The 288,358-nt window shown below is 40.5% G+C and overlaps 3 protein-coding genes and 2 long non-coding RNA genes across 19 annotated transcripts; 2 read left to right on the forward strand and 3 right to left on the reverse strand.

Annotated features, from left to right (window-relative positions):
• Positions 1-7,647: 7,647 nt before the first annotated feature.
• On the forward strand, positions 7,648-22,932 carry LOC140603623 (uncharacterized). The gene is made up of 2 exons (XR_012006539.1): positions 7,648-7,879; positions 21,796-22,932. It is a non-coding gene; the product is annotated as an uncharacterized lncRNA (long non-coding RNA).
• On the reverse strand, positions 9,140-40,380 carry ANKRD46 (ankyrin repeat domain 46). 3 transcript variants are annotated; one of them, XM_072774038.1, is made up of 6 exons: positions 40,249-40,380; positions 19,106-19,206; positions 17,619-17,712; positions 16,457-16,794; positions 15,143-15,301; positions 9,140-11,171 (listed from the first exon to the last, which is right to left on the reverse strand). In XM_072774038.1, exons 4-6 carry the CDS (start codon positions 16,765-16,767, stop codon positions 10,955-10,957), a joined length of 687 nt encoding a protein of 228 aa, XP_072630139.1. In that variant the 5' UTR covers positions 16,768-16,794; positions 17,619-17,712; positions 19,106-19,206; positions 40,249-40,380; the 3' UTR covers positions 9,140-10,954. The 3 variants fall into 3 exon arrangements, with proteins under 3 accessions (XP_072630139.1, XP_072630137.1, XP_072630138.1); XM_072774036.1 differs by lacking the exon at positions 17,619-17,712; XM_072774037.1 differs by lacking the exons at positions 17,619-17,712; positions 40,249-40,380 and adding an exon at positions 39,583-39,828.
• A 9,936-nt stretch (positions 40,381-50,316) lies between these two features.
• On the reverse strand, positions 50,317-122,890 carry SNX31 (sorting nexin 31). 8 transcript variants are annotated; one of them, XM_072774041.1, is made up of 14 exons: positions 122,714-122,890; positions 122,531-122,605; positions 106,372-106,486; positions 102,832-102,896; positions 94,896-95,006; positions 90,470-90,560; positions 89,065-89,152; positions 86,182-86,251; positions 80,885-80,977; positions 76,324-76,527; positions 70,090-70,203; positions 60,872-60,949; positions 54,675-54,729; positions 50,317-51,427 (listed from the first exon to the last, which is right to left on the reverse strand). In XM_072774041.1, exons 1-14 carry the CDS (start codon positions 122,777-122,779, stop codon positions 51,393-51,395), a joined length of 1,260 nt encoding a protein of 419 aa, XP_072630142.1. In that variant the 5' UTR covers positions 122,780-122,890; the 3' UTR covers positions 50,317-51,392. The 8 variants fall into 8 exon arrangements, with proteins under 8 accessions (XP_072630142.1, XP_072630141.1, XP_072630147.1 ...); XM_072774040.1 differs by having other exon boundaries at positions 54,675-54,732; XM_072774046.1 differs by lacking the exon at positions 76,324-76,527 and having other exon boundaries at positions 54,675-54,732.
• Positions 122,891-188,762: 65,872 nt separating this feature from the next.
• PABPC1 (poly(A) binding protein cytoplasmic 1) lies at positions 188,763-205,777 on the reverse strand. Of its 2 annotated transcripts, XM_072774048.1 has the most exons (16): positions 205,231-205,768; positions 204,889-205,117; positions 201,632-201,825; positions 201,324-201,439; positions 199,081-199,220; positions 197,418-197,512; positions 196,957-197,094; positions 196,664-196,759; positions 193,483-193,755; positions 193,175-193,265; positions 192,428-192,538; positions 192,189-192,343; positions 191,220-191,304; positions 190,665-190,795; positions 189,991-190,084; positions 188,763-189,208 (listed from the first exon to the last, which is right to left on the reverse strand). In XM_072774048.1, the coding sequence occupies exons 2-15, from the start codon at positions 205,079-205,081 to the stop codon at positions 189,992-189,994; spliced, it is 1,911 nt and encodes a 636-aa protein (XP_072630149.1). In that variant the 5' UTR covers positions 205,082-205,117; positions 205,231-205,768; the 3' UTR covers positions 188,763-189,208; position 189,991. The 2 variants fall into 2 exon arrangements, with proteins under 2 accessions (XP_072630149.1, XP_072630150.1); XM_072774049.1 differs by having other exon boundaries at positions 199,090-199,220; positions 204,889-205,777.
• Positions 205,778-206,330: 553 nt separating this feature from the next.
• On the forward strand, positions 206,331-274,363 carry LOC140603627 (uncharacterized). Of its 5 annotated transcripts, none has more exons than XR_012006540.1 (9): positions 206,331-206,680; positions 211,561-212,337; positions 214,147-214,313; positions 219,735-219,882; positions 220,579-220,814; positions 231,881-231,957; positions 234,436-234,504; positions 237,283-237,399; positions 272,804-274,363. It is a non-coding gene; the product is annotated as an uncharacterized lncRNA (long non-coding RNA). The 5 variants fall into 5 exon arrangements; XR_012006543.1 differs by having other exon boundaries at positions 219,817-219,882; XR_012006542.1 differs by lacking the exon at positions 272,804-274,363 and adding an exon at positions 244,584-245,438.
• The last annotated feature ends 13,995 nt before the right edge of the window (positions 274,364-288,358 follow it).

Here is a 288,358-nt window from a genome sequence, read left to right on the forward strand (position 1 = left end):
AGGAGAACAGAAGTCCTTTCTGCAAGTAAATGCTTCCTAAAGTGTAGCATTGTGGACTGTCACAGTTCTAGGTAGTGGTTGGCCTAAAGGAAAGCAATCATAAATATACTAATAATTGAGAGTTACCAGACCCTGCATCCAGCATTTTATATACTCTATCTCATCTGAGCCTCTGGTTAGTGTTACTGTTTTCATCTAGTGGATGGTGAAGCTGAGGCCACGGAAGAAGAGTAGATGACCTGCCCAAGGCCACTCCACTAGAGTGGCAGGCTTGGGATCCAAAGCCAGGTCTTATTCCAAGACCCATGTGCTTACCCACTAAGCTGCTCTGTCTCCCAATCACAAATAGAGGGTGTCTGTGGAAAGGTGTGTCTTGTTTATTTTGTATTCATGTAAACCTGGCAAATAATGAGGTAGAGAGACGAAGTTGAGTGTTTGTGTGTGCTTGGAATGCTGGAGGTGGGGCATCCTATCTCATTCCTTCATATCTATTCTTGCAACTCAGGTGCCCCAGAGGCAACAGTCTGTTAACAACTAAAATAAAAATTAAATTATCAAGAAACATCATACATCTATACATACTTTAAAAGGCTGACATGTGAAATGAGTTGACCGCCTATATTTATTCCACAGCTGGAAATATTATTTGAACAGTTGTAAGCCAGTGAACCAAAGTTAGGCCACAGTCTGAGTAATTGGGGCTCTATTAACAACTACAAAGAATCTCAATCAGCAGGAGAAAAGGGGAATTTCAATTCCAGTTAAGTCTGGAATTGAAATTTTTTTTTTTCTAGTAAGATTTCTGATTAAATAGAAGTTGTATTCTGAGGAGGGTCAGAATACATGCTTAGTCTGTCCAAAGAGAATCGTAATTTTGCAGGATGGGAGCTCCAGGCCCATTCTATTTATAGCACTCTTTGAATGAGGATCAAAAGAACAAGAACTCCTTGCTTTTCAAACCTCTCTCTCTTCCAAATGCAGCCCAAGACTAGGGCAGGGCAGGCCTTGGAAAGGTGTGAGGTTTGTCAAAGAGGAAATAAGATAGGGTAGAGCTCCTTTGTGTTGGGGCCAGGGACTGCCAATTTCCAGAACCGGAATTCCAGTATTGCAGAAGGTTTAATTGAAGATCTAGTGATTCCCAGTTCATGTGACCAACACATACTTTTTGAAGTTCATAAGAATTATAGTGGGTTTCTAAGCTCAGCCATTAAAACATTTTTGTAATTAGGCAAGATGATGTCACCACATCTCTGGGGATCTGACACTGCCAACATAATCGCAGATACAAAAATCATGAGAGAAAATATCATGCTTCTCAAACAGAAAAAAGAACTCTATAAAGAAAATATAAGCTTCCATAATTCTCATTTACTCTGTTATCTTCAAAGGTAGTTAGTTCCATGAGAAGAATCCCTTTTAAAAGAATATAGTCAGTGTGGCTACCCACATCCAGCTCTTTTTTCATGCAACTCAATGGAAATCATCCCCTTCAGTCTTACACGGTGTTGTGCATTTGGCATTCTACAACTTCACAGTTGGTCTAAAAGGTACACTTCCCTTCTCAATGTAAACTTGAGATTGGACAGTCTAGCAGTCATGAGCCTGAGCATTTTCCTCTTCCCTGTCACTGGGGAGATCTCTGGGATTTCTCTTTGTGGCTGAGAAGTTCCTTTATTGAAAAGGGGCAGCCAGAACAATTGAGATGATGCCTGGAAGGTTCTATGAGCTCTTATAAGGCTGCCGGTATGAAAAATCATGGACAGGAGTTTTAATTAACAAAGCAGTTATTAAAGCTTCCTCAGTGAATCCGAAATTGTGTGATAATGTGTAGATCATTCACACATAAAAAGCAAGAGTTCAGTCAATAAACTATACAATTTATTCTGCCAAGAGAGAAGAACTTATATTGAGTCCCTATATTGAGTATCAAGTACTTTCGGATGTGGGGACTCACTTAATGGGAGAAGCACTGTGTTCTAATGGCCACACACAAAATTGCCAGAATTAGACAGACTCTTGGTTTGGTCTACTCAATGACTTCAGGAAACATACTAAATTTTTTAAAGCCTTGTTTTCTTTATAGGAATAACAACACCATCAACCTTTATAGGGCCAGCCACACATACACACAGCACCCAAATACATTATTTTTTTTTTCATTGTTAAGTCTGTGGGGTAGGTTTGTTGTTTTACAGATGACGACAGAGGCTTAGAAAGCTTACATTATTTGATCAAGGTCAGTCCACACTAAGTACAGCTGAGATCTATCACCTCCCAAGTCTGCATGTTTTTTAGTATAACCACTGCCTCCTCTATCATCATGATCCAGAACTGGAATAGAAGGTAAAATAATAGATGAATGTGAATAGTTCAATAAGGTGAAATATAGAACTGACATTTGATTAAATAGATCTCCCTTTCCCCAAGTCAGGGGCTCTACTAAAATATAGAAGAATCCAAGCCTAAGTGTTTACTACACGGTAAAAATGTGGGGATCCCTACATTTTATTTTCTCTTAAACTTGAGTCACAGGCTAAAAGAACAGCCTGTACTAATGGAATTGTACTAACTAGGACTATCCAGAGTAAGTTATAGCTTTTTGCCAGCTTTCTGTGCCAGTGACCTAGAAACTATTCCAAAACCTATTTTTGTTTCTTAGGGGCTGAAATTTCAGTGAAACAGCCCAGCCAACTCTGACCCAGACTCTTCAAATTTAGAAATTAGTCCCCAAAGAAAGGGAATATTAATTTTTATTGTGACAGAGAATAACCTTCTCTTAGCCCAATTATAGGAAAAAATAACTAACTCTGCAATGCCACACTTCTAAATACTTGCATTTATACCATGAAGATACAAGAGAAGTAGGCTTTCTTTAGTTATTCTTTAATCTCCAAAAAGGTTTTTTGGCTTATGGACACATACAAAATACATTAAGTATTTTGTAGAGCTAACATTGTATGCCATACAATTTAAAAAACACATAAAATAATACTGTAAAAAAGAGAAATTTGTTGAAATACATTTGTTCGTAAAATAATATATGCACACATTAACTTGTGAGGATTCCTAAAAACAAAAAATTATCTACTTAGTATTTTTTTTCTTCTCAAGAGTAGATTAACTACTGTACATCTCAAGTTGGAAGTACCCTAAGTCAGAGCTTATTATTAAATTATGATCCTTAGACTAATTTAAACGTGAAAAAATAACCCAGATTAAAAACAAAACAAAACCTTTAAGGAAAAAAAAAAGGGGGGCAAGAAGACTCTACTGACCATCCCTAAGTGAGTGATTCCTAAGCAGATAAAATGACGGCTTTATTCTGATTGTGGGTTATTCTATCTTCCCTCATTTCTCACTGCTTTTTAAAAAATACTACCAAAGATGTGGGAAAGGACACATGGGAACATGTACCAAAGGGCTCACTTGACACGCACAAGACACGTCTGACATGTGACAGAAGTAAGCAGTAAAAGGCCGTGTAGGTGCCGTCAGGCGGGCATTTTATAAGTTGGGGCTCATGTTCATAGTCCTGCTGCCATCAACTCCCTACCTTGAATTAAAAGTATACAGCGGGCAGCCCCAGTGGCGCAGCGGGTTAGTGCCGCCTGCAGCCCGGGGTGTGATCCTGGAGACCCGGGATCGAGTCCCACTTCAGGCTCCCTGCATGGAGCCTGCTTCTCCCTCTGCCTGTGTCTCTGCCTCTCTCTCTCTCTCTCTCTCTCCCTGTGTCTCTCATGAATAAATAAAATCTTTTAAAAAAAAAAAAGTATGCAGCAGACAATGGGATTGAAGAAACAGTTATTCTAATAAGAAAAAGTGCTGTGGCTGACCAGTGAAAATTTGGCAACAACTGTGCCTCTGATGGAAATTCTGAGGCCTTCTGCTTTGCTTCCCCACAGCATTTCCACGGTGTAAGGTGCTTTTACAGAGAACGTGCATTATCTGATGTGGATTTTTTTTTTTTTTGAGAAGTGAAAAATTTCTCAAAGTGTTTATCATGAGAAGATAATAGGTTTACGGTGATTCTCCCATAAACAGACTGGGGTTACAGAAAAATACATTCTTGGGTTAGAACATGATCAACTTACTGATTAGATCAGTATTTTGGTTAACTATAAAAGTATACAAAACACAATGGCAAGAAAGTTTATATTTATGTACCTAACACCAGATCCTTGTATTTTTGAATAACATTTCTGATAGCCTATGGGGAGGCTGGAGATGTGAAAAAAGGGAAGGTTGGTTAAGAGTAATAATATAATATCTGGATCCACGTAACTGTGCCAACATCATCCTTTTTTTTTTTTTAAAGATTTTATTTTTATTTATTCACGAGAATACACAGAGAGGAGAGAGAGGCAGAGACACAGGCAGAGGGAGAGCAGGGAGCCCGACGTGGGACCCGATCCCGAGTCTCCAGGATCACGCCCCGAGCTGAAGGCAACGCTAAACCGCTGAGCCACCCGGGCTGCCCAACAGCATCCTTTCTCTCTTGTGGGATCCTCTTGGTCTTTTCCCCCCTTCCTAGATGACTCCTAATGTCCCTTCATCTCTCAAACTCTGTGATTATAGTGACTTGTTATAATGTTCATTTTTCAGGCTTCATTCCCACATGATTCATCAGAATGCTAGAAGAGAACCAGGACATTCGATTTCCACAGTTTGGAATAATACCTGCTTATTCAGCAGAACTTAAATCCTTTTTTGGAACAGAGAGACATATGAATAAAGTAAACTGACAACTGCAGCTATACCAGAAACCATAACTGCATTTTGTGTGTGTGTTTTAAGATTTTATTCATTTATTCATGAGAGACAGAGAGAGAGAGACAGGCAGAGGGACACAGGCAGAGGGAGAAGCAGGCTCCATGCTAAAAGCTGGACGTGTGACTTGATCCCGGGTCTCCAGGATCACACCCTGGGCTGAAGGCAGGCGCCAAACCCCTGAGCCACCCAGGGATCCCCTAGAACTGTATTTTGAATAGGAGGCAACAACCTATTGTTTCTGTTTGCAAAAGGTCAGTGCATTTTCTGTTGTTTCCAGAAACAAATTTGTTGTAGTCCTATCATTCATACTAATAAAAATAACTATCTATCATCCCCTATCAGGATCCAAAAATAAATTAAGGGGGCTTACATAATATGGAATTGCATAAATAAAAAGTGAACATTGAGAACAGGAAAATGAAACTAAAGAGCACACAAAATAAACCTGAAAGGCGGTCCTAGTAAATCACCATAAGATCCTGCATTATACCTGCTTCTAAGGCAAACCCAAGTGCGGCATCAGACCTTCCAGTGACCAATGTGAATGAGGGTGTCTACCTGACAATTACATAATCCATAGAGAAAATAAGATGAAAGCAAAAGCTCAGAAATGCAGTCACTTGCAGTTGGAAGAAGCAAAATCTTCTGTTCAGGGGTCTTCATAGAGAACTGTGCCAATAGTAACTTTAGTAACTTTCCTTACACAGATGCAGTGGGTGGGTACACAGGGCTGGTCCTCAAGATGATTCTTACTCGAAAATGATGGCATCCCAGCTAAGCAGAGGGAAGCATTGTAGCGTGATGTTTAGGAGAGACTCCAGTCCTATACTGCCGGAGTACAAATCCCAGCTCTGCTGTGTGACCTTGGGCAGGTTACTCTGACCTAGCTCAAATACCTACTTCTTTAACTGTGAGGTGGGGATGACAACAGCAATTTGCAAAGATCAAGCAAGTTAATAAGCATTGTATAATGTTAGCAATTATTAATGAAGAGCTCAGTAAAAGTAATTGGGGTGTGCACTGTCATAACACAATTCAGTATGTAGCTCTACACTGCTCTGACTCGATCCCATAGATTTTAGAACAGTGCTGTCTTTAGCACAGTGTTTAGCAAAAATCTGTGCTATTCAATACAATATCTTCTTGTGGCTACTAGAAACGTGGCTAGTTTTGCTTTAAAATGTAAAATAGAGTTGGGTTTTAGGCTCAGATAACTGTGCTAATAAAGAATTTCTAATTTAATTTAAATAACCAGGGGATCCCTGGGTGGCTCAGTAGTTTAGTCCTGTCTTTGGCCTAGGGTGTGATACTGGAGACCCAGGAACAAGTCCCACATCGGGCTCCCTGCATGGATCCTGCTTCTCCCTCTACCCGTGTCTCTGCCTCTCTCTCTCTCTCTCTGTCTCTCGTTAATAAATAAATAAAATCTTTAAAAAAATTTAAATAACCACAATAAGTGGTTACTGCACTGGACAGCATAGATACAGAAATTCCAGAAAGTTTGAATAGTACTGATCTATAAACATTTTCTAAGCAATATTCTGTAAATACCATCATAAGTTTTTTTTGTTTTTTTTTTTAAGATTTTATTTATTTTTTCACGAGAGAGAGAGGCAGAGACACAGGCAGAGGGAGAAACAGGCTCTATGCAAGGAGCCCAATGTGGGATTCGATCCCGGGACTCCAGGATCATGCCCTGGGCCAAAGGCAGGCACTAAACCCATGAGCCACTCAGGGATCCCCCCATTGTAAGTTTTTGATGAGTATTTGGCAACAAGAACTCTGGATTGTATTCCTTGACATCTAACTGGAGTGTGACCACCTCTATTGCCCGGTAAATACAGCCCCTATGCCTTGGGCTGTGGACTTGTCTGTTTTTGATGTGCAAAGTCCAAGGTGACTGAATAGAATACCAGCCTATCTGTGCTGTGAGGGAAGGCAAGGAGGTATTTGTGGCAAGGCCAAGATCACCCCTAGAAAACTGCTTTGAAGCTACTTCAGAGTGCAAAGGAATGGCTTGACCCAAAGTTCTACTTTGCTCAGCACAGTTGGAATTGTTTGGACCTGAAAAATTTTAAAGGGTATTTTAACCAGATGCTGGCCTCTTCCCCCCACCCCCAGTGTTCTATTAACTTTGAGAAATGCTATTTCTTGGTGTATCCCCTAAAATAAATGATTTGGAAAAGGTATACCAAGACAACTAAATAAGAGAAGCTGTAGTATGAATGTTAAGTCCCAGATAAAAGTAACAATTGCTAAAATCAAAAAAATGATTTCATGTAAGTCATGTAACGTAAAGGCAAAATAAAGGGAAAGTAATTGATAATAAAACTGTATTTCAATATATAAATGCTTAGGAATAGACATACAAGAAGAAGCAATAAAGTCATCAGTACCATAATATACAGAGAATTATATTGGTGACTCAATTATCACCAGTAACTGCTGTTGTTAACATGATTTTTTGAAACAGGTACAGTTCTTTGTCAAGTTTTAACAAAATAAAGTAGAATCCTCCCTCACCAATCTCATGGTTGTATTCTTAGAAAATACAGTGTATGTTAAAATGCTACTAAAAAATGAAAAATGGAGTTGGGTTTAAGGCTCAGGTAACGAAGTTTTGTGTTTTTTTTTGTTTTTTTTTTAATGTTCAACAGAACATTTAAGAATCGTGACATATGGAGCAATTCTTTGTTGTGCTAAAACTTCGTATGTGCTGGAGGACATAAAACTTCTATGGTCCCTGCCCACTAATTGCCAGCAGTACCTCCAATCATTTCTAAACCATTGCTCCAAGCCAATCAGTGAATTCAGTCACTCCCACCCCCACCAACAACTGGTTCATCAATCTAGGCTTCACTGTCCAGGCATGGCCTCGGTTGGCACGAGAATAGGTAACATGATATAATGTCAGCCAATGAAATGTAGAGGAAGGTTGCTGGGGGCCTGGCAGGAAGTTTCCTAAGAGAAAAACACAGGAAAGAGTTTCTTTTTCTCTTCATGGTTACAAATGGATGTGAGGCCTGGAAATGCTAAACTCATCTCAGAACCAGCTGGAGGATGAGGTCAACAAGCAGAAGGGCAGAGCCAGAAGCACAGGAGAACTGAGGTAAATCTGGATTGTCACTCTTGGGGTCTACTCTACCTCTAGACTTCCAGTTATATAAATCAGTAATTTCCTATGGTTTAAACCATTTTCAATTTGGATTTGGTTTCCAGCAGCTGAAAGCACTTTAATACATACATGAACAACTTCATAAGACAAAGAATAAGGGCTGGTTGGGAAAAAAAAAAAAAAAAGCTGAACCAAAACAACAGTAACAGGTGAATATTGTTCCTGGACTTCTATATCAAGTATATACCAGTTATGCTTTTTTTTTTTTTAACCTGTGGTAAACGAGCCTGCATGCTCTTATGTGAAGGAGCTACAGCATTCGTGACTGGTTCTCCTGTCAGTGGCAGGCATACTGTGGAAGAATGACCAACATGGTTCACACACACAGCCTGTTAGAAACGTGAAAGGTAAAAAGCTGTTTCATGGGAAAAGAAAAAATATAGCTACAGGTGAAAAAGTAATGCTGTCACCATGTGTATTAAAGAGTTCTATACAACACAGGAGGCACTGTGGACAGACAGGATAGTAACATGGGTTAAGCTCCTGCTTTCGTGAAGCTTGTAATCAGAGACAAAAAAAAAAAAGTATGGTAACTGATGAGGAAATAAGAGGCAGAGCAGTGGACTGTCAAGGTTAACCAGGGAAGGTCTTCTGAACATGCCCCAGTTAGACCTTTAATTTTAAAGGTTGGTAATACTGAGAGGATGTGGGAAATGGTGCATAACACGAGGAGGAAAAGTTACATATTTAGGAACGTGGGTGGAAAATTTAGTAACGTATAGCTATGATGGCAGCAGGCAGGGTTCTAGATGACTCCACTGTCAAGGGCATGACAGACAGTGGGGCAGATGAAAAAAAGAAACTTGTATTTGGGGATACAGCTTCAGCTTGGAATCCCTGTTCCATTCTGTCTTCTCTGTCGACTTTGGACCAGTTAACAACCCCCCATGTGTCAGTTTTCTCACTTTAGAAAATGGGATAATATAGCTTGGCTTGGGGTACCTACTTATGGCATGAGATGAGACATGTCACGTAAAATATGCAATAGGTACCTGATCATGGTAGTTATTATCACTCTTGAATCCACAAGCAATTCACCCAATTTAGTTTCAGAGCACTTACAAGGCAAACATATGTGAGATTCTATATACCTGTTACATCAGGTTTGAAAAAAACTTTTTTTAAACAGGCAATTGCAACCTATTAAAAAGAGCCCTAAACTGAAAGAGAATAATGACACACTAAGAAAATGGGTTGTGATTAAGAGACTTATAAATACATTTATTGGTAGTATTACTGAATGCTGAATGCAAAGATTAAAATACAAAGAAACCAGCACTTAAAATCTTTAAAAAATGCAGTATCTTTACATAAATGTTAACCAATTCTGCTTCTCAATCTAGATTTACAAACAGGAAACGAATTCCAAAGCTTTCATTCTGAATATACTGATTTTGGGTTCTAGTGTTCTCCATTCTAACACTGTCTTTTATTTTGCTGTGTTTTACCAAGTATGACTTACTTTGTTTCTATCCTAAAAACAAGACTCTGTAAGCTGATCCTGAAGCAGTCAGTTAAATCAGGAATTTTTAAACAGCTCTTTAAGAGAGGATAAAGCTACATGAAAGAAAATGCCTCAATCCTACATATATAAATACAAGAGAAAATATCAAGAAGCAACAAGAATCACAGAAATGCCAATCCTATTCTATAGTTTCTACTTCTAGCAACAATTCAATTAACAGTAGCTTAGATGACTTTGTTCTAAAAAATAAAACCATTAGTTCTTTCACTACGATTTTATGACTATACTCCATGAATAATTATCAACTCTTCATATACTTTTTAAAAACTCAAGAATATGATTTACACATAACAGAATCATTAACAAAGGAGGCCTTCAAACACACTGTTGAAAGCTGCAATATAGTTTCAGGACCAGATTTCAATTTACATAATATTACCATTTGTAAAGAGTTTATGGCACCCAGTACAGTAGTGCTCAGCACTGTTACCTCAAAAATGCTCCATCCGTTCTTGCATCAGAGAATTACTGACACAGATGGGACTGTTATGACAATTCTAACAGGGCCTCTAAACAGGGCTGCATGTAAAATAATTATGAACTGTGATACAATTGTGACAATACAGCTAGCCTATAGAACTGAATTTTTCACTATAATAATAGACTACAGAATTACAGTGACAATGACAGATGTCAGAATTATCTTTCCCTGATAACTATTGAGTAGAAAGAGTTTTCTGACTGTATTTTTGAGGAACAGGAGACCTTTGACATAAACACTAGGGGAAACTGAAAAGTGAACAAAATGAACTCGTTCTTTTTTCACAGATATTAACAACAGGCAAAGCAGTTTACAAAAAAGAAAACCAAAATTATCCTATAAACAAATAAATACAAGATCAAATCAATCATTTTTGAAGAAAATATAGCTCATTTTCAAAAGTTCTGTTTGGTTTGTAACTAGACTCGAAAATATTAAAATCAACCAAACAGATTCCCACAATATTGATTTGCTATACAGGACGTGAAAAAAGCACTTCAAGTTTTAAGCTTCATGTTTCATTCTTTCCCCTATTCCCAGAAAAGAAAAAGGAAAAGAAAAAAGGGGCTCTTGCAAAAATAAACAAAACCCAAAACCGGCCAGCTAACAAAAAGTAAAATCATATAAGAAAACCTTTCTCATTTTGAACACTTCACTTTAGTTGGTCCCACATTAGGGGAAAATTTCCATAGTAAGGACTCTCCTCATCTCTTCCTTTATCTATCATTCTTCAGTTACCTCCACGTTGTCATCAAACAAGGCTTTATGAAGGCTTTCCTAACAAGTTGGGCTGAGTCAGAGGTAGCTTTAGGATGAAGTATACTTGACTATGATATGTGGTTAGTTCAAATGAACATGTTGTTTGAAAAGGATTTCAATACATAAAAATGCACAAAGAAAAACATATAGCCCTCACTGCCTTGCACTAAGAGAAAACTTGAGAAACTCAGAGCAAACAGTAGAAGCCAGGAAAGAGGCATTGACCTCACCCCCATGAGCTTGTTTAATGCACCAGTTCAGGTTGGTTCTCCACGAAGGGGAGCACCCCGCTCACATAGTAGGCAATGCCAAGAGACAGCAAAGCGATGACAAAGATCAAGAGCAACACCCTCCAGAAGCCCAGATCCTCGACAAACTCCTGCCATGTGGTTCGGAAGCTGGACAGGACTCCTTCCCCTTGCTGCAGGTTGGGGTTGAGGAGAGAATGGCTTTCCATGGCGCTGTGAATGGAGCAGAGAAAAAGGAAAGGGGCATGAACAACACATTCCACCCATTTCAGAAAGATGCAACAGCAACAGACTTACTCAGAAAAGACAAGCCGCCATACTTATAAGAAGAAAACTGATCTATGTGCCCTCCCATACATTCACGTACTGAAGTATGCATCTGTGTGTATCTGGACAATCTACTTTCAACTATAAATTCAGCCCTGATGATTATGTTTCTTGGTTTATATCCAGCAGAGTCAGAGTTAAACATCCTCTTCTAATGAAAAAGTCTGAAGCAGAAGTCTTGACTGTAGGTCAAATGAGTGGTTTCAAACTCATAGTACCTAAGTAACCAAATTTTGGTTACTTTAAATTTAGAAGAATTTGAAACAAAGATTCATAATTTGAGAATGCATATTGATGAAAATAAGCAAAAATGGGTAAATCTAAAATAGATTTTTAGATTCACTTTTATACAGTGTGTGAATCTTAAGGTTTAAAGGAATTTTCACTTAGTTCAGTTACTTGACCAATGAAGGAATTCCTTCTTTTAACTGTAATCCTCTAAAAATGGACACTTAGCTCAGTCTGTTGCACATATGAACAGGCCTAGTCATTAGGAATTCTTCCTAATAGCTTCCTCCAGCTGGTTGTAGTTATATCTTGTACAAAAATACAAAATAAGTTTATTTTGCTTCTGCATAAAGGCTGAATCTAGTTGAAAATAAGGCAATACAAGTTCCATAAAAACAATGATTCTTGATTCTGGTTTTCAGAACTCTATCAACGAGAAATATGACCCCTACAAGTAGAAACCACGATATCTGACTTTGGTATTTGGAAGGCCACATTTTGATGAATTCAAAGCTCTGAGGGATTAGCACCCACAATTATGTCACAACACACAGGTCCAATAACGGGTTCATTTAGATGAAAGCCACAATGACCATAATCATATGCATCAACTATCTATTGCTTATAAAAGGTCATTTACCACCCTTCCTAAATCACTTCTCTTCATATTCTTCCAACCATCTGGCATAGAACAATAAAAAACAGAATAAAACACTCTCTTACAGTCTGGTTCACCATGCAAAAACTAGCATTTTTATTTAACCTACAACTTAACTTTACTTCTTGACACTTAACCAGAGGTCCTTCAGCATTTACTGGTATTAGAGGTCTTCTCTAGTCATAGGAAGTGGGCTTCCTAATGCGGCACTCTCCTTGACATCCAAACTTTTCTTTGTATATTAAAATATATAATGTGTGTGTGCAATATTTTTTTGTACATGTGTCATCTACACTGCTTTGACATGCTATAGCCACAAATTTAAAAATAATTAAATTTAGGATATATGGGGGAGTGGGAAAATATTTTTCATCATCTTGATTTATAGGACCTTAAGTTATGCTATATCTCAGAGAATCCTAAGGGTGATAGAAAATACTAAGTATACTCAAAACTTGCTTTATGTTCTGCTAATCATCACATAGCTTTGCCACAATGCCACGTGCTAGCCAATCCCACTAAGCTTTATTCCTCTTTTCTATTAGTATAATTCACATATAAAATTCATGTTGTACAATTCAGTGGTTTCTATATTGACAAAGTTATACAACCATCTCCACTGATTTTAGAACATTTTAATCACATCTATAATAAACTCTGTACCTTTTAGCCATCACTTCCCATTGCCCCTTCCACAAGCCCCTGGCAAACACTAATCTACTTTCTTTTTGCTGATTCTGAACATTTCGTATAAACAGAATTATACAATATGTGGCTTTTTTGACCAGCTTCTTTTATGGAGCATGCTTTTAAAGCTCATCCATAGCACATATATGTCATAGCACATATCAGTAGTTCATTCCTTTTTATGGTGGAATATTCCACTAGATGCACAGATGACATTTTGTTTATCCACTTATCAGGTGATGGACTTTTGGGTAGTTTCCACCTTTGGGCTATTATAAATAATACTTCCATGAACATTCATGTACAAGTTTTTGCATGAACCCATGTTTTCAATTTTCTTGGGTACATACCTAAAGTGGAATTATTGGGTCATATAGTAACTGTGTAGCTTTTTGAGAACTGCCAGACTGTTTTCCAAAGCAGCTACTCTATGTTCCCACCAGCAATGTATGAGGGTTCCAGTTTCTTCACATCTTCCCCAATACTTGTTGTTGCTCCATCTTTTTGATTATAGCCATTCTACTGGTATGACGTGGTAACTTGCTATGGCTTTGCTCTGCATTTGCCTAATGACCAATGATGTTGTCTGTAAGTTTTTTAATTTAAACTTCAACCACCACATATCTACCATGATACTGAGCGGCAGGAGTAAGATACGGCAACTAGGTAGTATGAGTATTAGTAGTTCAATTTTTTTAAGAACTGAATTTACACAATGCTATAAATAATACAAATCTGTGAAAGAAGCAGGAGTAAATATTTCATATAGAGCAGCTCAGATGACTATTTCTATTGCTTAGTAACTAATCACAACCTAGGCAAAAGAAAGTTAAAAGTATATTTCTGATAAGGAGGTGCCAAGAAACTGGCTATTAACAAAATATAGCAAGAGAGGTGCTAAAAACATACTAAGCAAAAACACGTTCTTGGACGTTTTTCATGATAAAGAAGCTTAAAGTATTCATGAAAATAAATTTCAAGTAGTCTTGGAAGAATATGATCTTTTACAAATAATAGAAAACTCAATGCTGTCATATTGCTTCTGGCATCTGTCAATCCAGAGTACATGGATGACAGCAAGGGGCTTGTCAATGTATCTTAGACATCTTGATTATTTTATCTACTTGTCAGCTCTCAATCATACGTCACAAGCAGCATGCACTGTTCTACAAGTAAAACTCTAATTTCTTTGGACAGTAGTAAGTTCTTGAAAGTATCTAAACAGACAGTCCTAAGTGTGAGAGTGGAGTTCACGGTTCCCAAAGAGTACGCCAGCCAGCACATGAAGAGGAAGGAAAGCAATCACTGGTACAATGGAATCAAATTAAGGGTCAACTATAAAAAATAGAGAGGATTTCAATTAGAGCTCACAGAAACCAGGATCCCAACAGTCGGAATGGACTATATGATCTTATTTCTAAGTCCTGATCAGTCAAGCTCCTGGGTCAACAGCTGATGAAGGCCCTTGAAATATATTCCACTGAAAATTTTGAGAGGAAACAATAGTAGGTTGATCATCCTTCCTACCTTGTAGTTTGTGGAAGGCTGAAACTCCATGGCAGCCAACAGACTCCATGCTAGCACAACTCAGTCTGACCTATGCACTTGACCTGGTGAGCCAGTGGGGCCAGGAGGAAAGACAGTTTGTCACCTTTTCAGAGCTCCCTGAACTGTGTTGTAAACTGCTCCTACATGAGAAATGAGATACTGAAGGCCCTATCCATTGCTACATCTTAGCTTCAGTTACTGATAGGAGCCCAAATGTCATTTGTTCCAACTCATGGGAAAGTTACTTTCACTTTCACATTACTGAACTGTGTGTTTAGTCTTCATTTCTCTTCTTGTTTTACTTTTCCCCAGCACTCCACTTGCCTGCCTTTCAAATGGCCTTTCTGGTCTTCTAATGTTGTCCAAGTTCCTAGCCTTACTTATCTTTCTCCTTTTCTGAAGTCCATTCTGTTTGTGACCTGCACTTAAAATTCTCAAACTTTTGTGTCCTTCCCTCATATTCAGCTCTTAACCACCTCTTGTCCCTGGTGCTGACAATACTGCAGGCTTCCTTGCACAAGGGAAGACAGAACAGTACATGCATGTGGGCACGTAGTACTTTCTGTTAATAGCCTCTCAATTGTAATCTGGAGCCATACGGGCCTATATAAAGTTCAAAGAAAGTGTATCAAAGCTCCGTACTTGAAAGCAAATAAATAGAAAGCTCACAGAGTTGTCATAAAAGATCCAAGGACTTAAAGTGACTTGCCCCTTAAAAAATTAAATTGTTAAGTACCTTTCACTCTCAGCTGTCTGCATGGTCTCCAGTTTTGAGTGAGCTCCTCTGTTAAATCCTTTCACCTCCTGTTCTTCCAAAGATTCTAGCAATCGGATGACATCTTTATTCACTCCTCTGCGCTTTGCCAGAACCAAGGGTGTAGCACCTTGATGGTTGCTAAAAAAGTTCATAAATATAAAGAGGTCATTATACACCTGGATTATATTGTTAGTACCCATTTGTGTAGATCTCAGTGATAAAGGCATGGGCTGAATTGACTCAAAGCCCAGAGCAGAACCAATGACTGAATTGGAACTTGAATTCTGAATTAACCTATTTTTTTCCTTATAGGGAAAAAGGAAAGAAAACACAGAGGCAAAAGAGTAAATAGCTGAGAATAAATAAAAGAAAAAGAGGGCAATTTCTTAAAAATTGGAAAATTCTAGATTCTAGATTCATTCTTATCTGACATTTACATTTTATGGCAATAGAGCATACATATTTTTAAGGATTAAAAATAAATAAAAGCCCAAAGCAACTAAATAAGCTACTTTGATTCACCTAGCTATTTAACACTAATAAGAGAAGATAGCCAAACAGCAGTGAGTCCCATAGCCAATTCCCACCACATCTATCCATTACATCTGCCGTCTTTTTCAGATTTAGGTATAGTATAGAACCAATAATCAAGGCAACATATAAGTGCAGTTTAAAGGTCAAGCTCAGTTTTAAAGATGGTCTGAAACCTTTTCCACTCTAGAGACAAGGTATCACTAAAACACTACTTCTTGAAACTACTCACTATAAAAAGGACTCTGAGACCCAGAGAGGTTACGAAGCTAGCATGGTATATTACATGATAGAAGACTAACAATTTGGAATCAGACAGAATGAGGTTCAAATTCCAGCTGTGTGGCCTCTTTGTTTAAACCCTTGTCTCAACTACTACATCTGTAAAATGAAGATAACACCAACCTCAAGAGCTATTCATTCTAAGGATTAAATGAGCGAATGTAAGTAAACACAGCACAGATTTTCAAAAAAATGTTAGTTCCTTTCCTCTTTTTCCCTTGTCTGACAATACATGATTAATTAGTAGCAGAACTTCACCACTGTCTTCATAGAAAAACTTGTGCTGCTTCAGCATAAATCTAGAAGTCAGCCTCTTGTTTCCTCACTCCTCTAATGAGATTACCTTGTCCTCCATTCCTTGTTGAACTTGTCACTGCAGCTGATCAATGAGAAAGCAGAATTGATCGACTCAGATTGGACCACTGGTTGACAAACTAATGTGAGGAAATGACTAGACTTCAGAAACCACAGAGAACTTACCAAATATCAATTTTGAGTCCATTGGAAACTAAGAATTGAATAGTATCCACGTGGCCACAGAGATGGAGAGCTGTGTTTCCTTGATAATCTGTGGCCAGAAGATCAGCACCAAATTTATGCAACAGCTGGCAGATGTCTACATTCCCTCTGGCTGCTGCGAGGTGAAGGCCTGTTCTGCCCCTGCTGTCACGAATATTTGGGTCAAAGCCGCTTTCCAAAAGCCGCTTGGAATAGTTAAAGTCTCCATCAATACAGGCTTGTAGCAAGGGCACATTAGTCTGAGACGAATCATTTACAAAAACGTAGGACATTATTCTGGTGAAGTGGATGGAATATGCCTGTAATGAAGCATAAGGTGAGTGAGATTTGGGAAAGCCAAACTAAATCACCACAATGAAGTCATTTAGAGAAGCACTATTTCTCTTCCTTCTTAGCCTCCTGCCTCTAATAAATTACCTCACCAAAAAGAAACAACAAAGTTATCAATTGTATTTTATTTCCCATTACAATGTCTTATTTTCTTCATATCTGCTTGATCAAAATTGCAATTAAATTACTATAAAGCTCTATTTTGCTTTTCATTATGTAAAAAGATTAAGAGAGATCGTTAATGGTAAGCAAGATATAATTGCTTAAGTTTAAGTTTACTGCATTATCAGAAGACATATAGAACATGATCCTTAAATTTCAAACACATGCTATTGCTGGTAGAGATTCTAACTCAAAACAAAGCATATTTTTCACATATTTGCCTTTCATTATATTTGAGATATTCTACATGGTCAAAAGTTAACTAAATCAGCATGAAAAAAACAATGAAATAACTTAATTCATATTCAATAAAGACCTGCTGAATGTTCTGTCTATAGCACAAACTTCCAATTTTCATAGAGAAAAGCTAAGAAAAGCAACAAACTGAATTTTAAAATTGGAAATACCATGAAATCAACTCAGACTGTCTTCTTTACAGTATTGATTCTATTCTGCTATTCTGTGATTATCTAAATATCAGATTTTGCCAAACCCCCATTGTCTAAAGCCGGAGACATGAAGAAAAACAGGTCTGTCTGGGAATACAGAGGCAGCACAAAGGCAGCAATCTGAAATGTGCCCACTCCAAATTTCATACATCTGAGTAACCTAGCTTCACCAGTGTCCATACCTCTTTCTCTGATTCCTCCCTGCCCCAGCAGTCTCTTGGTTTGTGTGTATGTCTCCCTGACACCCTCTTGGTCCATTTAAGGAAAAATTAAAGCCTGCAAAACAAACCTAAAAAACTGAAGAGAAAACAAACCAAAAGAAGAAAACACAAAAGCAGAGACCAATATGTTTATAGAGATGACTCCCTGACTCTACAGTTACAAAAGCTGAGTCACAGACAGGGTTGGCTTGTAATCTGTCAACAAAGCCTTTCTTTCTGGAACACTGATGGAACCGGATGTTAGACTAATCTATTCTTGTGTCTAACCTCAAGGGGATTCAGGAAAGCATGGCTATGGAGTTTGGTGAGATTCTTGGCCACCACTCCTTTTAGCCTGGTTTTCCCAGCAGAGCCACAGGCCCTCTAGAGGTGGGCTACTTTCCATGAGAGCTCTGCTGCCTCCAAGGGTTCTCTGTGCAAAGGAGAAACATTAACACACACTAGGCCTGTTCTAAGACCGGCATCGCACCCAGGGCACCAAATGACTTTTACTTAATCTTCCTAACAACTCTATGATAAGGGTTATTATACTGAATTTTAGTAAGGAGACACTGAAAGATGTCAAGCCAAGGAAATGGCATGGTCTTATTAGGTTAGTCTTTCAGAAAGATTACTCTGTCGGCAATAGGGAAAGGTTAGATTAGAGTGGGTCAAGGCTAGAGACTGGGAGATGGAGGTCACTGTTGAAATCCAGGCAAGAAATGATGACAGTCTGATCTAAAGCAGTGGCAGAGAGAAGGGAGTAAACTGGAGAGGGACAAAGAAGATAGAATTAGCGTAACTTAATGACATGCTGCATATAATGGGTGAGAAGGAGTTATTAAGGATAATTCCAAAATTGGGAAATCTGCTAATGATTAAGAATTACAGAGATCAAGATAAAAGACTTCAGATTATGACACTATATAATGCTTTTTAAAGAAATTAACCCATTGAGGAGAAATTACTCATTAAAATAGTTAAGAATTCTCTTTCGAGGGTAACCTCCCAATTTTCCCCTACAGTAGTCACAGAATTCAGTCATTTAAAAAAGGACAAAGTTATCAGAAGCATTTTAAAAAATAAAATGCCACATATCAAGTGTTTTTCAAGAGATAACATGTTTTGTTAAATTCTCTTAAGAATAGATAATGAAAAACAAGCTACTTGATAGTTTTGGTTCTAACACAGAAAGAATTCTTGTGGTTTGAGGATTTGGGATTCTTCTGAATGTTGGCTCAGTGGAAGAAAAAAACGCCTTTCTTGCTTATTTATTTTTTTAAGTGAGAATAAGTGTGGTGTATTTTGTGATTTTCATTGTGTCCTTGAGAAACTAACTTTACATTAAAATTTAATAAGGCCAATGATAGATAACATTTTTATCTTGATCACAGAACTGAATGTGCCATAAAACAAAGCATCTAAGCTTTCACATAGTGTGAGGAAGTTGAAAGTAGAAAAATACTCACGTAAGCGTGAAGATTAGATCTTTCTTTCCGTGGTCACCCAGCAGTTTCTCTGAATTCTTAAGTAGGTTCAACAGAATATCCAGAAATGTGATGGCAAGGATCTATAGTAAAAAGAAACTTGAGTTATAGCAAGGGTGTAACATGAAGAAAGTCTAGCTGTTCTATTAAAACATAGAGAAGCTGGTGGGGCCTGTGAATATTCTCCAGAAAATCTATGAGTAAGGCACCAATTTGTGAGGCTAGTAGTAACTGACAAATAATGAGGCAGTGAAAAGGGAGAACAGAACTAAGGAGTGGTTCTGTTATCCACAAACAAGAAAGCATGGTCAGAAAGACAAAAGAAAAAGAATCAAATTATGTGCCATCAGTAGAAGACAAACTGGACTCTGAAAATAGATTCTAAATGACTGGGATTCAGAATGCATACTTTTCACATTATAAATGGTGGCTAGGTCTCAGAGTAGCCCACAAAAGCATTTTTAGAATTAAAATGCTATCTGCATGGGAGGAAAAGTAAAAACAACCAATATTTATATTTAAACCAAGCAGGATACATTTAAGGAAAAGTATTTCTAATCCATCTTGAATGCTAGAACTTAAATCTCCTTATGAGACTGTTCTTCTGCCCCTTTTGCTCTTCAATGTGAAAGAAAAATCAGCTCAAGTCTATTTGCCATCTTTTCCACATGCCAGTCTTGCTCCTCCTGAAACGTGCTGCTGCCCCACCTTTATGCTCTTGCTGGGACCCCTTCAAAACTCCCCTCTGCACTCAGAGACACCTCAAGGACCTTGTCTGCCCCACCATACTCTTCTTGTGAGGAATCATGGAAGTAGGGTCATGCACAGGCAGCAGGGGACCACCAAAAAAATCAGTATTAATTCATAAAACAGTTACTATGTGCTCAAAATGTGACAGATACTATGTGAAGTGGTAGGATATAAAGATTACAACCTGAATTTGTAGCTCAGGATGAGATTTAGGTTAAACTTTTACTGGTCATTCATGCTCAATATTATCAAATCCCTTTTTAAAAAACCTTGTATGGGAAATAATGTTATTTTATGAGGCTCCATTTAAATATGTAAGTCAAGTTGAATCATAAGGGTTATCAGTGCTAAACTGGAAGATGAGGGCTGACAAATTATATGTACCAATTTAGACACACTTCAAATTACTGAGCCACTTAATCCATTTCCTTGCATAAATATTCTTAGTTCACCCAAAGCATAGTACCTTTATACTGACCACTTGGGGTTGAATCTCCATAACTAAGGCCTACCTCTGATATATGATTTTCAATCTTAAAATGGTGCAAGTGTTACTCTGAAGAGAGTACAGTTCACATTATGAAAAGGACAAGCTTTGCTTCTCATTTGGAGATAGAATTATAGATTACATAGTTACCTTTTCAAATGACCTGTTAAATTCGTAAGATAGTTCCTCAACTGATGGTTCCCAGAAGGTCAGTTGTTGGGGGAATGGATTACACAGGTGATGAGGATTAAGGAGTGCACTTGTGATAAGCACTGGGTGTTGGATGGAATTGCTGAATCACTATAGTGTACACCTGAAATTAGTATTATACTGTATGTTAACTAACTGGAATTTAAATAAAAACTTAAAAAAATTCACAAGAAATATAATGCTTCTGCCATTCTCTTTTGAATCTTTTTTTTTTAATTAATTAATTTATTTATGATAGTCACAGAGAGAGAGAGAGAGAGAGAGAGAGAGGCAGAGACACAGGCAGAGGGAGAAGCAGGCTCCATGCACCGGGAGCCCGACGTGGGACTCAATCCCGGGTCTCCAGGATTGTGCCCTGGGCCAAAGGCAGGCGCTAAACCACTGCGCCACCCAGGGATCCCTGCCATTCTCTTTTGATGACAAGCCCCATATGAAAGTACATTTGATCAAATTACAGATTTATTTATGTGATTTCAAACTTAATATTATACAAATGCATTAGACCTAGTTATACTTGAAACCTGCCAAGAAAGCGTCTAAAGACCCAAATTAGAACTTAATCACTAGAAATCTATTAATAGCTTCTCAAGAAGTTATGAAAGTAACTCAGAACACATAAGTATGGTTCAAGGGGTGAAGAAGACTAAAGATTTTTTAATTAAACTTTTTGAGATAATTGGAGATTCACATGAAGTTGAAAGAAATAGTACAAAGAGATCCTGTGTACTTTTACCCAGTTTCCCCTGATGTTAATATCTTACAAAACTAGAGTATCACAACTAGGATACTGACATTGATTGTCAAGATACAGAACATTTCCATCACCACAAAGCTCTCTCATATTGCCCTTTTACAGCCACACCTACTTCCCTCCCACCTCCACCCCACTTCATCTCCTGGAAACCACTAATCCTGTCTTCCATTTCTAGACCTGTCATTTCAAGAATGTTATATAAATGGAACCATACAGTATGCAGCCTTTTGGGGTTGGTTTTCTTTTTTTCACTCAACGTAATTCTCTGAAGATTCAGGTTGTTATGTATATCAATAGTATGACTCTTTTCTATTGCTGAGTAGTATTGTATGGTATGGGTCTACCACAGCTTGTTAAGCCATTCACCTTTTGAAGGACATCTGGTTGTCTCCAGTTTGGGGGTGTTATGTTAAAGCTTCTAAAACATTCTGGTACATATTTTTAAGTGAACAAACATCTTCATTTCTCTAGGACAAATGGCCAGGAGTGCAACTGCTGGTATGGAGGCTTAAAGATTTGGACTAAAAGACAGTCAAGTCTGAAGATGCCTAATGTTTCCATTAAAAAAAAAAAAAAAAAGATCTTCCTTGGGATCACCTGTCTGGGTGGCTCAGGCAATCAGGACAGTGAGAAGTTATTTACAGAAGAGTTTGTTGGACCATGCATTAATAAGGGCCCCGAGCATTTACCAAAGGTACTGTGTAGTAAGAACCATTCCACAAGCAGAGTTATAAACACTAATGTATGAGTATGAACACTGAACTAGTATCTTTCAAGATTCACAGAGGGCTGAGTCTGTTCCCCTGTAAATGAACATAAAAGCTTCACATAGTGAAGACTGCTTTTCAAGGTAGAAAAAACAGGAAGGAAAAAGATAAAATGTGGTCTGATTTTCCTGAGGGACTATTTTTAGGAGTGTATAATACTCTAGAAAGGCAGTTTTTCTAGTGTCAGAGGTTGTTAAAAGAGCTTGGCTACCTCACCCAGAATGTATCTGGAGCTAGACTGCCAGAACCCTGGTTCAGGTACTTACTAGTTGAGTGACTTAAAGACTCAAAAAACAATAGTTACACCTTCCTGAGGATGGGCACAGCTCTGGGGGGGGACAGCTCTCTACTGTACTGAAGATAGCCTGCATGGAACATTGAGCTTTGAGCCCCTGGTAAACAGAGCAGCATCTAGCAATGGAGTGACCTCTAGTGGGGAGTAAAGACCTCCAAGAAAGGAAAAGAGAACTGGTTCCTGACAGAAGAAAATCCACAAATTGTGGAACTGTTGAGTCCCAGAAAATCCTCTCCTTGTTCACCATAGCCTGCCTGGTTCCTAAGGGACAGTGTCCATGAGGCGCAGCGACTATTTTGGAGGCCAATTCCCTGGGACTGTTAAAAGGAAGACTCTGAGGGTCATGTCTTGAAGGGCTGGCACAGCTTAGCATTTAAAACTCCTCACTCCATGCCCTGTGGCACTGCCTGAGACTTCATGAGGATGAAGCCACTCATCCTTTAGGATGAAGCAGTCACCTTGTTAGGAACGAGAGGTCCTAACACCACACAGCACTTGTCTCAATCCGAATAACAAAACAATAAAAAGGTTTTAGTGGAAGCATGATTGATGGAAAGTTCCAGTTAATATTTTTTTTTATATTTTTCTTTTATGTTAATATTGGGTCATATCTACATAACTTTAAGATAGTATCCCCTTGATGGTTAAGAACTAATGGAGAAAACCTGTTGTATTTTAATATATACTCATTAAACCTAACTTTAAATTGGTCTACTAGGGCAGCCTACTAGTAGCCTGCGCTACTAGCGCAGCGGTTTAGTGCTGCCTTCAGCCCAGGGCATGATCCTGGAGACCCGGGATAGAGTCCCAAGTCAGGCTCCTTGCATGGAGCCTGCTTCTTCCTCTGCCTGTATCTTGACCTCTCTCTCTCTCTCCGTCTCTCATGAATAAATAAAATCTTAAAAAAAAAAAAATTGGTCTTCTATATTGAATATTACCAACCATACATAATGTATTCATTTATTTTTCATTTTGAAAGGCCAATGGGAAAGGTAAAACTAAGTGCTAAATTCTTGGTTCAAGTGGACTGACATCATGCCTGCATAGCAACTTTGATCAAACACACTTCAGCAAAATGCAAGGGAAAAATGGCACACCTGGAGAGACAGATTATCAGATCAGACTGCCTACATTTTCTAATGTCACAGAGAAGTATTAAAACTGAGAGTGCTATATAGTAAATGGAAGCCCAAATCTGGATTCTTATACCTCATGTGGTTATTCTTAAACTTTTAAAAGGATACAGTTGTTTTAAAATATAAAAATAACCTCAAAGAACCATAAAATAAGAACTTCCAATGAAGTCATTATAAGCAGGGTTACTGAAGGATCACGCTGGAGAACTGTTAATGAGCAGTAGAGATTCTTGAAAGATTGGTTTGATAGTTTGATGTCAAATCTTGAATGCTAAATTAAGGAATCTGTACTTGATCATGATAGTAATCAGGCCTTTTGGGAGCAGCAGGTCCAATTATGTGGACTAACTGCTAGCACTTGAGAGTTAATGTTCTTAAAATCCAAGTGCTGCACAGATCTACAGATATTAGGCAAAGAAAAAAGCTGTATCTAAAAGAAATCTAGCTCTGCACAATTTAATTCCTTCGAAACATTAATATTTCTTCAGGCTGCTTATCTTCAATAACCGTATTTCTCTAATAAAGTCTCCTAAAAATTATCAAGGCTCAGAGAAGTTAATGAACCTAAGGCCACACTGCTTTAAGTGGCAGAGCGGGCTTCAAATTTAGTTCACAATATTTCTAATATGCCATGCCACCTCTATACAGTTATCAAGATGATCAGTAGGAAATGGTTCATACAAAGCTCGGTTGCTTGTTTATAACTGTTTGCGAAAATTCCTGCCAGACCTTGTCTCTAAAATGCCAAGAGATGGGTCTGAGATGTCTGTGTATCCTTGCAGATTATATACTGCCTGGCACATTTTTTTTTTTTGAAATCTATTCATGAGAGAACCCAATAATTCTTTGTGGATTATATACTCAAATTCATCTTATTAACAGGATTTTAACATAATATTTTTTACAACTAATTCTATAACTTATTGTAAATTTATTAATAAATAGGAACAAAGAGAAGAAAATAAAAGTTACCCATTATCCTACCAACTAAAAATAACTTATTACTATTTTGGTGCTATAGTCCTCCAGCTTTTTTTCTCTGTATGAATGTATTTTTAATTCATACTATTAATACAAATATTAAACTTTTTACTTACTGTATCATGAACATCCATGTTATCAGTCTTTCAAAATAATTTTTAATGGTTGTATTCTATAATATTCTATAATTTTTCAAAGTTTTCTTGTTAAATTCCTTAGCACATTAAAAAAATTTGCTTTGCATTTTTCTTATTACATGAATTTAAATTCATTAACATTTTAAGTCAATTATAATCTAAGAGGGGCACCTGCGTGGCTCTGTTGGTTAAGCAACAGATTCTTGGTTTTGGCTCAGGTCATGATCTCAAGGTCCTGGGACTGAGCCCTGCCTGGGGCTCTCCACTCAGCGGGGAGTCTGCTTGTCTCCTCCTCTCTCTGCCCCCTACCCTCCATTACCCCCCCCCAAGAAAATAAATAAATCTTTAAAAAAACAAAACAAAACAAAACATAGTCCACGAGAGTTTTAAAATAACATTTTTGGTCAAAATCTATCATAATTAATTTTCAGGCAATATATTTAAAAGATACGACACAGATGGATCCCACTATAATGTGGAAGTAGTCCCCCCCCTCCTTTTTTTAAAGATTTACTTATTTATTTGAGAGAGGGTGTGCATGAGCCCTTGTGTGCATGGGGGGAGGGACAGAGGGAGAGGAGAGAATCTCCAGCGGATTCCCTGCTGAACCTGGAGCCCCATATGGGGCTCAATCCCAGAATCCTGAGATTATGACTTGACTTGAGTGGAAACCAAGATGAAAGCTCAATCAACTGAGCCACCCAGGTACCCCTTGTCTTATTTCTTTATGGACAAATAATTTTACTTTGACAGCAATTCTAATACAACACTTGCTTTGCTCACAATAAAACTTCAAAGATTCTGGTGTATCATTCATCTTAAACTATACAGTTTACTTTTATTAGAATCTCTTTAAGAATCCCTATATACCCATTTTTTGGAAGATTGTTTTGGAAGGCCCTGGGAAATAAATTCTCATAGATCATACAGCTAGGATCTCAGTTCTTAACCTTTGAGATATCTGCCCAAAATAAAGCCAAAATATGTGGATATTTATTTTGAGTTCCTAAGAAAGAAAAAGGGTAGCCCCCTTTTTGAAAGTACGCAAGTAAATTTAAAAAATTGAAAATATTATCCTTTCAGGATATTCCAGAATCATGAAGAGCATGTGAAGCAGGAAGTTTTTAAGTAGAACCTTCTGAATTTTACTTCCAAGTCTCAAGAATAATTAAGAGAAGTTCAAAAAGTAATTTTTAGATAGATCTGGATCTACTACAGATACATTTTTACTTTATATCTAATTTTGTGGTATTTTCAAGTCTGATTTGTTTAAAATTCTTAATTTTGTGATTTCTTCAATGATATGTTATCAATTATTTCATAATTACAACTTTATTAAAGCAATAAAGGTGAGGTTAATTTGAAATGTATGAATTACAAAATGCCACTAAAGGCCAGTTCAATATGTTTAAGTTCATATAATATTGAAAGTGGGCTAATCAAGTATTACTTAGCAGATGTCCTCAGGAAACAAAGCTTAGTGGAAAAAGAAACAAGGATTTATTTATGTCTGCTATTACTATGCAACAACTGCTTAGCAACATGGGATACATAATATTTAACATTTATTAAGTTATTATATTCCAGGCACTATTTATGTGGTTTTCCTGGAATGGCTGATGTAATCCTCTTATAAACCCCTATAAGGTTAAGCATTATCATTATCCTCATATTATAGGAAAAAAAAAAAAAAAGGATGGCGCTAACTTTGGTTTGTTAAGATTCTTTTTCATATAATGAATTAGTTTAGGAAACTTTTCATCAAAGATTACATAAAGGGAAACATTAGTCTACCCACACACTCCAAATTAACTCCTTATAATCATTTCAACCAGAGTAAAATTTTCAAACTGCAGGAAAAAAAACAACAAATATCTGGAAATGTTTCTTACTTTACCGGAAACATCAGTCACATGGTTACAGGAAACATTCAGCCATATATTCTGAATTAACTCTTTGCAATCTTCTCAAAGTGGTCTTTTTTTAAGTGTGAGAAAACAACAATAAAATATTTGGAAATATTTTCTACTTTATTGAAAGTGACTAAATTCCTGGACTCATTATTCTCAAGTATTTCTTACTCCTTGGGATAGTGAGAAAACACTTGTCTAAATTTTACTTTCTCCATCAGAAAATCAAATAACCCCAACCAAGGATTTCTGACATATACTTCCTCCAATGTTTGTACTACTTATATTTTTGCATTATTGAAATTTAGTTCAATTCAACTTTTGGAAAAATATTGGCTTAAAATAAAAATTAATTGTTCACAAATGGATTACTGGAATCATGGATATTTTACTTTATTCTAATATTTTTCAGTATTTTCCAAAATCTTTACAATGTAATTTTAACATGTTTAAAATTCTTAGCAGGGGACTTTCCCCCACAGGAAGTCTTCAGTTTATAGTTTGTAATTATATAATAAATAAGCATTGGAAGGTCAATCTGAAGTCTTTCATGAGCATGGATTATTTTTGTAATAGTGATTTAAAAAAATTTTTTTTTTTTTTAAAACAGCAGTACTTTATTGATGACCTAATGGTGCCACCTTGTGGCCTACCTGGGCTTCAAGTGCAACTTTACCATCTAGGACAAGAATAGAGCAAAAGGAGGGAGCGCCTTTGAGATTTGTTTTGTTTTTGTTTTTAAAGTTTGTTTATGTATGTGTGTATGTATGTGTATAACCTTCACACTCAATGTGGGGCTTGAACTCACTATCCTGGTAACAACAGTCCCATGATCTACTGACTAGCCAGGCACTCCCTCTTCTCTTTATTTTACCTTACACTTACTTATTATTATAATTCTCAATAATTTTTATAATCAGTGAAAATTCAGAGTTGAGATGAAACTCACTTTTCCTTAAAAAAAAAAAAAGTTTACCTAACATAATGTTGTATGCCAATTACACCTCAGTTCAAAAAAAATTTACCAAGCAAATTAATGGCATAAATATGATTCCAGGATTATCTGGAAATCCAAATCTCATTAAACCCACCTTAGCAGACTTCATTTATACAAAATTAAAGTGCTAAAAAAAAGACATTCCTGGGGGCACCTGGGTGCTGAGTTAAGCATCGGACTCTTGATTTCGGCTCAGGTCATGATTTCAGGGTTGTGAAATGGAGATTCTCTTCCTCCATCTCCCTCTCCCTATGCCTCTCCCCCCCTCAAAAAAAATGACATCCCTACTTATTTGGTGTTATTTAAAAATAGAGGAACTATAATATTTGTAAATTATTCCTCATTTTCTAAATAGTTCAGAAAATGTAAACCAGATTCACCTCAAATAGTCTGAAGGCACAAGACTCTGTTCTAGGAGAAACTGGAACACTTCCATGAAGTTTATACAGCCAGGAGGGCCATTCAGGATCATCCAACCCAATCTCCTTATCTTACATATAAAGATACTGAGAGGGGTGCCTGGGTGGCTCAGTGGTTGAGCATCTGCCTTCAGTCAGGGTGTGATCCTGGGGTCCTAGGATCCAGTCCCACATTAGGCTCCCCACAGGGAGTCTGCTTCCCACTCTGCCTGTGTCTCTGCCTCTCTCTCATGAATAAATAAATACAATTTAAAAAAGAAAAAAAAAAGGATAGTGAGAACCAAAAAAGCTGTAACTTTACATGCTATTTTACAAGCAAACTACCCCTTACCCCCAAGATTCTAGCTCCATTCATGATTCACCATACATCATCTTCAACATAAGTCTGTCACAATTCTATTGTAATCTGTCCCCATCTAATGCTTTAAATTGTGCACCAGATGAGTGTTAGCATGTACTGCATCCTTCACGCAGAACATCCATTCTAGTGACATAGGGTGGACAAGGGCCCTCCCTAGGCTAAACAAGCCTGCAGAGGATCTAGTAGACTTGAGATGTGCTCTGATTGCATGTGAAGCTATGTGAATCACTGTGGTCTAGAGCTCCACATTGCTTACAGTGATGGCCTATGTAGACCCTTAAAATTCAAGAATTCCTGAAACATCATTATTAGACCCACATCCTACCTCACACATTCCAACCTCTAGGGGCCTAAATAAGGACATACCATGAAAAAAAAAAAAAAAAAAAAAAAACAACTAAACAGAGGACTAAAGAATGAATTTAACAAAACAGCCTCTAAAAATGGCATGGTTATATATAGCTACAGAAGGACCACCATTGGAGACATTTCCTCTTTTTCCCTACTGGAAGTAAGAATTAAGGATAAGCCCTTTGGTAGGAAGGGAGTAAAGGATGGTCTGAGACTTTAAAGGGAGACTGTTTCCTTTCCTGCGCCCCCCCCCCCTTTGGACTGGGGAGGCATCTTCTGATATCCAGAGAAAAGAAAATAGAGATTGACATACTTAGAAATGACTCTACGTTCAAGGAAAGAGAAATAGCGATTTTTTTACCCTAAATTTCTTAGTCCATTTTAGGAGGATAAAAATAAGGATTACAGGGAAAAGCTGTATATTTTGACTTGAGCTTTCCTCATGCTGCCACTTAGGAACCTAAGATGTGGGGCACAAAGTGGGAAACACCAGTGTTCTAAGGCAGAGCTGAATTGGCAGTCCTGATAGCTTTGTCTATGAACAGTAATGGAGTTAAAGGACAATAAGTATGGCAATCTTCTTTCCAACTGAAACGTGGCCCCTACAAACCTCTCCTGTTAAAATGGCAGATCTAAGAGTTGGCTCAATTTGAGCCTATGTACTCAGAGTTCTAGGGAATTTTTTAGAAATGGGAATAGGGCTGGCAAATCCCTCTTACCAGTTTTCCAAGTAACTATTTTATGCTCAGAGACCTACCAGGTCATTGTGACCAATGAGAAAAAGTGGTTAGTGACTAAGGATCTTATGTTTTTAGCTACCTGGATCTTCATATAATTCCCTTGGTATGTCCCAAGACATAAATACTTAAAAAGTTTTTTTCACTCTGGCTCCACACTCAGTGAGGAGTCTGCTTGAGGGTTCTCTCTCCTTCTTCCAGGACCCTGGGATCATGATGTGAGCCAAAGACAGCCACTGAGCCACACAGGCACCTCTCCTTTACTCACCTTTAATCTATCTTTTAAAAAATGTACTTATATCTCTAAATTAAAAAAAAAATCTATACATTTACATTTAATTGTCAACTGGCAACTGGACCCCATTGGTTTTCATATTGTTGTTTAAATATTATATAATTTCTGTGACATCCTCTTTAAACCTATTAATTATATAGAAATGCACTTTAAATACTCAAACATGGGGGGCACCTGGGTGACTCAGTGGTTGAGGATGTACCTTTGGCTCAGGTTGTGATCTTGGGATCCTGGGATTGAGTCCTGCATCAGGCTCCCCTCAGGGAGCTTGCTTCTCCCTCTACCTATGTCTCTGCCTCTCTCTGTGTGTCTCTCTATTTAAAAAAAAAATATTCAAGCGTGGGATTTGAAAACCTTTTTGTTAATTTCTAATTTATTTGCATTGTGGTAAAAGAAAATGGTCTTTGGGGTAAGAATTTATTAAAATTTATAAGACTTTTCTTTTGGTTAATGTGCCATGTGTAACTAAAAAGAATGTATGAAGTATTGGTTGAAGACAGGATTCTACTCTTGATATACATACATTTTATCAATCTTGTTAATGTAGTTATGGAAATATTCTATATTTTTCCAATTTTTTCTTTTTCCAATTTTTTCTATCTGATATACTGGTTTCTGAAAGTAGTGTTACAATTTTTCCCCATGACAATGGATTTATCAATTCTTTCTGTAATCCCATCTAATCTGGGGTTACATTTTGAGACTATGTTTAATTACATGCATCACTGCTCTATCTTCCTGGAAGATTGGTTTGTTTGTTTGTTTGTTTTGTTTTTTTTAGTGTGCTTTATTCCTTTTAATGTTTCTTCAACATTTGATATTAATGATATTAACATTATTACATCAGCTTTCTATGGTTATAACTTTGGGAGGATTATTTTCTTATGTCAACCTTTATGTATAGTTTTGTTTTTGGTGTATGTCTGGTAAACAGGAAACTAGATTGTTTTTTAAAGATTTTTTTCCCCATAGGTGAATTTAACCAACTTATATTTTTTATGATTTCTAACCTGTTTGAACTGATTTCCACCTATTTTGTATGCTTTCTGTTTATCATCTTTTAAAAAAAATTGCTTCTTTCCTACCATCTCTTGCATTATTATCCCCCCCCCATATTCTCTTAGAAACCACTGAATATATTTCTTTTCTTCAACCAGTTATTTAAAAATTTTGACATACAGGTTAATAATGTTTCTTGAAGTCTAAAAATATCTAGAATTTTATTCTGAACACAATGACCAGAATATACTTTAACCACCATAGACCACTCCATGATTGCAAAGTTTTAGCTTTATGTTTAAAAAAACCTCTCCCAACCCCCCCCCCCCCCAAAAGGTTAAATTTGTCAACTTTTTATCAATCAGATCATTCTTTTTCAAAAAATCCCACTGCCTCCCTCTGGATTCACTCTTCTGAAGTTCACTCTCCACTTCTTTTAGTGAGGATCTATGAGAAGTACCCTCTTTTCAGTCTTCACAAATTTGGTTTAACTTGACTTTATTCTTAATTCAGGTGATCATGAGGTTATTAAAGCGGTCAGTTACTTTCCCTCACTACCTTGAAGCTCTCGCTGATGATTCTAGGCATCTATTACTGCCTCAGTTTGGTTGTTGTTCTTGCGTAGGAATGTATTCTTCCTTGTCTGGTTTAAAATGTTTCACTTTATCCTTACTGTACTACAGTTTTACTGGGATTCTCTATTTAGGAGGATTTATTTATCCAGCTTAGATTACAAATACATTCTGAATTCCAAGGACTCATGCCTTTCTTGAATTCTGGCAAATTCTCTTCAAAAAGTGCTTTTCAACCAATACCTTCCTTTTAGATAGATGTTGGAAACTCAATGATCAATTTATCCTTTTCTTAAAAAACAAACAAACAAAAAAGGTTTTTCTGTGCTACATTCTAGGTGCAGTTTTAGCACCATCTTCTAGTTCACTTATGCTCAGGCTGGTTTGAGCCTAAACGTTTACTACACTTAAAAAAAAAAAAAACAAAAAACAAAAAACTCATACTCTAAGTTTTCATTCCTAAGAGTTCTAATTAATTCTTCACATTCACCTGTTGTTCCTTTTTGTTTCATAATTTACTATTCATTTTTAATAAATGTGAGTCCTTTTTCTCTTTGAGCATATAGACACTTAATTAAAAGTCTTTGCTGGATGGTGCTCTAAAATTGTTTACTTCAGGACTGAATTTGTGTGCCAGTGCTAATATTACTGGATGAGGTCTCAGCACTTAGCATCTTTATTCCTTTTGGAATTTGTGCAGCAAGCTTATTTTGAGAGAAAGGTTTATTTGTTTGTTTTGTTCTCCATTCCTTCTCCCCCATGCTGACTCCTTCGGATAGCTGCCTCCATCCAACCTGCCACCTGGGAATGTAGTTCAGAGCCAGGTCTTATACAAGGTAAGTTGAACTTCTGTCTCTCAGTAATAGTGGGCTATTACAGATTTAATCACTGAGCCAAAGTCTGGTTCAGTTCCTGGCTGTTAAGACTGTCATGTCCTTCTGCCTTGCTAGGTCCAGCTTCTTTAAGCCCTCTGATTCCAGCAGCAGTCAAGAACAGTTTTATTTAGACTCCTTTCATGCTTAGGGAATCTTTACCCAAAGCCTTGACTTTAAGCCATAACCTTACTCCACTCCTGTCTGTGGAGCACTTTTAATCCTCACCACCCAGCAGAAGCCAAATATTTGCCCGCCACTATCCACTTCCAGAACAGCTAGCTGCAGCTCCACTCACCACACTGTGCTTCTACTCTATAGAGATGTTTATTTATTGTTCTGACTACATCTTCCTGGTTCCCTCTTTTTATGTTTGATCAATTATTGCCATGTACTGAAACATGAACTTAATGTACTATTTTGATCTAAAACCAACTATATATATTTTTCTATCCTCAGAAGCCTACTGCCACTGTAGTGGACACATCGGCTGCCTACCTAGTATCTAGTCCTATGTTTTTCTGCCCCACAGGACCCAACAGCCTACTTCTTCACTGCTGATATGCTCTGAAGGGGTCAGCACTGATTATATTAAGCCATGTAATAATTACATTCCCCTGGCTGTAGTGGTTTATTTAGAGGTAGATATGTGACCAATCCAATAAGACTCTGCTTGGAATGCTAGAGTGATATATTCTCCTTTTATCCTGAAAATATGGTATGTAAACAGCACCTAAAATTGCTTTGGTCATCTTGACATATATTTTATATACGTGTGCACACATACACACACATATGCATGCATGCACACACACATACTACAGGAAGCATACAAAGTAAACAGAAAAATAGAATCAAGCCTTGATTAAACCTCGTTTGAGGCACATATTAACTCTGGACTCTTAAAATACAGGCATAAGTAAAGTTTCTTTACTGACAGTTTAAGTTTGTTACTTAGAGCCAGATGCTTAAATAACACAGAACCTAAAGTGGTCATTACTACTGATACCTAACCTACTGCTATATGCCCTGTCACTGTTTTCTAAAAAGGAAAAGATATTTTTTTGTATTACATGTTTCAGCAAAAGACCCAGGTCAAAGGAAGGGTGGAGTGTTAAGGATATATTACTTGCTTCAAAAAGGAGATGAATGAAGCCTAGAAATCCCACATCTAAACGGGATAAGGAATTGGATGCTGACTGAAAGCTGGGTAAATTCTAGGAATTGACCAAGGAGATAACCCAGAGAACAAGCTGAAAAGATACTCTGAGTAAACAACTAAGATAAAAATAAGCTCACTGTGGGAAAAGCCTTTTTATAGACATTACGAGTTTTTGTTTTTTAAGACAAAATCAACGTAACAGCAGGCAAAACACAGGCAATGTGAGGTGGTTTTTTTTTGTTTGTTTTGTTTTGTTTTTTTTTGTTTTTTAAGACAAAGTAATAGGCAAAACACAGCCAAAAGATCAGGAAAGGGTAGAGAAAGATTTAAATGAAAGAAGCAGTGCCATTTGGTAATTGGGGAAAAAGTGACTGACTTTAGAACTAAAAATGCCACCAAAGTTACAAATGCCTAAACTCTTCCAACAATGTCACACTCAGGACATTTTATTTTAAAATTAAACTTAGGTTGGGGCACCTGTGTGGCTCAGTGGGAAGTGTCTGACTCGACTTCAGCTCAGGTCTTAATCTCAGGGTTGTGAATTTTAGCCCCACACTGGGCTCCACACTAGGTGTGGAGCCTACTCAATAAATAAATAAATAAATAAATAAATAAATAAACAAACAAACAAACCTGGGTTAAAGGAAAAAAAGACATAATTAGTAAGAGAAAATACATATGTTATTTGATTAGTTTTAATCAAAGTATCTAGTCTCATAAAGACCTACTGTGGAAAAGACAGCTAAGTAAACTATGTTTTCTTGCAGTTATTTCTGACTGACTTGCTACCATCCCTACGTAACACTATCACATATCTTTTCATTGATTATATTCAGAAATTTGTGAAAAGTACTACTTATTAGTACCTAGCAACATATTTATGGATATGTCTCCTCAGGCAAGGAAAACAAAACCAAAACCAAACTATTGGGATTACACCAAAATATAAAGCTTTTGCACAAGAAACCATCAACAAAACAAAAGGCAACCTACTGAATGGGAGAGGATATCTGTAAATGATATATCTGATAAGGGGTTAATATACAGAATATATGTAAACTTACAGAACTCAACACCAAAAAAATAATCCAACTTAAAAATGGGCAAAGAAGCTGATTAGAGATTTTTCCAAAGACATACAGATGGCCAAAGAAAAATACTGAAAAAGCTGTTCAATATCATTAATCATCAGGGAAATGTAAATCAAAACAATGAGATATTACCTCACACCAGTCAGAATGGCTAGTCACAAAAAATAAGAAATAACAAGGGTCGTCAAGGATATAGAGAAAAGAGAACACTCCTGTACTGTTGGTAGGACTGTAAACTGGGTGCAGCCACTATGGAAAATAGTATGGAGGTTCCTCAAAATATTAGAAATAGGAAAACTATACGAACAAGTAATTCCACTACTGGTATTGACTCAAAGAAAATAAAAACACTAATTTGTAAAGAGAATATATGCCCCTATGCTTATGACAGCATTATATACAATGTCAAGTTATGGAAGCAACCCAAGTATTTATCCATAGATGAATGGATAAAGATGATATGGAGTGTGTGTGTGTGTGTGTATACACACACACACACACACACACATACATATACACACAATGGAGTATCACTCAGCTATTAAAAAGAATGAGATCTTGTCATTTGTGACAACATGGATGGACCTAGAAGGTATTATGCAAAGTGAAATAAATCAAATAAAGACAAATACCATATGATTTCACTTTTATGTGGAATCTAAAACAAACAAACAGAAACAGACTCATAAATACAGAAAACAAACTGCAAATTGCCTGTCGGAGAGGAGGGTAAAATAGGTGAAGGAGATTAAGAGGCACAAACTTCTTGGGGGAAAAAAGTACTACTTACTGGATAGCTTATCAAATACACACAAATGTCAGAATTCCTTTGGTATATATGTGTTTATGGTTGCATGAAAGAGAGCTGTTTACAATACCATGATTAAACATGGAGGGCATTATGCTAAGTGAAATAAGCCAGACACAGAAAGATAAATACTGTATGCTCTTATTTATATGTGGAATTTTAAAAAAGCCTAACTCATAGAACCAGAAAATATTAATAGTAGTTACCTCGGACTGAAGGGTGGAGGAAAAGATGTTGGTCAAAATGTACAAACTTTCAATCAGAAGATGGCTAAGTTCTGAAGTTCTAACGTACAGTATGGTGATTATACTTAGTATTACTTTATTGTACACCTGAAATTTGCTGAGTAGATCTTAAGTATTTACACACTCACACACACACACACACACACACACACAAAGGTAACTATGTGAGGTAATGGATGTGTTATAATAACCTGACTGCGGTAATCATTTACAGTGTAGAAGAATACTAAATCAACACATTGTACCCCTTAAAAAAAAATCATGTCATGTAACCTAAATAAGTACAATTTTATTTGTCACTAATACCTTAATAAAGCTGGAAGAAAAAGGAACAAGCATCTTTTTAATCTGGAAATTAGCTGTTCCTTTTTCACTGATTTTATTTTTATATTTTAAGTTAAGTTGATCATTCTTAAGTCTACTTACTGGTTTGGGAAAAAGGACTTTATTACAAAGCTCTAACTATAAACTTGAGTTTTAATAATAGTGAAAATTATTTTAAACAGGTAAATCTTTTACAAACACCACAACGGAGTTCTTTATAAAATGCCTACACACAATCCAATTCCATAATTATTTTCCTTATAAGAAATCTAGCAAAAGTCTTTAGTAGAATGGTACTAAACAAATTTGGCATGACATTTCACAGTATAGTGACAATCTCAAAAGTTCTTCCATTTTTAAAGGACGAATAACAAAAGAAAGTCAACATGGAGTAAATGAAAAATTCTGAACCAGAAGAGGTTCGTTAGATCTACATGAAGAAAAGCATACCACTGAAAGTTATTTATAATAAGAAATTGAGAAAAAATCCAAGAAAAAAATGTGTTCTTAGGAATATGCAAAAAAATTAAGAATGCAGGTTGGGGAAAAATAGTATTAGGAGACTGGGATAAAACAAAACTGTTAGGTAAATAAAAACATAAATTTAAAATCCAAATGGTGAGCAGTAAGAAACAGAATATATATCACAGAAAATCAAATCCAGACAGAAAGGCCTACTTACAAAGTGATGCAAAAGAGAAGAAAAAAGAATGTGTGACACAATTAATACAACTAGAAACCAGAGCCAACCCATGAAAAATTCTCACAGAAAAAAAATGAAAACACAAAACAATAGGTATAAAATTAAGAAAATACTTCCCTCAACTGAAAAAAAGGGACTGAAGGACCTGAAATCTTCCAGATAAGATTAAAGGATTGAAAAAAATCAGTAGCTATAACCCTAACCTTTGAAATATTTTAATCACTTCAAATCTTTACAATGCAACAAATGCGGTACCTACTATGGAAATCGTACATGAGATCAAAGAAAGAGTTTATATCCACAGCTAAGATCCTGTAAATCTGCTATATGTTGTATATCTTACTGATTACTCTGTATTTTGGGCATTAACTAACTCAGGGCAAACATAAGAACCTGAACTCATGACTTCAAATAAAAATTGCACTGTTTTTCTACATTTACTTCCTTTTTAAACCATGCTGCCTTATATTATTATTTAGTTGCAATGAAGTATTAGTCTTCACACTTTTCAAGTAAACAGAAGTGTAGTTTTATTTTGTTACTTATGAATTAATTTTTATAACAGAATGGATGTATATCGGCACAGTCAGTTCTTACTACTATTGAGATAGCACACTTCAAAATAAATCCAATTTCTGGATGCATGTATTTTTATTTTTAAATGCACAGCCTATAACACTTGTAAGTTAATTATTTTTTAACATAAGGTAAGAACAAAGTGGCAAAAGAACACACTCCACCTAAGCATTTTCATGAGTCCTGAAATGTGTTATATACGAAGGATAAGCTTCTAGGTGTATTGATTTTGAAGGTTAATAATACGTTATTATCAGTAGTAGTATAGTTATTTAATTCTACCAGTCATTAACAAAATAATCCAAGTCCAGCTGCTAAGCAGATGAAGCTGGAAGTAAAATTATTTACCACGGAAATGACTACAGTGCTTTCTAATAATTTATATATGAGAAACTTATAGCTAACTTCTTCTAAAGAGTTGTCTATTACTTATAGACTCCAATTCCTCTCCCAATTCCTCTCCCATTCTCTCTATAAACCAGGTTTTAGCCCAGGGTTTCTCCCCCACTATTCTGAAAATGCTCTTGCGTGGTCACCAAGGACCTTTGCATTGCTAAATCCATCGGCTGTTTCACAGTCCTCATCTTACATAACTTGTCCACTGAGCAAGAGGAGACACAGATGATCACTTTCTCCTTCCTGGAACACTCTCTTCACTTGGCTTCCGGCACTCCACATTCCTACCTTCAAAGGCTTTCTTTGAGGTTCTTAATCTCCCCAACCACTGAATATGGAAAGCCCAGAGCTCAATCTTCATTTCTTTAGAACGGATCTCATACAATCTCGTTTTGTTTTGTCTTGTTTTTCAATCTCATGGTTTTAAATAAAATTTCTATTTCGAGTCCCAATCTTTCCATAAACTCCAGCCTCATATAATCCCATGTGAACAGGCATCTCAAACCTGACAGACACATCTAAAACTCTTAATTCCCACTCTATCCACCTCCCCTTATCTCTTCTGCCCTTAAATTTTCCCCATCTCGGTAAACAGCAACTCCATCCTTCCAACAGCAGGCCAAAGGCCTTAGAGTTAGGTTTCATTCTTTTACCTCTACACTGCACCTCCAATCCATCAATAGTAAATCCTGGCAACTACCACCTGGTCTAAGCCCCGATCACCTTTCGTTTAGATTCCTGAACCAACTTCCAACCAGTCTCCCCTCTCCCATCCTTGCCCACCACCCCCTGCCCCCGTCAATTCTGAACACAGCAGGCAGAGCAACGACTCTTTAAAAACATTAAGTCAGATCCTCCAACTCCTCTGCTCAAAACCTTCCACCCACTCCCCTCCTTATTCAGAGAAAAAGCCAAGATCTTTATAGGACCAGTTAGCTCTCAGACCCCATCCTGCCCTCCCTTACTCCATTCAAATGCACCCGCCTTCTTGCTGGTCCTCCAGTAAGGCTGGAAATCTCTGGTATACTCCTCCCCTAGGCAGCCCCATGGTTGTTGTGTTTGTTTTGTTCAAGAATCTTCCTCATTTTTAAATTGTATCTGCTTCTTATTTTAAAACTGCACCTGCTTCTTCCTATCCCCCTCAGCTGCTTTATTTTTCTTCTTAGCAACAGTTACCTTCTGACTGCATATATTTTAATTTTCTCAAATTATTTTGTTTATTGTACCCACTCTCACTTCCTCCAGTGGAAAGTAAGCTCCATGAAGACAAAGACACGTTTTTTGTTTTTTTTGTTTTGTTTTGTTTTTTTCAGGCTTCCATCCCCAGTGTGTAGAACAATGTCCAGCCATGGAAGGCACTCAATATACATTTGCTACAAGAATACTGAATATGCAAACTTTTAAATCCTGATAAGGCTAAGAGATTTGAGAGACTACAGTATCCAATCTCCCTCCTTAAGGGAAATAGGACTTCACTTCTGACGTTCATGGAACTGTGGAAATTCTTTATCCTTCCTAGTAAGTGACTCCATATGCTCTAAGCAACATGCCAAAAATCTTCAGGCTCTCCAATATCCTTCCTATATCCAGGGAGGTATTAACTTAGGGTCATCAAAAAATCTTCATTTTCCTTCAGCACTACTGTCCTAACATTGCAAAGGCAAAGTGAACTCACTAAAAACGGTATCAAAGCACAAGTAATGAAGAAAAGTAATGAAGCTTGTAAACAGCCAAATGAACCCACGTCTATTTCACATCAAAGTGCATGGATAGCGGTGAGGGCTTCGACCAAGCTTAACTTATTATCCACTACAATCTTCAAAGAGCAAACATTTTTCTCATTAAACTCCTTAAAAACCAAAAAGGAGTTGGGATAGGGCTTTTGCAGATAGCCACGAAAATTAAGGCTGCGAGAAGTCCGTTCAGGCTACGAATCAAATTAAACAAACACGCAAGCAAATCCCTCTGGAACATGCTTGGACAGGGAGCAGAAGCAAGGACGCTGGAGAACGGCAGGGGAGGCTCGGCTCAACCCAGCTCTCCCTCTGCTGGCTGCCCGACCCTCGGCAAGTTTGCTCAGACTCTCCGGGCTCAGTTTCCTCATCTGTAAAATGGAAACGGTACCTCACGGGGCTGCTGCGAGGATTGATCAGAGGGATTAGGTATTCCAACACGGAGCACCACGCCGGACACTTAGTGAGCACGGAGATGGGGACGACCGGCATTCCCGTACCACCGCTCCTACGGTGCTGAAGCGGGGCGCTCCTCCCTAGCACCTCACCGTCTTAAACACCGCGCACCAGCACTAGCAGCAGTGCGTCTTTTACCTACGGTCAGCAGCCAAGTTTAAAGAATACGCGTCCCTTTCCCTCCAGGCAGAGCACGGACCGGAAACCCGGAGGGTAAACACCCGCCTCCCGGCCCCGCACGCGACGAGGCCGACGCCGCCTCCACACGCCGAGCCGCGCACCCTCCGCACCCTCCTCTCGCCCGCCGCCTGCTGCCGCGTTCCCGCCGCGCCCCGGGCCCGCGACGCCCGCAGCCTCTCCCCGCGACAGCACGAGAGCCCTGGCCGGCCTCGCCCCGGCCCTCACGAGCGGCACAGCCCGGGCCGCCCGCCGGACCCGCGACGCCCGCTCGGGCTCCCTCAGGGCCGCCGCGTAGGGGCGAGGGCACCCGGGCACCCGGGCAGCCTCGCGCCCGCCCCCGGCCCCGGCCCCGGCCCGGGGCTCTCCGGGGAGGTGTCGCTGGCTCGGCCCTGGGGCCGCCCACGGGCCCCGGCCCACGTACCTGCGACCCCGCGGAGCGGCGGCGGCGGCGGCGGCGGCTGCAGCTGCAGGTGGAGAGGAGGAGAGGGGCGGGCCATAGAGACAGGCCGGGCTGCCCCGGGGCTAGAGCGGCCTCACGCCGCGCCGGACGGTGCGCCCCCTGCAGGCGGGAGGCCCGCGCGGCGACTCGGCTTCCCCAGAACCGGACGCTCCGCTCCGAAGGCGCCTGCTCGAATTCGGGAAAGGACGGAGCCTGTGCGTGGGCAGAAGACAATGACAGCCTAGGAAGAAGTTTTTCCAGCCTGAGTTCAGGAGCATTTTGCACTATTCACGTCCTTTTTCTAAATATTTAACATCCCAACCCCTCAGCTAAATGAAGGCTTCAAAGCAAGGATACTTTTATTAAAAGCTGTAAGCATCCATAGTCACCGACCTCTAGGTAAGGCTAATAACTCAGATGGATATATTCATAATAGCAACTGACTGCCATAATCCTAAAAATATGACGCTTTTTTTGTGTCAAAAATTGTTTGAATATTTACATCCTACTTTTTAGGATTCCTGGACTAAATGCAAGATGTATACAGCCAAATCTCACTGAAAATGTGGTGGATAGCAGGGTGGTGGAAGTTCATTTATACATATACAACATTTAAGTTTCCCAGCTCTGTTCCTACAGACTTCCTCTGCAAAGTGATTATCCCTTCTCTGAATTCTAGCACCACTTGCCCAACCAGGCCACCTTCTGGGATCTCATGTCCATCCACTCAAGAGCTATTATTATTCAGTCTAACAGTGTGTTCTTGGTAAAGTCATGTAAATGTTTAGGATCATTGTCAAATTTGAGAGAATCTCTTTCAAATTTCTTTCATATAAGAATTATGATTTCAGGGGGTGCCTGGGTGGCTCAGTCAATAGAGCATCTGACTCTTGACCTCAGGGTCATGAGTTAAAGCCCCACATTGGGCATGGAGCCCACTTTTTAAAAAATTATGGGGGATCCCTGGATGGCTCAGCGGTTTAGTGCCTGCCTTGGGCCCAGGGTGTGGTCCTGGAGTCCTGGGATGGAGTCCCACATTGGGCTCCCTGAATGGAGCCTGCTTCTCTCTCTGCCTATGTCTCTGCCTCTCTCTCTCTCTCTCTCCTCTCTCTCTCTCTCTGTGTCTCTCATGAATAAATAAAATCTTAAAACAAAAATAAAAAAATTATGACTTCAGGGCATTTCACATTTTCATGTGCAGTCACTAATCGTAAGTATTAATTACTATTTGAATGGATGACATTTATTAACCAATTTGTCATGGATGTCTTCCTTGTGGTTTGGGTTGAGTTTATAATATCTTCATTGATGCCCATAAATTTTGTCAAATCTACAAAGAATTTAAACCTTTTCCCAATATGTTCATAGGATGCACTTCTCTTCATTAATCGGCTTACTGAACAATCTGAGAGCGTATTTATTACTTCTATTCAAATATATTTCTTCCCCTCTATGAGTTATGCTTTTGTTTGATCTGAAAAAATGCAGGGACTGTGCAGACAGCTTTTTTTCTCAGGTGAGATTAAGGGAGTGAAATGCGCACTATTCATGTCCTGTGAATCCTCCACGGCACCACATGTGGGGACTATAGCACATCACTCTGGTCACTAGGAGTGTTCAGAGAAGCCTTTCCTCCACTTTGACAATAACTTAATGCTGCATGTGACCATGAACCACATGGACAATCCCATTAAATGCAAAACAGAGTATCCCCAACTGCATTTCTGCTTAGCAAGAGCCCCAAAATATCTATATTCACTCCAGTGCTACTCAAGAGAGAAGAGAGCCTTGGGAAGTCCGGGTAGAAATAGACAGCAGTCTTCATTGTAATTAAACTATATTAATTTTGCAAACTTTACAGAAACTTTTGACTGTGTGAACCTATTTCCAGAGTTCCTTCCAGGGTCTTGGAAGGAACCTGTACAAGGGAGGGTGGGGCTGTATTAGTTCTCTATTGTCACTGTAACAAATTATCACAAACTTAATGACTAATTCATCATCTTACAGTTCAGGAGGTCAGAAGTCCAAAATCAGTTTCACTGGGCCAAAATCAAAGTGTAGGCAGGGCTGCATTCCTTCTGGAGGCTCTAGAGAGGATCCATTTCCTTACCCTCTCCAGCTTCTAGAGGCTGCCCATATTCTGTGGCTCGTGGCCCCTTCCTCCATCCTCAAAACCAGCCATGTAGCATCATTTCTCCTTCTGACCTCTGCTTCTACTCTTGTATCTTCTCTAACTTTGACCTTCCTGCCTCATTATTAGGACTTATTATTAGGCTTACACTGGGCACACCCTGATAATCCAAAATTTCTCCACCTCAAGGTCTTTAACTTAATCACATCTACAAAGTCTTTTTTTCCCATTGCAAGGTAACATGGTTTCTGGGGATTAGGTCATGGACATCTTTGAGGATGTTATTCAGACCCCTACAGGGTCCTGAAGCTCAAATTCTATTCCCTTCATGTAAATCTGCCTGTTCTTCCTCAATGCCAGAATCTATTTGGTCCTGAGTTCTGATTGTGAGACTTCCATTGGGGAAGAGTACCTGTAATTACAACTGGACCAAGTGTTATGAAGGAAGAGAGAAGAGATGCTATATACAGGCAAATAATATGGGACCTAATTTATGTGGAAAGGCAGCACAATGCCTTTGAAGAAGTGATAATGCATTTGAGACACAAAAGATGAGAAAGAGTTAATTATGCAATGAACAAGGGGAGTGTTTTAGAACAGAGGATAGTATGTATAGCCTGGGAATGGTGATGTCAGAAGGTCAACATGAAGGTGCCTGGCTGGTTAAATCAGCAGAGCATGCGACTCTTGATCTCAAGGTCATGAATTCAAGGACCACATTGGGCTTGGAGCCTACTTAAGAAGGAGAAGGAGGAGGGGGAGGGGGAGGAAGGGGAAGAGGTGGTGAGCATGGCCCAGTTGTGTCCCACCATTGAATCCTTAACACTACCACAATGAATGGCATGTAGTAGGTGCTCAAGAATATAGCTTAGTGGTTGTCAGTCCTGGCCACACGTTATAGTCACCACAGGGGCCTAAAAATACCAACACCCAGGTCCCAGTCAAAACCAAATAAGAATTGTTTTGAAGTATGGCCCCAGCATCCATACTTTTAAAAGCTGCTCTGGGACAGCCTGGGTGGCTCAGCAGTTTAGCGCTGCCTTCGGCCCTGGGTGTGGTCCTGGAGGCCCTGGATCAAGTCCCACATCAAGCTCCCTGCATGGAATGGAGCCTGCTTCTAGCTCCGCCTGTGTCTCTGCCTCTCTCTCTGTCTCTCATGAATAAATAAATAAAATCTTAAAAAAAAAAAAAAAAGCTGCTTGGAGAATTCCAATATGTAGCCAAAGTGCAAGGCTGAGAATCACTGTGTCAGATACAACTGAGCAAGTGAATGGATGAATGCATGATAGAAAACACTAGCTTGGGATAGGATTTTCCTTTAGGCGGTTTTCTTCTGGATAGGGGAAAAAGAGTTTGGGCTAGGCTGATTAGACATTACTATACCATCTTAGAAAATGCAGAAAGGGCTTTCAAAGGCAGAATTGAATACTTATCAGAAGGGACTCAGAGTGACCTAGCAATCATCCCATTATAACCAACTGTCCCTGCAGAAAAGAGATGTGTTGAAATGGGAAAATGATTTTAAAATATACCATACTAGAATGCCTGGGTGGCTCAGTTGGTTAAGTGACTCTTGATTTTGGCTCAGGTCATGATCTCAGGGTAGGCCATGGAGCCTACTTAAGATTCTCTCTCTCCCTCTTCCTCTCCTTCTTCCTCTCCCTCTCTAAACAACAACAGGGCAGCCCTGGTGGCTCAGCGGTTTAGTGCCGCCTTCAGCCCAGGGCCTGATCCTAGAAACCTGGGATTGAGACCGACGTTGGGCTCCCTGCATGGAGCCTGCTTCTCCCTCTGCCTGTGTCTCTGCCTCTCTCTCTCTGTCTCTCATGAATAAATAAATAAAATCTTTAAAAAAAAAAACAACAATAACAAAACCAAAAAATACCATACCAAGGAAGAGGAATTTCTACTTGTTTTTGAGCTTAACTACTAGGTTAGTTTTTTGTAGTTCTAAAGAATGACCATCAGAGGGAGACATGCTCCTTAAAGTGTTGCTTTCAGGAGCGTCCCATCTCTCACACCAGGCAAAGAAGAGTCCGGTGTTTTTAACAGCATCGTGGATTCCCAAGCCTTAACCAACAAACGAGTAAGTCGCAGGATATAAGACAAGTAGAGCATATATATGTACACTAGAGTTAGATTTATTTCAGTTCCCCAACAGTTTAAACATTTAAACCACCAGAAAAAAAGTGAAGTGTGTACGTGTGCCAGGCATTGTATGTGCAACACTGAGGGAAAAAAATGGAGTCTAGGAGGATAATCTGTTCAGCAACCAACACAACTAGAAATTAAGTATGCCAGCAAAAGCTTCAGAAAGGGATCTCTCTCCCTTTATTAACTGCAAAGTAAACATTTAGGTCTTGAATTTCCGGACCTATGTTAAGAGTCAGATCCCTGGAAAGAAAAAAAAGAACTTGGCTCCTCGCTGCAACACCCATTTGTTGTTTTCCTTTGCACTTATCCATGCATGCCAGAAACACACGGATTTTCACACATACGTGTTAGACTACTGTATGTGATGGGAACGTATATAGTGCTTACTCTGATTAAGCTTCCCTTCCAAAAGTTAAGGAACTGATCATGAGTAAGGGAATACCTTTTGCAAAGGTTTAAGCAAATGCATTGCTTTGCAAAGCCTTTAAACGTGACTGGTGAGATTATGCCCATGACCACCAGATCTCAGTCACTGAGTAATGAGTTATGAGCTCTTAGGGATGTGAAAGTCATATCTTACTTGGCATATAGGGATTATGTGCGAACCTGAGAAATGATCTCCCAAAAAGCACTGTTGTATGTCATTGAGAAAAGCCCATAAAACTCTCCAGAGTCCATAAGAAATGATGATGTCCACATATTTGATCATTTATTTTATACTTCAAAACAAGCACTAGAAACTCAGAAGTCAAAAGGTTTGTAAATGTTTTCCGAAGCGGGCAAGGAAAGCCAATAGGAGATAATATGGAAAAGCTGGTAGCCCAGGTTGGCCCAGCCTTTTCAACTTTCTTTTCTGGCCCTAAATTTCCTTCCTAACCTTCTAATATTCCCACTCCTTAGAGACTACACAAGTTCAGGATTTGTTAGGTGTGGACAAAGGAGAAAATAGGGTGGGGTTCATGCTGGGGCCAGAGGGCTCTGGAATGTCTGCTCATTCCAGAAAATGAGCAGCTGGTTCCAGCAATCTGTGTTGTTAAAGGGTTCGCTCCAACCCTGGAACAGTGCTTAGCTCACTCTGGGGGCTCAAACCAAACTGACATTTTAGGCTTCAAGGGATCTTAACTCTCATATTCATCTCAAAATAAGCTGCTAGTGATCAAACAGAAGCAAAGCTCTTCTCCTTCTATCTAGATCCTGAAACATACTCCAGGGAATGAGCTTTATCAGAACTTGCCTTAGATTGGCTCTCTTCCTCTCAAAACACAGAGCTTGTGCTTTCATTTCTACCTTTACAAAACTGCAATGCCAAAGTTAGGAGGAAGCCTGAGTCTATTTTGCTTTGACAACTCTTTTCTGCCAATACAACTGGACTAATACATCGTTTGAACTTAAACACCTGACCAACAAGAAAGGAGACATTTTTACAGGGTGAAGAAAAGGGGAGGTGAATAAGTAATGTGAATTGCTCTTAGCCTATGCATTTGTTTTAAGGCAAATAGAATCAGAAAAGACATACAAATTATTTTTTTTATAAACCTCAAAAATGTATTTTGTGTGTCTATCTTCCAAACTCGTGGTACATTAAAAAATAAATGGAGTTCGCTGACTTCTGTGTTTTTGTCATGTTATCCAGCAGGATTTTTTTAAAAAAATTATTCATTTATTTATTCATGAGAGAGAGAGGCAGAGACACAGGCAGAGGGAGAAGCAGGCTCCATGCAGGGAGCCCGATGCGGAACTCGATCTCAGGTCCCCAGGATCACACCCCAGGCCAAAGGTGGCGCTAAACCACTGAGCCACCTGGGCTGCCCCAGCAGGATTTTTTTAAACAAGTCCCCAGGTAAGGGAGTTTGCACTCAAGCAGTAAGGTTTTAGGATTTTTTTTCCTACAGTGAATTCACTAAGATCTCAGCCCCTGTTCATCATCATCCTTAGACCACATGTAATTTTTGTTTTAATTTTAACAAATGAAAAGGGAAAAGGGGATATGAGAGAAGAAAAAAGGGGGAAAGACATCTTGACACAAAGAACCCACAGTTAATTGCAAATACTGACATACGTAATTGATAGAAACCCAGTTACCTGTAAGAAATCTTAGATTTACCTGCTATGGTATGTATTCAATCAATACATGAAAAAAAAAACCTCTGATAGGGGCACCTGGGTGGCTCAGTTGGTTAAGCATCTGCCTTGGGCTCAGGTCATGATCCCAGGGTCTTGGGATGAGACTCCACATGGGGCTCCCTGCTCAACAGAGGGCTGCTTCTCTCTCTGCCAGCTGCTCTCTCTGTCGTGTGCACTCTCTTGATCTCTATCTTAAATAAATAAAATAAAGTCTTAAAGAAAAAAAAAAAAAGAAACCTCTGACAAACAGCCTTCCTATTTTCCCCCTTAACATGGTTCCATACAAATCATGGAGAGTGGAACCACTTTCCCTTTTCATATAAATAATGCACACTTGTTGGTGTGGTGCCTCTGGAATGCATCATGCTCCACCAGTTACAGTGAAGCAAAATCTGTACAGTTGATTTTTGAATAAAACCTGTCTCCAAGTGGTTAACTTTGCACCATGTTTCATAACTGCCATTTCACTTGTTTTACCCATGATATTTGCAGAAAATCAAATTCTAACTTCCCTCGATGGGGACCCAGATGTAGTAGATTCCTGTCACCTCTTCCTCTGCACACTAGACTCAAAACAAAGAGGAGGACCTCTCCAGAAATTGTGGGGACTAGTTTTCAGTGCGAATGAGAGCAGGCATGTGCACAGAAAAACCAACTCACACTTCCAGTCAGCCTGCTGCTCCAGGCACCTCCACACCAGACAACTTCTGCACGGCAGAACCCATCAAAATAAGGGCTCGTGTGGACAGATGGAAAGGCCATTAGGAAGTACAGCCAACTCTGTGTTCTCATATTTCCGGGACAGAAAACGCATTCAATGCAGGAGCAGTGCAAAATCACCAGGGTCAGTGTCTTTAAATCAACTGAGTGTCTAATCTCTTCCAAGATGTTATACAACCAAAGCCCATTTGGTTAGCTAAAGACTTTGCCCTACAGAAAAGTATATGGGCTACAGAGCTAGACCAAAGAGCCAAATCCATGATGTACTTTTTCTATAGCTCTAATTTTTCTTATCTGGAAAACTGTTCAACACATGACTTCTTTCTTAAGAATACAACAAATAGCTATTACACATTGATTACACATTTTTAATAGATTTTGAGAGAGAGAGACAGAGATAGCAACAGAGATAGTGAAAGAGAGCATGAGCTGGGAGGAGAGGGAGAAGCAGACTCCCCACTGAACAGGAAGCCCAACGCAGGGCTCGATCCTAGGACCCAGGGATTGTGACCTGAGCCAAAGGCAGCTGCTTAACCAACTGAGCCATCTAAGTGCCCCCAACAAATAGCTATTATAAAGTAACTTATAAGCAAAGTACAATTGTACCTCAATAAAGTGGGGGGAAAATACAATGGTAAGGCTGAAAAGCCATCTTCTAAGAGATTATTGGTGCTAGGTATACGTTTTCTTTTTTAAAAAAGATTTATTTTAGAGAGAGAAAGAGAGTGGGCAAGCAGGGGGAAGGGCAGAGGAAGAAAGAATCCTGAAGCAGACCCCCCACTGAGCCTGAAGCCCAATGAGGGGTTAGATCCCAGAACCCCGATATCATGACCTGAGCCAAAATCAAGGGTCAAGAGTCTGCTGCCCAACCGACTGAGCCACCCAGGCGTCCTGGCCATACATTTTCTAGGTTAACTCAGCATGCTTTATTTTGAGGTGATAAGAGCCAGCAAAATATGTCTTTTTCTTGACTATTCTTCTAGGATCCCTAATGACAGGATTGAGACCACCCTAATGAAGGAGAGAAGTACCTTGCACTCCAACTCCTGCTGTCCAGAGTCCACATGGGCCCTGGTGAGCCCTGGTCCACACACTGTAGGGGAAGGACTAAAATGCATCTGAAGAAGTAGAGTTGCCTTTGTTGCTGAGTTCTTTTGTTTTGTATCATAGAATCACTTTGGCCATTATTTTCCCATGAAGCTTGGAAATTGTTTGGTTTTCCACAAATTGGGATCACTTAGCTCTTCTCAAAATCACTTTGAGAGTGAACTTAAGGTAATTTCTAATTTACATATGTAGCATAAAGTTTGCTTCCCAAGTGTCCACATGGGGATGCGTGCAAGCCACGAGCTCACCACATACCGTGCACATGATTCTCTCCATGGGACCCACAGGGGCTCACACCCTGGGAGCCTATCAAATCAGCTCTGCCCCTTTTTCTTTTTATATTTTGTGAACTTTTCACACTCGTGTGTTTTTGCCTGTGAGTAGAGTGCTCATGCTAGTAATTCGAGGAGAATGAACAGCAACAGAAACAAATACATATGTCTAGAAGTGGGAAGAAGTGATGTTGGTGAAAGCAGATGAATCAGGAGAAAATTTGGCTGATGGGGAACCCATTTTGCAGGTATAAAAAGAGTGAATCTATAGACTAAAGCATATGCTGGTAATTTCCAAAGCCATGTCACACCACTTAGAAGTTACTTGAAGGATTTCATAAGCTGCCCACCTTTTACAAGCTCTTGCACCGGCTCACATCTTGTCCCATGCGGAGGGGCTATGCTGCTGGGAAGGTTCCGCCCAGCAGCACCAGGTAAGAGTGAGGTTAGCACCCTCAGAAGAGATGGGGTCCCACTTCCGGCTTCCCTCAGAGCCTGCAGCAGGGAAGGCCACTCTGGCAGAGTTTAGGCTTTTCACCCAATGATGAAGTGTTCTGACTCAGAAGCAATTCAAACCTGAAACACCTAGATAAAGATGGGCCCAATAATCCCCAAAGGGGCTAATAGTTCTTTCTTCTCCCATATAACTGCTAAGGAATGTGTCATTTTACAAAGTAAGTTTTGAGTTTTGTCTTCCACTAGCCCACTTCCTTTCTTTTTCATGGTATAGACCATGGAATGCACGCCATCACTTGTTTCTTCTTGTATCCTGATATTGAGGATAATCTCAATGTCTTGGGGGAAAAAACCTATTAAATACAATCCTGTTTTTGCCATCTCCAAATACAGGGTAAACTGCTTGTTTTTTTAGGAATGCTACATTTGTGTTTGCATATTTACTGATCCCTCCTTGCTTTTAGCTTTATCTACTAAGTACTCCCTAACCTAAAACTTTGCCAGAACAGAGCAGGTTTGCTCATCATTTCCTACTCATTCTCTCATCAGGGCCTATCTTATCCTTTCCCATGTGTGTCCCCATCTCTCCACTGCTTCTTCAAAGTCCCTCTTCCCCATAGGCCTTCCTGATCACATTCCCGACTTCCTCTGACACACAGGTTCATGCCACACATTGGTCACCCACTGCATGTTGTCTGGGATTACTGGCTCTCATGTATCAAGTTGAAATATCTGAAACTGCCAACATTCAACTATTTTTGACCTATAAAATAGCAACTGGGGATCGTTTAATCTAGTATATGCACCTTTTCACCCCAAATACAAATTCTCTTTGCATTTCTAGTGTCTCCAATAGGCTTTTACACTGTGTAGGTGTTTGCTATTAAAAAGAAATTAACTGTTCTTAAACTGGCAAAACAGTAGACAAACTTCTATTTTAATCTGAAAATGTATCCTGATCCATTATACCATCACCATGGATGATTTGAATGTTTACGACTCCTCTCCCCTGCAAAACATCCTCCTACTGCCTAATATATAAATATAAAACTTTATGACATCAGAAGTTATGGCTAGAGGCATTGCTTTAAAAACATTACAGGGCTTTAATAGATTCTATATTTCAGAAGGATCATTCTCAGGATTTTCATCAGTAAATTTTATATTCACAAGAATATATTTCATATTTATTACATAATTAGTTACACAAACCAGTTAGAAAAGAACATTAGAATATTGCACTTTATCTAATTACATTACATAGATTCCTCTGTCCCTCTCCGTTACTGCAGTCTTAATTCCATATATAATTACATTCATTATGATAAACTGAAACTAGATAAGGAAAAATCTAGTGAAAAAATACACATACTTCTAAAGCTAAGAGACTTACAAAGTATCTGATATTGAGTGCAAGGCCCCATACACTGCTTTCCAAATTAGAAATATTCAAAATAGCATGCGATTATTAAACTGAATTCCATATTCTAAAGATAAAATACGATTATATCCATGGAGAAATAGAGAACCGGGCAGCCCATTACTTTGAGTACATCCCTATTGGTAGGATCAGAATTATGTAAGGGAAGAAATTAATATTTCATCACCTCCTTGCTCTGGTTCTATGGATGGATCAGTGAAATCCAGATTTCTTTTCCAATGATTCCATTTCTTAGAGCCACATTATCCTCAGGTGATGAGTCATGTCTTCAGAACTTAACCCCAAATACATTTATAGTGTTTTATGGTGAGCCTTCATTCACGTAATATTAGAACATATAGAGAACTTCATCAAGCCAGGTACACATCTATTGGAGTAAAAAAAAAAAACAAAAAACCAAAAAACTTCACACTAATTGATTTGGATTTGCCTCTTGTCACTTATGAGTCATTAAAAGCAAATTGTATAACTTTGGCTCATATTTCTTTTGAATCTTAATATTAACAGCATCCTGAAGTAGTGTTGGGGAATATGGTCCATCTTGATATCAAAAGAAAATGAATGGGCTCAAATTTCTTCCACTGGTGGTGGGCAGCCCATGTTCAATCCCCAAGCTCTTTCACTGTCCAGACAGCCCTAGAGGACATTTTAAAACGTGAGAATTTCTCTTCAAAGGTCTTCTTCCATTATGGTCCCAAAAACACAGTCAACTTTGATTATCTCAATCTTGTTTCTTGGTAGAAAACAAGAGTCTTTCTGTTGTGAAATAAACAGATCAGAAATCTATGTGAGAGGAAATAATTTCCATAACAACAACAATAATTTAAAAGTCAAGAATGTTAAAATAATATTTAAAAGGCAACAGAAAGGTTACATTTATTTTAGCCACAGTTATTTCAAGTGGGTTTTCCCAGTAGAAGCTTTTGGGGTAGGTGTATGTGTGTTAGGGCTGAGGGCGCCTCCTACTGGTATGCCAAGGTAGACCTGTCCAGAGGGCCTTTCCAGGCACTGGGACATTCCCAGGTAACATTTGAACACTGACTCTTTCCTCCTTTCCCCCATCTCTTAAAGCTATGCAACTTTCAATTTTTAACTCCACCCAAATCTTTCGTGCACACCTCACATAAATACAATTCTTAATTCTTTAAGAATTTTAAAATATTTTAATATTTAATATTTTTGCTATAAATCTATGATGCTATAAAGCTTTATAGTTATTTTAAAATATTTTAAAATTCTTAAATTTTAAAATATTTTAAGAATTTTAAAATATTTTAATATTTAATATTTTTGTTATAAATCTTCAGTGACTGAATAGTTGGCTTTCAGTATTTATGAAATCTCAAAGACGAGGCCATGGCTTTGTCCCTGGTGAAATAAATGTGTCTCAATGGGCAGATAAGCTAAAAAAGTTTTTTTTTCTGTGAGGGATTTGTCTTGATAGAGAAGTCTCACGTGGTTAAAGGAACACACTTTATGGGTTAAACAACAAATTGACTGCTTCAGTTGCAATACTGGCTCTATCATTTATTTATTTGCTGTGTGAACTTGAGCAAGTTACTTAACCTTTCTGTGTTTTCAGTTCCTTTGGCTATAAACCAAGGATAATAATAACAGCTGGGTTGTTATGGGGATTAAATGAGTTATATGTGGAATGCAATTATAACAGTGCTTGGCTCAGGATAACTCTATATAAAGGTCTGCTAAATAAGTTGGAACTCAATATACTTGGACAACTTTTGACATGCTGGCCCTGCCTAGAGCATGAGGGAGGTTGGCCTGTTTTAGCATTGCTGCTCATCTGAGAGGATATCTGAATTAGTTTCAATGTTGATCATAGTTGTGCTATGTGTTATCTGTTCTTCTAAAACAGTAGCTCTCAAAATTGGACATGCATCAGACTCATCTGGAGGGCTTGCTAAATACAGATTACTAGGGCAGCCTGGGTGGCTCAGCAGCTTAAGCACCTGCCTTCATCCCAGGGCATGATCCTGGAATCCTGGGATTGAGTCCTATGTCGGGCTCCCTACATGGGGCCTGCTTCTCCCTCTGCCTGTCTCTGCCTCTCTCTCTCTCTCTCTCTCTCTCTATCATGAATAAATAAATAAAATCTTTAAAAAAAATAAATTTATAAAAAAAAAAAATTAACTATTTGGGCAGCCCAGGTGGCTCAGCGCTTTAGCACCACCTTCAGCCCAGGGCCTGATCCTGGAGACCCAGGATAGAGTCCCACGTCAGGCTCCCTGCATGGAGCCTGCTTCTCCCTCTGCCTGTGTCTCTGCCTCTCTCTCTCTGTCTCTCATGAATAAATAAAATCTTTAAAACAAAACAAAACAAAACAAAAAAACACAGATTACTAGCCCCCATTCCTAGGGTTTCTGATGAAGTAGGTTTAGGGCCTGAGAATATAAATTCCTAAGTTCTCAAGGTATGCTGATGTTGTGACTTTAGGGACCACACTTTGAGAACCCCTGTTCTAGGATAATAGTTTCAATCCTGACCGTACATTACACCACCTGAGGAGCTTTTAAATATTCTGTTGCCGGGCCCCTAGACCAATTAAGTCACAGTCTTTGAGGATGGGGTCTAGCCAAGATTTGTTTTTAGAGCTCCCCAGGTGATGCCAATGTGCAACCAAGGTTGAGAACCTCAGCTCTGTGCTAATCACTATGCTGCCGCTGAATTTGAGTGATGGAGTAATTACTGCCTATGTTTTAAAGGTCAAGAAATTGAAACTTGGTGCTATGTTTCCCACTGGGATGCTTGCTATAAATGCTGATCTGCTAAATCAATATTTTGGAGTGGGGCCCAAGAATCTGCATTTTAATAAGCACCTCACGAGTCCCTTAAACATTTAGTTTTTTGATATGCCTGAAGATACATCGCCAGTACATGGCAGAGTTCTTATCTCCTGTCTCTGATCTAAGCAGCCAAAAATGCTAGTGTTACGAGAGTAAGCTTTGCATTTAGTCTGTTTTAAAATTTTTTTACTGAGCTTATTCACTCAAGAAAGGACCCTTTTTTTTTTTGTTTTTTAAGATTTTACTTATTTATTCATGAGAGACACAGACAGAAAGGCAGAGACACAGGCAGAAGGAGAAGCAGGCAGGGAGCCCGATGTGGGACTCAATCCCGGCACTCCGGGATCACGCCCTGAGCGGAAGGCAGACTCTCAACTGCTGAGCCACCCAGGCATCCCAAGAAAGGACTTTATTTCATTTTTATAAATACTGTATTTATGTACTTAGTACCTTTATATATACAGCAGATTGTGTAACAGGAGCAGACCAATAATAAATTCTATTCAAATTTTACTTGGAGGTCACTTTTATTTCATTTACATACCCTAGGATTTGAATCTAGAAAGGAAGGGTTAATTAAGGACACAACTCTGGAGTCAAATTGTCTACTTCCTTCCACTACTGATTACTGTGCAACCTGGGGAAGTCACCTAACCTCTCTGTGCCCATTTCTTCTAATGATTTATAAGACTTTGGTGAGAATGAATGTGTTATTCCACATAAAAGTGCTTAGGACAGTGCCTGGCAATAAGTGCCTACTAATGCTTTCTATTGTGATATTTACTGTTACTGTTATCTGCCCAGCAGACCTAAATGCTTCAAATAGTATTTAATAAACTTCAAGGTTGTTTTATACAGAGTACGCTGCAGAGAATTCATGAAGCTAAAATGTAAACCAGAAAGAGGATTTTCAAAAAAACTGCATGGAGTGTGGAAAAAAATCACTAAAGAATTTTGTGTTCTTCTTGGAAATTTTCTATGTAAAAATGCAGGAAAGCATGTCCCTTGGCCCTATGGGGTACTACAGTAAAAATACTGTACTTCTGTGATGGTCCTCCAATTGGCCCAATTCTATGCAGAGGAGCTGCTGAGAAAGAAAATTCTGGCTTATTCTTAAAAGTAAAAAGAGTTTGGTTAAAGGGGGGAAAAGGACAGATTTATCAAAATTATAATGTATCAATTACATAATTTTACTCACAGACCTGGCTTTGTTGAATGTGGTATTTTTTTACTTTTGCCTTGTTCTGGAACTTCAATCTGCTAAATAGATTAGTAAAATGTCAGTCAGCACAGCCTGGAGAAGCAAGCACACAAATAATCTATTTAACTAGCACATTTCCCCTTCCACAATAATCCTCTTAATGGTCTCAAAGGCAGCCAGTCAGCAGGCACACCTGCTACCCATTGGCACATTCCCCTTTCGTTTGCAAACGTACAAATGTTGCAGAAATTGAGCCCCCAAAAGTGAAGCGAAGCCTAATGTTTAACACTGGTGGTTACCTATAGCTTTTGTGATTTAACACAGCTTCTCAAAGGACTTCACACAAAATGAACTCCTAAATCCTAAAATAATCCACAGAGCCCCAATCCATACACTGAATCAAACCCAAGTGGGGCTTTGATTAATCAAAAGGCACCACTAATTAAGTGAAGATCAAACTGAAGTTTAAGACACTTGAATATACCTCATATGCATAAGGTAAACTTAATATAACAGGGACCCAGCAGAAAACAGATGGCACACTCCTGAGGAGTGTTTTAAAAAGAAACTATTTGGGGCACCTGGGTGGCTCATGGTTGAGTGTCTGCCTTTGATCCCAGGGTTCTGGGATAGAATCCCACTTTGGCCTCCCTGCAGGGAGCCTGCTTCTCCCTCTGCCTGTGTCTCTCATGAACAAATAAATAAAATCTTAAAAAAAAAAAAAAAGGAACTATTTAATGGCAGTGCAGACAGAATTAAAGTGAGTCCATGAAGGGATGTTGGAGATCCCAGGGGCAGTGAGGGGCTCAAGGGCAAATTTTACCATTCCTAGGCCTGAAGGGTCATGGGTGGCAGCTGGTACTGGAATGAGGAGAGCGAAAGCTGCAGAGAGGAAGAGGCTGCCTCCAAGAGCTTGGCCTTCAGCAGAAGGCTGCGCCAGCCACAGAGACCCAGCAGGGACAGAAGTGGAGAAATAAATCCCCCAATCTCACTTTTCTTCCACACTCCATCCAGTCTTGCTGGGTTTTCCCGTGGGTCAGAGAGCAAAGTGGCAGCACACAGAGATCAGAGAACAGAGCAGGGTGGAGAGTCAGAGAACCCAGAAAAGCGAGTAGTGTCTGGCACAGCCAGGAAGCATCATCTAGGCAGGGTTGAGGAGGAAGAGTTCTTCTACTCTTCCTACAGGAAAAGAACACTCTTATGAAGCAATTAGCATGATGTGCATGGCTCAACTTACCACTCAATGGCCATAACTATCTCCTTACTAATTGCCTTTCTCCTCCAACAAACTCCTTGACTCTGGATCCTCAAATCTCCAACAATTGCATGGTAAATATAGGCATTTGTAAATGAAAGGATGAAGTGAGACTTAATTAAGTTGTTTATCATTGTTTCTTATTCATGAGAATATAGAGAGGAACATTTCAAAATTAGTGGGATAAATAACATGACATTGCAAAAGGGCATGGTCTTTAAACTCCAGTTAACTTAATACTGTTATAAAACAGATTGCTTTGGAGGAAGGGTACTTGGGTGACTCAGTCAGCTAAGCATCTGCCTTTGGCTCAGGTCATGATCTCAGGGTCCTGGGATGGAGCCCTGCATCTGGCTCCCTGGTTCAGGGGAGAGCCTGCTCCTCCCCCTGCTTGTGCTCTGTGTCAAATAAAATCTTTAAAAAAATTGCTTTGAAAGACACAAAGGACATCCTCAAGGCTGGTATTCTTAATAGAAATGTTCATATCTTTGAAGCCTAACAATTTTTTAAAAACTAGTTATTAGGGATGCCCAGGTGGCTCAGTCCATTAAGCGTCTGACTCTGGTTTTGGCTCAGGTCATGATCTCAGGGTTATGAGATTGAGCCCCACATCAGCTCTGCGCTCAGTGCAGAGGCTGTTTGAGATTCTCTCCCTTCCCTCTCCCTCTGCCCCACTGCCCACTCACATTCTCTAATAAATACATAAAATATTTTTAAAAATTTGTTATTAAGTCTTAATAAATGAGAAGTTAATGCTCTGTTGTCTTACGTATGTTGCTAATATTACTGTCATTGCTTACAATATTACTTACACTTAATATTACAATATTAGTAATATTAAGCACGAGAATACTTACAGCCTGTAAGTATTCTCGTGCAATGAAATACAGAGTTAGCGAAAACAGCTCAGAATTTTTCTCTCTCCTATTCTCCTTTACCTTCTTCCCCTATGTTGAAATAAATAAAATAGAACCCACTATGAATGGTAAGCAATTTCTGATACAATCTGTATCCTTGACTTACATCAAGAAGGGCTTTAAATATTTTATATACTGGGGGGATAAAGTTGTTGGAGGAGAGAGCAAATCTTTTTTTTCATAATGCAGTATTCTTCTACGTTCTTCTTCATCAACAGGTAGTTTCTTTTTTTTTTTTTTATTTTATCAACAGGTATTTTCTTTTAATAATCTGCCTACCTACTCCCACATGGTAATTTCTCCCAGCTCTCTAAAGTTTTGTCCACCTGCTATGCTCAGATCTTTCTCAAATGGGCTGGAATATATCTGTACTTTTTCTGTTTTCTAGAAAGTGCCAAGGGTTCAAAGGCTGACATTCCTGGGACATAACACTGCCCTTGCTGTTTCCCCTCCTCACCATGTGACAGAAACATACTTTAAAGCATGATTTCTGAGCCCATTGGCCTTTTACATAGTCTGGTCTTGCCCCAAATGAAATAGTAATGGAAAGAAAAATACATATGGTGATGTTAGTTGGCATTGGGGATAGAGGTATGAGGCAAGCCAGAATCAGAAAGCCATTTGGTTCTTTGTCATTTTCCAGAAAACCAATTTGGATATTCAGAACCTCTTTTGAGTAAACCTGAGGAAAAAATATACAGATAAACTAGGTGTGGATTATTAAAAATAGAAATTATTTTTCAGTTCAGAAAATTAGTCACCATCTTTTCCTGATACCTCTCATATATTTAGATTACGGTTCAATATATAAGATAATGACAATGATACATTTTCAGAAACTCATAGGAGCACATCTATTGCATAAAATACATCTGCTTTCTTTTCTTGATGTCTTTTAGATTTCTTTCAATGGCAGAGATTGCTGGTAGCCTACGTTAATATCTATTCTGCCCTTCTTTCTTAGTAATACCACCCAAATATATTTGGAGAGACAACTACCCTCTAAAAAGACAATGTTTACCAGACTCCCTTGCAGCTAGGTGTAGGCCTGGGGTGTGACTAACTCTTGGCCAATGAGCCGTAAGATGAAAATCTGTGGGACTTTGGAGATCCCTTCTTAAAGAAGAGAGGTGAGCCATTCATATCCATTCATACTTGCTGCCTAGAATGTGGAAATAATGACTGGAGCTCCAGCAGCCATTTTCAACATGAGGCAAAAGTCACAAACTGAAGATGGCCGAGCAGAAAGGTCTCTGGTGATATAATGGAGCCACCATCCCAGCCTTAGACTGACTAGCTCTGGGTTTCTTTTAGATGAGAAAGACACAAACTTGTTTTATCTAGGACACTTCTGTCTTTTGTTCTTCATTATATATAGCCAAACCTACTACCAACACATACAGTTTATTTTCAAATAAAATAATTCTTAAAATTCTGTTCTAGTTAAAAGGAGCAAATAATAAAAATTTATTAAAGGTTTTTGCATAGGAGCATAGCTTTAAAAGAATGTTATGATTTGTTTCCCCTTCAGGTTTACAGTTAATACTGCCTTTAAGACTGTAGGATGAGGGCAGCCCAGGTGGCTTAGCAGTTTAGCACTGCCTTCAGCCCAGGGCGTGATCCTGGAGACCTGGGATCAAGACCCACGTCAGGCTCCCTTCATGGAGTCTGCTTCTCCCTCCACCTGTGTCTCTGCCTCTCTCTGTGTCTCTCATGAATAAATAAATAAAATTTAAAAAAAGACTAAGATAATTTTGTTGTGTATTTACATTGTTTAGTACATTTATTTGATTTCAAATTTTAATAATCTCTTCAGAAATGGTTCAAGTCTTACCTTTGAAAGCATTGCCTATAGCTAAGTTAAATTAGCACTAAATTTCTTCTTCAAAGCCTTTCTTCTTACTAGGATAAAATAATACTATTTAATCTCCTTCTAGGGACTATCTGCTTTATTTATGGGGTTTATCTGGTTATAAGTTCCTTAATTTCTCTCCCCCTCTCCAGATTCTTCATGATAATCAAAATCTTGGAATCTATTCTGCCTTGCAAAATAGAGACCTCTGGATCCCAGTCCCTTTGATAAGTCCCTAGTCCCCCTTTATAAGTGATACATGTCAGTTTAGACTTTATGTATTTACCTAGAAAACTAGTGAATATCACAGTCATACATTCACATGGCTACTTTGAGTTCCACAGAATGATTTGTTCTGGTCAACTGTGCTTTGTGAGGAAGCTGGAACTCAGTATACACTCAAAGAGCTGACCTGTCTGCTCTCTTCACTTTCCAGGGTTTCATTTCACCCAGGGGTTTTCAGATGAAATTTCAGGTTGAAATGTGGACTATCCCTACAACATCTCCTTGAAAACCTAATTTCCTTTAAAAAAAATTTTTTTTTATTATTTGTTTTAGAGAGAGAAAGAGAGCAAGAGGGGGAGAGAGGGAGAGAATCTCAAGCAGACACCCCTCCTGCTCTTGCTGAGTGCAGAGCCCGAGGCAATATGTGGCTCCATCCCATGACCCCAAGGATCATGACCTGAGCTGAAAACAAGAGATGCTTAACCGAATGAGCCACTCAAGTGCCCCCAAAATTCAGTTTTCCAGAGAAAGGGTCTTAACTTTTCTTTTTAAGACCCAAAATAAGAAAAAAAAAAAAAGAGCTTACAGAAATAAAATTTGTTGAGTATTTGGATAAAGCAATGCAATAGCGACTAATATGCTGATTTCACTATCGGCCACAGAGAAAGTATAGGTTTCAATTTGTGTGCAAATATGAAGAATGTAGTTACAGTGATTGGTTGTTTTGTTGTTGTTGTTGTTTTTAAAACTTTAAATAAGTCATTACCTTCTATTATTTAGTAAACTCTTTAGCTAGCTATTCACTGTTCAAGTATCTCCTGCATGAAGTAGGTAGCTTATATTTTATTCAGCCACATTTGAGAGTACTTCTCCCTTTTAATGGGGCTACTTCAGTTAACTATTTTTTCTTCTTCTTTTTATATATATAATAATTGGAGCCTAAGGGGGTCCATTCTGCCTAAGAGGTTAGATTTTATGACCTCTTTTTAAAAAGAGCATCCACAATTCTTTTGTTGCTTTGATTTGCTACTCTACAGTACATTTTTGAATTGTTCAAATACCAAGAGGGAGTAAATTTTATTTTCCCTAGGAAAATATTTTCAGTTCTAGAAGGAAGAGAAATAGGATAAAATTTAACTATTTTCTTAGAAAAAAGCTGCAAAGTCTAGTAATGAACAACGTTAAACTAAAGATGTCACCTATCTTCTTTTAAAGGACTCAATTTAAATGAAAACATTAGGGAACATTTTCAAATATGTTCTGTTGCATTTTTTAAATATCAGTATAACATTCTGCAAAAAAAAATTATGTTTATAAATGTCAACCAGGCATTAGTATTTGTTAACATTTTTAAACTCCAAGTGTACTGTCTTACTTGGAATATGCTTGCATCATGATGGTGACAAGGCAAGTAGAAAAGTTTAAAATCTCAGTGTCTCTTTTTACTGCCTGCCACCAACCCTTTCAATGGGTTACTAGGCCTTTATTGAAGAGACTAGAGAGGCAAAATTTATTTTACACTCAGAAAAATGTATAGCCTTGAGAGCTTCTTTTATTCTATGGCTTCTTTCAACCCCTAATGGCATTTTAATTTGGCACAGAAGTTTCAAGAAACTGAGTTCTTTCTAGAGACAAAATTATAGAGCTTATTTAAGTTCATCGCTGCTGTGTTAAAGACCTCTCAGGATCCTGACTTTATGATGTAGTTTTTATGGTAAATCTGGGATCTTCCATCTGGGGGAAAGCAGAGATTCAAGAATACAGAGCAACGTAAGGACCCTTCTTGGAAAAAACAGCTTGAATTCTAAAGACAGCTTGCAGAAGGCAGAGGAGCTCACTTCTGGGAGGTTGGGTTCCTCCCTTGAGGACCGGAATTTATCCATGTAGGTTAGTTTTGGCTAATGGTAGGAACTTAAGGTGAAATATATACACAGATAAAGAGAACTTACCATTTCTGGATTCTCTGCAGCTAGCTTTACCATCTTTTCTGAGATCATCTTTTTCAGGCAGCTACTCAGCAAAAAAGCCTAAAGAATCCAGGAATAAAGAAATCTCTTAATTAAAGAGAACTTGTCTTTCTTCCCTCCTCACACCATAAAGAAGATTTTGAGCTCTGCTCTCCAATCCTATGCCTTTAAGAATTTAGATGTCTTCTTTAATTTCCATAAATTTGCATAAGATGCAATTAGCAAGTACCCATATATTTTCTCAATTAGATGGATGTACTTACAGTCAATTTTTAAAAAGACAGAGAACTCGTTACATTTACTATCTTTTTCCCTCTTAAAACTTCCCTTCCTATTTTTCCTGTTACTTTGTAAGAGGCTGTTTTACAAGCAACAAATAACTTTGTAAAAACCCTGACTAATCAAATCAACCGATGATGATTGACCTTACATTTAATTGTATGCATAATTATTGAGAGACCTATTACTAGGCATAAATGGTAACCTGTTTGAAAGGGTATATTAGCACCTTATGGCTTTTACTGAACTAAAAAAAAATGGTTTTTCATCACTTTCTGGTTTTTATGGTATCTTTAATCATTCACTTTTAAGACTGATGGTTGCCCCTGATATCATCTGTGGCTTTTTGTTGGCTCATCACTGTTGGTGCCAGGATACACAGCAGACACCCTACTAAACAAAAGCTGGGGTTTCCTTTTTTCCAGGATCTTCACTCCATGTCCCAATTTAAGGTTTCCTACAATTTACCCACTTGCTCCTTTCCCATTCAACCTCTCTCTCCTTTGTCTTGCTCTCAATTCTTGGCTTGCATATTTCTCTTTTCGCCCTACTAACATTTGAGACAACTAAAGCTCAAAGCTTGAGGCTATAGGACATTACTATAAATTTATAGCATAAATTGATACCATATAAACTTATATACCGCACTGAAGGGAAGGGGTGATGGAGAGGAGGAGAAAGGAAAGAGAAAATCCAGGTTGGGATTGTGGAGGGTAGGACATAGAAAGTAGAACTAGAGGGAGAATGGCTACATATAGGTAGCCATCTCAAAGTCTTGCAGGGCTGTAGACTTGACAGGAATTTATTTTATTTAAGGGGAGAGAAAGCAGGTAGAAGAAAGGCACTACTACCAATAGGGAAAGAATAGAAGATGTGGGATTTACACACAAAAACAAATTTTGATTTCTTGGTTTAGCTAAGAACTAACCCTGTTCATCTCTGCATATATAGAACCTACACAAAACCAGGGTATGAAATAGTTAAACCACATAACCAGCATTGATAAAGCTAGGAAAGGTGTTTAATAATGCCCCCCAAGATGTGGACTGGATCCATATTCTTATACAATGTACAGAGATATGTAGGTTAAGACTTGGCTATGAACCAGGTAAGGTTCCTTCAATATAAAGGCACTGAGCCATTGTTTAAAGAAAGGGTTTAGAAAATATTGGGGTCCAAGCCCTCATTTGTACTTGAAAGGCACACAAGCCATACTTCTGCATTTTGCAGAAGTAGCTCTTCGGGTACATATCAATAAACCCACACTCCAAAGGAAATAAGACCTTACCAGGAATCCTTTAAAAGAATGTTTATTGCACTCTCTATAGTGGCTTAAACTCATTTGGTACAGACTAAAGGACCATAATAAAATTTAACTACTGAATTTAGCATTCTGGGCAAGGGTAGGTGGTTTCACTGCCAAAATCTATCTGCATCTCTCCAAGTGACTGCAAACCATCCTACCATTTCCCTAAGGGTGTTTCATATTCAAGGTGAACCTGACGGCCCATTTCTTTAACCTAGAATTTGGTTTAGCACTCTGTGTTTTTCAGAGGACCTTGGTATCTATTACCTCATGATTGTACCTATACTAAAAGTAGAGAGTTTCGGGGAGCTTTGGTTACCTGAGCCAGAATGCTCAAAGGAACTTAGTGTGATCACCAGCGACTTAAGCTGAATGAAATGCTGACACAAAGATTACTTTGATATTTTGGTTTTGTTTTAGAACATCTGCAATTTTGATTTCAATTTGAAGTTGCTTGAATTCGTTCATAGAATTTTTCAGCTGAATTTGGTGTTTAGAAAATTGAATCTTTTTTTTAAAAAACTTTTATTCCAACTTTATAAACCAATGGAAGACCGAAATAGTTTGGTGTCCAGCAATCCCTCCTCTCCTAATAGAACCTTGATTTTGTCTGATGACAAAGTGCCCAGCTCATGCCTACTCTAAGTTGATCATGAATTCTGTTCTTTTTTCCTAAATACTTGATTCCCAGACTGCCTTGAGCTAGGAGTGGTCATGTGACTCAGTCTTGGCCAATGAGACATAATGGAAAGTCTACTGGGGGCTTCTGAGGCAAAGCTTTTGCCTTCCACACCAAAGGGATGTCAATCATCTACTTCCAGTATTCTTATTAAGTGAGATAAAAATCTGTATTGTCTAAGTTAGAGGTCAATAAATCCAACCCTTTACTTGTTTTTACAAATTTTTACTGGAAAACAGCTATAATCATTTGTTCACAGATTGTCTGTGGCTATTTTTGCGCTACCACAACAGAATTGGGTGGTTGCAACAGAGACCACATGGACCCCAGAACTAAAATATTTACCATCTGGGGAGGGGCAAGATGGAGGAAGAGTAGGGTCCCCAAATCATCTGTCCCCACCAAATTACCTAGATAACCTTCCAATCATCCTAAAAATCTACGAATTTGGCCTGAGATTGAAAGAGAGACCAGCTGGAATGCTACAGTGAGAAGAGTTCGCGCTTCTATCAAGGTAGGAAGACGGGGAAAGAGAAAAAAACAAAGGCCTCCGAGGGGGAGGGGCCCGCGAGGAGCCGGGCTGAGGCCGGGGCGAGTGTCCCCAGGACAGGAGAGCCCCGTCCCGGAGGAGCAGGAGCTGCACCGACCTTCCCGGGCGGAAAGGGGCTCCAGGGAGGTGGAGCAGGACCCAGGAGGGCGGGGATGCCCTCGGGCTCCCGGGGACACTAACAGGCACCTGCGCCCCGGGACAGTGCGCCGAGCTCCCTAAGGGCTGCAGCGCCCACGGCGGGACCGGCGGGACCGGCGGGACCCGGAGCAGCTCGGAGGGGCTCGGGCGGCGGCTCCGCGGAGGGGGCTGCGCGGCCCCGGGAGCAGCTCGGAGGGGCTCGGGCAGAGGAAGAGGCTCCGTGCGGAGGGGGCTGCGCGGTTCCAGGAGCAGCTCGGAGGGGCTTGGGCGGCAGCTCCGCGGAAGGGGCTGCGCGGCCCGGGAGCGCGAATCCACCAGCGCAGGCTCCGGAGCCCAGGGCGCCGGGACACAGCCCAGGATCCCGCCTCCCCCGGGACAGGCAGAGGCCGGGAGGGCCCAGGACAGCGAGGACGCTCCTGCCCCAGCTGAGCAGATCAGCGGCCCCGCCCGGAGACTCCAGGCCCTGCAGACGGAGTTCCTGCCGGAGCTGACTCCAGGGCTCCAGAGCTGCCCCGCCACTGGGGCTGTTCCTCCTGCGGCCTCACGAGGTAAACAACCCCCACTGAGCCCTGCACCAGGCAGGGGCACAGCAGCTCCCCCAACTGCTAACACCTGAAATCAGCACAGCAGGCCCCTCCCCCAGAACACCAGCTGGACAGACAACTTCCAGGAGAAGCCAAGGGACTTAAAGTAGACAGAATCAGAAGATACTCCCCGGTGGTTCTTTTTTGTTTTGTTTTGTTTTGTTTTGTTTTGTTTTGCTTTTTGATTTGTTTCCTTCCCCCACCCCCTTTTTTTTCTCCTTTCTTTTTCTTTCTCTTTTTCTTCTTTTTTTTCTTCCCTTTTTTTTTCTCTTTCTCTTTTCTTTCCTTCTTTCTCTCCTCTCTTTTTCTCTTTTTCCCAATACAACTTGCTTTTGGCCACTCTGCACTGAGCAAAATGACTAGAAGGAAAACCTCACCTCAAAAGAAAGAATCAGAAACAATCCTCTCTCCCACAGAGTTACAAAATCTGGATTACAATTCAATGTCAGAAAGCCAATTCAGAAGCACTATTATACAGCTACTGGTGGCTCTAGAAAAAAGTATAAAGGACTCAAGAGACTTCATGACTGCAGAATTTAGAGCTAATCAGGCAGAAATTAAAAATCAATTGAATGAGATGCAATCCAAACTAGAAGTCCTAACGACGAGGGTTAACGAGGTGGAAGAACAAGTGAGTGACATAGAAGACAAGTTGATAGCAAAGAGGGAAACTGAGGAAAAAGGAGACAAACAATTAAAAGACCATGAGGATAGATTAAGGGAAATAAACGACAGCCTGAGAAAGAAAAACCTACGTTTAATTGGGGTTCCCAAGGGCGCCGAAAGGGACAGAGGGCCAGAATATGTATTTGAACAATTCTAGATGAAAACTTTCCTAATCTGGGAAGGGAAACAGGCATTCAGATCCAGGAAATAGAGAGATCCCCCCCTAAAATCAATAAAAACCGTTCAACACCTCGACATTTAATAGTGAAGCTTGCAAATTCCAAAGATAAAGAGAAGATCCTTAAAGCAGCAAGAGACAAGAAATCCCTGACTTTTATGGGGAGGAGTATTAGGGTAACAGCAGACCTCTCCACAGAGACCTGGCAGGCCAGAAAGGGCTGGCAGGATATATTCAGGGTCCTAAATGAGAAGAACATGCAACCAAGAATACTTTATCCAGCAAGGCTCTCATTCAAAATGGAAGGAGAGATAAAGAGCTTCCAAGACAGGCAGCAACTAAAAGAATATGTGACCTCCAAACCAGCTCTGCAAGAAATTTTAAGGGGGACTCTTAAAATTCCCCTTTAAGAAGAAGTTCAGTGGAACAGTCCACAAAAACAAGGACTGAACAGTTATCATGATGACACTAAATTCATATCTCTCAATAGTAACTCTGAATGTGAACGGGCTTAATGACCCCATCAAAAGGCGCAGGGTTTCAGACTGGATAAAAAAGCAGGACCCATCTATTTGCTGTCTACAAGAGACTCATTTTAGACAGAAGGACACCTACAGCCTGAAAATAAAAGGTTGGAGAACCATTTACCATTCGAATGGTCCTCAAAAGAAAGCAGGGGTAGCCATCCTTATATCAGATAAACTAAAATTTACCCCAAAGACTGTAGTGAGAGATGAAGAGGGACACTATATCATACTTAAAGGATCTATTCAACAAGAGGACTTAACAATCCTCAATATATATGCCCCGAATGTGGGAGCTGCCAAATACATCAATCAATTATTAACCAAAGTGAAGAAATACTTAGATAATAATACACTTATACTTGGTGACTTCAATCTAGCTCTTTCTATACTCGATAGGTCTTCTAAGCACAACATCTCCAAAGAAACGAGAGCTTTAAATGATACACTGGACCAGATGGATTTCACAGATATCTACAGAACTTTACATCCAAACTCAACTGAATACACATTCTTCTCAAGCGCACATGGAACCTTCTCCAGAATAGACCACATATTGGGTCACAAATCGGGTCTGAACTGATACCAAAAGATTGGGATCGTCCCCTGCATATTCTCAGACCATAATGCCTTGAAATTAGAACTAAATCACAACAAGAAGTTTGGAAGGACCTCAAACACATGGAGGTTAAGGACCATCCTGCTAAAAGATAAAAGGGTCAACCAGGAAATAAAGGAAGAATTAAAAAGATTCATGGAAACTAATGAGAATGAAGATACAACCATCCAAAATCTTTGGGATGCAGCAAAAGCAGTCCTGAGGGGGAAATACATCGCAATACAAGCATCCATTCAAAAACTGGAAAGAACTCAAATACAAAAGCTAACCTTACACATAAAGGAGCTAGAGAAAAAACAGCAAATAGATCCTACACCCAAGAGAAGAAGGGAGTTAATAAAGATTCGAGCAGAACTCAACGAAATCGAGACCAGAAGAACTGTGGAACAGATCAACAGAACCAGGAGTTGGTTCTTTGAAAGAATTAATAAGATAGATAAACCATTAGCCAGCCTTATTAAAAAGAAGAGAGAGAAGACTCAAATTAATAAAATCATGAATGAGAAAGGAGAGATCACTACCAACACCAAGGAAATACAAACGATTTTAAAAACATATTATGAACAGCTATACGCCAATAAATTAGGCAATCTAGAAGAAATGGACGCATTCCTGGAAAGCCACAAACTACCAAAACTGGAACAGGAAGAAATAGAAAACCTGAACAGGCCAATAACCAGGGAGGAAATTGAAGCAGTCATCAAAAACCTCCCAAGACACAAGAGTCCAGGGCCAGATGGCTTCCCAGGGGAATTTTATCAAACGTTTAAAGAAGAAACCATACCTATTCTCCTAAAGCTGTTTGGAAAGATAGAAAGAGATGGAGTACTTCCAAATTCGTTCTATGAGGCCAGCATCACCTTAATTCCAAAACCAGACAAAGACCCCACCAAAAAGGAGAATTACAGACCAATATCCCTGATGAACATGGATGCAAAAATTCTCAACAAGATACTGGCCAATAGGATCCAACAGTACATTAAAAAAATTATTCACCATGACCAAGTAGGATTTATCCCTGGGACACAAGGCTGGTTCAACACCCGTAAAACAATCAATGTGATTCATCATATCAGCAAGAGAAAAACCAAGAACCATATGATCCTCTCATTGGATGCAGAGAAAGCATTTGACAAAATACAGCATCCATTCCTGATCAAAACTCTTCAGAGTGTAGGGATAGAGGGAACATTCCTCGACATCTTAAAAGCCATCTATGAAAAGCCCACAGCAAATATCATTCTCAATGGGGAAGCACTGGGAGCCTTTCCCCTAAGATCAGGAACAAGACAGGGATGTCCACTCTCACCACTGCTATTCAACATAGTACTGGAAGTCCTAGCCTCAGCAATCAGACAACAAAAAGACATTAAAGGCATTCAAATTGGCAAAGAAGAAGTCAAACTCTCCCTCTTCGCCGATGACATGATACTCTACATAGAAAACCCAAAAGTCTCCACCCCAAGATTGCTAGAACTCATACAGCAATTCGGTAGCGTGGCAGGATACAAAATCAATGCCCAGAAGTCAGTGGCATTTCTATACACTAACAATGAGACTGAAGAAAGAGAAATTAAGGAGTCAATCCCATTTACAATTGCACCCAAAAGCATAAGATACCTAGGAATAAACCTAACCAAAGATGTAAAGGATCTATACCCTCAAAACTATAAAACACTTCTGAAAGAAATTGAGGAAGACACAAAGAGATGGAAAAATATTCCATGCTCATGGATTGGCAGAATTAATATTGTGAAAATGTCAATGTGACCCAGGGCAATATACACGTTTAATGCAATCCCTATCAAAATACCATGGACTTTCTTCAGAGAGTTAGAACAAATTATTTTAAGATTTGTGTGGAATCAGAAAAGACCACGAATAGCCAGGGGAATTTTAAAAAAGAAAACCATATCTGGGGGCATCACAATGCCAGATTTCAGGTTGTACTACAAAGCTGTGGTCATCAAGACAGTGTGGTACTGGCACAAAAACAGACGCATAGATCAGTGGAACAGAATAGAGAATCCAGAAGTGGACCCTGAACTTTATGGGCAACTAATATTCGATAAAGGAGGAAAGACTATCCATTGGAAGAAAGACAGTCTCTTCAATAAATGGTGCTGGGAAAATTGGACATCCACATGCAGAAGAATGAAACTAGACCACTCTCTTGCACCATACACAAAGATAAACTCAAAATGGATGAAAGATCTAAATGTGAGACAAGATTCCATCAAAATCCTAGAGAAGAACACAGGCAACACCCTTTTTGAACTCGGCCATAGTAACTTCTTGCAAGATACATCCACGAAGGCAAAAGAAACAAAAGCAAAAATGAACTATTGGGACTTCATCAAGATAAGAAGCTTTTGCACAGCAAAGGATACAGTCAACAAAACTCAAAGACAACCTACAGAATGGGAGAAGATATTTGCAAATGACATATCAGATAAAGGGCTAGTTTCCAAGATCTATAAAGAACTTATTAAACTCAACACCAAAGAAACAAACAATCCAATCATGAAATGGGCAAAAGACATGAACAGAGATCTCACAGAGGAAGACATAGACATGGCCAACATGCACATGAGAAAATGCTCTGCATCACTTGCCATCAGGGAAATACAAATCAAAACCACAATGAGATCCCACCTCACACCGGTGAGAATGGGGCAAATTAACAAGGCAGGAAACCACAAATGTTGGAGAGGATGCGGAGAAAAAGGAACCCTCTTACACTGTTGGTGGGAATGTGAACTGGTGCAGCCACTCTGGAAAACTGTGTGGAGGTTCCTCAAACAGTTAAAAATAGACCTGCCCTACGACCCAGCAATTGCACTGTTGGGGATTTACCCCAAAGATACAAATGCAATGAAACGCCGGGACACCTGCACCCCGATGTTTCTAGCAGCAATGGCCACGATAGCCAAACTGTGGAAGGAGCCTCGGTGTCCAACGAAAGATGAATGGATAAAGAAGATGTGGTCTATGTATACAATGGAATATTACTCAGCTATTAGAAATGACAAATACCCACCATTTGCTTCAACGTGGATGGAACTGGAGGGTATTATGCTGAGTGAAGTAAGTCAGTCGGAGAAGGACAAACATTATATGTTCTCATTCATTTGGGGAATATAAATAATAGTGAAAGGGAAAATAAGGGAAGGGGGAAGAAATGTGTGGGAAATATCAGAAACGGAGACAGAACGTAAAGACTGCTAACTCTGGGAAATGAACTAGGGGTGGTAGAAGGGGAGGAGGGCGGGGGGTGGGAGTGAATGGGTGACGGGCACTGGGGGTTATTCTGTATGTTAGTAAATTGAACACCAATAAAAAATAAATTAAAAAATAAATAAATAAAATAAAATATTTACCATCTGGCCCTTTGAGAAAAAGTTCAAGAACCTTTGGACTAAGTCATTATTGAGTCTTGTTATTTAGTAACTCAATTCATATCTAATTGATACAAAGGCTCTGGTGACTACTAGTCAAATAAAACAAAATGAAAAATAAACAACAACAACAAAAAACAGTATTATAGGTCAAAAAAGAAAGTGTATATCATATTCTAGTACTCTGCTCCTGTTGGGTTAGGGTAATGTGTTATGTTCATCCTAGCAAGCAAGAGGGCATTTCAGCACTGGTTCTCATGCTCTGCCCTGATAACTCACCTGTTTGGTGTAAATAACAAACCACTGCCAGCGGCTATCTTCACTATACTGAAATCTGAGCTCTAAGTTCTGGTTGAGAGTTCTCTGGGGTCCATCCATATCCAGCAGACTCCCCTACAGAGAAAAGATATTATTTGATATCCAATAGAAATTGAAGTGACTATTAAGTGCTGGGCAAAACACCAAAACAAGTGATCCTGTTAGTATGCCCAAGAAGCTATTGGTCTATGAAGGCCTATGAAATTAAGTCACCAGTTTGGTATGATAAGTATTAAAGGGAAGCAAACAGGTCTATGGAAGGAGGTAAGTGGGCACCTAATCCAGACTAGGAGGGTAAAGCAGGCCTCCTAAGGGGGGTGGTATCTGAGCAGCAGGAGTAGACATTTTCCAAGTTTGTTGTTGTGGGTTTTTTGGAGGGGGGTGGAGGCAGGGGTGGTGACAAGTGGTTCCTGGTAGGAGAAATAACAAGTGCAAATGCATTGAGGTACAAGAGGACCTGGCACAGTGGAGATGTGGCAAGGGATTGAGTGTGGCTAAAGCACGGGCTGCAAGTCAGGCAGGGCAGTGAGTGAAGAAGTTCAGAAAGGCAGCATGGGGCCAGATCCTGAGGGCTCTGTAGGAAGCAGCTTTGATTTTTGCTATACAGCAGCTATCCCTCTTTTTCCCAGTAATGGAGTCTCAAATGTCCTTGGGAAAACCTTCTGCCTTCCACTGGGTCCATGTAGGTAGGTAGGACTATCAGTGAATGCTACCCTCCTGGAGGGGGTGGGGCATACGACCCAAGTTCAGGCCAATAGGATAGATGCCCTCTATGCCCCTTATTTGATTCCAGAATGAAGAGATCCAAAGAGCAGGTCCTGATAAAGAATTCCTTGTTTCCTAGAAACCTTGAGCTCCTTTGGTTCTTGACTTTCCTAAGCCTCTGCTTCTGCCTTCCTTTAAGTCAGTGGGTATTCCATACCCTTCCAATAAATATCCCGTTTTCACTAGAGCCAGAAGTGTTGCTTTCTATTGCTGGCCACCAAAGAGCACTTAGCTGTTACAGGTTTTAAAGGTAAGTTAAGGAGTCTGAACTTCATTTGAGAACAATAGGCATGCATTAACTGATTTTAAAAGCTGAATAATAATTAGCTTTATATTTTAGAAATCTTCATCTGGCAGCATCAGAGTAAAAAATGAACTGAAAAACAGCTGTTCTCAGACACTGAGCGAGAAGGCAAACAAATGAGGTGAGCCCTAGAGTTACCTAGTTTACTGCCTGGAGGAGTTTTCCAGGATACAGTGCAGGACCAGTGAACCCAAATAAAGCCCAGAGGTCTTGCCAAGCTGAAGAGAAAGAGATCAAAGTTTGAGGAAGTTGAGTTTAGAATTTGTGGGGCAGAAGACCACAGACAAGGACTTTTATGTAGAGTTCAGAGCTCCAGAGAGCGCTTTTCAGATCTTTGGCTGAATAACGATCTGTGCATGTGTGGGAAGAACCCTCATACGCTGCTGGTGGGCACATAAAATGGAGGAGCAGACTATTTGGAAAATAGTCTAGAAGTTCCTCACAAAGTTAAAAATAGAATTACCACCATGGTACCAGTAATTTCACTCCTAATCATATACCCAAGAGAAATGAAAACCTATGTCCACACAAAAACTCGTATACAAATGTTCATAGCAGCGTAACTCGCAACAATTGAAAGATAGAAACAACCCAAGTGTTCATTAATGAATGAATAAATAGGGACACCTGGGTGGCTCAGCGGTTGAGCATCTGCCTTCAGCCCAGGGCGTGATCCTGGAGACCCGGGATCGAGTCCCACGTCAGGCTCCCTGCATGGAGCCTGCTTCTCTCTGTGCCTGTGTCTCTGCCTCTCTCTCTCTCTGTTTCTCATGAATAAATAAATAAAATATTAAAAAAATGAATGAATAAATAAACAAAATTTTGTATATCCATACAACAAAATATTATTTGGCCATGAAAAAGATAAAGTGTTAATACATGCTACGATAAGAGTGGACCTTGGAAACGTTATGCTAAGTAAAGAAAGCCAGTCACAAAGATCATGTATGACTCCATTAATCATGAAATGTTCAGCATGGATAAATCTGTAAAGACAAGCAGATTAGTGGCTTCTTAGGGCTAGTAGGAATGGGGGAATACATATGAGCTAAGGGATACGGGGCTTCTTTCTGAGATGATGAGAGTATTCTAAAATTGATTGTGGTGATGGATGCAAAACTCTGTGAATGTGCTAAATGCCCCTGAATTATATGCTTTATGTAAATCAATTGTATGGTATGTGAATTATATCTTGATAAAGCTGTTACAAAGGAAGGGAATGACTGTGTAGTACTGGTGAAGGGATAGATACATGCATCATAGAAGAGGAGAGAGAATCCAGAAATAAATCCACACAAATATGCCCAACTGATATCTGACAAAGGTATAAAAGCAATTCAGTTAAAGGACAGGATTTGCAACAAATAGTGCTGGAGCAAGTAGATTTCCACATGCAAAAAAGGGAATGTCGTGCTGTCTTTCACACCCTACATGAAAATTAACTCAGAATGAATCATGGACTTAAATGTATGACCTATAACTGTAAAACCTTTAGGGAAAAACTCTAAGAAAAAAATCTTTAGGATCTAGGGTTTGGCAAAGAGTTCTTAGTCTCGACACTAAAGCACAATCTATAAAAGGAAAAACTGATGAATTAGAATTCATCAAAATTAAAAACTTTTGCTTTGCACAAGATCCTGTTAGGAGGATGAAAAACTGCAGAGTGAGAGATGCCTCAGAGACACGGCTCAGTGATTGAGCATCTATCTGCCTTCGGTTCAGGGCTTGATCCCAGGGTCCTATGATCAAGTTCCACATCAGGCTTCCCGCAGGGAGCCTGGTTCTCCCTCTGCCTGGTCTCTGCCTCTCATGAATAAATGAAATCTTTTTTTTTCTTTTTCTTTTTTTTTAATTTTTTTTAATAAATGAAATCTTTAAAAAATACCATCCCACACTTACAGAATGACTAAACTAAAAAAACAGTGACAACACCAAATGCTGATGAGGATGCAGAGAAACTGGATCACTCATGCATCCCTGGTGGGAACGGAAATTAGCACAGCCACTCTTGAAAGCTGTTTAGCAGTTTCTTAAAAAACTAAGCATGCAACTTCCATGTAACCCAGCAATTGTACTTCTGAACATTTATGCCAGAGAAATGCAGATTTGTGCTCCAAAACATATGTATAAATATTTATAGGAGCTTTATTCATAATAACTAAAAACTGGAAACAACCAGGTATCTTTCACTCAGTGAGTGGTTAAATAAATCTTCCTTCCATGCCATGGAATACTGCTCAGCAATAAAAAGAACCAAACTACTAATATAAACAACAACCTGAATGAACTACCAGAGAGTTATGCTGAGTAAAAAAAGCCAATCCTAAAGGCTACATCTGATTCCATTTATAGAACATTTTTAGTCAACCCCTTGTTTTTATTTATGTTTTTGCCTCCTAAATGCAGCCAATTCTTATTATTCACAGCAGTCGTGTTCTGTAAAGTCACTACAAACACTGCACTACTGGACATTTCCAGGGAAATGCAAGGTTACATTCCTGCAAACCTCTAGTCACAATATTTCATCAACTGATCAATATATAACCTTGTTTTAGGAATGTTTCTGTTTTTTTTTAAACAGTTTTCTTGAGGTATAATTGATGTAAAAAAAAACCTGCACATATTTAATGTATACAATTTGATGAGTTCAGACATATGCATACATTCATGAAATCATTTATATGGAAACAAAGGCAGAAGAAAAATTATTAATATCCTTACTGCCTACAGTCCTTGAAACAGGCAGAGTGACCTTCCTCTACGGACTCAACTGCCTCGATGTTAATACTTTGCTAAGGGCAAAAGGCAACCTTAGTCTGATTCCCAGATTCCTGTAAGTCTACTTTAACATGTAATAATTCCTTTGGAAATTTTCTTTGTATCTACCCACCCCAAAGATACAAGTTGGCAATCATCCTCCAAGTATATGACCCACAGATATATGTCTGAAGGGTCTCATGGCCCAGGTTTTATTAGATGGTAACAAATGACCTTTTCCTAACAATATCTAGCCCCCTCAAGGTCCTGGAAAACTTGCTTCCAAAATTCCTTAGAGTCTTATGCTATCCCTAACCCCTCCTATCTTGAAAGTACATAATGGGCCACTTCCCATGACCCCAGTACAGCTCTTTCTGCCCACGGGTCCTGTCTCCGTGCTTTAATAAAAACCACCTTTTTGCTCCAAAGACATCTCAAGAATTCTTAGCCATCGGCTTCAAACCCTAATGTCTTTCCTACATCACCAGGACCACAATAAAAATAATGAATATATCCATCACTTTCAAAAATTTTACACAACACTCCTGAAATGACACAAGGAGTGGTTCCTTGGGGCTAACAAGAGGTGTGACAAGAGAAAGTGGGCACAGCTATAAAGGCTGATATGACAGGTTCTTCGGATGATGAAAACATTGCTTGTACCAATGCCAACATTCTGGTGTTGATGTTGTGCTATAAGTTTGCAAGATATAACAATTGGAGAAAAGTGGGTGATGTGTACCCAGGATTTCTGTACCATTTCTTCTAACTACATGGGAACCTACAGTTACATCAAAACTAAAAGTTTAACTAAAAATAATCAACTGTTTAAAAGAAAAAATAATTACAATGTAGCAGGAGGCTTATATATGTAGAAATATGGCAATAAATATCACAAAAGGGAAAATAGAAATACATTGTTTTTACATTTTTTTATGAAGTGATATAAAAATTGAAAGTGGAATGTAATAAGTTCACAAGAAGTACATAATAAAGTCTAAAGTAACTGAAAATAAATGAAAGGGCATACCAAAAAAAAAAAAAAAACAATGGTGTAAATAAATGGGTTCAAAATGCCTAATCAAAAGAAGGAAGGAAAAGAAGGGGGAAAACTGAACCTCAAAGAAATAGACAAACCCACAATTAGGTTTTAAGGTTTAAAATTCGTCTTCTTTCAGTAACTGATGGAACAAGGAGAAAATGTATAAGGTTTCAGGAGATCTGAACGCTCTCAACTGCTCAACTTAAAGAATACTGCACCCAATCATAGAAGAATACACATACACATTCTTCTCAAGTGTATGTGGAACACTTACCAAGATAGACCAGATTTGGGGCCATAAAACGAGTTCCCATAAGTTTCAAAGACTGAAGTCATATGCTGATAATGTCAAGATTAAAATCAGGGAACACAGTGGGGGAGATCCCGAGAGGGTGAGGATGAGTTTGGTTTGGGAAAAGGCTAAGTTTGGGATGTCTGTGAGACATGCGGTGTAGACAATCCAGCATTAAGAAATACTGGACCTTTTGACAGGGATGTAGGCGACTGATTCAAGAGAATATGTAGAGGAAAGATGCAAATGGAACCCCAGGAGAAATGAGCCTTCAGAAATGCTCAGAGGAAGAGGAAGCTCAAAAAGGACAGGGGAGAAAGGGGAGGGAATTCTGAGAAGGAGGAAATGGTTGACAACACTGAATGCCACAGGGAGGTCTAGTATTGTGCCAGCTAAAAAGTCCCCATGGATTCCATGGATTTAGCAACTGGGGGGTCATGGCTGTTCTAACAGAATTTGTCCTCTACTAGTTAACCTCAGTTTCTTGTATAAAGGGGATAATCCCACTTAGCTCCCTGAGTTACTGCAAGAATTTAATTAAATAATAGATGTGGCAGTGCCAGAACAGCGTCTGATCCAAAGCAGCCACTCAACACATCTGATCATGGGGTTTCCTCTGGGAGGAGATGGCAATGTAAGTATGATCCTTAAGGAGAGCTCTACTGTTCAGTGTCCAGTTTCCAAGGGTAGAGATCTAGTCAATACTGAGTATGTAGTAAGTACTCAGTAAACAGTAGTCTTTGTTTCACTGTGCCCTATTACTATAGCCACCCTTCAAGCAGTAGAGAAGTCTGTTGCTGTAAAGTGGGGAGATGGGTGTCTACTGATATGGATGGGACACTCATACCAGACAATAGACAGGTTTTACCATTAGGTGATGCTTAACGTGGCCTAGATGCCAGTCCGCTCAAGGTTGTGATGCAAATGGCAGATCATTCTCGCTACTGCCAACTTTGTCATCCAAAGTCAATAGGATTTTTACACTATGGGTAGAGATTTTAAATCATAGGTAAGGCAAAGTGCCAAGATACTCACAAGGAAAGTGACCTGCCAGCACTTCACTCTGTTCATCTGGAAAATGATTTCCTGGGTCTGGTTACCAGGCAGGGTTATGCAGCAGCTGATCTCATTATTGCCAACAGAAAGGACGGCCCTGCAGCCGGGTTCCGGGTAGTCACAGGTACAGGGATCCAGCTGCAAGAACCCATAGTGCCGTACCTCTTGGGATAGCTCCAAAAACTGCTCCGGGGGTAAAGGTAGGGCAAAAGAAGCAAAAGACTACTTGAAAAAGGTGACAACCTTATGTTAGAAGCTATTGTCATTCTACTAGAACACATGGAATTAAGCCACAGTCAAAGCGCCTTTTTCTTCTGGATGATTCACATGAAGACAATGTCCCTTATGCTCCCTGACAATAAGGCCTAGGGAAGTTCATGGTGTGTCTTGCCAGGGTCGAACCATTTCTGTCTCATTCACCATTGTGTCTCTGCTCCTGTTACAGTGCTTGGTACACAGTGGGAACAAAAATATTCAGTGAGAGAATGATAAATGGAGAAGAATAGAGTGAATCAAATGAGTAGATAGGAGTCTATCGCAGCAGATTAAAAATAGCAAAATAAACAAAATGTGTACATTTAAAATGCTGTTTGGGGGGGTGCCTGGGTGGCTCAATTGGTTAAGCATCCGATTTTTGGTTTCCGGTCAGGTCATGATCTCAGGGTCCTGGGATTGAACTCTGCATCGGCTCCATGCTCAGTACAGAGGGAGCTCTCTCTGCTGCTCCCCCGTCCCCCAACCATCTCTCTCTCTCCTCCTTGCACACTGTCTCAATTAAATAAATAAATAAATATTTTTTATAAATAAACATTTTAATAAATAGATAAAATGCTGTTGGGGTGCTGCTGGGGTGCCTGGCTGGCTTTGTTGGTAGAGCATGTGACTCTTGATCTCAGAATCGTTGAGTCAAGCCCCATGTTGGATATGCAGTCTCAAGAAAGAAGGAAAGAAAGAAAGGAAAGAAAGGAAAGAAAGAAAGGAAAGAAAGAAAGGAAAGAAAGAAAGGAAAGAAAGGAAAGAAAGGAAAGAAAGAAAGAAAAAGAAAGAAAGAAAGAAGCAGCTACTTTTTAAAAAACTAAGCTGAGGTCTATGTAGGAATAAAGTAGTTAATTTTTACAGCCTGCTTTATATGATGATGGTATGAATTGTCAAAGGAAGAGATTTTACAAATGGCAATGAAATGAGAGAGCGAGTCTGCTTTCTAAGTCTAGTTATAGACAGCTCAAAAATGTCAAGGGTACACCTTTATGTGACTGTTAAGGTTTAGCTTTTCCTTTTTTTTTTTTTTTTTTTTTTTTTTTTTTTTAAGGGAGGGAAGGGCAGAGAAAGAGAGAATCCTAAGCAACCTCCAGCCCAATGCAGGACTCAGTCTCACAACCCTGAGATCATGATCTGAGCGGAAATCAAGAGTCGGGTGCCTAACTGACTGAGCCACCCAGGTGCCCCCTTTTGCTCTGTTTCTGACTTGGCTTAAGAACAGAGGACAGCTGCAGTTCACACGTGTGGTCCAGGCATCCTGTCCTGGCTTCTAGTCCAGGCTTTTCATTTTTGTAACAAAGTGTTATTCTTAACATTGCCTTTTAATAAGCTGATATCAGCTTGGATGTCTGCCTTGTTCTTCCAGCTTTCACCATGGTCCTGCCTGTTGCTGTGTGAGATGTGCGTGAAGAAAAAGGAGTTCTCACTTTAACACATGGTTAAATCAGAAAGAAGATCACTCAGTGACAACCTGGCACTTTCTAGATCCTTTTTGGAAGGAAAACAAATCCTTTCAAAGACTATATGAAGCATTCTCTTTTAAAAGTGAAACGTGGGATCCCTGGGTGGCGCAGCGGTTTGGAGCCTGCCTTTGGCCTGGGGCGCGATCCTGGAGACCCGGGATCGAATCCCACATTGAGCTCCCTGCATGGAGCCTGCTTCTCCCTCTGCCTGTGTCTCTGCCTCTCTCTGTGTGTGTGTGTGTGTGTGTGTGTGTGTGTGTGTGTGTGTGTGACTATCATAAATAAATAAATAAAATCTTTAAAAAAAAATAAAATAAAAAAAAAAATAAAAGTGAAACGTGCTGAGACCTGAGAAGGGAGGAACAGCTGACTGCTACTACAAGGTGGGAGAGGTGTTCGGGGCTCCTGTCCCTTCAAGCCACACGTTGTAGCAGCTCATTGTGCTGTGGCCCACACATTCAACTTCGGAAAGGCATTAAGCTGCCCGGCTTCCCTTTGGCTCAATGGGAAACAGCAGAAATGACAGGTCCTGAGTTATGCTACATGCAGCTAGGGGGGCTGAGTAATTTTGCCACACAGCATACAGAGCAGTTTCAAGCTCTTGCTACAATGGTTTCTTATTTATTATATGATACAGATCTTTATCTTATCGCTTGGTAACACTTTTAAAAACTTTTTGTAATCAACTTGGCTGCAATGCTCTAAAAGCGAGAAGAGTATTTAAAAGTCAAGCTCCATTTCTCTAGAAAGTCAGTGATAAATTAGTAACCCGTTCAAAATACTTGTTGGCGTTTGTCATTCAACAAGCAGTGCAGCGATGTTACTGACCATATGCAAACTAAAAGAAATCTGCAAGAATTAGTTTTTTTTTTTTTAAAGAAAATTAGTTTTAGTTTTTTAAAGAAACTTACTCCTGAAAAAGATAATTTAACATGCATAACTGGAGAAGGGATGTTCGTACGTTTTCATTTAGATCAAGGGATGGCAAACTTTTCTATAAATAGCCATACAGTAAATATTTTCAGTTTTGCGGGAATATGGTCTCTATTGCAACTACTCACCTCTATCATTCTAGCACAAAAAGCAGCCTTGGACAGTACATAAATGAGTGAGCGTGGCTGTGTGCCAATAAAATTGTATTTACAAAAACAGCAGCCTATGGGGTGTAGTTAGCCTGTGATTTAGATCAACTAGTTGCTCCTTTAAATTAATTTCACTCATTTTTAACTCCAGGTTTTCTTGCACATGTACATAAAGTAAAGCACTATTGCTTGTTAATGTGTTGGATCTATTATCAGGAGAAGAACTTCATAAACACTTAAATAATTCTGGTTTTATGTCAGTATCCTGAGATGCTTCAAGAGAGTAAGAGTTAATTTGAATCATGGTTCAGCTTTTTTTTTTTTTTCATCTAATTCATGTACTCAGTAATTTTTTTTTTTAATGACTATTACAAATAGTATGGTAAAATCAGGTAAAACATTTATGAGTGGGGAAAGGAGAAAAAATGAGTGGGAAATATCAGAAAAGGAGACAGAACATGAGAGACTCCTAACTCTGGGAAACGAACCAGGGGTGGTGGAAGGGGAGGTGGGCAGGGGGTGGGGGTGACTGGGTGACGCGCACTGAGGGGGGCACTTGATGGGATGAGCACTGGGTGTTATTCTATATGTTGGCAAACTGAACACCAATAAAAAATAAATTTATAAAAAAATAAAAATAAAGATATGAAACACACATACACAAATTCATCAGAGAAAATAAAATTTGTTTTGTGTCAAAAATACAAACATAAATTTCAGCAGAGTATAGCATATAGTAAAAGCAATCTTCTTACTAAATTATTAAGTTAAAAAGTTTATGGAGTAGAAATGCACTTTGGAACTGTAATTATATCCAAAGAAGCTGATGTATCTGATTATACCCAAATATTCTATCCATTAAAATAAATACTATAATTGAAATTGAACTCCAAAATTTTCATGACAACACTGAGGCGAAATACCAAGGAGGAAAATATTAAATAATGGCTGTATATGCTTTTTTCTTTTTTTATCCTACCTATCAGTAAAATTCTCAAGATATCTGAGCTTCCAAAGAATGATTTTCTGTATCAATTTAGGTATAAACGAGTCCTCTAAATTTTGTTTGCATTTTTGTTTAAGATAAATGAGTGAACATTGGCAAAGTGGTGAACACTGGCAAAGAAGACAACACAATGAAGCACAGTCCATTTCTTCATTAAAATGTGCCCTGTTCGTCAGACTTGCATCACTGCTTGGGGACAGGGGGAGTGTGAATTGGTATGATCTTTATGGAAGCTTTAAAAATGGATTATAAATATATTCTAAGAAACAATAAAACATGTACTCAAAGATGGAGGATGCTGGCTGTGTCTTCAGGGACCTTCAGCTCAGAACTGTACCAGGTGTTGGGAACACACAGGGTGTGTATAAATTAGGCACAGTCCTGGTCCTCATGGTGCTCACTGCCAAAGTGATTTATAGCAGGAAACCACTGGATTTCTAATAATCAGAAATTGGTTAGCTAAATGATAACTCTAAGACAGAATACTCTGTGGTCATTAAAAATAACGCTGAGGGTCTACATGAACCAGGCCAGGGGTTCACCACAGTCTATTGTATTTTTCAGAATCTTTAAATAATATAATCAGAAAAATCAATGATGCTTTTCTCATTTTTTAAAAGAAGCCCATTTTTAGTGGTTGATGGGTTTTATAAACTAAGAAACAGCTCAGTTCTAATATGTTTCTTCAACTCCCCTCCAAGGGATTTCTCTTGGTGCAATATCTGATTTACCTTTGTTTGATTGTCTTCTTTCTGGAGAGCCTCTAATTTCTGCCTCTGCACCTGTGTGGGTTTGGCCCATTCTTTTTCCATGTCCTGAACTGCCTGAAAATGACAGAAGTTGTAAGATTAGCAACCTTTGCAGAAATGAATTAATCTGGCAGAAACACACTCATGTATGAAAAGCTATAGCAGCCAACCCAAGTGGACATATGTAAGGGTTTTGCATGTTATAAAGGTTACTTTTTAAATTAGTGGGTGTAGGAAGAGATTGTTCAATGGTTGAGGACAACTGGCCACATTTGGGAGAGCTAAAGTTAGCTCTTTCCCCACACCACCCAATCAAATAAATCCAGAAAAAGGTTTAGATGTAAAAAAAAAGAAAAGAAAGAAAGAAAGAAAGAAAGAAAGAAAGAAAGAAAGAAAGGAAAAGAAGAAATAAAAGAAAAAAAATCAGAAAAAATATCTGATCTTGAGGTAAGGAATATTATATTTTATTTAAGATATAAAGGGATATTTAATTACATGAATATATAAAACTTCTGTACCTGAGAACAGACCAGAACAAAACTAAGAAGTAAATGGCAAACTAGAGAAAATGACTGCATCATATGTGGGAAAAAGTCAGCATTATTTATGTAAAACAAGAGGAAAAATATAAACAAGGAATATGTATCAGCAATTAACAAAAAGGAATTCCAAATTCCAAATCTATATTCAACCTCACTAGAAATCAATAATTTCTTATTTTTTATTCTTTTGCTTCTCCACTTGGCAAAGAAAATATACAATATTTGGGGCCAGCAAGTGTTTAGAAAAACAGGAAGTTCCATACAGAACGGATTTTATTTTTTTTTTAAAGATTTTATTTATTTATTCATGAGAGACACACAGAGAGAGGAAGAGACACAGGCAGAGGGAGAAGCAGGCTCCCTGCAGGAAACCCGATGTGGGACTCAATTCCAGGATCCTGGGATTCCAATCTGAGCCAAAGGCAGATGCTCAACCACTGAGCCAGCCAGGTGTCCCCAGAACTGATGGCGTTTAAACTGGTATATTATCTTGTGCTGCTTCCATTTATCATATTTTTAAAAATTTTTCCATTGGTCTTCAGTTAGCCTGTTAACCCCTCAAGGGAAAAACCCTGAGTCTTCCACCTCGCTGTAGCTTGTCCAAGATAACTGAGCAAACACTCAAAAATTCTTTGCCAGCTGTCAAGTACATATTTACACCTTAGTCTGAATGCAAGTTTTTGTGTTCCACCCCTCAGTGTTTGCTATTGGTTATGCCTTATCTCCAAATGGAGAATGAAGAGCTGAATAAAGTATTTTGGTATTTAGAGTGGGGGGAAAGGATTTAGAGAGGAGAAGAAAAATCACTAATACTTGTTCAGAACTTGTTTTAGATAGGTTTTCTTATTGAGTTTTTCCAAACTATTCTGTGTGGTAGTATGGGCAAATTGAGGTCCAGAGAGGTTATGCCTTCCAAGACGGCCCAAAAAGTGTAAGTGGCAAGCGTGGGCCTAAAACCCCAATTTGGGGGCTCCTGGGTGGCTCAGTGGTTGAGAATCTGGTTTTGGCTCATGCCGTGATCCTGGGGTCCTGGGATTGAGTCCTGCATTGCGCTCCCCACAGGGAGCCTGCTTCTCCCTCTGCCTATGTCTCTGACTCTCTCTCTGTGTCCCTCGTGAAAAAATAAAAACTTCAGAAACAACAACAACAACAAAAATGATCTGGCTGCTGCACCAAGTCCTCCTGTCCTTGCCCAAGCCGCTGACTCTGAGCATGTAAGCCACTACCCATCCCGTGACTTTCCTCCAATCACCAACTACTCTCAAAACTGAACCTAGACACCATGCCAGAATGGGATCAATATGGGTGTGAAAAAGGGAACGCCTTTTTCTTTCCTGAATTCTACTTGGTAGAGTCCTATAAAGGGGCTGTTATCTCAGGGCAGTGTTATCAAAGGGAGCGCATGGCTAAAGAAGGTAGTGGCAGTCACAACAGTAAGGACTCACTGAAGAAATGTCATTCAGCGTGAGGGGACCTGGGGCTCTCCGACACAGATTTAAATGCCCTACATCAGCAGGAACAGACCGCTTTTGTTTCACCACCTTTGAAAAGATCTGACCCTGATTAGGGGCACACGAGTCATCAAATACACAGCATACAGTACCTCACTCTAACAATGAGAGTCAGATTTAGACAAATGGCTCTACTCAGTTCTATGGCTCTCCAAAGACTGGCTGCTGGAGACTTATGTAGAACCTAATTTTTTAAATGGAGTGAGATCACCTAAGCCGTGGGTTTAATGAGCTTCAATCACACATATCCCTGTCACCCCTGCAGAGGTACAGCAGTGAGAAATGGAGAGGGAGGGATCTGCCTCTTGACTCCAGCTGGTTGAAGTATGGCTAAGCAAAGCCAGGGCCACGGAGCTCTGGGGAGGTTAATGGTCAACCCAACACTCCCTTCACTGAGCCATGGGCTCTGACACGGGGTTAGGTCTGCCTGAAAGAAGGGACCCCTTGTTCTAATTTGCATAAAGTTACCATACTGGCCAGTGGTGCTGCAATACAGGCCCAGAATTGACCAAGTCTCAATATTTTTGAGAAAACTCAGAAAATTATATGCAATCTTCCATTTTGTTAATATTACTCAAATTTTCAAAAAGAAAAAGAAAGGGAACGTGTTGTGGGAGTCCACTTGGCTCCTAAGACATCCTGGGGCACAGCTGCTTTAGAAAAATCCAAAGGGTTTCCCTTAGTAGTTAATTATGATGGCACCGTTATTTATCAGAAGAACTCATAAGAGTTCCGCATTAACTTTTTAAAAGGATGGTTGCTTCTCACACCTTCATGCATCCTAAGCTCCCAGGACAGTCTCTGTCCTGGGCCATTCAGAATCTAGCTAGGCAAATATGCACGTGAACAGTATTTACAAGATGGGGTGACAAGCACTACAATGGAGGGTATAAACAAAATACCAGGGGAGCAGAGAGGGAGGGAGGCATTTTCTTTCCAGGGGAGCTGAGAAAAGTTTCCTCAAAAGAGGCTGCAATTGTGGTTCTGACTCCCTGGGGCTGAATTCTCAGTACCTCTGCCTGGATAGAGCCAACAATGAGAATAATGATGATAATGGCACAGATTATTATAACACCAACTATACTCATTTGAAGACTTGGCCAGACAAACAGCTACAGTTTGAATAACAGTCTATTCAAGCTGAGAGAAAACTTAGAAATTGTTCATTCAATCTCATCGCTTAACAGGGGGATGTTGTAGTTCTAGGTTCAGAAGGATGAAGTGGCGGCCGGCCGAGATCACGCAGAGAGGCAGCCAGCGGCACAGCAAGGGCCAGAATACATTTTTGAAACTGAATTCGGCGTGCTTTCCATGAAGCCATCTACCCCCACACACAGATGCACACCCCCCCCCCCAAGCTATAAGCAGAGGAAATACAGTCCATTTCTCTCTGGTTTACAGCTCCTTGATGAAGACAGATAAACTTCCTATGAAGATGCTGGCCCCTCCTATTTCTCACCACAATGGACCTGGAAACCAGGCTAGAAAGACTATTTCCCACCAGGACAATAGTCGAACTAGGTGATGCATCCTCCACCAAGGATGTGGTATCACATAGACCAGACACAACTAATAACACACTAGAATAGCAAGGATACAACAGCAATGAGCCTCGTCAAACGTTTAAAATGGTAAATTACGTCCCAACTCATGCAACATGGGTTTAATCACAGAGGATCAAAGTATGATAAGAAATGAACTAAGGAACGCTTGGATGGCTCAGTGGTTGAGCATCTGCCTTTGGCTCAGGCTGTGGTCCTGGGGTCCTGGGATCGAGTCCCGCCTTGGGTTCCCTGCAAGGAGCCTATTTCTCCCCCTGCCTGTGTCTCTGTGTCTTTCTCTCTTTCTGTGTCTTTCATGAATAAATAAATAAAATCTAAATAAAAAGAAAAAAGAAAAAAATGAACTCAAAACTATATTCTAGCCATTGAACTACAATAGTGAACATTGAACACTTAAGAAGTGATATTTTGGTTTACCTCCTTAGAATTCAGAAGAGCTTTGTGAAGACGATTTATTAGATCGCCTTGGTCTCTTAAAAAGTAACATGAGCAGCAGTGGACATTAGGGCTGCGACTCCTCATCGACACCAGCTGCCGGGCTCCATGTGTCCGCTTGGCGACACACCCAGGTGTTCCACCCCACACTGGAAAAGCCACAGTCCCCGCGTGAGGCCAGCGGTCCAGTCGGGAGCGGGGGAGAGAGAGGCGTAAATGATGCTCTACTTTGTCAGACTGAAGGCACCACTGATTCTGACCCCATGATTCTGTAGGACACTAAGTAAAAACACTGCCAGGTAAGCAGTGTTTACCTACCTAAGGACAGGTAGGTAACTGTCCTACCTGCTGTAGGACAGTTGTGCCTGGCGCAAGCCCAGGCCATGCCGACCTCGCCTGCTGAAATACGCAGCAGTACTTGCACTTCTGAGGCATTTGGTGATTTCTCCTGCCTTCAGCTGCCCCTTGGCCTGGGCGAGGCAGTCCTTTTGGATACAGCTTAGTAAGAAACCGAGGGGCTTCCTGTCTGGGTACATAAAGCAAGCCCCTGGTTGTTGTTTACGAGGTAATACAGAATGTTCGTGTTTCTTCAAAGGTGAGCCTTTGCTTTTTGAATATAAAAGGGAAACCTGCCACACTGTCCTTGCCTTTTTTTTTTATAATAAATTTATTTTTTATTGGTGTTCAATTTACCAACATACAGAATAACACCCAGTGCTCATCCCGTCACTTGCCTTTGTTTTTAAAAAAAAAATATTTCTCTCTCTCTCTCTACCTGGGGGAAAGGCAGAGGGAGAGGGAGGGAGAATCTCAAGCAGATTCCTTGCTGAGCGTGGAGCCTGACACAGGGCTCTATCCCACAACACTGAGATCATGACCTGAGCCAAAATCAAGACTCGGCCACTTACCTGACTGAGCCGCCCAGGTGCCCCTCATTTTAACCATTTTTAAGTGTACAATTCAGTGGCACTAAAAACATTCAGAATGTTGCTTAACTGTCAACAGTGTCTATACCTACTTTTTTTAATAGTATCTCTAGCAAAAATTCTGTACCTATTAGACTATAACTCCCTGCCCCTGAGCCCCTAATAACTTATATTGTACTTCCAGTCTCTGTAAATTTGCCTATTCTAGGGAGCTAGGATTCTTAGCTATCACACATTTTTTCCAATGGCTTCAATCCTGAATGGTCAGTAACATATGGTGTTTGAGTCCTCAGTCACCCTTACCTGCATATAGATCAAAGCTACCGCTGCTGCAGAGTCCATCAGTACAGAGTCCAGGGATGGGTCCATGTACCTGCACAATTCAGGAGCACTGAGTTCATCCAATGACATGGCCAACAGGCACACCTGGGCGTGAGTGCTCTCTGAAGGGGTGGCCCTCTACACTTTAAACTGAGCCCGCACTAACACCCCTTCCCTTGCCTTGCTTTCAGTTTGTTCCTCCACTTTTGTCACCTGTTTTCCTTTCACTGTAAACTCTCACCTGGAGGACTTGAAAAGTAAAGATGTCAAATAATAAAGCTGATGGAAGATGGTCCACAGTCCCGTTTCTCATAGTCTGACAAGTTAGATCACCCAACCTGCTCATTTCCATGGTGCCCGTCCTGGGACACCTAGCTTTCATGTTCAATTCCACCTATGACCCACCTCCCCCCTTCACACTCTGTATCCCAACCATGTTTGCTCTCCTTTCCTCTGCCTAGAAGACCACTGCCCTCACCTGCCTCCCTCCCTGGCTTATCTGCCTATCCTGGCATTGTCACGTACCTCCCCAAGATTCCGCTCCATTCTGTGCTTCCTTAGAACCCTGAACTTGTCCTCACCACTGCTCTCATCAGGTTGATCTTGACACCAGAAATGTAGGGACTGCATTTGGAGTTGCCCCTCTGGACTTTTGCAAAGAGATTTGCAAGTGGCAGGGTTTGAAGTCTGTCTAAAGGATTCAGAATCTCCAGGATAAACTGAAATCCTAGTTCCTGTATAAGCACAGGAGCTGCTAGGAATTGATAGAAACCGTCAGGAAAGAGTTCATTGCAGCTGGTCTAAACCTATCTGAAGGCAGGGGTAAGCAAAATCACTGTACTTAGAAGTGTATGATTATAGAATAATGGGATTGGAATGAACTAGGAGATGATGAGAATGTAACTTGAAGATCACCTTCCTCGTGGAGGGTATGGAAAGAAGCAACTGAAGCATTCTGTTATATTCTTTATTTTTTTTTCTGTTATATTCTATTAAGCTAATTGGCCATGCAGCACATGCTCCCTATTCTCTGTGGCACAGAATAGCAACTTGTGTCAAAGGTAGAGAGCCCCGAGACCCATCCCACACTGGGCTCTGAGAGGGTTCCCTCCAGTCTGGAAGGAACCATATCAAATTGGAGAGATGGGCCAGAGAATTCTTGGACAGAGAAAAATCCTCAAAACTCTGGCCCTATCGGCTTCATTGTGATGCTTCACCTGCTGGGAATGCCATAGCTCATGGCAGCCAGGCTAGCCTCCCTGCTCTCATTCGGTTAGACTTTTCCAGGTAAGAAGACCATGAGACCATGTACCCTCAGGGTCCTCTTCCAGGCTCTCCACCCCACATGACTTGACCCTCAGCTTAACAGCTGGAGTGGGACCTCCTTTCTTCCCAGTTCCCATAAGTAAAAGCAATCTGCCTGCATCCAGGATGCTGACATATGAATGACATTTTCTCTTGCACTGATGCTCTAGAATATACCTATTTAATGAAGACGCAGGCAAAGCCCAGTTTCCAGTTAAGGCTTCAAGGTGAGGAACAAAATCCTCATGTCTTAATGTCAAGTTCTCTGGAAAGCCCATGAGCCTTGCAAGCTATCTAAGCTCCAGGGATTTCTGTTGTTATTGTTATTACTATTATTAATATTATTCTTAATATAACAGTAACAAACAAGACCAAAATTTATTGAGCATATGGAAGTACTTTATTTAACCCTCATACTAATTGTATGAGGTAGACTCTTACTATTATTCCCATTTTACAGATAAAGAAGCTGAGCCTTAGTGAGCTTGAGTAACTTGGCTAAGATTATTTAGCTAAATTTTGAGAGGGCTGGGATTTAGATTCACATACTCCAAACCTAGGAACAATGATGCTCAGCCACTTATTATACTAAGCAACTTCCAGAAACACTTAAATGGAACATTGAAGGGTTTTCCCTTTTCCCCTTCTCAGGGTTCCATGCCACAGATTTTGACAGCTTCTCAGAATACATCTGAATAGCAGCGTATGAACTTTTAGCCTTGCCTAGGATATCCTTCCAAAATTCACAACTACGGACTGGAGTGCTAAGCACACCATCACAAGGTCAAGATAGCTACTATTCCTAGATTACAAAATGCCTTTCTTTAAAACTTTTGTGCTCAGATTACAGAAGAGCTGGGCTGGGAGAGGGTGAACCCAAGAAGCAATACAATACAGCCATGGTAATAAACACTGGGAAGTACAGATTATAGGATATATGTGGGGTGCTTCTTGTTATTCTCTGTTTGTATCCTTGCCATAAGGCTTCTTGTTTCTGAGAAAAAGGGTGGTATTTTTCTGCAAGGTGTTCAATCAGCCTGGGAGTGTGGCTGGCCCTGATTTATATGCATTTATTGTTGGAATCCTTTAGGATGCAAGCTGAATACTTAAGAGTATTCTACTCAAATTCACTGCAAGTTGGCTGAGTCCACTCTTTGCTTTAGGGAATACTACAGCTCAACAGATGAATCTCACGTGCTTGTAATCATCAACAAATCCCTTCAATTAATACTGTCAATAATTAATTCCAAAGCAAGCCCATAACCTGCAGTTTCTCATTCCTGCTTCCATCCCCACCTCAATGGGCCACCATCTTCATAACAATATCCCTCAAGTACTTACTGGAGACAAGTGAAAGTCATCCTCAACATCCTATTATTTATGACAAATATTCTGGTTCATTCTCCACTTTCTCTTCTTTACTGCCCTCCTCACAACCATCCCCAAGTTCTTCTTCTCTCCCTCTAGCTGTTAGGTTGTGAGCTGACAGGGTAAGACCAACAAATTCTCAACAGGAATCTAAAACATCCTCAAATACCTACCATCACCGTAAATGCTTACCACTTCCTGAGTCCCACTTTGCAGTCTTCCACTTTAGCACTTTGAAGACTCACATAAGGCAGTTCAAAGTCCACCAATTTTTTCATGACTAGAGAAAGGAGAAGGGAGTCTTACTGGTTGAAAAGGCACAAATAGTTTACATACAGAGGCTTTGAAGTGAGAAAGCATTACCACTGGAAATGCTAAAATCACAACGATAATATTCTCCTGCACTTGTACACAATTTTTAACTTTCTGAAATTCCTTCAAAAGATAAATAGCGAAAAATTAAAAAAAAAAAAAAAAAGATAAATAGCGGGCAGCCCCGGTGGTGCAGCGGTTTGGCGCCGCCTGCAGCCCTGGGGTGTGATCCTGGAGACCGGGGATCGAGTTCCGCGTCGGGCTCCCTGCATGGAGCCTGCTTCTCCCTCTGCCTTTCTCTCTCTGTGTGTGTCTCTATGAATGAATGAATGAATGAATGAATGAATGAAAGAAATCTTAAAAAAAAAAATTAAATAGCATTTGATCCTCATAAAATATCAATGCCTTTAGTAGGAGGTGTTTTACACCGTGAACCTGACAGCTCAGTGTACCTCCAGACAGCTCAGTGTACCTCAGATCTCAGTGTCCAAGCCATCATACAAACCCTTAACTTTCAACTCAAAACCACTGCAGCTTCTGGAGAACATACATAGGCTGCCTTCAGATAATTGATACCACTTTACAAGTAAATAACTTACAATGTCTTAGAAGAATGTCTATAGAGAAAAGCAAAAACTATGTGAATCATCTATCATCTTTCACTAACTCATTACATGTTCTTTAAAAATCTGAGAACTTAGAGCATCCACATTTTCTCACCAACATTCCTTAACAAGGAGGAGTGATGGTGTGATGGGATGTCCTGACACCTGGGGTCCAGCACTCCATTTTTGAGGGGGTTGTGGGATGGCTGGTGGTCTGCGGCCAGGGCGCCAGGGTAAAAGTGAGGCGGACATTAGGCCCAGGGCTGGTGCAGGTACAAGACAAAGTGCAGTTGCTGAAAGGATCTGACATCTTGCTACTGTCCATTCTACCTCTCTGGAGTTGCTCATCCCCAACTTCCCCTCCCCCAACTTTTTTGCTTAAGATTTTATTTATTTATTCATGAGAGACACACAGAGAGAGGCAGAGACATAGGCAGAGGGAGAAGCAGGGAGTCTGATAGGAGAATCGATCCCAGGACCCCAGAGCCACAACCTGAGCCAAAGGCAGACGCTCAACCATTGAGCCACCCAGGTGCCCCCTCCCTCTCCCAGCTTTCGATCCACAGGCTGAGAACGGCACCCCCACTCAGCTGTATCTCCTGCATCCCATGGATCTGAGCACCAGCCCACAGCAGCCCACCCCTTCTCCTGGCTGCTCTGCCTCCCCCTTTTCTCCTTACCAGAGAACTTGCCCTCTTTGCAACACTGAATGAGAAACAGGCCAAAGTAGCCCAAGAGCTCCTGACACAGTCCAATTTTGTGTGACACCACCTTTAACCAAAGACAAGAAAAATTAGGGGTGTCGGCTTTGCTAACAGTGATGTGGAGAATTAGAAATTGCCTGTAAACATCGATAAAAAGTACTTTAATGGGCAGCGGGCATTAAAAGTAATCTCTTCTGAATCTAGAAATGATAATCCTAGTTTTAGAAAATTTAAAAATTAAGAAAATTAGAGTGAAGAAAGCAAAAATCAGCCCTAACACAACGGACATGAACTGGCGTCTGCTGAGGCTGGTTGTCCCATCTCAGACACACATGTGTCTCCCAGAGAATTTGGTCTTCACAGTCCACTGGAGGGCAGCAGCCAGTCTCCATGCAAGTCTGTCCTTCTGTGGTATCTGTCACTGGGGCCCCCGTACCAATCTGCCTGCCCATGGGCTGGATTATCAGACATTGGGAGGAGGGATGTTCCCCACTCCTTGCTGGCATATAAAAGTGTACAAGCTATTGTCTGGCTTTGACCCCCCAGCCTGCTTCTGTCTGGGGTCTCCTGTGATGGTCTCCTAGTCTAATTTATATGGCGTTTATATCGCTCGGTGACACCTCAGGTCCCAGGCACAGGCCACTCTCATTTCATGTTCCTCCCTGGCCTTTATGTCCAACAGCTTTCATTTCAACACCAGTGGCTTCATTTTTGCCAGCAGGTCTCAAGGCTAAAACCTTATGTCTTATGCTCACTCACCTTCCCTTAGCAGGAACATCCATGCTACCACAGGTTCTCCCTGCCTTTACCCACCCAGACCTTCCCTCTTGAAGACAGGGCTCCAGAGTGATTTCTTTGCTTGCACACTCTGAATTCACTAGACCACCTCCGTGACACTCGATTCACCTTTGCAGCCATGTGCGTGAGCTGATGCATTTAACATGTTTGGCAGTTGTACAAATATGAGTTCTCAAGGTGGCAGTTGTACAAACATGAGGCTCGAAGGGGTACTTTTCTTGTCAGAGGTCTGTAAACTGCCTCATGAGACGGGCTTACTAGGTGGATGATATGAGTGGGTGCTCTTGGCCTAGCTTTGAAAATAAAGAAGAGCCTGGGAACTTTTCACGTGTTCAGTCAAGGCTTGTCCCATTCTACCTCACCCAGCCACGTGCCCAAGCATAGACCCCAAGCCCAAACACAGCGCTCCTGTGTGCGCAGGGTGAGTGTGTGCTGGAAGGTAACGGACTGCAAAGACGTCTTCTCCTAGAGTGTGATCCATATCCATTCAGATTCAATTTCTCTCTTCTCTGACTTGTTCAGCGAAAATAGCAAGCTTACGTGCCAGGGCTGATAAAGGAGCAGGGGGGAAGGATGGAGAAGCCTTTTATAATTTATAAAGACATAAGCACACACATCTTCTCTTGAAAGGAGTAAGCATTGACAAAAGGAGACACAATAATATTTTCTTCTTAGCAAATGTTAAGGATACTTCAAAACACAAAAACGCCACCAATAAAACCACATTAGTGCAAACACATAAAAATCCAAAATGAGATTTCAGCTTGTTGCTGGTTCTTTAAGGAGCGCAGCAGGATGGTGGTCAGGTGGAGAGTGAGGGGAAGAAGGCTTGAGGAGGCCTAAACAATGATTTTCAATTACAAAATTTAAATTACATGTTTATGCTGGAGAAGCTCCCAGGCCCTGGAAGAGAATGCACCTGTCTGCCTGGCCACCTGCTCACTTTGCTTTTTACACAAACTCCACCGCTTCGAGGGCAGAACCTCCAGGTAAACCTGCCTGAAGTTAATGATGTCAGGGTCCGGGGTTTGGATTTCTCCCAAGTCGGTGTGATTGGGAGAGGGAAAGGACATGTTTCGGATCGCAAATGCACCTCGCTAACCTTATGCTATAGGTTACAAGGAGAACGGGGCCAAATAGCTGGCTTTCGGAGTGCTGACTGGGCATTCCCTCCATATCAATAACAACGTCCGTACTGAGAAATAACCGTAACCGCACTGCTGATGGGACGGGAGCTATTTCTATAACTACGTAGGCACTGACTTGAAAGGCAGGCAACTTACCCAAACTCACACGGCTACAGCGAGGCAGTGCTGCCATTTGACCCCAGCTCTTGCCCTCGCCCTGCAGAGAGGAGGCCCCCAACTCCCGTGGGCAGCCGCCTTCAGCTGCAGGTACGTCGAGTCAGGCCAGCGACCTCAGTATGTGAAAAACATCCGGCAGGGCAGGCTTTCCAGGTCTCCACGGCCCCAACCCTTCCCAAATTACCTCATGTCCCTCATCTGCCCCCCAGGGTTGCGTGCCTGGCCCTGCAGGTGTCTGCCTCCCATTACTGTCCTCCCCCTTCACTAGTGTCTGTCTCCCACTGCACAGGCCCTGGGAGGGCAACTGAGGGAACGGTGTCTCTGTAGTTGAGAGCTTTCTCTTTTTTCTTTTTGCATAAATCCCCTAGGCATTAAATGTCAAAGGTCTTTGATGCTTTTCAAAAAGGTCATTCTGGATGTCAGTATAGAAGATGGGCAAGACTGGAAGCAGGAACTAGTTTTGGGGCTGTTACAGAAATCTGGCTGAGGGGCACCTGGGTGGCTCAGTGGTTGAGTGTCTGCCTTCGGCTCAGGTCATGAGCTCGGAGTCCTAGGATTGAGTCCCGCATCAGGCTCCTGCATGGAGCCTGCTTCTCCCTCTGCCTATGTCTGCCTCTCTCATGAATAAATAAATACAAATCTTTTAAAAAAGAAAGAAAGAAAGAAAGAAAGAAGAAAAGAAAGAAAAGAAAGAAAAAAAGAAAGAAAGAAAGAAAGAAAGAAAGAAAGAAAGAAAGAAAGAAAGAAAGAAAGAAAGAAGGAAGGAAGGAAGGAAAGAAAAGAAAGAAAGAAAGAAAGAAAAAGAAAGAAAGAAAGAAAGAAAGAAAGGAAAGAAAGAAAGGAAAGAAAGAAAGGAAAGAAAGGAAAGAAAGGAAAGAAAGGAAAGAAAGGAAAGAAAGGAAAGAAAGGAAAGAAAGGAAAGAAAGGAAAGAAAGGAAAGAAAGGAAAGAAAGGAAAGAAAGAAAGAAAGAAAGAAAGAAAGAAAGAAAGAAATCTAGCTGAGAAATGAGGGCTCAAATTAGGGGATGTGAAGATGGGAAGACAAAATTATTAGGGGAGAGATTTGGGACACAAGGTCAGTTGGATTCAGGGAGTCAGAGGTGGTGAAGGAGGGGGGACCCTAGAGTAACCTCTCAATGGACAGCCTTGGCGATGAGGTGGCTGCTGATCCCTTTCAACTAGGCCAGCAATCCAGAAGCCAAAGAAAGGTTGTGTGCAGAGACTTCTGTAGGAAGGAAGGTCCAAAATTATCACTCTTGGACTGAGCCAAGATCCTAGAGAAGGGACATTTCCTACCCTGGGGACAAAGCTGCTCTTTGGAGGCCAGGAGGACATGGGACAGCTTAGATCTCCAGGTTATAAAGAAGAGCCATTCAGCAGGGAGGAGGTCCCCACCCACCCCATAGTCTCAGCTCCAGAGCTGGAACCCAACAGGGAGGATGGCTTGTTTCCTGCCCAGAATGTGTCAGGTACCATGTCCCCAGCACAAAAACATTCTGTCCTTGGAAGGCCCTAGAAACTTTCTGACTTCCACCTGTTTATAATTTTATATTCTAGCCTCACATACTTCTCTGGAGGATTAGAACTAAAACCCTCCAAAGGAAAAGGACCTGGGAACAGTGTGTGGGTATGAGAAGCCAGTGCCCCCTTGATGCCCAGGGAAGGGAGGGAAGGCCCCGGAGACCGAGCTGGTAACAGCCGCCATCTAAAGATGGGGAGGACAGTCTCTAGGTCTTGTCCTCAGACTCTTCACAAAACCAACTGGAATGCAGGTCTGGCCCTCTGAACCCAGAATTAGACCTGCTGGGGTGTTGGTTTCAGTGTTTTCTCTGCGGGGGTGGGGGGGAGGGGACACAACTCTCAGCCTTTGAGAAATCCTCTGTCACTTTCTCCCAGAACCTGTCACCAGCCTACCTGGGTAAGGCCTGTTTCAGACTCATGTGGACTCCACTCCCTTTCCTGCTCCCAACTATGAGGCATCCCCTAATAAAGCACTTGGCATATTTCCACGGCACATCCTTGGCTGAGTCCCAGGTGACTGCAGCCTTAGGAAGGGACAAAAAGATGTCTGGGAAGTTGATGTCCACAAGGAGAGGAAAACTAAAGATACTCTGGATGATTGGCTGTGTCTCAGATTCCTTCGTCAGTGTCCCAGAAAATCCCAGCATCTCAACAGATATGTCATCCAGAGTCAAATGACAGGCAGGAAGCTTCTGGAAGGTAACCTTATCCTAGTCCCTGCTTGCAAACAGAATGATTCCTAAATTTGGTTCTGGAGCTGGAGTTTAAACAAAGTTTACCTCTAGGACTCTTTCAGCAGTATCTGATGTTAGAATTTCGACTTGAATATTCCTTCCATCTGGCAGAAATATATCCAGAGAGGCTGTCTTGGTAGTGATGCTAAATGTGTCCTGCAAGTGAAAGAAAATTATAGTAAGCCCCCACAGTGCCCTTCAGCAGGGTACATGGTGCAGAAATGGTCAGTATCTTTCTCTACCTGGACCCTTGGGGCATCTGGTGCTTAGAAACACAGAACGGGGATCCCTGGGTGGCTCAGCGGTTTAGCGCCTGCCTTTGGCTCAGGGTGTGATTCTGTAGTCCCGGGGTCAAGTCACGCATCAGGCTCCCTGCATTGGAGCCTGTTTCTCCTTCTGCCTGTGTCTCTGCCTCTCTGTGTCTCTCATGAATAAATAAATACAATCTTCAAAAAAAATTTTTAGAAACACACAGAGCTGACTGTAGAGATTTGTGGGATGGTGTTCTGAGGGGCAGGGTGTGGTGAGGAGGGGTGTGGAGGGGCCAAAACCAGGCAATGACGTGCAGCTGAATAATTTCCAAACAACAGGCATCCATTTTTGGCGGGGGGGAGGGGGAGGAAGCTATCCACTTGACCTTGGGGCATCTCAGATTTTTGTTTGTTTGTTTGTTTGTTTGTTTATTTATTTATTTATTTATTTATTTATTAATTATAGTCTCAGAAAGAGAGAGGCAGAGACACAGGCAGAGGGAGAAGCAGGCTCCATGCACCGGGAGCCCGACGTGGGATTCGATCCCGGGTCTCCAGGATCGCGCCCTGGGCCAAAGGCAGGTGCTAAACCGCTGCAACACCCAGGGATCCCCGCATCTCAGATTTTAATTCTCATTTTGAATATTTGCAGGCATCCCTGAAAGCCCACAATCTGCAATAACTTATGATTGTGCTATAGCAAAACTCTGAAGTGTGCAAACCATGAGGCCTGAATGAGTAAGCACGTCACTCACTGGTAAGTTGGTGTCCGGCTGAGGTCCAGCTCCCCCAGCTCAGTCCTGCTTTGCTTGCACTTATACACTCTGCAAGGGGAAGTGTGTGCACTTGAGGCTACTGCAAATCTGGGGGCCTGTGAAGTTCTTGGATAGAGTGTTCTGCAATGTCAAGGACATGTTAGAGACACTGGGAAGGCCTGCAGAGTCTAGGAAAGCGTGAAGCTGAAATTGGTGCTCAGGTACCACAGAGAGAGGGACCCCAGGAGGATGCATGGCCAGTGGCTGCCCAGCTGAGCCTCCCCGGGCAGTTGCGTTGCAGGGAGGGCTCTTTCTAGCACCTCCCAAGTGGGATACTGTCAGCCCCCAGGGCTGCTGCATTTCTGGGAGGCTGATTCAGGTCACAGCCTTTCTGAGCCCAGGTTTTAAGACAGGATCAAACTCTAATACACCAACATATCCACTGTACGCAGTGAGTTCACTTCCTTCCTAGGCATTTAGAATGGCAGTAGTTACGCATCATCCTGGGGAGAACGGAGAGAAGAGTCACTCAAATCATTTTCTGTATTCTAAGCCAACTATATTAAGCTAGAATATTAGTAACACAGAGCTACCGAGACAATGCACACCCAGCCCCGGTTACTGCCTTCCTGGTATCTGGCTGGGGGAGAGAAGAACCAAACGACCCATCCTAAGGTTGTTTGGAGATCACAGAGCTGGGTTCAGGTGCACAGACCAAGTGGGACCTCTCCTCCCAACAGGCAACACCTCCCCTTTCCTTACCTCCACCGCATTCACAGATATAACAGATCAGGCTTTATAGGGAACTGGGGGACTCTAACAACTCAACTGCACTACCCAGGTACCTCAAAAGCCCGATCACATTAGGGACAAGCTTATTTTTTCTAATTTTATTATCAAAGGGTAAGCTTTGACTTTACATTTTAACTACCCCCTACCATGTACTTACAAGTACTAAGTTTCTGTGGGTTCCCCCCAAATAATTATTGCAAATAGTCCCTTTCTAGGTACAGCTTTGCCTAGATGTTGGTTCTTAAAGTTTGGGACCTATAATCACAAACATGTCTTAACTCAGGAGAATAACACTCAAAATAAATGAAAATAATGCTATTGCTTTTTGGCCAGGTTCTTTTTTTATTTTTAAAGGTTTTATTTATTTATTCATGAGAGACACGGAGAGAGAGGTGGAGACATAGGCAGAGGGAGAAGCAGGCTCCCTATGGGGAGCCTGATGTGGGACTCTATCCCAGGGCCCCAAGATCACGACCTGGGCCAAAGGCAGACGCCCAACCACTGAGCCAACCCAGGTGCCCAACTTTTTGGTGAAATTCTAAAGGAAAGCTTAGCATTAATTTATATTACCTCAGTGCAACTCTCAACCCAAACCAAACTTTAGATGGGTAAGCAATGCACTCAGAGGTACCAAGGGACTGGGCTGAAACATGTGAAGAAATGGGTTTCAAGCCCAGCTCCCACACTCACCACATGGGACCTTGTGCAAATCTGGAGAGGTTATTTGCCCCCTGTGTTCTTCACTCCTTCAGCTTGAAAATAAGGGTGGTAATAATGCCCACCTCATAGGGCTGTGGTAAAGACTCAAAGAAGCAATGTGTGGAACTTGGAACGGCACTCACTGCAAACACCCAAATGGTGGCTATGTGGCTTTGTTATTGTTAGCAGAAGGAATGAGGAGGAAGTTATGTCCCTTTGATTAGAATGAGCGCCAACAGATAAGAAATAAAGGATTCAAGACAAGACTCAGGAAGATGTTTTTAATATTCATATCCAATCAAGTTGAGCTGTGTATATTTTACATCTTACACTATTATCTCTTGAATCCATCCACTTTTCATCTCCGCTGCCAGCACCATAGACCCAACTAACATCTCCTTTCCCTAGACTCTTGCAGTGGCCTCTTGGCCTCCATCTCACTCCACTACAGCGCACTCATAGCAGCCAAAGAAATATTTTAAAAATGCAAACCTAAAAATGTCCCACCACCCCTTGCTTAAAACCCTCCAAAGCCTTGCCTGGCTCATGGAAGGCAGCTATGCTCACCACTATACCACCAACGCTGCCCTTAACATTGCTCACATGGTTTTCCTCTACTCACACCACTTCTGACACTAACTATCTGGAGTTAACACAGACACCACAAATTAAGGGCTCAATCCCACAGAACTGCCCCTCTCCAATTTCAGAAGCCAATAGCAAGTCCAGGCCTCCCACACTTCTCACCAACTGGGTAGAAATCAGAGGTTCCCACCATACCCTCCTCAAGATTGGTAATTTTCTGGAATGGCTCACAGGATTCAGGAAAGCTCTTTTTACCTTCTATTACCCTCTTATAAAGAAGACAATCCAGAAACAGCCAAATGGAAAAGATGCACAAGGCAAGGCATGTGGAAAGGGGCACTGAGCTTTCCATGCCCTCTGAGCACACACTAACCTGCCAGCACCTCAGCATGTTCACCAGCTCCAAAGGTTCAGAGAGCTTTATCACATAGGCATTGATAAACATTCTCAAGAGGAAGTGAGGAAATAGTCACTTCCCAGATCCCCCAAACAAAGCCAGAATGAACCAAACCTCCCAAGTCAGTAGGTTGCCCCAACTTCCCAGGCACACAAAAGCTACTCCAAATACCTTCTCAGCCTTCTTTTTCTCAAATATGTTGTTCACACAAGGAAGGACACAAAACACTACAATTTTAGAATTGAGAACATTAGAAAGTCTTTAGTCTAAAGACTTTTCAAACTTCCCTTTATCTCCAAGGTGATCACAGGGCAAAAACATAGAATGAAAAAAAAAAAAAAACATAGAATGTAGTAAGTCAACGGAGTCTAGGGACACAAAACAAGCGGTACATGGTTAGGGCAGGACTGGGTGAGCTACCATCATTCTAGAAATATCGCATAACATCAATGGAGCAGGGGCTCTGTATCCAGGTCTTTTTACTTATGAGATATGTGCCCTCAGACACATTACTTAACTTGAACAAGAGATCCTAATAGCACCTCCTTCCACAAGTTATAGGGGATAAATGAGACCAGGCCTCTCCCAGATTAAATCACCCTATGGAGGGAAACCCCTCTTGTTTTTGCAACTTGCATATGATAATCCTTGACAAAGGCTTTCCTCAGAGGGGTGCCAGGGAGGTTGCACACATTCACATTTCTAAGTCCCTATGTCCTCGCCCAGAGAGAAGATGCTCTTGTACTGCTGACCCCGGAGAGCCAGGCCTGGGAGCATATGATTACATGGCAATAATCACTTGGCAACTGCAGGTCAACCACTTATCAGGAGCAGTGAAGATATGTAGGTCTGTATACTGAGGTAGGCAACTGCTGTTCCTACCTCAATTTACAATAATCCCCGTTCCTCGGGCTCCTTTCACATTCAGCAAATCCACATATCACCACTGCTCATTCCAGTTCTCCAGTTCCTGTATGTCCTGCAGGAGCATCTTGCTGCAAGCTCCATAAGCCAACTCTCTCCTGCATTGACTGCATCTATTTACTGCCAATACATCGCTCTGGCCCTGAAAGGTAGTCAGAGGAGGATCTGCTGGAAGTTGGGGTAGACTCACCCCCAATACTACACGGCTACTGGCTTCACTTTTACTAATATCAGTCCTGAGTCTTCTAGACCACCAGATATCTATGTGGTTTGTTGTTTTGTCCCTAATGGGAAGAAAAATCTAGAGTATAATCTTACTTCCCTGCCCACCCGAGAAATTTTCCAGCTCAATGGTCTCTTCCATTAGAAGGTCTCCCAGACACGCTCTCATCCATGGCAGTGTGTCCCAGCCCTTTTCTTACCAGGGCACACATACGGAATGATATTTGTACATCACATTGGGGTAAGCAGAGTGGCAGGATTCACAAATGCTGCACCGGAGTTGAGAGGACAGAAAGGTCGACACAGCCCTCACCTTCCCCGGGGTCATGCCCAGCAGCATAGCACGCATGGTGTGTGGTCCTGTCTCACAGAGCTTGTTACATTTAGTGCTGTGCCCAGTGACGTTTGTTTCCCCAAAAAGACAGTTTCCCAGACTCTGTGAGCTGGACGGGGTGCTATTTACTGGTGTCTCCCCAGCCTCCAGAGCAGTGTTGGCTCGCAGCAGGCATTCACTACACATTTGTTCAACGTATGAATGAAAAAGGACAGAATGAAGTAGGGCAGGGACGCGATGAACACAGAACCACCTTCCTGATTTAAATGTCTTTTTAAAAATCATCAACGTCTTTTATAAATAGCTTTAGAAGTAAAGTTACTTCTGCCCTGCTCTCCTCTGGAGACAAACAGAAAATGAGCGGAAGGAAAATCATCCTTGAAGAAGTTGAAAATTGTCCCGAGCCTGAACCACTAACGGGATTTGTAGAGGGGCTGCCAAGTGTAGTGAAAATCAGACCTGGCCAGGGAGGGGAGAAGCAGGGGTGTTGAGGTGCCAGAGAATGTAGGTCACACAGAAGCTGCCTTAAAGCTGTTAATCACCAGGGCCTAGTGTGATTAGGGAGCCCAACTGCAGGCCCATTTCACACTACCTGGTGGCAGGGGAGGCCAAAAAAATGTGCAGATGCACTATCTTTGCAGAAAGCAGTCTCTCAGCATTGTTGGGAAGAGAAGAAAGGACTGGTGCTAATGGTAGCACATATTTCCTAAGTGTTAAGTTTGCCAGATAATATTTAAGTGCTTTAAGAGATATTTAAGAGATATTGAAGGGAGTACCTGGGTGGCTCAGTGGTTGAGCGTCTGCCTTTGGCTCAGGTCATGATCCCAGGGTCCTGGGATCGAGTCCCGCATCAGGTTCCCCACAGGGAGCCTGCCTCTCCCTCTGCCTATTTCTGCCTCTGTGTCTCTCATGAATAAATAAAACCTTAAAAAGAGAAAGAAAGAGATTGAAGGCTTACTGAATTCTCAAAACAACCCTGTGAGGCAGAGGTTATTCTCCCCATTTTACAGATGGGGAAACTGAAATACAAAGAGGCTAAGTAAATTGCCCCAAGCCATACAAATTGAAAGTTGGGCAGTCCAAATTTAAATCTGGGTCATCTCACTCCTGACCTTGCACTCTTAACTACTCAGCCAGTCCTGAGACTACTTAGAAAGGGGGTTCAATTGCTAGGTTGTCATGTGTGGAACTATAGCTATGGCTTCACTGCTAGACACACTGCCCAGCCCCCAGGCAGAACGTTACAGAAAGTGCTCAGAAACAAGAGGTAGGATTCAGGAGTATAATAGAGTCAAATGCCTCAACCCTAGCCCCTCCCCCTCCAACACTGTGTGTCAGCTGGCTCACAAAGCACAGCCCCTTCCAAAGCTGAGTGATTGCCTGAGAAGAAATAGAAAGAGCCCTTGGCACAACTCCTGTGGGGAAGGAGGGAGGAATCGTGGCCAACTAAAGGTAAAAAATATATTCCTCAAACCATGGCACTAAGGAGATGACAATGACAGATGTATTAGTAAAAATATGGCTTCTCTGAACTAAGACCTCAAAGAACAGATGGAGGCCTCAAAAAAAGAGGTAAGATAGCAAAGATATAAAAGTCATCTGGCAAAGTTGACAGAAGAAACAGAGAGAAAAATAAAGCCCTTGCAAGAGGGAACATCTCATCAGAGGAAGCAAGGTAAGGTAAGACACGGAACTAAAACCAGGTAGAAATCTTTCAAATTATCAGAAAAAGAAAAAAGGCACTCAGAACAAAGCTCCAAAACACTGACAGCCCATGAGTGGTTTTTAAAGAGCACTGAAAGCAAAAGCCATAATGTGCCCAAAAAAGATGACAGAATTGAGGCCAAACGCACAGAGGTGCGTTGATGGTGTATTGATGGAGAACAATGTGCAAGATGCAGAATTAAACAAACCAGTCTCTGTAAGTGCATGGAATTTGTGCTTATTTGTAAAACATAAAGGATATGCATACATATGAACACATGTAGATGCACAGAAACGTGTAGAAAGAACACACATTAAACTGGAAACAGTTGTCTCTGAAAAGGGGTGCCGGAGGTTTGTGGTGGGATCATATGCCTTTTTGTGCTGTTTGAGTTTTATGACCATCAACACCTCAACAACAAACTTTCCAAAGAAAAAGAAAGCACATATTTTTAAGCCATCAAATATATGTGAAAATAGGAATAGTGACACCATGGGAGACCCCAGGGTCGCTTCTCAAGTTGAATGATCCAGTTAGTATACCTACACAATTGACCCACTGAATAAATGAAATTTGCTCCCAGTTCTTACAAATTCCATCAAAGTATCATTCCTCCATTAGGGATCCGGTTCAATAATATCATGTTATTCTTATGACTTCAATCTTCTCAAAGCTTTCCATTCAGTCAAGAACATACTTGTAGGCATAAACATGTTCCCCTGTGTATAACAAGAATAAGTGGTGTGCTGACCAAGCCTACTTGGCAAACTTCCAGCCTCTACAGGGCAAGTGGTCAGTAGTTCTGAAGACCAACAAAGGAAAGGGAGTTGCACAATGTCATCTCTGACTTTTCTTTGTGACCCATTTACAAAAAAGTCAGGAGCAGAGAATATACAAGTATCAGTTGGGATGGCTCTTATTGCTATCTCGATGTCTTTACTGTGGCACTCTTGATTCCAGCGAGAGATGGAAGGTCCCAGAATTGTGGGGGCCCTTAATGATGAAAGGTTCTCTTCCCCATGGCCAGAGATATACAGTGCTTAGGCTACAGGATTAAAAAGGTATCTGCTTAATTAAGATGAGTTACAAAAAAAAAAAAATTAAGATGAGTTCCAAGGTTGAGTGACATGCTTATTTTCCATCAAGAATCTAAACCTCCAAAAACCAAAACAAAACAAAATAGGAACCATCCTCCAGTTACTGCGAACGAATAGATTTTATCCCATGTGGGGTCAATGGCCAGAAACATGCACATGGTAACTAAGAGACATGTCCAGCAGTAAAATCATGATCTTAAAAAAAGAAGAGCACACTTACCAACTGTACGAGTTTTAAAAAGTCAACGAAGACATCACTTCTCAACATGTTTGGGTCCACAGTTACTGAAAAATATAGATGGTGATCCAGTTAGCACAGGGCTGAGTTGACTTCTCTGTTAAATTGCTCTATCCCCCAGGGAATGCTGAAGGCCTTGCCAGTACAACCCTGCCTCCTTGAGCAATGGAGCTATGACCTGTCAAACACATGAAAATCCACAAAGCTTGCCTCCTCAAGGCAGCCTTGACAGCAACATAAACCCATCATATCAGGCCCAGGAGTCTCACTTTAGTCCCACAGCTCCATATCACTCCCCATCCAGCATGCTGCCCTTCCAGGATGATGATGAACTTAATGTGAAAAGCAAAAGGGTCTTAAAACTTGGACCTGGACTTCTACTTTGGCAAGACAATTTCTTAATTTGAAAATTTGAAATCAACCAAGAAACGCTGATTGAGAGGATCTCTCTTACCAGAAGCTCTCAAGAGGTTATCCCCAGAAAAATTATTAGAAGGCTGTCATAGAAACTTAAAGTTTTCTACTCTTCTAGAAGAGTAATTTACCCTCGTAGTTTTTAAAGTTCAGATACCAATATTCAGGTGCTGTGGCCAGAGAAGAGGGGCAGAGACTTTCCCCTGAAGAGTCCAGACTCCCCCATGAGGCGCTCCCCAGCCTGCTTTCCTCAATTCTTACCCTCCTTCCCATAATGTCTCTCCTGGAACCTGCCCTCTAGCCAAACCTAGATACTTACTAAATCTGTAGCAGATGTCTTTCTCTTTCCCTTCTCTCTCCTTTTCTTTCTTCTCTTTTTCTCTCTTTTTTCTTTCTTTCCTTCCATCCTTCTTTCCTTCCCTCCCCCCTCCTTCCTTCTTTCCTTTCCTTTCTTGCTTTTTTGGTAGCTGTTTCAATTGATTTCATGATGTAGCTCCTACCAGCATTCAAAATGAGCACTTACTGAAGTCATTTGGAGTTGTATCTTTCCCCCCAAATGCAACATTTTTCAAAAGAAAATAAGGAAAAGAAAGTCTCTGTATTATGAGAATCTTTTTATAAAAGGTATTCTCTTGGGATGCCTGGGTGGCTCAGTGGTTGCACATTTGCTTTTGGCTCAGGTCATGATCCCAGGGTCCTGGGATCGAGACCTGCATCAGGCTCCCTGCATGGAGCCTGCTTCTCCCTCTGCCTATGTCTCTGCCTCTGTGTGTCTCTTATGAATAAATAAATAAAACCTTTTAAAAAAAAAAAGGTATTCTCTCTTTTTTAAGGGAGGTATTTTCTGCTTGGGGGTGGGGGGAGCCCTTGTCTTATTTTCTGGAATATATGCGGTATATTTGCAAATTAACAGTATGCTTATTAGCATGGATTCTTGGAGATGAGGAAAGCTGTTGAAAAAATGGTTCATCCAATTAGTATTTACTGTGCAACTGTTAAGGACCAGCTACAATGCTAAGCACTTGTATATTTTAGTTCATTTAATTTTCACAACAAACCCTGAGGTGAATATTATCTCCATTTTACAGATAGACACTGAAGCTCAGAGAACATAAATGTCTTGACCAAGGTCACACAACCAGTGAAGTACAAACCTAGGATTTGATTCTGGATCTGACTCTGGAGCCCAGGTCTCAGTCACAACACTGAGTTCCCTTGTTCTCTCTTGCCAGAGGATGCAGGAGCTAACCCCCATGAAGTGCACAAAGGCCAGGTCTAGAAAAGCAACCCTTTAGGCACTGTGATCCTTGCCAAAAGGCCCATAGTTAAAGGAGTACTTCACTAAGACATGAGAAATCAAACCAAGAGAGAAGAAAAATTCAACAGGTATTACATTTTGAGTTTGAGAAGGCTTATTTAACACGTTCAAAAGAGGTATAATTTCCATTACAAAAAATGAATGGGAAATAAATGACTTCTAGAATGTTTATTTACTATCTTTAAGGAAATATGTGCAGCCATGAGAAATAAGTTTATAATTGAAGAAGTTTATAATTGCTGGTCTAGAATGGTCTGTAAAATATATATTTTAAGAGGGAAAAATCAACTCACAGAAGAAACTACCATTTTTTCTTAAGCTATGAAGGATATCAGTGAGATAACTGGTGTAGTTTGAAAAAAGTTTCTAGATTAGCTGACATGTATCAGTGTTAATCACCTGATTTTGATAACTACACTGGTTTAGAAGAGAATGTCCTTGATGTTAGGGAACACACACAGAAGTATTTAAGGGGAAAGTGGCTTGTGTAACACAGGCCTCTCAAAAAAATATATATATATAATATACCTATGCATACTCATGAAATTGAGGAGAGGTGGTAAAGCAAGTGTAAAATGTTAGCATTTGGGAAATCTGGGTGAAGACTACAGAAACTCTGTGTGTTACTTCTTCATCTTTTTTTGTAAGTCAGAAATTCTTTCAGAATAAAGTTTTTGAGAGTCAGGTACCTAAAAGTATATGGAGTACATTTCAATTTGTATTTAACAAACAGGGATGCATACACATCAGTAGACACAAAAAATTTTTCCATGGAATCTATAAGCCGCTTGTAATGGTGCGTACTTCTAGAGGCCTGTGGGGCTGATCTGGAAGGGAATGTACCTTTCATTGTACACTCTTCTGACAAGTTCTATTTTTAAAATATTTTGTGTATATACTATTTTCTCCTTCTCGAAATCTTTAAATAGTTTAATGTCAATTTTGCTATTTCTCCCAAACCCCCTCTTTTTAAGAGGGTTCAGTTTTGCCAACCACAGTTTTGCTGTGCACAGTGTTCATAGGATGCAGGCAATGGACAGGGACTATGGTCCTGCAAGCCTCACCAGGGGACAGTAGACCTCTAAGGGTCCCTGGCAAGGACAGAGGCAGAGACGCATTTCTGGCATGTCTGATAAACATCTCTGGTATCTGCTGAGAGCTTTCAGGAAAATAATTCATCTCATACCTCTATTTCGGTCTCAGTCCAGGTAATATGGCTTTCACTTCTATAATCAAAGCCAACATACAACACCCAGGGGCAAATCTGAGAACAGAGTATTTTTAAAACCAATACAAGGCCATATTTTGTATGATTCCATTTATATTAAATGTTCAGAGCAGGCAAATCTATAAAGGAAGATATTAGTATGGGGGTGGTAGATGTATGTGGGGGAGAAGACTAAGGAGTGAATGATATTAGGTATGAGGTTTCTTTTTGACAAAAATGTTCTCAAGTTAGATCATGGTGGATGATTACACAATTCTGTAAATATACTAAAAAGCACTGAATTGCATAATTTATTTTTTTAACGATTTTAAAAATTTATTTGACAGAGAGAGAGAGTGGGCACAAGCAGGAGGAGTGGGAGAGAGAAGCAGGCTCTCCACTAAGCAGGGAGCCTGACCTGGGTCTTGATCCCAGGACCCGGGGAACATGACCTGAGCTGAAGGTGGATGCTTAACTGACTGAGCCCCCTGGTGCCCCTGTATTGCACACTTTAAATGCGTGAATTTTACAGTGTGTGATCTGTATCTCAAGAAATCTATAAAAATAAAATCCAAATACATACCATTCTGCAAATATTGTTCCAGCTGGTCCCTTCTCTCATTAGCCATGGAGGCGGTCATTGCAAGATAGTACTTTGGTGGAAAGGGTGGCAGGCAATTTCCAAAGACCCGCCTCAGCTGAAAGATCCAGAAAACACAGTTAAGACAAAGAATCTCCAATTCAAGATTGATGAGACACCAAAGCCTCCTCTTGGGACAAGTCTCATTCTAGTACTTAATTGAAAATTAACCCTTCCTGGTGACCTAAAGGAGGAAAAGGTGATGCTTTGATTTTCTTAAGGAAGAGTTTATTTCAGGATCACTTTCTGAAAATACTATTAGACTAGACATACTACAAACTGACCTCTCCAGTCTGAGTTTAGTAGATCTGGGATACATTTTAATTTTTCACTTGTTTTTGCAAGACTGCCTACCACTCACACCATACAATGTTTCTTCAATTCATTCTTCAATAGCATCTGTGATACCAATGATGACAGTTAGGAATTTAATTCTCCACCCTACCATCAAATCTGAACATAGAGCAGATGTTTATAGCATGCTATCTGATATGTTATCCACCAGCCAGTGATAATGAGCACTGGGAATATGGCTAGTCCGAATTGATATATGCCATCAGTATAAAATACACTCCTGACTGCCAAACTTAGTACAAATTTTTTAAAAAGTAAAATATTTTGCTAGTATTTTCTTATATTGATTATATGTTAAAATGATAATATTTTATATGCTCGATTAAATAAAGTATATTAAAATTAATTTCACTGTTTCTTTTTATGCTTTTTAATTGGGCTACCAGAAAATTTTAAATTACATATGTGGCTCATACTATATTTCTATTGAACAGTGCTGGTATATAAAATTTCTATAAGGCTAACATATGATGCCAGTAGAAACCTAGTGCGGCCCCTTCCTACCCTCCCACTCACCCAAATGTTGATCCAAGACCAAGGTGGTAATTATTTTTACGTAAGCAAAATAGTGGATTTATGAAGAATATGATTTAAATTAAGATAATCAAAAAGTGCATCTTCCTTCATTCCAGCCCTATACCTACAGTAGCAGCTTGCAGATGAGGCATGGCATCATTCTCTTTAAAATATGAGAAAGGAGAGGTGCCTGAATGGCTCAGTCATTTAAGCCTCTGACTCTTAACTTTGGCTCAGATCATGATCTCAGAGTCGGAGATCAAGCCCGCATTGGGCTCCATGGTTAGCCTGCTGGAGATTTCTCTCTCCCTCTGCCCCTCTTCCCACTCTCTCTGAAATAAGTAAATCTTTAAATAAATAAACACACAAAAACAAACAAACAAATACATAAAGGGAGAAACTAGTCAGGAATCAGGTTTTAACATGGTATGCCTGGAGAAGAAGGGTGAAAGCTCTTACTATTGCCCTAGTCAGTGGCTTAAAGAAAATGAAAACAGATTTAAGAGAAACAAACAGATAAGAATTTTAAGTCCATGGCTTTTATCACAAATACAGTGTGTATCTGGTGAATATTAACTTTGCATAGGCCATGGCTTCAAAATACATCAAGAATCTTACCAATCCTCTCCACCCCCACTGCCATCACCCTGGTTCAAACCACTGTCCTCTCTTTGCCCCATTATTGCAGCAGCTTTATGACAGATCTCTCTACTTCTGCCCTTAACCCCCTTCAATTTATTCTTAATACAGCACCTCAAGTAACATTCTAAAAAAGGTAAGCTGGATCAATCTGTTGCCCTGCTCAAAATCCTTCATGGCTTCCTATCTCACTCAAGGAAAAACCAGTATCTTTAAAATGGCCGAGAGCTATGCCACTTAATATGATGTCCACTAAGCCACCTGTGACTACTTAAACTTAAATCAATTAAAATGAAATAAAATCTACAATTCAGTTCCTCAGTTGTACTAGCCACATTTCAAATACTCAATTATATTTGTGGCAAGTTGATACTGAATTGGACAAGGCAAACATAGAGCATTTCAATCAGTGCAGAAAATTGGACAGCATTGGTCTAAGATCTAGAAAGTTTAGCAAATGCCTGCCTATAGGTAAGATAATTAGGCAAATGGATGACAGGTGATGGGAGCCAGGTTTTTCAATACTGAAGAGTACTCAGATAAGCAAGAGGAGTAGGCTAGAATGATCCATGTGGTGACAGATTATAGTTGGAGATATTGGTATGAACTCATATTTGGCTTAACATAGGTGCATATGGCTACATATAAAAATATTTATAGGTATGTGTATACACATATTTCCTTGCTCCATCAGCAAAGAGGGCCTAGAAACAACAACACTACAGTAACAACGAACATACCATACCTAGTCCAAGATCTTGGTTTCTCTTAACCATTCCCCCAACTAAAGCAACCATGACCAAAGCAAGAGATATATATAAGAGGAGTCTGGAGCATTTTGTAGCACCAGAAAACAAGAAAGTACTAAAAAAAAAAAAAAATCAACAATGGCTGTGTGTCAAAGAGGCACAAGAGCAGACAAAGAGCTCCCATGGATCAAAGCTGGAACCACTAAAATAACAAAATTAAGGCAGTATTGAAGTATAACCCAAAGCATAAAGTAATATCCAGGAGTCTATGCAGATATAAATTACTGAATAGGGGATCCCTGGGTGGCTCAGCGGTTTAGCGCCTGCCTTTGGCCCAGGGCGCAATCCTGGATCGAGTCCCGTGCGTCGGGCTCTGGGCATGGAGCCTGCTTCTCCATCTGCCTGTGTCTCTGCCCACCCCCCACCCGTCTATCATGAATAAATAAATAAATAAATAAATAAATCTTTTAAAAAATAAATTACTGAATAAATAAATAGGAGAGAAGAGACAAATCTGTGAAGAATCCTTATAATTTATGTAGATATTCACCCCACAAGGAGATGGAGCATTAATCCCTACTCTTTAAGCGTGGACTACACATACCGACTTCCTTCCAAAGGGTATACTTTGGAAAAGGAGGAAAAAGAGTACATTTTTAACATTTAACATATCAGACAAATCCAGTGGTCCAACCTGACAAACACAGCCTCAGTCAGGTGATCAAGGTGAGCATCCACAGTGCTAAGTCATGATGATGGTAGGTACTCCTCCTGTGATATAAGAATAACATTGACCTCTGAGGTCTTACATAACCCCAACCCAGTCATGTGAAAGACATCAGATTCTAACAGAAGGATACCTCACAAAATAACTGACTAGTGCACCTCAAAATGGCCAGTAAAAACAAGGAAAGTCTGAGGAACTGACATAGTCAAGAGGAGTGTAAGCAGACAAGTAAATGTAATGGGATGCTAGGGAAGCAATAGGACATTAGGCTAATACTAAAGAAATATAGCTGAATTGTAGGCCATACTTAATAATAATGTATTAATATTCGCTCATTGTTACAATAGTTCCATGGAAAACAACAGGACAAACCGAGTGCAGGGATATATGGGAACTCTCTCTACTATCTTTGCAATTATTCTGTAAATCTATAACTGGTCCACAAAAATAAAGTTATTTTAAAAAAGAAAAACCTGGGGGGAGGGGCAAGATGGCGGAAGAGTAGGGTCCCCAAATCACCTGTCTCCACCAAATTACCTAGATAACCTTCAAATTATCCTGAAAATCTATGAATTCGGCCTGAGAATTAAAGAGAGACCAGCTGGAATGCTACAGTGAGAAGAGTTCGCGCTTCTATCAAGGTAGGAAGACGGGGAAAAAGAAATAAAGGAACAAAGGCCTCCAAGGGGGAGGGGCCCCGCGAGGAGCCGGGCTGAGGCTGGGGCGAGTGTCCCCAGGACAGGAGAGCCCCGTCCCGGAGGAGCAGGAGCTGCACCGACCTTCCCGGGGGAAAGGGGCTCGCAGGGAGGTGGAGCAGGACCCAGGAGGGCGGGGATGCCCTCGGGCTCCCGGGGACACTAACAGACACCTGCGCCCCGGGAGAGTGCGCCGAGCTCCCTAAGGGCTGCAGCGCCCACGGCGGGACCGGCGGGACCCGGAGCAGCTCGGGGGCTCGGGGGCGGCTCCGCGGAGGGGGCTGCGGGGCGGGAGCAGCTCGGGGGCTCGAGGGCGGCTCCGCGGAGGGGGCTGCGGGGCAGGAGCAGCTCGGGGGCTCGAGGGCGGCTCCGCGGAGGGGGCTGCGGGGCAGGAGCAGCTCGGGGGGCTCGGGGGCGGCTCCGCGGAGGGGGCTGCGGGGCAGGAGCAGCTCGGGGGGCTCGGGGGCGGCTCCGCGGAGGGGGCTGCGGGGCGGGAGCAGCTCGGGGGGCTCGGGGGCGGCTCCGCGGAGGGGGCTGCGGGGCGGGAGCAGCTGGGGGGGCTCGGGCAGAGGAAGAGGCTCCGTGGAGGGGGCTGCGGGGCGGGAGCAGCTCGGGGGGCTCGGGGGCGGCTCCGCGGAGGGGGCTGCGGGGCGGGAGCAGCTCGGGGGGCTCGGGGGCGGCTCCGCGGAGGGGGCTGCGGGGCGGGAGTGCGAATCCAACAGTGCAGGCCCCGCAGCACAGGGCGCCGGGACACAGTCCAGGATCCGGCCTCCCCCGGGACAGGCAGAGGCCGGGAGGGCCCAGGACAGCAAGGACGCTCCTGCCCCAGCTGAGCAGATCAGCGGCCCCGCCCCGGAGCCTCCAGGCCCTGCAGACGGAGAGCTCCGTGGTGACTGCGGGAGCTGACTCCAGGGCTCCAGAGCTGCCTCCGCCACTGGGGCTGTTCCTCCTGGGGCCTCACGGGGTAAACAACCCCCACTGAGCCCTGCACCAGGCAGGGGGCAGAGTAGCTCCCCCAAGTGCTAAACCTGAAAATCAGCACAACAGGCCCCTCCCCCAGAAGACCAGCTAGATGGACAAGTTCCAGGGGAAGTCAAGGGACTTAAAGTACACAGAATCAGAAGATACTCCCCGTGTGTTTTTTTTTTCTTTTTGATTTCTGTTTGCTTCTCCCACCCCTTTTCTCCCCTTTCTTTCTCTTTCTCTTTTTTTTCTTCCTTTTTTCTTTTTTGGCCACTCTGCACTGAGCAAAATGACTAGAAGGAAAACCTCACCTCAAAAGAAAGAATCAGAAACAGTCCTCTCTCCCACAGAGTTACAAAATCTGGATTACAATTCAATGTCAAAAAGCCAATTCAGAAGCACTATTATACAGCTACTGGTGGCTCTAGAAAAAACCACAAAGGACTCAAGAGACTTCATGACTGCAGAATTTAGAGCTAATCAGGCAGAAATTAAAAATCAATTGAATGAGATGCAATCCAAACTAGAAGTCCTAACTACGAGGATTAACGAGGTGGAAGAACGAGTGAGTGACATAGAAGACAAGTTGATGGCAAAGAGGGAAACTGAGGAAAAAAGAGACAAACAATTAAAAGACCATGAAGATAGGTTAAGGGAAATAAACGACAGCCTGAGGAAGAAAAACCTACGTTTAATTGGGGTTCCCGAGGGCGCCGAAAGGGCCAGAGGGCCAGAATATGTAGAACAAATCAAAGCTGAAAACTTTCCTAATCTGGGAAGGGAACCAGGCATCCAGATCCAGGAAATAGAGAGATCCCCCCCTAAAATCAATAAAAACCATTCAACACCTCAACATTTTATAGTTAAGCTTGCAAATTCCAAAGATAAAGAGAAGATCCTTAAAGCAGCAAGAGACAAGAAATCCCTGACTTTTATGGGAAGGAGTATTAGGGTAACAGCAGACCTCTCCACAGAGACCTGGCAGGCCAGAAAGGGCTGGCAGGATATATTCAGGGTCCTAAATGAGAAGAACATGCAACCAAGAATACTTTATCCAGCAAGGCTCTCATTCAAAATGGAAGGAGAGATAAAGAGCTTCCAGGACAGGCAGGAACTGAAAGAATATGTGACCTCCAAACCAGCTCTGCAAGAAATTTTAAGGGGGACTCTTAAAATTCCCCTTTAAGAAGAAGTTCAGCGGAACAATCCACAAAAACAAGGACTGAATAGATATCATGATGACACTAAACTCATATCTGTCAATAGTAACTCTGAACGTGAACGGGCTTAATGACCCCATCAAAAGGCGCAGGGTTTCAGACTGGATAAAAAAGCAGGACCCATCTATTTGCTGTCTACAAGAGACTCATTTTAGACTGAAGGACACCTACAGCCTGAAAATAAAAGGTTGGAGAACCATTTACCATTCAAATGGTCCTCAAAAGAAAGCAGGGGTAGCCATTCTCATATCAGATAAACTAAAATTTACCCCAAAGACTGTAGTGAGAGATGAAGAGGGACACTATATCATACTTAAAGGATCTATCCAACAAGAGGACTTAACAATCCTCAATATATATGCCCCGAATGTGGGAGCTGCCAAATATATCAATCAATTATTAACCAAAGTGAAGAAATACTTAGATAATAATACACTTATACTTGGTGACTTCAATCTAGCTCTCTCTACCCTCGATAGGTCTTCTAAGCACAACATCTCCAAAGAAACGAGAGCTTTAAATGATACACTGGACCAGATGGATTTCACAGATATCTACAGAACTTTACATCCAAACTCAACTGAATACACATTCTTCTCAAGCGCACATGGAACTTTCTCCAGAATAGACCACATACTGGGTCACAAATCGGGTCTGAACCGATACCAAAAGATTGGGATCGTCCCCTGCATATTCTCAGACCATAATGCCTTGAAATTAGAAATCACAACAAGAAGTTTGGAAGGACCTCAAACACGTGGAGGTTAAGGACCATCCTGCTAAAAGATAAAAGGGTCAACCAGGAAATTAAGGAAGAATTAAAAAGATTCATGGAAACTAATGAGAATGAAGATACAACCATCCAAAATCTTTGGGATGCAGCAAAAGCAGTCCTGAGGGGGAAATACATCGCAATACAAGCATCCATTCAAAAACTGGAAAGAACTCAAATACAAAAGCTAACCTTACACATAAAGGAGCTAGAGAAAAAACAGCAAATAGATCCTACACCCAAGAGAAGAAGGGAGTTAATAAAGATTCGAGCAGAACTCAACGAAATCGAGACCAGAAGAACTGTGGAACAGATCAACAGAACCAGGAGTTGGTTCTTTGAAAGAATTAATAAGATAGATAAACCATTAGCCAGCCTTATTAAAAAGAAGAGAGAGAAGACTCAAATTAATAAAATCATGAATGAGAAAGGAGAGATCACTACCAACACCAAGGAAATACAAACGATTTTAAAAGCATATTATGAACAGCTATACGCCAATAAATTAGGCAATCTAGAAGAAATGGACGCATTCCTGGAAAGCCACAAACTACCAAAACTGGAACAGGAAGAAATAGAAAACCTGAACAGGCCAATAACCAGGGAGGAAATTGAAGCAGTCATCAAAAACCTCCCAAGACACAAGAGTCCAGGGCCAGATGGCTTCCCAGGGGAATTTTATCAAACGTTTAAAGAAGAAACCATACCTATTCTCCTAAAGCTGTTTGGAAAGATAGAAAGAGATGGAGTACTTCCAAATTCGTTCTATGAGGCCAGCATCACCTTAATTCCAAAACCAGACAAAGACCCCACCAAAAAGGAGAATTACAGACCAATATCCCTGATGAACATGGATGCAAAAATTCTCAACAAGATACTGGCCAATAGGATCCAACAGTACATTAAAAAAATTATTCACCATGACCAAGTAGGATTTATCCCTGGGACACAAGGCTGGTTCAACACCCGTAAAACAATCAATGTGATTCATCATATCAGCAAGAGAAAAACCAAGAACCATATGATCCTCTCATTGGATGCAGAGAAAGCATTTGACAAAATACAGCATCCGTTACTGACCAGAACTCTTCAGAGTGTAGGGATAGAGGGAACATTCCTCGACATCTTAAAAGCCATCTATGAAAAGCCCACAGCAAATATCATTCTCAATGGGGAAGCACTGGGAGCCTTTCCCCTAAGATCAGGAACAAGACAGGGATGTCCACTCTCACCACTGCTATTCAACATAGTACTGGAAGTCCTAGCCTCAGCAATCAGACAACAAAAAGACATTAAAGGCATTCAAATTGGCAAAGAAGAAGTCAAACTCTCCCTCTTCGCCGATGACATGATACTCTACATAGAAAACCCAAAAGTCTCAACCCCAAGATTGCTAGAACTCATACAGCAATTCGGTAGCGTGGCAGGATACAAAATCAATGCCCAGAAGTCAGTGGCATTTCTATACACTAACAATGAGACTGAAGAAAGAGAAATTAAGGAGTCAATCCCATTTACAATTGCACCCAAAAGCATAAGATACCTAGGAATAAACCTAACCAAAGATGTAAAGGATCTATACCCTCAAAACTATAAAACACTTCTGAAAGAAATTGAGGAAGACACAAAGAGATGGAAAAATATTCCATGCTCATGGATTGGCAGAATTAATATTGTGAAAATGTCAATGTGACCCAGGGCAATATACACGTTTAATGCAATCCCTATCAAAATACCATGGACTTTCTTCAGAGAGTTAGAACAAATTATTTTAAGATTTGTGTGGAATCAGAAAAGACCATGAATAGCCAGGGGAATTTTAAAAAAGAAAACCATATCTGGGGGCATCACACTGCCAGATTTCAGGTTGTACTACAAAGCTGTGGTCATCAAGACAGTGTGGTCCTGGCACAAAAACAGACACACAGATCAATGGAACAGAATAGAGAATCCAGAAGTGGACCCTGAACTTTTTGGGCAACTAATATTCGATAAAGGAGGAAAGACTATCCATTGGAAGAAAGACAGTCTCTTCAATAAATGGTGCTGGGAAAATTGGACATCCACATGCAGAAGAATGAAACTGGACCACTCTCTTGCACCATACACAAAGATAAACTCAAAATGGATGAAAGATCTAAATGTGAGACAAGATTCCATCAAAATCCTAGAGAAGAACACAGGCAACACCCTTTTTGAACTCGGCCATAGTAACTTCTTGCAAGATACATCCACGAAGGCAAAAGAAACAAAAGCAAAAATGAACTATTGGGACTTCATCAAGATAAGAAGCTTTTGCACAGCAAAGGATACAGTCAACAAAACTCAAAGACAACCTACAGAATGGGAGAAGATATTTGCAAATGACGTATCCGATAAAGGGCTAGTTTCCAAGATCTAAAAGAACTCATTAAACTCAACACCAAAGAAACAAACAATCCAATCATGAAATGGGCAAAAGACATGAAGAGAAATCTCACAGAGGAAGACATAGACATGGCCAACACGCACATGAGAAAATGCTCTGCATCACTTGCCATCAGGGAAATACAAATCAAAACCACAATGAGATACCACCTCACACCGGTGAGAATGGGGCAAATTAACAAGGCAGGAAACAACAAATGTTGGAGAGGATGTGGAGAAAAGGGAACCCTCTTACGCTGTTGGTGGGAATGTGAACTGGTGCAGCCACTCTGGAAAACTGTGTGGAGGTTCCTCAAACAGTTAAAAATATACCTGCCCTACGGCCCAGCAATTGCACTGTTGGGGATTTACCCCAAAGATACAAATGCAATGAAACGCCGGGACACCTGCACCCCGATGTTTATAGCAGCAATGGCCACGATAGCCAAACTGTGGAAGGAGCCTCGGTGTCCATCGAAAGATGAATGGATAAAGAAGATGTGGTCTATGTATACAATGGAATATTACTCAGCTATTAGAAATGACAAATACCCACCATTTGCTTCAACGTGGATGGAACTGGAGGGTATTATGCTGAGTGAAGTAAGTCAGTCGGAGAAGGACAAACATTATATGTTCTCATTCATTTGGGGAATATAAATAATAGTGAAAGGGAATATAAGGGAAGGGAGAAGAAATGTGTGGGAAATATCAGAAAGGGAGACAGAACGTAAAGACTGCTAACTCTGGGAAACGAACTAGGGGTGGTGGAAGGGGAGAGGGCGGGGGGTGGGAGTGAATGGGTGACGGGCACTGGGGGTTATTCTGTATGTTAGTAAATTGAACACCAATAAAAAATAAATTAAAAAAAAAAAAAAGAAAAACCTGATGTTCTGGCTTCTTGAAAAATCAGAGGTTCTGGAATCACTGGGTTTACATTCCTCAAGTAATCATCCCCTATAGAGGAAGCTTAAGCAGTTCCCACCAGTCCCCATTGCCTCTCACCTGATCCATGCCTCTCATTTAAATCACCTGCCTGGCCCCTATAGCCATTGAAATTTGCAATCTTTCCTGCTTTAAATCTGGTAATATAAAATATTATAGCAACAATTCTTTTTTTTTTTAATTCAAGGTAATTTTCCTGTTATGCTAAACACTGTCCAAAGACACCCCAGTTGGAGCATCAAACCAACAAGGCTGCTCAAACAACCTGGGACATATGTACCCCAGCTCTGCTAATTCCATTAAATAGGAGCAGAGAATTGTCTTCTTCACATGAGACTATTTCTTGATTAATGGATTAAGTGTCCTTTAAAAGGCACTTGTCGGGATCCCTGGGTGGCGCAGCGGTTTGGCGCCTGCCTTTGGCCTAGGGCGCGATCCTGGAGACCCAGGATCGATTCCCACGTCGGGCTCCCGGTGCATGGAGCCTGCTTCTCCCTCTGCCTGTGTCTCTGCCTCTCTTTCTCTCTCTGTGACTATCATAAATAAATAAAAATTTTAAAAAAATATTAAAAAAAAAATAAAAGGCACTTGTCTTCCTAGGCATGCATTCACAAATGTCGAAGATGCTCTCAAATTAGTTTGAATCACAGCAGCCTTGAGCCACCAGAGCTTCCTGGGTTTTCTACAGGCAAGATAGTATAGTATCTTGGGGAAGCCCCTACCATAAAGTCAAAAGCTGGGGGGAAAGTCACCAAGGCTTATGGTTCTAATACCCATCACAGCCCAAAAACTCTTCCAGCAGATTTTATAACCTGAACTGACTTCTCAAGGAATCTTTCCCTTCCCCTCTCTAAAACTGGTCTAAGGGGGAAAATAAACATATCATAAACTGAGTAGTTAAGTCTGCCAAACATCAATCATTGACTCCCCAGTTTTTCAACTCCATCAGAATATAACCTGTCTACTGGTCTCAGCACACAGTTTAGCTATTAAAATCAATAGCATACTAAGAATTACCTGGTATTAGAGTTTAGCCCAAAGACTCTTTCCAAAATTGTTCAAAGATATCCAAAGGAAAACACACCTCTTTTGTTCTTTTATTATGAGATGTTTTGTTTGTTTGGGGTTTTTGTTTTTGAAAGACCATGTTTAGATAATATATATTTTTAATCCCAGCACAATCTCCTGCACTGATTTTCCATCATACAGTTCTGCCTTTTAACTTGAAGAGGACTTCACTGGCCAATGGAAAATATCACTTCCTTCCCCACCTTATGCACTCCTAGCCCCCCATACTTATCTCAAAGTGATGACCCGGGACAGGTGGAATTACAGACACAAATGGTGTACTTCCTAATGTCAGTTCCTAAAGTTGACCTATCCATCCTACCTCTCCAAGGGTCCTTTGAATCAAAACCCCAGGTTTACCAGATAAAGGGTCACAGTTCAGAGCCAGACTGTGGCATCTGGTACCAAAGAACATTAGTCTGCAGCTTGTATGTTATTCCATTTGTTCCTCAAAATAGCCCTTTGAGGTAATCATCACCATTAACATGCCATCTTGCCACCTTCACATCAAAGTTGCATGACAATCACAGTAACCTGGAGATCAGAGAGATGAAGTGACTTTAACCAAGGTCCTAGAAGCCAAGGAATGGCAGATTTTCATTACTTTTCCCTTCTCTCCCTCATTTCTCTCCCTTCTTCCCCTTTTCTCCTCTTCCTAATCTCCAGTAAGCATCTACTAAAGGATTCTGTGCTGTGTATATTATGCCTACAGACTTCATTCATTCCTTCATTTAAATATTTGACTTTTGAAACTAAATAACCAAGGGAAGCAAAGTATATACACAAAAAGAGGACTATAACAAGGTCTAAACATGAAATGACACAGGAATCAGAGAAAAGCATCTCACGCAATCAAGGAAGACTTCCCAGAGGAGGTGAGGCTAGAGATGGATCTTGAAAAAGGGCTGGTCCCTGACCAGTGGGCCAGAAAGCAGAAGTCTTCCCAGGAGGGGGAAGTGAGGTAGTCAGAGGTGATGAGGTGATGAATAGGCCAGCCTGATACAAACAGAGAATCTGAATACGGAAGGAACTAGACTGGGTCAGTACCTGGTTTGGGGGGGGGGGCGGAGAAGAAGACTAAACTAGTGCATCCAGGCTCATAGAGCATTTCCACTCCCACTGAAGGCTCTTTTGTAAGATTCTACGGAGATTTTATGGCTGATGTCCACTGCCATATCTGATATTGGCACCATGTTTGCAAAAATGCATGTATCCTTTTCATAGAGTCCAGTGTCACTTACACAGGATGGCCTCATCTTTAACACATGGTCAGAATGAGCCGGTAAAATATTTCCTTTGCAGGTCTCTCTAAATCCCTTAGAGGAAGGTGGTGTAGGCAAGAGCAGAGCACAAATCAAACTGGTTTTACTTAGCTAAAGGCACAGAGAAAAGTCAGGTCAGGCATTTCACATGGCAGAGAGATGAGTGGCACTCAAAAGCAGAGGGGCAAGCTGCCAGGCCTGGAGGCAACCTCACCGTGGGCCAGGGCTGCGGGCAAGGACTTCAGAGGGCACTGGTCACAACCAGCATCTTGCAAGCACAGCCAGGTTCAGCCTCCCTTGGGTCCACCTTAAGGAATTAGCCTCCGCACAGCTTGGCAGACAAAGAGCAGGGGCCACTTCACCTGGGCAAGTGCCGTTCCTCAATCTCAAAGTTATCCAATGTACAAAACAGAAATCCAATACTTAAAGTCAAGAATCACACATGCTGAAGTGCCATCTGCGTGTGATATACCACAGTGCATGGGATCTAAGAGGAACTTAGTCAATATTTCTTAATAAATAAATAAGCTAATTCTCTAGGATGAAATTTTTATTCTATCAAGATATAGAGCTTCCTAGGAAATACACTTCTACTCATCAAACGCACCCCCAGATGGGGCCTTTTATTGTTTCCTTTTTTATAGTGGTATTACATCAGATTAAGAATTCTGAGCCATTTTCACGTCTTCAGTGGGATCGGAAGAATAAAATCTAGCTGAGAAGTGCCTAAGAGACATCCCCCAAACTTTCTCAGACTCAGGGTTGCCAGACAAAATATGAGTTGTCCAGTTAAGTATGTCCCAAATACTGCAGGGAACTTCTTATCTAAAAACTTCTTTGTTGTTTATCTGAAAGTCACATTTAACTGGGAGCCTGTGTTTTTATTTGCTAAATCTCACAACCTGACTCAGACTATCTACAAAACGGGAGTAATGATGACTGTACTGCTGACCCTGCGGAGGCTTGCTGGGCAGCCTGAATAAAATTCTGTGTCTGGAACTCACTCAGATGGAAAGCAGACCTTGGTTGCCTGGGGTCAGAAGTGGAGGGAGAGGATCAAGGGCAAAGGGGACAAAGGAAATTTTAGAGTGAAAAAACTGTTCTTTATCTTGACCATGGTGGTAGTATTGGATACGTTTCCCAAAACTCGCCACACCGAACACCTTTTTAAAATTGGGAAGTTTTATGTTATTCCAAAATAGAGTAAAAGCTTGTTACTCTAGGACCCAATTGTTTTACCGATACAATTTGTTTTGTTAACTTTAGGAAGAAACCACAAAATGTAATGGGCCAGAGCAGTTTCTGGAGATTGGATCTTGGCTCCAATACTTAACTAGCAGTTTGATCTAGGGCAAGTTGCGCCTCAGTTTTCTCATCTGTTAAGTAAGGCTAATTATAATCCCAGCTCATAGAACTTCTGTAAAAATCAAACATACTATTACATGTAAAGATCTTGGTACCAACCTTAACACACAGTTTAACTGTTTATCGTTATTTTAAATTAATAATGCATATAGCCACCTAGGTTCTAAATAGTTTCTTTAAAATGAAGTTGTTCCTACTAAAAGAGGAAAAATGCTAAGTGCAAGGTGTAAGGTAGCTGGAAAAGGATTAAAAAATCTCCACTTTGGGATTTTGGAAAATTTGGGACAAATAAGAAATATTAATTAATATCTAATCTATACCTCACATTGGGCACCAGGCTGTGGCAATGCAATATTTAAGAATCCACTGCAGTGGGGCGCCTGGGTGGTTCAGTTGATTAAACATCCGACTCTGGATTTTGGCTCAGGTCATGTCCTCATGGGTCCTGAGATCAAGCCCCGTGTCAGGCTCCATGCCCAGTGGGGAATCTGCTTGAGATTCTCTCCCTCTGCCCCTCCACCCACGAGTGTGCCTTTCTCTCAAATAAATAAATCTTTGGGAGAAAAAAAGAGTCCACTGAAGTGAAAAACAGTTTGTTGTTCATGGTTTCCAAAATAGAAGAACTAGAGTAAAAGTTTATTCACCCTATGTTGCTGCTTCTGAAACTGCTAAGGTTTGATAGATTTTAGTTTTTCTGAAAATAAGCATTTTTAAGGAGGGCAAATTTTGGGAATTCTTCAAGCCTTTCAATCAATAAATGTTTCCTGAGCACGTACCATGTCCCAGGCTCTGGGAGAAACTGGCCCCCACTCTTCACAAGTACTCTGGGACATTGACACCCATGACCACCTATGTGCTTATTATTTTCAATGAAAAAATTGCAGGTCAGAGAAGAGGTAAGGTGGCCAGCCAGGAAGTGGTCAGTCAATTCCACACCCTCTTGCTCCCCACTGCTGTCTCCTGCTTTTCACGTTGTGAACGACAACCTCCCCAATCCCACCTCACATTAGAGAGAACAGATTATTGGGGAGATGATACCTCAACATCCTCCTCCAAATACCTAACACGCTTATACTTTCTCTTCCCTTAAGATCTCCATCTGCCAACCTCAGCAGTCCTCCCAAATCCCCAGACAGGTTTTGGTCACAAGTAGCTTCTCATCTTGCAGAAGTCTGAATCCCTCCCTCCCTGAGTCAGCCCATCATTCCTGAGGACCTTCCGGGCAGGGATGGGGGTAGGGTGGGGGGTGGTGTACAGGCACTGCAGCAGGTGCTAGCAATTCAAAGACGCCCACACAAATTACAAGCACATTACACCTGTTTGTTGTTGACTTCAAAGAAACTTAATCATACCTTGAAAACAGACTTTTCCAATGCCCTCTGATATGAGCAGGAAGGCTCACTGCAATGTTTCCAATAGTAAAAATATGAAATTGAGAGCTGTCCTTCAACAGAAGGTGTATCTATTCACTAGAAACCCAGAATGCCTGGAAAGATTCTCCCAAAAATGTTCACAGCTCTTGCCTGAGCAAGTTTGTTTGTTTCTTGTTTGTTTGTTTGTTTGTTTTCATTTAAGTAAACTCTACACCCAATCTGGGGCTCAAACTCATGACCCTGAGATCAAGGTTCACAGGCTCTTCCCAGTCTCCCCTTTCTTTCTAATTTCAGGTATATGCTCTTTAAAATCAGGATACAAAATAAATAAATAAATAAATAAATAAATAAATAAATAAAATCAGGATACAAAACCTAATAATAATAATTAAAGAGAAAATACTCTGCATGGAGGTAGAGGGAGGGCAACGTTTATTTCCAACTCCTCTAACCAATTTTGAGGACTTGCAACACTTCCTTATTAGGACAATAAAGCCCATTAGAGCAGGCTAATAAATCAGGCTGCCTCCCAGAGAAAATGCACCAGGGCATCAGAGTGAGAAGCTATAGTGGGAAATGGCCTCCTGTCTTGAGAAGTCATATTCCCTGAGTTTCCAGCCTGCCGGTACTAGAAACCTATACACTAACTTGAAAACAAAAATAGATACACCTTTTTAAAGAAGTAAGCCTAACAAACGCTGGGAGATAAATACCTATGTACCAGATTCCTAAGACACCTTGGTCTAGACTGAGTTCACTCATTTTGAATGGGGACATTGTCCTGGGGAACAGCTGGTACTGACACGGAGGCCACCGTCGCCCAGCACCTTGCCAGGTGGGGCTGCTGGGGATCGTTGGGCCGGAAAGGGGTTGGGAGAATCACCTGAGCCCTACTCCCTCATCTCCCAGCTGCCGTCGCCTAGGAGCGGCACCCTATATACACAGACGGTACACCAAGGAATAGCGAGTTCAGATTAGGAGCTTGGAGCCCTCAAGAAGGCCGGTGTCCCGGGGCGAGCTTTTCCTCGCCTGCCTTGGACCTGCTCACCTGTTCGTTCCAACGATGCAGCTGACTGTAGCGCACCCTGCAGAAGAGGTACCCGTCCAGGTACACGGAGTACAGCTGCAACACGGAGATGACACAGGGATGAGCTGAGCGAGCAGGTGAGCCCCCGCCCCGCCCGGTCGCCGACCTTCTCCCAGCCCAGCGGGACCCGGGCCCCCAGCGCACCACGTAGCGGCCCCCCAGCCGGTCCAGCCGCTGCTGGGACACCGGGATACAGAAGTGCATCTTCATGGCTGTGTCGGCCGCCCGGGAACGGCGCTGGCAGAGCCGAGGCGCGGCGGCGAGTCTGGGCTCCCGGCTCGGGGCGCAGCTGGGTGGCGGTCTGCGGCGGCGCGGGCCTGGTCTCGGAACCCCGCGGCGGGGGCGGGGCGGGGCGGGGGCGGGGCTGCGGCGGGGGCGGGGCGGGGGCGGGGCGGGGGCGGGGCGGGGGACCCAGGCCAACCAGGGGCTTCACCCCGGGATGTGGACTTCTCCGGGCCCCCTGGCGGGAAAATGGTGCCCGCGTAGGTGGGCGATAGACTTCTCGGGAGAAGGTCCTCTAAGTTTTCTTGAGATTTTCATCAAAGCCCACAAAAGTCGAAAATGGCTGCTCCAGCCACACAGATGTCCTGTCCACGCCGGCAGGGGACGACCTCCCACCTCGCCCCCACGGTCGGGTCGGGCTGCTTGCGGGGAGGGGAGGGGAGGGCGCGGCCGGGAGAAGCCCGCTTCTCTGAGCCTCGGCTCCAGGGCCCCGGTCTGATCCGTGGCTTGTGGGGTGTCGGGTCCGCCTTCCGAAGGGCCTGTCTTGTGGGGGCCAGAGAGGATGGAAGAGGCGGGTCCCAGGCCGGCGCGCCCTCAAACTCCAGGCCACGTTTTCTCCAAGCACGTGCCCCCTTGGCCGTGGGCGGCGCCGGCCTGCGGCGCTCTACGCATTAAGAGTCTCAAGAAATACGTAAATCTAGCAATTGCCCTAAGACTAGACCAATTATATTAGCTTGAGTTTTTTGTGTTGACATTTGTTGACTCTAACACGCAAGGTCAGCTATAATATTTATAACCCGGATTTAGTATTTCCTAATACCAAATATTTTTCCTCTGAGAAACATTTTTCCCAGTAACATACCAGAAATCTCAACAATATTTTTTCATTAATATATCAGAAACCTTATCAGATGGAAGTGGTTTGGGCCCCTCTTGATCCCCAGGAAGCCCTGGTTTTAAATAGGTGCCAGCGCCCAGTTAGCTGGGTTTGTGTAAACCCTGTGTTCTCTGGTCTTTCAACAGGCTTTCATCTTTAGTAGCTGTGTAAAGTAATCCTCCTAATTCCCTTACTCTAGTGAAATCAAGATAGAATCCTACCCCAAAATGGTCACAGGGTGAAGGGATGCCGCGCTTACCTGTACCGGGCACAAGGCAGGTGCCGGGCTGCCGCATACCTCCTGTCCTCTAATCTCCTAACTCTGATGGGTGGAATTCAGGAGCAACATCCTGCCACTGACACCACCAGAATGGAGGAACTTTTCCAAGGTCACAAGTGATGTTTTTTTTTTTTCACATTGGTCTGAGTAGTTTTTCTAGGATTCAGTGATAACACTGAAAGTCCCTTATATTTTTTTTTGTTTTGTTTTTAGTGTTTATCTAAATTCTAGTTAATATATATGGTAAAATTGGTTTCAGGTGTAGAATTTGGTGATTCATCACTTACATATAACACCCAGTGCTCATCACAACAAGTGCCTTCCTTTGCCCCAGCCATGCCCACCCCCTTCCTCCCTTATCCCTCAATTTGTTCTGTGATGCCAATCCTTACCAGGTGAGAGAGCTGAGTGCCTGATGGGGGAATCTGAGACTCGGGAGCCAACATTTGCAAACACCCATCATTTCTTCATGCTTACCTACTTATTGCATGCTGGGCTCTCGTGTATGTTTTATCACTTAATTTCCACAAGCACTGTGAGCTAGGAACCACTGATGGTTCCGGCCATACAGAAAAGGAAATGGAGACTTGGGGCCATTAAGTTAGGGAGGCAGTATAGTGTAGAGACTAAGAGAACAGCAAGATGAATTCCTATCCCAGCTCAGTGGCTTTTAGTTGGTCCTTGGGCAAGTAGTAGAAGAAAAGCATTTTCTTCCTTTGTGAAATTGCGTTCATACCTGTACTCTGGGATTTTTCAGCCCAGGGTTGATGGGCCTTAGGGTTTTTCCACCTGCCAATGGGGGCCATCTCTGAACTGGAAGGCCACCCTACGCCAAGACCAGCGGTGTCCTTGAGTGTCCCCTGGGGGTAGAGGCTGATCATGCAGGCTCAGGGGATCTGGCCCTGAGCCCTTCAGGCCAGGAGAGCAGAGCCCATCCTCCTGGGATCTTTCTTCTGCATGTTTGGGGCCTGCCTCTGCCTCCTAGCATTGTCCAAATGGCCATTTCCTTCCTTTCACTAATGCCAGCCCTGAAGCTGACCTGGAACAGGACTAGCCTCTGTGCAAATCCCTGTCTTCTACCTCCAGCTCCTGACCATCTGCTCTCCTTCACTCATTTAATGAACATTATTTTTTTTAGTATTTGTATCTTATTTTTTCCAACTTTACTGAGCTATAATTGACATGTAATGTTTAAGTTTGAGGGGTACAATGTTCTAATTTGATACGTGCATATTGAGAAATAATTATGGTATTTATCGCCTCATAGTTACCATTTGTTTTGTTTTTGTAGTGAGAACATTTAAAATTGACACTTAACATTCTTTTTTTTTAGTATTTTCTTTATAATAAATTTATTTTTTATTGGTGTTCAATTTACCAACATACAGAAGAACACCCAGTGCTCATCCCGTCAAGTGCCCCCCCGACACTTAACATTCTATTGTACATTTGAAAATTGCTAACTATAGTCTCCATGCTGTACATTAGATCCCCAAACTTTATCCATCTCCTAACTGGAAGTTGGTACCCGTTGACCATCACTGGTCTACCTCTCCCCACTGGCAACCACCAGTCTGTTTTTATGAGTTCAGTTATTTTAGATTCCACATGAGATCCTATATTATTTGTTTTTATCTGACTTTGCATAATGTCCTCACGATCAATCCATGTTACTGCAAATGTCAGGCCTGCCTGCCTTTTTTGTAGCCAATAAATATTGCTGTGTGTCTCTGTGTGTGAATAATGTTCCTGTTTCTCTCTGTGTCACATTTTCTTTATCAGTTTATCCACTTCTGGACATTTAGGTTGTTTCCATGTCTTGACTATTGTAAATAATGCTTCAATGAAAATGGAGGTGCAAATACCTCTTGGAGATGTGCTTTTTGTTTTCTTATACCCAGAAGTGAGATTGCTGGATCAGATGGTAGTTCTATTTTTAGTATTTTTGAGGAATCTCCATACTGTTTTCCATAGTGACTGCATCAACTTACATACCCACCAACAGTGAATGCATAAGGGTTCCCTTTTCTTCACACTTTGGCCATCACTTGCTATCACTTTTGTTTTCGATAATAGCCATTCTAACAGTGAGGTGATATCTCACTGTGGTTTTGATTTGTACTTCCCTGATGATTAGTGATGTTGAGCACCTTTTTATGTACCTGTTGGTCATTTGTAAACTTCTAGAAAAATTATCTATTCAGGCCCTTGGCCCATTTTTTAAAAATTGAGATATAATTTACATATAACATGTTACTTTCAGGCATATAATGATATTTGTAAATATTGTAAATATTGTGAAATGACCATCACAATAAGCCTAGGTAACATCCATTACTATATATACTTACAAAATTTTTTCCTCTTGATAAGAAATTTTAGTACCTACGGTCTTAACTTTCAAATATGCAATACAGTATTAACTATAGTTGCCATGCTGTGCCTTATATCCTCCAGGTCCCTATATGTTGTTGGAAATAGCACAATCTCATTCTTTTTATGGCTGTATGATATTACATTGTATATGTGTGTGTGTGTGTGTGTATACATACCACACTTTTTTTTTAATCCAATCATCTATGGATAGACACTTACGTTGCTTCTGTATCTTGGCTATTGTAAATAATGCTGCAGTAAACCTAAGGATACTTATGTCTTTCAACTTAGTGTTTTTGTTTTCTTTGGGTAAATACCCAGTAGTAGAATTACTGGAATATATGCTTATTCTATTTTAAATTCTTTAAGGAATTTCCGTACTTTTTTCCACAGAGACTGTACCAATTTGCATTCCCATAAATTGTGCGTGAGGGTTCGTTTTTCTCCCCATCCTCACCAGTGCTTATTATTTCTTGTCTTTTTTATTTTAGCCGTTCTAAAAGATGTGAGGTGGTATCTCATTGTGGTTTTGATTTGCATTTCCCTGATGATTAGTGATGTTGAGCATCTTTTCATGTGTCTGTTGGATATCTATTTGTATGTCTTCTCTGGAAAAATGACAGTTCAGGTCCTCTGTCCATTTTAACTGGATTATTTGGTTCCTGGGTGTTCTATAAGTTCTCTATAGATTTTTGGATTTGGGCTCTTATTGGTTAGTGTAGTCCCAATAGTTTATTCTAGCTTTTGTTTCCTTTGCCTGAGGAGACCTCTAGAAAAATGCTTCTACAGATAGTGTCAAAGAGATTACTGCCTACTTTATTCTAGGAGTTCTATGGTTGCAAGTCTCACATTTAGGTCTTTAGTCCATTCTGTGTTTGTTTGGTTGGTATATGATAGAAGAAAGTGATCCAGTTTCGTTTTTTTGCATGTAGCTGTCCAGTTTTCCCAGCACTATTTGTTGAAGGAGACTGTCTTTTACTTATCATGTATTCTTTTCTCCTTTGTCACAGATTGATTAACCATATAAATGTGGGTTTATTTTCTGGGCACTCTATTCTGTTCTATTGATCTGTATGTCTATTTTTATTCCAGTACTATACTGTTTTGGTTACTACAGCTCTGTAGTATCTTGAAATCTCAGACTGTGATACCTCCAGCTTTTTTCTTTCTCTAGACTGGCCATGGTGGCTCCATGTAAATTTTTATATTATTTGTTCTAGTTCTGTGATAAATGTTGTTGGTATTTTGATAGGGATTGAATTAAATCTGTAGACTGCTTTGGGTAGTATGGCTATTTTAACAATACTCGTTCTTCTAATCCATAAGCAGAAATGTCATTCCTTTCAGGAATGTCAAACAAATAGGACATTTGTTTGTGTCCTATTTAATTTCTTTCACTAACATTTTGTAGTTTTCAGAGTACAGGTCTTTTACCTCCTTGGTTAAGTTTATTCCTAGGTATTTTATTATTTTTTTGGTGCGATTGTTTTCTTCATTTCTCTTTCTGCTACTTCATTATTAGTATATAGAAATGCAACAGATTTCCGTATATTTACTTTGTATTCTGCAACTTTACTGAATTCATTTATAAATTCTAATAGCTTTTTGGTGGAGTCTTTTGGGTTTTCTATGTATGGTATCTTGTCATCTGCAAATTGTGAAAGTTTTACTTCTTACCACTTTAGATGCATTTTATTTCTTGCCTAATTGTCGCTAGGACTTCCTGTGCTATGTTGAATAGAAGTTGTGAGAGTGGACATCCTTGTCTTGCTCCTGTTCTTAAAGGAAAAGCTTCCCATTTGTCACCACTAAGTATGATGTTAGCTGTGGTTTTTTTTGTTTTGTTTTGTTTTTTTAATATATGGCCTTTATTATGTTGAGGTAGATTCCCTCTAAGCCTACTTTGTTGAGATTATTTGTCATGACTGGATGTTGTACTTTGTAAAATGCTTTTTCTGTACCTATTAAAATGATTGTATGGTTTTTATCCTTTCTCTTGATGTCACGTATCATGTTGGTTGATTTTGTGAATATCGAACGATCCTTGTGTCCCTGCAATAAATTTCACTTGATTCTGGCAAATGATTTTTTTAAATGTATAATTGGATTCAGTTTGCTAATACTTCACTGATACCTTGTCCTCTTGTTGATGGTTTCCTTTGTGCAGAGCTTTTTAGTATAATGTAGTCCCACTTGTTTGGTTTTGCTTGTGTTATATTAACATTTGGTGTCAAATCCAGAAAACCATCCCCAAGACTGATATCAAGGAACTTACTGCCTATACTTTCTTTTAAGATTTTTATGGTTTCAGGTCTTACGTTCAAGTCTTTAATCTATTTTGAATTAATTTTTGCGTATGGTATAAGGTAGTTATCCAGTTTCTTTTCCATGTGGCTGTCCAGTTTTTCCAACACCATTTATTGAAGAATTGTCCTTTCCTTACTCTACATTCTTGCCTCATGGGTTTATTTCTGGGCTATCTATTCTGTTCCATTGATCTGTGTGTCTGTTTTATGCTAATACTATACCATCTTGATTACTATAGCTTTGTAATATAACTTGAAATCAGGGCTCATGATGCCACTGGCTTTGTTCTTTCTCAAGATTGCTTTGGCAATATAAAGTATTTTATGGCTCCATGCAAATTTTAGGGTTGTTAATTCTAATGAAATTTTTCACAGAAATAGAACTTTGATAGAGATTGCATTTACTCTGTAGATTGCTTTAGATGGTATGGACATTTTAACAACATTAATTCTTCCAATCTGTGAGCACAGAATATCTTTCCACTTATTTGTGTCCTCTTCATCCTCTTCAATTTCTTTCATTAGTGTCTGATACTGTCCAATGTACTAGTTTGTCACCCCCTTGGTTAAACATTCCTACATATTTTATTCTTTATGGTACAATTTATGATTATTCATTTTTCTGATAACTGAAATAAAACAGATTTTAGTGTACAGAAATTATATAGATTTCATGTCTTTATGAATCTTTACTGGATTTATTTGAACAGTTTTTTATGGAGTCTTTGGAGTTTTCTATGTATAATGTCATCTTCAAATAGTGACAGTTTTACTCTTCCTTTCCAATTTGGATACTTATTTTTCTTGCCTAATTGCTCTGGCTAGGACTTCCAATATTATGTTGAATAAAAGTGGGGAGAGTAGGCATCCTGTCTTGTTCCTATTCTTAGGGGAAACGCTTTTAGCTTTTCACTATTGTATATATTAATTGTCGGCTTCTCTTATATAGTCTTTATTATGTTTATATATATCACCCTGCACCCATTTTGTTGCGATTCTTTTTTTTTTTTTTTGCCATAAATGGATGTTGAATTTCATTAAATGCTTTTTCTTTATTTTCGTCTAAATTTTTTTTCATGAGCGACACAAAGAGAGAGGCAGAGACCTAGGCAGAGGGAGAAGCAGGCTCCCTGCGGGAGGCCTGATGAGGGACTCGATCCCGGGACTCTGGGATCAAGCTCTGAGCTGAGGGCAGACACTCAACCATGAGCCACCCAGTCATCCTTTAAATGCTTCTTTTGTGTTTATTGAGATCATTTGATTTTTTTAATCCTTTATCTTGTAACGTGATGTATTGATTTTGTGGATATTGAATCATCCTTGCATCCCTGGAATAGATATCACTTGATCGTGGTGTTATCCTTTTAATGTATTGTTGAATTTTTTGCTAATATCTTGTTGAGGGTTTTTGCATCTATATTCATCAGGGATATTGGCCTGTAGTGTGTTCGCGCTCACTCGCTTGCTCTCTCTGTCTCTCGCTCTCTCCCTCCCCTTGTCTGGTTTTGGTATTAGGATAATGCTAAAATCATAAAATGTTGAGAGTTTAGAAGTTCCCTCTTTTTCTATTTTTGGAAGAATTGTGAGAAGTCTTTGTATTAATCCTTAAATGTTTTATAGAATTTACCACTGAAGCCCTCTGGTCTTGGACATTTGTTTTTTGGGAGGTTTTTGACTACTGATTCAATCTCCTTACTACTCAGTCTCTTCAGATTTTCTATTTCTTCATGCTTTGGTATGACCATGGTAGGTTGTATGGTTCTAGCAATTTACTCATTTCTTCTACATTGTCCAACTTGTTAGTGTGTAACTGGGATAGTACTCTTATGATCCTTTGTATTTCTGTATTATCAGCTATAATGTCTTTCTTCATTTCTGTTACTTGATTTTGGGGGGGGGTTATTTTGGTGCATCTAGCTAAAGATTTGTGGATTTTTGTTTATTCAAAAACAAAATCTCAGATCTTAATCATTTGGGTTTTCTTTTTCCTATTGTCTTTTTAGTCTCTGATTTATTTTCTCCTGATCTTTATTTCCTTCCTTTTTACTAGCTTTGGGCTTTGTTCTTTTTCTCATTTGAGGTGTCAAGTTAGTTTGAGATTTTCCTTATTTTTTGGTGTAGACATTTATTGTTATGAACTTACCTCTTAGAATTCTTTTTGCTGCATCCCATAAATTTTGGTATATTGTGTTTCCATTTTCAGTTGTCTTAAAGGTACTTTTTAATAGCTCTTTTGACCCATTGGTTATTCAGTAGCATGTTGTTTAATCCTCACATAATTGTGAATTTTCCCATTTTTCTTCTTGTAATTCAAGTTTTATACTACTATGCTTAGAAATGATGTTTGATACGATTTCAATCTTTTTTTAAAAAAAGATTATTTATTTATTCATTCATTAGAATGCATGGAGAGGAGAGAGAGAGAGAGAGAGAGGCAGAGACACAGGCAGAGGGAGAAGCAGGCTCCATGCAGGGAGCCTGACATGGAACTCGATCCCGGGTCCCAGGATCACGCCCTGGGCTGAAGGCGGCGCTAAACTGCTGAGCCATCCGGGCTGCTCTGATTTCAGTCTTCTAAAGTAAGACTTTAGGTCCACACACCTGGACCTCTGGATGAGCAGGGTAGTGGGTCTGCAAGAAAGCCTGCAGGGTGGTTCCTAACGGCTGGTGCTCTCATATGTACACTGCAGGGGCCCATCCTCTGTACACATAGGTGCCCTTTGTTCCTCTTATAGCCCAGGCTTTGGGAACCAATAGTCAAAGCTATGTACTATCTGAACAAAGACTCAAACAAACATATGAACGTTCCTGTCCATGGGCAGCTTTTTTGAGCAGTATATAATAGGGGTCCAGCTTCTTTTTTCTTTTTTTTTTTTTTTTTTTTTGGCATGTGAATATCCAGTTTTCCCTATTTGGAGACACTTTTCTCATTGAATATTCTTAGCTCCCTTGTTGAATATTAGTGACCGTATATGCAGAAGTTTATTTCTAGGATCTCAGTTCTGTTCTGTTAATCTATAGGACTGTTTTTATGCTAGTACCATACTATTTTCATTACTATACCTTTGTAGTACAATTTGAATCAGGAAGTGTTATGCTGGTTTGCTCTTTCTCAGAGTCTTTTGTAGTTCCCATATGAATTTTAGGATTGTCTTCTCTATTTTTGGTGAAAAATGCCATTGGAATTTTGATTTTTTAATTTTATTGAACCTATAGAAGGCTTTAGGAAAATGGATATTTCAACAATATCCAATCTATGAACATGGGATAACATTCCATTTACTTGTGTCTTCTTCAATTTCTTTTATCAATGGTTTATAGTTTTCAGTGTACAGATCTTTCACTTCCTTGGTTAAATTTATTCCTACATATTTTATTCCTTTTTTTGCTATTGTAAAAGGGATATTTTTATTCAGCTATTTCATCGTTAGTGTATGGAAATGCAACTGTTTTTTGAACATTGATTTGGTACCATTCTACTTTGCTGAATTTATTCTAGTATTTTTTTAATAAAGTCTTTAGGATTTTCTATAAATTATGTCATGTCATCTGCATATGACTGCTTTACCTCTTTCTTTATGATTTGGATGCCTTTCTTTTCTAATTGCTCTGTCTAGGACTTCCAGTACTATATTGAATAGAAGTGGTGAGAGTGGGTATCCTTGTCTAGTTCCTGATCTTTAGAGAAAAAGTTTCTAACTTTCACTTTTGAGTATGATATTAGCTATGGGCCTATTATATATGTCCATTTTTGTGTGAAGTAAGTTCCTTCTATGTTTACTGAAAGTTCTTATGAGTGAATGTTGAATTTTTGTCAAATGCTTTCTCTGCATCTACTGAGATAAGATTTTATTTTTTAATTTAATTAATATGATGTATCACATATATTGATTTTTGTACATTGACCCATCCTTACATTTCCAGGATATATCTTGTTTGGTCCTTGTGTGTGATTATTGTAATGCATTGTTGAATTCAACTAATATTTCACTGAGAGTTTTTGTATTTATAGTCATCAGCAGTATTGTTCTATAGTTTCCTTTTCTGGTAGTGTCTTTATCTGGCTTTGGTATCACTGTAATACTGGTCTTTTAAAATTGGTTTCAGAGTGTACCTTTTCAGTATTTTGGAAGAGTTTGAGAAGGATTGATTTTTTTTTTTTTTTTCTTAAATGTCTTGTAGGATTCACCAATGAAGCCATCTGGTACTGAACTTTTGTTTGTTGGGAGGTTTTGTTTATTTTTAATGCTTCATCTCCTTACCACTGGTCTGTGTAGGTTTTCTAGTTCTTCATTCTGTTGATTGGTTGTATGTTTTTAGAAACTTATCTATTTCTTCTAGGTTGTCCAGTTTTTTGGTGTATAATCTTCATAGTGGTCTCTGATTCTTTGTCCTTATTTCCATGTATAAGTTGTAATGGTTCATCTTTCATTTCTGATGGAGTCTCTTTTTTTTCTTTCTTGGTAAGTGTAGCTAAAGGTTTGTCCATTTTATTTTTAAGGAAGCAGTTCTTATTTTGTTAATCTTGTCTATTTTTTCCTATTCTCTATTTCATTTATTTAATTTTATTTACTTCCTCCAGCAACAAACATCTAGTTCTTTTTCTAGTTCCTTGAGGTGTAATGTTAGGTGTTTATTTGAGATCTTTTTTTTTTTTTTTTCATTGTTAAGGTAGGTCCTCATATGCTTTCCTCCTAGAGCTGCTTTTGCTGCATACTTTAAGTCTTGGGATGTTGTTTCAGTTTCCATTTGTCTCAAGACTTTTTTTGATATCCCATTTGATTTCTTCTTTGATATATTGATCAGGAGCATGTTGAATTTCCACATATTTGTGAATTTTCCTTCTGTTACTGATTTCTAGTTTCATACCTTTGTGGTCAGAAAGAATACTTGACGTAATTTCTATCTTGAATTTGTTGAGACTTGTTTTCTAGTCTAACCTGTCTCCTGAAAATTGTTCCATTTCTACTTGAGAAGAATGTGTATTTTGCTGTTGTAGGATACAATGTTCTGTATGTCTATTAAGTCCATTTACTCTATAGTGTTGTTGAAATGTACTGTGCTGTTATAGATTCTCTGTCGGAGTGATCTAATCACAGTTGAGTGTGTGTTATTTAAGTTCCCTATCATTATTGTATTGCTGTTGATGTCTTTTTAGTTCTCTCAATATTTGCTTTACATACTTCAGCACTCTAATGTTGCACGTATAAAATTTACAATTATTGTACCTTCTTGATGAACTGATCTCTTTATCATTATATAATGACCTTCTTGTCACTTGTGACCATTTGTAGCACAAAGTATTTTTTTCCTGACAAAAATTAAACTACCCTGCTCTCTTTGATTTACTGTTTACTTGGAATATCTTTTTGTTTCATATTTTCCACTTTTAGCCTGTGTGATCTTCAAGTGAAAGGGAGTCTCTTTATCATTGGATCTAGTGTTCTGTTTTTTTTCCCCCATTCAACCATTCTGTCTTCTGACTGGATAATTCGCATTTATAATAATTATTGATAGGTAAGGACTTACTATTGTTACTTTGTTCATTGCTTTCAGATTGTTTTGTGTGCCTTTGTCCCTTGCTTTCTCTTTGGCAGTCTTTGTGATTTTATTACTTTTTGTAGTAGTAAGTTTTGATTCCTTTATCATAATGTTGTGTGTATCTGCTATAGGTTATTTCTTTGTGGTTACCATGAGGTTTACATAAAATGTCTTATAGTTATAACCTCCTATTTTAAGTTAACAAGTTAACTTGGATAGCATATAAAAATTCTGTACTTTCACTTCAACCCCCACCTCCTATTTTAGTTTATTGATATTATAATTTATCAACAAACATTATTGAGCTCCTTCCATGTACTCTATGCTGTGCAAGGTAAAGTGCTCAAACATGCTTAAGAGATCAGTATAATAGCTAACACTCTAAAAGAAACTATTGTCTACCAGGTGTTGTGAACACTTTAGATGAACTCAATTTCACAACAACAAATTGAAGTAAGTACTGACATTATTCTCATATACGGTTGGGGAAACTGAGGCACAGAAGTTAAGAAACTTGCTTCAATGGACAGAATTTATACGTAGTGAAGCTGGGGTATCAGGCAGGCAGGCAGTCTGCATCTACAACCCATGCTTTATTACATTGCTTTCCTAGGATGGTTTGTAAAATATGTACCATTACTTTACAGTCATGTCATTTACAGGTCCTAGCTCTTTTTTTTTTTAAGATTTTATTTATTGATCTATTTATCTATCTATGTATCTATCTCTCACAGAGAAAGAGAACACAAGCAGGGGTGCCCCAGGCAGAAGGAGAGGGGAAAATCAGGCTCCCAGCAGAGCAGGGAACCCTATGAGGGGCTCGATCCCAGGACACTGGGATCATGATTTGAGCCAAAGGCAGATGTTTGACTGAGACACCCAGGTGCCCCTATAGGTTTTAAATTCTTAATGCAGTTTTACATAAATTTTTATGATGTTGCATTTCTGAATTCTATATTTCCAAGGATTTTAACTTACTCTGTGCTTGATACATGGTGGTCATTAAATAAAAGCTTATCATTTCCTCCTTCAAGGACTATTGAGTGCCTCTTATGGGTTGGGCACTACAGTGTGACACATATAGTCTCCTAACCTCACAGAATCTATAGCCTAGATCACAGATAAGAAAAGAGGCCGTTTCTGTAGCATAATCCATAATATTACCAAACAAGAACACTACTGCTTTTTAAGCCTTTTAAATGTTATTTGCATGTAGCCTACCTAGTTTATATAATCTTTTTTCATATCTGATATTCACACTCTAGGGGTGGGAAGGGTGAGGTATGGCTCTGTCTTACCTGTGGAGCTTTCTACTTCTCCTGAGTCCACACACCTGGACCTCTGGATGAGCAGGGTAGTGGGTCTGCAAGAAAGCCTGCAGGGTGGTTCCTAACGGCTAGTGCTCTCATATGTACACTGCAGGGGCCCATCCTCTGTACACATAGGTGCCCTTTGTTCCTCTTATAGCCCAGGCTTTGGGAACCAATAGTCAAAGCTATGGACTATCTGAACAAAGACTCAAACAAACATATGAACGTTCCTGTCCATGGGCAGCTTTTTTGAGCAAACACACGAAGGTGTAAGAGTGGCAAGAGGTATGGAGTTAAATCCTCCCACCCTATCTATCTTGCTTCATTTGTCAGCATCCTTTTAATTCTCTGGAGGCTCAGAAGGTTGAATCAGAAAGGTAAGGCTAGAGAGCATGGGCTGTGTGACTGTCACTGCCCTGACTCTACCTGTGTTGGGCTATGTTGAATGCTTTAGAGTCCTTTGGAACTTGGGAGAACACACAAAGTTATAGGAAATATGAGAGAGCTGCAAAATTATAGGTAGTTCTGTAATGTCTGGAGTTACTGGGTAATTTTCTGGTCTGAAACAACCTAAACCTGGAGACTGGGGTCTATTGAATAGTGTCCTCCATATATTCATGTACACCTAGAAACTCAGAATGTAGCCTTAATTGGAAATAGAGACTTTGCCAGAGACTATGTCCCCAGGCCACATGTGTGCCTCTGAGGAGATGAAACAAGCTGAAAGCAGCCCAGAGGAAAGGGGGGGAACCTGTGATCTAAAATGACAGTGTTCTGGAAATCATCACAATTCTGGCCAACCCTCACATAATGCTCACTATGGGCCAGACTATATTCATATATACAAACTCTTTGAGCCCTCACAACAACTATAGGAGCTTGATGCAACAGTTGTCCCTGTTGATGGAGACAGAACAGAAATAGACAGAGTCCAATACTTGTCCAAAGTCTCACAGCTTCTAGGATGGGAGTCAGGATTCAAACCCAAGCACTCTGATTCCTTATCTGTCCTTCAGATAAAAATAACATTTCAGTTTGTACCTGCTAATGGGAGGAACTCTCGAAAATCTAGGGCCCCAGGTCTGGGCACTGATGTCAGGGGGAGATGACCCTATGGAAGTGACCCTACTGGGAATCAAGTGTTACAGGAGCAGCCCCCTCAGAGGGGGATGTAAATGCGCTGCTGGGAGAGGCTCCCTTCTGTTAGGCACCACCCAAGGGGTGGAAACTGAAAGATGGATGGTCTCGCTGCCTCCTGGAGCCAGTCAGACACAGCTAGACACCAGTAGCATGGTGAGTTCTGGGACCTGTGCTGGCCAGCATGCAACCATAGCACAGATGGAATTTAACCAGCCAGCATGACATGTGGTGGGGAGGAAGGAAAGGAAGGCACAGGAGAAGCAGAGAAGCTTTCTGGAGAAGGTAAGCTTTGATAGCTTTCAAGATGAAAGCTATGGTTCTTTCTAGATGAGTAGAGGTAGTCTGATAAAAGCATTCTAGGGAAGAGGCCAGCAAAAGCCTAGGATGATTTAAACAAAACCAAAGGAGTTTGTCATAGGGGAAATAAAGGTGAGGCCAGAAGAAGTGCAGCTGAGGTTCTGAAGGCTGCAGCCACTGGACCAAGGAGCTTGGAGTTCCGGATGTGACCCTGTTCTATCTGGCAGCTGGGTGTATGGAAAAAGTGAACTAGGAATTGAATGTTTGCCCATGCTCCTTTATTTCTTATTTCAGAATTCAACGGTTGCTTTCCTCACTAATAAAGCTCATACAGACTGAAGGATGGCATGTCACCATATATCATACCTCGCAATAAATCAGCATTCTGTTAAATTGTTTTTAAAATTTTTAGGGGAAGTTATGCAGGACTTGGATTGATCAGGTTGGGAGTAAAAAAAAAAAAAGGAAGAGAGACTCAAGGCTGCTTCAGGGTTTGGGCTGGAAAGTATTGATGGGCAATAGGGTGACCATGTGTGGAAGTAGCAGGTGGGGACAAGAGAGCCCAAACTGAGTTTAGATGTGCTGAGCAGGATGTGCTAGAAGGAGAGCTGGGTGGAGGGTTCAGATATCCAGGCTGGGGTAGAATATGAAGATTCTTGGAAGATGACTGGGAATCCTGGGGATACAGGTGGAGGTCATCTGTCACAGGGAGGCTGTAATCACCTGGCAAAGGCACAGAAGGTAAGGAGAGGAGTGGGCTCACATCATGGAGCCTTAGTGAAACCTGCCAGGTGAGGTCAAGGTGACCAGAAGACTTTCCCTGGAATGGATGAAATCCGAGCTGTAACCTAGCCATTTCTACTATATATTGAGCGTCAGGAAAAAGGATGTGGAACCCTAATGGCTGCTCACCGGTGGAATACCTGGGTGGGGGCTGCCATGAGGCCCAGGCTTCTCCTCCTGTACCTCCTCCAAGCTCTGTCCAGGAGAAATGATATACACATCTCGTAGCTTTGGAGATTCCAGTCACTGGAGTTGTAGGGCAGGGAGTGGTCATGGGGCTTTTATCCGGCTGGAATGAGCTCCTGACCATCTGACTTCGACTGCTTTGACTTGAGGCACACCAACAGCCTTCTATTAATTTGGGTTTGGGGGATGCCAATAAGGTAGTGGTGTTCTAGAGAGCCCAGGGAGTGGCGTCATGTCACCAGGAGGTGCCCTCCCCGCCGATAATTCAACAAATCAGAGCCCAGCCAGTACAGTGGTGTCCTGTGAGCCCACTTCTGTCCTTTCTGAGCCTGCCCGCTTCTAGGTACTCTGGCAGGTCCATGGCAGCCACAGGAGGCCCTTGCTAAGGTCAGCACAACTCTTTTGGGAAAGATAGCTGGTTCTAATAAGGACAAATGACCTTAGAGAAATGGGATATAAAGTGAAAACATGCTGTTATAACACACAGACCTTGAATATCAGGATTTGAGGTCTACCCAAAGCATTACCTGAAAGCTACCATGGAAAGGGGTTTGCTGCCTCTCAAAGGTGATTGGAATATTATCAAGGAAAGTTTCATTTGGATTCTAGAAGAGTCTGAATAACCATTGCTGCTTTATGTTGATAGCAGGAATAATGAGTCAGCTCATCTTGTAAGGGCTTTCCCAGCGCCAAGTGCTACCTTCTTTACATATACCGTACTATCTCAGTCTTCATGCTGACTGTGAGGTACGTACACACTGTTGTCCCCATTTGACATTTGAAGAACCAGCACAGTGTAGTTAGGGGTCCTTCCCACGGACCTACCTCTCATCTCTCCCCGGTGTCCCCCTGGGCTGCCCCAGCCTCGTCGGAACTCTCCGTAGTCCCCTTCTCTATACTTCAAGGCACAGCTTCCCGTCCCCCACTCCTTCAGTGTGTATTCGAGGTTGGCTCAGTTCCCCTTACTGAGACCCCAAATGCCTGCAGGTCAGGGTCACTGCAGAATTAGGAGGCTCAGATTTGCCTCTGCGCAGCCCCGCCTTTGGATTCCTGCAGAGGACTTCTAAGAGCCGGAGTGGTGTTATCACACAAGGGACTCTTCCCCTCGAACTCTAAATTATAGACTACCTAGGGTCCCTCGAACTAAGTCTACTGGGCAGCCCGGGGTGGCGCTCCGGTTTAGTGCCACCTTCAGCCCAGGGCGTGATCCTGGGACCCGGGATCAAGTCCCATGTCAGGCTCCCTGCATGGAGCCTGCTTCTCCCTCTGCCTGTGTCTCTGTGTCTCTCATGAATAAATAAATAAAACCTAAAAAATAAAAACAAAAACTAAGTCTTCCAAGAAAGGCGAGGAAAATACCATGAAGCTTTGATATCTGGATGGATCTCATTCCTGAACCCCTGATCTTGTCAGTTTATTAACATCTGCTTGTATCTTTAAAGATTTTTTTAAATTTATTTATTCATGAGAGACACACACACACACAAAGAGAGAGAAAAAGAGAGCTGGAGAGAGGCAGAGACACAGGCAGAGGGAGAAGCAGGCTCCATGCAGGGAGCCCAATGTGGGACTCGATCCTGGTCTCCAGGATCATGCCCTGGGCCAAAGGCGGTGCTAAACCGCTGAGCCACCCGGGCTTCCCTGCTTGTATCTTTAAATAGGACCGTATGCTAACTCCCACCTGTGACCCATTACTCCTGTGAAAACCTTCACAGCCTGGCCTTTGGCTTAGGCCTAGGCAGCACATCTCAGCCTTGACTGCACATTGGTATCACCTGGGGAGCTTTTAAAGCTGTACTAGGGTGTCTGGGCAGCTCGGTGGATTAAGTGTCCAGATCTTGATTTTTGGCTTAGGTCATGATCTCTGGGTTGTGTGATCAACCCCCGTGCCAGGCTCTGATTTGGGCGTGGAGTCTGATTTAGATTCTCTCTCTCCTTCTGCCTCACCACCCCCCTTGCATCCATTCGCTCTCTTAAAAAATAATAATAATAATGCTGAGTTTCCCCACCCCCCTTCAGGCATCTCAACATAGTTGGTTTAGGGCTTAGCCTGGGCTCCCCAAGTGTGAAAGCTACTGGAAAATGAATGAGCCCATCAGGGTCAGAGCCCCTCACAGCTCTTAGAATTCGGAAGGTTGACTTTGGCTCCTGCCCACCCTGTGAGAGAGGAGATCTAGCCTTGGAAATATGCCTCCCTGGGAAGCTGCATTAAGAACTTCATCCAAGCAGCTTGCTGGGACAAAACTGAAGCCTGTGGTTTTATTCAAAGTCTTTTTCATCCATTTGTAGAATGAAGGTTCTTTCACGTGCTGCCAGGAACCTACAGAGAGAGTGAGTGGGTGCATGAAAGCTGGAGAGGCGTTGGCCAGTTGTAGCGATACCAGTTAACGTGTAGTGAGTGCGCACTGTGTGCCAGGCACAACTCAGGGCACTTTGCAATATTCTTTTAATCCTCACAAAATCCCCATGAAATAGATAGTATTGCACCCATCTGACTGAAAAGGAAACTGATGCAGAGCAGGTATCTCGCCTGAAAATAGGTAGCTGGTAATCCTTTTGGCAAGATTTGAAATCCAACTGTTAGGGCTCTACTGAGGAATGTAGGGCAAGAGGACACTGCGGACTCCATGAGGGCAACAGTGGGACAGCGGTGGCTAGAGTGAACTTTGAGCACGTGTGAGATGCTCCTGGGGATCCTATACTCATGAAGACGTTCTTTGCAATGGATCCAGGTCTTGGTTGACGGCAAAGGCCATGAACCAGTGAGCACTGTTTGATCACTCTTGGCGGGACCTGCTCTAGACCAACTGGCTGACAGACTTCAGTGGGGAGAGCTGGTTGGAGGGTTCAGATATCCAGGCTGGGCTGGAATATGAAACCATCCAACTTCCTCTGCTTTCAGGGGGACTTGGGGGGATTCAGGGTACAATACAATTAACTTCAAGCTGAGTCCTATAGGCAGAAAACCTGTTAATTCAAGAACTGAGATTTACATATAGATTACAGAGCAAGATCTAGAATTAAAGGACATAAGGAGGCTTGGGGGATGTCACTGTTCTCTCCATTTGGGTGTCAAGGAGCACAGTGGAACTTTCCCAAAACTACCATGTGGCCCAGTTGTCAGGCTCAGATGCCTGAACTGGCCAGAACATGCATAGGCTTGAGGCATTTCAATTATTTGTGTTTGTTTATGGCTGATGGCTATCTTTACTGCTTAGAGGTAACCCGAATGCTTCTTGCCCTTCTGAACAAAGGTAGCAATTCCATACCAGAAATGCTTTGTGATCTTTTTTCCCTTTTGGTTTTCTTATTGTAATAAGTAATAGCCATTCATTATAGAAAACAACAGATAAAGTAAAAACTTCCCTGACCCCAAGACTAAAAGTAACTACTGTTGTTTTGATTTGTACCTCTTGGCATGCATTTGGTACAATTTTAGTTTGTATCTTTCCAGTCTCTTTTACTCTAGGTTTATTTCTTCCCATCCCCCCCAAATGAGGTCTTTTAACACATTTGCTATTTCCTGCAAACACTCCTTTGGGCTCTGCAGAGTGACATAAAGGATTGCTTTTTACACAAGAGATCAAGCCAGGCCCAGCTATGCCAATCAGCACCAGGCTTTAACTCCTCAAAGGGCATGGGGCCTGGGCCAGAAGGAAGAAGCTTCTCCAGGTGGCAGACTCCCCACCTGGGACGTTCTCTTCTCAACAGTTCCTGCTCATGCGGGCCGGGCCCCTCTAAGCAGCCTGGCCCAAGGCCCTCATCAGACAATGACATCTCTGAAGCCCTCCTCTCCACAGATCCTGATGGTTAACCATAAAAACCTGCTATTCATGAATCTGAATAATACTTGCTAAAGGGCTGCTTTAAAACGTGCATCAGGTTCTGCTGATAGACTAAGTCCCGGCAAACATGTCAACTGGTAAAATGCATATGGCAGGTATTATCCCTCACATTTGCCTAACACTGTGCAGTGTTCTGGGGTAGTCTGATGAGGATTTCTACATTCTACCCTCACAACAATACAGAAAAGCAGGTAGCTACTGTAATTTCCGTATCACTGACGAAGAACAATCAGTGACTTGTCTGAGGTCTAGAAATACATTGGTACATTTTTGCTCAGCATAATTATTTTGAGATCCAACCAAGTTGCTGTGCATGTTAATAGTTTTTTTAAAGCTACTTTTCACTGCTGAGTAGTATTCCATCATATGCATATATCACAATTTATTTGCTTAATGAGCACTGGGATTATGTCTAGTTTTGGGCTTAAGAACTTAAGATTTCTTAAGTGCTTGCTTTGGGCCACTCTTCTAAGTGCTTTGTATATATAAAATCATTTGGTCGTTTAGCCAACCCCATGACATGAGGCAGGTACTCTTCTGTACCCCGTTTATCAATGAGCTGAGGCACTGTTTGATTGAGTAATCTGGATCGTCAACATGGTTAGCTAAATGGATTCAAATCCAATGTGATTCCAGAACCTTCATTGTCTACTGTTGCGCTAAATTGCCATAATCACTTAGAGACACTTGTCCTAGGCTGGGGGTGGGGGTAGGATGGCGGTTTTACCTTATATTTACAGTACCCAAGCTCTTAATAACTGCCATCATCTCCCAACTGTCCCACTGCATGTTTTAAGTCTCCTTAGAATACCTGTTTCAGCTTCTCATTGAATAGAGAACATTTCTAGGTATGAACTTGTTCAGCACAAGACCTCTCTGTTCCAACAATAGAGCATCATGACACTGTTGGCCTAGTTTTTAAAATATTTTTGCTTTTAAAAACAAATGTGTAAAAAATTATAAACATCAGATATTCATGGGGTAGTATCCTTGTAGTTAAGAGTTAAGGGGAAATTGCTCTTTTCTCGACAGCACAACTGGAAATGACCCAACCAGCCCTTTTCTGTGTGTACCAGGCTTTCGTGGAATGCCTCTGCAGGTTTTGTTTCTGCTTTTGATTCTTTTTGGCTCCTCTTCCTCAGTTGCGAGGATACCGTATGAATTACAGCAATGCCCCACAGCTCTGAAACAATCAGAATGGGGTTCTCTCTGCCATTTGAAACCCTGTTGTCTAACGGTTCTATAAAGAAGATTTTGTTTCCTCAACAGAAATGAGAGGCACAGCTCCATGGCTGAGGATAAAGGAAGGGCATTCCCAGCCATGCCAGGACGTACTGCCTGGGTATGTCCCACCTGCTGAGCCTGTCTTACTATTTAGCTATTTATTTAGCTATTTAGCTATTTACTTTAATTTCAGTTAAATAAACATGAACTTGAGGACAACCAGCTTTTCTACATCTCTAGTCAGGGAGTTGTAGGAGCCAGGTCGAGCTGCTGGTTCCGGCAGTGAGCTGGTCAAGCAAGGTAGACTGGTATTTAATCAAGAGGGAGAGAATGTTTAGTGAATATCTGTGTGTCTGGCCCAGTGCCTGGGCTGTGCCTACCTTGATGGACATACCGGATATATTCCCTGTGTCTCATGGGAAAGCCAAACATTCAGCAAGAAGAACACAACTGGAATACATTCTAGGTGTGATCCACTCTGTGAAGCCTAGAGCATGGTGCATGGACAAGAGTAGAAGCGTGAGTCGGAGCCCTGAGTCGGAGGCACATGGAAGGCCTGAGAACTGAACTGTGAGTTCGGTCAGTCAGATGAAGAGCCTGTGTAAAGGGTTAGAAAAAAAATATTTAGGCAGAACAAACAGCAAATGTGAGAAAGCCTCAGGTTCTCCTGGAGAAACAAACAAGGCTATCAAGCTGGAATAGAAAAGCAGGAGCTAAGGCAGGGCCACAGGGCCTCACCTTGTTAACAAGGAAGACAAGGCTCTGAGAAGTCAGCTAATGTGTCCAAGCTTTTGTTGCTGGAATTGACCTTCATGAGTGTTCGACCATGTTGTCCTGCTTTATTCCTATAAGCACTTAAAAACATACCCATTTTAGAGATAAATTGAGGTCAGGAAATGACTCTGGGAATGAGGGTCAGAGCCTGGGTCTGAATACAAAAAGCATGTGGTCGTTTCTTGTGTTGACCTTTGATTAAAGCCAAAGAAAATTTATTACCTCCCTGTGTCCATTCCCAACCCCCTAACCAGGTGGTTCCACAGGGGATGACCCACCCCCTACCCTCACTGTGTGGTGTGGCTTCCTGGTGATCTGACTCAATGTGAAGAGATCACTTAGAATACCCATAGGAATAAGGTGTTAGCCCAGAATTCTTTAGAAGCAAATATAGAAGCCCCCTGCAGACATAAACAAAAAGCAGGATTTTACTTAAAGACACAGAGGTTCTTGAAGAATCCAAGGGCAATATATATAGCTGGATCCTGGTGAAGGATGGGGCTTGGAACTGAAACATTTCTGAAACTTTTTCTTCACATTTGCTAACCAGTTATTGCTGTTTCCCTAAGTCACCTACTAGACTATTGCTGCCTCACAGCTTTTCCCAACCCCGACCCCAATGTTCATGTTAGACCCTAATGTTCATGTTACCTGTAATTGACCCTAGAGGGAGTGACTCAGTACACTGGGAACCTGGGTTGAAATTCCTGGGAAAGGGAATTTGATTGGTTCAGGGATGAACCAATTAGCTATGCCCAGGGAATGTGGCCATAGTAGATGAATATGCCTGCCAGGGTGTATCTGTGTGTGTGTGTGTGTGTGTGTGTGTGTGTGTGCGTGTGTGTATCCATGACAAAAAGAAAATGTCATTTGCTCAGGACCTTACTAAGTCTGGGAGGGCACGTGATGTGATGAGCCCTGTGTTATGTGCAGCTGATGAATTATTGAACTCTACATCTGAAACTAATGCACTATAAGTCAAATTGAATTTAAATTAAAAAAAATAAAAAATAAAAGAACTTACTAAGGCTGACCTCCTAGGATGTGATATTCTGGAGTTCACTTGCCCTTTCTATTTATACTTTGCAGAAGAAAAAATTCAATAGTAGTGATAAAGTATCCTCAAACAAGTCTCCCCGCCCCCCTCCCCCGACAAAAGATAATGACATCTACAACTGCCTTTTAAACCATATCTTAGACTAAATTTGGGGGGTGGGGGGCATTGCATGTGTCAAAAACCGAACTTAATATAACACAAACAAAAAGGAAATCTAAATGCTCAAATAAGCTGGAAAATACACGTTTCTGACTTCAGGCACACATGGATCCAGGAGCTCAAATAATATCTTCAGGACTCTTCTTGTGCCCGCTCTCAATTCTACCTTCCTCTGCATGTTGTCTTCATCGCTTGTTCTGTCGATGGCTGCTTCCAGGAAGCTGGGAGAGATGACTGCATGCAGCTCTAGCTTAGAATTGATGATCCCACAACAGTGACTCTCAAGGTAGGGCATGGGATGACAGCAGTGCTCCCTAGAGAGTATCTCTGACACTTGCGGAAAGATTTGGGTTGTCACAGCGATGGGGGCAACTACTCCTTGAATTTAGTGCTTAGATACCCTGCGAAGCAAGGGCTATTCCTATACAAGGAAGAATTACCTCATGTGCCATACAAGTTTCTACTGTCCCAATGGACAGTAATGTACGTGCAAAGCCTATTTTAACTGAGCCTAGGCTTAACCCTGCTTTATATACAAACATAGTCATTCTTACAGGGTTGTTTAGTTTTGTTTTTTACATTGTTTTATTTACATAAAACATTAGTTTCAGGTGTACAACAACAATCCATGCTTTTATATATTGTGAAATAACCACAATAAGTAGTTGACATGCATCACAACACATAGTTCTAATTTTTTTTTCTTATGATGAGTACTTTTACGATGTGTACACACTTAGCAACTTTCAAATACGTGACATGGTGTCATAAACTAGAGTCACCACGCTGCATGTTACATGCTCAGGACTTATTTATTTTATAACTGGAAGACTAAGTTTTGAGACTTCACCATTTCAGCCACCCCCATCACCTGCTTCCAGCAACCACCATTCTGTTCTTGGCATCTAGGAGTTTAGATTGCACATATAAATGATATCATATGGTATTTGCCTTTCTCAGACTTATTTCACTTGGCATCCCCTATCAACTTCCATCCATTATTGTTGCCGCAAATGGCAAGATTTCTTTCTTTTTTACGGCTGAGTTCTATTCCATTGTATATATAGGCCACATCTCCTTTATCCATTTATCAGTCATGGGCACTTTGATCACTTCTATGGCTATTGTAAATAATGTTGCATTGAACAGGGGGGTGAGTGTATCTTTCTGAGTAGTGTTTTTCCTTTGGATAAATACTCAATAGTGGAATTGCTAGTTTTATTTTTAGTTTTTAGGAACCTCCATACTGTTTTCCATAGTGACTGCACCAATTTACATTCCCATCAACAGTGCAGGAGTGTGCCCCCCCCCCTTTTTTTTTTTTACCTTCTTGCCAACACTTGTTATTTCTTGCCTTTTGAGAATAACCATTCTAACAGGTGTGAGATCATACCTTTGTTGTGGTTTTGGTTTCCATTTCTCTGATGATTAGTGGCATTGAGAACATTTCACACACCTGTGGGCCATGTATATGTCTTTGGAAAAAAGATTCTCTGCTCATTTTCAAATCAGATGGCTTGGGGTTTTTTTGTTTTTGTCTTGCTGTTGGGTTATGTAAATCACTTATATATTTTAGATATTAACCCCTTATCGGATACATGGTTTATAAGTATTTTCTCCCATTTGGTAAGCTTGCCTTTTCATTTCATTGATGGTTTCCTTTGCTGTGGAGAGCTTTTTAGTTTGATGTCGTCCTACTTATTTATTTTTGCTTTTGTTGCTTTTACTTGTGGTGTCAATTCCAAAAAAATTATCACCAAGACCAATGAGCTTACTGCCTGTTTTCATCTAAGAGTTTTATGATTTCAGGTTTTGTATCCAAGTCTTTAATCCATTTTGAGTTGATTTCTGTGTATGGTGTAAGTTAGGGGTCCAGGATGATTCTTCTGCATGTTGCTGTCCAGTTTTCCCAAAACTATTAAACTATCCTTTTCCATTGTATATTCTTGGCTCTTTTTGTCATATATGAATCCACCATGTGTGTGTGGTTATATTTCTGTTCTACTGACCTCTGTCTGTTTTGGATTACTCTGGTACTGTTCTGATTACTATAGCTTTGTAATGTCGTTTGAAATCAGGCATGTGATCCCTCCAGCTTTGTTCTTCTTTCCCAGGATTGTTTTGGTTATTCAGTGTCTTTTGTGTTTCCACTAATCTTGGAATTGTTCTTTTCCATTTCTGTGAAAAATACCATTGGAATTTTGATAGGGATTGCATTGAATCTGTAGACTGCTTTGGGTACCATGGACGTTTTAACAATATTAATTTTCTAATCCATGAGTACAGAATATCTTTCCCTTTATTTGTGTTTTTTAAAATTTTATCAGTGTCTGATAGGTTTCACTATACGTGTCTTTCATCTCCTTAGCTAAATTTATTCATAAATATTTTATTCTTCATGATGCAATTGTAGATAGGATTGTTACCTAATGCCTCATAGTTTTCTATTAGTGTATAAAAACATAACAGATTTTTGTAGGTTTTTATTTTTTCCTGCAGCTTTACTGAATTTATTCTCAGTGTCTGGAGTCTTGAGGATTTTATATATATAATACTATGTCATCTGCAAATAGTGACAGTTTTACTTTTTCCTTTCTGATTTGGATTTTATTTCTTTTTCTTGCCTGTTATGTTGAATAAAAGTAGGGAGAGTGGTCATTCTTGTGTTCCTGATCTTAAAGGAAAACTTTTGCTTTTCACTATTGGCATGATGTTAGCTGTGGCCCATATAGTGTTGAGGTATGTTTCCCCTACGCCCACTTTTTTTTTCTTGGAGTTTTTAAATCATAAATGGATGCTATATTTTTTTAAGGATTTTAATTTATTTTGAGAGAGTGTGTGAACAGGGGGAGGGGCGGAGGCAGAAGGAAAGAGAATCTCAAGTGACTTCACAGTGAGTGTGGAGCCCAATGTGGGGCTCGATCTCATGACCCTGAGATCACAACCTGAGATATAATCAAGAGTTGGACATTTGGGACACCTGGGTGGCTCAGCAGTTGAGCACCTGCTTTTGGCCCAGGGCATGATCCTGGAGTCCCAGGATCGAGTCCCATGTCAGGCTTCCTGCATGGAGCCTGCTTCTCTTTCTACCTATGTCTCTGCCTCTCTCTGTGTGTCTCATGAATAAATAAATAAATAAAATCTTAGAGTTGGACACTTAACTGAGAACCAACCAGGTGTCCTAGATGGTATATTTTTCAAGTATGTTTTCTGCATTTATTGGATAATCATATGATTTTTATCTCTTATTTTGTTAATGTGATATCACATTGATTTGTGGATTTTGAAGCATCCTTGGAACCCTGGAATAAATCCCACTTGGCCATAGTATATGAATCTTTTAATATACTGTTGAATTCAGTTTGCTAATATCTTGTTGAGGGTTTTTGCATCTATGTTCATCAAGAATATTGGGTATAATTTTCTTGTGGCATCCTGTCTGGTTTTGTTATCACAGTAATGTTGGCCTCATAAAATGAGTTTGGAAATATCCCCTCCTTTTCTATTTTTGGAAGAGTTTAAGAAGGCTTGGTAATGATTATTCTTTAAATATTTTATATAATCCACTAGTGAAGCCATCTGGTCCTAGACTTTTGTTTGTTGGGAGATTTTTGGTTACTGATTTAATATTCTTACTAGTATTTTTATTTTCAGATTTACTATTGATTTAGTCTTGGTAGGTTGTATGTTACTAGCAATTTATCCATTTTTTTTCCTACACTGTCCAATTTGTTGGCAAATATTGTTCATAGCAGTGGCTTTGTTCTTTTTCTGGTTTCTTGAAATAAAAGTCTAGGTTGTTTTAGATTTTCTGTTTCTTTTTTTTTTTAAAGATTTTATTTATTTATTCATGAGAGATGGGGTTGGGGGTCGGAGAGAGAGAGAGAGAGAGGCAGGCAGAGACACAGGCAGAGGGAGAAGTAGGCTCCAGGGAGCCTGATGTGGGACTTGATCCCGGGACTCCAGGATCACACCCTGAGCTTCATGAAGGCAGGCGCTCAATCACTGAGCCACCCAGGCGTCCCAGATTTTCTGTTTCTTGATGTAGGTATTTATCATTATGAACTTCCCTCTTAGAACTGCTTTTGCTGCATCCCATAAGTTTTGAAATGTATTTCCATTTACATTTGTCTTGCGATTTTTATTTCTCCTTTGATCTACTGATTGTTCAGTAACAGGTTGCTTAACATCCTCATATTTTGGATTTTCCAGTTTTCTTCTAGTAACTGATTTTGAGTTTTTATACCATTGTGGTTGGAAAAGATGGTTGAAATGATTTCAGTCTTTTTAAATTTATTAAGACTTGTTTTGTGGCCTAATATATGATCTATCCTAGAGGATGTTCCATGTGTACTTGAGAAGAATGTATATTCTGTTGTCTTTGGATGGAATGTTCTGTTTATGTCTGTTAAGTCCATCTGGTCTAAGTGTCATTTCTGGCCATTTTGATATTCTGTCCAGATGACCTGTCCATTGATGAAGATGAGGTATTTAAAGTCCCCTACTATTGCTTTTTTGTTTGTTTGTTTCTTTTTCTTTCAGGTTGCTTAATATCCGTTGTATATATTTAGGTGCTTCTATGTTGGGTACAAAGATATTACAAATATTATATCCTATTGTTGGATTGACGCTTTTATCATTACGTAAACCTTTTCTTTGTCTTAAAGTCTATTTTCTGTGATATTAAGTATAGCTCTCACAAGTTTCTTTGGGTTTCCATTTGCATGGAATATCTTTCTCAATCCCTTCATTTTCAGTCTTCAGATGTCCTTACATCTGAAGGGAGTTTCTTGTATTCAGCCTATAGCGAGTCTTGCCTTTTTTTTAAATCTATTCAATGTTCTAGAGACCAAGTGGAGAATTTAGTCCATTTACATTTAAAGTACTTATTGATAGGTATGTACTATTGACCCATTGTTAACTGTTTCCCAACTGTTTTGTAAGACTTGTGTTCTTTTCTTCCTTTTGTGATTTCATGATTTTCCTGTAAGTAGTATGCTTAGATTCCTTTCTCCTTTTGTGTATTTACTATAGGTTTTTGCTTTGTGGTTACCATGATGCTTACATAAAACAACTTATATTTATAACAGTCTTTTTTAAATTGATAGCAACATAAGTGTGAACACCTTCTAAAGCTCCACATTTTTATTCCCACCAACGTTTTATGTTTTGATGTCATAATTTAAATCTTTTTATCACATATATCCTTTAAAAATTATTATATATAGTTATCACTACTTCTTTTTTAACTTTTGTACGAGCTTTTTAAATGGTTAACCCACCACCTTTACAACATTAGATTATTCTGAATTTTATTATATATTTACCTTTACCAGTGAGATTTGTTTCATATGTTTTCTTTTACTAATTAGCATCTTTTCGTTTTAGCTTAAAGAAGTCTCTTTAACCTATCTTGTAAGACTGGTCTAGTGATGATGAACTCCTTTAACTTCTGCTTTTCTGAAGAACTCTTTATATTTCCAATTTGCATAAACCCCATTGAGGACCAGAGCCAGGTGGTGAAGGTGTCCCTTGGGTTGCAGCTGCAAAAACTGGGGTGCCAGATGAGTACACAAGCTCCTTTTTGGGAGATACTGGTGACCAAGAGTGAGGCAGAGGAGTTCAAAGATGACAGCCACTGGCCTCTGTCCCCAGAGAACATCTCAATAGGCCCCTACATAGGTTACATAGTTTTAAGACACATTGAATTGTCCATAAACACTACCAAGTATACGGTGAGGGAAAATTGTACTTTCCTTTGTTTGAAATTTTATCAAGTAATGTTCACTATTTCAGATACCACCAGTGGTCACCTCACTAAGAGTATTGGAGATACTATATAGCTCACCTGCCCACATCTCCACCTATCACTATTACACTCATGGTGAGTCTATATTTGTGGCAAGCATCTGATTCTCCTCATGTCTTCTAGTGTAGGCATGTCCTTAAGTTTACATATTTATGTTTTATTATTTTATGATAAGCTATTTTTATTTTATGTTCTATAAGTTATTAAGTTTATTTCTCTTTTGTATTAAGACATTGATTTTTTTCTAAATGATGTTGGTATAATCTATAAATTTCCTTTTGGTATATTAAAGGGACAATAACAAAATATTTGCCTATAAAAAAGGAGTGTTGGTTTTAAGAACCACTATCCAGGGATCCCTGGGTGGCGCAGCGGTTTGGCGCCTGCCTTTGGCCCAGGGCGCGATCCTGGAGACCCGGGATCGAGTCCCACGTCGGGCTCCCGGTGCATGGAGCCTGCTTCTCCCTCTGCCTGTGTCTCTGCCTCTCTGTCTCTCTCTGTGTGACTATCATGAATGAATGAATAAAATCTTTAAAAAAAAAAAAAAAAAAAAAAAAAAAAAAAAAAAAAAAAGAACCACTATCCAGAGGAAGGGGGTAACCTGCTGCCTCCTAATGAGCATTGATTTGCTAACTGATAATAAGGACCCATCCATGAACTTGGGGCTCACTGTGGCTACTGGAAGGAAATTCTCCTCTTGGCTAGACAGGTAAGGTGAACACCTTTGGAGCAGGGACAAGGAGTGAGGTGGGGAAGCAAGATTCCAAGTTACATAGCCCTACTAGGACCAATGGAGTTGGGGAAGAAGTTCCCAAAGTAAAAGCGGAGTACGTTACTAAATGAAAGTAGAGGGATGCCTGGATGGCTCAGTTGGTTAAGTGTCTGCTTTTGGCTCAGATCCTGATCTCAAGGTCCTGGGATTAAGCCCTGTGTCTGGCTCCCTGCTCAGTGGGGAATCTGCTTATCCCTCTCCCTCTGTGCTCCCCACTGCCACCCACCCCCACTCTTGCTCTCAGTCTCTCAAATAAAATCTTTAAAAAATAAATTACCATAGACTTTGAGGGTCCATTTCTGGGTTCTCTATTCTGTTCCATTGATCTATGTGTCTGTTTCTGTGCCAGTACCATACTGTCTTGATGATTACAATTTTGTAACATAGCTTGAAGTCTGTCATTGTGATGCCACCAGCTTTGCTTCTTTCTCAGCATTCCTCTGGCTACTCGGGGTCTTTTCTGGTTCCATACAAATCTTAGGATTATTTGTTCCAGCTCTGTGAAAATTGTTAATGGTATTTTGATAGGGATTGCATTGAATGTGTAGATTGAAGAGACATTCAACAAAACTAAAAGGCAACCTATGAAATGGAAGAAGATATTTGCAAATACGTATCAGATAAAGGGCTAGTATCCAAGATCTATAAAGAACTTATCAAACTCAACACTCAAAAAACAAATAATCCAGTCAAAAAATGGGCAGAAGACATAAACAGACATTTTCTCCAAAAAAGACCTTGAAATCCAACAGACATATGAAAAGATGTGCCATATCACTTGGCATCAGGGAAATACAAATGAGAACCACAATGAGATACCACCTCACACCAATCAGAATGGCTAAAATTAACAAGACAGGAAACAACAAATGTTGGTGAGGATGTGGAGAAAGGGGAACCCTCTTACACGTTTGGTGGGAATGCAAGCTGGTACAGCTATTCTGGAAAACAGTGTGGAGCTTCCTCAAGAAGTTAAAAATAGGGACGCCTGGGTGGCTCAGTGGTTGAGCATCTGCCTTTGGCTCAGGTCATGATCTCAGGATCCAGGATCGAGTCCCATATCAGGCACCCCGCATGGAGCTTGTTTCTCCCTCTGCCTATGTCTCTGCCTCTCTCTCTCTCTCTCTCTCTCTGTCTCATGAATAAATAAATAGCTCTATCTTTAACCTAAAAAAAAAAAAAAAAAAGATTTATCCTATGACCCAGCAATTGAATTACTAGGTATTTACCCCAAAGATACAAATTTAGTGATCTGAAGGGACACCTGCACCCAATATTCATAGCAGTAATGTCCACAGTAGCCAAATGTGGAAAGACCCAAGAGGTCCATCAAGCAACCAATGAATGGATAAAGAAGATGTGGTGTACATCTACAATGGAATATTACTCAGTCATCAGAAACAATGAATACTTACCATTTACATTGATATGGATGCAACTGGAGGTTATTATGCAGAGTGAAATAAGTCCATCAAAGAAAGATATTTATACTATGATTTTACTCACCTGTGGAATATAAGAAACGGGGCAGAGGATCACAGGGTAAGGGAGGGAAAACTGAATGGCAAGTCCTCAGAGAGGGAAAAAAAACAGGAGAGACTCTAAACTATAGGAAACAAACTGAGGGTTTCTGGAGGGGAGGTGGGTGGGGGGGTGGGGTAATTGGGTGATGGGCATTAAGGAGGGTACCATGATGTGATGAGCACTGGGTGTTATATGCAACTGATAAATTATTGAACACTCCGTCTGAAACCAATGCTGTCCTATATATGTTGGCTAACTGAATTTAAATAAAAACGTAAATAAATGAAAGTAGAAGGATAGCTGGACAGGCTAAAGTAACAAAAACACAAACACACAATGACACACAACTTAAAACCTAAGTAATGGAAAAATGTTGATGAACCATTTTGTACTATAACCTGTAGGGATTATAAAACAAACCTGCATCAAAACCATATTGCTGGGGATCCCTGGGTGGCGCAGTGGTTTAGCGCCTGCCTTTGGCCCAGGGCGCGATCCTGGAGACCCGGGATCGAATCCCACGTCAGGTTCCCGGTGGAGCCTGCTTCTCCCTCTGTCTGTGTCTCTGCCTCTCTCTCTCTCTCTGTGACTATCATAAAAAAAAAAAAAAACTATATATATATATATATATATATATATATATATATATATATATAGCTGAGGATGGAGAGATATAGAAAGTTATCATTAAAATGTGAGAAAAACTAGGAGAAAGAACCATAATCTAAACAACATTGATGATGCAATAATAACAAAGCTTCCACCTAAAACTGGCAGGAATTCCAGCACTGCTGTGCACACTCAAAGCGAGAGGTGGCAACACCCAAGAGCAGGGCTTGGCAGCCAGGCTCTGTAGTTGAATGTTAAGTCAGTCCCTAGGAAACTCTAGCACAGCACTAATTCTGGTAACCCTTGACTGCGCATAAGCAGTTACACGTAATAATGGTACTCTAGGGAATGGCATCCACTCACTTATAAGAACAATGCAAGTCCTATTCTTGGTTCTTAACAACTGATGGCCCACCTGATGTTCCTTCTCCCGGGCTGCTGACTATATTTTTTTATAAAACAAAACCTTAGGAGATCACCATAAATGTCATATCTTTTAGTTGGGTTTTGCATGGAACTAGGGAGTGAAAAATTAGGCCTAGAATCTTGATCTTCTAATTTGCTGATGGAGGAGCTATTCATGGCTAATGTCTTTATTCAACAAACATTTATAGAACATATTCCATGGTCCATCACAGCACAGTGACACAAAGACTTGCAACCCGTGCAATCCACAAACAGATGTGCTGAACGACACAATGGGCTATTTTCCCCATCCATTCCATGCATGCCAGCCCTTTTCTTCTTCCTAGAACTATACAGCAGTTCTCTGCCACAGGTCTTTGTTTTTTGCTGTTCTCTTGAACCCAGATATTTGGCAAATCTGTCCCTTTCTTCATTCAGACCTCTACAGTACCTCCTCCTTAGAGAAGGCTTCCTGACTACCTCAGCTAAAATAATAATCCTCCCTTTTCCCTCCTGGCATTCTATTCTCTCACTCCCATCTCTTCTATCCCCTAACCCAGTTGTATTTCAGGATTTCTTTGCCTTTAGTGCCCACAATTCTTGGTCATTAAGCTTTGAAGAATGAAGAGTGGTGGGCAGCAAAGCAAAGTTTATTGAGTGATAGTACAAAGCTCCCCAAGAGGGAAGGGACCCCTAAGAGTTGCCTTCAGACTTTCTAAGAGACTGTTGGCGGGCTGTTTTAATCTGATTAGCCCTCCACCTGCCTTTTACCCAGGTTTTTTGTCCACATGCTCATCTACCAATCAGGGAGTTGTTCACATGGGAAAGGGAGGAGGGCTCCTTTCAGGGTGCTGTAGAACTGGCTGGGGTCTTTTTCCTTTTAAGGGTAGTTCCCTCTTAGGGACAGGGTGGGTCCCTGTCCTGCTTTCTTTCAACTGCTTTCTTTCAACTACCTTCCATTAGTTGGTTTTGTCTTCATAATATTACCAGTATCTGATGTTAAATAAGAGTTAACTTTCATTAAATAGTTTATGTTCATCTGAAATTGGTCTAAGCATTTCATGTAAGTTAACTCTTTTTATCCTAACCTATGATTTGGTATTGAATTTGCTATTATCATTCCCTTTTTATACATGACTAAACTGAGGCAAGAGAGGTCAGGTAACTTGCCCAAAGTGACATAGAGCTAGGATTTAGACTCCAGCCAGCTCAAGACCCACTCTTAACCACTATATTGTATGGCTGCTCTCCACATTGTTGTTGATCTATTTTCTTCGATTATCAACTGTCCCTCTTCTGGAATGTAAACTTGAACAGGGCAGAGATTTGTCTGACCTGCCACTATATCTGCAGGGCCTAGAGCAATGACTTGCATAAGGTAAGCATCCAACAAACACTAGAAGAATGAATGATGATGCTGAGTTTTCTCTCCCTAGTTTCCAAGCACTGAAAGAATTTAAAGAGTTTTTGAATCATCACAAGATTAGAAGGACTTGGGAAGTTGTGGCCAATACCCCCATATTTGATAAAAGTCACACTTTCCAGGAACAGATCTCCATGTTGGCTGCACAGTGCATCACCTGGGAGCTATTAAAATTTGGATGCCTGGGCCTGACATCAGACCAGTTAAACCAGGTCACTGGCCTTTGGTCACTGGCCTCAGTGCTGATAAAGCTCTACCGTTGATTCCCCTGTGCAGCCAAGTTTGAGAACCACATCCATGGTTGAATCTGATCAAGTGGTGAAGTAACCAGGGTGGAGATTCTAAGATACTGTCTCATCAAATCTGGGAATACAAAAGGATTCAGAATGAGTAATTTGAGCCTAGGAGATGTGGGGCATTAGGCTCAAGCCCTCCCACAGCCTACTGGGAGGGCCAGGATCCTTCTGCGTAAGTTCAACATGCTCATCCTCATTAAACACACATGCAGTTCTCCCTGGATCTCTGCATCTTCAGAATTCGTGTCCTGACCAATACTATCTAAGTGCTTCGCAGCCTCAGCCCAGTTGGTGAGGAGGTATCCCCTCCCCAGTTCCCTTGGGGTGATAACTGTCTTCTTACTGAGTGTGTGACTTTATTCTTGCAAAGTCTTAGGCTTAATTTTAGAAAAGATGAGTTTATCATTGTACCAATATTTTGTGCTACATTTAAAAATGGCTTGTGTAGGGATCCCTGGGTGGGGCAGTGGTTTGGCGCCTGCCTTTGGCCCGGGGCGCGATCCTGGAGACCCGGGATCGAATCCCACGTCGGGCTCCCTGCGTGGAGCCCGCTTCTCCCTCTGCCTGTGTCTCTGCCTCTCTCTGTGCGTGTGACTATCATGAATAAATAAATAGAATCATTAAAAAAATAAAAATAAAAAAATGGCTTGTGTAGTATTTATCAGCTTGTACCCACCATGTTCGGATGTTTGAAAGGACCTGGCATTGTGGGGTAGCCAACATATTAACCTTGTGGATTCTAATGTAAAATGTGTAATTGAATAATCTATTGTAGTCTTTAGATTTTAAGTTGAAAAGTAGGATAGGGGGGCTCCTGGGGGCTCAGTCAGTTAAGCGTCTGCCTTCAGCTTGGGTTGTGATCCTAGGGTCCTGGGGTGGAGCCCTGTATCAGGCTCCCTGCTTAGCAGGACTTCTGCTTCTCCTTCCTCCTCCTCATGTGCGCGCCCTAGCTCTCTCTCTTTCTCTTTCTCCTCCTTTCTCGATCTCTCCCTCTCTCTCCCTGTCCCTCTCAAGTCTTAAAAAAAAAAAAAAAAAAAAAAGTATGATAGAATTTACCCAAGTTTATTAACAATATTGCAACGTTTAAGATAACTGGTAAATCACTATCATTACGCATTTATTAGATTTTCTATGGTTGTTTACATGCTAGGGAAAGTTATGTGCATTAGTTCAGCTTGTGAAATGCTTAAAATTGATTACATGAAACGTCTATGCGAAGCTTAAGACATTTACAGGAACTGAACTAAGTTGTAGAAGGGGCTGGCGTGTACTTTGGAGATAACCTTGATTCTCCTCTCTCTCTCTCACATCCCATTTCTTATCCAGTGACAAAAGCCTGTTGGCACTTCCTTTAAAATATATCCAGGATCCCACTCTTTCTTGTCTTCTCTACTCCTTACACCCTGGTCTGACCCCCTTCCTCTCTCACCTGGATTTTATTTTATTTTATCTTATCTATTTTATTTTATTTATTTTTATTTTATTTATTTTTATTTTTTCTATTTATTTTTATTTTTTATTTTTTTATTTTTTATTTTTATTTATTTATTTTATTTTATTTTATTTATTTTATTTTATTTATTTATATATTTATTATTTATTTTTTATTTTTTATTTTATTCTATTCTTTCCTATTCTTTCTTTCCTATTCTTTCTTTTCTATTCTTTTCTGTTCTTTTCTATTCTATTTTTTGTTCTTTTCTATTCTTTTCTATTTATTTATTCTTTTATTTATTCTATTCTTTTCTATTCTTTTCTATTCTATTCTTTTCTATTCTATTCTATTCTTTTCTATTCTATTCTATTCTTTTCTGTTTTTTTCTATTCTTTTCTGTTTTTTTCTATTCTATTCTATTTTATTCTTTTCTATTCTATTCTTTTCTATTCTTTTCTAATCTATTCTATTCTATTTTATTATTTTCTGTTCTATTCTATTCTTTTCTATTTTCTATTCTATTCTATTTTCTATTTTCTATTCTATTCTATTCTTTTCTATTCTATTCTATTTTCTACTCTTTTCTATTTTATTCTATTCTATTCTATTCATCTATTTTATCTATTTTTTTATTTTATTTTTATTTATCTATTTTTTTATTTTATTAGACACACAGAGAGAGGCAACAGAGACATAGCCAGAGCGAGAAGCAGGTGCCAAGCAGGGAGCCCGATGTACGACTCGATCCCAGGTCTCCAGGATCACACCCTGGGCTGAAGGTGGAGCTAAACTACTGAGCCACCCAGGCTGCCCCTCACCTGGATTTTAAAAATGGAGACTCCAAACCAGTGTCCCTGCTGTAAGCCAGGTGTGTGGCCCACTCCATGCCTCCTCCACAGCTCCCACCCACTGCTCTCTCCTCTGTTCACTCTGGGCTCCTGGCTGAGCCAAGTACCCTAGTCCAGGCCTCTGTGTTTGCTGTTCCTTCTGCCAGAAAGCCTCTTTTCCCAGATGGCCACCTGGCTCGTCCCTCACATTCTTCTGCTAACATATCACCTTTTCCGAGATGCCTTCCCTGACCCTCCTGTGCAGAAGCCTCCATGCCCTCCTCCCACCCTTACCTTCCCTGTTCTACTTGCCCTGCTTCATTTTTCTTCATAGTGCTTAACACCATCTGACAGTTTAGATGCTGAAGATACACTGAATACATTTTTAAAAATTTGGGGCGCAAAAAGTACCTTCAAAGGCAGTTAAAAAAAAAACCCTCACACTGACTTGTAAGAGGGAGATTATGTACATTTAGAATGGTTTCAGCTGTTGATTATTTACATTTTTTTTTAACATTGATTACTCCTAATAAATAGGGAGCAGCACTCAGAAACCACAAATACTGAGTGCTTACTCCCCGCTGGGCAGCATCCTGAGCAATTTAACCATTTAATCCTTATCCTGCATGTTGATTGCCACAACTGCCGATATTTTTCAGATAAGAAAGTTTTCAGCACAAAAAAAGGCTGTGTCTTCCCAAAGATTTTACAACCCAAGTTTACAAGCAGGGATTCCAGGTCAGGCCACCTGGCTCCAAGGCCCGTGCTCTTAACCACTTTGCTAGACTATTTTATTGAAACCTCTTTCCCCTGAGAGATGCAGAAAGACGAAAGGCTCGAGGCTTTGTCTCTGCCACCAGTTGAGAGTGATCTTGAACCAACAGTTTACCCTCCATCGTATCTGCACAGAAGCTCCTGTCCTTCTCTCAGGACATTAGATAACAGAATTTTCTGCCTTTGAGGTGTATTGCTCCAGAGAACTGATTAGGAGGAAACTGGTTTAGAAGACATGTTAAGGTCTGGCTCTTGGGCCCACTTAGAATGAAACCCTCTATTCAGATAAATAAACCTACACATACAATTTTGTAGACCATTTTAGGTGGCTCATGAATTCCCCAAAGCCCCAGATCCCAGGGTAAGCTCCCCTGGTATAAACCAGAAATCTGACTATTCTGAAGGAACGTGAGTCCTCTTTATTTTTACTTTTTTTTATTTTTAAAATTTGATTTAAATCAATTTGTCAACATATAGTATAACAGCCAGTGTTCATCTTATCACATGCCTTCCTCAGTGCCCATCACCCAGTCACCCCATCCCCCCCAACTCCCCTTCTGCAACCCTCAATTTGTTTCCCAGAGTTAGGAGTCTCTCATGGTTCATCTTCCCCTCTAATTTTCCCCACTCAGTTTCACTCCTTTCCCTTATAATCCCTTTCACTATTTAATAGTCCCCATATGAGTGAGACAATATAATTGTCCTTCTCTGACTTACTTCACTCAGCATAATATCCTCCAGTTCCATCCACATTGAAGCAAATGGTAGATATTCATCTTTTCTGATGGCTGAGTAATATTCCATTGTATATACAGACCACATCTTCTATATCCATTCATCTCTTGAAGGACATTGAGGCTCGTTCCACAGTTTGGCTCTTGTGGACATTGCTACTATGAACATTGGGATGCAGGTGTCCTGGCATTTCACTGTATCTGTATCTTTGGGGTAAATACCCAGTAGAGCAATTGCTGGGTCATAAGATAGCTCTATTTTTAACATCTTGAGGAACTTCCACACTGTTTTCCAGAGTGATCCCTCTTTCTTTTAAAAATAAAGTTGGGGGCAGCCTGAGTGGCTCAGTGGTTTAGTGCTGCCTTTGGTTCAGGCTGTGATCCTGGAGACCTGGGATTGAGTCCTACTTCGGGCTCCCTGCATGGAGCCTGCTACTCCCTCTGCTTGTGTCTCTCCCTCTCTCTCTCTCTGTGTCTCTCATGAATAAATAAAATCTTTAAAAAAATAAGGTTGGGCTTTAGAAGTTTGAAATGGTCCAGATGTGGTTCAATTGAAAGATAGGATGAGAATCCTCAGTGCTTCACCAACTTCCTTGCTGGTCACCTCAAGGGAGTTCTCAACTTGGTCTCTATTAACATTTTCAAGGGGATAATTCTCTGTTATGGAGCTGCCCTGTACATTGGTAGGATGTTTAGTAGCATCCCTGGCCTCTTTCCAGTTGATGCCAAAAGCACCCTTTCTCCAGATGTGACAACAAAAACTGTCTCCTCACATTGCCAAATTTCCCCTAGGGGGCAAAATCACCCCTGTTTGAGAACCACTGATCTGGTTCAGTTTAAACTTAAGTCTTGTCCATATAAACACTTGAACATGCACAGCATTATTCATAATAGCCTAACATTGGAAACAACCCAAACATCCATCAATTGATGAATTGATAAATAAAATGTGGACTATCCAGACAATTGAATATTTAGCCATAAAAACAAAAAGAACATTGACACATATACTCCAATATAAATAAACCCTACAGACTCTATACTAAGTGAAAGAAACAGTCACAAAAATGCAAATTAGTATTCCAGTTTTATTTTTTATTTAAAAAAATTTTTTTGGGGGGGGAACTCCTGGGTGGCTCAATGGTTTGGCGCCTGCCTGACCCAGGGCGCAATCCTGGAGTCCCGGGATCGAGTCCCGCGTCAGGCTCCTGGCATGGAACCTGCTTCTTCCTCCTCCTGTGTCTCTGCCTCTCTCTCTCTCTATCATTCATAAATAAATAAATAAATAAATAAATAAATCTTTAAAAGACAATTTTTTAAACATTTTATTTGAAGGAGAAAGAGAAGGAGAACACAAGCAGTGGGGAGGGAGAGCTAGGATGAAGGAAAAGCTGATTCCCCACTAAGCAGGGAGCCTGACTCAAACCCAGGACCCCGGGATCACAACCTGAGCCAAAGACAGATGTTTAACTGACTGAGCCACCCAGGTGGCTATGACTCCATTTTTATAAAATGTCCAGAATAGGTAAATCCATAGACACAGAAAGTAAATTAGTGGTTGCCTAGGGCTGGTTGATAGATTGGAGTGTAATGGGCACAGGATTTTTTGAGGGGAGCGATGAAAAATATTCTAAATTAATCATGTGTATGGTTGCATAACTATGAATATACTAAAACTATTGGATTGTATACTTTAAATGGGTGAACTATATCTTGATAAAGCTGTTAACAAAAAGAAAAACAGTCTTTACCACTCCTTTTCCCTCACCTCCTACCCTAGACCTATTGATTGAATGAGGTTCTCCACGGGGAAGAGAATTGGGTGTGTCAGATTCTCCCCAGCTGATCCTAGTGCAACTGCCTAGCTGGCCAGTGTTTGAGAATCTCCACCAACCTTATGGTTCTCTCCAAACCTCAGGCTGAGTGACTTTTTTTTCTTTTAAGTTAATATATTTTTTATTGAGCTACAGTTGGCATATGATGTTTTATATTAGTTTCAGTTGTACAACCTAAGGATTCCATATTTGTGTATGTTGTGAAACGATCACCACCCTAAGTCTAGTTAATATCTATTATGATACATAATTATAATTTTTTTCCTATAAAAGAAATTTTAGGATCTACTCTCTTAGCAGCTTTGAAATATACAATACAGTATTATTAACTATAGTCACCATGCTGTACACTACATCCCCAGGACTTATTTTATAGTTGGAAGTTTGTACTTTTTAACCATCTTCACTCATTTTGCCCAACCCCCCAAATCCACAATTTTGGCAACCACCAGTCTGTTCTCTGTACCTATAGGCTCAGCTTTTTTGTTTTATTTTGTTTTTTTAGATTCTACAAAATCTAAGTTGTGATTGCTCACTATGAATCTGATTGTGACTGGGAACCTCACTCAGGTTTTGATCTGCATTTCCCTGGTGATTAGGGGTGTTGAACACTTTTTCACGTATCTATTGTCTTCTTTGGAAAAATGTCTATACAGATCCTCTGCATACATATTTTAAAATTCAAAGTGTTTGGGGTTTCTCCCATTCAGTTGTAGAAATTCTTTATATGTTTTGAGTATTAACCCCTTATCATATGTGATTTCAAGTATTTTCTCCCATTTGGTAGATTGCCTTTTTATTTTGTTGATTTCCTTTGTTGCATAGAAAATTTTTAGTTTGATAGAGTCCCACTTGTTTTTGCTTCTGTTGCCTTTGACTTAAAAAAAAAAAAAAAAAAAAGACCTCTTGCATTCTAGTCAGAGGGGGAATATTAATTCATAAAGACCAGAAAAGCTCCCCATTAAGAGAATAACAGAGTTGTCATTTGTGTGTAGAAATTGTTTGTCTTCAAAAGTCTTTAAATGGAAGAGGAAACATCACAATTTATGGATTAGCATGCAGTCACCCCTGGGGACTACTGCAACAAAAAGTCTTAATGTTTACATTGCTTTTCTATCTTTTAACCAAATAACTTCATTCTTTCCTATCTGCATCATTTTATTGTCAGTTCACTTGTTTTAGAACATTAGACAAAGCACACCTTAGGCCTTGGAAAGTATAAGAAGAAAGAACACACCTTAAAAGTCGGTATTTATGGAATTGGTGGAAGTTCAGGAGCAAACTTCCTCAAGGTGAGCAAGATCTGATCACCCGTTTTGCTTTTGAGTGGCCACCATGAAAGCATCCAGCTCTGTCACTAGTTCATCCTCCCTTCATGGACCATTTTGAGGTGGTGGTAACATGCTGGTCATGATGGGGAGAAAAGGGAATCCCTATATGCTCTTGATGGGAGTGTAAATTGGTACAGCCATTATGGAAAATAACATGGATGTTCCTCAAAATATTAAAAATAGAACTATATTTAGAACCAGTAACCCCATTCCTGGTTATACATCCAAAGGAAATAAAATCCTTTGCTGAAACAATATAATGTGGTCAAGTTACCACAGCATCCTTAACTGCTCTCTGGGTGACAGAAGAATCTCAGTACTCCTCCTTTTGCTGCCTCCTCCTTAGTAGATGGATTGTGGCTCTAAGTGCTTCCTCACCACTCTAATTCTGGCTTGCCCAGGCCTCATGGCTTGCGCTTTTCCTGCATTTATCATAATAATCAGAACAGTCCTATGAGAGAGGTACTGTTCTCATCAGGGTCTTCAGATGAGGAGATAGAGCACCAAGAGCTTAGGTCAGTTGTCTGAGCATGAAGACCATTTGACCATAGTGCCTGGCATGTAGCTAGATCATATTACCATTTGCCTTATTCTCCCAAGTCCTATTCTGTCTTTAATCAATGTAACCCCTCCTTGATAAATGTTCACATCTTCTAAGGACTTACTGTGCTCTTTCAAGTAACAAACACACTTGTGTTTTAACAGGACCCATCTAGCAATCAACCCATAAACACCAAACATTAATCCCTAATGCAGGGATTTCCAGTGCTCTGGCTGATGGGTAAGGGGATAATTTGGGGCAGGGGCTCTTTCCAGGTGGCTCTGGGAATATAATAATATTAACTCCAATTTGCTAAAAGACTTCCTGCTTTGCACTTCATATATTTTATCTGTTTTACTTCTCATAACCTGCAAGGGTGTTATAAGCCCTATTAACAGCAGAGGAGACTACTTAAACCTCAGTGTCAGTGAGCAGAAGAGCCAAAATTCACAGCCAGGTCTTTCTGGCTCTTTGTGGCATGCTGCCCTTTCCCTCATACAGCTTCAGAAGTTAGCTACCTGAGAGGAATTCTGAGCACTTTCTATCTTGTTACTTAGGTATATGTAAAAACCCTTAGTAAAGCATACTGCCAACCTCTCAGGGGGCCTGGATCTCATTCACTGAGTTGCCTGTGGCGTTTGGGGTACATAGTAGGTGTGCAGCACATGTTTGTTGCTGGAATGGATAGCTAGTTAGACTGGTTGCTGCTTGTTTGCTGCCGAGATGAACTCAGCCTTTGAATGAAATACTTGAACTTATGCCCCAAATGTTTGCCAGCGGGTTCGAGCCACTATTCAAATGGCCTATGGCGATGCGCATCATGCACTCTAATTGTAGTAGACAAAACATGCTGTATCAAATACAACTGTAACTTGTCTTTTATTTTTTTAAAGCCCTGACCCAATGTCTCTCTGGTCCTAGATCTCTTGGCTCATGCCACCCAGTTAACCTGCCTTAGCCAAGGATCTTTCTGTTGCAGTTGACAGCACCACAACTCAGAGCAACTTACATAGACTGGGGATTTATTGGCTTTTGCAGCTGGGGATAGCTTGAGGATCATGAGAACTGAAGGGAGGGTTGCTGATCTCAGGGGTGTGGGGGGGATGGAATGAGGGACACTGCTCTGGCAAAGCCTTCTCTCATTCCGCTTGCCAAGTCTCATTGTAGCCAGGTGAGCACCACAATATAGGGAAGATGGTCTTCCGCAACCCAGAGCCTACCTCCCAGTAGCTATTAAGCCCAAAGGAAACAAGGCAATTGTCCTTTACCTCTGATTTGGGAAATTCTTAGGAAAGGCTCCAGTGGGCCCATCCTGTTGGGTGCCCACCCCTTGGACCATTTCATTCATTGTCAGGCACTCAACAAATATTGTGAGCAAAATGTCACCATACTGAAGCTCATGAAGCTTATAGTGGGAGAGACAAACCTTAATCAATTGGCCAATGAGTACAAAATTGCCCTGTGGCAAGTACTTGGAGAAAGAGCTAGATGGTGCTGTGAGAGTACATGAGGACTTGGCCTTGGAGGTCAGGGAAAGGGCCCCTAAGTAAAAGATGGTTGAGTCAGGATCAAAAGGGTGAGTAGTAAGCTAGGTGGAAGAGTTAGGGCAAGGGCGGTGAGGGCAGAAGGAGAAGTATACACGGAGCAGCATGATAACCCGTGAGTAGCTAGAAGGACGATACCGGGCAGAAAGTAGTGCAGGTGAGGCTGGAGAAATGGGGAGGGGCATATAATCCATGCAGCATCTTGTGGGCCATGTTAAGGAATCTTCTCTTTCTCCTAAGATGGCAGAAAGCCAGGATAGATATGGGGAAGGGGAGGGGTGACTCGATCATATCTGTCCTCTGGAAGAATGAGTCCAGCTGCAGTAGGCTGGACAGAGGCCACCTGGGCAGGCTTGGGAATGCCAGTTTGAAGGCCGTGCGGTGGTTCAGGACAGAGATGGTTCCAGCCAGGATTAGGGTGATAGGAAAGATGGATGGGAAAGAAAGCCAGAGGGTAAAACTGGCAGGTCTCAACAGCTTAGGTATGGCAGATAGAGGGGAGATTGGTGTCGAGGATGACCTCTAACTTCCTAGCTCACTCAACATTGCCCGAAGGGGTGCGGGGTGCAAGATGAAGACTGGCCCAGTTGGATCATAATCTCAGCCCTAAAGAGGATCAAGCACTGTGGCTTGTCAAATCCACTATTCACCTGGAGTGGGGGAGAAAGTTCCTGAAGAGGATACCGATACCAGGAAAAGCAGAATGGGAAAACTGACCTACAGACCCCAGCCGTGGCCACCACGGCCCACTGCAGAGATTCCATGGAGGGGCCAGTCTCTGGCCTCCAGGAGATACTGGCAATAAGTGGCATGCTTGCAGTCACCATTAGTCACCAGTGTGCCACCATCAAGCCAGATACCAAGATACCGGGGGCTTTAGGAGGACCCTGAGTGAGCATTCCACAGTCAAGTTCACTGTCCTGGCACACACCTGGAGGGGGCACTGTTACTCTTCCCACTTACTTCCCTGGTCCCTGAGCTGGCCAACCAGGTGTTCTTTTGGCCCCAGCTTAAATCAGAGGTCAGGAAAGCAGAGAAACTAGTTCCAACACTTCCAGCCAGACGGGGGAGTGGCAAAGGAGCTAAAGTGTGCTACACCAGAACACCGAGTCCTTGTTTTGCATAAATACACTTACTCACATGTACCAGGATGTTCCATAAATCTTTTCTTATCATGTCATGGAAACATGAATCTTCAGAAGAAAATAATGCTCTTTATATTCGGTATTTCTCTCCGTGATACCTGGAAGCTGCTGGCTAATGTGTTAGAATTATAAACCAAGATGATAAACCAGCAAGGAGATTAAAAATAACAAGAACTGGTCTTCAAGGTCCCCTAAGGTATTCCACAAAACTGGTCATTTTAATGACAAAGTGGAAAAAGCCAAATTGCCCAGGATGTTTGTCTAAGAAAAATGATAGTGTGGCTTTTTGTGTATCCAACAACAGATGTAGATCTGCCAACGTTAGCTAAATCCTTGTGAAGGGTCAGTGGTGGCTGCAGGCTTTATTGTAGAAAGGTTGCCAGACCTGTATCTAGTATGGAGGGTTTGTTTTTGTTTTGTTTTTTTCAGTATTATTAAAAAACATGTTGGAAGTAGTTCAAGTAGTCAAGAGGGGAAAACCAAACTCAAGGAAAAAGATGCTGTATCATAAAACCACAAACAGGAGAATCCTGGGTACTTGTCACAAAGTGACAAGGTGTATTACCTTGTATGGGTATTACATGGTAAAGGGAGATGGCTGAAATCTTTTCTAAATAGATGGGAATGCTGAGCTTGAAAGTAGGAAGCAACTTCCAAGCTGGTGGTTTCTGTCTTTCCCGTGAGGCAGAACTCTGGGCCCAAGCCCCCCACCAGGGTTGGTGGCTGTCTCCAAGGAGGCTATTATCTTTGCTCATGGCAGTAATGATGACTACCATTTGTGGAAGCTCCACAGGTGCTCCAGGAGCTTCGCGTGGCTTATTTCCTTCACAACAACCTATGAGGTAGTCCTGTTCTCATCCCCATTTTAACAGCAGGATATTGGGCCTGGGAGGAGACATAAAGCCCTACAGCTGGGAAGTGATGGTGCTGGGGGTCTGTTTCTAATTTGGCCAGCTGAGCCACTGTGCTAGACTGTGCCTTCCATACTTTCTGCCTTACCTTGTTGCTCCTTGAATTCTGGCCCTCATTACAGTCTGGGGCTAGGCAGAAGGTGTGATGGGTGGGCATGATGGTAATGGAGTCTCTCTGAAAGGCAGATCTTACCTTTGTGCTTCAATACTGGGTTGACCATGGTGACTCCTTGCTGCCTACATCTGGGTGATTGGTAGCTATGCCCAGTGTGGCTGCTCTGCCAACAACTTTCCAGCACACTAAGAGGACAGAGAAGGATGACCAAGCAAGGCCAGAGGGGATTCCATAACCTACCCTCTATCCATCATGCCCTTTCATCCTTAGAAACAGAGCTCCAATTCGACTCCAAGTGGCAATGGGCCCAACTGGAAAATTAGATTTCCCTGTTTCCTTTGCATACAGCCACATGACTAAATTCTAAGGAGGGAAGTGTTGGTAGAATTATTGAGTCTTCTGGGATTAAAGGACGCTGACTCAACAGGGAGATACTCCTTTTATCTCCTTCCTGATGCCTTAGATGCAAACGTGTGATGGCTGGTGCTACAACAGCTGGTATGGACATTAAGGCTATTTAGTCTGTAGGTGGGGAATGCTTCTCAAACTTTAATGTGCATGTGAGTCATCTGGGAATTTTGTTTAAAATTCAGACTCTAATTCAGTAGGTCTTGGGCATATACTCCTTAGCACTTTTCGCTGAGAGAACTTGAGTTCAATGACCCTCTTAATATATATGAGCAAATCTGACACCCAGATACTGGCTTATAAATGCTATTTTCCACTAAGAGAAAACTTTTTGGAGATAAGGCTGATTGTAAGGGCTGGGGAAAGAAAAATATAAGAAAAGCCTAGAACATCTTGGACCCAAAACCAAGAAAGGGCTAAAAAAATAATGGAAACATGTCAAAAGGACATAGAAGCCAGCCTGAAGGGATTGCCACTACTCACATGGACAGTGTGAGCACTGGCAACTCATAATGGTGGCAACAGATTATAACCCTTTGAATAAAGTAGAAAACTGTGAATTCATACAGATCTAAAACAATCAATAAATGAAATGTTTGGGGAGGAACCTGGATATTTACATACAGGCATACCTTGGAGATATCATGGCCCTGCAATAAAGTAAATAGTGTAATAAAGTAAGTCAAAGGAATTTTTTCCCAGTGCATATAAAATGCATGTTTATACTGTAGTCTATGAAGCATGTAATAGCTTGTATCTAAAAGATAATATACATACTTTAAAAATACTTTATTGCTAAAAAATGCTAATCATCATCTGAGCTTTCAATGAGTTGTAATCTTTTTGCTGGTGAAGGGTCTTGCCTTGATGTTGATGACTGCTGACTGACTGGGGTGGTGGTTGCAGAAGACTGGGGTTATGGCAGTTTCTTAAAATAAGACAGCAGTGCAATTTGCCACATTGTTTAACTCTTCCTTTCACAAACAATTTCTCTATAACATGTAATGCTGTTTGATAGCATTTTACCCATAGAAGAACTTCTTTCAAAATTGGAGTCAGTCTTATTGAACTGTGCTGCTGCTTTACCAACTAAGTTTATATAATATTCTAAGTTATTCTAATTTCATTCCATTCCTTTGTTCTCATTTCAGTAATCTTCACAGCATCCTCATGAGGAGTAGATTCCATCTTCAGAAACCACTTTCTTTGTTCATCTATGAAGAGCAGCTCGTCATCTGTTCAGGTTCATCATGACATTGCCGCAATCCAGTACCATCTTCTGGCTCCAGTTCTTATTCTAGTTCTCTTGCTGTTTCTGCCACATCTGCAGTTACTTCCTTCAGTAACATCTTCAACTCCTCAAAGTCCTCTCTGAGAAGGTTGGAATCAACTTCTTCTAACCTCCTGCTGATGTTGATATTTTGACCTTTTCCCACGAATCATGAAGGTTCTTAATGGCATCTAAAATGGTGAGTCCTTTCTGAAAGGTTTTCAGTTTACCCAGATCCGTCAGAGGAATCACTTACATATGGCAGCTAGAGCCTTATGAATGTGTTTCTTAAATAATTAATGTTGAAATTACTCTTCGATCCATGGGATGCAGAATGTATGTTGTATTAACTGAAAATACCATTAATCTTGTTGAGCATCACCATCAGAACTCTTGGGTGACAGTGTATTGTCATTGAGCAGTAATATTTTGAAAGAAAATTTTTTTCTGAGCAGAAGTCTCGACAGTGGGCTTGAAGTATTCAGTAAGCTATATTGTCAACAGGTGTGCTGTCATCCATGCTTTGTTGTTGCATTTATAGAGCACAGGCAGAGTAGATTTAGCATAATTCTTAAGGACCCTAGGATTTTCAGTAATGGTAAATGACATTGGCTTCAACTTAAAGTCACCAGCAGCATTAGCCCCTAACATGAGTGTCAGCCTGTCCTTTGAAGCCAGACATTAACTTCTCCTCTCCAGCTTTGAAAGTTCTAGATGGCATCATATTCCAATAGAAAGCTGGGGTTTTTTCTACATTGAAAATCTTTTGTTTAGTGTAGCCACGATTATTATTTATCTTCATCTTCTAGAGAATTTGCTGTAATTTCTACATCAGCACTTGCTGCTTCACCTTGCACTTTTATTCTGTGGAGATGGCTTCTTTCCTTAAAATTCATGAATCAACCTCTGCTAGCTTCAAACTTTTCTTCAGCTGCGTCACCTCTGTCAGCTTTCATAGAATTGAGGAGAGTTAGGGCCTTGCTTGGATTAGGCTTAAACTAATTTCACTTTGCATAATGCACTCAAGGTCCATCCATGTTGGCAAAAGTGGCAGGATATCATTTTTTATGACTGAATATTATAGTGTATACGTGTGTGTGTGTGTGTGTGAGAGAGAGAGAGAGAGAGAGAGAGAGAGAGAGATCACATTCCTTTATCCCTTCATCCACTGATAAACATCTAGGTTGTTTCCATATCTTGGCTATTGTAAATAATGCTGGAAAAACATGGAGGTGCAAATATCTCTGAGATATTTCATTACCTTATCCCCAGAAATAATTGTGCTGGATTACATGGTAGGTCAATTTTTAGTTTGTTTTTTGTTTTGTTTTTAAATTTTTATTTCTTCATGAGAGACAGAGAAAGGCAGAGACACAGGCAGAGGGAGAGAAGCAGGCTCCATGCAGGGAGCCTGACATGGGACTCAAACCCAGGTCTCCAGGATCACGCCCTGGGCGGAAGATGGTGCTAAACCGCTGAACCACCCGGGCTGCCCTATTTTTAGTTTTTTGAGGAAACTCCAAGCTGTTTTCCATAGTGGTTGCACCAATTTATACCCCTACCAACAGTGTACAAAGGTTCCATTTTCTCCGCATTCTCACCACCGTTTGCTTGTTTTTCTTTTAATAATAGCCATTCAAACAGTTGTTAGGTGAAAATCTCACTGGGTTTGATTTGCATTTCCCTGATAGTTATTGGTGTTGAGCATCTTTTCGTGTCCCTGTTGGCCATCAATATGCCTTCTTCAGGAAAATGGCTATTCAGATCCTCTGCCCATTTTTGAATTTGATTAGTTGGGGGTGGGGGAGGCACTTATTTTTTGCTTTGCCATTGAGTTCTTTATATATTTTAGATATTAACCCCTTGTCAGATACGTGGTTTGCAAATATTTTCTCCCATTTCATAGGTTGCCTTTTCATTCCATTGATGGTTTCCTTTGCTGAAAGAAGCTTTTTAATTTGATGTAGTCCCAGCTGTTCATTTTCACTTTTGTTGCCTTTGGTGGTGGTGTCAAATCCAAAAAATAATTGCCAAGACTGATGTCCAGAAGCTTACTGCCTATGTTTTCTTCTAAGAGTTTTATGGTTTCAAGTCTTGCATTAAAATTTTTACTCTATTTTGAATTTATTTTAGTGTATGATGTAAGCCAGGGATGCACTTTCATTCTTTTGCATCTGGCTGTCCAGTTACCACACCACTTCTTAAAGAGACTATCCTTTTTCCACTATATATTTCTTAATTCCTTTGTCATTAATTGATTGACCATGTTTGCCTGGGTTTATTTCTGTTCTGATTCATTTATCTAGGAGTCATTTTTATGACAAAACCATACTATTTTTATTCTAGAGCTTTGTAATATACAGCTGACTTTTAAACCACATAGGATTGAACTGCATGGGTCCACTTAAATGTAGATTTTTAAAAATAAATACAGAAGACTATTATAAAAATATTTTCTTTATGATTTTCTTAACATTTTCTTTTCCCTAGCTTTATTGTAAGAATAGAGTTTATAATACACATAACATAAAAATATGTGTTAATCAAATGTTTATGTTAATAGATTTCCAGTCAATAGTTAGCTATTAGTAATTATGTTTTGGGGGAGTCACAGTTATATACAGATTTTTACTGCAAGGGTGGCTTCAAGTCCCTGTCCTCCATGCTGTTCAGGATCAACTGAGGTTTGAAATCAGAGTGTTATGCCTCTGGCTTTGTTCTTTCTCAAGACTGCCTTGGTCATTTGGGGTTACTTATGGTTCCATACAAATTTTAGGAATATTTATTCTATTGCTGTGAAAACTGCCACTGGAATTGTGATTGCTTTAAACTTATAGATGGCTTTGAGTAGTATAAATATTTTAATGACCTAAATTCTCCCAATACATGAGTACAGAATATCTTTCCATTTATTTGTGTCTTCATTTTCTTTCATCAGTATCTTATAGTTTTTAGTGTACATATCTTTAACCTCCTTGGTAAAATTTACTCCTAGGTATTTTCTTCTCTTTTTATTATTTTTTTTTCAATTCCAGTATAGTTTACATACAATATTATATTGGTTTCAGGTGTATATTAGTGTTTCAACAATTCTATACATTACTCTGTGCTCATCATGATAAATATACTCTTTACTTCCCATCACCAATTTCACCCATCCTCCCACCCACCTCCCCTCTGGTAACCATCAGTTTGTTCTCTATAGTTATGAGTCTGTTTCTTGGTTTGTCTCTTTTTTTTTTTTCCTTGCTAGTTTGCTTTCTTTCTTAAGTTCCTCATATGAGTGAAATCATATGGTATTTGCCTTTCTCTGACTGACTTACTTTGCTTAGCATTATACTTTCTAGCTCCAGACATATTGTTGCAAATGGCAGGATTTCATTCTTTTTTGTGGCTGAATAATATTCCATATCATATATACTACATCTTCTTTATCCATTCATCTATCAGTGAATGTTGGGGCTGCTTCCATAGTTTGGCTATTATTGATAATGCTGTATTGAACATAGAGGTACATGCATCTCCTTGAATTAGTGTTTTTGTATTTTGGGGTAAATACCCAATAGTGCAATTATTAGATTTTAGAGTAGTTCCATTTTAACTTTTTGAGTAACCTCCATACTGTTTCCTAGAGTGGCTGCACCAGTTTGTATTCCCACCACCCGTGAAAGTGGGTTACCAATTCCCCACATCCTCTCAAAACTTCTTGTTTGTTGTGTTGTTGATTTTAGCCATTCTGACAGGTGTGAGGTGTTATCCCATTGTCGTTTTGATTTACATTTCCCTGATGATCAGTATGATGTTGAACATCTTTTCATGTGTCTGTTGGCCATCTGGCTGTCTTTGAAGAAATGTCTGTTTCTGTCTTCTGCCCATTTCTAAGTTGAATTATTTGTTTTTTAGGTATTATATCAATTCTTTATATATTTTGGATAGTGACCCTATATTGGATATGTCATTTGCAAATATATTCTCCCATTCTGTAGGTTACCTTTTAGTTTTGTTGACTGTTTGCTTTGACAAGCAGAAACTTTTTATTTTGATGTAGTCCCAATACTTTATTTTTTTCCCCTTGCTTCAAGAAACCTATCTAGAAAAATTTGCTACAGCTGATGTCAGAGAAATTACTGCCTGTGCTTTCTTCTAGGATTTTTATGGCTTCAGGTCTCACATTTAGATCTTTAATCCATTTTGAGTTTACCTGTGTATATGATGTAAGAAAGGGATCTGGTTTCATTCTTTTGCATGTAGCCATCTAGTTCTCACAATACTATTTGTTGGGAAAGCTATCTTTTTCCCATTGCATGGTCTTTCCTCCTTTGTCAAGGATTAGTTGTCCATATAAACATGGCTTTATTTCTGGGCTTTCCATTCTATTTCATTGATCTATATGCTTATTTTTGTGCTAAAACCATACTGTTTTCATTACTACAGCTTTGTAGTATAACTTGAAGTCTAGAATTGTGATACTTCTAGGGTTTTTTTTTTTCTTTTTTAATATTGCTTTGGCTATCTGGTGTCTTCTGTGTTCCATACAGATTTTAAGACTGTTTATTCTAGTTCTATGAAAAATGTCATTGGTATTTTGATAGGGATTGTGTTAAATCTATAGATTGTTTCAGATAGTATGAGTATTTTAACAGTATTTGTTCTTCCAATCCATAAGCATAGACTATCCTTCCACTTGTTTATGTCATCTTCAATATCTTTCATCAGTGCTTTGTACTTTTCAGAGTACAGGTCTTTCATCCTTGGTTAAGTTTATTCCTAGGTATTTTATTATTTTTGGTAAATTGTAAATAGAATTGCTTTCTTAATTTCTCTTTCTGTTGCTTCATTTTAGTATATAAAACTGCAACATATTTCTGTACGTTGATTTTTGTATCCTGTAACCTTACTAAATTCATTTATCAGTTCTAGTAGATTTCTGGTGGAGTCTTTAGGATTTACTATACATAGTATCATGTTATCTGTAAATAGTGAAAGTTTTACTTCTTTACCAAAGTGGATACCTTTTATTCCTTCCTCTTGCCTGATTGCTGAGGCTAGGACTTCTGGTACTATATTAAATAATAGCAGTAAGAGTGGACACCCTGACTTAGCAGATAAGGTTCCTTTTTTTGTTTTGTTTTGTTTTTTGTTTTTTTTTGTTTTTTTTTTTTTTGCAGATAAGGTTCCTGACCTTAGCAGATAATGCTCTCAGTTTTTCACCTTTGAGTATGGTATGAGCTTTTCATATAAGGCCCTTATTATGTTGAGGTATGTTTACTCTAATCCTAGTTTGTTGAGGGTTTTTATCATGAATGGATGTTATACTTTGCCAAATACTTCTTCTGCATCTATTACACTGATCATATGGTTCCTAGACTTTCTCTAATTGTTGTGATCTATCACATTGGTTTAATATTCACAAGTCAATCATTCTTGCATCCAAGGGGTAAATCCCATTTGATCATGGTTAGTGATCTTTTTAACCTATCTTTGGATTTGGTTTGCTAATATTTTATTGAGGATTTTTGCATCTATGTTTCTCAAAGGTATTGGCCTGTAGTTTTGTTTTTTGTTTTTGTTTTTGTTTTGTAGTGACTTTATCTAATTTTGGCATCTGGGTAATGCTACCTTCATAGAATGAATCAGGAAGTTTTCCTTCCTCTTTTTTTTATAGTTTGGGAGGAATGGGTATTAACTCTCCTTTAAATGGTAGAATTCACTTGTGAAGCCATATGGCTCTGAATTTTTGTTTCCTGAAAGTTTTTTTTGTTTTGTTTTTTACTGATTACCAGCAATGAAGTCAAATCAGTCTGTTCAAATTTTCTATTTCTTCCTAGTTCAGTTTGGGAAATTCTATGTTTCCAGGAATTTATATATTTTTAGGTTACAATTTGTTGGCATATAATTTTTCTTAATTCTTTTTCATATTCTCTTACAATCTTTTGTACCTCTGATATTAGTTGTTATTTCTCCCCTTTTGTTTCTGATTTTATTTAAGTCCCTTCTCTCTGTTTTTTGGTGAGTCTGGATAAAAGTATATTGACTTGTTGATCTTTTCAGAGAACAAACTCTTGGTTTCATTGATCTATTATTTTTTTAGTTTCTATTTTGTTTATTTCTGCCCTAATCTTTGACTTCCTTCCTTCTACTGGTTTTGGGTTTTATTGTTCTTTTGCTAGTTCCTTAGATTTAAGGTTAGGTTGTTTATTTGAAATTTTTCTTCTTGAGGTAGGCCTCTATTGCTATAAATGTCCCACACAAAATAGCTTTGCTATATCCCAAAGATTTTGGACGGTTGTGGTTTCATTTTCATTTGTCTACCTGTATCTTTTTATTTCATCTTGATTTCTTAGTTGACCCATTCACTGTTTAGTAGCATGTCCTTTAACCTTCATGTGTTTGTGTGCTTTTCAGATTTTTTCTTTTGGTTGATTTCTAGTTTCATGGCATTGTGGTCAGGAAAAGTGCATGGTATAACCTCAATCTTTTTTTTAATTTGTTGAGATTTGTTTTGTGGTCTATAATATGATCTATGGTAGAGAATTTCCATGTACACTTGAAAACAATGTGTATTCTGCTATCTTAGGATGGAATGTTCTGAATATATCTGTTGGATTCATCTGGTCCAATGTGTGATTCAAAGCCTCTGTTTCCTTATTGATTTTCTGTTTGGATGATCTATCCACTGATATAAGTAGGATGTTAAAGTCTCCTACTATTATTGTATTACATTAGGTTATTTCCTTTATGTTTGTTATGCTCTATGTATTTGTGTACTACCATGTTGGGTACATAACTACTTATAATTGTTATATCTTCTTTATAGTGTCCTTCCTTGTCCCTTGTTGTAACCTTTGGGGTTTTTAAATTCTTTTTTTTATTACAGATTTTATTTATTTATTTGAGAGAGAGCAAGAGCATGCACGCACAACCAGGGGGAGCAGCAGGCAGGGGGAAAAGGAGAAGCAGTCACCCCATTGAACAAGAAGACTGATGCAGGGCTTGATCCCAGGACCCTGGAGTCATGACTTGAGCTGAAGGTAGATGTTTAACTGACTGAGCCACCTAGGCACCTTTCTCCCTCTTCTCTTTCCAGGATCCCTATTATGCAAATATTGTTATGCTTGATGGTGTCACTGACTTTTCTAAGTCTATTCTCATTATATATTATTTTCTTTCACCAGCTCAGCTTGATTGCTTTCCATTTATCTATCATCCAGGTCACTGATACATTCCTCTGCTTTCTGTAGTCATCTATTTATTCCATCTATTGTATTTTAAATTTCATTTATTGAGTTTTTCATCTCTGATATGTTATTTTTTATCTCTTAAGGGTCTCACTGAGGTCCTCCCCTCTTTTCTCAAGTTCAGTGAGTATCTTTATGGTCACTACTTTAAATTCTCTATCAGGCATATTATTTATCTCTATTTCATTTAGATCTTTCACAGTATGACTAGGTTCTTCAGTCTGCTGTCTCTTTTTGTGCCCTTGGATGATAGTCTGTTAAGAACACGTTCTCCATTATTCACAGTCTTGTAGGACCCAGGAACATAAGCCTTGCCAGCCAACAAAGCCAGGCAATCTGAAGGTGTCCCGTGATAGCAGCCACAAAAATCAGAGCATTAAGAAAGGTATAACTTTTTTTTTTTCTGGAGACACCAGCAAACTGAAGCAAGGCAGAGGGAGAATGCAAAGATAGCATTCATCAGCCCCCATCCCTGAAGAGTACCCCAGAAAGCTCCCAGATATGTGTTAAATTAGATCCTACTTCTTAGGCCAATGCTTTAAGGTAAGCAGATAAGCCTCATTTACAGGATATCTGGATACTTCTCACCTACTGCATCCCTGGGACAGATAAGTCCTGTGTGAGCCCTTTAGGAATCCTTTCTCACTTTGCTACGGACACAAACCCTGTTGGTTTTCACAGCTAGATGTTTTGGGGGGCTTATCTCTCAGGTACAGGTCTTGAAAGTTGGGATGCTAGATGTGAGGTTCAAATTCCACTCCTCAGAGAGAAACTCTGAATTTAAGTTCCCTCCTGATTCAGGGTCTTTGCAGCAGGGGTGGGGTTTGTGGTAATAATGTGTTTCAGCATCCTAACCTGTTTTGATGTAGGTTACTTTCTTCATTTACTGATGTGTAGGACTCACTCAGACAGTTTTATGGGTTTTTTTCCAGAGGAAAATGATCCATATGTAGCTGTAGATTTGGTATGTCATGGGAGGAGAAGAGTTTAGGATCTTCCTATGTCACCATCTTGAACTGGAACCCCATGAGTTTCTCTTTTGTAGATTCCACATATAAGTTATTATCATCTAGTATTTGTCTTTCCCTGTCTTCTCACTTAATGTCCTCAAGGTTCATATATGTTGTCACATATGGCAAAATGTCCTTTCTCAAAGCTAAATAATATTCCAGTTTGTGTGTGTGTACATAAACCTATACACACACACACAGCACCTTTATCCATTTATCTGTTGATGGGTATTTAGGTTGTTTCCATATCTTGGCCATTGTGAATAATACTGCAATAAACATGAACTGCATATATCTTTTTGATACCAAATTTTCACTTCCTTTGGGTATATACCCAGAAGTGGAAATGCTGAACCAGGTAGATCTATTTTTAATTTTTTGAGGAAACTCCATATTGTTTTCCATAGTAGCTGAAGTAATTTCATTCCCACCACCAGTGCACAATGGTTCCCTTTTCTCCATCTCCTCACCAACATTTATTATATCCTGTCTTCTTGAAAACAGTATAAAGTGTGAGGTGATGATCTCATTGTGGTTTGTATTTGCATTTCCCTGATAATTAGTAATGTTGAGTAACTTTTCGTGGACCTGTTGGCCTTCTAGATGTCTTCTTTGGGAAAATATGTTTAGTTCCTCTGCTCATTTTTAATTGGATTGCTTGTTTTGTTGTTATGAATTCCTTATATAGTTTGGATATTAACCCCTTACCTAACATGTGGTTTGCAAATACTTTCTCCCATTTTGTAGGTTGGCTTTTCATTTTGATTGTGTCTTTTGCTGTGCAGAAGATTTTAAGATTCATGTAGTCCTGTTTGTTGATTTTTGCTATTGATGTCCTATCAAAAAATCATTGCCAAAACCAGTGTTGAAGAGTTCTTCCTCGTTTTCTTCTAAGAAGTTTGTTATTAAGACTAATGTTTGGGATGCCTGGGTGGCTCAGCAGTTGAGCCTCTGCCTTTGGCTCAGGGCATGATCCTGAAATCTGGGATCGAGTTCCCACATCAGACTCTTTGCAGGGAGCCTGCTTCTCCCCCTGCCTGTGTCTCTACCTCTCTCTGTGTGTGTCTCTCATGAATAAATAAAATCTTAAAAAAAAAAATAGACATGTTTAATTTAATCCATTTCAAGTTAATTTTTGTGAGTGGTGTAAGATAGGTCCAGTTTCATTTTTCTGCATGTATTATCCAGTTTTCCCAGCACCATTTATTGAAGAGACTGTCCTTTCTCTATTGAGTGTTCAATAACCCTTTTGGCTCCCTTATCAAATATCATTTGACTGTATATGCAGGGGTTAATTCTAGGCTCACTATTTTGTTCCATTGGTCTAATTTTATACTGATACTATTTGATTATGATAGGTTTGTGGTATAGTTCAAAATCAGGAAATGTTCACTCCAGATTTCTTCTTCTCAAGGCTACTTTGGCTATTTAGGGTTTTTTTGCGGTTTTATACAAATTTTAGCATCGTTCTATTTCAGTGAAAAATGCCTTTGGAATTTTGATAGGGTTTGAATTGAATCTATAGATAGCTTTGGGTAATATGGACGTTTTAGCAATATTAATTCTTTTGATCCATAAACGCAGGATGTATATTTGTGTCTTTTTCTTTTAGAAAGTCTTGTAATTGTACAAATCTTTCATTCCTGGATTAATTTATTACTAGATATTTTATTGGTTTTGATTCTATTGTTAATGGGACAGTTTTCTTTTTCAAATATTTCATTATTAGCATATAGAAATGCAATTTATTTCTGTAGGTTGACTTTGTATCTGCAATTTTACTGAATTCATCGATTACTTCCACCTATTTCTTGGTTGAGTTTTTTGGATTTTTCTTCTTAAAAAAAAAAAAAGATTATTCATGAGAGACAGAGAGAGAGAGAGGGAGAGACATAGGCGATGGGAGAAGCAGTTTCCATTCAGGGAGCCCAATGTGGGACTCAATCCCAGGACCCTGGAATCACAATGTGAGCCAAAGTCAGACGCTCAACCACTGAGCCACCCAGGTGCCCCAAGTCTTTTGGATTTTCTATATATAATTATGTTATCTGAAAATAATGACCATTTTACTTCTTCCTTTCCTTTTTAAAACAAATTTATTTAAGTAATCTCTGCACCCAACATGGAGTTCAAACCCATGACCCTATATGATCAAGTGTTGCATGTTCTTTGAATGAGCCAGCCAGGTACTACTTACCTTCTTTCTAATCTGGAGGATTTTGTTTTGCCTAATTGCTCCAGCTAGGACTTCAGAATTATATTGAATAAGTGTGGGGAGAGTGGGCATATTTGTATTATTTCTGATCTTAGAGAAGTTCTCAATTTTTCACTGTTGAATATAATGTTAGCTGTGGGCTTTTCATTTATGGCCTTATTATGTTGAGGTATGTTCCTTCTATACTTAACCTATTGAGAGTTTTTATCATGGGGATATTGTATTTTGTCCAGTGCTTTCTCTGCATCTGTTTTCATAACCACGTAATTTTCATCTTTCATTATATTAATGTAATGAAGTCTTTTGATTTCCATATGTTAAACCATCTTTTCATCTCCATGATTAATCCCATTTGTTCATGTTTTTTTTATTTAAATTTTAGCATAATTATTATATTTTAGTGTGCAACAATTCTACACATTTCTCAGTGCTTATGAAAATAAGTATACTCTTAATCTCCTTTATCTATTTTACCTATGCCCCCACCTACCTCCTCTCTAGTAACAACCAGTTTGTTCTCTATATTTAAGAGTCTGGAGCAAGTTTTTGGTTTTTTGTTTTGTCTTTTTTCTTTGTTCATTTGTTTCTAAAATTCCACATGTGAGTAAAGTCATATGGTGTTTGTCTTTCTCTGATTTATTCCATTTAACATACCCTCTAGGTTCCTCCATTTGTTGCAAATGGCAAGATTTCATTCTTTATGGGTTATTGATATTCCATTACACATACACACACACACACACACACACACACACCCCAACCTTCTTTATCCATTCATCTATAGTGGACACGTGGGTTGCTTCCATATCATAGCTATTGTAAATAATGCTGTAAAACACAGGGGTGCACATATTTTTCAAAATTGTGTTTTTATTTTATTGGTAAATGCCCAGTAATGGAGTTACTAGGTCATATGATAATTGTATTTTTAATTTTTTGTGCAACTTCCATATTCTTTTCCTTCTATTAACTTTGGGCTTAATGTGTTCTTTTTCTAGTTTCTTAAGGCATAAAGTTAGGCTGCTTATTGGAGATCTAATTTCTTTAAATATTCATTGCTTTAAACTTCTCTAAGCACCATTCCATAGTTTGATATGTTGTGTTTCCGTTTACATTTGTTTTAAAGTAATTTACTTCTTCTGATTTTTTTTTTTTTATTAAAGATTTTATTTGACAGAATGAGAAAGTACAAGTAGGGGGAGCAGCTGAGGCAGAGGAAGAAGCAGGTTCCCCACCAAGCAGGAAACCCAATGAGGGGCTCTATCCCAGAACCCTGGGATCATGACCTGAACTGAAGGCAGATGCTTAGCCAACTGAATCACCTAAAATCTTCTCTTTCAATTTTATGTCTTTTAATATAAAAGCTTTATCTTTTGATCTTTATCTCTCTTGATTTTATCTTTGACCCATTTGTTGTTCAGAAGTGTGTTGTTGGGTTTCCATGTTTGATTTTCTAGCTTTGTTCCTGTTTATCTCTCATTCCATACTATTATGGTCCCAAAAGATAGTTGGTATGATTTGCACCTTCTTAAATTTGCTAAGACTTGTTTTGTGTCCTATCATATGATCCATCCTGGAGAATGTACCATGCGTACTTGAGAAGAATGTATATTCTGGTGCTGTTGGAACCAACCATATGTTGGAAAGTTCCACATATCTGTTAAGTCAATTTGGTCTAAAGTATGGTCAAATTCCAACATTTCCCTGTTAATTTTTTTTTGTCTGGATGACCTACCAATGGCTGATAGTTCCCATCTATTGAAGTACCCCATTATTATGGTATTATCTATTTCTCCCTTCAGATCTGCTAATATTTGCTTAATATATTTAGGTGCTCAAATGTTGAGTGCATATATACTTATAATTGTTTTATCTTCTTGATGTATTGACCCCTTTATCATTACATAATGATTTTGTCTCATTACCATTTTTTGGCTTACAGTTTAGCTGTCTGAAATAAATATGGCTATCTCTGCTTTCTTTTGGTTTCCACTTACCTGGAATATCTTTTTCCATCCCTTCAGTTTGAACCTGTGTCTCTTTAGGATTGAGGTGCCCTCCCTTAGGCAGCATATTTTTGAGGCTTGTTTTATCTATCCAAGCATTGTGCCTCTTGATTTGTTTCTTTTTCCTTTTGGTTCTGTTTCTTTGTGAATTGCTGGTTTTCCATAGTGGAAAGAGAAGGCTCGTTTCCTCCTCCTCCTCCTTTTTTTTTTTTTTTTTTTTTTTGTTTGTTTGTTTCATAAATCTACTCTCAACTTTTGCTTTGTGGTTACCACAAGGCTTACATACAACATCTCATAGATAAAACAGTTCATTTTATGCAGATAGCAACTTACCTTCATCTGCCTGTAAGGCTCCACACTTTTACTCCTCCCCTTTTATATTTTTGGTGTCACAATGTACTTCTTTTTGTGCTGTGTATTCATTAGCAAATCATATTAGTTTTATTTTATACTTTTTTCCTTTAACTTGTATTCTGTAGTTAGGTGGTTAACACACCATTCTAATGTAGAGTTACAGTTTTTGAATTCTATTTTTCCCCTCTACCAGAATGCTATGTATTTTCCTATGTTTTCATGTCCCTGATTAGCATATTTTCATTTCAGCTTAAAGAATTCAGTTCCAACATTTATTAAAAGGCAGTTGTAGTGGTGGTGAAATCCTTCAACCTTTGTGCGAGAAAGCCTTTATTTCTCCTTTATCTGAAGAATAATTTTGCCTGATTAAGTATTCTTGGCTGGCATTTCTTGTCTTTAAACACTTGGAATATGTCCTTCTACTCTGCCCTGGCTTGTAGAGTTTCTGTTAAGAAATATGCTGATAGCCTATGTGGTTGCTTTGTAGGTTACTTTTGTTCCTGGCTGCCTTTAATATTCTTTATCATTGATTTTTGAGTTTCACTATCTGTCTTAGGGAAGATCTTTTTGCATTGAAATGATAGGGTGGTGGTGGCTTTGCATACGTGTATGTCCAAGCCCTTTCCTGGGTTTGGAAAATTCTCAGCTGTTTTTTCCTTAAATAATCTCTGCCTTCTTTTCCCTCTCTTCTCCTTCTGGTACACCAGTTTTTCTGATATTTGCCCTCCTGATTGAATCCAATAGCTCTTGTAGCATTTCTTCACTCCTTTTAGATCCTAGTTCTCTCTCCTCTTGAATTATTTCTATGTTCCTGTTCAAGTCATTTACTTTCTTCCATCTGGTCTGCCTCATCTGGTCTGATGCTCCCTTAGTGCACTCTTCCATTCATTCATTAAATTCTTGAGCTCTAGAATTTATTGGTTTCTAAAAAAAATAATTTTCATCTCTTTGGTAAAGAACTCGTTCTGTTCATTGATTTGATTCCTGAGTTCATGGAGGTTTTTTTGTAGCTTGTTGAATTTCCTCATAAAAACTATTGTGAATTCTTTATCAATTAGGTTATACTATTCTGTTCCTTTGTATTTGCTGGTGGAGAAATATCATTTTCTTATTGTGATACTGTATTTCCTTGATAGTGTGTTTGTAGGTATGCATTTCTGCCTTCACATTTGAAGTAGCAAGCGCCTTAACTAATTATTATCTCCTCTTTGATTCTTACATTTCAACAGGCTGGCTATTAGAAAACTTTCTTCTTCCAGACTGTTGAAGCTCAATTTTGTGGTTTCTCCCTTGCTCACTGAGCTTGGCGTAGTATCTGGGCATCCTTTGGATCTGCTGGAGCTGGCTCTTGTGATGCACTTGGGAGTGCACACAAGGCGCCAACAGCAGAGTTGGGTGAGGTATGGGTTCGGTAGAGTACTGAAGGTGCCTACAGCTTGGGTGGAAGAGGACCCTGGAGAGGGGTATTCCCAGAGGTTTGTGGGGAGACTTCCTGCTGAAGTCCTGACAAACATACCAGATAATGTTAATGCCCTTTGATATCCTTATCTGCCTCCTTCCCTTTCTCCCTCCTCTCAAGTCATAGAGGTCCTTCCTCAGAAACCTGGGTGCCTGCTGGGAGAGAAACAGGATTGTATTGCAGAACTGTGGTAGCTAGGCATTCTCACTCACTGTTTTTACTTTCTATCTCCTCAAAGTCCAGTCCACTGCAGTGTCACCCTGCAGTGGTGGGGCTGCCCTGGCGGAGTTCCTCCCTCTCCTCTGCATCTAAACCTGTCTCTACCCATTCCTGTTCCATTCAGATGGCAGGCTGGCCTTCCACAAATTCTGTTTGTATCTCCCAGTGATACACCCAGGCTCTTTATCCCCCATCACAGAGGATGGAACAGGTTCACCAAATCTCTTGGATCTGTAGCCCATACTAAGGATCTATTTATTTTTGGGTGCACAGATGCATTGGTGTGTCCCTTGGGGTAACCTGCAGAGGCACTTTTGCCCAGTTATGGATTATCTAGCTGTCATAAAAGGGGAGAGGAAAGAGGAATGACTTACATTACCATGATTCTGACATCACCATGAGACCGTAGTCTCTGAGATAAGACAAAGGCTAAGTTGAAATGGCAAGAGAAAAAAAATTCTCTTTTAAAAAGTTATTATTATTCATATTAGTAAAGGAAAAACACAATTCCTATCTGTTGAATTTTTTTTCAGCATAAAGGATTAACAAGAGAAATAAAAGCTAATTTAAAGTAAAAGCTAATAATAGCACAAACTCAAAGCCTAGAGTTCTAGATTTCGCTTTGCCATTTACTAGCAGTATGTGTTACTTAAAACCTACCTAATTTGTTGGAAATTTCTTCTTTAGCATCATTTGGCATTATATCAAACACATTTCTTAGAAACTGTTGCGAAAATGTTGATGCCTTCCTAATTGGCACAGAAATGCAATACAGGGGTCAGAAGGTTCACAGGTTTTATAAAAACCCGTGATAATTAAAAGGTTTTGATTAAATCCATTTACCAATTCCAAGAGAACCTAGAATGGAAATATGAACAAGCTCATAAAAACCATCAAAGGATTGCTAGAATATACGTTTGATACTTCCAGGCAGTCCAAGATTCTTAGAAGGAAAATATTCTGATTTGGAATTTTAAGCTCAGCCTCAAGACTTTTTCTTGTAAATAATGACTCTTTCTCTTGGGTTTTTTTAGCTGCCCAAAGTGTATCAAAAGCACCTTTATGTTTTGGCTTACTACCACGTGCTTTGATACACCTGTCATGCCACCTCTCGCTCCCCAGCCTGAAGGTAAGCCCAAATACCTGTTTTGGAACTTCACTTTTTTTTTTGGTACTTTATAGGTAGTTTACACAGAGCCATGGCATGAACTGTAGAGCCAGTGAGTGTGAATCCAAACTCTAGCTTCACCATCACTTACTATGTACTTTTGGGCAAATCACTAAGCTTCTCAAAGCTTGTTTTCTCTACTCTAAGATAGAAATATATACTGAATCTCACAAGAGTGCTTTTAAGAATAGTAGTGCGTGAGACACCGGAGTGGCTCAGCGGTTGAGCATCTGCCTTCGGCTCAGGGTGTGATCCTGGTCCCGGGATAGAGTTCCACATTGGGCTCCCCACAGGGAGCCTGCTTCTCCCTCTGCCTGTGTCTCTTTCAATCTGTCTCTCATGAATAAATAAAATCTTTACACGCACTACATGCACTATTACTGTTTTCTTTTTTAAGAATTCACTTGGTAAAAATGCTGTACATGCTCATATTAGCAGCTACACTTATTGGCTCAAAAGCAGGTGTCTTTATTAAAAAACATTCCATGATCTTTCATGCCCCTGCCTGAGGGACTTACCTTTAAAAAAAAAAAATTTTTTTTGATTTTACTTTATTCATGACAGACACAGAGAGAGGCAGAGACCTAAGGCAGAGAGAAGCAGGGAGCCTGACGCATGAAACTCAATCCCGGGACCCCAGGATCACGCCCTGAGCCAAAGGCAGACACACTTAACCGCTGAGCCACCCAGGTATCCAGGGACTCACTCTTCTATACAGTGCCCAGCATGGCTCCCTCTCAGTACACGAGCTCCATTCCTCAGTTCACTGTTTTCACTGTCTGCCATAATTACAGCACCACCAGATTACCAATGCATCACACTCAATATTGTAAATTAAGTCACCAACATTACTCACAAAAAATAAAATCTACTCAAATTTAAAAATTGAAAGGATAGGGACGCCTAGGTGGCTCAGTAGTTGAGCCTCTGCCTTCAGCTCAGGTTGTGATCCCAGGGTTCCTGGGATGGAGTCCTGCACCCGGCTCCCTGCAGGGAGCCTGCTTCTCCCTCTATGTCTCTGCCTGTGTCTGTCATGAATAAAATAAAATCTTAAAAAAATGGAAAGGACATGCATTTAGCGTACAATTTAACATCAACTCATTTTATATTATCTATGTATGTTTTTACTGGGGCGGGGGGGTGGTTTGGGGAAAAAAAAAAAACCATCATCAACCATAAATTCATCTGCTCACATATACCTTATCAAATTACGTAATTTGTAGGACCGTTCCCCCAAAACACAAATATTCTTGATATCTAATGCGAAAGGTTTTCTCTACAGAGGGAATGTTAGGCTAATAAATATTCCATGTTGTTTCAAGTTTTCTGGGAATAATGTCAGTAACGAAGTAAATTGTATGCTTTCCTACCTTTTGTGGATAAGACCATTTTACTCCCCCTCAAATTTGCCATGATTGTGATGGATTAGGTAAAAAAAATTAGGATAACACCCAGAATTTGAAATTGGATTACCCTCTAATTCTGCCATACACGCTTAACATTTACAATTAGGTGGCTGAAAAGACTCGGCAACATTTGAAAGTTATCAAAGTGGTAACTAAGAATCCTTAAATCTGACCAACTGGATTGTCTAACTGAAGATTAAGATTTACAGAAGAGTCAGTTATGAAGCCTATACAGAGGGCAACAGAAATTCAGTGTAGCTTTGGCATCCAAAGATGTGGCTGTCCTGACCAGGAGACTCAGATGTCCTCATGACCATCTGGTCTCCTAGGAGATTGGTGTGCACTAGACCATTACAGCTTAATGATATCTGCTAGTGTACTGACCCAACTCCACCCATTTTGCTTCGAACTTCAACCAAATTTCTGATTCATTTTATTCCTAGAACTGTTCTATTGGGAGAATGTACTCCTTAAACTCAAGTATCCAGGTCTTCCTCCCAGTCATTTACTCACTGTAATCTGGCACCATGGTTTTACCTCAAAAGATTAAGAAAATTTTAAAGTACTCTCCATGATGTCACTCACTTAGGATCCATTAGTTTGAAGGGAAGGTAAGAAGTATAATCAAAGATGGCACACTGTAAAACAAGATACTTTAGCTTATTTTACCCATGCAAGTCTTCCTGTGCGTGTTGAAATGAAGTTAGATTCTAGGCTAAGAAATTTTCAGTTAGCCTAGATTATACATCTAGTATCCACAGAAGAAAATCGCCTATCAATTTGTCAGAAAACTTCCAAAGCAGCCACAAGAGGCTTTAGAAAGATGTACAGCATGTTAACCATCTTATTCTTCTTCACTTCAAATCCCACATGAAAGTAGGTGCTCTAAAATATTCTATTGTAGATTATGAGCTATATATACCTTTATGAGCTACAACTAGCCTTCATTAATTGTGAGTGTTATGTTCTATGAAAAGTCTTGCTAACAATGTATTAACATATTGAATCATTGTTCCTAGGAGAAATAGGTACCTATAAGTCAGCTACATTTTCATCAATATATCCTTGCTTTATTTGTTCCTGTTTAAACATACATTGTTAACCTTGAACTCAGAGTCAATAGCTCTGTAGCTTAGGCCTAAATGAAGCTTATCTACCTTCCTGAATTTAGGGATACCAGACTACGAGCACCTAAGCACTATGCTTCGTCACCCACAAGCACAAAAATGTCAAGAATATGGCATAAGACAGACTTCAAAAAGGATACCTGTTTGTGGTATGAAAGTTGAAAAAATGGTTAGCAGGCTTATTCAACTTCAACTGGGAATTTCAGAGAACTCAAATTTTAAGTGCCATGTTGGCAAAATGACGGTCAAAGTACATGAATAGATTTTTGGGTTAGAAGTAACTTTTGTAAGTAGATGAATTTACAAATAGATAATCAGATACTGACCAACTATGTATTTTTTCCCCCTAATTCCTACAAGCAGATCACAAGGTCTACTTTACACTTCTGTTGGTTCCTCTAAACAGTCATGAAAGTTTGCTACATCTAATAAAGACCTTTCAAGAACAGATGGGGGTAATAAATCTTCACACAAGAAAACCCAACGATGCAGTGTATACAGAAAACTGCAAATCCTGTTACTTTAGATTTTGGAATTTTATAGATACAAGTTCTAAGGTGTCTCAAACATCTCTAACATCTCAAAGCTTAAACCATTTTGTATTCAAGTTTAACAAAAATGGTATATACTATTCATCTACGTGTACTGTCAGCCTCTGTGGTCAGACAAAATATATATAAAGCTACTATGGTCAAATAATTATAAATTACAAAATATAATACCTGTTGGGTATATGTATTCAAGCCATGGGAGTTGTGTGGGGGTTAACGTGTGCATCTTGAAGGTCAAGAAAAACTGAGGTGAAAAGCACTCAAAGCTTCATCAGGAAGAGAAGGGGGACACTGTCCTAGCCATGGTTTTATTTGGATTCATTTATTTGCTCCTAAAGAGCTGGTGCTGAAATAATTTTAGCATGATCTTAGATAATCAGATGTGTAACTCAAGAAGCTATCTTTGGCAATGTGAAGAATGGTCTAGTTTTAATTTCTATTCCGTTCTCAAAAGCGTATTCAAACTGCTAAGGATATTTTTTATGTACATGACTGGGCCCTAGCCCCCCATCTTCTAAATCTATTCTTGATAGAACCCCCAAATACTGATTTTTCACAACTACTTTAGGTGATGAGGTATTGAGGATTGGGACTTCATCTCTTATCAAATTAAAAGATTTCTTTCGGGATCCCTGGGTGGTGCAGAGGTTTGGCGCCTGCCTTTGGCCCGGGGCGCGATCCTGGAGACCTGGGATCGAGTCCCACGTCGGGCTCCCTGCATGGAGCCTGCTTCTCCCTCTGCCTGTGTCTCTGCCTCTCTGTCTCTCTCTGTGTGAGTATCATGAAAAAATAAATAAAATCTTTAAAAAAAAAAAAAAAAAGATTTCTTTCAAGAATAAGGCTTAGGGGGCGCCTGGGTGGCTCAGTTGGTTAAGGGTCTGCCTTCGACTCAGGTCATGATCCCAGAGTCCTGGGATCAAGCCCTGAGGCAGGCTCCCTCTGCCCCTCTCCCTGCTCATATGCTCACTCCTTTGCACACTCAAATCTTTAAAAAAAAAAAAAAGGCAGCTTAAACTAATCCCAACTTTAGGAGTCACTGCTGTTATGGTTTCACACCATAAAAATGAGGACTTAAGCTAATTACCTTCCAGCTTGGAAACCTTACTATAGGCAAACTGGCATTCATCTCAAAGAATGTTAAAAGAATTCACATGGAAAAAAAAAAAAAAGAATTCACATGGAAATCTAAATTCATCAAACACAATGGATAAATTCTTGTGCCTCTTTTCCATAAAACTATGACACCCTTGAACTTAACAGCACTTTTCTCATGAAAGAGGTTCTTTTGCCAATTCCAGCTTATCCCCTATTTGTACAAAACCAATTGCAAAGAGAAATAAAATAACATCACTGTGCACTGTTTAAGGAATTTTTATTAAAGCAAGAATTTTATAATCCAAATTACGTTTCCTTGCTCAGTTATCAATTCTGTTATTTAAAACAGAAGTGACATTCTGAGCTATTCCACAGTAAAGAATTACAAAATTAAAGAAAGGAATGCTTTAAATTTTTGTACTTTGCTGAAAATTCTTTTTCCCAGGGTCTATAAAACATTAATTTGTTTTTATATTTTACTATTTTTTTGTAGTTTTTTTGTTGTTTTTAAATCAGTAAGTAATCTAGGACTAGCATTGTTTGCTAGACCTGGCATTTGCTCGGTACATAAGGTTCAAAGTTTCCTTTCCTTTTTTTATTTATTTTATATTTTGCAATGTTTTTTTTCCATAATGTTTAAGTTTTTCGATGTTTAGATATTTTTCTTCGGTGAAGCACGAGTTTCTTTTCGTGGTCCCTGATCAATCTGTGAATGTGGGAAGAAAAAAACGTAATCATCAAACTTGCTAAGAGGCTAGAGTTTAATGATTCTAACTGCTAAAAGTAATTACATAGAGCTACTAGTTATTGCAACGCTGGCAATCATTACAATATAAAAATGTATCAAGGTGCAGAGCATTCAACTGGCAAGTACCTAACAACAAAATAAGATGATCAATACTAGCACTGGTCAGAAGCAAATTTAAAACCCATGGCCAAATTCAGTCTGCAGCCTATTGCTATCAAGTTTTACTGGCACACAGACACCCCTATTAGTTTACATAATATGCCTATGAGCTCTTTCACACTGAAACTGTAGTAATTACACAAACAACATGGCCCACAAATCCTAAAATATTTCATATCTATCTGGTCCTTTAGAGAAAAAGCCTTGCCAATCTCTAGTTTGGGCCCCACGGCCCTACAGTACCCCATTTCTTGAAAGTAATGCAGGGCAAGAAGAGTACAGACTCTGGGCAACTGTCAGTGCTGCAACCCAATGAAAGGTTTAAGCTATCAAAGTCCTCTGAAAGTAAGTACACAAAAAGCCAAGCCCATTTAACACAAATCAGTATATAAATGAAGGTGCTTGGATTTAAAAATTCAAGTCAATACCAGGCTAACAGGTAAACTTTCCTTTGTTTGTTTCTACTTCTCTTTGAATAATTAGCAATACATTTGGATTAATGGTAAGATTAATTTCTTCAATGTTCCAAAATACACTCAAATTGATAAAAACAAGCTTAAAACCCAGGGAAGAATGCTCACTTTAAACAGTTGGAACACCAGTGGCACTGTTAACTGCTTTCTGGGCAGCCTCTTTAGCTTGGTGGGCTTGTAGTACAGCTACAGCTTCATCAACCTAAAAAAAGAAACAAACCGACTCTTAAAAGGAGTAACTAGAAGAATTTCAAATTCATGACATGTTAAGTGTTCAAAGAAACCTCCTCTCCTCTGACCCAAGTGGAAAGAACTGCTTCCAAAAAATTTCAACTGTATCCATATCCTTTTGGGTTCCATTCCACCACTATTCTAGAATTATGAACCCTCTTGCGCTTACTTCTTTACTCTCTCCTCACCAACCCGCCCTCCCCCCACCCAAAGTTGAGAAATAATGGCAAACATCTTTCTTCCCTAAAGGAGCAGCACAGCTTAGAGGGTATGGATACTACTACAGTTAAACTGACTGGATGTGAAACCAAGCTATGCCCCTGACTGTGAATACAGGCAAATTTCTAACCTCTACTGCTTGTTTCCCCATGTATATTATAAAACGGAAATAATGGCATCATAGGTGGTAGATGTTAGAATTTATAATTAAGACTTCTAAAACTTAGAACTGCACAATTTATATAAAGCACTAATTAATATTCCAGTTTCTACAAAAAGCCCCAAAATACATAGTATAAGAAGCTGTTAGATAAATGACAAATTTAAATTACTTTAGAACGGAGAGACTCTGGAGACTCAAGCATATGAAGAAGTTCTGAATTATCAATCTCCAACAACATGCCAGTGATTTTACCAGCAAGAGTAGGGTGCATGGCTTGAATTAGAGGAAAGAGCCGTTCACCTAGGGGAAGAAAAAAATTCCTTCAATTTGAAGAATTTTAAAGGACTCCACCATAATTAATACTGGGTTTAAGAACCTGACTTTTGTATACAGCAAACAGACGCTAGCTAACCCAAAACCCACCATCTTGACAGTTATAAAACAGATGAAGTTCATTGCCTTGTGGTAGATCTTAATTCTGTGTGCAGTTCCTTTTTCATATACTTCAAACTCCCTTCTCCAAAACTGTAGTAGGATCTGTGGTGCATAATGCCCTATTATTCTATTCACCAGAAGCAAAGTATTTCATTAATGCTATTAAAAAGTTTAGCAGACCTGCCAATTCAGACCGATCCTGCAACCTATCATTTTTAGGTGCAAAGCAGGTCTAAGCATTTCCCTGTATTCTAGTCAGTCTCTGACTAGGTGGAATAAAGGTACTTACCCAACATTTGCTTTTGCTCTTGAGGTGGGGCAGATGCCAACATGGAAGCAGTCAAAGGCTCCTGACCTTGTACATGAACAGCAGGCTATAAAAAAAAAAAAAAAAACAAACAAACAAAAAAAAAGGAATTTTCCTAAGTTTAAAATACAGAAGCAGGGGTGCCTGGGTGGCTCAGGTTAGGCATCCAACTCTGATTTTGGCTCAGGACACGCTCTCAGGGCCGTGACACTGAGCCCAGCACCAGCTTCCATGCTCAAGATGGAGTCTATTTGGGATTCGCTCTTTCCCTCTGCCCCTCCCCACTCAAATAAAAGTTGAAGTACAGAAGTATTGAAATCTACTCACTAGAAAAATCACTAAATGATGAAGATTGCACTCTAAACATGAATAGGGGAAGCTGAGTCCATCAGAAATACAGCCCAAGATACAACACCTATACGCTTGAGTATTATAACCATAAAGAATATTTCATTTTCTTTTCTACCTGGAGTATTTAGTGCTTTATTTCTATTATGTTCATGACAATTTTGGTCTTAGGTTAAAAAAAAACCCAGGATGGGCTAAATCTCACAACTATCACTCTTTCTTCCTTACAATTATGCTTAGCAAAGCTCTCAAAAAGCACAAATAATTCAGGATAAGGAATGCTGAGGTGTTGGGGTAGTTAGTTAAGCATCTGCCTTTGGCTCAGGTCACAACCCCAGGGTTGGAGATTGAGCCCCTGTACTGGGTTCCCTTGTCAAGAGTGTGCTTCTCCCACTCCGTCTTGTCAAATAAATTTAAGAAGAAAAAAAAAAAGGAATGCTGAATGCCTGCCTAATCCCCATAAGACATTTTTATAGACTATTATTGGGACATCAAATAAAATGTTCTAGATAAGACAGCTAAGTTCTCATAACCTAGTTGTCTTTAGTGTCTTTAACTGCAACCAAGGCCTCACACATCATTCTAAAGGAATCAAAGTCCTACCTGCTGCATGGTGACTTGTGGCTGAGCATTAAGATGCTGTTGAGGATTGCGAACTCCTGCAGCGTACTTATACTGTGGAACGGTGCGAACGGCAGGAGTGGCTGCGGCAGCAGCAGCTGCGGGACGTGGACCCATTGTCTGTGTTGATGTGTTAGCTACAAAATAAATACGTGGTTTGTACTGTTTACCTTGCTCTTTCAAATTGGAAGTCAAATTTTACAGAAAGCATGAAGACCTACCAACACGCTGTGTTGACATGACTCGTGGAACCTGTGAAGAAGCTGGTCTCATAGTACTAAATGGTGGTCTAGGAGCGGCTGGGCGGATAGCACCGGGCATATTTTGGAATGCTATATTTAAAGATATGAACACACATTAACTGGAAAAAAACTCACTGGAAGTGTTCAATGCTGTTGAGCTGAGGTTTGAACAAAAGGATGAAAGTGACTAAATAGAAGTACCGTGGTTTTTTTGTTTTTATTTTTTTCTTAGTACCGTGTTTTAAAGCTTAGTTTCTCACCTGTCATTTCCCCAGACTTCCCAGATCAGAGAATGAATACATTAAACCATTCATTAAGACAAGTACTTGTTAGTATCTGAACATGCTACACAAACCTGGCTCCAAGTGCTCCTGCAATATAGCACTGGGCCACAGGGCAAGGCTAAAAATACCAGGGCTCTGATCCTTACACACGGAACCAGATTTTTAGAATTTACTGCCTAACTAAATATGAAGTTAAGAGTTGGATCCATTCCCAAACTTGTCATAAAGGAAAAATTAAGCCAGCATGGAAATTATTGGTCTCGAGACTGCATTATAGGATTCTAAAAAAAAAAAAAAATCCCCAAAACGAACACCCATATCCCTATATTACACACACACACACACACAAGAAAATATATTGTTGAAATATAACAGCTAATTTGTCTCACATAGATTTTTAGTACAAATAATTCATAACCTTAATTAAAAACAAAAGGCTTACGATGAGGTCTGGCACCCTGAGCAGTCCAGCGAGGACTTGGTCTTAGTTGAGCAATTTGGCTAGGAGGATAGTATGCAGCACGGTTCTGAGTCTGTAGAAAGCAAGCAAACATCAGGTAAGAAAAACAAATAATGCAGCTAGCTATATAACTCTCAAAACATTCCACGGGTCTTTACATTCTTATCATTTTTTTTCAAACTTAATCACAATTCATGTTTCAATCTTAGGCCTTTATTTAGGGCGCAAACACTAAAAACGACCAAATATGAAAACCTGCATAAGGTTTTTATTTCTCTTCTGAAACATACCTGTGGGATAGCTGCCATGAAGTAACCTGAAGGAGGTGCTGGCTGGTAGGGGTTGATTACAGGATTGGGCACAGCTCTTACACTTGCCATTCTCTGCATATACTGGTTAGTGAGGTGAGCCTGGCGCTCTTCTTTGCGCTGAGCTAAAGCTACATACAATGGTTTGGTGGCCACAATTCTACCATTCATTTCTGTAACTGCTTTTGTGGCTTCTTCCGGGGAGGAGAAACATACAAAACCAAAGCCTTTGCTGCGACCACCCTCCATCATAACCTATTAAAAAAAAAAGTTCACTTAGAATGAGGCTGAGAGGAAAGCATTACTATTACAATTATAGCTACTGACTCAAGTAAACACTGTTAATGCTTTCATCTTTCCTACGATTTTTCCTTAATACCTAAGTATTACATACATGCAATATCTGAACCAAGAAAAGAGGTGGAGGTTAAGACAGCAAATGTGCTAAGATTTCAGACTGTCAACAGATAGAATATGAAGGTTTAAATATCTGAATGATACATCCAAGGCCTACAAAATTTGACTCTTTAGTACCATTAAAATTTGACTTAGCAATTCAAGTTGACAAGATGCTTTACTATTCTTTTTTTTGCAGGGCGTGGGGGAGATAGGAGCAGCTGAATCTTAGAATATCCACATTTTAAAATAAAAATTTCACATTCAAGACCAGAAGGGCCATAAATATTTGCCAGGAAGAATCTTCCAAACACTGAGATCTTTTAAAGGAGCCAAGAGGAAATGCAAAGAACTCTTCACTAGCCCTGCAATGTACAATCTACAATGACATTCAACAGTATGTGGTGGCACAGGAACAGGACCATCCTAAGGATCTCACTTACATGTGGCACCAAAACAAAACACCAAAAACCAACCAAACAGGGCAGCCCCGGTGGCGCAGCGGTTTAGCGCTGCCTGCAGCCTGCTTTCTCCCTCTGCCTGTGTCTCTGCCTCTCTCTTCGCTCTCTCTGAATGAATAAATCTTAAAAAAAAAAAAAAAAAAAAATCCAACCAAACAACAAAAACAAAACTGAGCTCATGGTTGCTGGGAATGGATAGGGGAAAGAATGAAGAGGTTTTAAAAAGCACAGTCTTAAAAAAAAAAAAAAAAAAAAAAAAAAAAAAAGCACAGTCTTAGCTGTAAATTAAGTCTTAGGGATGAGACTAATGTACAGTAAGGCGACTACACTACTGTAGTACAAATGTGAAAGTTCCTGAGAGTAGATCTTAAAAGTTTTCATGACAAGAAAAAAATTTTTTTAACTGTGTATAGTGGTAGGTATTAACTAGATTAGCAATACACAGCATACGCAACACAAACATCAAATGGTTATGTTGTACACCTGAATATGTCAACTATACCTAGAACAAGACCTAAAACATTTAATGCGCTAAAGTTAACATTTTAAAATAAGAAAAAATGGACTTTACATGAAGTACATGGTACATTGAGACAATTGAGAAAAATTAAGTCTCTTATTCACATCACACTGAAAAATCCAATTGCCAAACAGATTCTCAATCTGAACATAGGGTACAAAAATATGGGGAAAGATGACAAAAAAAAAAAAAAAAAAAAAAACCCAAGTCCTAAGTTAAAGACTGGAGAGAATATTTACAATGTAAAACAAAATTCTAATCAATAAAAAGACAACCAATCCAATATAAAAATATGCAAATTGGCACAACTAGTCAGCATAAGACATGTCCACCACTGGAAAAGATGTATACTACTTTCCACTAAATTGGCAAGACTGCAGGAACTTGTCTAGCTTGACGGCAGGAACTTGTCTAGGAACTTGGGACAATTTGGGACTATCAATTTTAAATATACCCACTAACCAGCAATTTTAACTCTAGAACTTTGGAAATCCTGGCATTTTTTGCAGATATATAAGAATGTTTATTAGAATGGTGGATCTAAAAATGGAAAGACAGATGTTTACCAGTATAGGTATAAAGTTATGATACGCCTACCTATTACAATGAATATTCAACCTTCGGCAAAAAAAAAAAAAAAGAAAAACCACCAAGCCTGAAATGAATGAATATACAAATATGTATCTAGACCTTATGTTAAGTAAAATAAAATCACAAGTCACAGATTCTGTATAGTATGATCCTGATCTTCTAAAAAAAAATTTTTTTTTTAAATTTTAAAGACCTTATGTACTCATGAGACACAGAGAGGCAGAAACAGAGGGAGATGCAGGCACCCCACACAGAGCCCAATGTGGGACTCGATCCTAGGACCCCGGAATCACGCCCCAAGCAGAAGACAGATGCTCAAACCGCTGAGCCACCCAGGCGTCCCTTCTAAAAATTTTTTATACATATACATTAAGTGTTTGGACAAACAGAAAATTATCCACCCAAATGGGGGACAGAGAGGGAAAATCACCTTTCATTCTTTACCTTTCTGCTTTGAAAAGTATTTTTTTCCAGCTAGCATTAACACATGACCTTCTCCTCCAGAATACACTTGCCAAATTTTCACATCCTTGCCACCAAAGAATATTATGATCCACAAAGAACTTTAAAAACTTTATATACAGATGAATTCTTGGACTATGGACATCAGAAAAAAACATCTAGAGCAGAGGTTCTTATATCAAAATCCCAGAATTCAGGCTAGAATCATAATACCATAATTCTTCATTCCTGATTTCAAGTGAAAGAAAAAAAAATCTATCTCTACTGATATAGGGTTTAGAGTTTGACTCCCCAGAATGAACTGCATAAGTGAATACAAATTTGCCTAAAAGCAATTATAGTTCCCTAATAAACTGCCACCTTTAATCAGGAAAATAATTAAGTAAAGTACAACAATGCATGTTATGTGAGGATCAATCACTAACTATGGTCAACAAATGCAGCCTTCCCCTCAGGAAGAATTCAGAACTCAACCTGCAAAAAAAACAAATCAATAAGGCTACAGCATCTACTTCAAATTTAAAGGTTTGTCAAACAATGAAGCAAAAACTAACTGGATTTCCGGGAAAAAAAAAAATGGACTTTTTTGTAAGAAGGAAAAAAAAAAAAAAAAAAAAAAACCTGTGTGACTATTCATTTACAAGATAAGAAAAACACTCCACACATTACTGTGAAATTTATACAGGAATATCCATGTGCATGGATTTTCCCCAATCTTAAAATATCACGTTACCTTTGCACTAGTGATTGTACCAAAAGGAGAAAACTCTTTCCGGAGACGTTCGTCATCAATACCATCATCAAGATTTTTCACATAAAGGTTAACACCCTAAAAAAAGAGAAGAAAACTGTAGAAAAAGGAGAAAGAAAACTACAGTGGTACTTAAAGACGCTTCCTAGTATTTTATCCCATGTTTCTTCTCCTTTCCCCCTCACAAACCCTCCAGTTACCTGGCAGTAACTGAAATGAACGCAAAATAGGTTTCCTCATCCCTGTCTTATTTTGCTTGTCAATTAAAAATGAACCTGGTATCTGGTGATCCTATCTTGCTTCATCTGTTCAAATTTGCGCTTAAGTTCCGTCTGCCGTTCCACTTTTTTCTGAGCTCGACCAACGTAAATTTGTTTTCCATTGAGCTCCTTTCCATTCATCTCATCCACAGCCTTATAGAAATCACAGAAATTTTAATTACTAACTTGCAACAGAGAAGTTCCTTTCTCTAACAAGAAAATTTGTTAGGTTACGAATGCTAAAGATGGACCCATCAGAAAAACTTAGCTTCGATGTTTTGGGAAAATACAGGTTCCCAATTTATACCCTCAAAACTAATACATAAAATGCAAGTAATTCAAAACAATATATGTAAGATAGCCAATGTAATACATGTACATTTCAGTATGAGAGCAAAGAAACCTTTTATCATCTCCCTTCTCATTATAAACACAGGAAATCCATACTGTCTGTAGTTAGTATATTTGAGTCTTACTTTCTGTGCATCTTCATGCCTTTCGAAGCTTACAAATCCAAAACCTTTGGATTTTCCACTTTCATCAGTCATTACTTTCACACTTAAGGCAGGTCCTAAAAAAATTTTTTTAAATGATTCAAAGGTATTCCACACAACATTTAGTTTATACATTTCAAATTTCAACACACAAGAACAATGCCATGAAAAAAATAAAAATTAAAAGTCTCTTCAAAGACCTTATATTTCTACTAAGAAGCTAAATACTTTATTTCCTTAAACACTCCTTCCATTTAAGGAGGCATGTTTTAGACAATTGTTAAAGATGAAATTTTATTCTTTGTTTAAAAGAGATTTACTTTTTTTAGCCAACAATTTTATTTCTTGATAAGAGAATTAAGAAATAAGATTCTCTTAACCCTTGGTCCACTTGACTTCCAATTTAGAGTGGAGGGAATATGGGGTTTGACCCTTGGAAAGACAGTGTCACTTGGAGGAGGCAGCACATATTTGAAGACACATGGCCCCAGTCCTCCCAAATGAAAAAGACACTTGACTGAGGTGGGTGTTATCTGAGGTAGGCGGGGCCAGAAAATATTAAAAATCACATTTGATTACAAAAAATATGAAAGATGTATGGGCACAGGTAAACTGTTTCTTTTCAGTGTACCTCTGGTCCTAATGCTGTACTTCCAATCTCTAGGAGAAAAAGCCAAGAAAATACTTGACAAATTTACATATTGGTGGTCACTTCACATAGCATTATTCATTTGGGATAATTGGTTATCAATATCCAACTTTAGAAATAGCTTCTAATTAAAAGACAGAGGAAATATACAAAACCAGTCACTAAAGAGAATTTGGGAGGAAGATGCGAGACACAATTTATCTTTGTGCAAAAGACAGGTTTTTTTGCTCAAAGGAGCAGAGTTCCATGTCGCATGCTAAATCAGCAATAAAAAAGTGTTAATTTCCTATTTCTGTATCATTTGAGGTGCTCAAAAACAAAAGCGCCACCTATTTAATAAGTTCAACAAATGACAAGGAACAAGCAAATCACCTGCAAAAGCGTTCAATTTAAAGTTCATCTTCTGACCAGTTATAGCTATCTAAAGTGAGGCTGGTTACACTTCAGATTTAAAATTTAATGAAGTTAATTTGAAATCCAAGGAACAAATTAAGATCCCATGGACTCAGAAGGCCATCCCAAGGAGGTATCACGGGAAAAATCAGGATCTCTGGCTTTGTCTTTGAATGTCATGATTTCAAATTGCTCAAACATGAGGCTCTTAAGACTGGCCAAATATCCTAAAGCTGCCCTGCTTTCCTGTCCCATAACTAAAGACTACATTCCAACCTAGGTTGGCTGTGTCATTGTGCATGCCTCTGATGAGTTGGGATCTGTAAGTGCATAAATCCAGCACAATTTCTTATTGTAGCATAACCTTTTAAAATATGTTCCAATTAGGCAGTCACACCTCACTGTGCTTAGACAACACTATTAAACCTTTATATACTACCTAGTAGTATAATGGATTATCAGTTTAATCCAGATAAATGACAGTTATTTCTAAGTATCATGTTAAGTTTCATTTCATTCACTTTAGTATAAAGTATTAGCCAAAACTAATGTTGAGCAATTACTCAGAACTTTGAGTGTAAAAATTTAATTCAGACACATTACCAAACTTGCCAAAGAGATCCTTAAGGCGCTCATCATCCATATCTTCTCCAAAATTCTTGATGTAAACATTGGTGAACTCTTTTGCCCTAGCTCCGAGTTCTGCTTCTCGTTCTTTACGAGACTTAAATCGTCCAACAAATCTAATAAAATATGTAAGGACTATAAAATTAGGTTCTATTTTATTAAGTCAGATTAATTAAGCCTGATGGTTGATTTTGCAATTGTTACTGATAATTTCAGAATCTTGAATTAAGAGCACACTATAAAACAAGTGCCTTACGTGAAAAAAATGGAAGCATAAAATACGAACAAACCTCCTAACTACAAGAAAAAAGGAAGCATTTTTCTTAACACACATTCCCCCCCTTCTTTCTAGCTAACCCAGGGTTAAAGAGATCATGCCTATCAATGCAAATGAGTGGGAGTTAACACTCGAACCACGCCAAGGGAAAGACATAAAAGCTTTCATCATTGCTATTTCAAAGTGGCCCTTGCACATTGTAATCTGCTAAAATATGAATTTAAACTTCTGAATTCTGTACTCCAACACATAACAGCTTGGCAAATTTTCTTTGCAGTATTATCAACTAAATGTTTTAAAATTTTAGTTTTTCCCTAATATAAAAGGAATACGTGTCATTTGAAAATATAATAGACACCAAAATAAAAAAAACCATTATTTCACAATACCATCCCAATCATGACTGATTTTCCTTAGGTCTTTTTGTTTTACTGGAGATTTTTTTATTCTTTAACCTTCCCCACCCCACCCAAACTGCAGTGCTTCTCCATGCTCTCAGTTTTACAAATGTTCTCAAGATGAACATAATATTCCATTGTGGATATCACAACTTTCTGCTTTTGTTAATAATGCTGGAATTCATTAACAAGCCCTTCTGTTATATGTTCTTTGGATGGAGCTGCAGAAACGGTAGTTCAAATGCATTTAAGTGACCTTAAGATTATATATATATATATATGTCAAGCTGTTTTCCTAAAGGGTTACATCATGTTTTACTCAAAACAGCAATAAACTGTCTTTATTTAACCTAGAGCTCCACCAATAACGGACATTCTTCCCTCGCTCCCAAGCATGTTGACAGGTAAACTATAAGATATTTTCATCTCCTAATACCCATGATGCTAAATATTTCTCTCATTTAAGGATATACTATTTCAAAAAAAAAATAAGGATGTACCACTTCTAACAATTAGTCTTTGTAAACATTGTTCATATTGAAGAACTGCTGGTTTCTTGGATTATAAGGGCTCTTTACACATTCCAACACCTTTCCTTAATCATGCAGTGACACAAAATTCAAATAGGCAACACCGTGTGCATAATGATCCCTTCAGGTACAGACTGACCACAGCACTTGATCGAAGTTGATTTTTAAGAACCACACCTTAAAAGTGATGCAGTGGAGTTGTTAGAACAACTAAGCCCAATCTGTATGTCCTCACAGCAGTTTACATAGCAACATGAACTCAGATCATTTATAAGATGACCTTACAACTGAATTTGCCCAGATAATTAAGCGAAATCCACTGGCACTAGGGATACAAAATTTAAAATGTTATTTCTTTGGGCTCATAAAACCTGTAATTTTATAACCTTGCAGCAAATATAGTCTCCCTACCATTATATAAAAGCCTGCAACTTTTAAAAACAAGTTTCTCTCAGAAAGATGAATTATGAAGATTTCTGGTTTAATTCTACTGTAAGTGGATGAAAGGAGGTGAAAAGTTGAAACAACAAAATGTCTTTAAACTCCATCAATAAATTGGAGTAGTATGGCCAAGTAAAGATCCAACTTAGACTCTGAGTTCAGACCACTGGGTTTGTATCCCAGCTCACCTGTTGAACCAGCATGTAAATACAAGCAAATTATTTTGGCCTCAGTTTCCTCAAAATGTAAAATGGGTCAATGACTACCTCAGGAATTATGATCAAGTTTCTGTCTGGATTCCTACTTTTTCAACCACGAACTTATTTTGAAAAAACTTTATCTAAGTATACCTATCTTCTTTTTCTTTTTGACCTGAATGTTGGCCAGTTACATTAATTCACTATCCTTCGTATGTTACAATAAACGAGAAAATGAGAACATCTACCAGGATGTGGCTTATTAATTTTCACTCCAGCTGAATCTCTTTAAGAGAACAAACATATTAACTTGTAAAATGAATTGATTTGGACTATTAAAAACAGATCTGAAACACAATTAACTATATATACTTACACTTTGCGATCATTTAGAAGCATCCCATTCATTTTTTCAATAGCTCTTTCAGCTGCTTCCTGTGTCTCAAAATGTACAAATCCATAACCTTTGGAACCATTTTCATCACAAACCACCTAGGGAAAAATCAGATACCAATTGTTCATTACTTGCTATTGATTTAGCATTTTTTCCAGTGTTCAAAGATAACTTGTCAGTCTCCTAGCCCGAGTTTTTGGGAAATAAAGATAGCATGGTTGCTCTCTTAAGGAATAAACTACAAGAAGCTAAAACACTGTTAAGCATTTACCCGTCACACTTTTGCTTACCTTACATGAAAGGATGTTACCAAAAGCAGAAAATGTATCATACAGTGCTTTATTATCAATGGATTTGTCCAAATTTTTAATGAATATGTTGCCCACTCCACTTTTGCGAAGTGATGGATCACGCTGAGACCACATGATGCGTACTGGCTTGCCCTTTATAACATCAAAATTCATGGTGTCCAAAGCACGCTCCGCTGCAAGAAAGACATGTTCAGGGTATTACTTCAAAACATGTACAGGCCACTAAAAATTATATAAATTAACATGGGGGAAGTGGCTGGGCACACAGTCCCTCTACCTCTTTAAACTTAAGACTGCTGGACCTTACCCCACACTACACTATAATGCAAGAAAAGAACACGATTATCAAAAAACCCCAAATTCCCCATGTTAAGAGATGATCTATCACCAATGTACTTCTGAAACAATCTTTTCCTTTAACTGCTGTAAATTTAAAATCCTCTTTTGGTTCCTACTCAACATAAAACCAAGATACCCCTTCACATAAAATTGACTTAATGAGAAATATAAAAGATATTAGGTAATTATAAATTATCCAGACTTAATAGTTTTTAGATTTTTCAACCATTTTAACTCCCCTTATTACTTGTCAGAATCAATCTTACTGCTTATCACAGCACTATACAAAAATTAGCCCATTAAAAAAAAAAAAAAAAAAAAAAAACAAGAAGTCCCTGGATTATGGGGTCAGGGGGATTTCAGTGACTCCTGGCACAACTTCCTATTATTATGTTAGAAAAATAAAAAAAGAAAGGTTATATCCATTCAGATCAAGATATGAATCAGGCCCTCAAAAACTAAAGTGAGGCTGGGCATACTCAACTGTATAATGAATACAGAATTTTTGCAATAGCAGATCTATAATACTCACAATTCATTCATTAGAGCTTTCTTGACATATAAAACCAATTTTATCTTCAGTCATTGATTTACTAAGTAACTGATCATTTAATCAATTATTTCTGAATAGTGCTACAAAATTTCAAAATCTACCCTATGATTCCAAGGTCTATGAAGGATTGAATTATGTGTCCCTCTATCATGAAGCACTTACTAAATAAATTGAGACTTTCCACAAAAAATATATTAAGTAAAAAAACAATAGTCCAAAACAGGGAATAAACAGTCCACTTTAAGCCCTGAAACACTAATTTCCACGAATTTCATGTCAGTATAACTCTAAAGTTATTGAGAGGACAAATTTTCCGGCCACTTCTTTTTATAAATAAAAGCTCCAGTTTCTAGAAGATAGTGACAATCAGCTGTCAGCTCATTATCAATTGACCACACCTACTCAGCTCCCCTAGTTTTTTAGCTGACTTTGCTTGAGTGTCTTTTGAATGAGTCACCTCTTCCTGCTAAATTGGAAAATGGTCACTTTCAGAAGCTATTCTACAAGTCCATGAATGTTGCAGTAAATAGGAAAACAGAAAACCACTGAAAAAACTACTTGGAAAGACCGTACATATAGAAACCAAACAAATGGAAGATGGAAAAACGCTATCTTTTTTTGAGCAGTTACAGAACTGGTCTACTGGTATAGACTGAGAAAACATTACAGTGTACTGTAACCATGGTAACCTGAAGTTCAACTTTTCAAAATCACAAGAAATTTTAAAAATTGGGTTTTTTGGTTTTAACATTAAGCTTGGAATGAACAGCCACTTCCAAAAGTTACATTTTATGGTCTTTACGATTTGTTCAAGTTTTCTCTGTCAACTCTCGACTGGGATTACAAGCCCCAAAATTATCTTATCTTTTAGCTTTCATTTAGTGGTAAATCTTGTCCAGAGCTGGGAAAAATTGTTAAGGAGTGACATTTGGAGCCACTGCTTACAGAGCAAAAGGGCAGGAAACCTGCAGTGCAGCTTTACAACTTCTGGCTCTGTGTCACTGAATAGTATGTCTGCCTACCCAAAATCTTGATATTATACTTTACCTAGTGAAAGAAAAGCTGATCATTACGTAACTTCAGTTTTACTGAACTTAATAAAAATTTTTAAAGTAAACTCCCTTTATTCTCTATTTGACATGTACTCAAGCATGAATTCAAGCGGGAAGCAAAATTGGGCCATAAAAATCAAGGGAAGCTGACTTTTGGAAGTCAACTGATCCAAATATAAAAGAAAACCCTGGCAACTCATCATGCCACATATCTATCTGCCAAATTTTGTTTTTGTGAACTATTTGTCTTCAAAATAAAAAGAGAAGGTTAGCCACATTTTTTTCTCCATAAATTTCAATCTTACTCTGTTATTTTGTTCAATTCTCCGTGACGTACAGATATTCTGGACCACTTTAAAAAAACAAGCCTTTACGACTTGAATGCCATTGAATACAATGGTCCAGTCCACACTACACTCAAAGTTTACAACAAAACTGGTGAATATATTTTTTTTTTTAAGGAAAAACCTCTCAAAAGCACAGAACTACTTCAGAAGGGAAAATATTCTGAACCGATTACCATTGGGTAAAAAATTAAAATGATCTACACGGCCGGAAAGGAAACCGTGAATCTCAAAAGGGTGATCCTCCACATCCTCTGCTCCCACTACCCTGCTGTTTACCACAGGAGAGTGAGAAATGCCTGAACTCGGGGAAAACCTCAAATGCGCGTCTCATTGGCAATTCACATTTCTAGGGCCATGGGTTACTGACAAGTTCTTAAGAATGGAATCAGAAACCCGAGGACCGCAACATCACCAAATTAACTTTATTCTAAGGCCCTGTGGCTCCCCCAGGCGATTGGGCCAGGAGCAGAAGCAGGCCTCGGGCCTGTGAGGTTACAGGGTTCAACACGTGGTGTTTTTCGAGCACCGAGACGCACTTCCTCTGGGTCCTGGGGCGCCGGCGAGAGCCCCGGGTGGTGGGGCGAGCCTCCGCCGAAGCCCGGAGAAGGGGGCTCGGCTGCCGACGCCCCAGAGCCCCGCGTCTACTGGCGGGAGCGCGGTGGAAGAAGCCAATCTCACCCACCCTCCCGGCGCGTCATCACCCTAAAGTTTGAGAGCGGCAGAGGCCGAGAAAATGGTCGCAAAGGAGGAAGTAGCCAGGCGTGCGGCTGCCGGCGGCGCGGGTCCCCGCGGGCGCCGGGAGCCGGGGTCCCGGCGCCCGAGCCTCTCCGCGCCGGCCCTCGGGGGGGTGACATGCCCTCCGCCCCCTCCCCCGGGCCCGCCGGCCTAGCCCGCCCGCCGCCGCCTGCGCCTCATGGCCGCCCGCCCGCCGGGCCCGGCTCTCACCGTCCGCCGGCTGCTGGAAGTTCACATACGCGTAGCCCAAGGAGCGGCGGGTGATCATGTCCCTGCAGACCCGGATGGAGAGGATGGGCCCGGCCGGGCTGAACTTCTCGTAGAGCATCGCCTCGGTCACGTCGGGGTGTAGGTCCCCCACGTAGAGCGAGGCCATGGGGTAGCTGGGGGCGCTGGGGTTCATCTCGGCACGGCTGCCCGCAGGGCCACAGGCCGCGACCTTTCCGTGAGAGGAGGAGAGCGAGTGCTGGGGCCGGGGGCCGGAGCCGGGGGGAGGGGAGCGGGGGCAAGCGCAGAGGGACAAAAATCAACCGGAATCGAAAACTACTCAACGGCCGCAGAACGGGGTCGATCGGCTGCCGCCGGCTGCGGAGTGCTGGCTGCTGGCTGCTGGCTGCTGGCTGCTGGCTGCCGGCTGGGAAGCGAGGGTGGCGGTGTCGGGTCCGGGCAGCGGGAAGGCCTCGGTCTCTTGGTTCCTTCTTGGAGCTGCTGCGGGGCCGCGGGCGGGCGGGCGGGTCGGTCTCGGCTGCTTCACCGGGTTATTTTACAAAAGAGGAAGAAAAAAAAATAAAAGTCTCCGGCGGAGGAGACGCGGATTTTTTGTAAATTTTTTTTGGGTTTTTTAAAAGGCTTTTTTAGATTTTTTTTGGATTTTTTTAATAATAAATGTGTGTTCCGAGCCCGGAGCACACACTCCGCACTCTCAGCACTAACCGCCGGGGAGAAGGGGAAGCACCGCCTCCTGCACCCTCTACTTATACCCCCCGCCGCACTCGCCCCGCCCCCGCGCGTCTGACGCCAGGGCCCTACGCGAGCGTCAGCGCCGGAGGAGGAGGGGAAAAGGAGGCGAGGGGGAGGAGGGAAGAGAGAACAGGAGGAGGAAAGAGCAGAGAGGAAGGGAGAGGTGGCGGCAGCGGCGGCGGCGGCCGTGCGTGTGGGGGTGGGGCGGGGCGGAGCTCCTGCGCACGCGCCGCGGCCGGGGGCGGGGCCCGCGGTGCGCACGCCCGCGGGGGAGGGAGCCGGGTGGGCCGGCCTCTCCTGCCGCCGCCGCCCCCGCCCCCGCCCCCGCCCCCGCCTCCACCCCGAGGGAGCGTTAACCCGTCACCGCGGCGGTGGGCGGTGCGCGGGGCTTCCGGGTTCCTCGGCGCTAACCACCCCGCACGTGCGCGGCTGTCCGGGCCTCCTCCCGCCTCGGCCCGCCCTGCTCCGACTCGCCCCGGCCCCGGAGGGACGCCGGGCACAGGGGGGCCGGCGTGGCCCCTTCCGGGCCCAGTTTCCGAGACGCGCGTGAAAAGAGGCCGGGGCTGGCCCCCCTTTCTCCTACCGGGACCGCACTACGAGTCCCAGCGGGCAGCGCCGCCACGCGCGTCGGCCGCAGAAGCGGTGCCTGCCGGGAGCTGGAGTCCCCAACGGCCGCGGCGCTCGCTGCCCCCAACCGGCCGCGGGTCGCGGCCGCCCGCTCGGGGACCCGCAACCGTCCCGCGCCGGACCCGGGCGGCCCGTGGCCTCCGGCGGGGGCGGGGCCCTCGGCCTCCACCGCGCGCTGTCCTTTGCTCAGAGGGGCTTTAATTTGGGAAAGCGGTTTCGGGGTCTTTGTCCGCCTCCCTTTTTAAAGTGTCGTGATCTCTATGAACTTAAGCTGCGAGGTGGGAATCTTTGGTTCTGCTATTTCTACTTTGAGATTTCTTTGCGGCAGAAAACAGGACTCAAGAAAAACTGCTGTTTTTCCTCGGAGTATGAGTCTCTCAGTCGGAATAGCAGCCCAGACCCGCAAGCAGGCAAGGTCAGCAACAGTTTATGACAAATGTGTGAAACAACCTCATACATTTCGTTGCGGACTTTAATAGAAATGGTGAATTTAATGAATCGATGGTCCTCAAAAAAACACCGTTATATAATTCCATTACAGTGTCCCTACAGGAATGCCATTAAGTCAACTCCCACTTGAGAGTTTTTTACTTTACAGTTCTTAGACCCCTTGCATAAGCATCATTTGTTCCCTACAGCATCTGGTGTGGGTGGTGGAGCACTTAGTAATAATTTTATCTTACTGTTAAGAGAACAGTCTCAAACTAAACGATTGCCCAATTCATTCTTTAATTCAATAAACTTTAATGCATGCCAGATACTTTACCAGGTGTGGACTGGGGGCTTTATTGTCATTTAATTAGAATTTAAACCAGCAGAATCCCACATAAGTGCTATTTCGCCCCCATCTTGGTAGGAAGATAATATTTTTTAAAAAACATACTGCCTCATGTGCTTTATTAAGCAAAAGAGCAAAACTTTGGATTGTGTAGTAGGAAGACGTGTCTATTAGGAAGTGTTAAATCACCGTTCACTCTGTTAGAACTCTGTGGTTAAAAGTCAATCCGTCAATATATTTATTGAACGCCTGCCAAGTGGAGAGTACTGTGTAAGTAGGAAAGACAAGTGACGGAAACAAAACCCTGTCCTCACGAAGCTTATCATGAGCTCTCTGGTATCCTAAGTGCCAGCATAAAAATTAATGCAGTCAACATGCAATCCCAGCATTTTATCTGGCTGTGACAATTTTCTGTTAGATTCTGTATTTTCTTTAAAAAACAAGGGGTGGGGGATCCCTGGGTGGCTCAGCGGTTTAGCGCCTGCCTTCGGCCAGGGCGTGATCCTGGAGACCCGGGATCGAGTCCCACGTCCGGCTCCCGGCATGGAGCCTGCTTCTCCCTCCTCCTGTGTCTCTGCCTCTCTCTCTCTCTCTCTTTCTGCATCTCTCATGAATAAATAAATAAAATATTTAAAAATAAATTAAAAAGTAAAAAACAAAGGGTGGAAATTCCATCATTGTACTTTGGAAGAAAACAGGACTTCGTTTTAATATTTTTATTAAGTGACCAAAACAGGTAATATGAGAAAACGGGTCAAAGAAGAAGTGTACTCAATAAAGGAAGGTAAAGGGAGATCACCTCCAATAACGTGAACATTAGACTACAGCAAGGATTAAAACTATCCAAACCCATACATAATTACTAAGATTATCCAGAGGCTCTTACATTATTTCTGGTAGAAGATGAGAGTACAGTGTGGTAGACCTCATGAAAACGTAATTGTAAATAACAAAGATGAGAAAAATGGTCTGCTTGGAGTCTAAAAAATTTTGTCAGAGAGCAAGAGTTCAACAAGAGTGGAGTTTGTCTAGGTTAGGTTTGAGTACCTCACTCATTAGAAAGGGCTCACTCTCCGGTTTCACTAGAGTCTGGATTAAATAACTCTCCAAAGACTTGTTATAAAGCCATTTTGAACAAGCAACTTCCTAATAAGTCCAATTAACAGTTGAACCTCCGGGGCACAGGAAATGGATGCCCTAGATGGTTGACAGAAGTATTCTAGTCCCTGGAAAAATATATCAATTCTTTGTGGATTAATAAATACTTTGGGAAGGAAGCTGGTCAATCAGGACTTCTGTGCAGCTGTGGTTCTTGACATCCAGTGAATGCCGTTGTCTTCTTTTAGGGAGGTAGAATTGAGAGTAAGCTAGGGAGACTAGAAGCAAAGCCCATCCCTTAAGGGAGGGAACTAGTAGAATCAGGAGAGGGTATTAAATCCTATCCCAGGAGGAACCAGGAATGGGATGTGGAACTGGAACCAAGAACCTGTTCCCTCGATCCATTGATCACCTCTTTATTTCCAACCAGCTCCTTTCTCTCAGATTAGAAACCTGTTTTTCTGATCAAAAAACAAACTTTCCCTTAATGACCTATGCCTCTAATTTGCTCTTTTCACAGCCAAATTTACTATTCCCACTTCTTGTCTCTCCTTAATTCCTCAACCTCCACCTCTACTCAAACTGCCCTGACAGTGAGCCCTCCTCTATTTGACAAATCCAGTGGATTCTCTTCAGGTCCATTTTGCTCAACATCTGCAAAATCTGACCCTGTTTACCTCCCCCCTCTTTTTTTAAGCACACTCTCTTGGCTTCTGGACTACAAGTCTCCTGGTTCTGCCAAGCTCTCAGACTCTTATCTCATCATCACTCCTCCCTGACCACCAGACTGGGTTGGGTGCTCTTCCACCCAGACTGGGTTGGGTGCTCTTCCTTTGGGCTTTAGCCTGACTACCCCTCTGCCACATTTACCACGTTCCATTAAAAGTTTTTTTTTTTTTTTTTTATGAGCTATCTTCCCAAATAAGTTGTAAACTCCAAAATAAGTTGTAAACTCCAAAAGAGAGCCTATGTCCTATTTGTCTGTATTCCTATCAGGGAGCATGAAGCCAGGCACACTGGAGGTGCTTTTTTGTTTTGGGGGCGGGGGGATTGTATCCCAAACTCAGAGAGATGGCCAGACAGGCTTGTGGACAGAACACATAGAAGGGAAGTTTAATAGGGAGATCTCAACCTGAAGTTCAAATGGCATGAGTATGTAGAGCTGTGTTCAAGTCCAGATCACTTGTCTCACTGCAGTGTGCCACTTTCCAACTCCATAGGCTCCTAGAAGGAATATTTCCTAACATACTGGCTGGGCACTCATTTCCAGGGCTGAGCTTGAAGATAGTGGACTTTCAGTACCTAGAGTCAGGCAAGCAGGGACAAACAATGACTGCTGGATGAAAGAACTTTCTGGACCTCCAAAGCTGAGAACATTATACAGCATGACTGACTTTTAACAGTCTGACTGCTTCTGACAGAGGAAATTAAGTCTATGAGTGAAAGGCAGAAGATAGAATATTTGTCAATTCCCTTTGACTTTTTGATTCACTACTCTCATTTTTCTCTCCCATCATTTCTTTTTGGTCTCAAAAAAATGTGCTATGTTTATCTGGCTTGCCTGTGTATATCTAATTTTAGATTGCAAGCTGTGGGGCAGAATAATGTCTTTATATGTGCAGCATCTCACTGTGGATGCCTGAGAATGTCCAATGACATCAACATCATTCAATTAACCTGTACAAAGTAAAAAAAAATAAAATAAAATAAAAGTAAAGTACTCTGTAGAACTTGCTCACTTGAACTTCACCAGAGATTCATAAGTAATTTTCACCTATGTCCAGGATACATTCAGAATATATCCAGAATAATTTATAGTATTCCATGTAATATATGACAAATTAAAGTTGACCAGCCTTATAAGGTCTTTAGATACTATTCAGAGATGTAGTTGAGATGAATAATAAGGAGGTATAGCAGTGCTCTCCCAACTGAAGGGATAAACTTTCTGTAGATCCTTGAAATAGAAAAATATTTTTAAAATGTCTATGATAAGACCCAAACTATATAATGTTTAAGAAGATTAGCCATCTGCTTCTTTGGTTTGCTGGGTTGGTGAGGAGCACGACACCTATTCAGATTTGTAAATTGTTATGCCCATGATCAGAAGGATTTCCTGTGGTAAGAGTCTTGTTCAGATTTTATGTTTTATTCCACATGCATTACATATTTTCCTCATACCAATCAAACAAAGAAATGATTTATAAAAGAGTTTGAGATTGGTGCTGACATTGTGTGTCAGATGAGGCACATGAAGTTAATTGTGAGGAAATGGCTGCCACATAAGTAGATCCAGAAGCAGAGACCCACTTAGAGTCATAAACACAGGCTCAGAAACACAGAAACAATATTGGGAGAAAAAAGGCAATTAATCACTTTGTTATAGGAAAGAATAAGAAACTCAGAGAAATCTAGAATATTTAGGTTTCCTTACAAAGTGCTCTTCTAATGGCATAGCCATCTGTGTTAAGCCAACACTAACAGCAGGGATGCTACTACAACAGAAATACCACTACCTACCTAATAGGATTATGGTGAGACCTGAATAAGGTATTAATTGTAAGTCCATACTACATAATGTACAGTACTACCATTTATTGAGCAACTCCTATTTCTATAAATATAACTATTAGAAAGAGATAGACACATGTAAACAGACATACATAAGTTAACAACTGTCATTGTCCTAAACTAATGTGGTGAACAGAAAAATACAACGGCTACATGGAAACAATAAGTATTAGATGAGCAACCAAAAATATTATCTACTTCCTATCCAGGTTGTGGATTATGTGGGGAGGGTCAATGTGAGAACTTTGAAATGGATTATATTCTAGGACCTGAGGCACAAATAACCAAAGTACATAGTTCAGGTATGAAGTATGAGAAAAGTACACTTTAGGAAAATAGAAGAAATTATGTTAATTTAATTTAAATTATGTTAATACTAAGCACTATTATTTATTGACCACTTATATCCCTCCTCACAATAGCCCTATAGGGTATAAAGCTACAGAATTGCCAATGAAGAAACTAAAGCTTAAAGAACAACTTTGATTCAAACACAGGCAGTGCAAGTTCAAAGGGCAAGATCTCTGATCAGGGAATTAATGGTGCCAGTACTTGGAATAATGACAGGAAGGGGCATTGCCAGGTGGAGGAAATAACATCAGGAATGCCATGAGGCAGAATAAGCAAGAGGTGTTGAGGATATGACAACATCAAATGGCTGAAACATGGCCGATAGGGGAGGGTAGAGGCAAGTGAGAGTGTGAGAGAGGGGAGCAGATACAAGGAAAAAGGGATTGGGGCTTAAACGGAAAGGGAGCATAGGATCCAATCTTATCAGAAGGCAATTCTGGTGGGGGAGTAAAGATATTAATTTTTTTTTAAAGATTTCATTTATTTATTTGACACAGAGAGAACACAAACAGGAAGAGCAGCAGAGAGAGGGAGAAGCAGGCTCCCAGCGGGGACTGGATCCCAGGACCCTGGCATCAGGACCCTCAAAGGCAGATGTTTAACTGACTGAGCCACCCAGGCTCCCCAAGATGTTAAGTTTGAAAGAAGACAGACAGAGGATATTCTTCGAAGGGTCCTGCTTTAATCTTCCCTGAAGGAAGTAAAAGAAAACACCTTCTTACTGTCTAACGAAAACGCCACATCAGTTTATTCAGGAAGACAAACTTTCTCCCTGTAGTCAATCTTAGAAAATAATTCATTGTATAGCTCTTTATTTAAAAGACATCAAATTATAGAATTCACTCATTCATTCACTACAAGCCATGTACTCATTCAGGCCTATAGCATGCCCTGCCCAAGGCACTGCATATAAAATATAAATTTATACTGCATATAAAACCAGTAAAGTCTCTGGCTTCATGAAACTTACTTTCTAGAAAACAGGGCAACTGTTTTAGTGATTTTACAAAAACTGCAGGAATAATTTTCATGTGGATGTTTTTCCTTTGTCGACTCTTAATATAGCTAATTATAATCTGGCAAAGGTATTACTGTTGAGAGCTAAATTTGACATTAAGTTTACCAAATATATAGAAACTGAGGGTTGGGTAGCCTTTAGGCAACATATCTCAAATATCAGTGCACTTTTTAAAATAGGTAGATTAAAGTCACTTTCAAATTGAGGTCTCTGGTAGGTGACAAAAGGACAGTATTCTGGGCTGGTGATTACAAAGGTATGTCTATATTTATATTTATACTTTATTCATTCAGTATATATTTACTGAGTAGTATGTTAAGAACCTTGAAACACTGCAGGTATAGAAGTGGGCAAGAGAATCTCTACCTTAAAGAATATGTAATGACATTAATACCATTGACTTCACTTCTGTGTATGGATGCATTTTTAATCTTAGTGAATGGATTGCAAGGTTCTCTAGAAAACTTGAGCATTTGAACTTTCTTAGAGATTTTATAAATATTTTCAACATTCTGCTCTCTAGGATATACCTAGAATAACTTATATCTTGTTATAATAGATAAATTAGAGTTGACTGGCTTCATGAGGTTTTTAAGTCTAAAGTTAAGAGGCCTATTTGATGTGAATCACGAGAGACTAAAGCAACCCCCAATTGAAGACTTATTCTTTCTGGAAATGTACATCTACATCTGAAAGTCTATCTACAGAAAAGTCTATCTGAAAAATGTAGATAGACCAATGGGGTGACAGACATGATGGCCAAAAATTACAATGCAACACAATACTTGGTATACTAGTAGAGTGAGCACAGGGTATTCCAGTTACACAAGGCAGGTGAATTGAACTCAGCTTTGGATGCTTGAGGCTGGAGGTGAGAGGAGCAATCAGGCTGAGTTTCCCTAATTTAATAACAGCCACCATGTAGCAAGCCTACTAACTCAACACGCAGCTCAAAGGAAGAGAAAAGTGAGGCCCAGAGCCCACAGTTAAACCCTATAAGCAATGCATTTGGTGATAGTGCCACTTCCTCTGGGTTAGGCCCTGATAGAGCTCTGTGACAACTCTCCTGAGTCATAACTCACCTACCTGTCCAACTAAATGAAGAAATTCAATTCTAGTTTTGTATTGTTAATCATTAGGCAGCTCCTATAACTATGGTTCACTGGTTTATTTTGCTTTTTCTTCAAGGATACCAATCAGGTGTGAACAGCTTCCTTCTAGAAATCTTTCTTCGGGCTCATTCGTGGGCTGAGCAAGAAAATATACTTAGGCTAACTGGTGAATAACTGCTTATGTCTTCACAAGTGGACTCTGAATGATAGTAGTTACAGAATTATTCATGTAGGTACCTGTCCAGTTGTCTCTGACTTGGAAACCTATAGTAGTAAGTCTGGATTTTAATCAGTTAGATTAAAATCTAACTTGTGACTTCAGGTTTACCACGTGATACCATTTCCTTTCTCTAATAATTTTGGAACATTGTCCATTTCTTTTTATACGAAAACCTATTTTTAAAAGATAACATGAAGATGGCCTACCTGTCATTTAACTATTGCTAAGCTAATTTGCATTTCAAAACAAAAATTCTAGCTTCCCAAGAGGAAAAAGTAAGAAACTGGAGGCCACTGTCTCCAAGAACTCAAAAATGTTAGTTGTCTGCTTGCTCATGGACAAAGACACAAGGACCAAACAATACTCATAAGTATTATCCAAGGAAGCAAAATGAAGTCTTGAGTGGCAGAGTAATTGGTCTGGATGCATTCAAAGAGAAAAGCAAGAAAAAAATTGAACATTATAGAGTAGTTTCACTGTTAGTACTAATATTTATATTACTGTTCAATCCTTTTATCATCAGATAAATGAAATGTGTGATTATGTTAACTTTGTCAAGAATCCAACAGTTTTATTTAAAGTGATAATTGAATGTTTCATTGAATTGTAAAAAAGAGAAATATAATTTATTTGAAGAATTTTTAAAAATTGAAATGGACATATGGTAATGTGAGAACTAAGGTGGAAATACTAATAAAAACTAATAACATATAATAAATTATGTCTTTTCTAGCTCTGTTCAATGAAATGGCCAAGGAATAATACTACTCCACCACATGAGCCTCATGATATGCACTCCTAATGCCTACATTTTTGGGTCTAGTACTATTTTTCACTTGAAGGAAACGCAATATGCCTTAGAAAAATGGCTGATTCATGTCTGGGTCTGGGAAGATACAGGTAAGTCTTGGAATATTTTATTCCGACAGAAAGTAAGAATGCTTAAAAAAATAATGGTGTTGCATAGAAGAACACAGGGACACTCATGGGCTAAATTCTGTCACTCTGAGTATCAAAAGGAAAATGATGACTATGGTTACTTAAAATGTGTTAATTTGTGAAAAGCTGAGTTCATAATGATAGCGAAGATAACAAAAGTTGACAAATTGTACTAAAGAAGTTGAATATAATTGAATCTCATTACTCACTCTTATTGTGCTAGTATTTTTGACTCATTTACTGAATCAATGCAGAATATCAAATTCAGTAAATATTAACTATGTTAGTTTTATTTAATCGAAGTTTACATATACAAAAACAATTCTTAACTCTTACACAATAACTGCTAGTGCTATACTAGTGTAGACTGATGTTTTGTAATGACAAATTATATACCAGTCTGCCTTAGAAATCTAAAGCTGGGAGTTTTGATTGCACCTCTAAGTGCCATTCTAGTGAGTCATCTTGGGGAAATTAGCATTGGAATGTATTGGTATTATTGTACTCCTGAGTCTCTTTGTCTTGATCAGCTAAGTTTTAAGAGTTAGCTCATAGCCCTGATGGTATTTTTGCATAAGTGTATAGCAGTCTGTCTGATAGAACTTTCCATGATGTGGAAATGTTCTCTGTTTTGTCCACATGATAACCATTAGTCACGTGTAGCTAATGGCTACTGAGCACTTGAAATGTAGTTAGTGTGACCAAGGTACTGAATTTGAAATTTGATATTGTTTAAATTAAGTTTAAAGTTAAATAGCCATGTGACTTGTAACTACTGTACTGGAGAGCATAAGTCTAGATTTTAAATATTCTTGTGATTATATAGACTAACTTTAGGTTTACCCAGTGATGCAAACTTTCTCACCAATTCTGGAACATTGCCTGTTTTCTGTAAGATAAGTATCTATATGGAAAAAATGTAGGATTTTAATTTTTTGAATAAGTAATAATACATTCATGTTGGTTAAAACATTTAAAAATATAAAAAAGTGTACAGTAAGAATTCTCCCCCATTCTATTCCCCAGCTACCAGGGTCCCTTCACCATAGGCAAGTCAGTTTCTTATATATCCCAGAGATACTTTATATATACACAAAAAATGATAGCACCCTTTTGTTGTATACAAAGCTTTTTTTCCTTTTAACATATTTTAGGGGTCACTCTGTATCGGTATATCAACAGTCTCCTTTATCCTTATGGCATAGTCTTAACAATGTATTTTAAAAGATCCCAGAAGGTGGCCTGTCTGCTATCTTGACAACTGATCAGATAGCTAGCAGTTAGAATGTGAAGAATCTTAATTTCATAAGACAGGTGAGGATAACAGCAGGTAGAACCTATGGCAGCCCCTACTCAGTGCACCCCACCCATATAGAGAAGGTCCAAATTTGAAAATGCATAGTCCTTCTTTTTAAATTTATATTTTGAGCCAAATCATGCTAAACTTTGTGAGATGACCAAAGATGTTATATTATGATAACATGGCCTATGATTTTTTTAAAAAGTAGTATGATTCCAATTTTAATAACATGTGAGTTTCTTTAGTGGCTTTCCAATGCACATAGAAAAAATCCAAACTTCACATCAAGGCCTGCCAAGCGTTGTGTGATCTGACTCCAGACTTCTTCATCACTAGGCTCCAACCACACAGGCGTCTGAAGAGAGCTAGCCCTTTCCTGCCTCAGGGCCTTTGCATTCACACTTCTCTCAGTCTAACATGCTCTTTTCTGGGCTCTTTCTGTGGCTTTCTACTTCATTCTCCAACCTCAGCTTAAATGTCACTGTCTTCTTGATGTCTTTTCTCAAAAAGCCATCTATAGCAGTCTTTCACTCCCACCCCACATTACTTTCTTCATAGCACTTACTATAATCTATAGTTATTTTATTTGCATATTTAAATCTCTACCATTGGAATGTTAAGATCCCTGAGAACAGGAACTTGAACTCTCTTCATGGATGTATCTCCAGGGCCTAGAATAGTGTGTGGCATACTATTAGTATACAATTAATATCTGCTAAAACAAAATATGTTGAGTGAGCAAATACTGAATACACTTCAAACATAGTGTCCAGAACTTGAGAGCATTTGGACAAATGACATGTCTTTCAAATAGTCCCTTATAATTGAATAAACATGGTAAATTACTCTAAAAGAAATACTATTTTTGTATGTTTTTTATTCCATTAACATCTATCTGTAGTCCTATTTACTTCTTTTGTAAGTCAGAGATGTTTACTATGTTTGACTCACTAAAGCTACTTGCACTGCTATGATATGTCATCTATGAAGCGTTGCTACTTAGGCCATAATGGTATGTGCTCCTCATCTTACAATCTTTTCAAGTCACTACATCAACATGTATTGGTTATTATATCAACATTTATTAGTGTTACCTTGTCATTACTGAAAAATATACCTCTGTACAATGCTTTAAAATATGTAAAAAGTTTTTTATTGATGTCACTTTATTTTTCTTAAAGATTTATTTATTTATTCATGAGAGACACAGAGAGAGAGGCAGAGACACAGGCAAAGGGAGAAGCAGGCTCCTTGCAGGGAGCCAATGCAGGACTCAATCCCGGATCCCAGGATAACCACTGGAGCCAAAGGCAGGTGCTCAACTGCTGAGTCAACCAGGCATCCCGATGTCACTTTATTTGATCTTTACAACTACCTCTACCCTGTAAGATATCCTATGGCCATTTTACTGGTGAGGTTACTGGAACTCAGTAAAGATTAAGTTTTGCTTAAAATAACACAACTGGTAAAACATAGAGCTAGTTAGTGAACTCAACTCTTCCAAGTTCGAATCCTTGGCTTTTTCAGCCACACCACAGCTACTCTAACACTATATTTGATAAAACTTGATAGTTTACAAAGTACTTCCACATAAACTCATTTAATCCTCTGTGGTTGACAAGGCTAGTAAAATTCCTTCCCTGAAGAACTTATATAGTCTCTTTAAGAAAATTATATGCCTGCAAAACTGAAGACATTGTTATGGAATAATATAAAGACATGGAAATTATTATGGAAATGCATACGGATGTCAAGGATATTGTAAATTGTATATAGGTGAGTGGTAACAGGATTTGGAGGGAAAGGAAGAAATCAGATTCATAGTGTGAGAAAACAAGAGGGGTTTGTGCCTCCCATACCGAGGCAATGAGCTATGTATGCAAAGATGTGCATGAAGACATGGTGCTGTGTGGGCAACGTGGAAAGCAAATTAGCTTGATGAAAATAAGAATAAGAAAAAAAATAAGAAACCGTGAAAGCTGAGGACGCTAAGAGGAGCAGTATTCCTAGTCGTTAAAAGGCGTTAGATGTCAAGGAGAACTTGGATTTTATTTGGCAGATATTAAGAAGCTGGCAAATGCTCGTACAAATAAAATATTAGAGGTGAAAACAAAGCTTGATGGCTCTTCTGGCAGCTCTGTGTAGAATGAATTGCAGCAGAGGAAACTGACCCAAGGCCCCACAGTGATCCTGGCGTGGGGTGACAGAGTCAGAGACTGCAGTGGTGACTGGGGAAATGGAAGAAAAGTGGACTTTGTGGAGAAAGGCTCATCAGGACTGAACGATGGATTAGAGAAGCGGAGAAGGAGAGGAAAGAGTGAGCGCCACTATGCGGTTTCCAGCCTGCTGAGCTGCGCTGATGGTGGTGCAATAAACACGTTATTTCTGAAGGGAAGCCTTTTGGCAGAGGCCAAGAGTAGGCAAGGGAGGATAAAGAATGGATGAGCTAACTTTGTGAAACGCAAAGTTGAAGGTGGTGCAAAGATGTTTAACTGAAGGTCTGTCGGCAACCCGAGAAACAAGTCTGGAAAGAAGGTGAGAAGTCAGGATTGTGTTGTGTCATTTTAGCTAACCTCTGGCCCTTTCCCAAACTGCACACTGGCTGCCTACTCATATAGCCTCAAGGGCTCTTTTCTTGGCAACTCACTATTGAGAAGAGTTCACATTTATAGATTGGAATATTTATTTGTGAACTTTCTCCATGGTATCAAAAGGAAAGGAAAGGACTTTAAAAATGAATTAAGACTTTTTACCCTGAGATGATTATTTAGAAGTTACTTTGGTTTTTAAAATTTAATATTCATTACTTTCAAATTCAAAATTTGGGCTTAAGCCTTTACATTAAACATATCCATTTATTATTCAATTTATAAAGCCAGTAAATTGATGTCTGCTTCACTTGGTTAAGCATTTTCAACTGCATTTATTAATTTAATAAGTTGAATATTTTTTCCAAACACATCAATTTTCAGATAGACAAAGCCTCCCAAATTCTTAGGTAATTCTCATAAAACTAATAAACACAAAGCGGTGAGTGGTAAGTCTTCTTAAAAGTTCCAGTATAGTGTATAAACTTTAAAAGGATTTTTAACTTAAAATCAAAAGTCTTAATAATTAGTCAGTTACACACTTTAAATCAGCATTGCAAAGTTAATTTTCAGACACTTTATTAAACATTAAAAAGTATTTCTGTTAAATACTATTAAATATGAAGAGTATTTAAAACACGAAACATTAGGGGCATTTGAAATACCAAATATGTAGATTCTTTGAATACAAAAATATGGGAGGCCTGGGTGGCTCAGTGGTTGAGCATCTGCCTTTGGCTTGGGGCATCATCCGGGGTCCTGGGATTGAGTCCACATTGGGCTTCTGGCGGGGAGCTGCTTCTCCCTCTGCTGATGTCTCTGCCTCTCACTCTGTGTCTCTCACGGGTAGATAAATAAAATCTTAAAAAAAAAAAAAGGCAAAACAAAAGTATAACACCATGAGGTTTGATTTCCTTCATTCTATCTCTATTTAATTCTAAATCTTCCCAGGACTGAGAGATATGTATTCACTAAGAAAACAATTATGTCATCCCAAGCAAATCTAGGAACACCTTCCCAAGAAATGTCTGGGTTTGCCTTCTTAGCTAGGGGGTTTCTGTATGATCAGAGTGTCTCTTGGCTTCTGGGTCTTCAATTCTTGCCTTTTCTCCAGTGGTGCTCAAAAGGCAGGGTTCGACTTTGTCTCTGGGATGGTAGCCAGCCAGATTTCCAGTTCTATGCTTTCTTCTTGCCACCTGCCTAAAAGCTGGTGCCTTCCCTCTCTCAAGATTCCTGTGTACTCAGGGAGCCTCTGGAGGCCCTAATCTCCTGCCTATAGGCCTGGACCAGGCCGGGTCTCCTTGATAGCCCACTGCAGTCCCGAACCTCTTTGATCCTTCATCATCCTGCAGTGGGAAGAAAAAAATACATAGTTAAGATTAAAAGCAGTCAACAAAACATCTTCTAGGAGAAAAAAAAACAAAAATAAAACATCTCTAGCTAAAGAACTAGACCTAGCACAGCACTTTCTCAGGCCGCTTTGTTTGTCAAAAGGTAGTCCTGAGGGGATGGCAAGAATGAGTTGGGAGTCAAATGGCTTGGCGTGGCTGATGAAGAATAAACTTTTGAGTTCCAGAGAGCAGCCTGAGAGGGAAGAGGAGAAAAATCAGAGCAAATGGGGAGAGAGGAGCTGAGCTCAAGGGTAAGGACAAGGTGGGTGGGGGGACCCTGTGCGGAGGGGCCTGTGAAAACTTCCTGTTGTTGGGAATGGCTGGATCAGTGGAACAGGGAGATGGGATGTTCGCGGGAGTTCGTCCTGCAGTGTTCCCCTCTCTATCAGCACCATCCTGCTGTCCTTGGAAAATGAACCTGAGCTGTGGTTTAGGTCCTACCTGAGGCGGGAGAGACTGAGGGAGGGAAGAGTCGGGCGCCAGGCCCAACTGCCCAGAAATTGAGCCGCTCCAAGCGAGTGAGGTGTTGACTGGAACCAGGGGAGGCAACAGGTTCAAGGGAGACCCGGGCATCAGGGCCAGTCGGAGTGGGAGCCAAGTGGAGGGAGGGCGAGACCTTCACAGGAGGGACGAGGTCAGACAGTTGGGGCGGCGCTGGGCAGGAGGGAGTGAAGGGGGTGGAGAGCGAGGGGCGGTCACGTTGAGAATGAGATGCTGGAGCTTCCTTCAGGGTGAGTCCACAGCCGGGGCTGGAGGTGGCGGTGGAGGTGGCGGTGGAGGTGGCGGTGGCGGTGGCGGTGGAGGTGGCGGTGGCGGTGGCGGTGGCGGTGGAGGTGGCGGTGGAGGTGGCGGTGGCGGTGGAGGTGGCGGTGGCGGCGGTGGCCGAGGGCGGTGTGAGCGCTTCTGCCGGCCTGAGCCTCCAGGGGAAAGAGCAGACTGTCCCACAGGACTTCGCTCGGCAGAAGAGCGGGTCGGGAGGGAGAAGGAGCCTCCGGGGAGAACGGAGAGAATCGCTTGAAGGAGAGGAGGTCTTGGCCATTGCTAAACCGCAGAGACCTGGGAATAAGTGAAAGGGTCCTGGCGCGCCTGATCCAGCGTCTGCAGTTCAGTTCGGCCCACGGCCGCGCAGCAAGCACCTTGGTGGGCTGGACCCGCAGCACACGGACCGCCGAGGCTGTCCCAGGTATAAAGCTACTTCCTAGAGTTTGGGAATCCACCCGGAACCGAGCAGATGGGGTGGGGAGTGGCTGCAGGCGAGAGGGCCGCAGGCCCCTATTCTCAAATTCTGAGGGCTTGTCCCGCCCCTTGAATTTGATTTAGCAGGTCAGGGCCGGGCCTGAGAACCCCATTTCTGAGGAGCTCCAGGAGCTGTTGCTGCTGCTGGCTCCGGGACTGCAGTGAGAAGTGCCTGAGGCGATGCTGTGGGGCTGGGAGTGTGAGACCACGGGAGAGCCCCGGCTCCCTCCGCCTTCCTGCTCTATGAGTCTCCAGGTCTGACCATGGGGCTTCCGCAGTTGCTCTCTGGTCTTCTCACCACAACCTTAACCACCCCTTGCAGCTTCTGACTCTTAAGGCAGGGTCTGAAAGGCTGCTGCTTCTGAAGGGGGTAGAGGAGGGGAGCCCTCTTCCACCTGTTCCCAGTCTCCCTGTCCCCTCAGCCTGCCTCCTGTGCCAGGCCCTGGGTCCCTGCTTCTCATAATAACAGAAAAAGGTTCCTAGTTTCTACTTGGCTGCTACAGAGAGGCCTCCCTCGAGTACCTGGAGATAGGGTCGAGTTCTGAAACTCTGAAATCCACCCTTAAAGGATCAACTCGGAAGCTGAAAGGATGGCCTTTGCTAACAGGCCTCTTCAGTAACTTCATTAAAAGATTAATGAGAGAGAGAACACCCAGACCTGGAGGCAGTGGGGTTTGGTCAGTCAGAAAAGTCAAAAGGGATTTACAGGAGCTAGCTGGGACAGAGAGTATCCCGGCTTTGGCCAGGGACACATTAAGGAACAGACTTCTAAAAGTATGGTTTCATTGGCAAGCCCATTCCTGATGTGGCGATAGAGGCCTCACGTTTTTTTAGCCCAATTTTATAAGTTGCTTGATTCATCTACCTGTCGTTGTTCTGACTCTCATTTACCTCCTGGGGTAGTCTCTGCAGGGAAAGAAGACACTGGGTCTCTCACACTCTGGGAAAACAGTCCTTATGAAAGTTCTAGTTCTTACTGTAGGTAATCTGTGGATATTTTGACATTATACATTTTTCAGGAAGTCCATTTGAGTCAGCTGCTAAGAGATGGCTCTGTTCTCAATATGCTGATGAAATCAGGTTTCTGAATCTGCCTTGTTGAATACTCCTACCAGAGCCCAGACTGGGACATTCACTCAGGAGACTGCCTAGTCTTCCCTCCTATTTCCCAGGGCATGTGGTAACAGAGTATGATGATAGGGAGCTGCAACCCACCTGAGGGTCTAGAGGAGGGTACTGGGAGATGATAACATATGAGTTATATCTTAAAAGGCTGAGTAAAGGTTTGTAGATAAACAGAGATGGGCAAAGCATTCCCAGTGTGATCCAGGGAACAGAGAAGAGATTAGCGATGGTGAGTTGTGGGAATAACAAACTTAAGTTGAAGAATGGGTGGAGAAATAGGTACAGTCTTGAATCTCACAGGTAAAAAAAAAAAGGGGAGGGGTCATTTGAGTTCTTTAAGCAAGAGAATGACAGGGCAAATTTGATTTTACCACTCCAGCTCTAGGGTTCAGTATGATTTCAGGAAGGAGTGAATCCAGAGGCTGTTAGGAGGTTATAGTCCAAAAGAAAAGATAGCTATAAATTATTATAGTGCAGAAGAAACATTTCAGAAGCAAATACCAGCAGGATTTCATGTTTGGACACATAGTATCAAAGGAAGCTTCGATTAGGGAGATAGAAGGTGAGGAGGGACACCCAGATTCTGGTTTGGGTGTCCAAGTAGATGGCAGTGCCATGAATTCACATATGAAACGGAGGGGAAAGCATCCCGGGGTTTGTTTTATAGACTCTAAGGGATATGGAATTAAGTAGAATGAAAGTAATAGTTTTGAAAGTGCTGATTTTGAGGTATGTGTGAGATTTCCCAGTGGAGATGTTCAGCATTTGGTTTTATATAGTTTCTAGGTTCTCAAGAGGAAAAGTCAGTGCTAGACTTAAAGATTTGTAAGTTCTCCACATAGATGTGGTAAAGTCTGAGACTGAATGAGCTTGCCCAGGCAAGACAGAGGACAGTGGTCCAAGGAAAAATTTCTAGGCAGCAACTTTTAGTGGGTAGGTAGGCAAAACCCATGAGGTGGACCTAAAGTCCCACCATCAGAAAAAAGAAGCGGAATGGAAGGGCTTCAAGAGCCAAGGGAGCAGTTTCAAGGAGGGGGGCAACTCCCAAGACTTGAAAATATCCATTGGATTCTGCACAAAGGTAGTCTTCGGCAGCCCTGGGAATGATGGTCCATGGGGTGTGGCAGGAGTGAATAAATGGGGAAGAAGAGAAGGCAGAGTCTGGATCATTCTTTCACATGGCTTGCAGAGCTTCTCCATCCTGAGATGCTGGTGTAGACCACAGTCATTTCAGGGGGCCACTTTTTCTTTCTGCCTCCCCTCTTGCCTGGGAGTCACATGATTGAAAGCAAAAACCCTAAAGTAGACAGGCGAACCCCCAAAACTGATATGGGTAGAGGATTCAGGGGTGTTCCTTTCCCCAATGTCACTCCACTTGCCCTACTGCTAACCCTTTGCATCTTTTTGCTTCCCTCCACTTGTGGATGATAGATTCCAGTCTCTCATTTCAGCAGAGATCCCTTCCCATGGCGGAAGCAACAACCCAGGGGGCGCCACAGAAATGATGATAGCTTTCATTGATGCAACCTAGCTGGGGAACAGGAGTGAGACCATGTGTCAACCCTCTGAATCTGTGTGCTTTCCTGAGCCCCTTCCCCTTTAGTTAGTGGCCCTGTTCTGATTTCCTCATACTTGGTCTAGCCCCCCAATATTATTAAATATGAGATTCCTCAATACTCCCAGGGACCCAGGCTTGTTCCTGCTGCACCCCCACTGGACAATGGGGGGCTTTCTGGAAGACAGACTGAGGATGTGACTTCAGACTTCTCTCAAGTACAGTCCTTTGACTTCAGAGTGAAGGGAAGCCCCAAGATGTCCCTCCCTCCTCGATCAAATTTGAACTCAATTAAAATATGTCCAATTCTTCTAAAGGAAGGCTGGTCTTTCATCCAGAATCTCCCTGGGCTCTTAAAAGCAGGGAAGAATGAATAAGAAGTGGGCCCCTTCCCTTCATAGCTCCCCACCCTGCACCAGGTCTCAGCCGGGATCCAGAGTCTTCACCATTTACCACCACCCCAGAAGGAAAAGGGGGTTCTACTTAGCCTCTAGCCTTGAGCAGATTCTGCAAGTTCTGTCCCAGCCCACAGGGTGTGATCTCTTACTCAGGCTCTTTAAGCTTGTTAGAAGAGAAGGCAAAAGAGCAGGAGGTGGTAGAGAACACTAGATTTACTGGTGGACCTTTTGTTTGTTGTATGAAAGATTTGAACAAACCTGAAAGCAAAGGGCCAATGGACTAGAGAGACTCAAGACACAGGGGAGAAAAAGTTAATGACAGAAGTAGGTCCTGGAGGAGAGAAGGGATGGGATCACTCACAGAGGGGCTGGCTCCAAACAGGAAGAGTTAACTCATTCTTGGAGAAACCAGCAATGCTGATGTAACAGAGAATCTGATGGGCCCAAGCACATCTGAATTTTAAATGGATCCTCAGTTCTTTAAGAAACTAGGGAATGCCTCCATGGTGAGAGCCACTCATACATACTACATTTAACCCTTACAACAACCCTATGAGGTAGATATTGTTCTGATTTTACATTGGAGGAAGGAGCCTCAGAGAAGTTAAGCAACATGTCCTAGGACACACAGTTTACAAGCAGACCTGGGCTCTGAATCCAGGCCTGTTTTAGCACATGCTCTTTATATGAATGACCTTATGTTGCCCCCTGGTGCCTTAGAGAAAAGTAGAAGGAGTTGTGTCTATTGGAGAAAGCCCATGTGGGTGGTATTAGGGTACAGTGAATTTTAAAATTTCTGAAATCACCACAGGGGTGTTATCTGAGTAGGTATAAGCTTGTTCTGGAATCTAAATCTAGTTCTGGATCCTGTTCTGGATTCTAATTTGTCTAGAAATTTGTCCAACTGCAGCAAATAGCATAGGCCCACGTAGGGCCTCAAAGAGTCAGGGAAGAGCCTGGTTAGAATTTGAATTAAAAATCCACAAACAGGGGTACCTGGGTGGCTCAGTTGGCTAAGTGTCTGCCTTCTGCTCAGGTCATGATCCTGGGGTCCTGGGATAAAGCCCTGCATCGGGCTCCCTGCTCAGCAAAGAGTCTGCTTTTCTCTGTCTTTCTCCCCTTCTCCACTGCTTGTGCTCTCTCACTTTCTCTCAAATAAATAAATAAACTCTTTTTGTAAAAGTTGGCAAACAATCTCCAGATTTTGTACCTTACATTCATTACAGAGAGTCTTTGTGGTGGTCAAAAATATGGGAAGGGTAAAGAAAATATTTGCAGTCCTGGAAGTTCTTTTTATTTTATTTTATTTTATTTATTCATGAGAGACAGAGAGAAAGAGAGAGGCAGAGACACAAGCAAGCTCCATGCAGGAAGCTTGACATGGGACTCGATCCCAGGACTCCAGGATCACGCCCTAGGCCGAAGGCAGGCACTAAACCACTGAGCCACCGAGGGATCCCCTATAGTCCTGGAGATTCTTAACCAGTAACCATAACTAAATCCCACGAATTAAATGATCATCTCTCAAACTGGTAATAGTGGCTGCATCTAGAAAAAAGGACCTAGGGGATCATCCAGGGGATATTAGTTTATGTACATATTGCATCAAATACATTTAACATTGTATGTCTACATGATGGCAGACTTAGTTATTAAATGCAAAGTTCTCAGGTAACACCACCAAAAGGCAAGACTTTCATCTGCCACAGTTCTCCTTACACACAGTTTCTAGAAGAGCAGTCAGACACCAACAACCTTAAGTGCAACGATCTTGGCGCTGCCGTTCAGAGATGCCCACCTCAGCATTGCTCTGTGGAACAGCAAGGAAAGATGCTCCAGGGAAGAAATCTCAGTTTTCTTTTGGAACCATGAATGTTCCAGGACTGAATGTGGGAAAGGAAAGCAGGTTTATGGGCTCACATGGCTGTTATATAGGCTTGCTGCTGAAGTTAGACCAGAGATCAAGAGATCAAAGGGTCAATGATGCGAATGCAGGAATTTAGTGATAAGTAAAAGAGAGAGTAAGGACACTCCAGGGAAAGGTTTTAAAGAAAGTGTCTGGAAATATTGGAAAAGATAGCTAAAAAGGTATGTTGGAGCCACTTTGTGGGAATTATGTACCTCCTCATATATTCTACCTTTTCCACAAAGCCACTTAGAATTGTCCCAGAAGAAAGAATTTTGCTTTCCTTTGCCTTGATGAGCCTAGACTTGGAATTCCATTAGCTACCCCTCCCCACCTATTAATTTATTCTAAAATATTGCACACCTCCTGTGTGTTGAGCTTTGTTCTAGGTTCTTAGGAATATAGGGGTGAATAAGAAGGATAAGACCATTCTTTGCTTTCTGATGCAAGCAGTTAGAAAATAGAAAATATTAGGTATTACAGAAGATAAAATCAAAACCAGAGTGTTGAGTTAGAATATGCAGACTACTTTAGATTAGGGTGGTTAGCAAAGGCCTCTCTGAGGAGGTATGTTTAAGCAGAGACCTAATTGAGGAGAAGGAAACAGCATTTGAAGGTCTGTGGGATGAGCATTCTAAGGCAAAGGGAACAGCAAATGCAAGCTCTTCCTAAGCTAAGAAACAAGGACAATGGCTTGAGTGAAGTGAGCAAGGGGAGGGAGGCATGGAGGGAAGAGGCTGGAGAGATGGGCTCTGACGAGGGTGAGGAGCATGATTTTACTGTAAGGGCAATAGAGAGCCTCTGAAGGTTCTAGACAGAAGACAGACATGATGCTATTTATGGGTCAATAATTCTCTGGTTATGATGTGGAGAAGAGATTATAGAGGGCAGAGAATGAAATCAGAGACATCAAGAGGTTATTGCAGTATAATTCAGGGGCTAGGCTTGAGTTAGGTGGAGCTAGAGGTAGAAGGGGAGAAATGATGAGATTCAGGATATGTTTTGGAGACACAGTTAACACAGCTTGCTGATAAATTAGGCACAAGATGTAAAAGAGAAAGGAATCAGGGATCATTTTGAGGTTTAGAACTGGGCAACACGAAATTTCTTTATTTGCTGCTGCTATTATATACCGTAAGAAAACTTAAAAATTTATTATTTTATTTTTTAAAATATTTATTTATTTATTTATTTATTTATTTATTTATTTATTAATGAGAGAGAGAGAGAGAGAGAGAGAGGCAGAGACACAGGTAGAGGGAGAAGCAGGCTCCATGCCGGGAGCCCAACATGGGACTCAATCCCAGGACTCCAGGATTGCGACCTGGGCCAAAGACAGGCCCTAAACCACTGAGCCACCCAGGGATCCCCGAAAACTTAAAAATTTAAATTATAAAAGCAATATGTATTCATGTACAACACCTAGAATACAAAAAGTAAAATTGAGAAATATAAAATATTTGTGACCCCATAATTCACAATTACTACTAATTTTTTGGTACATTCATTTATTTCTAATCTTTTTATTTTGGAGGAAAACATTTTCCCATGTAATAAAATAATACATATTAATTAGGAAAAATACAGAAAAAATACACATGAAAATTAAAATCACCCAAGTATAACCAGAATTAATATTTTTGTGAATGATAGATACATATGTAGTCAACTTACTTTGAACACTCTTAATATATTGGTTTGTTTTGGGGTTTCTTAAAATTTTTATTTGCTATGAACTTTATCTTGTTATCACCACAATTATTTTTAAAATATTATTTTATTGGTGTGTAGGCACTTATTCTTGATCTCTATGATATTGTCACATGAGCCACACTTTGCTAAAGGTCCCCAGGTTGCTGAATTTTAGGAAGTTTGCCTTCACATTAACCTTCTTCCCCTCCCACTCCTCTTTAGAAATAATTGACTTGAATCTTATACTTGCCCAGAGAAACCTAAGCATTATATGGGGTCTTCTCATCCAAGCCCCCCTGGGTCACCACTCTACCATCACCACCACCCATCCACCCCCATGAAGGAGCAGGGGCCAGCCTGGCACAGCCCTTGGTGGTTACCTGCCTGACATCATTATTTGCAATGCAAAAGAAGACATATGTGGATATGTTGCAGATGAATCGTTGCATGAGCTCTCAAGTATAACCTTTTTTCCAGGAATGAGTTCCATCCAAGTGATGAGTTTTAAAGCACATGCCCTCCCAATATTCCTGGAACCATCTGCTAACAGCACAGGCAGGGTCTTGGCCACTCACCATGGAAAGCCACTTGGAAGACCCCACCTCATAGGCCAGGCCCCTCCTGGAAAGGGATGTGGGGGTTTTCCTCCAGTCTCCAGCGTGGTTCTGAACTGCCCTCCCATCAACCCCACTCCTGACCTCATCTTCCTCCATCAGTCTCCCCACCTTCAAACAGACATGAGATAAGGCTGATTGATATTACTTGCTCATTTCAGGGAGGTAGATAAGAAAGCCCAGCGCTACCTGGAGAGAGATACTTGGTGCCTGCTTCATGATTAATCGACTGATTGATTGATGAAAGATACGTTCTTTTCATTTACATCATTATAATTACGTTCTTACCATAGGTGAAGAGTGCTGTGGTTGTTAGCCAGAAGAGAATTTGATTTATTTTTAAACTACAGATGAATCTGAGTTTTTATAATCATCAGAGCCTGAGCAACTGCCACAGCAAACATGCTTCAGCTGCATGAGTCTGAACTGCTGCAGAGTAGAAAGCTGACGGATAATAATACTTTATATTTGCACCATATGATATGTTGCCATGCACTCTCTCTCCCAAATTATCACATTTGCTCATGACAACAACTTGTTGAGACAGGCAGAGATGATATTTTTATTTCCAATTTATGGGCTTAATTCATCAAACATTTATTGATCCCTTTTTATATACCGGGTCCAATGCAGGGCACTGATGCTATTGAGGGAAGGATTATATAGTTTCTACCCTCAAATTGCTCACAGTCTAGTGGGAGCCACAGAGATAGCAGCTAACTAAAGTATGATGTGGGGAGGAGTGTGCAAATGGCATGAAGCAAAATGTTATTGGCACCCAGAGGGAAGAGTAGGGAGGGCAAGGAGAAATAAATGTCACTTAGTACCACTAAGGGCCAGGTCCTGGGCTAGGGTTTTGATAGTCAGGTGTAGTCCATAGACTACTCACACTTAGGTTACCTGGGAGTTTGGTAGAAATTGAGAATCTCAGGCCCCACCTTAGACCCACCGGTTCAGAATCTGCATTTTCACAAGACATTTGAGACATCTCTATGCCCATTAAAGGTTGAGGTGGGGCCTGAGATTCTGTAGGCTAGGTGATTTACAGATTTTATTTCATTCACCACCTAGCAAAATAGATATTATTAGCTCCATATTATAGATAGGAGATGGAGTTACATAATTCTGTCCATGTTGCACTGCTATGTCATGGAGCTGGAATTTGAACTCAGGCCTCAAGGACTCCAGGCTGCATTCACTACTCTGTACTGTTTGTTACTCTCTAGGAGTCTCAGAGAGGCTCCACAGAGGAGGTGATGTCTGTGCTAAACTTAGGAGGACCTCTTCAGGAGGAGGGAGGCATTCCAGTCAAAATACCACTTGAACGAATGCTTGGTATAATGCCAGAACAGGACCTGTTGCCAAGTAAGGTGAGCAAAGATGATTGGAATCAAATTCTAAAGGGCCTTGAATGCTACCCTAAGGAACCTGAATGCATCCTGTGAGCAGATTTGGCGGCCTGCTGTGAATTGTGATTATGGGCAGGTTGCCTGTGTCAGGAGCACAGCTCTACCACTTGCCAGCAGGTTGCAGGCTGAGTTCTCTGGAAGCAGACACCTAGACAGAATCTGGAACACAAGATGGAATCAATGTCTATGAGGGGAAGAGGGAAGAAGCAGAGCTGGCCAGAGGAAGAAGTCAAAATCTCAGGGAAGCTCTGAGTGAGGATGGCCTCTCCCAGCTGTCCTGTTTTGGGCTGAAAAGGGCAGGCCTTTATCCCACCTTGCCTGGCCACCAGCTGCCCAGGCAGGACATGACCTTGGATGATGTGGGGTCTCTGCAGCTGGGCAGACCTCGAGAGAGGAAGCTGTCTGTTGATGGTGGAGTGGCAAGTCCTTGTCTCTGTCTGCCACAGGCAGTTCCCTTATTTCTGCATTTCTGTTCCTTTGCTGGCAAAATGGAAATATTAGTTGTAGACCCCTCATGGGGTAACTGGGGGATTATATGCCTGGCATATAACTCAGGATGCTAGTTATTATTATCTGCCCTGATGAGATATTCGCTGTATGCTTTCTCCTTTGGGAGGACTCAGATTTTTAAAATCTGAGGAATATAAGAGGGTCAATTCCCAGCTTGCCACTGAGAATTCTTACTTTTTCCCCCAGTGTTCCAGGTCTTATTGTTTCTCAGGACATCCTGGTTGAGTTAAGTTGTGTGAGGCAAAAGGAAAGATTTGGGTAATTTAAAGCAGGGGAGCACCATGTCAGACTTGAAGTTTGAAAAGATCTTGTGAGTTGAATCATGGAGGATGGACTAGAGGGTATATTACCTGGGTATACACTATGTTTCTGTGACATAGAACTCAAAATAAGACAAACAAGAGAGTTTCTGAAAGTGAGTGGTCCATGTGAAAAAGTGAGTGGTCAAGGGCCACAGAGGTGGCACTACTCTATGAGGCCACTCAGGAATCCAGGTTCCTTTTAATCTTATTAACCTTTTAATCCCTTAGGACAGTGGTTCTCAAAGTGCAGTCCTTGTACCAGCAGTATCAGTATCACAGGGGAATTCACTAAAAATGAATGTGGATGGGGTCCAGCAAGCTGTGTTTTAATAAGCACAGTGGGTGATTCTGATGAGAACTCAAGCTTGAGAAACACTCACCTAGGATTGTGGCCCCATCAACCAGGTCAAACCTGTGCGACCAGCCTACAGGAAGGTGGAAAGAAAGCCAGAAGAGGGCAAACCATTCCCTTTTCAAAGAAAATGCCTGGGAGCTTAACGCATCACTTTTGCTGACCTCCTATTGGCTAGAACATAGCCATGACCACATGGCTTACCCAGCTGTAGGGAACCTTGGGAAATGTAGTCACTAACTGGGCAGTTTATATCCAGTGAAAACTGGGAGGTTCTCTACCAAAGAAAAATCAAGGAATGGATTCTGGTGGAGAATTGATAGCCTTTGTCACTATCGCATTAGGACAGGCAAAAAAAGTGAGGGTAGGACTAAAGCAGTGGGTATATTTGCGAGAGAAAGGAATGTAGGATTCTCTTTTGATGACTGTTTTGATCTTATGGTGAGAGAGGAGGGAGAAGCAGATAGCTCCTAGGTATCTCTGTAAGTAGACACCATTAATGTGATGTTAATGGGACAGAGATTCTAGGGGAAGCGAAAGGAGAGGATAATACAGCCTTGTACTAAACATAATGAATTTGAGATGACTGGAGACTATCCAGGTACATATACAACTCTGTAGGCAGTTGGAAATACTTGTCCAAGGACCCTGGGAAAGATTGGTGCTGGAGGCAGGGAGTTGGCAAGTTCCATGGTAGTCAGAGCTTGGATGTAAGAGGACTGCCCCAAGTGCAACATGAAAAGAGGGATTGGTGCTGGGGAACTGTGGCACTCAAGAGGCAATCCCTGAAAGAGACATGAATAAAGAGTGGTCAGAGTGATAGGAGGGCCAGAGATCAGGAGATTAGAGAGGTCAAGGAAGAAAGAAGGAGCTGTAGGGCCAAGGCAGGTGCTAATGCTAAATGCTGCAGCAGTAACACATAGGACCAATGCTTGGAAGTGATCTTCAGTGACAACTCAGAAAACAGAGACTCAGCTTAAGGGATATGCCAGGGTTCCATAGCTGGTGGCAGAGCCAGGACTAGCCGTGTGTTCTGGTTCTTCCTATTAGGAGGGACCCCAGCCAGCCACTGTTGCCTCAGCATTCTTCCTGACACCGGGCTGGGCTCTAAAACTTGTTCTCTGGATTGTGACCCTCTGTTCATTTGTAGGACTGGTTTCCAAATTTATCAAGGTTCTTTCTGCCTCCTGTTTGCTTGAGCTGACCCACCCTGAGTCAATACACCAGGTTGGTTTATGGGCTTTTTTTTTCTTCTCAAGCATTCCACTGTCATGGCGCCTTTTGTCCTTGTGGCGTATCTTGTCCTGCATCTCAGCTTCAGAGCAATGTAAAATAGTTGTCACGCCCTTCTACCTACCATGTTCTGTCACCCCCTGCTAGAAAGATGAGCCTGATGACTAGAAAGCCTGACTCAAGTGCAAATCCATGGCACTGCTGATCCTACCTGCCACAGATTTTTAAAGTGCAGGCAGCTTGCTTTGCTAAAGGCATCGGACACCTGGGTCAAGGACAAAGCCCACCAATGTGACTTTGTGCTCTAGGCTGCCTGTTGGTCCTGAGGTTGCTCTTGGAGTTGGCACCATACAAAGTTGTTCATCTCCGAAGTGCTCAATTTGATTTTTATTATTTTATATTCCTAAATTTTTGACAATTGTGCATCAAGGGGCTTTCAAGTTAGCTGAATTCTATGGCAGCTTCCAGCATCCTGCTCCTGGCGAACATTTTTGCCTGTTGAAAGGATCCTGCAGCTACAGGCAGACTCTGACCATCTACCAACAGGCTCACTGTCAATCCTGAGCTATGTGATGACTGTAAGGTGACCTGAGTTTTTATATATCTTGTGAGACCTCTATGGGAACACAGTCATAACGATACAGCAGTTCCCATCTTGAGTACTGTTGATAGTACTGTTGACTGATTTTATTTCCTATTAATATGAACTAGACTCTTGATGACCCAAAACAAACATATTCACATGTTCCTTGTTTCATGTAAAAGCAAAACTTCAAAACGTAGATCAAATAAACCAAGATCTGTTATGCTTCTGTGCACTCTTGTAACGGGTGAAACAGACAGGACTCTGTCAACTTTGACATGTTGGATGACCTTGAGAATTCAGTGATTTCCTATGTCCTAGAACAAAGGTTAGCGGTTGTCAACAGAAACAAGGCATATATACCACTGCTAAATACTACTGCTAGTTCTAAAATATATATTGAATTGGCTCACACTTCAGTTTTTGCTGCTACCACCAAAGTCCAAGCCATCATGACACTATCACTGACATGGACTATTAACTAGTCTCTTTGCTTTCATTCTAACCCCCTCCACCCATTTTCTACACTAAAGCTGGAGTTGTCTCATAAGTGAATTGGACCATGTCATTCATCTGCTTAAAACTTATCTGTATTTCTTCTCATCTCAGAGAAAAATCTAAGCTCATCACCATGGACTATGAGGCCATATGTGATCTGGCCACTGTCTGACTGTCCCATCTCATGTTATACTGCTCTCCTCTCCCTTATAATAACCTGTCTACACTAGCTTTCTTCCACCTTATAATGATCTATCCATACTGACTTTTCTGTTTCTTGAACACAGGGCCACCATGTGCAGACATGCAGGTTGTGCACTGTGTAACTCCAGGAGGGGCATTCAGTAGGCTGCAGGGTGAATGACGCCCCTGGAAATATACAGCATGGCAGTCCAGCTTATACATGCTGTGCTCTTCCCCACTGCAAGGTCTTGGTATTTGCTGGTGCTGCTTGGCAATCCATCTGCATGACTGGCTCTTTCTTGTCATCCACTGAACAAATATTCCACAGAGCACTACTTATAGCAAGCAGAACTGGCTACATAATTTGCAGAACCCAGTGCAAAATGAAAATAAGCTCAGTCTCAGCTTAAATGTCACTTTTCCAGAGGGGTCCTTCCTACCCAGCTAAGCCAAAGGAACCTTGATCAGTGTGTGAAGGCAAGCTAAGGACTCCCTCTCCTTTCCAGGTTAAAACATAGCAGTTTAAATTGCAGTTGAAACAAGGATCCTTGGTTCCACTTGCACTGTGATTTTAGGCTGAACATTCAATCAACATAATAGGTTTTGTATTTCTCTTTAATGAGGTTTTGGGCAGGTTCTCATATTTCTATAAATTGGCCTTCAAGGCAATGACAGGCCTCATAAGCCAGGGAGAACTTCAGTATACAAAGATCAAAAAGGCCCCATTACAACATTGTAAATTGAAAAATGATACTACGGTTGGATTTTTTCTAATAAAAAACAACAATGCACATTTTATGGAGATAAAAATTTCATATATAGTAATGAATTCAATTGTATTTCAAAGTTTAGTAGAAATTACACAGTTACCAACTGGCTAGCACATATTTTCCTCTGCCTTTGGAAGTTCAAGTTTTTGCTTTTATGAATTAAAATAAAATTATTTAAGTATAATTTTATCCTTGAAAAGTCAACATTTTGTTGCTTGTAACACTGTGAACTCACGTATTTAAAATACAGTTAGTTCAATATATATTTATTGCCTTCATTCTCTAAGACATTTATTCATGTTGGATGACAAATTTCCAAGTATGATATTTGACTCAGAAAAAAAGGATGCAGAGAATAGCTTCTTTAAATATGAGATCTTCTCACCTTGTTTTTTTTTCTTCTTCTCACCTTGTTATGAGTTTCTCTCCTACTCCCAGGAATTCAATACACTCTGCCTGAATAACAGAAGAAGTAAAAACTTTAAGGATCTGTGACAGCAAGATAAGGCAAGCACATGTAATTTTCAGAGAGCCTACCATTCCCACCATCATCCTCTGACGAAGCAACACCATATGGGGCCTCAGATACGGTTTTCTGAAGTGAATTAGCCTTGGGTTACTGCCAGAAGCAAACTAGTAAAAATGCGATTCCTAAAAGCACTCGTAACCAAGGGAGAAACAGTTTCTGCCCCAAATTTTTGCTAATTTTGTAAAAGCAGACATTTAAAAAAAAGAGAGAGAGAGAGAGAGAGAGAAAAGAAACAGCCCTAAGAATGAAAGGAGTTTATACTTGTGTGATGTAAAGAATGAAAGAAAAAGCTAAACCTGCATACGGTGCCTCACTCAAGACATCTTGTCTTAAGCTATTATGAAGGAGGCCAACCCCGACTTCCTGCCTTTTTGCCCCACTTGCTTCCCAAAGGGTATCTGATAAACTCATCTATACTAAAGTATAAATGACTAATAATGATTCATGGATTACCTTCTATAGGAGTATTTGCTTTAAATAGGGAAATAGATCTTTTCCAAATAGCTGAAAGTTGAAAGTTTTTGTGGTAGAATTTCCTCAGAGCCTAGCAGTCAATCACAAACTAGTCAGTCTTGAGAGAGATATCTGTTTGCTAGTCCTTCTCATCACTCAGTTGTAAAGACAAGACAGAGAGCTCCCCCAAATCTCTCACCCAGTTACTCCTAATATCAACATTTTATATTATTATGGTACTTTGTCGAAACCAAGAAACTAACATAGGTCCATTACTATTTTTTGGCACTCTGGACTTTAATAGGGCTTCACCAGCTTTTCCATGTTTCTGTTTGATCCCACTGTCTTTTACACCCAGTCTCAATCAAGCTCTCATGCTCAGAATTCCACAAAAACAGCTCCCATCAAGGTTATCGGTGACCATCTTTTAGTCAAAGAAGCTGCATGGCAGCCAGCAAGATGCCAAAGTCTTTCCTCGGTACTCATTTCAGCAGCTTTGTTGAACGCAGCAGTTCACTCTCTCCTGAGAACCTGGGTCACTTGACTTTTCTCTTGGCCTCTTCACACCTCACTTCCCAGTTATTCTCGATTTCCCTTGCTCATTCTTATTCTTCCATCCTGCTAAGCAGTGGAAGGAACCAAGGCTCAGCCCGTGGTCTTCTCTTCTTTTCTCAGTCAACACATTTCTCAGGTGTTCTCATCCAGTCACATGCTGGTGAAAGTCACCTATTTGTGATGACTCTGGTTCTTGGTCTCTAACCCTGATCCCTCTGAGGAACCAGGGACTGACCTACCTAAAGCTGCCACTCAACACTTCCCTTGTGTTCTAATGGGAGTCTCAAACTTACACCTCCCACACTGAACTCTTGTGCCCTTGAACCTGCTCCTCCCCTGGTCTTCTCCACACAGCAGCTCCATTCCATCACTGGCTCAGGCCACAAATCTTAGAATCATTTGACTCTTCTTTTTTTTTTTCTACCCTACATCAAATCCATCGGCCAATCCAGCTCTGCCTTTGAAACTATCCTGATTCTAACCACTTTTCACTATATTCACTGCCATCCTCCTGGTCCAAGTCACCATCTTTCAACCCGGATAATTGCAATAGCCTCCAAACTGTGCATCTTGCATCTGTCCTTATCTTGCCCCTGCCTTCCCATCACCCCAATTTATTATCAACATATGGATACTTTTAAAGTATAAGTCTGATTATATTAGTGCTTTACTCAAACCTTCCAATGGCTTCTGTTCTTAGACAAAGTAGAATCCAAAGCCATTACTCAGACTACAAGGTACTGCATGACCTGCCTCCTCCCCTCACTCTCTGATTAATTTTCTACTATGCTCTCTCCCATTTACCCCACTCCAGCCACACGCACCTCCTTGCTTTTTTTTTTTTCAATTTACCAAGCATGTTTTGCCTCAAGTCCTTGTACTTGCTATTGCCTCTGCTTGGAATGCTCTACCCCTAGATATCTGCCTGACTTGCAAGGCAAGGAGATAAGGTAGCAAGGTAGGGGGACCAGCTCCTCCAGGTTTTTCAGGGACTGTACTGATTTTAAAATGAAAAGCCTTTTATCTTAGGAACTCCTTCAGTTCCCAGCAAATAGGGACAATTGATCACCTAACAAGGGTAGGTGTGTGTAGGGGGTTGCAAGCATTTAATATGTTGGTCACAGAAGGTCTCATGGACAAGGAGACACTTGGGCAAAAGATTGACAGAGGCGAGAGACTGGGTTTGCTATTCCTTAGTGTTGTATGATTCCTGGGGGTCTGTCTACAGAATCTGTTGAGCACAGATAAAGGAAAACCTAGTGGTTATCAAAAATCCATCTTAAAATGTTGTTTTTAATGATTGAACTTTCAGATTTTATGAGATCTACAAAGAATAGTGGCCAATGAGGGTTTTGAGCACAGTAAACTTGGAATCTTGGCTCTACCGCATGACCTTGAGCAAGCTATTTAATTTTTCAAAGGCTGATTTTTCTCATTTGTAGGATGAGGATTATAAAAACCTCAAGGATTATTGTAAAGATTAGAAGAGTTATTATATATAAAATATTTTGAACCATTCTAGCACATAGCAAACCCTCAATTATAATCCATTATTTTTTTCTCACCATGTTTTTTGGGGGATATTGCTATTATTCAGTCTAAGTGCTATCGTATGCAGGACACAGGGATAATCAAGACCTATGGATAGGGAGTTATGGAGAAAGAAGGCTACAAAAGGGGGAGTATGAAAAATTAGAGTTAATTTAGATACTTATTTTTATTTTATTTGTTTGTTTGTTTTTAATTAGGCTCCACATTGGGTGTGGAGCCCAATGTAGGGCTCAAATTCATGACCCTGAGATCAAGACCTGAGCTGAGATTAAGAGTTGGAAGCTCAACTGACCAAGCCACCCAGGTGCCTCTAGGTAATTATTTTTAAATTATTTTTGAGATGACTGTACATTTATATTCAATTATAAGAAATAATAGAAATCCCATATATCTTCTACCCAGTTTCCCTCAATGGTAACTTCTTGCATTACTATGGTACAATGTCCCAAACAGGAAATTAATATTGATACAGTTCATAGTAGGTACTTATTTTGTTACTGAAACTAAGACTGTCATTTTCATGGGATTGAATGAGCAGTGCTTCCACCATGGGGGTGGGGAGGCTGTGGGCCAAAGACAATAGATCAAGAGTCCCTTCAGTGGTGGACTACTTCAGTTGGGGCCTCATCTTACTCTCTTTGCTCCAATCCACTTCATCAGACAGTGCTTCTGATAGGGTCACTTCTTAGCAATGTTCTCTTTTGTCTAGAGTATAATCAAAAGTTCCACTTACTCAATGTCTACTATGACCACAGGCTCTGTGCTAAATACTTTTCATGCATTATCTCAATCTTCACAAAAGCCCTATGAGGTAGATGATGGTACTGTCTCCATTTTATAGATGATGAAACAGAAATCTAGTAAGGTGAAGCAACTTGCCCAGGTCATATGTCTAGAAAGTAGGAGAGTGGGGATTCAAACGCAGAACAGCCCGATTCCAAGGCTGTTCTAACCCCCTCTCCCCACAGACCCCTCCCACACTCATGACAGAATATAGTAGAAAGAGACTGGCCTATATTGTCTTTCCTTCCTCCATGAATTCACAGTTGAGTTGGGGAGGCAGACTATGAAAACCTACACGATCATACAAGGCAGCACATGGAAAGCACCAATCCAAGGTGCTCCAGGAACCCAGGGGGCAGAGCAGTTGGAAGAGGCTTTCTGTGGGAAGCAGATGGGGGAGATGGCTGGGCCTTGAAGGTGGGTCCGCATCTACACACGCGAAATCCCATGTGCGGCCAAGCTCACATTCTGATGACTCTCATGTTTGATTTCACCCTACCTTCCCACGTCTCCCTCCTCCCCTTTAACCATGCAGCTATGGGTAGACTTTCTTCAGAGTGCATAATAATCCTAAGAGCTAACACATGTAGAGTGCTCATAATGTGCTACTCACTCTTCCAAGTGTTTTACTTATTGTAACTCATTCAATCCTCACAACAACCTGTAACACAAGTACTGCTATTAGCCCCATTTTGCAGATGAGGATATTGAGGCAGAGAGAGGTTAAGTAACTTGCCCAAGGTCACCCAGTTAGTAAGTGAGAGCCAGGATCTGAACCCACACTTTGAGTCTGGACATGCTGCTTCTGATCTCGGTGTCAGAAGTCCAGTATAATTTTTGCTTTCCTGCGTGTGAACCTTTACGGAGGTCCTATCCTCTACTTTGCAAGTCCTTTTTACCCATCTCTATTTAGAAAACCTCGCCTAGTCAAAACTCAAGTTAAATAGCACAACAGCAATCACCATAAGGGGTGTGAGCACTTTCTGAGCAACAAACTTCTGTGATTGGCCAGAGCCCAGTGATCCATATTTCATTTTCACAATGATCCTGTGAGGTGTTTATAAATGAGGAAGCTAAGCCTCAAAGATATTGAATAACTTACTCAAAGGCTGAGGTTCCCATCCAAAACCTAAGTCTGCCTCTCTGTGGTTCATATCTCAAATCCCTCCCCTCACTGAAGCCCTCTTCCTGCCCTATCCAACAGTTATGCTCATCTCTGCTTTGCACTGACCACATGAATCCTGCACCTATTTAGAAATCTGCACACATGCCCTTGATGAGCTTCTCAGTCACATGCCTCTGCAGCTAAGGGTGGCTCCAAATGGCTGGGGCCACAGGGCACACTTCATAGGACTTATAAACTCTATAAAGATTTTTTTAAACATATATTTTTAAATTTTTATTTATTTATGATAGTCACATACAGAGAGAGAGAGAGAGGCAGAGACATAGGCAGAGGAAAAAGCAGGCTCCATGCACTGGGAGCCCGACGTGGGATTCGATCCCGGGTCTCCAGGATCACGCCCTGGGCCAAAGGCAGGCGCCAAACCGCTGTGCCACCCAGGGATCCCTCTATAAAGATTTTGAAGCTGGAAAGCACCCAGAGATAATCAGACCCACTACCCATCCCAGGTTGAGTCTCATACAGTGACCCCTGGTCATTAATTCATTCAGCAAGGAATGCCTGCTATGTGCTGGCACGTCCTAAATAGTGGGGATATAGCAATAAAGAGAACAGGCCAAACCCCTCATCTCCAAAAGGTTCCATTCTGGTTGGGGAAGATTGACAATAAACAAGTTAAAAAAAAATATAGGGACGCCTGGGTGGCTCAGTGGTTGAGCTCAGGGCGTGATCCCATGGTCCTGGGATCGAGACCCATGTCGGGCTCCCTGCAAGGATCCTGCTTCTCCCTCTGCCTATATGTCTGCCTCTCTCTCTGTGTCCCTCATGAATAAATAAATTTTTTAAATCTTTTAAAAAAGTAAAAAATATATAGGATATTAAGCATTAGCTATATGCTAAGGAGAAAAAATAAAGGGCAGAAGGGGAAACAAAGAATGGTGTGTGTGTGTGTGTGTGTGTGTGTGTGTGACAGAGAGACAGACAGACAGACAGAGAGGTCTTAGGTTGGCCAGTGATAGCCTCTGAAAAGGATTTCTCCCTTAAAGTCTATCATCCACCGTTTGCTTGTATGTATCTAGCTACAAAAAGGTTGTTCCCTTAAAAGGCATTCATTCCATTTTTAGCAAGCTCTGATTGTTCTGAAGTTTATTGAATCTTCTCCCATGACTTCTACCCTTTGCCCCGAGTTCTGCTTTCAGTTACTATACCCAGCAAGCCTAATCCATCTCCTAGGACAGATAGCCCCTCCTCTGCTCTAGGACAGCTGTGTTTCCTTCCAGTAGTTTCCCCCAAACCCTCATAGACTCAGTTCCTTCAGCTGCTTGCTGAATGACAGTTTCAATACCTACCTCCCAGGTGGCGGCCCTCCTTTCAATGCACTGCCCTTTATCTAAGAAAGGAACATGGGTTGATCAGTGCAGAATATTCCAGAGTATTGCTCTCTGAATATGGACTCAGTATTACATAAAAACAAAACAAAACATGTTTTTAAGCTCTATCCTACTTAGAGCTCCATCCTCACTGGGAAGAGCCAGTCTACCATCTTCAGAAGCTGGAAGCTAGGGGGAGATGTCCTGGAACCAGTGGAGGGGTAAGCCTTTCCTTCCTCAATGGACTTACATTCAGTGGGGGCTCCTACAAGGAGGCAAGAGAGGGAGTCCAAGCATAATTACAGAAATTTATTCATTCTTAGATACATATCTTTTTCACATTTAACATCTCTGAAATTAAGAAGAGCAGCAAGGTGAGGAAGAACCTGCACTAGTTGGTGGGCAGAGGTCCTGGCAAGTAGGTATAACACATTGTTGGAGGAAGGGAGTACATTGTTGGAGGAAGGGAGCAGAAGCCAAATAGCTTGTTGTAGTTTTTACTTATCTACCTAATTTCTTTTCTTATGAATGATTTTAAGCATCTTTTTATGTGTATAAGAGCAATTTATATTTCTTTTATTTTTTTAAGATTTTATTTATTTATCCATGAGACACACAGAGAGAGAGAGAGAGAGAGAGAGAGAAAATGAGAGAGAGGCAGAGACACAAGCAGAGGGAGAAGCAGGCTCAATGCAGAGAGCCTGATATGGGACTCGATCCCAGGTCTCCAGGATCACGCCCTGGGCTGAAGGAGGCGCTAAACCGCTGCGCCATCAGGGCTGCCCCTATATTTCTTTTAAATATCCTTTGTCAAACTTCCAATTAGCTTAAGGATGTTTTCCTTGTTGGTTTCTAAAACTTTATATATTAAGGAAATTAAGCTCTTGTGTCATACAACTGCTTTCTTCCCGTTTGTCATTTGGCTGACTACTTTATGATATTTTTTTCTATGTAGAAAGTTTTGTGTTTTGAGTGGTCAAACATATCCATCTTTTCATTTTGGGCTTTTTTTCTTTTCCTTCTCCTCCTTCTTCATATATGTCATATTTAGGAAAGGCTTCTCCATTCTGACATTATAAAAACAATCACCCATATCATCTTCAACTATTTTTGTCATTTCACTTTTTACATTTAAATCTTTGATCCATCTGAATGGATGGTGTGCCATTCATTCTGGTACACCATTTATTGTTCATTCACTGTATGCCAGGCATAGTGTTCAGCATTTATATACATTATCATATTTAATAGTAATAATTATTATACCAATGGAGTATTATGCCAACAGGGATGTTGAAGCTTAGCAAGGTGAGCTTGGACAAGATCATCTAGTAAGTGTCAGAATAGAACCCAACTCAGCCTGAGTTTGATACTTATGCTCTTCACTATAATATTTATAAGAGAGGCATCCTATTGTCTGAAAATCCCCAACTTCATCATCACACATTTTAGGAAAGATTGTTTTCAAGTATGTGATGACTACTGCCCATTCTATGAAGTGTAAGGGACTGGGAAGACACCCTGAGGTGGACTACTGATTGTCAGCCAAAGTCACTCTCCAGCTGTATAACTCACACTCCTGCCTGGAAAGCTGAAGATTCACATTCTTCTCGTAGCAAAATTATTAGATTAAGTTACACCAGACAGAACTGTGACTATTAAATCCTTGAATGTAAGAGTCCCTTGAACTTCCCCTGTCATGGGATAGTATAGATCCCAAAGTTTGAATGGGGTCCAACCTGCAAACTGAGCATAATTATTGAAATTTATTGATTCTTAGATACATATTTTTTCACATTTAACATCTCTGAAATTAAGATGCATTTTCTGATCAATGGTATCTTATAATTGCTGCTGGCCAGGCAACAGACAAGATGCAGCAGTGGCTGCCTGCACATATACCAACTTGCTTTAGATTTCTAAGGCCAAAAAAAAAAAAAAAAAAAAAAAAAAAAGATTTCTAAGGCCACATATGGACAACAGCAACTCATCAACTTTTCACTCAACAAACAATTTAAGCACCATTTTAGGAGGTAAAAAAATCCTGGTTGTTTTCTGAAATCTTCTGTTGACACGTTCTAAAAAGATTAAGGAGGACCTGTATTAAGATTTGGGGTAGAAAGTGCAGTCATTGGCTTGGAAGAAAATCCTTGGAAGAACTGTTGAAATAAATCCTGCCTTAGGGGCACCGGGGCAGCTCAGTCAGTTAAGCATCTGACTTTGGTTCAGGTCATGATCTCAGGGTCCCCGGATTAAGCCCCATATCAGGCTCTCCTCTCAGCAGGGAGTTTGCTTATCCCTCTCCCCCTCTCTCTCTGACCTTCCCCCTGCTCATGCATTCTCTCTCTCGAATAAATAGATAAAATCATAAAAGATTTAAAAAAATAAGTCCTGCATAACTGACACTCCTGGTGGCAAAGAGGACAGTTGTGCTTGGAAAAACAAGACATATGTACCCAACCTTGAAGTGAAATGTATTTCAGAAGATTGGACTCCAAATGAGACATTTGAGGAATACTTCAACCTATTTATTTCTCTTGTATTTTCCTTCAGTAGTATGCACAATTGATGTGATAGAGTCTCTAAACTTTTTTTTAGTAACTCATAATCAATTACTTTTTTAAAACTAATCTAATCATCACCAGTAGTGACTCCATCCTGCATTCCTGGCTTGATACTGATGGAAGTAATTGCTGAACAATCTTGGAAGAAATGGCCAAATCCATGATTGCTTGTGGAGTCTCATATAGAAATAATCCCAAGTCCTGGAACCTTCAGCATGAAAAATTTTTCTCATAAGGATTCTAAGAGTCTTGGTGGAAGACTAAGTCCTTTGACTTTGAAGTTCTTTTCCTGTGTGCCTCCAGTCAAGTCTGCTGACATGTTCTTCAGGGGTTTTCCCTTGTGACTGGTTAGTGTGACTCAAATTTGGCGAATCCCCCTTTCTGGCTCCATGGGTGTTTTTCTGGCATCCTTAAAAACCTCCTTAAAAGCCTATTCCTGGGCAAGAGATAGTAGCAGTAAGTCAGGAGCTGCTACTATGCCACTATGTCTTCCTCAAAGAGCTATTAGAGTTCAAAAAGTTCTTTCAATTATTATAAAATAAAAATGCTAAGTGATATGAAAGCATTGTGTCCTAGTTCTGTTGATGGCATTCCTTCCCTCTTTGTCAGTGGTACTAAGCCCTGGTGCATCTTGTAATCAGTGGCATCTCAGATTGGATGAAATAGGGGAGCTTCAGCTTCGGAGAGGTATAGGTAATGGAGCCAGTTAGAGAAGTACATGAGCTCATTTGGCTGTTGTTTCATAATTCTCATTTTGAATTCAATCTGTAGGAGACTAACTATATCAATGGATCTAATGAATTTCCTATGTTTCTACATTTTGTATTATGTTGTTAAGCAGGGTGTTCCTGTACTTACTTGTGTAACCAGGATAATAGGATTTTACCAAGGTCCTTATTAAATTTCATCTTGCTGGCTCTGGCCTGTTATTCCCATCTGTCAAGATCATTCTAGATTATGATTCTCTCATTTACAATATTAGCTATCCCCTCCTCTAGCTTTCTGCCATCCATAAATTTGATAAGCCCAATTTCTGTACTTTATCCAGCTTGCTAATAAAAATGTTAAGCTAGTCTGGTGCAATTTTGTAGACTCATGGCTGGCATCAGTGATTCCTTCGGGTTGGCATGAATCTACAGATGAAGTCTTTCTGTATAGGCATTTTACCCAGTTGTGAGTCCATCCTTCTGTAATATAGTCCAATTTTTAGGCACCCAAGCTTTGATCTCAGAGTAGACCCCTCAAGCCCTGGCTATATGACACTGGGCAAATTACCTGAAAAATCTCTGCTGTTTCTTCATCTGTAAAATGGGACATTTTTTTTACTTTATAGGGATGGGTTGATATTAAATGAATACTCACAAAATGCTTCACATGGTTCCTGACATATAATAGGCTCTCAATAAATAATAATAGTTCTATCAGTTTTTTCAGATTTCTCCATCTTGCCCAATGCATATCATGAGACACATTGTCAAATGCTTAAGGAAAACAATATAAACTAACTTCATCATTCCACTGTTCTAGCAGACTAACAAAAAAAAAAAAAAAAGGGAAATGAGGCAAGTTTAATATGTGTATTCTTTTGTGAGTGTGTGTGTATTCTTTTATTTATTTATTTTTTAAATTTATTTATTTATTTATTTTATTTATGATAGTCTCACACAGAGAGAGAGAGAGAGAGAGGCAGAGACACAGGCAGAAGGAGAAACAGGCTCCATGCACCGGGAGCCCGACGTGGGATTCGATCCCGGGTCTCCAGGATCGCGCCCTGGGCCAAAGGCAGGCGCCAAACCGCTGAGCCACCCAGGGATCCCTGTGTATTCTTTTATAATTTATAAATTGACTATTTTCAACAATGGGTTAATACAGCTAAAAAAAACAAAAAAGAAAGGAACATAAAGATTTATTTGTAGTGACTCCAAGGTGACTCTTAATGATCAACACTGCATTTTTAACTGCTTATAAAGACTTTGTTGACTCTTTCCAAAGTTTTGCTGAGAATCCATATAAAACCAACAATTTTATATTTTCTTAAATCCCCCTTTTTGCCATGTAATAGCAACCAATATTTGCCTATGTCCAGGTTTCCAGTGATTGCACCATTCTCCAGGACTGCTTACAGATTGACATTGCTGTTTGTATGATCACATCTGCAAATTATTTTATTATCCTATATGTATTTCACAGGATTTGCATAATTAAACTCATTTGAGGCAGCTGGTACTCTCTTATCATCTCCTCATTTATTTTGGACTTCATTTCCTTATAATTGCTGTTGTTCTGTCCTTAAGAGTAGTGGTTACAATCTTTAGGAGCACCTGGGTGACTCAATAGTTAAGCGTCTGCCTTTGGTTCAGGTAGTGATCCCAGGCTCCTGGGATCAAGTCCCGCATCAGGCTTCCCTCAGGGAGCCTGCTTCTCCCTCTGCCTGTGTCTCTGCCTCTCTCTGTGTGTCTCTCATGAATAAATAAAATCTTAAAAAAGAAATCTTTAGAGCACATCACAATCACTTAGGGGAAGCAGAGCCTGTTATAAACACACATTCAGGGGATCCCTGGGTGGCGCAGCGGTTTGGCGCCTGCCTTTGGCCCAGGGCGCGATCCTGGAGACCCGGGATCGAATCCCACGTCGGGCTCCCGGTGCATGGAGCCTGCTTCTCCCTCTGCCTGTGTCTCTGCCTCTCTCTCTCTCTCTCTCTCTATCATAAATAAATAAATCTTTAAAAAAAAAGTTATCAAATAAAAAAAATAAATAAACACACATTCACAGCCTGCTCCCAGATATTTAGGATTAGTACTTCTGGGATGGGAGCTGAGAATATACATTTGACAAATATTTTGGTTTTTTTTTTTAAGATTTTACTTATTTACTCATGAGAGACAGAGAGAGACAGAGAGAGAGAGACGAGACACGGGCAGAGGGAGAAGCAGGCTCCATGCAAGAAGCCGGATGTGGGACTCGATCCCAGGACTCCAGGATCATGGCCTGAGCCAAAGGCAGACGCTCAACTGCTGAGCCACCCAGGCATCCCATTAACAAACATTTTGATGTATCACCCTGTAGAAACACTTTACATAGTGGAAAATTATGGGAAGTTATTTGGTAATTTATGATTTTTTATAATGTTCTTATACAATATTCTTATGTTCTTATATATGTTAGCATTACATATCTCTCCCAAGAATTGATCATAGTCTTCCCTGGTTGGTCATTTTAGTCTAAACATATATTGTAAAAAGCCTAAACAAAATTAGCCTTTTTCATAAATCTTGGATTATCTTGGATTTGATCTTCCTGACACTACTCACAAAGCTGGTGCCTTTTAAAAATAATTCTTGGGCAGCCCTGGTGGTGCAGTGGTTTAGTGCTGCCTGCAGCCCAGGGCTTGATCCTGGAGACCCGGGATCGAGTCCCACTTTGGGCTCCCTGAATGGAGCCTGCTTCTCCCTCTGCCTGTGTCTCTGCCTCTCTCTGTGTCTCTCATGAATAAATAAATAAAATATTTTAAAAAACAAAAACAAAAATAATTCTCTGTGAATGAATAAAGGAGATGTGGTGTGTGTGTGTGTGTGTGTGTGTGTGTGTGTAATGGAATATTATTTAGCTGTAAAAATGAATGAGATGTTGTCATTTGTGACAATATGGATGGACCTATAGGGTATTGTGTCAAGTGCCAGGGAAAGACAACTCCCATATGATTTTATCTACATGTGGAATCTAAAAAGCAAAGCAAAACAAACAAAAAGACCCTTAAATACAGAAGGGGGTGCCTGGGTGGCTCAGTCAGTTGAGTGCCCTACTCTTGGTTGTGGCTTAGGTCGTGCTGGAGGGGTCATGGGTTTGAATGCTGTGTTGGGCTCCACACTCAGCACAGAATCTGCTTAGGATTCCTTGCCCTTCCTCTCCCTCCCCTCTACTCCTCCCCCTGCTCGCATGTGTTCTCTCTTTCTCTCAAATAAATGTATAAAATCTTTAAAAAAATACAGAGAACAAACTGGTGGTTGTCAGAGGGGAGTTGAGTAGGAGGATGGGCAGAGTAAATAAAGGGGGTTGGGAGGTATAAACTTCCAGTTATAAATAACTTATGAAGGTAAATAGTACAGCATAGGGAATATAGTCAGTACTATTGTAATAACATTGTATGGTGACAGATAGTGACTACACTTACTGTGGTGAGCACTGAGTAATTTATAAAATCATTGAATCAATATATTATGCACCTGAAACTAGTAAAACTATATGTTAATTATACTTCAATAAAAACTTAAAAATAATAAAGTTAATTGTTCTTGGCTATGGGCCATTCCTATTATTGTTAGCGTGTGTACTTTAACCAGCTTGAGCTCATTGAGGTGCCCTGTACAGAGTTCTATCTTGATTCCTCCAGATGCCCATAGGATAGTAGTCTATACCCTGGTGGCATTCAACCAGTCTTCGCTGATAATGAGATGAAGGCTGTGGATGACAGAGAGAAGAGCAATATGGCTACTTATTAGAATGCTTATAGGAAACCTGACTAGATAGTGGCAATATACTGGTGCTCTGCCATTTGGAAGTGGCTGAGGTGAGAAGGGATGGATCTGGACCAAAACTGAGGCCATCCAGGCTTCTGAAATTGCTGACATCTGACTTCCTTTAGACCTCTCCCCTCATGCCCCCATCACACTTCTTCTCTCTCTCCTGGATCTTGTGTACACTTTCATTATTGCATATTTCACACGGTATTTTGGTTGTTTGTTCACATGTCTGCCGTTCATTATATTTTTGCAAAGTCAGAAACCATGTCTCCTTTATTGAAAACAAAAAATGCAAAACAAATAAAGAAAGAAAGAACCTGCACTTTACATTCAATGAATATTTGTCAAACTAAGCCAAGGATAAGGATCCCTGGGTGGCGCAGCGCTTTGGTGCCTGCCTTTGGCCCAGGGCGCGATCCTGCAGACGCGGGATCGAATCCCACATCGGGCTCCCGGTGCATGGAGCCTGCTTCTCCCTCTGCCTATATCTCTGCCTCTCTCTCTCTCTCTCTCTCTCTCTGTGTGACTATCATAAATAAATAAATTAATTAATTAAAAAAAAAGAAAAAAAAAAACTAAGCCAAGGATAACAAATATTTGACAGGCATGCCATATTCCCGATCCTAGTGTTGGGGCAGACATTGCTAATGGATCTTAGATCTCTTCCTTCCTGGCTAGCAAGTTCAGGGTAGCCCAGGTGGCTCAGTGGTTTAGCGCCGCCTTCTGCCCAGGGTGTGATCCTGGAGACCTGGGATCAAGTCCCACAGGCTCCCTGCATGGAATCTGCTTCTCCCTCTGCCTGTGTCTCTGCCTCTCTCTCTCTCTCTGTGTCAAATAAATAAATAAATAAATAAATAAATAAATAAAATCTAAAAAAAAAAGAAGCAATTTCAATATTCTTCAAAACATGGCTTTCCCTTAAATCGAACAGAAGTAGCTTGTAAAGTGAAACCTATTCGCCAATTTTAAACAAAATGTAAGTTCCTTTCTCTTGTAGTTCAGTTGTTAACTCCCTTTGTGGAATAAAAGAAGAAAACTCACAAATATAAATTAAGCACTTAGAAATTCAAGATGGTATGATGAATACTAAGGGAAAATACAGAGAAGAACATTGGAAGGAAATGAGTAGCCAGCATCTCACAAAAAGCAGGTTTCTGGGTTTTCCAGCTTCTGAGACTCTAGAATTATACCAATGATATAATAATGAGAATGATACTAAACTTAGGCTCTCATCTCATGGGATTAGCAAAGTTTGAACCCTTTTAAGTAATGGTTCTAACATACCACTGAAACAGGGATTTTAGTTGGATCCAAAATCAATGTGTAAGTTGAGAGCCCTGCCTTCGACATCAGGAGGCAAGGGCTAAAAGAGAGATAAACAAAAGCAAGACCATCTGGGAGAATTTTCTTTCTTTGACTCTCATCACTTCCCCTTCCTTCTATAAGTATCTTTTGAACCCTAATTATTATCTATCACTTATCAATCATGAAATTTCCATTTTGTTCTGATAAAGTTCTCTTTTGTGTATCTACATTAACCTGTCAAAAGTGGGGCTGCTCTGAAGTAGAACCAGTAGAACCAGACCCTCTCTATCTCTTTCTCTCAAACATGGCCACTATACTTATTTTCTCTTTTAAGTTCTTATTTTAGAACTCAGTGATACTGAGAAAAATACCCCTTCTCTTAACTCCTAGATTGAGGGCTGAAGGACACAAAGGTACATTTAGGGTATTTGTAAGCTCTGATTTTTCTGGAGTCCGTCTGAGAGGGAAGTTAGATTTTAATAGGCTGTAATATGGAAATGCTTATTTATTAGATGCTGTTAGTGTCTCAAAAACAAAAAATGTTTTACCGTAAAGGTTATTTTTAACTGTAATTCCTTATAAGTATAGAAAATGTATTAGAGTCACATCCCTCTCTGCTTTCAGAAACAGCTTCACTGGTTTGATGCTGTCACGGGATTAGCACCAAGAGTGTAGATGTTTTTTCACAAAGCTGTGAAGAAGTGCGAAGAGCATTCCATGAGCTGCTATTGTATGTTGGACTAAATGTCTCCATTGTGCTTCTTCTTGAGCTTGTGGACATATCTTGATAGTCCTGTCTACTCTCCACTCATGGAGCTGTCAGATGCCATTCGTGGCTTTCATAAAGAGCCCAGTTTTCAAAATGCATATTTTCTTTCAAGTAATTACTTCTAAGGGTTTACTGGATAGAAAATCAGAGAATGAGGTTTCTTTGAATTGTGTATGAAATAAGAGTTAATCAATACTGAATGAGGCCTTGAGGACTTTCTGTTAAATGAGGTACAGTAAACTGGAGCACCTGGGTGGCTCAGTTGGCTAAGCATCTGCCTTTGGCGTGGGTCATGATCTCAGGGTCTGGGGATCAAGCACCACATTGGGCTCCCTGTTCAGTGGGGAGTCTGCTTTTCCCTCTCTCCTTGCCCCCTCACTCATGCTTTCTCTCTCTTGCTCTCGATCTCAAATAAATAAATAAAATATATTTTTTAAAGTACAATAAATAAAGTGATGAACTTTCTGCCATATAACAGGATTATGTAGTCATTTTACATTTACTCATGGATTGTAGGGTGGTTGAGTTTGCTGGAAAAGTAATTTCTGGATAAAGTGTTGCGATTTTAAAATAATTTAGTAGTTGTTAGAAAATTTAATTTTTTTGAAAACATTTCTTAGAAATTTTTAAATATGTCCCTAAAGAGTTTTATCTAGTTCAGTTTTTACAGTCTATTTAAGGGAATGTTGCAAAGATTCTTTTCCTGAAGTATAGAAGAATTAAAAAAAAAAAAACATATGGCTGCTTTTCCATATGCTAACTGTCTTAGAGCAGGTCATGTTGTTTTTTTAGTTTCTAAGCGTACAGTTCAACCAAGTCTAGGAAGATCAGGGAAGGACTTCAGTTGCAGGAATAAGACAGGATAGGGATCAAACCAACCTCCTACTAGAAACAACCAAAACTACCCACTAAAACAAAACAAGACAAAACAAAGTATTTTTTTTAACTTTTTGAGACACAGGCAGAGGGAGAAGCAGGCTCCATGCACCGGGAGCCCGACGTGGGATTCGATCCTGGGTCTCCAGGATCGTGCCCTGGGCCAAAGGCAGGCGCCAAACCGCTGTGCCACCCAGGGATTCCATTTTTTTAAACTTCTTAAAAGCATCAAAGATCTAGGAAATTAGTTAAAAACTCTAAAACCAAAGGGAAAGACAATCTCTGAAAGTTAAGTGGCACCTGAAAGCTATTTTTGAACTAAGAACTTTTGCCAATTTAGGCAAACTTGAACTTAGGTTCTGAGAGCTTCTCCAGGGAGACAGAAAAAAGCTTAGGGCCTGCCCGTCCCCTCACTAGTATGGGTCAAACCCTCAGGGCTAGGGTGAAATGAAAAGTAAATATACCTCCCCTCTCAGGCCCAGGAGATTACAGGATAAGTTGCCCTTATGATGAGCAAAGCACGACAATTGATAATGGTAGGAACCTGCTCTGACAAGTTATAACTGCAAGTTGGTACTTTCATAGCTTCCAAGTCCATATCACTTTGGCGATCAATAAATAAGTAAAAACAAAACAGAATCATTAAAGCATCTCATGTTGTAAATTTAGTGTAAAGTAATTTAGTTTAAAGTGCCCCTGTGTGCCTAGCAGAACAAATGAAAGTTTTTTCGGGAGAAAATTTGTGTCATCCTAGGATTCAAAGAATACCCCTGAAATAAATTTTCAAAGACAATAAGCAGTATATAGTCAAAAATGTCTAAGCCTACAAGGACAAACCATAAAGAATGAGAACTGGATAAAAAGAGACCTCCAAAGACTTCAGATTTTGAAAATACTAGACACAATCTATAAAACCAACTATGCTTACTAAGTTAAAAAAAATATAAGGAGAAGAGGTAGCCCTGGTGGTGCAGCGGTTTAGAGTTGCCTGCAGCCCAGGGTGTGATCCTGGAGACCCAGGATCAAGTCCCACGTCAGGCTCCCTTGCATGGTGCCTGCTTCTCCCTCTGCCTGTGTCTCTGCCTCTCTCTCTCTCTCTCTCTCTCTCTCTCTGTCACTCATGAATAAATAAATAAAATCTTAAAAATATATGTATATATAAGGAGAAGAAAGAAAGAAAGAAAGAAAGAAAGAAAGAAGAAAGAAAGAAAGAAAGAAAGAAAGAAAAAAAGAAAGAAAGAAAGAAGAAAGAAAGAAAAAAAGAAAGAAAGAAAGAAAGAAAGAAAGAAAGAAAGAAAGAAAGAAAGAAAAAATGAAAGAAAGAAAGAAAGAAAGAAAATATATATACAGAAATGGAAACAATATAAAGTGACCTAGCAGATTTGAAAAAGAAAGAAACAGAACTCAAAATATAAAATATAATAACCAAAACTAAAAGCTCAGTACACATAAAGAGTTTAGACACAACTAAAGATAGAATTAGAAAACTAAAATGTGGATTAGAAAAATTAGTAATAGTTCAGAGACACACAAAGCAAATAAAAAAGAGACGTTAGAGGCACAGAGAACAGAATGAAAAGATGTAGTATTCATTTAATCAGACCTCTAAAAGAGAAGAAAGAAGAGCTTAGATAAAGGTAACATTTAAAGAGATAATGGCTCAGGGTTTTTCAGAATTGATCAATCAAAAATATCAACCTGTGGATGCAAAAATGGTGAGCAAGAAAAATAAAATGATATCCACACCAAGACTCATCATGAAACTTAAACAGACCAAAGACAAACAAGATCCTAAAATCAACCAAAGAAAAAGATGATCTTCAAAGTAGTGGTAACTAGAAAATAATTGAATTCTAAATAGTGACAAAAGAAGTAACAAAGGAAGCCATTAATGTATGAGTGTAATGAACCATTAATGTATGTAAATAACTGCCAATCCATAGAATTCTACACCCAGCAAAAGTATCTCAGAAATAAGGTTAAAATAAAGTCATTTTTAGGCAGATCAAAGCTGAGAGAGTTTGCCACAAGTGCATTTGAATTTACGACCTTTCCTTTAAGTAGAATGAAGGTCATCTCACAGGGAGGCCTGAAATAAAAGAAAAAGAGCAAACAAAAGGGTAAGCATGTGGGTATATCTAAGTAAACATCAGCTTTATAAGACAACGATAATAATGTCTAGAAGGACAAAATAAACAATAAAAACAAGATAGAATTTTTTTAAAAGATTTTATTTATTCATGAGAGACAGAGAGAGAGAGGCAGAGACACAGGCAGAGGGAGAAGGAGGCTCCATGCAGGGAGCCTGACAGGGGACTCCATCCCTGACTCCAGGATCACGCCCTGAGCCAAAGGCTGGCACTAAACACTGAGCCACCCAGGGATCCCCAAAAACAAGATGGAATTAAAATATCTGACAATAGCATGTCAGGGAGGGTAACATAAATGGAATTAAAATGTTTTTTGGCTTTTAGACTATATGGGAGAAGGGTAAAGGTATTGATTATTAGACTTTAAGGATGTATATTAATTTCTTGGGTAATCGCTAAAAAATAGAGAGTATATAACTTTCATACTAGTAGAAGGAAAAGGATGGAATAATTTTTAGGGTTTGTTTTGTTTTGTTTTACCAATCCAATAACACAAAAAAGAAAGAAAAGGCAACACATAATAGATGGGACAAATATAAATGAAATGGCAGTTTTAAATCCTAATATATAAATAACTACATTAAATATAATTGGATTACTGAGCAAAAGAATATATACCATATGAGTCGACACATATAAAGTTAAAAAAAAAAGAACTAAAGGAAATTACTAAAAGGGGTTGTTTGTGATAAGCTGGATAATGGCCCCCAAAGATGTCCAGATCCTAATCCCATGTTAACTTATGTGGCAAAAGGAACTTTGCAAATGTGTCTAAGTTAAGAATCATAAGATAGGGAGATTATTCTGAATTATCCAGTTGAGCCCAATCAAAGGGGTCCTCTTTAAGAGGGAAGTAGGAGAGTTAGAGTCATACAGAGGACAGAACAGAAGCAGAGGGCAGAGAGGACAGAAGATGGCATGCGGCTAACTTCAAAGATAGAGGAACCGGTTACAAGACAAGGGAGTGTAGGCAACCTTTATAAAAGCTGGAAAAGGCAAGATAACAGATTCCTCCCCAGAGCCTCTAGAAGGAACACAGCCCTTCAGAGTCCTAGACTTCTGACCCTGTTCTAGGATAATTTTAAGCTACTAAATTTATGGTAATTTGTCATAACAGCAATAGGAAAGTATGGAAAGATATACTATATATCTATATCTAATGTATATCTCTATTTGTCTATGTAACAAAGCAACAAATAAAAGCAAGGAAATGATGATTATCACACAAGTCAGTATGGTGTTTCCTCCGGTGCTCAGGAAGAGAGATAAGAGGGGCCAGGCTCAAAGGCACTGGCAATTCTACTTCTTGACATGGGTAGAAGTTACACATGTAGTAATTATTCTGAAACTATACGTGTTTTACGTAGTCTTTCTGTAATAGCAAATATTTCATAATAATAAAAAAATGTAAAAAATAAATATAAAGACCAGGAAGCCTGGAATTAAATATTTACAGAACACTTAATTAGTAATGTGTTTCTAATAATTGAGAAACAAAATAATAATAATAATAATAATTGAGAAACAGATTATCCAACCTGTAAAACATCCCTACTCCTTATAGTGCTTCTTAAGGCCTCTTGACATTTGACCCCTTCTTTGCTCCTTAATACCCCCACGTAGTTGAGAATGGAAGGAATCTGGAGGACAAAAGCCATGTGTGGGCCATATTACTTATTAACTACTCGGACTTGGCAAGTTACTGAAATTCTTGGTTTCTTAATCTATAAGATGGAGGTAATAGTAGTATCTAGATTTCTCTATGGAGTTGTTAAAGGAAAGAAATGAGGTAAAGCACCTAGGACAATACCTATCTAAAAATGCCATTTCTTTTTTATTTCATTTATCCATCCCCCACTTCCCAAATAATGTTTATGGAGCACATGCCTAAAACCAGGCCCTTTTGCTAGGTTTTAGGGATGCAAAGCCAAATAAACCATGGCCCAATCTTCAAAAGGTTCTTAGTTTAGTAGAGGAAGCAGATGAAAAGTACCTAATTGTAATGCGAAGAATTAGCAGTACAATTAAGGTATGAACAATGTGCTGAGGCCTCATAGGGGGAGGAGTCATTAACAGGGCAGGTGGTGAAGTAAGGGGACTAGGTAGGCGGAGAAGCCTGCCCAGAGGTAACAGTTGAAGAAGGTCATGAGGGATGAATAGGAATTTGCCAGCCAGAGAAGATGAGGAAGGAGTATTTCCATAAAGGGATCAGTATAGGCAAGCTAGGAAGGAGATACTGTACAGGGAAATGATGAATTGGTGGGCGTTAGAGATTTGAGAAGGGAGATGAAGTTTGGAGTAGTCAGCTGTGGTCAGAAGTCAAAAGGCCACACTGACCATGTGAGAGTTTGAATGGTCTCCTCCAGGCAGTGGACAGCTGTCGTGAGCAGGGCCATCTTATGACAAGATGGTCAGAGCCATACGTGAGAACTGCCACTCTGCCTCTGTGCACATATGTGGGAAAGATTCTGAGGACTACTACCTGCAGTAGTCTGGATAAGAGGACTTGAATTAGACCATAGCCTTCAAATGAATAAAGGGGACAAAGATTCCAGAGACATCTAGAAGATAGATTTGAGTGGACTGGTAGCCTATTGACTCAGGGTGAAGGTAATTACCAGAGTTCTAGCTTGTGCTAATAATGACAATGAATAACAATAACATTAGCCAAGTTTGAGGAGAGCAGGTTGTGGGTGAGGATAATAGGAATTTTATTTTTGATTTACTGAGTTTGAGGTGGCTGTGGAACATCCAGGTGGGAATTTCTAGCAGGGAGTTGGAAATGTGGTTCTATAACTTAGGAGAAATGTGGACATGAAGATTTGGAAGCCATAAACATTTATAAATGGAGGTGGAAGCCAGAGGAGTGTGTGGGATGGAGCATGTGCTCAATATGTTTGTTGAATCTGATTGGGAAGAATGAATAGTATGCTCACCTATGTGCCTCTTTCCTTAGTATGTATTTCCGGCCTACATTAAGAATATTTCCATTAAATATCTTCCTTCCACCCAACATCATACTGGTCTCTCCTCATAGTAACTACTAATGACTTGAGTCCATGTTTAAAGCTTCAATTTAGATTGTTGGGTTTTACCAAAATCATTTAAGAATGTGAGACGTGTAGAAAATTCTGTTAGAGTATTCTGACAGGCAAATCTTGCCCCTGAATACTAATTAAGTAAAAGAGTTTGCACAAAATATTTAATGTGATAGCAAGAGTTCTGAGGATGTCAAGATTTGTACTCTTCTCAGATGGATACTTGGTAAGCAACTTACTAAAAATTTTCAGCATAAATAAAAACTTTCCGATGTTTAAGAATGTTTCCATCTACAATTGTGATTTCAAGAACGTAGTTTGGCAGTTTCAGGCTTTTTGAAGATGGAGTCATAGCATTTTTAGCCCTGGAAGGGACTTTAGAGGTCATTTAATCTAATCCTTTAAGATTTCCCTCACCTGGGGTAACTGGCCAGGTCTCTTCATCCCTAGATCATTCTTTCCTCTTCACACCATCCTTCTTCTCAATGGGATCCAATCTTGCTAAATCTTTCATGATAAAAATGAACTAAACCTCAGCTGTCCAAATGAAAGATTTTAATTTATTTATGAATTTAATGCAGATCTGTGATGCTTGGAGCTAGATAAGAACAAAAAGCCAAGTGTGATTAAGATTCTTCCTTTGCCTCATTCTGTCTCAGGCTTCTTGGCAGAAGGGATTATGGGAGTTCCACAAGGACAGACCTAGTGGATAGGACAATGACAAAAGTCTGATCTTGAGTAGGGTTGTCAGATTTAGCAAATATAAATAAGAGGATGCCTAGCTAAATTTGAATTTCAAATAAATAAGGAATAATTTGTTAGCATAGTATGGCCCACACAGTATCTGGGACATACTTACACTAAAAAAGGATTCACTAGGCAGCCCCGGTGGCGCAGCGGTTTAGAACCGCCTGCAGCCTGGGGTATGGTCCTGGAGACCCGGGATCGAGTCCTGCGTCAGGTTCCCTGCATGGAGCCTGCTTGTGTCTCTCTCTGCCTGTGTCTCTGCTTCTCTCTCTCTCTCTCTCTCTCTCTCTCTCTGTGTGTGTGTGTCTCTATGAGTAAATAAATAAAATCTTTAAAATAAAATAAAAAAGGATTCACTGCTTATCTGCGATTGGAATTTAACTGGGAGTTGTGTATTTTATCTGGCAACTCTAATCTTGAGGTCAAGGACACAGGCTTTCAAGAGATGATTGAGGCAGATTGAGTTAGCCAACTAAAGGTAGCATATGTTTTATGAAAGTACATTTCAAATCATTCTGGAATCTACTACTCTTTGTACAGAAGTGAAGAAGGTGTCATGCTGTGCCCCTGCCATCCCATTCCCCCCAGACTGTAGTACAATGCGAGGCTGATGTTTCATGAGATTAACGGGAAGGGTGGAGGGGTGGGAGGCATGAACGCAGAGTCTCTATATCTGTGTGTTCTAAAGCAGCTATATTCTCTTGTGTCTTTAACAGTGCAGATGAATTTTGCAGGCACGGAATCAGAATTCATTATATAATCAGTGATTACAAAACCAAAGCTAAAATGTGGAACAATACAATTTTCCACCACAGAAAACCATAAAACAGAACTATTCTGCAAGACAGTGCCTCACCCTGGCGTCCAAGGCCAGGACCCCGCACGTAAGCCTCATTTAACAAAAGGCTGAGGGTTAAAGTCTCATCAGGCAGTGGGGAACCTCGCCAGAAAACAGGGCTGAGTGATAAGAGCAATGAAATGTCAGCCTGTGTTCACCTATTAGCGGAGTTTGGCCACCCGCTCAGCGGCATTGAGATGTCATGACAATACTAGCTCTAAGGGTGATTTTCAAGTTGGCCACACAAGCGATGCCAAACCTAGGCTGAGAGTCCAGGTATGAAGCTATCTCTCCCACGGGGCTTGTGTGTCCTTGGTTGGAAGTGGTGGCAGCGGCAATGGCAGTAGAGGTGAGGCGAGGGTTGGAAGTGGTTGGGCAAATCTGAGAAGGGACATGATTTAACTAATCAATAGAATTGCAGAATAGCTGCAAACATATTGGTAAAGTTGTACCAATAGCCATGGCTGCCACATGTACTCACAGCGGCATGTGAATCAGTCACACAGTCAATTTAGTTTTACCTTTTACTGGTGACAGAAATGTTCTTAAAGGACATTCAAACCTGCTATTAAAAAAAATTTCAAAAAGTAGTGAAAGGGAATAAAGGGGAAAGGAGAGAAAATGAGTGGGAAATATCAGTGAGGGTGACAGGACATAAGAGACTCCTAACTCTGGGAAATGAACAAGGGGTAGTGGAAAGGGAGGTGGGTGGGGGGTTGGGGTGACTTGGTGACGGGCACTGAGGGGGGCACTTGACTGAGCACTGGGTGTTAAGTTATATGTTGGCATATCAAACTCCAATAAAAAATATATATACAAAAAAAATCCTCATGCAGTCTTTTTTTTTATTGGTGTTCAATTTGCCAACATACAGAATAACACCCAGTGCTCATCCCGTCAAGTGCCCCCCTCAGTGCCCGCCACCCAGTCACCCCCACCCCCCGCCCTCCTCCCCTTCCACCACCCCTAGTTCGTTTCCCAGAGTTAGGAGTCTTTATGTTCTGTCTCCCTTTCTGATATTTCCCACCCATTTCTTCTCCCTTCCCCTCTATTCCCTTTCACTATTATTTATATTCCCCAAATGAATGAGACCATATAATGTTTGTCCTTCTCCGACTGACTTACTTCACTCAGCATAATACCCTCCAGTTCCATCCACGTTGAAGCAAATGGTGGGTATTTGTCGTTTCTAATGGCTGAGGAATATTCCATTGTATACATAGACCACAGCTTCTTTATCCATCATCTTTCGATGGACACCGAGGCTCCTTCCACAGTGTGGCTATTGTGGACATTGCTGCTCTAAACATCGGGGTGCAGGTGTCCAGGCGTTTCATTGCATCTGTATCTTTGGGGTAAATCCCAAGCAGTGTCCTCATGCAGTCTTAATGCAGTCTTAGTGTTGCCTAGAGTAAAAAATAAATGTTGAAAACCAGGTCATAGTGGAATTAAGAATATGATCAATTGTAAAAATCATATATGGCTGCTATAGTCAAAAATCACCTTGAGGGGTGCGTAGGTGGCACAGTCAGTTGAGTGTCTGACTTGATTTTGGCTCAGGTGGTGATCTTAGGGTCATGAGATGGAGCCCCGCGTGGGGCTCTGCACTTAGCGGAGAGTCTGCTTAAGATTCTCTCTCCTTCTCCCTCTGCCCCTCCCCCAAATCATTTGCTCTCTCCCTAAAATAAATAAATAATTTTTTAAAAAAAATCACTTTAAACAACTATGTAATAGTTCTATTTTTTGAAACTTCAGTGAGGGAGGAAGTGAATGGTATGTGAGTGTCTGCTATGGGCCAGGGTTTTCTGGGAGCTTTTTATCATCTCAGCTAATTCTTTTAATAAAAAAAAATATTTTTTATTGTATGAGATGTAGGTAATATAAAAATTACCACTGTAACCATTTCTCAGTGTGCAATCAGTCTCAGTAAATACACTCATTATGTTGTACAACCCTCACAGCTATTCCTCTCTAGAACTTCACCATCCCAAGAGAAACTCTGTATCCACTAAGCAAGGAGTCCTCATTTCTCTCTTCCCTCAGGCCCTGGTAATAACCTCTATTCTATCACAATAAATTTGCCTCCTTTAGGTACCTCATATAAGTGGAATCATACAATACTTATCCTTTTGCATCTGGTTTATTGCAGTTCATATAATGTTTTCAAGATCCACCTATGTCTACCACAGAGTATCTCATCTAATTCTTACAACCTGCGAAATAGGTTTCTTATTACTCTAAGGAAATGACCCTGTCCCCAAGCATGCAGGCTCTGTCTATGGAATTAAGGTTGAATGGTCTATTCTGGTGGGATTGCCCTATCGACAGCATAAAGTATGGCCACACCTGGGGGGGTCAGGAGCCCAAGCCCTGAGAGCCATCCCAGAAGAGGGTGTGGTGATGCAGTAGCAGGGGTTTCTAGGTTCTTCTAGTCTACAAGGAAGGAAGAAATGGGCTTGGGTGAGGAACAGAACTGCCTGGTGAATTTCCAGGGACAAAGTCAATTTGCCCAGAGCAGCACTTCTAGGCCCTGAGCCCAGAAATGAACCTTGTGCCTCATCTTTCCTCCCTCATCCCCAATATGGAATTCACAATATAAATAATACCAAACCAGGGGCACTTGGGTGGCTCAGTGGTTAAGTGTCTGCCTTTGGCTCAGGTCATGATCCTGCATCCTGGGATAGAGCAGGGAGCCTGCTTCTCCCTCTGCCTGTGTCTCTGCCTCTCTCTCTGTGTCTCTCATGAATAAATAAATAAAATCTTAAAAAAAAAAAAGAAAAGAAATAATACCAAACTATTCAACAAGGCAAGGAGGCCCTACAACAGACCCATTACTTTATGCTTAAAAAAAACCTTTTGACATAATTTTGTCATAATTTTACACTTAGAGAAAAAGTTGCACAAATAATACAGAGCACTCCTTTGCTTGCTTCCCTTGGCTTCCCCAAATGCTAACATCTAGCAATAACCAATGTACAATGATCAAAATTCAGAAATTAAAAAAGCACAATATTATTAACTAAACTACTGACTTTGTTCAGATTTCATCAGTTTTTCCACAAGTGTCCTTTTCCTGTTCCATTACCCTATCCAGATAATACCATGCTGCATTTAATCACCAGGTGTGGTTGGAGCCAATCTATGATATCCCTCTCTCTGACTTTCGTTGCCTATTATGACCTTGACAGTTTGGAAGCACTAATCGATTGTTTTGTTGACTGTCCCTTAATGTGAGCTGGTTCAATGTCTCATGATTGAGCTGAAATTATGCATTTTGGGCAAGCATACCTTTCTCAGTGCAAAATAATCAGGGGTCCATGTGTCGAAGTGTCTTTATACTGGTGGTAGGCACCTCAATTACTTGGATAGGGTGGTATCTGCTGGGTTTCCCCACTGTGAAGTTACTCCTTTTCTCTTTGTAATTATTACGATGAGAAAACTATTTTGAAACTATGCAAATATCCTGTTTCTCCTCAAACTTGTGCCTGCTAATTTTAGCCTCCATCAATGAATTGCCTGCAGCAATTATTACCATGGTATTCTAATGGTGATTTTCTGTTTTTTTTTTCTTTATTTCTGTATTAAATGGAATTCTTTTATAAGGAAGACCTGTCCTTTCTCCTACAAGTATCTATTTTTTCCAACATTTATTTGTACCATTATGGACTCTTGGATATTTATTTTACACTGATGCTTGAAGAAATTAATCAAACGTCAAATTATTTCTAAAAAATTCCCTTTTCTCTCTTATGTTCATTTTCCATCCCTTCTCCCATTGTCAGAGGCTTGTTTGGTCACACCTTTGGTCTATCTGTTGAGCCATCTTGCTCTCACATGACAGGAGTGATTTCAGGGAGAGGTGCCATTCAAAGGATGGTTTGGGAAGCCTCTTCATGCTGGGGTAGGGGACAGGCTGTGAAAGTGTGTTCTCAATTCTGCTGTGACTCACCTGGAATGAGCTGAGCCTCTGAGGTCCATAGGAGGGTGGGAGAGGGGAAGATCCTCACCTCCAATCAAAATGGGTAGAAAATGGAAAGCAATTGTGCTTAGGAAAGCCACGAGGTTGAAAATGTCTCACACCTGACATTTCTCAAGTCCCATGGCTCAGGTCTGAAGAAAATGTGATTATATAAGTCAAAGTCTCTAACTATAGAAAACCAGGCATTGGTTATGGATAGTCTCAAGGCCACCCTCTGTTACGAATATGTTTACTTTTTGTGTGCTGATTCGGGCATATGAGGACAAGGTGATAATCTGGATAAATGGTCCTCCTTCATGAAAAGATTCACTTTGACAGGAAAAAAAAAAACTTTCTCCCAAGTACACCTTAAAATTATTCCTTTATAAGGCTTAGAGTCAAACTGGGACTTAGTAATCCAGCCAAAACCTGGATTCAGGGTGTGAATGAGCTTTATTGACTATCTGTGTGTCTGCAAATCACCTTGTAATCCCCAACCTGATGTGGTACATTCCTGTCATATTGAATCAGAGGTCCCCAAAAGAGGCCCGGGTGACTATCTTGTTGGCAGAGAAGAATCCAGGCTCAGTGCCCTCTGCTGTGGGCTTACAGCTCTTCAAGAACTGAAAACCCTTCTGCTTGGTCCTCTTGGCCTTACTTTCACAGAAGGGATAAGGCTTTAACCTTTCCTCAGGGGCATGCTGGCCAATTTAGGGCAGACAGAACTGTATTTGGTAGTCACTCTGGTTTTCTCTGTCACTCAGTCTACATGGGGATGCAGGTGTCTGCCCACCTATGTTTGTTGAGTGTCTTCTATGTGCCAAGCTCCACACAGAGTGCTTTACCACTGTGATGAAACCTTCAAGTATGTGCTGTTTGCCCATTTTACATGTGAGGAAACTGAGACCCAGCAATTCCCACCACTAAGGAGGCCAGGGCTAGGACTGAAGTCTCCTCGGCTCCAAAGTTGAGCTTCCATCTATCAGGTCGCACCACCTTTGGGAGGCAGTATGTCCATTTTCAGACCTTCTTTCATTCCCTCTTGTAATTGTTGGATCTTGTGCACTTGGAACTTTTTTCCTTTGGCTTTAGGCTTTTGGTCTCAGCTCCACAGCACCAACCAGGACATGGTACATAAGCTTCCCACTAGAGAGGTACTTTCCTCACCAAGCGTGGGTTCCTCATGACAGGGCCAATGAAGGGGAGTTTGGTTTGATATTTCCCTTGACATTTCCCTGAATTCCAGAGTGCCAAGAACAAGAGCAGAATCACCCCTTCTTTGTGTGTGTTTTAATAATACAGTCTACTTTGTATTTCCTGAGCATTTACAAAGTGCCAGGCAATGTGACAAGCAACCTCACACACATTATCTCCCTTGGTACTTCTGACAGCCCCAAAGGAACAGGTCCCCAATCTCTTGTCCAGATTCCATCCAGAGCCCCAGCATGCTTCAGAATTCAGAATTCTTCAGATTTCTGAGAGGCAAATCCATATATACCACATTTTTGATAATACCTCCTCCTAAGGTCTAGGGCAACATCCATCATCAAAAAATTAATATTTCTGCAGCAAACATACAGATCATCATGTTTAATGGGATAAACAAAACTATATAAGGTGTTACATCAGTTCAGGTTTTGCCATCAAGTGAATTTGTTGTAAGTTTTTTTTTTAAATATGTTTTTCAGAAGTTTGCGTTTCAGAATTGCTGATACAGGATTATGGGTCTGGATTATTACAATTCCCACTATACAGATGAGAAGAGTGAAGTTTGATATATTAAGCACCTATCCAAAGTCATATCATAAGTGGTATAGGACCAGGATTTGGACCTCATACCATTGCCCATTTTCACCTCTGCTTTAATTTCAAACATCCACATGCCAAGAGATACAAGTACTCAGATCCGACCTCCTTCCCTTCCACATGAGAAACCACTTATTGCTGACATTCAAATACATTTTTGGTGGGAACGATGAATAGATTTTCTTATGAACGTACAGACTCTGGAGTGTTTCCATATTGGGATACCTTCACAAAGAGCTTAACAAAGCAAAACACCAGTCATGCTGGGGAGGGGTGGAGGAGGGTGTGTGGCTCTTCCATTCTCACTAAAAAAATACGCTGTCCTTTCCCATTCTTTCCAACATCATGTGCTTTCTTCTTTGGGTCCACTCTGCTCTGACTTGTGGGCTGACAGCCTCAGTTCTCTGTTTGCACAGGCTGCAAAGCTGCTGGCATCTCCCATCCCTGGCTGCTACTGCCACTGCTATTCCTCGTTGGGTCTTCCCCTGTCCTTGGGTCAGATCTCTCTTTACCATGTCATGAGCCCCATTGATCAAGGGTCAAGCCCCAGTGACCAACCTGCCATTCCTTGTGAGCCCAGCCACAATAGCCACTTGCTAACTAACTAGCAGCAAACTAGGATAATTTCACATAAACATCCTCAGCCTCATTCTAGAACTTAAAGTTTTGTCATTCCAACTGAAGTAAACAAGTCTGTTTCAGTGAATTGGGGAGGACCGAAATGAGTGTGTGCATGTGTTACTGCTGCGCTGCCAAAGCTTCAGCCTTCTCCAAGTCACCAAGAATGTGAATACCTGCCCAGCCACTCAGCAAGACATCAGACTCCAGGGAGCAGAAGAGAAAGCAGGGAGAGATTTACTTCTTGGCACTTGAATCTCTGCATTTCAGCAAGGCTGTGCCTTGACTAACTCATTATCCGTGGGTACCTGCTCTGGATAATGAGGTCTGAGATGGTGATGAATTGACACACACTTGGTTGATTCTATCTTTTTATATATTATATATATACATATATTTTTCAATTAAGTATATTGTCCTTCTTTGGATGTGTTTGAAGCATATCCACATTTTGGTGAGGCAGAGCAACTGCTGGCATTTGTAGGTTTTTTTGGTCAAGAGTCTGAGCACAAGCAAAGAAAAACTGAACAGAAATGGATCTGTCCCTTTTTTTTGTCCCTTTTTCAATTTTGTTTTTCCACAGTGATTTCTCTTCTTGTGAAATTCTGTTTATTCTTGATGATCTTATGAAATATATTCCTTTGTTCTTTAAAGTTGTGAGAAAACAAACCATGGAAAGTTAAGAGGAACATCACTGATTTTCATTAAGGGCTGATGAATACTTGGGTCAAATCTCTTCATTAGAGAGATCAAAGGAGAATAATACATTTTAACTCAAAGTTCTTTTTTTTTCTTCAAAAAGAAAGAGAATAAAGAAAAAAGAAAAAGAAAGAAAGAAACCTCAGTGAAAACAAGGATTTCCTAACCCAATTAAGGAAATCTGCAACAGTCTGCTCTACCAGCTAATTTACTTAGAGTTGTGTGTTTGTTTAAATTACACATGGCGTGGTGGGTTTTGCCCTCTCTGTATTTTTTACAGCTCAAGCCAGTGACATACCAGCAAGGATTTTCATGAGCATGATTTCTTCCAACAACGAAGCAGCCTCTCCCTTTATTACTTGTTTGTGTTTTGACCTAACTATGTATTTCCAGAGCCACAGTCCCCTCAGAGCCTCACGAGCCTTTGTCTCTAGCTCATGTTTTCTGCCCTCGACATTGCAGTTGGGGACTTATGGTTTCATCCTCAGCGTCTCTATTTTCTTACTCTATGCCCTGTCCCTTCATGATTATCCATTGCTTGGACTTGATGGCTTACACGGGAGCTGGGGACTCCGATGTGTATCCAGCTCCGTTGAGCTCCAGAGCTAAGAATTCAACTGCCTCTATTTGAACTTCTCTATGAGGATATTCCACAGGCACCTCAAACTCAACGTGTCCCTAAATATATTTGTTATCCACAGCTGCCCTTTTCTCACCATCACCGCCAACCCTTCTTCCTCTTCCTCAAACCTATTCTTTCTCTTAGACTTCAAGCTTAATTGTTGGTCCCAACATTTGCCCACATCCTAAGTCAGAATCATCCTTGGGTTATCCTCCATGGCTCCTTCATTCCTCAGACCTGTCAGGCATGCTGTTCTGGCAATTCTGCTTCCTAACCAGCTTCAGAAGCCATTCCTTTTCTCCATCCCACTGCCATTGCCTTAGTGTAGATCTTCCTCCTCCCTCACTTGCACTGTAAGACCACCTAGCACTAACTCCTACAGTCCTGGGTTAACCTCCCTCTCAACCACCTCACCCTCACGCCAAACTAGCCTTCATATTGTACTCAAACTTTCTCAAACAAAATCTCATTCCTTTCACTTTCTTAAAACTCTCCAGTGTTCCCCTTTATTTACAGATAGGTCCTGCCTCCTTAGCACAATGTTCCATGTTCTGGCCCCATTATTTTCTTCTTCTCTTGCCACATCTTGCCTTGCATGTTTAAATAATCTGATCTTTCTCACTGATCTTGAATATAACAAGTGGCTTCAAATTTTGCGTAAATGAAATTCCACCTACATAGTATGTTCTTTTCCTTTGTCTACCTAGAAAACACTTACATAGTCATTCATATCAACAAACAGTTTTCAAGCAAGGGTCTACTGTGTGCCTTAGGATGGTGCTAGGCATTGGAGACAAAAACTCAAAGGTGTGTTATTTTCTCCTAAACATCCCTTTGAAATATCACTTCTTGAAGTTTCCCTCAAATATTCCCCCACCAATCTCATTGCACTTACATGATATGATTTTTTTTGTAAGAAACAGAAAATATGAGCTGACCAACTGCCACAATGAAATTGAATGAATAATCAGAAAACACCCCCCCGACCACCACCACCACCAAAAAAGTCCAGGATTTCACAGGTGGATTCTATCAAACACTTAAAGAAGAGTTAATACCTATTCTTCTCAAACTATTCCAAAAAACAAGAGGAAAGAAAACTTCCAAATTCATTCTGAGTCCAGTATCTCCCTGATACCAAAACCAGATAAAGACACTACCACACAAAAAAAGAGAATTACAGGCCAATATCTCTCATTATATGATGTTAAAATTCTCAACAAAATATTAGCAAACCAAATCCAACAATACATTAAAAAAATTCATGCACCACAATCAAGTGGGATTCATTCCCAGGATGTAGGGTGGTTCAGAAAAATCAACATGATACATCACATCAATAAGAGAAAAGATAAAAACCATATGATCATTTCAATAGATGCAGAAAAAGCATTTGACAAAGTACAACATTCATGATAAAAATGCTCTGCAAAGTAGGTCTAGAGGAAATATAACTCAACATAAGAAAGACTTTATATAGGAAACCCACAACCATCATACTCATACTCAATGGTGAAAAACAGAGCTTTTCCCCTAAGGTCAGGAAGAAGACAAGGATGTCCACTCTCACCACTTTTATTCAACATAGTACTGGAAGTCCTAGCCTCAGCAATTGGACAACAAAAAGAAATAAACGGTATCCAAATAGGTAAGGAAGAAGTAAAACTCTCACTATTTGCAGACAAGATGATAGTATACAGAAAACCTTAAAGACTCCACTGAAAAATGATTAGAGCTGATCAACGAACTCAGTAAAGTTGCAGGATACAAAATCAGTATACAGAAATCTGCTGCATTTCTATACTCTAATAATGAAGTAGAAAGTGAAATTAAGAAAACAATCCTATTTACAACTGCAACAAAAACAATAAAATATCTAGGAATAAACTTAACTGAAGAGGTGAAAGATCTGGACTCTGAAAACGATGAAACACTGATGAAAGAAATTCAAGATGACTCCAAGAAATGGAAAGACATTCCATGCTTATGGGTTGGAAGGACAAATATTGTTAAAATGTCTACACTACACAAAGCAACCTACAGATTTAACACAACATCAACATTTTTTCACAGAATTAAAACAAACAATCCCAAAATTTGCGTGGAACCACAAAGACCTCAAATAGCCAAAGCAATATTGAAAAAGAAAAACAAAACTAGAGGTACTGGAATTCCAGTCTTCAAGTTATAATACAAAGCACGAGTAATTAAAATGGTATGGTACTGGCATAAAAACTAGACACATAGGTCAGTGGAACGGAATAGAAAGCCCAGAAATAAACTCACAATTATATGGTCAATTGATCTTCAACAGAGAAAAAATGAATATCTAATGGGAAAAAGTCTCTTCATCAAATGGTGTTGGGAAAACTGGATAGCTACATGCAAGAGAATGAAACAGGACCATTTTCTTTCACCCATACACACATCAAAAAAACCTCAAAATGGATTAAAGACCTAACTGTGAGACCTGAAACCATAAAAATTGTTGAAGAGAGCAAAGGCAATAATTTCTCTGGCATTGGCCATAGCAACTTTTTTCTAGATATGTCTCCTGAGACAAGGGAAACAAAAGCAAAAATAGGTTATTAAGACTATATCAAAATAAAAACTTTCTGCACAGCAAAGGAATCAATCAACAAAACTAAAAGGCAACCCACTGAATAAGAGAAGATATTTGCAAATGACATATCTGATAAAGGGTTGGTATCCAAAATATATAAAAAATTGATAAAACTCAACACCCAAAACCCAAATAATCTAATTTTAAAAATGGACAGAAGACAGGAACAGACATTTCTCCAAAGAAGACATTTAGATGGCCAACAGATGCATGAGAAAATGCTGAACATCACTCATCATCAGGGAAATGCAAATCAAACTATAGTGAGATATCACCTCATACCTGTCAGAATGGCTAAAATCAACAACACAAGAAACAACAGGTAGTTGGTGAGGATGCAGAGAAAGGGGAACCCTTGTGCACTAATGGTGGGAATGCAAATGGGTGCAGCTGCTGTGGAAGACAGTATGGAAGTTCCTCAAAAAAATGAAAATAGATCTACCCTACCATCTAATAATTGCACTACTCGGTATTTACCCCACAAAAATACAAAAATACTAACTCAAAGGGATACCTGCACCTCTGTGTCTATAGCAGCATTATCTATAATAGCCAAATTATGGAAGCAGCCCAAGTATCCTTTGATAGATGAATGGATAAAGAAGATGTGCTATCTATATATAATGGAATATTATTTGGCCATTCAAAGTAATGAAATTCTGCCATTTGCAACAACACAGGTAAAGCCACTTAATGTTAAGTGAAATACATCAGAGCAAGACAAATACCATAAGATATCAGTCATATGTGGAATTTAAGAAACAAAACCAATGAGCAAAGAGGGGAAAAAAGAGAGAGAGAGAGAGAGAGAGAGAGACAAACCAAGGAAGAGACTCTTAATTATAGAGAACAAAATGATGGTTCCCAGAGGGGAGGTAGGGGGGTGGTGGAGGAACAGGTCACATAGGTGATGGGATTAGAGTGCACTTACCATGATGAAAAAAAGTAATAAAATAAAATATTTTTTAAAGATTGGCTTCAAGTTAATTGAAAGATAGATTATCCTGAGAGGGTCTGACCTAATCAGGCAAACACTTCAAAAGCAAATCCAGGCCTTCTCTGGAAAGAGAGATTTGAAGCAGCATAGATGCTCTCCTGTTGGCCCCAAAGAAGTAACATGCTGTGTTGTGAAGGGGATCCCAAGGCAGGAAGTGGTGGTCAGCCCCTAGGAACTGCGGGCCTCAGTTCTACAACCAGAATGCACTGAACTCTGCCAACCAGGGAGCCTGGAAGAGGGGCCAAGGCCTCATCTGAGATTGCAGTCCTGGCTGACATCTTGATCTGAACTTCCTGAAACCCTGGGCAGAGAACACAGCGAAACTGTGCCTAAGCTTCTGACCTACAGAAACTGTGAGGTAATAGATAGGTATTGTTTTAAGCCACTATGTTTGAGGTAATTTATTTGCTGGCCAAGTCTAAACTAAAGAAATCTGATAGGCTCGTGTTGAATTCTTGCTTTCTTGTCACTATTCATATTAAATTGGACTAGGGGTATAGCTCAAGGGTAGAGCATTTGACTGCATATTAAATTGGACTTAACCTCTCTGAACCTCAGTTTTCCCACCTGCAAAATGGGGATTGCAATGCCTATCTTATAGATTATCTCAGTTCCTTGAAAGCAGGGACCATGTCTTTCCCTAGTATCTTTGATGCCTAGCACTGTGTCTACACATAGAAGGGGCTCAATACATTTTAGGTGGATGAATAAACGGTGCTCAGAATGTCTTTAAATCAATATGAGCACTGGGTGTTATACTGTATGTTGGCAAATTTAATTTAAATAAAATTTTAGGGCAGCCTGGGTGGCTCAGTGGTTTAGCGACACCTTTAGCCCAGGGCGTGATCCTGGAGACCTGGGATCTGAGTCCCACGTCAGGCTCCCTGAATGGAGCCTGCTTCTCCCTCTTCCTGTGTCTCTGCCTCTCTCTCTCTCATGAATAAATAAATAACATCTTAAAATAAATAAATAAATAAGTAAATAAATAAATAAATAATAAAATTTTAAAAAACAAGTATAAACCCAAGCCTTTTCTTCTCGAATTTATTTCTAATTTAGTGCTGATATAACCCTAGCTCACTCATATGTCAAATTAGGAACCATCTAGATGATCCCTCAGGTGTCATCTAGCTGCAGATCTGTGATGTTGATGGATCTTGAAATAAGGTCCTAGGATAACAATCTTAAAGTTGCAGAAATGTTAGTATTCTTAGTGAGGACTTCAAAGGAGTATTTGTTAGTAAAATGCTCTCTTCTTCTGAGTCTCTCTCCTGAGCCAGCCACTCTCTCCTACCACAATCAATTATTAATATCCAGATGCCTCTGTCGAGTGTTTGTAGTATTAGTGCAATGTTTTGCCAGGTGTAAATGCAAAATATTTTTTAACAAATGATAAAGATAAATTTGGGTTCCTTATTTTGGATATTAATATATAGTTTAATCAACCACCTTTAAATTCCTAGTAATAGGAGAAATTTTATCACCCAAAAGTAGAAATAAAGAAGTACTTAGACTTAACAGTTGATGTAATTTTGTTTTATTTGCATTTTATTCTGCAGTGGTATGGGAGATTCAGTCGCCAACACTGACAGAGGGAGGCAATAAAGAATCCTCCTATAATTGTTGTGGCTGGGGTTTGCACAAATGAAACACACACACATTTAATTATAAACATGATCATAAATATTGACTTACCATTGGGATATTTGGCAACTGTCTTTGGATTAAGATCCCAGAGGGATGGTTGATTACTATCTAATAGATCTAATAAAATCCAATAGGGATCTAATAGAATGTTTATCCTCAGAGCTATTTTTCAACATTAAGGGATGTCCCTGGCTGATCCTACTTCTTCACAAGAGGAGATAGGAAAATGCTTTCTTAAAAGAGCAAGACTTGTGGGGAAGGGACATGAAGAGTTCTGTATTGTACACAGCACAGTATCTATCCTGAGCCATAAGTCATATGTTAAACTTCTCAGTTCAGAGTCAAAGGCCATGTTGCCCAAGAAGTGCCTGATGATCATAATATCTGAGCAACAGTTCGTGCAGAAGTCCAGGGGGATGACTGTGTGTGTGTGTGTGTGTGTGTGTGTGTGTGTGTGTGTGTGGTGAGGAGGAATGTAGTTTAAGGGATTAACCAATTCTCACTAATCCACCACTGCTCCCAGCAGACCCTTGGCTGTCCCAGGGTAGAAGAGGTACAACAGAGGATCTTACCATGAGTAGTAGGGTCCTGAGGGAGGAAAAGGCCCTCTGTCACTCAAAATGGCACCACCTTGCCCTCTAAGGGAGGAGAGGAACTGGTAGCCCTGTGCAGGAAGCAGAGAGAGAAGTGTGCATGGTCATCCAGAGACAGCAAGGAGAGGTTAAATGTGCTTATGTCTCTAAAGATGTAGAGACCTCAAATAGGCTGCCAACCCCACTCCTCCAAAGGGATGACTGTAGGCAGAAGAGCCCAGGATGGTATAACTCTTCCATTGCCTACCATTTCAACTGTTACATTCAGGAATCAGACCTAGACAGCATACCAGCTCCTGGGGTAACCTTGATTTATGAAGGGCACCCCCTTCCCCTTCATGAAGGGGTGTAGTGTGGCATAACAAAGGCCCATGTCCTGGGCTCTGAGACCTGAGTCACTTGCCGGGTGTGTCAGTTACAGAGTACCTTCTTCCTAAGCCTGGTCTCACTGAGTTAGCACAATAGCCTCAAGACATATTAATTTTTTATTTTTACTGTGATTATTGTGCTATAGAGGAGGCTACTGAGTCTCAGTGAGATTAAAGGGTTTTCCCAGGATGATAGTCAGCAAATGGTAAAGACCATTTTGGTCTCCAGGTCTCCAGAGCTTGACCCTATAATCCTGTGCTCTGTCTTTCTGACATTTCAGAGTAGGAAAGAGAAGCAAGGATCATGTCCATCCCCAGGCAGGGACCTCAAGCCCCTCCTCATTGCCATACTTGCCTGGACCATATTAAAAGTCAGTTTTGGCAGCAGCCCTTGAGCCTGTCCTCAGCCTGATTTGCTAGTCTAGGTGGTTCTGTGGGGTCCTGGCTCGAGTCTGGGGGCAGCTTGCCTGGTGAGAGAAGGCATGGTAAGAGCAGGAGCATGGAAATGGATGCAAGGTACTTAGTGGGAACATCGCAGGGAGGCTGCTAACCCCAGGTAGGTGTGGGAAAGATGCCCCTACCATCCTCCTGTCTGGAAGGTCTAGACATGAACTGTGCAGCCTGACAGACCTGGGCTGTACCCCACCTTGAGAAGTACTAGTTCTGTGACCTTGAGCATGGTTTTCTAAGTCTCTGATTCCTCAAAAGTAAAAGTAGGAAAAATAATTGCACCTCCCTGACATTGTTAAGAGGATTACATGAGATAAGGAATGTGAAGCACTTAGCATAATGCCAGACCTAGTGAAATAATTCCGTATTGATACATAAAGCATGCCTTGGAAGACTCATTCATTCATTTATTTGACAAGAATTTATTAAATGCCCAGTCTATGCCTAGCAGTATGCTAAAAACTCAATACTGGGGCTTTACCGACACAGATGTCTTTAGTGTAAAATCACACAAAGGTCCTTTATCCATAAATATTATAGTCTGAGTTGGTTTTATAAACATGGAAAATGGCTTTTGATGCATACATTATTCCTTTATTTATAGCATGAGGATATAGCTGGGTGCACATGGGATGTGGAGTGAGTGATAATGTACGCTTAGTACATTCTGTACTGGGCCAGCTGCCTCCTTACTCCAAGTCTTGACTTCTCACCTGCAAAATGGGGAGAACCATGCCTTCTCTATAGGACTGTTGAAAGGAGTAAATGGAAAATGGGTCAGGTACAGCCATCTGACTTAGGGCAGGTGCTCAATACATATTAGTTGTCTTTACATTGCAAAACATTTGGATGGAATTCTGTAAGCATGTAAGAAGCTAAGAAGTCACTGCTTCATCCTAGCAACCAGGAAAAAGCTGAACAAACTGAAAAATTGGCAACTCTTTTTAGATCCATAAAAGAAGTGAGGTCAAAGGGCAAACCACTGCCCCCCAAGTTGGGGAGAGTGGCAGACAAATACAGAGAATTACAATTGACTGCAACAGAAATGTCTATGGGGGGACGCCTGGGTGACTCAGTGGTTGAGCATCTGCCTTTGCCTCAGGGCATGATCCTGGAGTCCCGGATCGAGTCCCACGTCGGGCTTCCTGCATGGAGCCTGCTTCTCCCTCTGCCTGTGTCTCTACCTCTCTCTCTCTCTCTCTCTCTGTGTCTCTCATGAATAAATAAATAAAATCTTTTTTTTTTTTTAAAAAGGAAGAAGAAATGTCTATGGGAATCATGGGAACCAGTGACAAGGGAGAGAAACTGGAGCCATAATTGAGAAATTGCTGTAAGCTCTGTCTGTACAACTCTTGAGAGTTAAAAACTCAAGGGGAGCCAGTGACCAGGGACTCCCACACTTTTGTGATTTTACTTCCTGGAGCTCTACCAGATTCTTACAGTGAAAATTAGAGGGAAAAAATCCCTCAGGCTCTAGCAGGGGAAGAGGAAAAGGAACCTTTTTGAAATACTGCAGAGCATTCTGTTCTTCTTAACAAAAAACAGACTATTTAACCAGAGCATCACTTGCTGGGGTATCAGACCCTGACTGACAGAGAGAAAGAAATACCCACTTCAAGGGCCCTCCAGCTGTCCTGTCCCACCTAAAGTGGAGGGAGCCTTGAGAAGCACTTCTGAAGTTCACAGTTTCCAGGCACAGCCTCACTAAAAGACCAAAACCTAGTCACAGGACTACAGAATGCTCCCCCTCCCCATACACCCACCATATCCCTAATGCCTATTTGCAGCAGTTCCTTTTAGCTAGTATATCATGTCTGGCTACCAAGAAAAATATACAGGGTATGGTAAAAGACAAAAAGAAAAAAGTTTGAAGAGACAGATCAAACATTAGAACCAGACTTGGTTATGGCAGGGATGTTGGAATTATCAGCCTGGGAATTTAGAGCAACTATCATTAATATGCTGAGGGCTTTAATGGATAAAGTAGTCAGCATTACAAGAATAAATTGGCAATGTAAGCAGAGAGATGGAGACTCTAAGAAAGATTTTTTTTTTAAGTGCTGAAGATCTAGAACAGACAACAAAACAAAACAAAACTACTTAACAGAAATGAAGAACACCTTTGATGTGTTTATTAGATTGGACATGCCTGAAGAGAGACTATCTCAGCTTGAGGAGATATAGAAACCTCCCAAACTCAAAGGCAAACAGAAAAAAGACTAGAAAAAAAAAAAAAAAAGACTCAGAACAGAATATCTGAGAACTCTGAGACAATTACAAGATAAACATAGGCATAAATGGAAATACTAGAAAGGAGAAGAAAAAGAGGAACAGAAACAATTTTTATTTGAAACAATAATAACTGAGAATTTCCCCCAAATTAATGTTAGATATCAAACCATAGATCCAAAAAGCTCAGAGAAGAATAAACAGCAAAAGAAAAACCAAAAAACAAAAAAATAAATCTGGGCATATCATTTTCCAACTAGAGAAAATTTTTAAAAAATTTTAAAGCTAGAAAGGAAAAAAATCTATAGAGGAGCAAAGATAAGAATTATATCTAACATCTCCCCAGCAACCATGTAAAAAGAGAATAAAGTAAAATAGTTAAAGTGTTGAAAGAAAAAAAAAAGTGTTGAAAGAAACACCCCTCCCCCCCCCCCACAGATTCTGTACTTTGTGAAATTATCCCCCCGAAAGTGAAGAAGAAATGCTTTCTCAGACAAACAAAAATGGAGGGAATTTGTTGCCAGTAGAACTGCCTCACAAGAAATGTTAAAAAAAAAAAAAAAGTTCTTTAGAGAAGGAAAACAACATAGGTCAGAAACTTGGATCTACATAAAACAAGAGCGTAGGAAAAGGAAAAAGTGAAGGTGAAACCTTTCCTTTTTCTGATTCTTAACTGATGTAAGAGCTAACAAGATCCATATGACCTCACACCACTGTCTGGAAAGTTCACTTGGGATTCATCAGGGACTTGGGAATTCCTGCACATCATCACAGTGTAGTTCCTGGGTGACTCTGAGCCTCCAGTGCCCCTATTATTTCAGGGAGGCACCGACTGACTTGGGAAATCTAGCCTTGGCCTTCCGGGGTGTCAGAGCACAGAATCATTCCCTATGCAAGTAGCTCAATATCCATTTCCCACAAGGTTTGAGATTCTTGGCAGGGGAGGCAGCTGTGCCGTGAGGCCCAAATGAGAGACAATAGGGAGAAGAGGAATCACCACTCTGCAGGGACTCTCCCCACTGCCTTCCTTCTGCTCACCTGCCACACTCCTACCTCAACATCCTTCACCAGGCTACTCCACAGTGTATTTCTGAAAATTAAAATGCTTTTCTTCATTCATTCACTGAATATCAGTTGAACAACTACTTTCTACCAGGCACCTAAAATAATAAAATCAATCACCTATACCAACAAGAACAATAAGGGCACAGGTTTGAGAGCAGTGGGGAGAGAAAGGGAACATGTTCCCATGTGTCTCTTATGCTTACATCGATAATTAAATCTTTTCTGGGGAAGTGTCTTCCATCCCTTAATCCTGCTTTCCAGATGAAAGTAGAATAGAAATCTCACCATCTGGGATGCCTGGGTGGCTCAGCGGTTGAGCATCTGCTTTTGGCTCAGGGCATGATCCTGGAGTCTGGGATCTAGTCTCACATCAGGCTCCTTGCGTGGAGCCTGCTTCTCCCTCTGCATGTGTCTCTGCTTCTCTCTGTGTGTCTCTCATGAATAAAAAAAAATCTTTAAAAATAAAAACAGCAACACCTCACCATCGTACTTGAATAAAGCTAAGCATCTGGCTATCCCATACATCAGTAAGTCCACCATATGTCTACCTACCTGTCCTGTGACAACTGACAAGATCACAGGCCACATTTTGGTGTTATCCCTCAGCCAGCTCTCATTGGTTGGTAGGAAAGCCAGAGTCTGCCAACATTTTTGCTCCTATGTTTCCCCAATAGTTATGTGATTCCCTGGCCCATCCTTCAGAATATGCCACAGTCCCCATGCACAGGTGCCTTCCATTTTAGTCTGTGACAGCTAAAGGCTAAGGAACCCCTGTTCACCTTTCTGCTGGCCACTAGATTTAAGACACACAGACACTGCCATCCTAGAACTGACTTAGTAGGTCATGACTTAGGCTACATTTTTATGTTTACTTTCTGTATTTTATTTTTAATCATTTATTTAAAGATTTTATTTTATTTTATTTTTTAATTTTAATTTATTATTTATGATAGTCACACACAGAGAGAGAGAGGCAGAGACACAGGCAGAGGGAGAAGCAGGCTCCATGCACCGGGAGCCCGACGTGGGATTCGATCCCGGGTCTCCAGGATCACACCCTGGGCCAAAGGCAGGCGCCAAACCGCTGGGCCACCCAGGGATCCCAAGATTTTATTTTTAAGTAATCTCTCCCCCCATGTGGGGCTCAAACCCACAACTCCGAGATCAAGAGTCACATGAGCCACTGACTGAGCCAGCTGACTTTTTGTATTTTTAAAGGCATATTCTGAGTTGTCAAGAAAGTGCCTGCATGAGCACACACACATGTGCATACATGTGGCCATGCCCCTTCAGTATAAATTATATTTTGGGCCAGCCTCTTAGATCACCAAGAACACGCCCTAATTTACAGCTGCCACAGGCAGGTCACACTGAGAAGCAGGCACCAGGATGAAGGAGGGTCTTGGCTAGAAGGGCACACATGGGCTATTTGGTCCTCGGGAAGGCTGAGTCTCAGCTCTCTTGAATGCACGTCCTACCAAAGAATTCTGACAAGCTTTTCCCTGGATCAGTCAATGCTCCATTTATTGTCATAAAAAAGTATATGACCTTGTGATCCTATTCCAGACCCTACTTATAGCAACACCATACCTAATAGCTGAGGGATAATTATACTCCCTTGCTATTTTGAAGAATCTTTCGTCAAAGATTTCAGGGAATTTGACCAATCAAATCATCTCAGCCCCGGCTTCTCCCATTGGACAGGTGGAGAAACTGAGGCATAGTGAAGCCAGAAGAGCATAGTCAAAAGGTGAGTCAGAAATGAAGCAGGGCCGTACCTAGTTATACCTGCTTCCTCACCTGTGGCTTAACCCCGGACTTCCTGGAAAGGTGTCGCTTCTGTATGGCTTATCTGTTGAATAAGCGTTGCAATGAGCTTTCCGATGTTTCCCAAGTTCTGAGATGGTTGTGTCTCGGAAGAGGAAGTACGCTCTGTGTGACTAAAAGGGCCTCTTGGTCAACACAGGTTTCCTGTGCAGGCTTACTTGCTGTCCTTAGAATTAAGCCTCTTTCCACTGTGATCCCTTTCAGCAGTTCATCAGTGAGATTCCTGCTTAGGAAGCCCCGCAAAGTCACATCCCTTTCTGCATCCTTCTCCTATCCCAGCTTGTAGCAGCAACACTTTTTGGGATGGTGGGATCATCTGTTTCACTTTCATTTCCGCGAAGATAAGTGTTAGTAAACCTTCCCCTCCCCCACCCCCACCCCCACCAGCCCTATGCCGGGATTCTCTTTCGCTGGGCAGCTCCTTGTTCTGCCCTTGTCTGAAGGGAGAACTGGGAGCATTGACACTTTTCCCTCTATCGAGAATGAGACATACTTGTCAAGATCACACAGAATTCAGGGTCTTATAGAGTTAGGAGCAAAGGAAAAATGCTCCCAAGGATAAGAAAACAGAGGAACCTCTGATTCCATCAAAACAACCATTACAGTAAACTCCAAAACAACGGCTTCTATTGCCAGCTGGCCATCATGCCTTTCCATTTTCATAGTAAGCAACTGTATGAATATATTTTTAAAAGGTAGGTGTGAGTGAGAACAGGTTTGGTTGCCATTTTTTCCTTTGGTAGATAATGAACTATGAATGCTTGCTTTAAGAATATTTGTAAATGTGCCCAGAGGTTAGTGAAAAATGAGAACATTTGATACAGCAAATAATACCAGCTTTGTGTATTCTCTAAGAATTTTCCTAAGCTTGAATCCTAAACTGGAATAATTTTCTCCTATATCCTCAAAGACTACATAAATGAAGAGCAGAGAACCTCGGTATAACCTAGGAAGTAATGTTTACAAGCAAATAAAGGCACTCATCAGTTATCTGTAGATAAGTAGACTTTAAGAAAAAAATCATATTAAAAAAAAATCTCTGAGTAGCTCAATAGTTGACAAAACCCAAGCATTTAAGCAAGTCCTAATACAGAGGACCCTGATCGTTTTTTGTGACTTGGTGACTTTTAGTTTGTACACTTTTTTAAAAAGATTTTATTTATTTATTTATTCATGAGAGACAGAGAGAGAGAGAGAGAGAGAGGCCTAGAGACACAGGCAGAGGGAGAAGCAGGCTCCATGCAGGGAGCCCGATGTGGGACTCGATCCTGGGACCCCAGGATGAGGCCCTGGACTGAAGGCGGCGCTAAACTGCTGAGCCACCCGGGGTGCCAGTTTGTACACATTTCTACAGGACAGAGCTATCTGACTTTTCAGACCTCAGCCAATAGAAAATAGAACTTTAAAAAAGGGAGATTAGAGCAAACAAGACCAGGTAACAGAAGTAACAGTGAGGAGTGACAGCCAGAGGAGAAACAATAAACAAAACCAAAACCATAAGTGTGATTCATTAAGAAAAAAGTTAGACCATGTTCATCATCCTTCACAGGTAAATCCCTTTTTAGAAAGGTGGTTAGGAGGGTGAGCTGCAAGCAGGTGAAATATTCCCTAAGGTGGAATGTGGCATGTGACTTTGTCATCAAGGAAGGATTCTGAGGCTTACTTAACACCCTTCCACTGTCATGCTAATAGGTGGGTGAGGCGCTGGCTTCCTGCCTGATTCACAGTTTTACGGGCAGCTGCTGGCTTCTTAGGCTGCTTCCCCTCCAGTAAAAAAGGGGAAGAAGCTCACAGTACTTGGTAGGGAGCCTGGGAGACCTTTGATGGCAGGTTCCAAAACGAGGCCCGCCTTTATAATAGGGCAATTATGCTTTAGGCTGATTGGTGCAGAGACGCCATAAAGGCACCTTTTTGGAATAAAGACAAAATAGCACGAGGGTGTTTATGTTTGGGGGCACTGAGACAACACCTAGAGGCACAGGAAGCCCGCAGGAACCCTGGGGGTGGGCCTTGCACACCTTGCACACCCAGAACGCTGCATTAGTCCTAGCTAAGGGGGGAGCATCCAGGAGGAGGCGCAGCTTCCGGTTGACCCCTTGTTAGCTTCTGTGTCCATCTACATCCCCTCTGGGGGACCTGCTCACCCAGGCAGTCTGCCAGACTCCCTGGTAATGTGGGGCAAGCAGTCAAAGGACAGGGACGGTCAGGGCCAAGTCCTCAGAGGCCCCACCCCTGCCGCTCATCCCCTGCCCACTTTCCTCCTGCCTCCCACTGCCATGCCGTCTTCTAGACTGTGTGTTAGCTTCTGGAGATACCAACGTGAGGGTGGGAGGCAACTTTTTAAAAATGCCAGTGGAGGTTCCCTCTCCCCAGTCTTCTTGATCCCATCCATGCTATCTAATAGGAAGCACGGTTGAGCACCTGCCATGTACCTCCTCCCAACTGATGTGTTGGGACCATAGTTCTTTCTCCAGTCACCCACTGAAGGACATTTTGGTTGCAAGTTTTGGTTATGGTGAATAAAATCATTGTAAACATCGCGTGCAGGTTTTTGTGTGGAAATACATTTTCAGCTCCTTTGGGTAGATCCCAAAGAACACGATTGCCAGATCACAAGGTAAGAGTATTGTTCAGTTTTGTAAGAAACCATCAAACTGTTTTCTAGAGTGGTTTGTCCCACTTTCTTTTCCCATCAGCAATGAATGAGGGTGCCTGTTACTCCACATCCTCCCCAGCACTTGGTGTTGTCAGTGTTCTGGACTTCCATCATTCTAATAGGTGTGTAGTGGCATCTCAATGTTTTAATTTACATTTTCCTGATGACATATGACATGGAGTATCTTTTCATGCGCTTATATGTTGTCGGTATATTTTCTCTGGTGAGGTGTCTTTTAAGGTCTTTAACCCAATTTATCATCAGGTTATTTTTATATTGTTGACTTTTAAGAGTTCTTTGTACATTTTGGATCATAGCCCTTTGTGAGATATTCTTTTGCAAATATTTTCTCCCAGTCCACAGCTTGTCTGATTGTTCTCTTGACAGTGTCTCTCACAGAGAAGTGTTTAATTCTAATGAAGTCCAGCTTATCAATTATTTCTTTCTAGAGTGTGCCTTTGGTGTTGGACCTAAAAAGTCAACATGAAACCCGAGCTCATGTAGGTTCTCTCCTATGTTCTCTTCTAGGAGTTTTATAGGTTTGCATTCTACATTTAGGTGTGTGATTCATTTTGAGTTAATTTTTGTGAAGGGTATAATCTCTGTTATCTAAATTCATATTTTTACCTGTGCATGTCCAGTTATCCCAGCACCATTTGTTGAAGAGGACCATTTTTTTTAAAAATTGGTTTCATTGAGTTGCAAATTTATTTCACTTATTTATATTTTTCAACTTGTGCCTTTGAATTGATTTCTCCTTGGAGATTTTTACTAACGTGCCAACCCAGGAAATCTACCCTTTAAGCTTTAACCAACATTTAGGTTTTCTTGCTATAATTAAAGTTAAAAATGTGTTGTCTAATCTGCCTTGAGAAGAAACAGGAACCCCTCTGGAATTCTTAAAACGTTTTGTAATAATCTAGTTAGCTTGATATTAGAATTTTCCTTTGTGTTTACAATTTAGATTTTTCCCCTTAACTTTATTTCATTATGTCTGATTATATCTGTTCTACAGCACTACTTAATTTCTCAGTCTTGCTTTGTATTTTGAACTAATACATGTTTAACCACTGTATAATTATTCGGCATCACTCCAACTACATTAGACAGCCCCTGCTTTTCTAGATCTCCTACTTTAGAGCCAGCAGGGGTGTCTGTGGGCTAAGCTCTGGTCTCTCATATAAAGTAACAGGCCTTCAAGTCTTCCTTAGTGAGAAGTGGAGCCTGTCCCCCCACCAGCGTTCCCACTGTGAGCATGTCCCCAAACACAGAAGGAGGTTAAAATGGTTCCTGGTCTCCACCTGCCAAAGTTTGACCATCCCCTATGGTTAGAAAAGCCTTGAAGAGACATATAACTTAACACCTTTATGACAGGAAAATGAGGGGCAGATATGTGATCTGTTGTCCTTCTTTTCCATCTCCACTTGCCACTACTGGGAAAATAGAAAATGTACTATGAGCAGCATGTACCTAACTGTTTTACAGAGAAGACCTGGAAATCGTACACATAACTTCTGCTCATAGGCTCATGGGAAGAACCTAGTCACATGACCACTTAGCTGCAATGAAAACATCATCTTCAGATGGCTGTGTACTCAGTTAAAGCCTGTCACTGTGGAAAGAAGGGGGAGAATGAACAGAAGCACAATCAGGTGTCAGCCATAGGTATGAAGACCCGTTCCCGAGTAGAACTAAAACCCCAAAGTCCAGGCATCAAGAACCCAAAGAGTCAGACAAATTCTCTGAATAGCTTCTGGTTTCTTCACCTGGCTTCATGTCCTCTTAAACACATTGGATGGCCTCTGACACTGTGGCTACTGGAGCGTTATTTCTAAGAGCCCACAACAGCCAATGGATGTATTCCCCACCAAGATTTGTTGAGGATTTAATTCTTTGACATTTCTTAGGCTTTCTGGCACACTTGATGAATTTTAGCTGGTCTCCCTCCCTCTGTCTATGGTGACCTTATTTTTAGGAAAACAAAGCACATGTGCACTGACACATGGTTTGACAATAGAATAAGACAGAGGACTTTTCCAGGACTTTGAACAGTCCTGGAAAAACTGGCACATATGGTCACCCTGCCCATGCTCATATATTCTGTTACTCCTGTAACACCTCATTGAGGGGCCTTTGGAAATCATTTCTTTCCCAATAGAGTTGTTATCCACATAACTCCACACTCCTTCTTGGCAAGCCACGCTGATGCAAAAACACATGGCATGAAAGCATGAAAGAAATAATAGTTGCCTAAAATAGATTGCTTTTCCAACTAAAATGTTTAAAAGTCAATATAGAATGCATCTTTTCTAATACAAAGAGAAAAGGAGAGATTTTGCAACTACAATAGTCATTAAACAATATTGTCCTAGAATAAGACAGGGTCAGAAATGTTCAGTAACATTTGTCCAGTAACATTTGTAAGGGAGGGCATAGAAGAGACTCAGATAATTATCTTCAGAGACTGAAGATAAAGTCTTATTGCTGGACTAGTTACAGTAAGATTTTCAAAGGTGGTAAAAATATTGATCAAACCTTCATTGTTCCTCAACCTTCCTCAGCTGAGAAATCCTTAGCCTGGCACTCAAAGGCCTTCAAACTTAAGGTCCTAGTCTCATTTATGAGCACAGATGCAAAAATACAACTTAAATATCTTTAAGATAATGTATTATGACCAAGTAAGTTCAATTTTAGGGATGCAAAATGGTTCAGCAGCAGAAACTCCATTCCTCTAATTCAATATGTTAAGAGATTGAAGAAGGAAAGCCATTTGAGTATCACAGTAGATACTGAAAAGCTTTTGATTAAAACCAATCCCTATTTCCATTAAAAACTGGAAACTTAGCTACTGGGAACACACAGCAAACATGATACTTAGTAGTGTGAAGTAATATTTCCACAAAGACAGGGAAAAAGTGGTTTATCTTCTACCTGTGGTACTATTCACTGGAGTCTACTAAAAGTCTTACTAAATCAATAAAACTGTACAAGAAAAGTAGTATAAGGAAAAGGACCCAATTGTCACTGTTTGTAAACAATATCATTGTCGAGATACAAAATGCAAGATAATCATGCAAGATAATCAAATGAGAAATTATTAGGCTGTTAAGAAAGATACAAAGTTCCCACATTATTAATCTATAAATTCAATTCAGTTCTAGTTAAAATGTTAATTGGATTTTTTGATAGCGCTTGATGAACTTATTTTAAAGTTCATATATATGGACTATTTCTAGAAGGGCAGATAAGAAACTGATAACATTAGCTGCCTCTTGAGGGAGAATTGAATGATAAAAGATAGAGAAGGAAGACTTATTTACTTACTATTAACTCTCCTGCCTTTTTTATATAGTACCATGTATTTTTATTCCCTAGACAACAAACCAAATAAAACTAAAATGTAGAGAGAAATATATTTTTTTAAAAAAACACTAAGATGTTTTGAAAAAAAAAAAAGCATAATGACATCAAATAGGAAAATATGCAATAAACAAAGCCAAAATAAAAGGCTTTGAAAAAACAACAACAACAAAAAACAAAATAAAAGGCTTTGGTATCGAGACATAAATAGTTGAACACATCAATGGAGAAGAATAAAGAGTTAAAAACAGAGCCATGTACATATGGCAGCTCACTTTGTGATAAGAGAAGCATTTTAAATCAATGGGTAAAAGAATGGACTATTACATAAATATTGAACTTTTCAGTTCCCTCTCTGTAAATGGGGACAGTGCCTTCAAGACCTTCCTGGCAGATTAATTGAGATGATATATAAAGTACGAGGCAAGGTGCCCAACTCAACAAATGCTACTAGTAGTGGTAGTCATAGTAATACCATGATGAGAACTAGTAATAAAAGATAGGACAGTGTAAAAGTCAAACCGTGTGATATATATTATATACATTTATACTTGTAGGCTACTAGGAAGCTGCAACAAGCCCCGAATATTTAATATGGCCTTGCATTTCTACAGTGATTTTTGCTTTTTTGGAGTCAGTCTTCTCACATCATCTCATTTAATCCTCTTGACACCGGATCAACAGTTTTTTGGTTTTCTGGGTTTTTTTAACCTGTCCAAGTACCATAAACAGGGCATAGATAGCAAATGCTCAGGCTTAGCAGAGCATAGACTTAAGGATGGTATCTAGTGCAGTACTGTGAACTCCTTCTTCATTCTTGCCTAAAGATTTCCCCAGGGAGTCTCTGAAGTTGCCTTTCCAAAGGCGGAGGTGGGGTGGAGAGGGGGCTTCAGTGGTTGTTATCTTGAGCAGCGTTTAAGCTGTGTCTGCAATGGATGGGTGTGGGTGTTGATGGCCTGGATGAGTCTGGATGAGTGAGCAGCAGGCCAGGCCAGCACCTCTCAGCAAGGTTGTGATGGGTCCGTTAGCATGTGGCACAGGGAAAGAAGACGAAGCGGGTGTTTCTCATGACTGCCCTTTCTGTGACATTCCTTTGTAATATCACCTTCCACCTTTACTCGGTTTTTCCTCTGGACACTGCGTTCCTTTGTTAGGATTTCTAGCAATGAATGAAGAGTCAAAAGCAGGCATCTTCACAGAGGTCTTGACCTTTCCCCCAGTGTAAGACTGAGTCCATTTCATATTTCTAACTTCTTTCTCTATGCTAAGTGTCCCCTTCTCCGTAACCTACCTCCCACCTGCTAAGCTTTCTCACCCATGGCCAACCCATCTCAGACCCTGACATCCCCTGCTGTCACTCATCATAGTAGGGTATGAACTCACAAAGGCTCTCTGGCCATATGTATCCCAGGGCCCAAGGAACTCTGTGGCCTGCAGGATTTCCAGAGTGCTTCAGTGCTCTGGGAATCTGAAAGCCATCAGCTCTATTCAATTTACAGAGGGGTAGGAGGGGTCACAAAATGACTTAAAAAATAATTGCTCTGGCATCTTTTTCTTCACTAAATGACATTCTCAGCTCTCAGCTGGGAGTTGAACTAAACCCAAAGTAGGAAACTGATATTTTAATTTGAATTGAAACCAAACTCAAATAACAATGTTGTTCTCTCTTTGAAGTTTGAACTGGATCTGACCTGGACAAAATCCAGAAAATTTCTTACCCTATTCCTTCTCTCCAAAAACAACCCACAAGATGAGCCTAGATCATTCTGAATTCTAAACCTGCTTCATGTTTTGTTATATTTTTCCAACTGAGTAGAATAATATGTTAAATAATTTTTTAAAAACTGTTTTATTACCCTGATGAAAATATGACTTTTTAAATACAGATTCTATCTTTGTTGCTGAAAGAATAATAAAAGGAGTGGATAAGCTTCAAAAGTTCCCTTTGGTAATCAGAAAATTGTTAAACACCGGTAGAGAATTTGAAGTTCTATACTGTTTTCCCAATTTTTGTGTTTCTTTTTCCAAGTGATGAGTTCAGGAGCTACACAGAAAATCTTTCTAACTTGGTGAATACTATATCACCATATTTTTGCTAGGTCTTTAAGGAATTTCAGTATGAGAGGGTAAGTGATAGTAAATGTAGATTTTTTGAGTCAGTGGTAATATCCCCTCAAGAGCTGACACAAATGTACAACATGGCAGGAGCTCTGCACCTATTTGTTGAATGAATGAGTTGAGAGAAAGGTTCCTCAGCCTTTTTCTATTCAACAGTGCCCATGAGACCTTTGGTCTTGATTTCAGATTTTTTTTTTTGGTTCAGTCTTTTAGTCTTCAAGGCTTGTCTGTGGGTCTCTCAGCCCTGTAACCACCTCCCTCATTCCCTGTGAATATCTCTGTTATTCATTTCCTTCCTGACTTGTTAATTTTTCACAAGAATTTGTATTACGTGTGTGTGGCTTTTCTGAATATTTGATCTCTAATATGCTGTTATCTTTTTTGAATAACTCTTTATTAGAAGTTTCAATGTTGTTTTCTTATACAGAGTTGTGGTTGGTTGGTTTGTTTAATGCACAAACATAAAGGGACTATCTATGATTGAAGAAATGTCTTTTTTTTCTTTAGACACCTGACATAGGCTAGCTCTTACACTGTGCTCAATTTGACTTCACACTTTTAAAAATTTATTTCTTCCATATTTATCTTTTATCTATGGTTAGCACTAGTGCCTTCCCTTGGACATAGCTGATGGGCATTTCCCCAAATTGTACATGGAAACTCTGAAAAACAGTGGACAGGAAGAGAAGTAACCTTCCCCCCTCTCCTCCAAACATACCTTCTGCCTTCAAGTTGCTCTTCTTGGCATAGCCTCTCTTTTCTTCCCACAGACAGTACTTTCTTTCTGTTTCTAATATTTCCAATCTCAATTCTAACAGCCAGTGCTGCTATAAGATTCACTCCAGTGAGAGGCGACAGGGAAAGCCGAGGTGAGTAAATACACAAGTGTACATCTCTTGCACAGCAGCTATGTCTCTCATCTATTTTCCACTGAGACAGTGCTCCCAACCACTGGGTGCAAGCCCAGGACTGTCCCTCAAGGTGCCCCCCACCCAACTAAAGGTGAACACATGATCTGAAGTGAGCAAATGAGAATCTTGCCCCATAGAAATTAGATCTCACACCATGTGACACAAGGATCCAAAATGGCAAAACAGGTTCATCTCAAAGGGCAGAGCTGCTCATTACTTCTCATTCCCTGGATCTCTGGAGCTGCCCTACTTCCTGTCTCTGCTGAGGCCTTTTCCTGTGATTCTCTGGGCTGCCGAAAGTCTTTCGATACATCTCATTTTGTCTCAGTGATCCAAAGCTCATCTCTGTTGTTCGCAACCTAAGAACCACGAGTAATACAAGTGTTTGCAATTCTTTGAGAGTTTCCTCTGTTTCTTCTTTCTTGTGTTTCCTCCAAGACTCTGCTGCTGCCACACAGATCAGTGTGGATCCTTAACCCTCGGCCACCAGATTGCTGATTGCTTAAGTCCACTTTCACTGGCTCCTTTCCAGATGCCTGAGCACCCACCTTTGCTTCTCTTGATCACCACTTTTTTTTTTTTAGAAAATGTGGAACTATCCTGTTTATATTAAAATCAGCTGTCACTTGGGGATGACAGGGTACATTTCACTGCCATTTGGAGACCGGTTGGAACTCTAGCCCTGTTTATTTACTTAAAGAAAAACCAGCTAAACCAGAATGAAATCCCTCTGCTAGAATTCCTCCCGCTTCACTTTCCACCTGGGCTCTCTCTGACAACAGGTGACCTTTGGGTGAAGTTGATACAAAACAGTGAGAGACAGGATTCCCAGTTGGATGACATTTTTAGCACAGAACAAGCCTTTGTAAGGCAGCACTGTGGAGAGCTTTCACAGGGAATGTCAGGCATCTCGTCTGGGACCCACACTGCCTGCCTCCCCCTCCCTCTTGCCTCTTCCCCTCTCCCAGCCTCTATTTCTGCTTCTCCGTACCTCTGGCCAACTGAGGTCCCCTCTGCAGGGCAATGCCTCTGGGAAAGGCTCTAGGACTCCTCAAAGGCCTCAGATCGGAGTCAACGCAGCCCTTCTGCTTAGCTGTTAGCAGGACCTAGCTGATCGGCTTGGTGGCCCTCAGCAACAAAAGTGGTGGTTTTTGTTTTGAGTAGTCAGCATCCACCCTGGCAGTCTTGAATCTTCCAGAGCAAAATGCTCTATATAGCTTGGTGTGAGCTTCTGGAGGGCAGGGTCTGGGTCTGGCTCCTCTCTCTCCCGACTGATGGATTAAACAATTGACTACAGTATAGCAGAGCACATATACTATTAAATTTTTTTTTTACGCATTTTTTAAAAATTTTTATTTATTTATGATAGTCACACAGAGAGAGAAAGAGAGAGAGAGAGGCAGAGACACAGGCAGAGGGAGAAGCAGGCTCCATGCACCGGGAGCCCGACGTGGGATTCGATCCCGGGTCTCCAGGATCGCACCCTGGGCCAAAGGCAGGCGCCAAACCGCTGCGCCACCCAGGGATCCCATACTATTTAATTTTAACCCCTGATCAGCACAGAGACACAAGAGTCACCTAAGCAAAGTGGAGAGAAGGAACATTCCACGGCCTTCCAGAGGAGGAAGGGTTTCATAGTGAGGGGTTAAGAGTATGACACTGCACTCAAACAGATCTGTGTATAAGGCCTGGCTCTGCTATTTAGCTGTTAATTTAAGTAAATTACTTATATTTTCTGAGCCTTGTCTCTAACTTGGGGATAACATTAGTACTTATCTTCTAGATTTTTTTTTAAGATTTTATTTATTTATTCACAAGAGACACAGAGAGAGAGTCAGAGACACACGCAGAGGGAGAAGCAGGCTCCCTGCAGGGAGCCCAATGCAGGACTCGATCCCAGGACCCTGGGATCACACCCTGGGTGGAAGGAAGGCAGACGCTTAACCACTGAGCCACCCAGGAGTCCCTCTCCTAGATTTTTTGGTGACAACTAAATGAGATAAAGCCAGTATGGAGACTGGTGCATAGTAAGAGTGCAAAAATATCAGCTATTGTTATTACAGGTAGTAAAATCATCAGTAACTAGCTCTTAGGGGAGGAGCAATCCTTGTGTGTTTGGCCAACACTGGGGCCTTTCTGGAAGCAAAGTCCTTCCCAGAGACATGGGACTACAGACCACAGAGAAGGTACCCCCTTCCCCTCTCCCACCCTGCACGTCATAACGGAGACCAGCATAGGACACATCAAACCTACAAGAGTTTGCCCTTCGCCACGAACATCACGCTATTGCACAAGCCCTGAGGTTTAGAACTAATCCCAGGGAGAAGGAAGAGGAGAGGGTGAATCCTGTAGTTGCAGAAGTTTGTGAATAGACAGTCCTACTTGCTACACCTGCAAAGGTCTGTCCTGGCAGAACTGAAACCATTGTCAAACTATTTGGCTTGTGAATGCAACAGTCCCCCCTCCCACAACCTCCTCACCGCCATCTTTGCTGTCTCTCCTCAAGTCTGGTCAGAGGAACAGCGGGACCCTGCTGCAAGGGTTCACTGGCATTCAGATAGAAAAGTCTGGACCAGGGGCACCTGGGTGGCTCAGTCAGTTGTCTGACTCTTGGTTTCAGCTCAGGTCATGATCTCAGGGTCG

Source organism: Canis lupus, chromosome 14 (assembly GCF_048164855.1).
Source record: "Canis lupus baileyi chromosome 14, mCanLup2.hap1, whole genome shotgun sequence".
NCBI classification, from domain to species: domain Eukaryota; kingdom Metazoa; phylum Chordata; class Mammalia; order Carnivora; family Canidae; genus Canis; species Canis lupus.

Bases quoted from the DNA above. Each gene is read 5' to 3' on its own strand.
- ANKRD46 (XM_072774036.1), bottom strand. From the start codon at position 16,767: ATGTCCTACGTTTTTGTAAATGATTCGTCTCAGACTAATGTGCCCTTG. The intron at 15,302-16,456 runs GTAAGTTCTCTG...GAACTTTTTTAG, and splicing joins GGACTCAAAATTGATATTTG to CAACCATCAAGGTGCTACAC. The intron at 11,172-15,142 runs GTACTTAACAAT...CTCCATTCACAG, and splicing joins CAGACAGCTGAGAGTGAAAG to CGCCATGGAAAGCCATTCTC.
- SNX31 (XM_072774040.1), bottom strand. From the start codon at position 122,779: ATGAAGATGCACTTCTGTATCCCGGTGTCCCAGCAGCGGCTGGACCGG. The intron at 89,153-90,469 runs GTAAGGAGAAAA...TCCTTTCTCTAG, and splicing joins CAAAGAGGGCAAGTTCTCTG to TCATGAAAAAATTGGTGGAC. The intron at 70,204-76,323 runs GTGAGTATCTTG...TTTTCTCTGTAG, and splicing joins GCTGGCAGGTCACTTTCCTT to GGGAGTCTGCTGGATATGGA.
- PABPC1 (XM_072774048.1), bottom strand. From the start codon at position 205,081: ATGAACCCCAGCGCCCCCAGCTACCCCATGGCCTCGCTCTACGTGGGG. The intron at 196,760-196,956 runs GTTCATTTTTAA...CTCTTTTTTTAG, and splicing joins ATAGGATCACCAGATACCAG to GGTGTTAACCTTTATGTGAA. The intron at 193,756-196,663 runs GTAACGTGATAT...TTTTTTTAATAG, and splicing joins GTACAATCACTAGTGCAAAG to GTTATGATGGAGGGTGGTCG.